This window comes from Orussus abietinus, unplaced genomic scaffold, assembly GCF_000612105.2.
Source record: "Orussus abietinus isolate OABI.00-Male unplaced genomic scaffold, Oabi_2.0 scaffold3, whole genome shotgun sequence".
NCBI classification, from domain to species: domain Eukaryota; kingdom Metazoa; phylum Arthropoda; class Insecta; order Hymenoptera; family Orussidae; genus Orussus; species Orussus abietinus.
This window is the reverse complement of record NW_019395984.1, coordinates 286412-520347: the sequence shown is the minus strand read 5'-3', so window position 1 is coordinate 520347 and position 233936 is coordinate 286412. Positions and strand designations below refer to the sequence as shown.

Sequence of the window (233936 nt, the reverse complement as noted above, 5' to 3'; positions counted from 1 at the left end):
GAAGAGACTCTTCATGGTACTCACAGTACTCGGCTTCGTCGTACTTTATTACGTTCCTCGGTCCCGATCGTGTGAGTGACTTAAATTATACAATATTATATAACGAATTAAATAAATTGCCATACTTAATTTAGACGCTCGGAGAGGATGTCTACTGCTAATCGACGGAATCGCGAACAGCTTAAAGTCCGCCATTGGTGCACCGAACGACTCGTACAAAATGAGGAATAATTTTTTCAACGAGTCAGAAAAGATTTTACGAATTCACGGAGGAGGGAGGTCTATATACAACGACCTTTATGCCGAGGGTTGCGGTGATTTTCCAAATTTGAATATCGACCAGGGGAATAAAATCGAGGCCAAATTGGAGGACGAAAGGCACGGTCTTGCATTAAATGGAGGCATCTGGCGAAGCATGTAAATAACTTGACATTACGTTTATCCTCACGTAACTTCTGTTCAGGAAAACTGAAAAAGGGAAACAGAACGACGGACACGGTAAAGAGGAAAGGCGAGGCCATCGTCGTCATCACAATCGCCATAGTCATGGAAGTGGAAAAACTGTTTTAAAAGAAGTGCCATACTTGGATCTTCGAAAATGCTTGGAAACGCCTTTAGACTTTTATTCGGGTGCATCCGTTGATTTGCCAACGAAAAATGAATACTATCGTCACGGCTTGAAGGGGTGCGATGACGCCGAGACCTGTGCTGCAGTTTTAATCAGGTATGGAAGAATAGGAAATCACTTACCTCTTATATTACGGACTTCTATGACAATAAAACGTAACTTTGTAGTGGCAGTCCGCGAGAAATGGCGATGATCGAGCAAAAGTGCGAGAGAGAAGACGTAGTCATTATGGAGGATCCGCGCCCTGTTCTTGATAATAAACGTAAAATTAAACCAATTAATAAGCCGAGAGAAGAAGACTATCCTGAGAAAGGACCGACAGGGGACAATGTGTTCACCGTGGCGAAAGAAACCGTTAGGACCAATGAATCTCGTTAATTGATTTCCTCATTTTAAAAAAGCTAAAGAATTATGTTTATATAATTTGCAGAACGAAGAGGACAATAGTCTCGAGACTTTCGGGTCGAAAACGAAATTCAACGAGGACGACATGAAATTCCCCCAGGACTGTTTGTACAAATCGAGAGATGCGAACCAGACGCGTCCAGGAGACGCGGTCGCCATTTTGGAGAACGATCTCTCGAGTCGCTGCACCGATAGGTAGCACCGATTAAAAAAAAAGTTAATAATTTTATTCTTTTGGATATTAACTGTCCTCCAGGTCGTCTCGATTAGAGGATAATGGAGATCGGATAGACTGGAGCTCGAAAAGTGCCGATTTCCATATAGAAGGGAATTCTTCAAAAAACGAGGGATCCATCAAAAGTAGACGCGTAAATTTCATTGAAAATGAAGTTCTGGAGTACGAAAAAATCGAGGAGCATTCAGCAGGTTTGACTTCGTCCAGGTGAAATTGTGCTGTCAGATGACACGCGTATTAAAGTGATAAAAAAAAAAATATATATATATACACATCTAATTGCACCCGAGTGCATCGAATCGTTCCCACTGCTAGAATTGCGTATGAGTCAACTGCAGTGGTAAAGAAAAATGGTCCCGGCATTTCTTCCTATGAATATATGTTTGTTTGTTTTTTTTATATAAGCTTCAGCAGTGATATTCGATATGGGGCTCTTTGGAGCCTTAGCTGTCAAGATTTATACGTGTCATACGAGACAGAAGTGTTACCTGGGATTCGTCCTTCGAAAGCTTTTGTCTAACGATTCACGGCCGATTGTTCCTTGCAGATGAAAATTCAAGGTCTAATAGTGAGGAGGTCTTGACGCAGCTGGGTGATCAAATTCAGAAATTGGACGAGACTATTCGAATGATGAGGCCTTCTTCCCGGAGGAAAGGATCCAAGGATGATGGAAAGGAAGTGTACGCTCTTCAGGCTATAGAAACCGTTTTGAAGGATATAAAGCGAGGCTTCCGAGAGGTAAGTTTCATTACGTTTTCATTCCAATCCGAAGGACGAAGACCTGTCTAAATCTATCTCTTAAAAGTCCCGAGATAATTTATGGTACATTTTGACAGTTCGATGACAAGGTGAGACGTCGTAGGAGGTCAAGAACAGCCAGAATGAAGATTGAGAGGAATAGAAACCGAGTCAAGGAAGAGAACTACTTTCAAGACCAACTTGAAGAAGATGCAGATTTCCGGGACGAAATGTCCAAAGTCGAGGAAGATGAAGAGGAGCCACAAAGAAGCCGCCCAAGAGCTCCAAAGATTCTTGACAGCGGTGAAAATAGGCTTCCGGCTAACAGTAAGTCAGTTTCAAAATACTCTTTCAGAAGACAAAACGGATAGCGGGCGATTGAGGAAGAACGAGGGGAGGTACTTCCCCGGAGAGAAAAACGAGAAAACGACAATTTCTTAATTAACAACCTTAGGCATAGAAACGAACGACAATTCCATTTTTCCCCTATATTTTCGGAAAATGTCACGCCGGAGAAAAGTAACATATTGTAAAGGTGCTTGGCAGCTTTTTATACAGTCGCTCGAAAATTAAGAGCTGTATTTCTGTGCATATATGATAAAATAAAGGATCGTAAGACGAGAGTTTACTCATTTCTCCGCGTGGCAAGTTCGGGGAATTCGTATTGTCATTTTTTTTCTATAAAAAAAAATTAATAGGGGAATTTCACTCCGCCTCGCGGCAGACTCAGCAACTACCAGGTTACGTGCTTACTCTTACCGACGACCAGTCACTCCGTCGGTAAATAGGAAACGAAAGGATCCTTCTACATTTTGAAAATATTTCAGAGCCTATCATGCCTGCAGTGATGCGAGCTCTTAGTTGGTTGTTCAGCGAGTGTCCTAACCATGGGAACTCGCAATCGGAAAAAAGCGGAATTACCCCAACGGTATTGCAGGAACCTACGAGATGCTAAAACGGTAGCTCCCCCGGAGAGAGGAATGTCAAATTGAATACCCATCGCATAAATCCCGGTGAATAAATTAAACGCCTCTAACCAACTCATATCTGCCTCTAATCTTGCACCAACAGTTGGATACACCCTATATAAGCACTGCTGTACTTTAAATACAGCCCCTATAAAAAAAATCGTATCATCCAGAAATTTGAATACTTTGCATGAAAGCATCGACATTGAGTAATTATTTTCTTATATATATATATATACCAGAGATGAGTTGGATATATATATCTTGTCTATATATACATATAATATAAGATATATAAGTCTTGATTAATGTTATTTCTTCGATGCATTTATTTAAAATGATGTGAAAGGCGCTGAGAAATTTAATCGAGGTCGATCAATTAAAATGCATTAATATCCTTTTTGGTGGTAATGCCGTTTTGAATACTGAAGTGGTAACGTAAACTGGCGCGTCTCGTTACAGACGTTTATATTCATGTTGAAGTCTTTCACAGTCTACGTTGAGAATGGTATGAAATGAAGCATTCGATATGTCATTTCGGTAAAGTAATGATAAAGAGATCGACGTAAAACTAACGAAATCCCGTGAATTCATTATTCCAACGACTGTTTAGAACCACCGTCGCCATCTGTGACATTTAGTTGCAACTACATTTTTTCTCTAAAAACACGTTGGTTCAAGTTCATGATAAATAAATCAATTTTCTATGAAAAATGAAATTTCCTGAGTTTCAGGACCTACTTTAGGGCCTCCATATTCCCGTGGGAAAATTTCAAACGAATCGGTACAGCTATTTTGGAGAATACTTCCCCCAACGATTTGGCTTCTCGGATGTATATAGACCGACTCTTTCATATCACCTTAAGAGAGTACCACTTTTGCAATTGCACTCGTGTTTTTTTTTGTTTTTTTTCGAGGTCCACGGAAAATCGGTCGATCGGCCGCTACCGAGTCCGCCGAATCCCGTTCGGCGCTCGAGTTTCCAAACCGGAAGTCGGTCTTCACCGGCGGCAGTGTTAAGAGTAAAAAAAGACCTCGCCCCGGCAATATAGGAGCGGGCACGAGACGAGAGCGAGCAAGAGGGAAGGCGGAAAGTCAAGGGAGAAAGACAGTCGAGCTTGGACCAAGAAACGCGGCGGACGATCGCGCCGCTCTGGCAGAGGCACTATCCACGTGACAACTGCCAAAATTTTGACAGTCGGGATTTCTCGTTCGTTTCCACCTTCATCTCCACGAACGGCGATTCCCCATTCGTCGAGAAGTCAATTATTATTTTTTTCTCGAATTAATCTCAACCGGATGTTGCATTGATATCGCGCGTAAAGCGACACGCCTGATGGAAGTGATATTAATGGACACGTCGAACGGTGAAGCGAATTGAAACAAATAAAAAAGAGAAAAAAAAGAGGGATACCTCTGTATACCCTTACGCCGTGTATGTTTATATAAATACATATATTTCGCCATATATATGTGCTCATCCCCCCGAGCGAGAGGGATATTGACGGCGAGGGGCGAGGAGAGCGGGGCTCGAATTTTTATTTCGGGATCGATTTTCAGAGTGAGTACTTCCAGCAATCTAATGCACGGCCGATTTTTACGATTGTTTATGACGGGAATATAAATGAACAATCGCGCGATCTTGTACGAAGAGGTCTGAGATAAATGCGACACGTGATTAATGACACCTAAGAAAGATTTGTTCGTTCCCTTAAATCGTTAGTGTAAAAGGAGAACAATGTCGATCCACGGTATTTATTAAGCGTTTGTTGAAATAATCATGGAATTCGTTGGTTATCAAGGTTCCTCCCTCATTCGAGGCAAGGGAAGGCAATCGGTATCAGTGATTTGCATGGAAATGATAAAGCCTTGTTCGCGGTGGCGAATTGATTATCGCATCCCATCTCCCCCTGATATTCGCGATTGGTGGTATCAAAGAAGCCTGTTGCTTAAATTCGAAATCGATTCGGAGGGTCCTCAATAATTGGCGGGGGCGAATCACTATAGCTTCGTTAATTCATTATCTAAATCTCTCGTCGGTATTCCTCGGGCAGTCGATTGCACGCGCTCCATTAACATATCCTGAATAAACGATGCCCGCGATATGGCTCGCTCATTTGTCAGCAATAAACATTTTCAATGTTAAGCTTATAGCGCAGTGGAACGTTTCCCCCCTAGAACACGCAAGCGTCTTGAGCACGTGGGAATTCCGCCGTGATCGTTTTGTCACTAGACATTTTCTTTTTCCTTCCCCGCGACAAGGGGAATGCCGTGTAACCGAGGTGTAATTTGCGAGGTGAAATCCGAGACTTCTCTAGTATAATTTCCCCCATACATCGGATTCCTCCCCAGGTTTCCCCAGGATTTCCCGCCGGGGCGGGAACGCCGAAGAAGCTTCCCTCGCGAAGTTACAACTATTACGAGCGTGTATCCATTTACTCCGAAGCTTGTTTTAATGCCTGACATTCATTTCGCTCCCTGACTGACGGGCTGCTACAATGCCAAATTGTGATTTACCGGGGTAGATGTGTTAAGCGTTTCAAATTTGATCCCCCCGGGGCATTTTTGGTTCTCGTTTCACCGGATCGGACCCATTATTTGCCTTTTCGCCCCCGGCGGTGAAGGGGCAAACAATATTTATCTCCCGTCCACCTCGCGAAGGTATTTCGATATATTTTCCTAACTTCGGATTCACGGCCATCACGGCCGCTAATTTATTCCTCTTAAACGTTTTATCAACCGGCGAGATATCCCGGGAATGTCCAACAGTCGCGAGATCCACGTCCGCGGATTTGCGTCGGCGGAGCCGGCGGGAAATTCAAAAAATGGCCCATCTGCAAGCTATCCCCTTAATGCACTTGTCACTCCGTGCCTTTCGTTCTGTCACTCCGTCAGTTCGGCCCGTTCCTTTTTTTCCTCCCTGTCATCTTCCCGGACAAAATGAGCGACATCTCTCAGACGTATCCAAACATCCGGGGGAAAAAAATTAACCCGACCGCCGATATCTTTGCGGGGGAATTTCTTCAATGTGGGGACATTATTTCCCGAGATATGGATTAAAACGAGGGAAAGGATTTCAGAAATTCGGGCTGATTTATTTCACGCTCTCTCGGAATGCTCTTCCTCTCGTCCGCGGCCTCGACTTTCCCCATGGCTCCGAAATAGCCCTTGAGCGGATCGGCTCTTAGAGAATTCGATCTCTGGGTTTAATCCCATCAAAAATAGTACGGGGAGACGTAAATCGTCGAGGATTTCCTAGGTCCGTCCCGAAAACGACGGGCGCCGTTTAGGGTTACTCGAAGAACGAGAATCCCCTTCCGGTAATGAGAACAGCTGCGGCATTTCCGTGCTCCTTCCGAAAATAGGAGTCCTAGTGGTTTTGGGGGGAACAACTAGTCACTACTCTTTCCCCGGATCTACACAGCACATCCGCGACTTCAATGGTTCCCACGGAAATGCCAGAAAGTGCTAAAAACTCTCCCACGACCAAGTAGTAATTTTATAAACGAAAAATAGGAAAAATGCGAAAAGTACGAAAAATAGGAAAAAATAGGAAAAATGCGAAAAGTACGAAAAATAGGAAAAATACGAAAAATTCTTAAAAACGTCCCGACATACAGTAATTTCATAAATAAATCCGAGGTGAACCACGGGCGAATAAAAAATTGCCAAAAGAAAGGGGCGATGATTAAAACGTTTTAAAATCATTTTCCAGGTGCAGATGCCTGGACTATGACGTCAAATGCAATCAGAGGGATTCGCAGGAAGAAGAGCTCCTTGTGCGAGGTGAAGGTGGCGGTGATCGGCGCCCCAGGAGTCGGCAAAAGCGGTGAGTCCTTTAACATGACGCATTTGTCGGGTAAATTCAGGAATAGAGGCGAAGGCACGAGAGATGAATAAACAAATCGATCTCTCGAGGGCGCGTTATCGAGCCCCGATCGGTCCACAGCGCCGGATAATAAATCCCTGGGGACGGCTTTGAGAGAGGGAGAGAGAGGTCGAAGGTGGAAAATGTTTCTCTCTCGAAGTAGCAGAAGGGCGATAGGAATTGTCAAGACCATTCGCCAGTAAATGTCTGCCAAGAGATCTCGAGTCGGCTTGGTAGTTCTTGGGTGACTAATTTTCCGAACGCGCTGTCAAATCTCGGGGCAAGGTCGACCCGAGAATCAGTACCAGGGTCCCGGATTTATTTGACCACAACCACGTGGAAAATCGAGACCGGTATAATTATCCGGTATTTACGAAAAAAGAAAAAAAAAAAGGTAAATGCAAAAAAGAAAGAAGGGAACCATAAAAATTGAAAACCGCCGCTCTTTCCTCCCAATTGTTTAGCTTCAAGATGTGCGGTGCAGTGGGTGCAGATGCACACGTGGGTGCGGGGGAAACGACTTTTCCAAAAATTCTTCTCCAATTCGAAAATAGACGTATGAGTAACATCCTTCGTGCCGTTCTTAATCGAGGCCGTGGGCGTTAGTTACGATAGCGATCCTTCGACGTGTACCGAAATGCCGGAAAGTTTGCTCGAGATGTAAAATGCAGTTAGACAGACATTTGCCAGTCTGGCGTAAACTTTGGGGGCCTTGGCAAGTTCCCGGTGGGAATTAATAGCGACACATTCCGGGGACAGGGGATGGTCAACTATGGGAATAGTTGCATTCACGCAGGATGCATTAACACGCGCCCGTTGAGGGCAATAAAATGGAAAAGTTGTTCACTTTAGAAACACGGACAGAATGTTGGAATTTCCGTGACAAGCCTTTCAGTTTCCCGACTCGGGGAAAGGAATTGACGGAAATTTGGCGATGCTAGGCCGGTACTATTTTAAGTAATGCCGCGTGTTAAGGCATAGGTGGGCAAATAATTCCCGGGGTACCAGCAGCTGCAACTGGCGGATGCAAATCTCGGTGCACGCTATTTATATGTGCGCTTCACCTCGGGGCAACTCGGGATAATTCAGCCTCTTAAATGGCTTCTTAATTCGGAGTGTCGAGGAACTCAGGGGGGATGGAAAACCTTTCGGCTAATAATTCACTGGATGATATCGAAAGGGAGCGCGAATACCGGGAGTAGATAAAACGCGATCCCGTCTAAAGTGGCGTCGATCCACTTTCGACGCCTTCCTGCCAATCACGGGCACTTCGCATACCATAACCATGGCACCATTGGTGTATTTTCAGACCAGGCTCGGGATGATAAGGTTTTCTATTCCTAGCACTCCGCTTCCCCCAAAAACCTCGGTTGACCTCCCTCGAAAAGACGTCTAACGTAAATTTCCTCACACTCGAAATTTCCCTAGGAAAGAAGAAGTCAAATGACGAACCAGCTCGGGGATTAATTCCTGGCCGTTCCTCGCTTTGATGGGGAAAGATGGCTTTCTGAGTCCGCGAAACGGAATTCCAAGGAAAGATCCAAAACCCACGGTCGAAGTAGCGGGGAAACGTCAAACGAGGCCGGGCTCGCATAAAGGACTCGGATACGTGTACCCGGGAACACGCGAATAAAACGGGGATGCATTGATCAAATATTTAGTCTGCTGGTCGTCCGTTGCAACAGCAGAGGGTCGGAAAGTGCAACGAATTCCCGAAGACGTCCGGACCCGTCTGGGAGACGCCCCAAGGGAATCCCTATACACCAGAAGTCCGTATCGATATTCATCGATTTTTCCGGGGGACTGGAACAATCAGAAATATCGGAATAATCAGGATATCCAGGAAGTCAAAGAAATTCGGAATCTTCAGGAAATTCAGAAAATTCATATATAAAAATACCCTCCCAAGGCCTCTGGGGCCATTTCGGCGGATTACGCCAGGAACGCTTGTATCCGGCTGCTAAGTGCTACTTCGTCGTTTAAGAAAATGTTTACCTTGGGAGATGTTGCGAAATTATACCGGTGACAAAATTTAGGAACTCTCTTCCGCCTCGGATTCGCGGAGAAAAATGAGTAACAATCAGTGTGCTCCGAAGGAAGAACGCGATGCTCGTGAAATGTCATTTTTTGAAAGAAAATCTCTATTTACCTTGGACAAGAACCAACAGAGACATTTCTTTTGTCGAAAAATGAAATTTCACGAGCATTGCGTTCTTTTTTAGCGCCTCCATAACCACGTGTCAAAGTTTCAGATAATTCGGTGCATTCGGTTTGGAGAAAAGTGTCATAAATATTTTCATGTTTTTATATATATATATATGTATATATATATATATATAGAATGACCCTTTCATATCACCTTAACTCTCCGTAAAGTTCCACTTTTCTCCTGAAAATTTGAGCTTTGCCATATGTGGAAATGTTTTCCCTCGTCCGGTTGGGTTCTCATAAGACTTTCCGGGGTTTTCTCGTTGGAGGACTTGGCGACGCCAGTTATTTCCCGATACCGAGGACAATTCGGATGCCTGGGCGTCGTCGGCGTCGACGACACGTCGTCAGGACGCGTTAACGGAGCTCTCGTACAAGGTTTTGCGGCGCCAGCGGCAGGTTCGCGGTAAAAATAGTGCGGTACACCTCGAAGCGGGTCACCAGGCTGCGGTTCTCGTTTCGACTTGGTGCCACCCGAGTCTCGTTTCTCTCGAGGGAATCGCGATCGGAATGACACGAGACCGCATAGCACGGTTGCGCTCGGGCGCGGAAGCTAATTTCCATTTTTCCAAAGAAAATCATGTCGAGCGATGCGCGCGTACTAAACAGTGCCATCACACCTGAGAGCTAAGTCGCGTCTAAAGCCCCTCCAATACCAAGAGACACATACAAGAAGATAAACAAAATACACATAAAATTGATTTCCTCTCCTCTTATCAGTCTAAAGCTCCGCGACATCATCCGATACTTATATTCCTGGTACTATAATAAAGCAGTAATATTTACAAACTAATAATTAAGCCGGGCAAAAATTCGGACCGAGGAGTCGGAGCTGCTTCTTGGCCGGAGAACTCGTTTCAGGGCGTCGCGTGCCTGTTACACGGAAGCGGAGAAAACGCAGCGGGTGGCTCGCTTTCGCGTTTGCGGTCCCCTGCGGTCTGCGCGTGGCGTCGTTGCGGCCGCGATCGGCCGATTTCGTCGTTTGATCGGTCTTTTACGGCGCCAGTTCTCGAGAAAGAGAGAGTCCGACCAAGACCCAGATTCGTCCAACTCAAAATGGCGTCGGCCCATCAAAACAAACCGCGGGAATGTTTTTTCCCTTCTGGCGTTCCATCGTGCATCGATTTCGAGAAAGAAAGAAAGAAAGGAGAAAAAAGAAATGAACTTCCCCCACGGCGATTGTTAAACAAACACTCGTCGGCGAGGAGTTTACGACCAACGTGGAGGCCGAGGGCGATGTACCGATGTATCGTTCCGCCATTAATAGTTGTAATTCACACAGCCTCGATAAGGCAAATCACGTATTGCGGATAATTAACGACGGTTAATTACAAAGAAGATCGTGTTATCCTAAGCCACGACGCTAACGTCAGGTTTATCTCAGGAAAGAAATTCATATCGGTTGGGTAGTCTTCCGGTTCTTCGGGACCACTTCCGGAGGAGGCTTTCGAGGGCTTCAATATGGCGGACAGAGAAGCGGCTCTTTCGGAAGTCTTCCGTGGCGCGGTTGTTTGAACACCGGGGTAAAATGTGTTAAACAAACGTTTTCCTACCGGGATGTAAAATAAACCGCCGAAAGTCGCGATTGGTATCGACAAGCTTCCGTAAATTTAGACGGCCTCTCGGCTCGCTAAAAGCGATCCCAAGACTTGTCAATCCTCTGGGACGCTTTCAGCCTTGATTTGCGAGTTTACTCCGCCTTTTCTTTCCATTCCTTTCTTATTTTCTTTTTTCTCTCAGTAGCTCGGGTTAGCGACCGAATCCGCGAGCTTCTTACAATGAATATTGCCAAAGGTATTTCTCATATTTTTACAGCCCTGACCGTGAGGTTCCTGACGAGGCGATACATCGGAGAGTACGACCACCAATCGGGTGAGTACTTCCGCGATTCGTATGAATTTTCAAGCCCTATCCTTGAAGTGGTACTCTAGGTGCAACCTCGGGGCGGCTCGCCATTGGCTGAAAAACTGCCAGCAAGTGCGAGCCGCTTCTAAATGCCGTCCCCTCGGCATACCTCGGGCTCTCTCGTCTGGTCTAAATTTGTCACAGACGAATTTGACACTAGACAGGACCATCGTTTGCGGAGGCCCGATCCCCGAACGACAAGGTATCGCTCCGCGCGAGGACGGACCAGAGTGTCAAGGGTGAGAGGGGGCGACAAGCACCTATCTCACCCTCGCCAAAAAATCCCGCTTAAACCATTAACAATGAACAAAAGGTATACATAGAAATTACATGCGAGCAACATCACGACGTACTACGGTGAAACACCACGTTGAAGCGGGTAGGTCAAACTTCTCCCCAAGATGCAAATCCACGGTACCGAAGAGATAGGGTACCAAACTAGACCCTGAAGAGCTCATGACTCAACCTGTAGAGCACATTTGCGGGATCCTCCGCGTCGATGTAACATTTCCCGGAGGTCCTTAACTGCCTCTCAGTGGACCATTGATGTTCCCCGCCGTATGGACCCGGTGTTAACAAGTTGGTCGGGACTTCGTGTTTCAGAGAACCGGTACAAGCACGAGGTGTTGGTGGACGGGGAGCCGGTGCTCTTTGAAATCCTAGACTCTTGTCCTAAGGTGATGCTCTATAAATAAGCCCAGTGATTGGCCGAAATCGCCACCGATTTAATAGCGATCTTACCATAGAGCGAGGACGAGTTGCCCACCACGGAGACGTTGCAATGGGCCGACGGGTTGTTGCTGGTGTATTCCATCACGGACAGGGGTTCCTTCAACTTCGTCAGAAAGGCAAAACAGGCCTTGGCAGTGGCTGATCCCGAAGCGGCGATGCCTTTGGCCCTCGTCGGCAATAAGGCCGACATGGTTCATCTGAGGCAGGTCAGTGCCGAGGAAGGGGAGATCCTGGCCAAAGACTTCGAGTGCTGGTTCAGCGAAGTCACGGCTGCCGAACAGGTTCGTTTCCTGAAGAGACATCTAATTTAAGTGCGGTTTGTCGAACACAGTATTTATGGTTGCATTTAAATTCAGGTCGCTCAAGTAGCAGAGTCCTTCCACGAGCTCTGTCGAGAAGTTTTGGCCGCCAGGAGAAGGAACAAACAATCTTTGCTCGACAGGATGCTGGGAAGCAAAGCTACGAGAGCGTACTCTAGGGGAAAAAGCGATTCTGCTTTGCCAAAGGACTAGCACCGGTAGAGCCACTAGGGAAAGTCATGAAAGTCACGAAAGCTCTTCGCCTATCACGTCCTAACATCTCCCAGATTATGGGCGAGGACTTTAAAAGGAACTTGGAAACCACTTGCTGTATATAGCGAGCGCTCGGTTAATTTTGTTAAATTTAATTACCATAAGTGCCAAAGACTTGCTCTACCGAGTCTGTCGAATGCCTCACTTTTTCCTAAACGTTTATCAGATTTTCTAAATGGCGATGCGGTAGCAGATGTAAACACCCTTGTGTTGCAGACACGTGGCCATGCACTTTTACATTATATCCTCGATACTAAATCGTAATCCTAAAACTTTTCAATGACCATTTTAAACTTATAACACTCTGGATATTTAGAGAATGTTGGCGAACTGACTACACAGGAGTGATTACGTGCACGTAGACACGTCATGTTTAACATAATTAAAGGATATTTATTTTGTACTGACAATGATAAAGTGAATATAAACCTAGGACTCATTTGTTACCCTAAGTGTATAAAGTGTTAAGGTTTGATACATTTTCTTACGAACCCGAAATTTCATTCTTTTTTAAGTAGTTAGAAGAATTATCATATAATTTATCGATGCAGTTAAGGTGAGTAATATCACCCTTAAATACTAAACAGAGTAATATCATAGAAATTTGTAAATGGAATGCTTTAACCAAGAATGCGTATAATACTGTTGATTCATTTTCTATAAAAAATAGATATAGTATATTTTTCCCCTTACAGTCATCAGGTTTTCGTTTCGTTATTCTGGCAGACACAATAATTAGTAAAGTGTTGAAAGTTATTAATAATATACATCGCAATTACGTTAATTTATTTAGTATCGTCGTATGTCTCCAAAACATGTGCTAAATGTTCGTTGTCCCTTGGCCTCTTAAACTGCTTTCGTTTGTTGACTGGCTTTTTCCTCTTAGCTGGTGCTGGCTTTTTCGGACCATGATCCTGCATGGATCGTATACCCTGTTTTTCAAGGTATTCGTCTATCTTTTGGTCATCCATGGCATCGACAGCAACAGCTCGCCATAGTTTTTGGAATTCCTCATCTACCGGGAACTGTGCTGTTTTATCATTGTAAAAAACTATTTTTTTCTTATCAAGAGGTCTTGTTATGAAGAGTATTTCGTTCTGCAAACTCTGCAATGTCAGGATAAAAATCATTGGGTTTCTGTTATTATTCAAAAGCATGAAAAAGTAGTATCCAGAAATACTCTGATTATTGACAAATCGATTTAACAGCCTTACCTTCAGGTGCTTATCACAGTGGGGCAGGCTTTCTTGTATGTCTTCTAATAAAATCCCTCCAAGACCTTTCAGGTCTTGTTGTTTAAGTAACCTTAACAACGATTTCTTATCTTTTATTTTATACATAGCTTTAAAAGAAAACCTCGAATCAGGTGTCACTTCAATTTTTGGGTTTTTCCGAAGTGCCTCCGTCAGCAGCCATTGCTTTACCTAGGAAATGTTGTATTGAAATGTCACATAAATATTTTACTAGTATCATATTCCTATATATTTTATATTACATTCCAGAAAATAGAAAACGGAACCAAGGAGTGCAGGATTATTAAGGTTACATACCTTTACAGTGTACTTGGGTGAGGATTATAAGTCCGTAATGAACTCAGTTAAAAAAAGGACTGAGCAATAATTTATAGGAGTTGGTAATGGTGCGCCGATAAATATTTCTATTTATTACGCTTACCTTGGATCCGACATCTAATTGATTAGTCTCGTCCAGAATTTCATCCAACGACAAAGGATGATCATCCCCGTCCTGATGCCTAGCTTTCATGTGCTTCACGATCTTTGCCAGAACTCCAAATTTATACTGAGAGCTGCCACTCATCGTCTTGTAGTTGACAATGTCCAGCTTCGGCGCCGAGGAAGCCGAAGACACCTTCGGCTTCTTCTTTGCTGGCTCATCACGACTAGAATCTTTCTCCGGCTCCCTTTTTTTCTTCTCGACACTAAACAGAACCCCAATGATTAGCATTTAAAAACAGAACTCCAAATACCTAAATTTAAACAAATCCACAAATTTTCCTATGTTCATTAACTCATAATAACCCACAATCTATAAAACAAACACCCGTGAAAGCATAACTTAGCAAGACAACGTCTTCCACTTAATTTATCCCAAAAATGCCAAAATACTTACGCCGGAGTGGTTAAAGCTCTCTTTTTAAAGAGCTCTCGCTCTCTCAGCAACGCAGGATCCATGATTTTTAGTGTTTTCTTGCCTCAATTTCAAGTTCTAATATCTGCAATCGACATTAAATACATTCTAACATCGCTCTCTGCATTTAAATGCAACTTGGAGCAAAGGAACCTACTCTCTACCCGAAGAAACTTTCACGCAGAACTAACATAACCTCACCCTGCTACAACTTAAGCGAAAACAGGTTAATACAGAGGCAAAGAATTTGTATCAGAGATGAGTTGGGAGATTACTCACGGGCAGGGTCGCGCGATCGCGTACTGTGTTGCCCTCGGTGAAGCATGCAGGCGGCTCATGCACTTGCCTACAATGGCGACTCAACTCAGGGATCTAACTCATCTCTGCTTCCAACTTATCTCTGAGTCGAAGCGTCTAAAATGAACAACCAACCAGAAGTGCGCTTTACTTCTGGCGTCATTTCCGCCGCAATTCCGATTGGTTCTTCGTCTTCGCCGCGTTGACGCGTCATGCTTAGTGTAACACACGACGCGCTCAGTGTGACTTCGGGTCCCGTGACTGCGCAGTAGAAGCGCGCGCAATATATCGACGTTCAAACGAAGCCGTGCCCGGCAGCCATTACGCAGGCGTTCTCGAAGCGTCCAACGAACGAAGGTGAGTCGTTTGAATTCTTTTCTAAACGCGGGCATTCCTTAACGACAAAGAGTTTAAAGTTTATTTTCGAAAGAAGAGACGATATTTTATATTTTATGACCTCGGTATATCGTTAGGCAATACGAGTAGCCTTTGCAGAGTTATGAGCACGAGCTAATTGCGCGTAACGGAAATTATGCATAATACCCGGAACAAACAAGTGAACCACGCCTCGCCTGTAGAAGAATGTTAAATATTGCGAATCGAGGTTTGAAGCATGAATGGAGAATAAAGATGTCTCGAGATGGGTACGCGAGGAATGTTTCAATTTAAAAGGTTAGCATTTCGCTACTTTTTCGTCTTGGCAAAATAAAGAAAAAAAAGGTGGGTAAAAAAAAAAGAATATTTCTAAGGAATAATAAAGAACTATTTTTAGAGTTATGCTTTTGAGCTTTACTTTTGAAGGTGCTAGTTTGGATGCCTTGTATGTCGAGATAAGGAAGAAGTTCCTTGCAGAAGTTCCTTTATGGAGAAGGATGTCCAAGGAAGGATCTCGTCACCTTACTTCGCCGCTAATGTTCCAGAAGATTTAACAAATTTCCAGTTAAGCTTGAGTTCCGTTCCTTACCGCGACTTCGCGCCCGGGAGTTCGGTTTCGCAGTTGCAGCTGAAACTTTCTCCCATCAGATATTTTTTATCAGGCTTGCCGCGGTACCAATCAAACGCAGCAGCCCACCTTAAGGATCGCGTCCGGCTAGGGAAACTTTCGAACATCATTCCGCAATTTATATGCAAAGGTGCCGCAAAGTTGACGGGGCACGTCGCTTAGTGCCGGCTCCTGCGGAAATTATCCAGACCCGCGGAAACCGCTCCCTCCGTTCTATAAAGTGAGAAACTACGAAGTAACAGTCACCGCGACAAAAGTTTCAACAGCGCCGAGCGCTGTGATATTATTAATTAAACTCGTTTAATTATCTCAGGACACGACGGCAGCGGCAGCGTCGTCGGAACGAAGTCAACTCCTTATCCCGGCTGCCGACTGACGGCTATTTAGCTACCAGAAACGAGGGAAAGATCGCACGAAGACGCGTGTGCCTGCTAAGATCGGCGAAATATTTTCCGCGACCGAATCATCGATAACAGAGAATGTTTATCACTCGAAACTACGTAGAGTATAAGAAGTAGCGTCTGAGAGTATTTCTCAAATTATTGATGACGTCGGAAGCGAGAGGGAGGAAGTCGAGGAGCATTCGACAGACCTCGCATCCATGTTCCAAGGAGCCTTCAATGATTCAAAGCGACGTTTTAACCCCGCGCTCAGTGGGAGCATAAAATCTGCCTGTAAACGTCGCCTCTCTCGCCCCCGAATGGATTTTTCCCTTCGGTCCTTTTTCGGAGGCGTCGGATTTCTTTGGGGCCGCGCGGACTCTGCAAAACTCCCTGGAGCGAGGAATGTTAACTTTCGGGGCCGAGTGGTTAAAACGTTCGTTTTGGGATTTACGATTGCCGCTGTCAGCTGTAACCCGATTGGAAGGCTTCCAACTAATATAATCCTCGGCGAGGCGGACGCGCGGTCTCCCGCGAGGGAAGGATAAGGGAGGATAAGGGAGGATACGTGCCCCTGGAGGGAGGCGGGACGCGATGATTTTTTATTTAAATCGCTTCCTCGGTAAACGGCTTAGGGAAAGTCAAACTTTGCTTTCACGAGGAGGCTCTCGCGAAGGAATCCCGAAGTTATCGCCTATCGGGACCGGCCAAGATGGCGGCGCGCGGGATTTCTCGCGGCCCTGCCCCGCTGGGACATAAAGCATAATAAATGCGCCCACACGCGGAACCGCCTTCATCCGCTGCGGAAAAGGGACCTCTCTCGTCAGGGGAACTCCGTTTCGAAATTTCCCCCGCACTGCCGCTTTCCGCCAAGAGCTTTCGTTTGGTCGCAACTAATTATTCCGAGCAACAAACCGCTGCCTATCGAGGGTAAAAGCCCGCCGACATCTTGGAATCCCACAGCACCCAAAACCCCCCAACAAGGCGCATCCCCGACTCCAACCACCCTGCTATAAATCCAACAAAATAACCCCAATCCTTGCAAGATAACCCAACTTGGAACACTCGCTTCAAAAGCCGACAATTCTAAACCCGTTAAAACAATTTCGACGTTCCGACCACTTTCGACTACAAGTGTACCCTAAAACCACAAACGTTAGGGAATTTATTCTCCCGAGTACTAAAACCTCGATCTCAATAGGAGGAAAAATGTCGAAGTATCGTATTTCAAAAAACCCGGATTACGTGTATAGTGTAACCCGTATTTTCAGGGTTTACGTCTTTTAACGTTAAAAGCAAGGCATTGAAGCAAGGCGTGTATGTCTGAGCATCGGGCTTCTTTTTGAAGACCCGGCTCCGTTTCTTTTTTCTTTTTTTTTCCTTTTTTTTTCATGGAGTCGGATCATTTTTTGGTATTTTTAGGGGTTGGAGGCTGCAGAAAAGCTGTTTCGGGGTTTATTTGCTGTCGGGGGCGCGCCCTGGCGGGGGCGCCGGGAAGCGCGCGGCGGTGGCCGCCGGCACGACAGCGCCTTCGCCGCGGAAACGGCGCAACGGGGTCGGCGGGACCGGAGGCGGCAGCATCCCGAAAAGATCGCGCGCGCCTCGTGACGTCACATGCGCGTTAAGCGTACGCTTCCACCCCCGGGACGCGCGGCGGGGTGGGGGCGCTGCGAGGCCGAAGCGAGACCGAGTTCACGCCAAGTAGCGAACGCCAGTTTGTGCCAGACCACCGAGGGTCGAGGATGGTCACGTTTCGCGAGGCGCGCGGCGGGACGTCCTCGAGGCGTCGCCGGACGTTCTTCGCACCTGCGACGATGAGCTCGGGTGCTTCCGCTGCGACGGCGATGACCGCGTCGATCATGATCCTCGTCCTCGTGCCTGCAGCCTCCCCGGATAAGATACTCATAGGTGAGTGAGTGATACGCTCTAAGGATAGTGCGGGATAAAAGCAGCGAGTTAACCTCGAAAACCCGCTTCCGGTGGATTTTCGAATTTCCTTTGATTCCCGGCTTCTAGAGCGAGTCGGTGCTCCACGTTAAAGTGCTCCCTAAATATCCAGCCGGGGTATCCCGGATTTCGAGGTTAGGAGAGGGTTGGCTTTTGATGCAGGGCGATAAATGCAACGTTGCGGTATACTGTGCGGGGAGGAGGAAACCTACTCGGGTATCGAAGTGCCGGTACGCGGGATGCCGGAGCGAAGGGGGATTTCTTTTCCAAGAGAGACCAGCTGCGACGAAACCGAGTGCTTCGAAACCGCTCTACCTAGATTTAGTTTAATCACGTCCGGGGATTTTTGCCCAGTTCCAGGGGTGGTTTTTAAATCGGAATAAAGCCCCCTTTGGTTTTTCTATCGATGTAAAATCGACCTCCTACGTTTTGCCCGGCCGGGAACGAGCCGAGCTCTTTTTGCCTGGTCAGCACAGGGGATGCGCTCGTTTCCCCTCGGACAAGAGAGGCCGTGCAATTGATTCGAGCGGGTTAGGCGATAAATCCAGTCTGCCCTATTTTGCAAAAATTCCGAGTCTACTTATCGGAGGTGTACCGAGCGATATATATGTCGAACTCCCCCGTAGTTATCCGTGGTTACCCGGGGGTGAAGACAAAGAGAGAGAATGGGGCCGATCGAGGGAGAATCGTTACACGTGAGGTGCACTCGAATATCGAGTCGATGTAAAGCAGTAAAATGTACGGAATACTTAAGGAGGCCGGTTAAGAATTCCGGGAGCTGGTGGAAGCGGTTTCCCGGGGGTCGGTAAGCGGCTTGTAGGGGCGAGACTCCCTGGAATATGTGAGAGCGCTCGCATGGAGGACGTAAAAGTGATGCTCTTTCAGAGGGATAAGGCTTTGTGCTGTTCTACGGTGCGATACGGAACGGATACGGGGTGTGCGGCTCGTCGGGCTTGTCTTCTGCTTGGGGATAGGGCGTTACGTGCTAACGTGCCGCGCGTTACTCCAAGCCAGTTAAATTGTTTCCAGAGTTACAGCGGGGGTGGTTGAAGAGAATTGTAAAGCTGTCTCTGGGAGATAAATTTATACGTACCCCGAGGAGAAGCGCCGCGTAGACGTTGTACCGAACGTTAGACGTTATAAATCCCATCTTTTATCGGGCCTTGAAATCCGACCCTCCGGAAGCTCCCACGGAATCATCTCCGCAGATTGCGACCACCTCCGTGGACTAAATTCCCCCCCTCCGCCGTTACAGCCCCACCACCTTAACCAACCCGTTTTACGAGGTCGTCGGGCTTTTTATTTAGCGCCCCTCCCGCTTTTGCACATACAAATCCGGATAAAATCAGGCTAAAATTCGGAAACACCGGCCGAGCCCGTTTTAAAGCAGAGTTTATGGCCCCGTGTCGCGCGTGTAACGCTTTGCAGCTAAAGGGTGTCCTATGGCGAATATTTCAGGCTCCCACGTGTTCGGTATCATCCCGAGGATGTGGAACGATAATCCTCCGAGATCCCCGCGTAATCGGCCGGCCGAAAGTGGATTCCTAATGAACCCTGTGGATTTTCTTTCTCTCTCCCTTCTTTTACTTTACATTTTTTTTTTCGTTTTTTCCTTTACGCCGTTCTCGGTCAACCGGCGACGTTTCGCGTCGTCGCTTTTGTCCTCCCTCTGGGAAGCTGCAGTCCTGGTGCATTCCTCTATGAATTTATCGGCCGACGTGTGCCACGCGCTCCCCGGTGCATTATTTGCGACCCCGGGCGTACATTTATGCGCCTCCATGCCACGCGAGACGATTGACACCGTCGCGATAATTGTTCGACGGCGTGGCTGATTCTCCCTATCGCTTTCTCTCTCGCTCACCCTGACGCCCCCCTCGCTCTCTCTCTTTCTATCTCGCTCGGGGACTCTATGAGCGCTCGTCGAATCGGAGGTCGCTACCGTGAAATCGACATCTCGCGACTGCCTTCCGATCCGTTGCGAAATAATGTAGAGTCCTGAAGGAGGCCGTAAGGATGTTTATTTAAATTCCGGGAATTAGAAGAAAATACGCGAAATGGGAAAAAATCCTTTGAAGGTTTTTCCCTTTTCTCGGATTTCTCTAAAATTCATTGTATTTTAAAATCTTAAATACGACGGGGTACGAAATTTCTCAAATATCGTATTGAAGGTTGAAAGAAAAAAAAATGCATACACCGTGAAACGGATATTTTTAATGCTGCAATTTTTACCGATTTTCTTTTTTTGCGTTCAATGTCCCAGAAAATATTTCATCGATTCGATACACTGTTTGTACATCGGAGTGACGACCTCTTTAGTTGCGTACATTCCCCAGGAATCGACGTTGCGGAATTTTGAAACGTAAATAAACACGGGGGCAAAGGGAGTAGCTTCTGGCTCGGTTTCTGCAAATTGATGAGAAAACTCCGATTTAATCCTTTCGACGCCGGCGAAGATCGAGACGGTCGTCGAATTTTCGACTGGATACTGAGACATGAAATCGGACCTCGAAGGATTTTTATTTGAACATTTAAAAGATAGAATCGGAGTTTAACATGCTTTCGATATCTCTCCTTGGCGGAATTGATAAGTGACGCAGTACTTTGAAAATGCACCGAGTGTACCGAGATCATTGTTACGTGCTCCTAAGTAATCTAATGCTCGATAATATAAGTACTTCGGGCTCCACGTGGGATAAGGAAGTGCATGATTAATAATCGGTCGGGTAATCTGGAAATGGAGGGAACGAGCGCATCATTCAATAGTGATAACCGGCCCACAGTGTCCCAGGGATTACGTATAAAGGGCATGAAAATTCAATGAGCACGAGGGGGGGTGGGAAGGCAGAAGATGCATACATTACGAGCATATTAACGTCGGCCGGCGAGGAAAACGAGAGGTGGGTAATCGTAATGAAATATCATAATCACAACGGGAGGATATATCACGGTTGAAATTTCCGTCTGATCTGGATCCGGGAAGAATCGGAGTAAATAATTGTAGGCACTCGTACCTAGGTCCGCGTACATGTCTGGACTGTGTACATATTTACTGGCCAACCGGGAGGGGGCTCGGGGAAATAATAATCGCGTTATTGTCGACGTAACCGGCGCTCCGCGTGCTACCCGGAATACGTAAACACCCTTTAAAACTACATTATAATCGAGACCATAAAGCAGCGTTATATGCCGACGTAGGCGTATAACGATTAATCCCTCGGCCAGTCGATGCATATAATATACCGCGAGGGAGTTTCGATCGGTGCCGATCGCGTAAGCCGCGTAATTTTACCGCCAAGTCGCCCATCCAGGCCGAAGGGTGCGAGAGGGAGCGAGAGGGAGGGATGCGGGAGTCGGCGCGCGCGAGAGAGACGAAGCGAGAGCGCTGCCATTTTTCATCCTCTAACGGAGTCCTCGCGGCGCGCCCTTTCGGACGTGATACGGCGACTCGGGGATCGCAGAGACGGGGGGGGGGACGAAATCCCGGATCCATGTAAATTTACGAGCGATTTTCCACCAGTTCTGAAGGTTTTGCATTCATCACTTGTCGCTACCCTCCGCGTGGCTGACGAGCCCCTCTCCTGCGGAGTTTTACACTCCGCGCGGCGTTCTACTCTCTATCCGTCATCGATGAGGGGTTGCTTCCGAGGGCGGCGTTAGGGATTCGCGGGGAAACTTCTTCTTCTTCTTCTTCCTTTTTTTTTTCCCCTTCCTTTTCCCCGTGGCTTTCTGGAGTTTGGTATTTACGGGTGCTTGACGGCCGGAGGGTGGTTTGTCATCCCCCGTTGACTCGGGCTGCGGCGAATCCGACGTGGACTTTTCGAGGGACTCATAACGCCGGAGGAAACTCTCGAAAGCCTCGATAACGAGGATTTGTCTTCCGGGGAGTTTTAGAGGTGTATCGTTATTTTTAATTTCAATCCCCAGTGTATTTCGAGATATATATTTTTTTTTGAGTTCAAATTTTCATTCCAGGCCTGAAATTAGAGTTTCGTTCTCATTGGAAGTAGGATAGGATTCATGCTAAATAGGACATGCAAAATCGAAAGTAGGATTTAACGGGTGGAGTAGGGCCAAAGCAGGGCTGATGTTTCGACCGGGGTAATTATTGCCACCTTCAATTAGGGGTGCGCAATGAGAGTGTCCCAGTCAGGGTGCCTCAAAGAAGTAGTTTCAAAATAGGGTGCTTCGAGGTGTACCCCTCGATTTGGGTGGCCTCTTAGGGGACTCTCATCGACCTGTGGAAATCAGTCCCCGAATCCGAAATAGTGCCGGACAGTTATGGAAATCTCCGGGCGTCTCGTTAGCTACCCCTGTCGGTCTGTCCGTTTTTCCAGCCCCTCAGAGAGAGGTCCTTTGGCGGTGCGACTTCCTTCCTCTCCTTTTTCCACCCCCCGTAGGAGCAAAAGCTAGGCCAGGGTCTTGGGAACGCGCGAATGCCCGCGGGTTTTCTCCGGATTTCGGAAGGGCCTCGCATTCATCCCCCAAAACCATCGCCACCCCTTCGGGTCTCGGCCTCTGTCCCTCCCTCTTCGTTCCTCGGCCGAATCGACAAGTCCACCCTTCCCATTAAACCCGGGCCCTGTGAAACACATCGCATGAAACGCGATATTTAGTTAAAAGCCTCGCGGATTACCATCAATGCAGATTTAAGCTCCGCGGACGGCGGGGGGGTTGTGGAAAATGAGGAGGGAGAGGGAGACAGAGAGGGGCGAATGATGAATGCCCATAGAAATGCCGGCGTCTCTCTCGCGAGCGCCGGGACGGAAAGGGACAGAGCGATGCGCAGACCCGGGGCGGGAGAGAGACAGTCCGCGCAGGGGGGGCTTGCGGTGGGAACCAGCCTCGATTTTCCTCGATTTTCCTCGCTTTCCCCGCGACTTTCCTCCCTTCCTCTTGATCTCTGACTCGGTTAACCCGTCTTGCTCTTCCCCTCTCGCCTCTCCGGATAGGGAATCTGGAGCGATTGCGGTAATCCGCCACGGGGTCGGCGGCAACCTCGTAATTGGCCCATTTTTGCGCCCCCGGTCGTCGATTGCGATTTCAATGCGCGATTCGAGCCGATCCTCGCCGTCGAGGAGTGGGATGAAAACTTTGCAAAATGCAAGATTCCTCAAAGTACATCGAACATTAGAAGTCGGCGACGGGTTGACTTCGGGATTTCTCCCTTTTTCTTCTCTTTCTTTCTCTCGTTCTTTTCTTTAACGATATTTTTTCTGGGGTTTTTTTTTTTCCCCCATCCTTTTCGGGGGATTCCTCCGGTCATCCTGGAGGGAAAAGCGCGGTCGGATATCTGCGGATAAAGTTTGGTTTGCTCGCCTAGGAGAGGTCCTAAGATGACCATCGATCAGCGTTAGACGCCACGGAGGAGTCGTTTGTTTCCATCCCGTTTTCCCGTCGCACTTTTCGTACGGCGATTAAGGCCTAATCGAGTGATGGATCTCCGTGAGCGCAGACTCTCCTCTGTGTTAAACACCGTCGGAGCAAAGGTTCGTCTCCTGGCGCGGAGGAAAAATATATATATCCCGCGCGATACTTCCGGTCCATCGAGCAATATTGCCGATCGAGGACATCCCCCGATCGAGAAATCCGAGCAAAAATTCCGCGTGGATTTGGACATTTCTCTCTATTTTTTTTTCTTCTCTTATTTCCACTTCTCGGTCATTTCGACTTAATATCTTTCGACGTCGTTTGCCCGGTTTTTCCTCTCAAGTATGCGGAATCACGTTGGCATCTGGCGGAGACGTTGTCAACGAAGTCTTGTCAACTCTTGCTAAGAATTTCGAATAAAATAATAAAATAAAATAAAAAAATCATCTGCTCTTTGCACCAGATACGTAAAGTTACGAGGAGGGGGATCCAACGGAGATCCGCTGGACATCATTGAGGAGGTCCTTACGGCAGATTTGCGACTAATCGGGCGGAGGACCGCCAGACAGGGGAGGAGGTGTTCCCGTTGCCCACAGTACTCCCGGGTACTTATCGGCGGTCAGATTTGTTATCCGCGATTATAGGGAGGGTCCGCGCAGAGGTGAAAGTTTGTACCCCCCCAGGGATTCAAATCGCGGCCGAATTCTGATCCCGGAGTCCGTACGCGGGGAGGAACGAGAATCGAGCCGAAGGGCAGACTATTGAGTGCATTTTCGGGGGCTAATTGAAGGGAGTAAAGGCGAACTGGGGACAAAGAGGAATACAGTTAAAGGGTTTAAGCGGGCCCATTGAGAACGTCCGGCGGGGGAGGAGGGGGGGTACTCAAAAGCTTAGCCGGGCAGCGCGAAATCGAGCGCAATTCGAGGAACGACGGAATTATTTCCATTCCCGGGGAAGAGGGGGAAGAGAAAAATGGAAAAAAGTGGCGTTTGGTGCGGAAGGGTCCTGGCCGCCCTCCGCGTATGTGGATACGTATACGGATCCATACATATGTAACGGTGTACATTCCCTCGCGTTCTTTCCCTTCCCTTCCGCCCCGCCCCCCTCTGAAATTGCACGAGAGATCGGGAGCGTGCGCAGGGACGAGAGGAAGAGAGAGAGAGAGCCGCTTCGCGGTTTTAATTACTCGCGATAGGTGAGGGCGACAAAGAGAAGAAACAAAGAAGCCGGTTAAAGGGCGGATCGCCTCGTTCTCGAGGTGGAGGCGGGGGTGGGGTGGTGTTAGATAGACATAGAAGAGAAAGGATAAAATTGAAACGCCACCCTATCGGCATGCCGAGGCACGAATTACTGCTTTGGGGACCCAATTGGGGTGGGTGGGTTTTTTCCGCCCACCCCTCCCTAGGCGGACCGACGTCGCGACGAGTAGCGCGACAGTACACGCAAAGATGATTACGTAGAAAAACAAAATATATATATATACGTATGTTTATATATAAATACATACACCTGTACCCGTGAAGGCATGTATGCATGTATGTATATACACGTACCGGGGAACCGGAGGACCGCGCAATCTAAGCGGCTTTATATCGAACATGTTCGATGGCCGCCATATGATACACTGCCCCCCCCCGTCCTCCTCCCTCCCCCTACCCTCTCCATCGCCGGTAGTTTCAGACCCGCGATTTCACCAATTTATTGTTCGCATAATCGTCGCCAATCGGCGCGTTATTCGGGCCGTGTAATGCGCAGTGACACGTGCTCGTTTCCGTGATCGATGCGATCATTCCTCGCGCGCCTCTGTCAAATTAACGAGGTCCCCCCCATCCCTCCCCCCGCGCGAGATATTTCGCCCCCTCGTTCTCGAAATTCGGCGGTTTCTTTACCCACGCGTTATTCTTTTTTTTTTTTTTATTTTTCCGTAGGTCAGTTCTTTTCGATATAACCGGCCTCTTTTTTTTTCTTTTTTTGGTTTCGTTTAAATCCGGCGCCCGGATCGTTAATGAATAGGAACTCGGCCATTTTTACGGTTTAGGCCGAGTAATACCCCCGAGTAGGGACAGAAGTAACGCGAGAAACTTCGCCGGGCATTAATTATCGGCCGGTCAATTTTAGACCGCTAATCCTTCCCGACTTGGCCGATTTATCGTCCGCATAATTGCCGGCAATAGGTTGGCGTTATTCGGGATGTGTAATACGGCGGAGGAGAGGGGAGGGGGAGGCGGCGGCCATTTCTGGGATTTATGCGGAGCGGTTCTCCTCCGAATTAAAAGCCCCCGCGAAATTCGCACGCACGTTAATTACCGACTAGATTTTCCGGGTCCGCGGGTGCGTGGTCGATTAATTTCCTTCTTTCGCTTCCCCCCCCCCCCCCCCGATTTTTCGGCGCAATTTTTATTCCCTCCTTCTGGGGGGTGGGGTGGGGAGGTGGCGCATTTTCGATAATGCGCCCGCCAAGTCGACGCCGAAATGGAACCGCGAGAATTACCGTTTTACCGGCGCGATTGTTGGTGGCGGTTGTTTTTTTATTTTTCCCTCCCCCCTCCCCCCCGCTCGATTACGCCCGGGTGTTACTACACCTGAACGAGGCGTACTAACATCGGAAACGGTGCGAAACAGTTACCTATATTGACGAACCGGAAGCTGGTGAATCTAAGCGGCTTTATATCGAACATGTTCGATGGCCACCATACGATACACCTCCCCATGAGCTACCCTACACACTGGGTACGATTTCAAGCCCGGCATAACATCGCCATTTTGCCATTTTGTCGATTCACCTCTCAACGTAATCGCCGCCTATCGAGGGCTTACCTCCGCCCGTAATCGGCCGAGTAATAAAGGGCGATTATTTATGCATCGCCGTGTCGTAATGCGCGTCGTTAATGCCGATGGTAAGATATCGGAGGGGTATCGTCGACTAGAGTAATGTCTGCGGAGAGACGCGGGATATGTAAGATAATAGGGGAAGAAATGGAGACGCATCGCCGGGCTGACCAAACATGGTGTCCTCCACTGGGAGGGTATCCGGTCCTCGACTTAAACCCCTTCCGAGAAACACGACGCTTAATGGAGCCGGGGACGCGCCTTTTCCCCTTTTTCATCTCGTATATTCGCCATCTTTCGTCTCCTCGTCGCCTTTCCTCCCCGAATGCCCGCCCGGAATCCTTCCTACGGACCCCTTGGAGCGTCTCCACGAGGGGAGGTGACTCTTAAAGGGGTCATCCCGTGTGATTGGTTAAAAAAAAAAAAAAAATGGAATTTTTTCTCTTGATGCACAAATTGCATCCAAATACAGGGTAGAGTACGTGGGCAAAGTGATTTTCCGACATTCGTTCGGAAGTTAGAGCGTTGAAGAGACACATACAGGACGCACTCTACAAAGCGAATACGGAGGCCAGGAGAGACATCCGTGGAATTTCATTTTTCTTTTTTCTTTTTTATATACAAAATCTTGACCGGGGGTGTAGGAATAAATTTTCAAGATATCGGAATTTCTTGGTGGGTAGGACCCTTCCCCTGGCCTTTGCAGTTGCTTTCTCAGGTTTGACATGGCCCGTTTGTAGAAGGGTTTCACGGATGTAACGTCTTAGATGCTGGTTTGATATCACATTTATTTTACTCCATTTCTTATCAATGTTTATCTCAGGTCGCGGTATACTGCCGGCGAGAGAGGGAGGTCTCCCCTTTCGGGGGAGGCGATGCGCGACTCGTCCATCTCGAGCCTCCCTGAAATTCGACGCCTAATGGAGCCGGGCGTCGATCCGCTTTTCCCGCATCCGTCCCGCATCCGTCCTATTTTTCTCTGCGCGACCTGTCTCCCAGCGGCGGCGAGTTCTCTCCGTGAATTCTTTTGCGGCGAGTCTTTCTCCGTGAATTCTTTTGCGGCGAGCCGCCGTAAGCAAGTCGTAACGTACGTTACCGTAGAACGCGTCGCCATTCTCGTGGCGGATAACGTTACCCCTCTACGTGTCATTTCGCCTGTGTTGGCACGTACCTAGGTAACTCTGCGACGCGAGACCCCCCCCCTCCCCCCTCCCCCCTGACCCTCGGTACATGGGATGTACCCACGTGGGCACGCGGACGCGCATACGTGCCCGGGTACGTGCCTATGTCTCCCTCGATATGTACATAACGTGCACGCCTATGTACTCGTCTTCCTCCTTCGACATTCCCGAACGAAACTTGCCATCGCGAAGGGTAATCCGATATTACCGAGCCGCTTTTCCCAGGCGACGCCTGGATCCGACGTCGACGTCGACGTCGACTTAAGGATCAGGCAGGGATCTTTCTTTGTCCCTTTTCGTCCGTGCCGGAAGCTTTATGCCCCCTTCCCTGCTTTGGCTACCCGTCAGTGTATATATAAGTGTATATATAAGTGTATATATAAGTGTATATATATATGTGTATGTATATATGTTCATTCATATATATATATATATAGATACATGCCACCTTACCTCCCTTCCTTGCCACCTGTCAGGGGCTACTTTCTGTTACGGAATTCATCAAATATCTTAGAATTTTGGGACTCAGGCAACGAGATGTGATTTTTATTTATTTATTTTTTTTCTGTGGGTTAGGGAGAGTGAACTGAAATTTTGACTCCCAACTTCGTGAACCCATTAGGGGGAAGTTTGTCGGAGAATTTCTGAAAATTTAGGGGGATCTTAGGATTCAGGGGATAATACGTGTTTGGAGCGAGTTAAGTTTCCTCTTCATCTTGCCACCTGTTAGAGGGGACCTTCCGTCGGGGGGATTTCTGAAAGTCAGGAGAATTTTAGGATTCACCGGGTTAGACGTGATCTTTATGGTTCCAGAGAGCGGTGAATTAGGATATGTAAGAACGAAGCTGAGAGGCCGCGTCTACAGGTAGTTCCTACAGGTATTCCCGAATTCGTGGAGTCCTCTTGAACGGAAAGAGGGACGCGGAAAGGGCGCAGGCGCGGTTGCGGTCTGCAAGGGGAAGGAGGCTGGTGATTTTCGCGTCGCGGGGACATCAGAGGGCTTTTATACGCGTGCCTTGAGCTAGTTTCATTGCCTGACTTTGGAGACTTATCCGGGATAAGTACATCCCCCGCAGAGATTCCTACCCCCGGGTGGCCCTCTCCCCCCCGCCCGCACCCGTTAATTCCGCGCTTTTTCCTCCCTTTGCGGAGGAAACGGTCCCGCGCAGTTATCTCGTTATCCTCGCGAGGTAATACCATTGTCCTCGGAGAAAGGGTCCTTAAGGACCGGACGTAACATAAGGTCGACGGGGTTGGGAAGGTCGGGGAGGTTGGCGAGGTCGGCAGGAGGGTACCAAAGGGACCGGCAAGAGGACGCGACCAAACGAAGATTCACGGGGGGGCGTCGAGGGAGCAAAGGGAAGATCGCTCGGCGAGGAGGAGGGGAAAGGGGCAACGGGACGGGGAGAGGGGAAAAATAAACGGAAGTCAAGGTGGAACCGGAAACAGAAGGGCGTGGACGGGGCGAGACGGGAAGCGGGAGGGACGGAGGCGGAAAATGGCGGGATCAATGGCTGACTCCATCGAGCGAAATGCCCTCTCCTTGGCTTCGCTCTTATTCAACCTGGCCTTTTCCGCGCTTCTTACACCCCTCCCGCCTGACTATTATACCAGCGGGGGGAGGGGAAGATTTTCGGAAACAAATCAGACGGGAATATTATTTCGGAACTGTCCAAACCTTTTTTCTATATTGCGTTCATCCTGCTTTTTAGGGAATTAAGATTTCGGGGGAATAATTTCTTTCGAGACGTAGGACCCCCCGTAGGGTCGACGTGTGTATGACTTCAGGGGGGGGGTCGGGCGTCGCGGGGTGAAATTAAAGTTTGCCTCTCGCCTTAAGGGTCGAAAGGTCGGAAAAATCGAGCCCCCAGGCTGCGACCAATTCCGCGGAGAAATCTCGCCGCCTCCGGGTCCCGGGGGAGCCGCAGTGCATACAGGAACAGGAAGGGAATGCCCCAGGTCCGCGGTCGGTGCATGTGCGCCGACAAGGAGGGACTCCGCGACCCCCGTACGTGGGTGGCCTCTGCAAATATGAGTTTTCTCTCCGATATAGAAAGGCGGCTTCACGGGCCAGAGGACGAGGGAAAGACACGGGGGAACGTGTCATGGCGCATCGCCGGGGATCGACCTGGGGGGGTCTCTCTCATCCAAACCCGGTCCTGTCGACCTCCACCCCTCGGCGCCTCCACCATCGCGGGCTCCCCCGAAGTAGCGTTATAATTACAGGCGGGACCTCATTTGCAGATGCGATTTTTTTACACCCCACCTCGGTGAGGGGTAGTTTTTTAATATCTCTAATGTCGCCGAGAGGCGGGGCCGTCGTTACGCCGTTTACGAATTTCATATCTCATATTTCATATTTCTCGTTGCACGGCGAGGGTTAGGGCAGAGTCTCGAACTCTCTTAGAATCGGTATATGGACCGGTCTAACGATTAAACCACTCCGCTTGTATTATACATCTATCGGACAGTAATTCGACGATTCGCGCCCAGAGAGCGCCGCCCTTGCCGTGGCATTGATCAATATTAATGAACAAGTAAATGCGGCCCCGGTCGGTCGTGTTTTCCTCGCAATTAAATCGTTCGCGGAATCCTCAATGTCGATTCGGGACTGAAAAACGAATCCCGAATCCCTCGTTATACTTTACGGCCAGCCGGGGCGCTCTTCTTGCGGCGTTCTCCGCGCCGCCATTTTGGTCCCCGTCGCCATCTTGGTTCCTGCCGCGCCAACTCGAACGGAGCTGCGCCTTCCGTTCCATCGGGAACACCCGACGTGATATATATATATATATATATGTATACATTTTCACGGGGACTGTTTCGCGTTACGTGTTCTGGGTGCCGAGCGTGTTATGGAACGCTAACGCGAGTTACTGCGCGAAGTTGTCCCTGTTTTGCCTTCAGCGCCGGATTAGAGCAGCTTCCCCGGGATTCAGGGGCCGTTTAATCATTTCCATAGAGCGGCTCTGGCTTACCATTCGGGAGTAAAATGTGTACGACCGCGGGAGACCCTCTTTCTCTACCCGGCCAGACGTTAAAACCGGACTCCCTCCGCTCCGTTTAGGCAGGTGCACGCATTGCGGCCGCACCGCCACCCTGGACACGGCCAACCGGAGGTCCGCGATCTTGGGGAACCTCCTTACTCCCGGGGGTTCCTCCAAAGGGATGCTGACCGCCACCAAGAATTTGCCATGTGTCAAAAGCACTTTTACTCTTTACCCAAAGGGTTAATAGTCATTTCTCCCTGATACGCACAATTTTCATAAACAGTCTGCAGTCTCCTGTACTGGCATCATTTTCCCCTGGAACTATCACTCGTCTCGGCTTGATCCACTTATATCGCGATTTGGTCCTTTAGGCGTTAAATATCCTACCACGTTATCCTTTTCGAGCCAGGGTTCGCGTATCCGAACTCCACGGAAAGCTGCGAACGACGAAGGGGAGATATGTGGATCGATATCGCTGAATTTTCCTTCGTAAAATTTATATATTTACATTTTTAATATCGTTAAAATGGCGCGGCCGGTTATGGAACGACCATGGTTTCGCGAGGGTTTGCTTATTCGGGAGAGATTTGAAAGAAATTAGTTTCGATTCGTACCATTTATCCGGCCGTGGGAATTTCAGTTTCGACGCGAAGTGCGTAGATAATGGGATAATGGGGAAGGATGATAAACGAGGTTGGCCAGGAGCAAACGGAGGGCTTTCTCTCAAAGCCTCGGGGCTGTTTTGTATGCCGCGTTGAAAAGTTTTTTCGGCCTCCTGGAAGACTTCCTTCGGGAATTATAATCGCGCCACTTACGGCACCCTCGCGATTCCTGGAGGAGGCCGCCAGGAATCGGGCGACTCTCCGTCCCGCTCTTTTTCCCGCCAATTCGTCTATCGCCGTCTCCCTCTCTGGCGGGCTAGCTCGGTGGTAATTCTGTTCCCCGCGGAACGACGCGAGAGAGACGTAGGAGAGAGAGTTACAAGGCTTTGTGGTACTCGCGAGGTCTATCCGGCGACATGGCCGAAGCTGGGCTTCGACCGGGCCGTGCGGTGCACCGCCCGCAAACTCCCTATCGTTGCGATATTTAAAGCCGACCGAGGGGGCGGCCATTGTTTCGCGGTACGTCCTGGACCCTGTGTACGTCCTAAATGCCATTGTACAACTCGTCGGCCCGACGCTTGGGAGCCTCGGACGAGCCGCACGACAATCGAGTGAGCGTCGAAAAGTTTCCGAAAGGATTTATTTAGGGACGCGCTCGAATTTCATCTTTTCCCTCCTCCCTAAAGGGACGCTCGACTACTCGCGGAAAGTGGGTCGGGGATAATGCGAGACGGTGATACTTTGTCCGCGGAAAGAGACGCGACTAGTGTTCCCCGCGCACTTGGCGAGGGACTCTACCGGGTTCTCTCATGTTTCCTGGATTTTTCTCCCAAGACGCGGCCCTCCTCGGTTTTCGCGCGTCGCCGGTCGGACACAGATCTCGGAGGGTCGTTAAAGGCGCGGAATCGATTCGTCTCTCCACTCGGAAGGGGGGGCTTCATCCCCCGAGCAAGTCCGGGGGTAGGTCTCGCCCCTTCCTTGGCCAAGTTTGAGCGTTTACAGCCCCCTTGAACGGTTCAAGAGCGCCGAGACCGTCCGGGCCAATGGCCATTCGGCATTTCGGGCTCCGCGCCGTAATGCCGCGCGATGGACCGGCGTAATGGCCCCACAGGATTGAAATAAATATTGCAAGATCGTTATGGATCGGGCCGCGGCTCGTCTTCCAGGGTTTTACGGCCTCCTTCGCCTCTCCTTTAAGTCCTCCACCCTTGCTCCCTCCTCTCTCTCTCTCTATCTCGCTCCTCTTTATAACTCCCCTCTTCCTTCCAGCTAGAGAAAGGTACCATTAAGTGCGGGTACTTTAACGACGCGGATGAATAAAACAGTGGCTTTGCTGTATCAATTATTGAAGGGGGACACCGGCCGACTTCAACGAACTTCCGCGGACTTCAGGGAAGTGCACACAGCGAGTCGCGACACTCGAGGGGGAGTCGCTTTAAGCGACAGCTGATCTCCTTCGTCTCTTTCTCGCTTCGAAATTCCCTCCAAATAATGGCCAAATATTTCCTCGATACCTTCCCTCCCAATCTTCTCCCTCGATTTTTCCTTCTCCTGGCCTCCTGATTTTTCGTTCCAATCTCTCGAACGTCGGGATTAATTTCTCCTTGCCGTCGAGTGACGCCATCTTTTTTTTCTTTTTCTTTTCTCCGTTGTTTTTTAATTTTTTTCTGTCTGTTTTTTCGGGGAAACAGGTGGGTTAGATCGATTCCCCTGGGCTCCAAAGGGAGTGTTAATGCGGGAGACAGGAGCGACGGGGACATCGGGAGAGACGTCTCGTCTCCCGGGGTCCCGACTTCCGGTTCGCAGTCGAGTTTCCTCGGGCTCTTTGCTAATTGCGTAATGACGCAGAATTAACGCCGCGGCCGGGAAAATCGTGCGCGAGTGTCTACTGGAACTAGGCGCAAGTAGGTACTCGTCTGTGCACTTGACTGTGCTCTCGGTACCGACCTACACGTTACATGGCGAACCTCTTTCAACGTGCATTCTCTGCGGGGGGGAGGGAGGATGGGGGGGTCCCGTGCACCGCGAAGAGTCCTAGTTTTCCTCCTCCAAAGAGAGAGAGAGAGAGAAAGAGAGAGAGAGAGAGAGAGAGAAGAGGCTTCAATGCCGCGTTCGCAGTACGATTCCGAACAATTGCGCGTTAAGCTCGGGTTAAGTACATCCCCCCTTCCGGAGGATGAATTAAATGGCGAGCGCAAGGGAGTTAGTTGTTAATAAAATAAACTACTAGAGGGGATTTCGTAATCCGGGACTCTAATCGCGAGTTATCGGAAACGGAGGAATTGGGGAAAATTGGGAGACGAGCGGAGATAGAGCGAAAGAGAGGTTAGGATCTAGTGGGAGTTTGTTAATTTCTTTTTCTCCTCGTCGGGCCATTTTGGATTGTTTTCTTTTTTCTTTTTTCTTGGCTCATAGGCGATCTTTGTGGGGGATGCCACGTATCGGCGTTCTTCGCGGGGGCGCCGCCGCTTTTCCGGCTCCTTTCCCCGTCGTCTCGGCTCCCGGAAGCGGCGTCGGCGTCGCCGGAAGTGGCTCCTCGAGGCTCGAGGACTGCTCGCGCTCCCGATTAAGGATTTGCGATGGCAGCTTGTCGGGGGTAGGAGAATATTGCCGTGTATAAGCCGCCGCTTAATAAAAGCTCCGGACGAGGGGAGCTTTCGAGAGGCTGCGGGTTACGCGCGCACTCACGGACATGTCTTGCGGGTGCATGTACGCGCGTACGTTTGCCCCGGAATGCCATACGTAACCGGCGTGTCGTGAAATGAGACGGCCCCGGATCAAGATTAAATTTACTTTGCCTCCGTGACTACGTCTTCGCCGCGGATTATCTTCCATTCGAAGCTCCCGCCTCGGCGGCCATTTTGCATCCTGCTCGGTCGCGCCCCACTTCCGCCGGATGGAAGCAACGAGATAACGTCGGGTTACGTCCGGAGGGAAGTGTCCTGGTGATTCGCACTTGCGTATCTAGGGCGCTTCCGCGCAAGAATCGCCGCGTCCCGATGAATCTTTCCAGGAATTTTCACGGCAGCGCAGAACTCATCTAGACCCTCCTAAGGTTACTAATTCCTGGCTTAGGTTACTTTTAAACTCCTCGTCGTTATCCTGGATTCCTGGGGTCCTGTGACCGGATAAGTCGGTTGAGTGTATGCTCTCGTAAGATGTCGGCGACGCGTCGCGACGCCATTTGTAATCCGTGCATCGGGCATGCTCGTGATTTACGGGGCGGTACGCTCGTTGCCGATAAATCAGGGCCGCGTTTTGAGCCGGCTTCGCGAAGCCGGCTATTACCATTTATAACGTAGTACCCGATGTTGCATCGCGTTAATGTAATAATTACGAGCCCCCGGGACGGTACGGGGGCGGTGGTCGATGAATTATTTATAATAATACAAACGCGCTTACCGAAAGTATAGGTGAAATATCGCTCGTACTCGCCCACGTCGCTCCTCACCTACTGGGATTTTCCCCGCGAGGGATGTGACGGTGCATCCTTGCATTTGAATAATTAAAACCGAGGGTAAACGGTATACGTATCTTGCCATCATTTTGAGGGACCTGATTTAGGATTTCATTCTTCGTCTTCTTAGATTCTAGAACAAAGTCCGACCGGTAGGTATACAAGAGGTCTACGCGTTACATGACCGCCGACGTTACACGGAATCGCCGCAAAATGGGGATTTACCGGGAATTTTCCATTAATGGGAGCGCTTATATTTAACGCTCTCGAAATATCGCGTCATAACGCGATATATCGACCTGTAAGAACGCTAGCTCGCCTGGTTAACGGATGTAACGACTCGTTATCTTTCCGCGTTTTCTTGCTTTTCGGGGGAAAACGAGGTTTCATGGAGGACGCTGATCGGATTTTGCGATCTTTCTGGTCAGGAATCGTTACACGGGGCGTAATTATCTCGGTCGAGGAGGGCGCCTCGGCGGCCATATTGGATCGCCCCGTGTAATGCCCGATGGAATTAATGTCTCCAGCGGACTCGGCCAGCTCGGGAAATTCTAACCCGGGTCTGCGCATGCGCGGGCGTAATTAAACGACCAATAACGCGGTTATCGTCCCTTTGCGACTAATTAAAAGTGTCGAACCGCCGACACGCGCGCGCGAGCCGCGCCAAAGTACACGCGTCCGCCATGTTGGATAAATGGCCGCGCTTTTAATCGGACGCCAACCCCCTCCGCAGGGGGTTGACGGCGGTAACGGCGGGATGACTGCGTTTATCCCGGAGAAATAGGGATAGGGAATAATTTCGGAGGGAAAGGGAGCCGCCTGGATTGGAAAGGAACTCCTGGAATCGCGGGGAGGCGCGATTACCGGAAATTCGGGAGAGCTCGAAGAAAATCGTCGTTCTCTTATCTCGTGGGTTATAAACACCCCCGATGATCGGCCCTCGTTTGCTCTGGCTCGTCGAAGTGGCCTTGATAAATTGCAGTTCCCAACTGCACTCGATAATTGCCGCGCGCAAAACTGCCGGCGGAAATTCGTCCGCCGCCCGACGCCGGCCGGGGGGGGAGGGGGAGGGGGTTCATTGTTGCCCGGCATATGGGAATTATTTGCGACGAGCCGGGGGGATTTTTGGCCCAGCTCGGAGCGGAGCCACGGTCCCCGTGGTCTCGCCCATGTCCCGGAAAATTACGATGAGGAATTATCGGTGAATTACATTTTTTAAGTGAAAAATTCCGGGACGGGGCGCCCGCGGCGCCGCAATTTCGGCCGCCCTCGACGTCTCCCAGAGGCGGGGGGAAATTGCCCCCGATGATTGTCGGATTACGGTTTTGCCTGGACTCCTAGGGCCGGGGGTTTCGGACTTGGGGAATTATGGCTCAATCGAAGGAGCGATCCTGATAACGACGTCTCGCGGACCCTGAAGACCCGCCATTGTTATCGCCCAATCGAGCGGCCGGATGACGTCCGCTATCACGGGACCCATATCGCCGTTAATGTCCGCGGAATGTCGGATCACTCGGTGCCAGTCATTGCATTACGCGACGCCTCTCTGGAGCGGCCCGACAAATTGCATTTATTAATTTGCTACTCATTCGCGGGGCGACGTTTCCGCGATTATTCTCCGACTATTTCGCGATAGTCCTTAAGGCGATGCGAAAGTAGCGGCCGAGATGTGACTGTTTGTAACAATTTTCGCTGAATCGAGGTCGTTTCAAATCGCTCGAAATTTATTAATGTGAAATTGCATTTTCGTAAAGATAATGTTGATAATGTTTATACACGAATTTCGCGGAGAATACAAATTTCACGGGTGTCGGTACCTTTCTTAGGGACTTTGTAACCACGTCGTTGAGGTGATATGAAAGAGTCAGCCTACATACATATATATCTCATATATGTATCTCATATATATATCTGAGAAATCAAATCGTCGTCAAATATAAATGTCGGTAACGAGGCGCATCAGTTTATGTTCCCACATGAGTATTCAAAATGAGGTTACCACCAAAAAGTATATAGATGAATGTAAATATATAGACCTCGATTAAATTTCTCAGCGCCTTTCTTATCATCTTAAATTTCAAACTATTCGGTACGATTGACTTTTCAGATGCCGCTTTCATGTCGCCTTAACCCCTTAACGCGCAGATTTTTTTTAACAAAAACCGGCAAAAAAATCAATTTTTTTTTATGTGAAAAAAAAAAACACTAGAACATTGTCTTGGCAAAAAAATAAAATTCTCGACTATATTCGAGGGAGAAAAATTATAGTAGCATAAAATACAACGCCGCTCGAATTATCTCGAGTGTGCGCAGTTTGTAATGTTTAGCGCGCTCGAATTAACTCCAGCACACAAGTTAAAGGGTTAAGGAGAATTCGGTACTACACGTGATTTTTCTTTTCCTTCGGTAGATATTTTTACTTTTGGAGAAATGACCGCCTGGAATTAATTCAGGATTTAGTGGTGGGTTTCTCGTGTCGATCAGGGGTCTGGGGCAGATTATTTGTAGACGTATCCGCTGCCCAGAGGAAAAGGACGTATTTCCGGTCCTTTCTTCCCGCATTTCTCGCGAAACCTCTCTCGCGAAACGATGTTTAGAGACGATCAAGATCTAAGGGTCGGCCGGATCCGCTCCTCTATCCGACCCCGATGTAATCGTTGCGATGTTTCACCCCTGACGAGGGGGAACCTCGTCGGGAAAGGGATTTCGGCGGGGGGAAAATGTCCGGAAGGAACACACCCGGAAGATTTCATTTCGAGGGAAGAATCCCGTGTAAATACGGGACCCGGGGGGTGGGCTCGGCTCTTTTTTGCCGCGATCTGACCCGGGGTCTCGAAAAAGGGGACGATGATACGAGAAATGCATTACCGACGACTGTTAACGGCGTGACAGGGGGTCATCCCACAAAAGGGAGATAATTGTATCCCTCACCCCTTCTTTCCTCCTTTTTTCCCTCTCTATCGATCCCACTTTTTGTCTTTCGTTACACCACGACCGGGAGTGATGTAATTATTATATTCATTCCGTCGACTTCCATCGGGAGAATCGTCGTGAAAAGTGCTACGGCTATTTTCGGGTTCCTCGAGCTCGGACCTCCATGTATCTCCCAGGAATCCCAGAGACACCCCGGACCGGGATGGTCCGAATTCTCCGCGGAGGAAGTTCCCCATAGGAGGGGGAGGCCTTTTCTAATTCCCGCGATTGTGAACTTGGCCGTAATCGGGATTGTTTCTTCGAGTGGTTCCCGGAGGTCCGGGAGAATTCCCGCCGCGGTCCCGGATCAGCCGGGATGTGACGTTTCGGGATCTACGAGGGAGCTCTTCGGGTTCGATGCCAGGACTTCTCGGGTCCCGAAGCGAGTCCTCCTAGGGATTCAAAATTGCCCTCGTCCTTTGTCTCCCCGACATTGGCCGGGACTTATCCCGGGCGATCCTGTAAAGGATTAATTAAAAAGCCCTCGGATTGCCGGCCAAGGACGGGAGAGGCGGAAAGGAGGAATTCCGTCCTGGAGGGGCATGACACCTTGACAATGAGGAAATTAGAGGGGGCGAAGGGATGCGGAAACGGGGAGGGAAAGAAACGAGGACCCTGTAGGGGTCGTTAGCGAGAAAGCTCGAGCTTGCACCCCGGCTCTCGCCCAATTTTCCATTTCTCGTTTACGCCAATTCACTTCCGCGGCCCTTTGCGCGACGCCCCGCCGACGCGGGCCGCCGGGCCCGGGAAAAGGCTCTTTGTCCCGGGATTTTCTCGAAGGAAATAAGGATTTCATTCTCCTCCTCCTGGATCAACTTTACCCCTTTCGTCCGCCCCCGCTGGACCCCCGGCGAATCGCGGAAAAATTGATAAACCAATCCGCGGGTTTCCCTCCGCGTTTCTCTTGGTGTCCTTTCCCCCTTGCTCTTCCTTTTCCTCGGATAGCGAACCTGACGAAAAGGGATTCTCCCATTTTATCCCAGTCGGAGTTGTTCCCCACCTTACAAATATTTCCCATATCTATAATAATGATCGAGAATCATTAATAACCGTACTAATCGTGACACCGTCATGTCCATCCGTGGTCGCCGTGCCTCTTCCTCCGCGGTTCGTTCCTTCCGTTCGCCATTTTTTTTTTCACAATTGTTAATAATAAAATATAGAGCTTTTAAGGCATGGCCATTTTATTGAGAGGTCGAGAGGTAGAAACGTTATTTTTTCTTTCTTTCCTTTTTTTTCTTAAATCTTTCCCTACCTTTCTTCTTTCCCCGCCGCGATTTTGGGGGGGGGAAAGAGAGTTTGTTTGCGCCGTGTCCCTAGCCGAACGCGCGTTCGCTAATGGCCCCGCTTCTGAAATCCAGGAAAACTATGGGTTTCCCGCGGGGGTATATTTTCCGGCGCGGCGCTCGGCGTCGGTCGAGGGGCTCGTAAGTTTCTTACGCGTCGGCGCGAGACGGTAAAGTGCTCGCGCGTGAAAGCGCCGACGAAAGCCCGATCGTCGCGAGCATTAATTCCGCGTCCTCGTTTGCGCTCCGACGGAGATTCCGCGAAATTACCGTAGATCGCGGAAACGGCCCCCGCCCCCTGCCCCCCTGTTCCCGAGGAGTCCCTCGCCATCTTGGGAATTCCGTGGGAAAAAAGGACTCGACATGGCCGCGCGGCGCGTGACGCGGAAAACGCGGATAACGCGGTCCTCGAGAAACATTTTTCGATTTTCCGGGGGAAAAACGAGAGGAAGGAAGTAAGAATAATAATAAAGAAGGCGGCGGCGCCACGGGCCGGGGAAAAGCTGCCCCCCCGAGCCGCGACTCTGTTTTTATCTCGATTTTCTATTTCCCTCCGATTTTCCATTTCCTCCCCTAATTTTTAATTAGAAGAACGAAGACGCGGGAAACGTGTAGGGGGTGGAAAGAAAGGGAAAGGAAGAGTTTCCGTGGACTTGGGTGCGGCGAAATTCGGCTGTGAAGGGGAGGGCGGAAGAGGAGGAGGGGGATGAAAGGGAGGGTCCGGATCGGGGGGAAGAAAAAATGTTTCCGATCGAGGGGGATTGTTTTGACATCTTGAGCACGCCGGAGGTAGAGGAGGGCAACACCGGGAGACAAAGAAGCAGCCTCGGGCGAGGAGGGCGAAGGTAGAGGAAAATCCTCGGGAAATAGATAAACTGGGAAAAGTGGAGACCGGGAGGTCTTTAATTCCCCTCCTCGGTCTCGGGAATGGAGCCCTCGGAAATTTTGGAGGAACGCCGGATTTTCCCTCCCTCTGATTGGAGGGACGTCTTTCGGGGGTTCGGAGGATGTCGAAGGAGGTCGAGGAAGGGCGTCCCAGGGCAGGAGGCTCTTCGGGCTCGGCCGTAAATGTCCTCCTGGGACGGGGGATCGAGGAATAACGAATGGCGGAAACATGCCTCAAGCTTTAAGGCAATTCCATTAAGCTCGAAGGGATGCGCCGGGCGGGGCATTAACGACGCAACAACGAGAGGACGACGGCGGCGTCGACGTTTAAAGGATCGCGGAAATCTCATTTCGAGGAAATTATATGCGCGATTCTACATTTGTCATCGGATTCGCCCCGAGGATGCCGGGACCTCGGCTTCCCTCCTCCTGCTTAGGAAAGTCGAGGGGGAAAGAGTATCTCCTGGAATTTTTCCATGAATATTGTACCCCTCGACAGGAAAGAAAATATACATGAAATTCGAGGACGGGAGAGCGACTCTTAGAAAAAATGTGTATCGACCCTTTTTTTTTTTTCATATCCACGAGGGCGTGGATACTCCTTAATGACGATTTCGGACGATTTCGTCGAGGTTGAATTCAATTACTAGACTACCGGTTGGCCAGGACGAGTCCTCGCCAGGACGAAACAGCCGCAGCGTCGAAGGAGCTGTATCATTTGCCCGAGCCGCTTCCGCTAACTTGCTCCAACTTTGTCTTAATCACGAGGATATAGCGAGGACTATGTTCTACGTACTTTGGCTTACATACGCGGCCAGGGGAAGGATCCTCCCCGATTCTCGCAGACTACAATCGCGGTTTTCCCGATTCGAAGAACGTGGCGGAGTAGCGTTACTTTTCCAAGAGAGACCTTCCCCCCATTTTCCAAGAAGGTGAAGGATTACTTTCCCTTTAATCTACAATTTTCTTCTTTCTATTACGGCAGCCATTTTGGATTACGTTCCTCCTATTAATCTTGGATCTCGAAGCTGCAAGGGAGGGTTGCACCCCGCTGGAGGAGGCCCTCTGCCACCCCCGTTACACATCTCGCGATTAGATTTATCACGCTAACGTACTTCGCCGGTATACCGGGAGAAACATTGCCCCACGTGACGCGTAAAAAATATTAATGGAAGAAAAAGACTCGGCTCCCGATTCCCTTTCTCGTCACGTCCCGGTTCCAGGGGGGTGCGCCCCGGAGGAGTCAATTCCCACGTCAATTCCTCCAGGGATGGGTCCAAAAGTGGGTCCAGGGGGTAACGCGGACATTACCGAGCGAGTCGATATCCGATTTGCAGGATTTAAAAATCCCAGAGTCCCTGTAATCGATCTTTACCCTGGAAAAAGGGTGCTGGAATCAAACGAGGATTGAGAATTAAAGGGGGACCGACGCTTCGGGGATGACGTTTAATCTTTGACGTCGTTGTTGGGCGTCACGGGTCGAGGCGTCGTTTATGGAGCGTCGACGGTTTACTAGAGTCACGGAGGGAACCGTTAATTCAGGGCGGCGTCCTCGGAAGAGGGCCATCCAGGTCGACGAAGGGCTGCAGGTGGATGTCGCTCCCCTCGGGGTGCAAGGACTCTGGATGGATGCAGTCGACGGCGGGCCTGCAACCGGGGGAATTATAATTAAACGTAGTTACGGTAGTTGCCGGTACGCGGGAATTCTGCGCGCGAGATTTCGGGGGGAGAAATTGCGCGCGACGTGAGGCGAGCCCTTTGGCTCGGTACCCGGAGGGGTTGCGGCGGGATATGAAGGGCCGCGGTAATCCTGGGACTCGGTCCCGCACTTGCGAAAACACTCCGCGGAATTTACTATTTAACCGGACTGTATATTTCGGTATCAGGAGGCAGGGGGGTGCTGGCTGAGGCCGCAGACAGCGCGGCGCCCTGGGGTACGTGATCGCAGACAGGGAGGCGCCGAGATCGCTTCGAGGCGAGGGTGCGATCGCTAGTGGAAGTGGTCTTTATAGTCGACTGACTTCTGCACCTACCTCGAGGCACGCGGAGGTAGACCAAAGACAGCCCAGACTGCGTGTCAGGATTTCTGTGTCGGCGGCGCGATTGGACATTACAATTCGACGTGAGAACGGGCCCGATTAACCCTCTCGTTACGAGCGCCGACTATAGCCGGCACACACACGACGACCCTCGTGCACGGCGCCGACTTTAGCCAGTAACAAATTCTGCCATACTGCAAAGTATCTTTTCATTGTATTCACTCGTAATGGATGAATCATTCTAAAAGTAGATTTTGAACATACGTGACACAGTGTGGCCATCGGGACGAGACGAGAAGACCAGCTATTGGGGTAACTAAAGGGGTCCCTCTGTAGACAATTAGGGCCTCACAAAGCATGAATTCAGAAAATTTCTCAAGTTTTACTTCGATTTCTTTATAATTATTGTACGGAAAGCGACGGAGTATCTCATTTAGTACAATGTCCGATACAATTCGACCCAGCTGTCGATATGAAAATCAACGTCGGCAACTTAGGTATTTAGAAAGATCTTTTCTACTCACGTCGATTAAGTTTCTCGACGCGTTTCAGTTTTTCTTAACGCGGTGCAATCGTAGAAGGTGAATTTTCTTCATTCTTTCTGTTATGTTAAATTCCAAATGTGTTCGATTCGCTCCTTCTAGTTCCCCGTCGCAGACCTGGCGGCGCTACGATCGAGCGACTCGCTCCTTCTGGTTCCTCGGTACAAACCAGGCGGCGCTACGGTCGACCGATTCGCTCCTTTTAGTTCCCCGTCGCAGACCTGGCGGCGCTACGATCGACCGAGTCGGGCCTTCCAGGTGACACGATCCCGGTCGCTCTGGAGTGGCGCCTCCGCGAGGTTGGCCGCCTCCGAGTGGGTACACACGTGTACCTACCTCTTCCGAGCGTTCTACGTGACTGCCCTTGTAACTGCATATTCAATCTCCTCTCGGCCGGTCCTTCCAGAGCCCTCGGCCCTCGCCTCGATGCGTCCCGGGTACACACCCGGGGGTTTTCACACAATTTCGCGCGCCCGCCAGGATGCTCCCGGCAGGACGCTACGTGACCCTCGGGATGCGGCCCTTGCGGAAGTGCTCGTTTGGTTTTCCACGATCTCGACCTCCCCAGCCCCCCCCCTGATGATCCTGGAGTCTCCTTCGCGCAATTCCATTCCCCGAGAAGAATTGCAAGTGGTTCGAGGAAAGAAATTGTAAAAAAGTCCCAATCCCGGAGGACCTCCTCCTGGAGCTCCTTCCACGCTCTCGTTCCATTCACGGTTTCTGGATGGAATCCCTCGTTCACGTTTCACGTCCCGTTTTACCGCTTTGACAAAGACCCTCCTGCCCGTATTCTACTGTAAAGGAGTCCAGCGATAACGGGGGGCATTAATCAAAGCGCGGGCAATCGATTACCCCCTATCTTACCCAATTTCCATTGGTTGCTCGTGACCCGGGGCCCGCGAAACAACCGCCGGGGAGCTGCAAGTATGCAGGCTCGTTGCACCCTCCGATGCACCGAGTACGAGGCTCGCTTGCAGCCGAACACGTGCTGGTGCATCCCTTCGGGCTGGCCTGGCACGTATTCCGCCCGGCAGGGGGTCCTTGGGCACCGGATTGTTTATGGCGAATGAATCAACTTGCACGTATACCCCGTCTTGGATAATATACTTATGCAACTATCGACCCGAGTGGGAAGTTTGCCCCCTCGGACGGGGAAATTGCCGCCATGCGTGGGGGAGGGGGCGGACTTCTCGAAAGTTGCCGCCAAAGGCCGGCACGAGGCTCCTCGATACCTCGAAATGCACTTCGAGAAGTGCAGCCCACTCCCCGGGAAGATCGACGGAATTTTGTTTCGAGCGGAGGCCGAGATGCGGAATCGCCCGACCCCGGAAATAAGGATCCCGCCCGGATGTTCCTTCCGGATGGGAGCTCTCTTCGGATTGTTGGAGCGTGGTCTAACGGGCCTCGTTAAGTCTGCACCGAGCAAGGGAAATCCGCTTTGTAGTGGCGATGCCAGAGTCCCCTCGGCACAATGGACTTAGGCGAGGTTTCTTAAAACACGCCCCGTCCGGATTTGCATCCGCGACTCCCCCGACCCGGGGAGAGATTTTCACCCCCGTCGGGGGCTGGCTCCACGAAAAAATCTCTCGACACGGTGCACCGGGGGTACCTCGGGGATGAAAATCGAAACCGCGGGTCGCCCGTTAAAATTTCAACCCGCCGCTCTGGACGAATCTGCGCGGATTTCATCCGTTCCGCCTACCCCCGGAAATCCGCCGTGGTTTTTCCCCGGGGGTTTTCGGATATCCCCGGTTTCCTGGCGCGAGATAGGGGAAAGTATCACTTAACAAAGTTGTAGAGGACTGTGTGGGGAGGAGTTTTCGTCGGGAGAGTTTTCCTGTGCCGTGTGTAGCCTAGGAGCTGGGGTGCCCCGAAGTCGATGCGCCGAAGTAACGAACTGATGCAGCTGCGGGGAATTTGGGACTCCCGCTCTCGAGTTTCTGGTATTAGGGCTCCTTTCGAAGGGAGCGTTATGTTTCCGAACGTGATTTCCCAAGTTTCCCTCCCCTCAGGAAATTCTGATATTCCTTGAACGCTACGGCGAAATAGGCAGTATTTATGGGAGGGGGTCGAAGCCCTCTCGATGCTATCGGGGATCCTTCCATATCGGTTTCTGATAATTTCAGAGACACTCTTAAGACCGCTCGGATTCCTCTGAGAAATGCCTGGGTCCCGCTGTCGCGTTACTTAAAAATAAAACGCTCTCGCGGAACCCCTTTTAAAATCCTCCCCCCACCACCCCATCCCTCGCGGACCCCCACTTTGGCGATATTTCATTAAAAATCGATCGAAGTGGTCCGTATTTATGCCAGGGAGCTCGCCGGCTCGCGATACCCTGTTATATTGGTTCCTGATAATTATCGAGGCACTCCTCGTGCCCCCCTCCCCTTAGCACGCCCTTTCCAAGGGGTAGGGAAGTAATATGACATTCCATAAGTGCCGGATACGTATCTACGAGTCGGCCATTAAAATCTAAGGCCCCTCTCGATCGTACGTCGAGCTGAAACCCTTTCGAGGAAAAAATAAAAAATAAAAAAAAATCAATTCCCACCCCCCTCCCCCCTGTTAACCCCGATATGACTTTCTGATATGTAGAATCCGCGCTTTTTGACCTCCTTCGAATTTCGACGGGTACGTGTATAGTCCACTCGGGGGGTTCAGACTCGAGCTTAATCCTTCCTTAGCCGACGAATCGCGACTCGTCAGCGATCCCCGCGGAGGGTGCGAATAAAGCCTCCTGGTGGGATAAGGGTTGCCTTTCGGGGGTAAGAACGCCTAAGATGCATATTCCCGGCGAAATCCGACCGGGAACTTCGATGATACTGCCCAGAATCGCCTATTTTTCGTTTTTTTCTTGTTTCACGTGATTTAATCCTCGGCGGGACACCCGAAATTTCCATCCCCGCTCTTTAAAACCACCCCCTAAATTGGCAGTGATTTATGGGTTGTCTTTTTATACCTCTGTTTTATAGTCCGGGATTTTTCGAGTTTGGGGTATCGCTCGTTTATTATTTCGAGGTCGTGATAAGGGGGTGGTCTCGATATTTTCTTGGCCTCCGGGGAAGTATCCAACGTTTAATGCGGGGCGGCGGGAAATATTGGTACCCCTTTATTGCGGGACGCCGAGGTGTCTCCGAGGGATTGCAAGTGCATCTTAATCCGCTTTTAATCGCTCCTCGGGGATATTCCGGGTTGACTGGACGAGTGGAACTCCCGATTGATGTGGGACTTCCCTTCTGACGTTGTACGTATCGGGGGATGTTCAAGGGGGGGCACTTCGTCTGGGCAAATCTTTTCTCGCCAGCTATCCGAAGTGGTTTAGCGTCCGAGAGTTGGCATGGCCACCGGGTTGGCCGGATCGTTTCGACGCAACAATTTCATCGGGCGACATTAACGATCGCGGCCCGACCCAGAAACGCCAACTGACGATTTTATTCAAGCTATCGCGGCATCGACTCGCGCCAACGCTCGATATGTACATCCACGTTCGATGTACTCGAGGTGAGAGGTGCGGCGGCTGACTTTTCGCGATTTGCCGCCATTTTTATCGAATTTATACATTAACAAGTTACGAGTGTTTTGACAATCTCGGAATACGGCTTTTTAGGTTATTATCGCCGAACGGATACGTACACCAAAGCGATTTTCCGAGGAATCGTGCCCTCCGGAAGGGGAAGAAGGGGAAAATCGCCGCGAGTCGAACGTGACTTAGCGCTGATGCTGGAACGCTTTTCGAAGTCACGTATTTCCATTACATCCCTGGAAAGGTACAGAGTCAATTTTCTAGAAGGGAGGAGAGAGAAAGATGACGAGGGAGGTGGTCGAAGGTGTCTCAATCGGCGGGAGTGCGGAGTGATTTCGGGTATGGGGTTGCATGCGGGGGGTTCAGAGGGGGTTTCCGGCGAGTGGTTCCTTTTTGCTTTTGAAGTACAACGGGACAAGTGGTCCTCTCATGGTAAACTACAAGCAAGGAGGTGTATCTTTCGAGGGAAACTAAATTTTAAGCCCCGAACTCCCGGCGGCGAGGAGACCGGCGCGCCGCGCCCAGGGCTGCGTAGACGTTCCGGGAACGCGGAGGGATATTTCGGAAATTCCGAGGGAGTGTCGGACCACTTCGAGGGTGGGTCTCTCTACGACCCGCGAAACGCACCAGCCTACTTCCGCCTGAGTAAATACGCCCTTGATTAACATGGCGTCAGCGCCGGATTTACAAGAAAACAAACAGACGTAATTCTCGCGATGGTTCCCGGCGCGGAGGGCGGAATTCCGCAGGAGAGGCGCGGAGGACCTCGTCCCCGTTACCGGGCACCAGTTTTTGAGAAAAGATCTAGGGGAAGATTCCCGGATTATCTTCCAACTTCCTGCGGGTCTCCTTCGACCGGAGACCGTCGCCATTTTCCACCTCCACCGTGTGGGATGATTCGGAAATAATTCTTTCCCCCGTCATTATCTACCGCGGGAAAATGCTGGAAATCCGTTTTACGAACGACTAGCAGAGTTCGGATTTTCTGGGTTCGAATTGGGTGCGATTTGTGCGCGCGGATTTCCGGAGAGTCTCCCTCCGCTGCGGGTCCTCTCCTCCGGGGCGGCTTTCTTCCCGCGGGAGGAAAGCGGACGAGCAGAAGTGGCCGCCGCAAGTGGGGTGGATAAAATGACAATGGATCACTTAGTTTTGTGTACGAAAGTCAAGCGGTTCTTTCGAGGGCTTTCGATCCGCGTGTACGTGGCGCGCCGGCCTAGCGGAAAGGTCGACACGCCGGCGCTAAAGCGTGTGGGTGTGCACACACTCCGGGGATTTCTTTGTTCCGAACGAGTGGCCTCTTTGCACACACTCGAGGGGCGCGTGCACCTGCAGGTACACACTTCCGCAGCTGCGCTTGCAGCGGAAGTGTGTACCAATCCGCGGACGGGAGTTTCAGGCCGAGCGCGGAGAGAACGTCGATCAACGGGCCAACTATGTGACCTAAGAATGCCCCCGTTGCCAATATCGAGTAATCTTATCGATAACTGTACGACTAAATCGCCAGATGACGGATTAAATTATAAATCCGCCTAAAATACTCATCATGCCGGGGTCGCTCCCCTTAAAAATGCCCTACCTCATTGTTAAAAGGGGATGGATCTCAGTTTTATCTAAGAGTAAGGTAACCTCCTCGAAGACGAAAAGTTTGATGTCACCCTCTCTTTTCTACGACGTTCAGGGACTGAGAAATCACTTCCTGAAAACGTCAGGTGGGGACGCGGAACGGATGGCTGCCATCTTGCCGGCCGGCGCTCGTCAGATGGCGCCGCGCTCGGCAAGAAGAGGCGGACGGGCGAAAGTTTCCGCGGTTTCGCGAGATCCGGGCTTTTTTCACCTGCCTTCGGTGGCCGATCTCCTTCCGGCGGGCCAATTTCCGCCGTGGGGCGGTTTTATCGCGACCCGGCCAGATGGTCGGGGGCGAAAAAACCGAGGGGAAGGCAACAATCGTCCCGAGCTCCTTTCCTCCCGACCGGCGCAACAAAGAAACAGGAATCTCTCGAAGTTCCGACCGAGCGGGGTTTCTTGCCCTTCGGCTGCCATCTTGGCCGTGCCGCGACTCTTTCCGAGCGCGTTCGCCGCCATCTTGCGGGCCATCGCTCGCGGAAACGCGGCCTGGTGTCGTTATCGAGGCGACAGGCATCGTCGAAACTTTCCCACGGGATAAACCGAGCCTTGCCGATATGCCGAGCTCCCTCTCTCCCTCTCTCCCTCTTTCCCAACTTTCCCGTCTTATGACGTGCGTTGTAAAACTAATTCCAGCCGTCTCGGCCCCCGCGCCCGGCTGTCTCTCCTTCCTCGGAGCTTCCTGTTTACCTCGTACTCCGATTTCCGGGAGAAAACCAAGCCGTATCGCCCTCGTTCGTCTCCCGGTTCCCTCGGTTGCCTTGGTGATTCCCCGACGCCGCGGAATTCCCCGCTAACTAGTTTCGCGCCGGCTCGAATCCTGGGGGATAAGAACTCCCGAGACGACGAGTGGCGCTTGGACACTTCTCCGATCCGCGATTGCCCGGGTCCCTTCCTAGGGAGGAGGTCCCTCGGGAAGGACATCTTGGAAAATGAAAAACAACTGATATGAAATATTAAAGAAGTCTCAAGAGCCTGAGACAAGTCTCGGGGAAATTAATACTTGATAAGGGATGCGAGATATCCCTTCGGTGTATCTCCATGTTCCAGTTTTTCGGCTTCCTACGGGAATCCCGAGGTGGAGGCGCCTCTTTGACAGTTCCTACACCTCCTCGACAATAATCCCCGCCAAGTGAGCGGGGGTTCTGCAGGAGCTGCTCAGGTGAGCGAGGCTCCTGTTCCCGAGGCCTCCCCCGGGATACCCTGCTCCGGGACGTGCGTTCCCGCAGCTCGGCGTCGCCGGGAAATTCGATTCCGCGAGAACGTCGAGGGGCCCTCCAGGGGGCGAGAGGCCGATATTAAAACGCGTCCCGGGCGCGGCCTGGAGGAATGTTTTCTCATTGTCGGTCCCTGGCTCGCCGTTCCAGGGAAACATTTAACGCGGGGCATTAAATAAACCGACCGTCCCGGCTAAAATCAACATCGAGTGACACGCTTAAGCGCACTTGATTCAATTTCTCGCCCGCCGCGGCCAGTTGGCTCCCCGCAGGTGCACCTGCTCCGCGGGGGGTCGAAGTTGCCCCCTCGTTTTTTACCGCTCTTCCCCGGGGAGCCCTCCGAAAAATCTCACAAATGGCGGACCCACCGGATTTCCGGCAACTCTTCGCTCAATTTCCCCCTCGGTAATCAGAGCCGGGAGTTCGTTTCGTCGTTTCGGCATTTCATTATTTCGCAGTCTCTTCGCGGGGGGTCCGCTCGGTAAAAAAAGGAGCAGTGCGCTCGCGCTTTCAAGAGGGAATTCTTCCTCGGGGTTGTATCCATTTTTCCTACTCCTCTTCTTCTTCTTCTTTTTCCCCTTAAGATTTAAGATGTCCGAGTTGGGACGGTAATAATTAGGGTAATTATCCCCGGTGTACCGACACTTCGAGGAGTACTTCGAAGTACCGGCGAGGTGGCTCTCGTTAGGGACCATCGATCGGTTTTCCTCATCTCTGATTGTGCCACGCTTGAAAGTATTTCCATTTCTTTCGTTTTTTTTTTATTTTTTCTTTTACCGCTCTTTTGTTACCGTTGCCTTTCTCTCTGTTCCTCGGGCTAGTACTTACTACGCCCTCCCCTCTGATACCGCAGAAATTGCCGATAGCATAATTTAAGTTTGTTTCCCCCTCGACTGCGAGTTATACGGGGATCGAGTTTTTCCCCGGTTTTGGGAACAAACCGGAAGCAGAATTGTTAGTGAGTAGCTGGCTCGCCCCCGGCGGTAGTTTTCATCGAAGTTCCTGGGACGTTATCGGAGCTTGCAGGTGAATTATGAAAACCCGAAAGCGACTTCGAGCCGCGGATCTGCCCGAATTTCGGCCGAGGAGGAGTGAACATTTCTCCCATCTCCCCCGAGATAACCTCATGTGGATTACGAATTTATTTTTAAAAAGTTCACTTTACAATCCCCCGAAATTAATCCCCGCTAATAACCGCTGCAGCGGGGGCCTACGACGATAAAAGTGCCAGGATAAATTTGCATACCGAATCGTTGGTTATCTCGATGTCACAATAAATTGCAAGAAAATCGACTCCGCAATACCACCCTCTTTATCTGAGGTTATTTAAAGAGCACTATAACGTAATGTTACGTTTAATTCCAAAGAAACTTCAATTGTGAGGTGGGTAAAATTATGTGTGGATACCCGTCGATTTTTATCAACGTCATTCCAAACGACAATTCACGATAAGAATGGTCCGCCTAATTATTTAAAATTAGTCCATGGAATTAATTAACACCGTGGCCTATGTTGAAAAGTCCTGCACAAAAGTTCACCCGGTAACCTGGAAAATTCATTCGGTAGGATTATTAAAAATAAGAAGTGGCATAATTATTAGCGATAGTTATATTTCTGGGAGATCGACAACCGCGAGGACGAGGAATGGGGGGGAAATCTCCTGGGGTAGAAAACCCGGGGCGACATATCTCTCGGCGTCCCGACGCCGGGGAGGGTCCGTTCGAAGATCGCGGGAGAGATCGGGGCAAAAAGAAGACTTATGTGTATCGCTCCTTCGGGAGCGTCGGATCGAATCCCGATTGCACGTGCATCCGCGGGGTGCATCCGTCATTCGAGGGTCGGCCAGGACGATTTGTCAAGGGAATTAATTGCAGCCAGTCCGCTGCGGGAAAGTTGGGCGCTCGCGGGAAACGCCTGGCGGACGTCGCCATCTGTCGGCGACGCCGCGGAGGCCGACCGGGCGTCGCCCGTACGGAGGGCCGCGCGCGTGCACTAACGAACCTGCGAGATAACGAACGCGGATTCGATTTCGCTACCTTTGTGCAAATTAACAAAGGTGTGCTGCAGCTGCCGCGGGTGCAGCTCGTCGAATCAGTCGCGACGCGATGGATGAACTCGTTATGAGACCGAGATTTTTCGACCGCCAGGCAATAATTCGATTAGATTTATCTTAATAAAGTAGGGGGGCATGATGGCTGCGTAATGACTGAGACGGTAGTTCGCTGTAACTCTGGGAGAATTCGTGGAAACTCGTTGAGGCTGTAATTGCGCGTCCCGGAGAGGTGGTCCCTTTAATAGCGGAGACCGGGCGAATTCTCGTCGATTTTTCCTGGATTTTTCCAGGATATGTTTCACGGCGACGGCGTAGCGCACCAAGTACATATCCCCCCCCGGATGCAGCGGGGATCGTTTCGGAGACTCCAGGGGGATATAGCCAGGGCACACGGGATAACATCGCCGGTGCGGCTGCAAGATACGGGAGCCCTCGGGCGATTCCTGGAACACCTGGACGCGTGTATATCCCGGGGATGTCCTTTAAGCTGCAGGACTGCGGCTCGTTGCACTTTGCATATTGATGCGGATAGTGTTGAAGCATTCCGAGGTCGGTGATAAGCCCCGGCCCGAGAGAGCGGGGGGTGCGCGGCGTCGCCCTCGTTCGGTCGCGCCTTATCGCCGCATCTGAAATATCGAATTCTCGGCGAGGTGCAACCTCCACTCAAGAAATTCCTCCCCGAGAAACATCGACAAATTGGCCGGGCCCGCCATCTTGACGCCCTTCCTTGACGGGGCTTTTCCTCTCATCTCCGATGAATCTTCCGGTAAATGAACGCGATCGCGTGGTTCCCTCGCCAGGAGCGCGAGGTATCGATATTTCGTTGATAGGACGCCTCATCGCGGAGATATTCCCTCCGAAAAATGCGAGGTGGAGGGCTTTGGCGGATTGGCGCGGCCGCCATCTTGGCTGGCCGATGCCCCGACGTGTAGCGTCCCCGAATGGGCGTATGCGCTTCCGGGGACGTCCTTTAAGCTGCAGTACTGCGGCTCGCTGCACTCTGCATATTGATGCGACCGACGTCGGAGCATCGAGAGGCGATACGAGGTTCGGGGCATGCACGCCATTGCCCTCGTTTGGTGCACCTTATCACTGGCACCTTCGCAGTCTCCCCCCTTGCCCCCAGAACGAGCGCACTCCCAAAAAGAGGAACCCTAGCACCCTTCCGGTTTTTGCGGGGATTAGCCCTCGCCCCTCTTTTCCTCCTTCGGATTCCCTCGGGGACTCCTCCCCGTAAACAAAGCCTGGATAAATTGACAACACCCTCAGCCCTTCGTACCCCTCCCCCCGGGCCTACCTTCGCCCTCTATCCGCCTCGAAAGTGCGAACGCAGGAAATTATCCCGCCTGAAATCTGCTGAGGGCTCCGTCCTGCCGACGCCCTGGCGTCGAGACCCGGGGCTTTAAGCCTCGCCGTCTTGCCGGTAATTCCAGAAACTCCTGTAATTAATCCACCTCGCAAGCCTGTCGCCCTTGTCTTCCGAAATGCGGATTTTCTGGCCGAGCGCTCGGCCGGGACTGGCTCGTTCGCGTAAAGATCCTCGGTCTTCCCGGCAACTGCCACTTGGCGCGAGCCTCATGCGAGATACCCAATTCTTAATTATTCGTAATTAATCCACCTTGCAAGCCTGTCGCCCTTGTCTTCCGAAATGCGGATTTTCTGGCCGAGCGCTCGGCCGGGACTGGCTCGTTCGCGTAAAGATCCTCGGTCGTCCTGGCGACTGCCACTTGGCGCGAGCCTCAAGCGAGATACCTCATTCTTAATTCTTCGAAATTAATCCACCTCGCAAGCCTGTCGCCCTTGTCTTCCAAAATGCGGATTTTCTGGCCGAGCGCTCGGTTGGGACTGGCTCATTCGCGTAAAGATCCTCGGTCTTCCCGGCGACTGCGACTTGGCGCGAGCCTCATGCGAGCTACCCAATTCTTGGCCTTCGGATGTACCTTCCCATCTTCGCTTCCACTGTCATCTAGATGGAATATGACACTTTTGAGCCTCTCCAAGTGGGTCGAAAGCTCGATTTCGAGCCGGAGTCTTCCCTGAGGACTTCCATTTTTATCGAGGGAAGGCGAGTCTGAAAAAAGGGGAGGGAAATAAAAAAAAGGTCATAAAGCATTTTGCTAGGTGCTTTTAGGGTTTTAGGGGAGCACTCTAGGGTAACGCGTGGCCCCGCACCAACCGAGTTTGCTTTTATCGGAAGATCTCGTTGCGGCTTCGACGCCGCGGGTACTCCGCAGCCGTCGAGGCCTCGCGACCTCTCCGATCGCATCCGAAACGGAGCCCGGGAAAGAAGAATCCTAAATCAGTCCGAGTTTCCGCCCGACGTGTCCCTCCACCGGCATTAGGGGCCGGGAAATCCCTGAGAAATCTGGAGCACATTTCTCCCGGAAGAGATAGTGCCTCGTCTCCGAGCAATGCGGGGAGAGACTGAGGAACACACTCGCCTACGTTGATTTATCGGCTCTCGGGTCGTTCCAAGATGGCGTCGTTGGGTTCGCCATATTTTTATTGGCCGTAATCTTTGATAAAATGACGCCCGGCGCACGTCTGGGGAACCTCCGGCAAACGTACGACACCCCACCCGTGTAGACGTTAACGGCGGAGATAAAAAGTGCCCTCCTTTTGCGGTTATCATTTTTAATTCCGGTATCTCGGCGCTTGGGGGTCCATTTTACGGGCCGAATGGACGGTCCCCGGTCATTTTGAATCCTTTTTACGTTTCGTACTTCGCGGGCACCGCTTCGGGTTCGGGGGGTCCCAGGGGACGCCCGGTTCGGGGGTGGTTGAGAAAGGGGCGAAAAGGGGCGAACCCACTCCGGTGAGCTTATTTAAAAGGGAGACAATGAAGGATAACGCATTGTCCACCGGTGGGGTAGTTAAAACTTGTCCCATAATTACTCTCATTTAGCGCCATCCGCGGTCGACCGGTTCCCGAGGGACGCGCTCTGCCGGCCGGGCCAGTAACTACTTACAGGAGCTACCACCTCCAAAGGGCTACTTCGTCATAATACATTACGGACGTTGCGAAGTCGCCGCGCCGAGAGAGACAATGCATTTCCGGCCGCCTCTAAGGCGCGCATTCTCGTCCTCTTCCTTTCCGGCGCGCCGCGCCCCGGACGCGGCGGCCATCTTGAATCCCGATGAGGTCCCGGGAAGAGGAAGAGGCGTCGAAGGAGCGCGGGTACGGCGACGTCCCTTGGCTTTCCGTTTGCCGTATCCTCCTGGCGGGATGAAAAGGCGCGATTAACGGGGTTATGGCCGTCGTTTGTGTGGTAATCGAGGGCCCCTTCTTACGGGGTGGAAACCCGACGGGTAGCGATTCCGCGCGGCCTAGGAGTTTGGTTCACTCGAGAGCTTCGACGTGGCGCGGGAATTTTAGGTTAGGGTGCCGTCGTTTACCCGTGAGAGGGGATCAATCTCGCGAGGTGGATACCTCGGGCGCGGGCCGCCGGCGGGCCATGCAGCGCCCCGGTCGGGGCGCCGCTCGACCGAAAAACTAGTCACGCGGCGGATTCAATTTTCGTCGATATTACTTTAACGCGGTGTTTACATGAAAATTTCCGGCGCGTATCGACAGCCTCCGAGGCCGGGTTTCGACGGGCTGCGTCGATACTCGGCGAAGATTGAATTTCGAGGGGAATTTCGCCGTCGCCGGGGCGCGAAATCTTAAGGTCGCTTTCCTCGCCTCTCGCGCTCTCTATTTTATATTAAACGCCCGGCGAAAACTCGGGCCCGGAGGGTGGACGTTTCCTTGCGGAGGCGTTGTTGCGATTTTTCAGAAATTGCCCGACTTGTCCTAGCGACGCGGAAATGCCCGAAAGATACCGGTGGGTAATGAATGATTTCCGCTCGCCCGGGGTGGGAAAAAGTGGAAATGCGGAAAAGCAAACGGCGCGGCTATTTATCTAGGGCCAGGAGGGCGTCGAAGGGAAATGAGAGACCGTCGAGTCGTCCGGTTCCACGGATGCGAAAACGCGGGAAAATATCGCATAGACTATTTATCCAAATTATCCGATCCAATCGAATCGCAGATTTTTCGCGGCGGGAACGGCGGGGGTAAGGTTCCTGGCTTCGTAATTTTCTTTTTAACGAATTTTACCCGCGTCCCTCATCCGTAATTTCTCTTTAATCGTGGCGAGTCTCGACCCTTTGAGGAACTTTTCGAATTTCCGGTCGGCCATTTCCCTCCGACCTGGACCTCCTGCGTTTTCCCTCGTTGTCGGCGAGTTTCAGGCCGCTGCTCCGGGGATAACAGTTCATAACGATTCCGTGTTACCCCCGTTACCGGGGAAACGTTGGCAGCCATGTTTCGACTAAGGCCGCACCTGTCTCCCTCGTAAACCGGAAGCGGGCGCGAAATCGGGGTGAACGCCGTAAATAAACTTTACTGGGCCGCCGATTTGGCGGCCTGACGTTTATTTCGAGTCGATTAAGCTGCAACTTCGAAACTGGTCACCGATGGCGCCCGATCGGCTCTCTACTGACTTCTGATGCGAACTTGGGGCCCGCCATGACACCTTCAAACTAATATCCACCCTAACACCTTCGCGACCGGCAAATTTCTTCCGTTTCAAATACCGAGTACCGGCGAAAATAATGAAATCCTGAAACGGGTTATATTATATAAAAAAAAAAATAATAATCGAAACACTCTTCGGCGGTCGAAAGATCGCCAAATATAGCCGGGACGTCGCGTTCCAAGATGGCGGACCGCGTCCTCTTTTCCGCCGCCGAAGAGTGGGATTCCGCGGAAGGAATTGCCCAGAGGAGACCGAGGGCCCTTTACTGGAGTACAGTTGATAATTTCCTGGCTAAATCTGCGCTTTGTCGGGAGTTCGGAGTGAATTCCGGGCGGCAAGATGGCGGACTTCCGGGGTCCGCCGGTCGCAAAGGGGCGGCGGCCAATAAAGGGAGCGGGCTCCGAAGAATGTCGTGATTAAAAGCGGGAGCTCGCCGGCACGTAATCGCGGCCGGGCATCTGGTAGTTCCCCGGTGGTCAGTCTTATCGGCGACAAAGTAACAATTTACCCTCGGCGGACCGTTTCTTTGGAGGCGCCCCAATTCCGGGCTTCCTGGCAAAGTTCCGGGACCGCCGACGCCTCGGCTGCCGACCAGGTCGTCCGGTATCGCCGTTCCCCGTTATCAACGGGTTTACGTGTCGTAAGTTAAACGACCGATTTCGGTTCCCGGGGATGACTGTAGGCCGGAGACCCGAGGGGACGCCGGCGGCCATTTTGGATCCCACGAGGCTCTCTTCGCCCTCGATTAAGACAAGCGCTATTGCGCAGTTAGGCATTTCTCGACAATGTCTCTCCAATGACCCCGTAATTCAAACGGTTAAGGCTACATGAAAGGATCACATCTATATATATATACATCAAGATGTGAAAATATTCATAAAACTTATCTCCAAATCGAGTGCACCGAATCATTTGAAACGTCATCACGTGATTATGAAGGCTCTAAGGAGGAACGCAATGCCCGTGATATGTTATTTTTCAAACAAGGATTTTTTTTTAATATAGCCCAGACTGGAACCAAAATCCCATTTTTTTAATATACATAGAATATCCTTTTCGTGTCACCTCAAGCCTCGGCGGCGTGACTCCAGGCTCTCCGTGGACGGTACTACCGCGCAGGCGCGGCCGAGGAAGGGAAAGAAGAGGAAGACGGAACACTTCAATTACTTCCCCTGTTCGAAAAGTCAAGTCGGCCCGATTCCTCCGCCCCCTCCCCCCGCGAAGTCTAGGCCAATTGGCGCTCGCGATTGGCCGCTCGCGAGCACCCCCGGAGAGAGAAAGCTCTTCTTCCCGAGTGCCCCAGCGATCCCCCCTCCTTCGCCCCCCCTTCCCATCTGCGCCCCTTCCACCGGCGCTTTTTTATCGCCCCGATTTTTCTACCCCCCCTTTTTTCGGGGCTTCCCTTTCACCTGTTTCCCGGCTTTTCCGGCCCTCTCCAAAGCTTTCTTCTCCGGAGGGTCTAGAGAGACGCCGCTAACTCCGGGCAATTAGTCCCGCGGTTAGTGTACCGGACCCGTTAATTACTACTTTCGCAATTACCTTAAACGGGCGCCCTCGCGTCGGCCCCTGACGTGAGCGCGGAAAAGTCCGACCGGGGACGTAACAGTTCGGGATTGGCCTAATCTCCCGGCAACGGCGATCAACAGGTTGCCCCGGAAATCGGCCCCCATTGCCCGGTGTTCTTGCTTCGGCGTTTGTTCTTCTAGGTTTACCGCAAACAATGGCGGTGGGGCAAAACGACGGAAAAACTGTTACGTCTCTTCGCTCTTATCCAAAATACTTTCAACTCTCTCTCTCTCTCTCTCTCCCTTGAGATATTAAACGGGCGCGATCGATCTTGAGAAAATTAAATACCCCTTATAAAAAATCTCCTTGTATTGATTAATACATATACCCAAGAAATAGGACGAGGATGTGTCGCTACGTAGCAGGGACACTCACAATGAAACGCGCAATTGTCTTCGGAACTCCAGCAAGCCCCCTAACGAATAGATTAAGGAGGGCTACGGGGAGGGAGCAATTACTCGGGGAAGTGTATTTGGCGTAAGACTCCTCCGAACCCCCGGAGTGAAATTAAGGAAGGATTAGGAAGCGACTGCGTGCACTCATTCCGCGGGGGGACGGATTAAGGGGGGCCTGGGGAGCAATTGTGTTTTATAAAATGTACTTGGCGCGAGGCTCTACCGAGTGCGCCGCAATTACGGCCGGGCGGGAATTCCGTTCGTATCTATCCGGATACGGTGATGGCACGACGCGGGGGAAGATAATCGCTGGATGATTCCCCTTCCCCTTGCCCCCTCCCCACCCCTTGCCCCACCCAGTTCCATCTGGGGGATCCGAAATGCACCTCGCCAGGTGAAATCCGCCTCGAGTTTCCTGCTTTCCACTCGCCTTTTTACGCCGGTCCGGTTAATGGAAAAGTCCGGGACGGGCCGTTAATGGAATCACGGGGCGTTCCGGCCGGCGTTACGTTTAACGTCACTTCCGGCCCTTTACATACGGTTTTATGGCGTTTCGATAAAACCGGGGGCCTGCGTGCGCCTATATATACATATATATGTTTATGCGAGCACCCTTTCGACTCTCGGAATCTCACCTTCCGCGGATCTCGGATTTCCTCCCCTCGATGTTTGGCCCTGTGTCCAGCTTCCTGGTTTTTTTTTTTTCATCCCACTTTAATGCACCGCCGTTTCCTGAGGGAATCCGAAAACGAGGGCCGGTCCGAGGCTTGGACGTTCGATCCTTTGACGTATCCCGAAAAGAGTCGCGTTTGGCGCCGACCTGGAGATTCGCTAATTCAAAGGCGACCCCCTCGCTGCGTCGAGTTCAAAGCTCCGTTCGGTATCCTGGATTCGGTGTCACGTGCCCGAAGAGGATCCTCGATCCTCCTTGAGATCCAGGAAGCGACGGCGAATCTGTCCTAACCCTCTAATCTTTCCTCTTTTTTTTTTTGACGCGCAGTGCGTCGCTCTTTTCTTTTCACGTAAACGCGCTAACTCAGAATTCGAGGGTAATGAAAATCGAACTCGCAGGTACGCGAGTGAGATGGAAAGTACACATACAATTTTACGTACGATGTTACTAATATGGTTCCGTCGACGGGATGGAACCTCCGAATTTTTTCGATATCATTTTCTCGACACGATACCGTGGAAACTGCTCTCTTAACCCTTTCAGTGCCGAACAACAACATATATCGGATACAATTCCTTCCGGTCGGTGCTAAAAGGGGGTTAAGGGGGGAATTATCCGAAAATTGTGGAAAAGGGGGACCCCGATTAGCGAGCACTCATCAGTCCCTTCGTTATCACCGATCAGGTCGGGGGTCAACTTTCCCCTGTATCGTCCCGTTCGCGGGAGTGGTACAGGGTGCCTCCCCCTCGCGAAGAATCTCCGTTACCCTCCAACTCGGCGGCAAGTATTTTAATATCCGTTTGGAGATGTTGCCGATAACAAATTGCCGGCGGAATGACGGGGATCCCCCTCCCCCTCCACCCGTCCCTCTGGTTTGGTGCGGTTATCCGGGGAGTCTGGGAAAACGGCCAGAAATAGAGGCAAAGGCGAGGCAAAAGGAGGGCCGGAAGAGGGGGAAAGTTTGTCTCGTTATTTGAGGCTCTACCAAATCCCCCCCGAGCTTGGTGGGTAGAAGGGGGCGGAGGGGGATTCGAGGTGTACCCGGGACCCCGGAAACGGCCATTTGCAATTTCGCGAGAGGGAAATCTGGTTGGCTTTGTTATTCCGGCATTACATCGGAAACCCCCCCTCGGCCGCCCCCTTTTGCGGGGCAGAAGCCCCTCTCCCCCCGAGATTCGAAATCCCGGCGCCGTGGGACATATCATGGGGTTATTGAATTTTTTTTATCCCACTTTTCCCAATTTTTTTTTCCTTTTAGGAATTTCTTTCACAAGCGTTAATATCTTCTTTGACTCTTTCCATGCCCTCGGGGGTCCCCTGGACGTGAATAATGGTTCCCCTCGTCGTCGTCGTCACATGGTCGGGGAACTCCTCGGCGGGAGGGGCCTAGGTAACGATTCCTGGCCAGCTTAGGGACTCGGCTCTCCCTCGGGATGCTGAAATTCCGAAATTTCCCTCGGACGAATTCCGGGACGTCTGAGCTTCCTTGGGGCGCGTCGCGGTCTAAGGTCGACGGTTAACCGGGGCGGTGCTGGTGCAGCTGCAGCTGCCGCTGCTGCTGCGAGCTATTGAAACTGAACCAATCCGCGGAGCGTTTCCGTTTAATCGAACTTTAATGGAGGCGGACAGACATTCCGCTCCTGTGGGTTGCCCATCCTGGAGGACCCCCCGAAACCCATTTCTTCGGGCCCGAAAGAAGTGGAATTCCTGCCGAGTGGACGAAAATGAAAATTCCTCTTCTTATTATCCCTACTTTTCTTGTTTTATTTTTTTTCCCCCTCTTCCTTCGGGATATCTCATGATCTCCGCCGGGATGAGCCGGGACTTAAGGTGAAGTGAAACCACCCTCAAATAAGTCTCTCTTGAACAGGACACTCATTTTTAAGGGTATTGGATCGAACGGTCCGAAACTTTGACAGACGACTCGTGAGCACCTAGGGATTATCCCGACACTTTCGACATTTGGATTTTTTTCTTTTCCAAAAAATTGAGAAAACCTCGGTCAAGTTCCTCGGCGTGTTCCGCTTCCCCTTAGCTGTCGCGCCTCTATCCTATTTTTCACGCCGACGAATCTTTAAGGGGAAGTTCTTTTGGATGGATGTTCTACCAAGGTGCGTCCTTTATTTTCTCCCTTGGGCTCGGCCGGGACGCGGTTCTGGGCGAATCCCGGAAAGTAAGCCACGTCCCTGGGAGGTGTTAAAAAATTAACCCGACATGCCACCCGGTTCTTCGGGGCGTCCTCGCAGTCGGGATGTAGCCGTTCGCTCCGCTCGCTCAGGAAGTTCGCGATAAAAGGACCTCGTTAAATGGACCCTCGCGACGCGCGGCATTTGTCCCGGAAAAGTAGTAAATTATGCAGGACGGGTATTAATGAACCGCGTCGTTTACACTTGAGTACTGAATTAACTACGAGGGCCCCCCGGGCTGCTTCGAGTTGTCCTACAAGGGTTCCCCGCGAAGGGAGGGCCCGATTAAATGATAACGACTAATCGATCGCACGATGGGATCACCGAATGATAATTCCTGGAAACGGGGAATTCCCTAGGGGTGCCTCCTCCCCCCATGGGGCGCATCCCTCGTAATTTCTACCGAAGGTGCGACCCCGAGAGAGTCTCTCCCCGAGACACGAGAAGCCTCGCGGGAAATATTCCCCCGGAATCGGAAATCTCTCAGAAGTCTCGGATTATCCCCTTCATCCCTCAGGATGCCGGGCTCGAGAGAATCCCCAAAGAAGTCCCGCTCCATAATCGCTCCTACGAGCGCGTTCGCAGGATTCCTTAATTCATTAGGGATATTAACTCGCCCCCTGCGAACGCGAGATGCGTTATCGCTCCCCCGGGAATCTAAGGATGCACTTCCACCCAAGGAACCGGGTAATTTAATTATGAATACGAGGTAATTAAAATTAATTTGCAATCTTTATCCCTACATTGGTTTGGTCCTCGCCGACCGAAGGAACACTAATTAACCCCCTTTTTTTCTTTTCTAAGGGTGATCCAATGATTACCTCTACGATTCGATATAATTGCAAACATCTCCGTTGTCCTGCAGTAAGATCCAAAGCATTACCAACAGTCCTATATTAAAAGTCCAAGTGTCTTTTCTTTTCCGCGTGCTGATGAATTTCCTTAGATTCCCGGTGGCGATTTATTTGATGACATCGAGGTCGTTTCCGAAAACTACGCGTCTTGAAACCGCGGTCTCGATAGGAGCACCCTGGAGTGGCCGGAAGTCGAGTACTCGGAGAAGCCGAAGAGGCAGTCGAAGAGGCTCGGGGAATACAAGTTGGCCCGGCCCTGGCGGCGAAGTGGGACGAGTTAGGGGTTGAATCGCCCCGAGTGGGATTAAGGGTGGCCGAGAACCGGTCAGTGCCTTTCGGGTCGATTATACTTTCGCGCCGATAATATATCAGCCCCGGTAATGGCCTCTTCAGGGTCGGGAGTGCCGCCCGATCGAGCGCGACTCTTCGCGGTTCCCGAGGGAGTCTTCGCCCCAGTTGGTAGCGTTAAGAAGGCCGCAAGGTGTCCAGGGGTGAGGGGGGAGGGGGATCGACGGGACCCGGGAACCGGAAGTCGGGCTCGAGAGACGCCCAAAGAAGGGCGGAAGACGAGGGGTCCCAATGCCGAAGAGTTATCGCCGATGCTCGATGTCGATCCCCGGCCTAGATTTTCAGTCCCTTGATATGACCATTTTCGAGAAAAAAGGAGAGAAAAGGGAATAGAGATTTTCAAAACGATCGTTAAGGCGATCCATTGCCGAAGAAGGACCCTTCCAGCTCAGATGCAGCGCGAGATGCACGGGTTGCATAATCTGCACTAATTCCTTCTTCAGGGTGGTACGCCTCTTTGAGCAGGGGTGGAGGTTCTATGGGGGTCAGAGAGACTATGGGAGATCGCGGTACTTAATCCTACTTAAAAAGAGTCGGAGTAAGTAGGAGGGTAATACACAAGGAGGGAGATGGGGTAAGCCCTTGGGCCCCACTGCAAGGATCGGAGGAAGGGAAGGGGGAGAGATACCAACACGGGGGCATTCGCGGGTGGACGAGCGCTGCAGGTCGAATTGCACCAGGAAAGACCTCGACGAATCTGCGCTAATGATCCGGGATAATTATTCGTTGCGCCACTTCGCCTTTGAGCCTCTAATTAGGGGAGGTCCCGGGCACAGCTTCCGATTCCTCCGAGCCCTTGTTGCGCCGAAGAACCTTACGAGGCACCTCTAGGGGAGGGATGTTCGACTGGAAGTCGATGAGGATCGATTCGTATCCGGAGGGGATGTCAGGGGCTAAGCCTGTCCCGAAATTTCCTTATCGAACCCCTCTTATCGTTCATATCGGTGCTATTGATAACGTCTAGCAAGTCGTTCGCTCGGTGGAAATTCCAAAATCCGAGATCTCTTATCAACCAGGTCTTATCATCGGTACCCCTGGACTGATTGAATCGACCTGGTCGCTAGCTCGACGCGCGTTCAAAAATTCTTATCTCCCCGTCCTATCAGCCCTGGATAAAATTGAGCTAGTCGGGAGTCCTCTCCCATGGTGTCCGGAATCAATCCGATCATTTCGAACGAGTCGGAAGTGGTCCTAGCTGGTCAGACCCGACCGGAGGGCTTCGGATTTGTCTCATACGAGTAACGATAAGCCGGACGAGTGTACGCCGCGATACTATCCATATTCAATGGGCTCTCGATGGTTTATGCGAGTCCCTCGGAACGCGGCGGTGTGTGTGTGCCTGTAATTGAATGATGGCCGGCGAATGATATTAATGCAGGGGATTGCACCGGCCACGGGGGCCTCCGATTGGTCGTCTCTCGGTGACGTCACGGGACGTTTCGCTGCACCCCCTGCACCCCCTTACACCTCCCGGTCCTCGCTATTAGCTGAAATCGCGACTTCCAGGAGAGGATGTTCACCTTCGGATGTGACGCCGGTATCGAATCGGACATACCTCGAACATGCCTCGGACATGTCTCGTTGCGAGTGCCCGTTATCGCTGCCTCTCGCTCTTGCACCTGCACTTGCGCCTCCACGCCCGGGATTACGGCTCATCCCTATTCCGACTGCCTTCGCTTAATGGGACGTGCGATTGGTTAATTATTGCGACCCGTCTTGCCGGGGACATTCGCACTTCCTTGACGGTGGAGTAATTGTAATCAACCCCCCATTGAACGGGTGGGAAGGGGCATGTTACGCATGTAAAGGGGCACGAGTAAAAATTTTATCAGGTATCTCAAATCGCGCCCGTTGATTTTCCATCGCCTAGTTTCCCGTTTACCTTCCAATGAAGATCGGAAATTGAAATGCAATAACATTTGCACGGATCCATCCTGGAATTTCCGTGAATTTCCCTGATATTCCTGCCTTTTTTTAGGGAAGGATTTTTCCCTCCACGTATGAACAGACTAGCTTTCCGGGAACTCTTGAAATCCCACCCCGAGTGCAGAGCAATTGAAATTGACGCCGAATGCACTTCCGGCGAGATAATCCGTTTTATCAGGGATTTAACGGCGATAAGAGCAGTACTTGCCGAGGCGTAGTCGGAATGATCGAGGGAGTCGAAATCGCGGGGTGAAAAAATACTGGGAAAAATCTGGAGATTGATCCTCGTAAGGGAAAAGGGGCAAAAAGTGAGCCGATTGAATCAGGGGGTTCGGTAACCCCGAAATTCTAGTCGGAAAAAGGACGCTTAATTCGGGGGGTGAGTCCGTAGAGCCCACGGTTTGCGTTTTAATTCAATCGGGAGCGTTTGGGGCAACATTCCAAAATCCGGGAATTTTTCTCGTGTATCCAGGGGGTGGGAGGGGTGCCTGCGCGCGTGCACCCCTTTTGTTCCGCCGGGGTTCCGTATACGTTTACACACATTTTGGGGGGGTCATAAGGGGCGCCGGAAACCCAGGGTTTTGTACCCGACACACAAGCGTATTAGCTTTGCGGGAACACCCGAAACTATGCACCCCGAGGGCCGTAGAGCGTTAACGATTGATTTGGAAGCAGTGGCATGCCGCACCGCCGTTTGTGCTCGCAGTATGCAGATGCATATGCCAGCGGGGTAATATTGCGTCTAATATTGAACCAATAAAGCCGTCCATGAGACCGGCGATCTCGTAAAACCTCGGTATAAATCCACCCCGCCAATAAGCCGGCGATCGATCCAACCTCGACAGGAGAGCCCAGACTTTAAGCTCCATACGCGGGATTCGCCGCGAAACCACCTCGAACATCCTGCAAAATATTAATAACTCCACGGAAAAATTACCATCCATCGCGGGACAAAAGTTCCGGATATTTTATTCCCGATTATTAGCGACCGGGGCCGACTTTAAGGCGTTACGAAAGGGTCATTGGTCTATCGAAACGTCAGAATGTCCATAAAACTTTTCTTTGGTATATATAGAATGTTTCTTTCATATCATCTTAAGGTGTCGGGATGCGTGAGACAATTTTTAATTTAAAAGGAAGCAATTTTTCGCCTCTAGAGAAAATTAGATTTGTGCTAAGACCGAAAGTAAAACGTTGTTAAAGGAACATTCGGTTGCATGGGAAGGGTCTACTTTCGCTTTTATTAATATTGAATCAGAATTTTTATTTCTTTTTTTTCATGGTGTCTGGAAGTTTTGAGGACAGTTTAGAGGGAAAGATTTTTCCGGGGGGTAGTGTTTACGGGGCTTGAAATTATATTTGGGGCTTGCGGATTCACAGGGCTCGAGGGACACCCTCGGTGGACGCGCGCCACTTTGCAGCGACCCCTGATTTTCGGCAGGAACGATCAAAGTCGGGCATCGGGGTGCTTCGCAGGGGGGTCGCGATATGGGCTGGATCGTGCTGTGGGATATCGAAATTACTCTCTACGAGCGGTTCGCAGCCAATCAGATCTTTCGCGAGCCCCGGCAAACGAAATTACGCGTGCCGTTAGTGTATCGGCCCTTTGCCGCCCATCGTGGCGCATCGGCATCGCGATTGCAACTTCATTTCCAGCCCAGTTACTCGGTAATTCGGCTGCCCCGTATTACACCGAGGGGCGAATGGATGAAACCGAGCCGAGAAAAAAATTCTGGGGATCCCCAGGAGTGGAAGAAAATTTTTTCTCCCGAATTTCGAGGCTGCGCAGAGAGCTTCCCCACGTCCCAGGAGAGTCCACGTTTCATAGGGACCCCGTTTAATGGGTCTGCGATTTTTGTTAAATTATTCATACTTCGCGGGGGTGTATTTTCAAAAGCGTAATTCCAGAGCCGGCGTGTGTTTCGAAAATGTCGGGAGGGCGGTAAAGTTTCACAAGCGAGTGGACGAGGATCCCCGTGTAGCACGTTTCGCTCCAGATCCGCGTTATTGTTCTTTTCGTCCTTTTCTGCTTCCCTTTTCCCCGATTTTTTTGTTCGTAGAACGCGGTGCCGAAACTCGGGCAAACAGTGTCCTCGTGTAATGGAATTTCTATTTGCGAACGTATCATTTCCGTCGGTACGGCTCGTCCTAGGGATGTTTCCCTGTCTCCGAGGATTGTATTAAACGCGTAGGGGAAACAAAAAAGGAAAAGGAGGAAAAGGGAAAAGAGGAAAAACGCCCCGCAGTACAGGGCGGAGCAAACACCCGGTGGGGTCGAAAGCGGGTCGACATTGTACACAGCGGGAATCTCAAAATGAACTCCTCGAATTTCCCTGAAATTTTCCCCCGAGCTTTTCCGCCGATCGCGCTTTCCTTCCGAATACTCGGCCCGCTCGTTAGGACGAGAACGCGGGAAAATCGCGATGCTTTCCCCGGATTTCCCGCGATTTCGGGGCAAGGGCGCATTATTAGGCGCGGTTGCTGAAATAAAGGCCACCCCCTGTTACGCGGCCATTTGTAATTCGAGGCACTCCGGAAAAGAGCGCCGCCAACCGGAAATTGAAAACACCCCGGCCGAAACGCGCCGCAGTCATTATCCGCGGTTGCGGTAACCCTACACCTGCGGATCCCCAGGTGCACTTCGAAAATAGTAGGGGGTTGGAGGGGGACATTTTGAAATTTCAATGGGTTTAAATTATGAAAGCATGTGTCAAAATTCAGTTAAGACCTACAATTGAAGGTTCTAAGGAGGATACAAAATTTGACTCGCCCTTCAATGATGCCGTTGTATGTATGTTCTAATGCTTTTATTATGTATATAAAGTAATGTAATATTATGTATAAGAATAATTGTATGTAATGATGCAGATGATGCTGCAAATTTCGGGACTTTTTTCGAATCTCCGATTTTTCATCTTAATTACGAAAATGAGAGATTTCGACGAAATCTGGGGAGAAAAATCAGGTGGGATCAGGAGCGTGTATATAAAATATATATAAGAATAATTATATATATACAATGTAACGATGCAGATGATGCTGGACATTTCGGGACTTTTTTCGAATCTCCGATTTTTCTTCTTAATTACGAAAATAAGAGATTTCGACGAAATCTGGGGAGAAAAATCAGGTGGGATCAGGAGCGTGTATATAAAATATATATAAGAATAATTATATATATACAATGTAACGATGCAGTTGATGCTGCAAATTTCGGGACTTCTTTCTCCGATTTTTCTTCTTAATTACGAAAATGAGAGATTTCGAGGAAATCCGGGGAGAAAAATCAGGTGAAATCAGGAGCGGCGATTCATCAGGCCGGAAGGGGTGGGGGGAGTATCGCAACAGCTTAGAGACACGCACGAAATCCCGAAACGGATCCCGGGGAATTTTCCGCATCCCCATCCCCGGTAATCAGATCCGGTCCCCCGGGGGCTTTTGAAGCTCTCGCAGTCGGCGGTGCAACCCGCGGGTGCAGTTGCAGCTGCAGCTACTCCGGCCCGAAAAGAAAAGTTTTCGATAATCTCGAGCGCGCCGCCGCCCTCGGCCACTTCGGTTGGTTTTAGCGCGAATGACGCGAGTCGCTCTCTGAAAGGGAAATTTCCGTTTCTCCATCGCTGGAACGACGAACACGGGAATTTCGAAATGCTGAATGGAGGACGATTGACGACCTACGCCGGTACCGGCGGAAAAGCTCACTTTTCGGGAGCCGTTCACGTATAGAGACTCGACGTCCGGGCCTGCACTTGGCGCGAGACTCTGCCGCTCACTTCCTCTTAAGGTGATCCGAAACTGGCGTCAGAGGTCTCATTTGTGAAACTTCTCCGAATTGGGTGTACCGAATCGTTTCGAAACTTAAATCATGGCTGTAAAGGCTGTAAGGATGGTCCTGACCCCCGTAAGATTTCATCCCTTAAATTTGTTCTAACATTTAAAAAATATGTTGCAAAAAATGAAATCTCATGGATGTCAGGATCTTCTTTATGGCTGCAGATTCACGCGGTAAAGTTCGAAACGATCCGGCACACCCAGTTCGGGGAAAAGTTTCATGAACGACTGACACTTCGGATGCCACTTTTACATCCCCTTAACGCCATAAAGTCTCCAAACTTCTTCCTTACATGTTACACTTCTCATGAATGGTAATAACGTTTGAAATCAATTTCTGTTCCAGGTGAGTCATCCGAGGGTGAATACATCGTTATCATCGAAGAGAACGGTCAGCGCCGCCTTATCGTCAGGAATGATCGGATTTTCCATGAGTACAATGTTGATTTAAAAAATTCTAAAATATGGTCCGCACTCGGAGCTTGATTTTCTCGCGTTAGCAGATTCCCCCCTCGTTGTAACGCGCGTGGAAATGGAAAATAAAAGTCCCGGGGTTCTCGCGATCGATGGCTGGGCGATCCAGGGGGGCCCGGTTTCATCCCCGGGTAACACGATGTAACGCCGTTAAGAACCGACTCGAGGGGGAGAAATATTAGCGGCATCCCCCGCTTTTCCTCGAGTTTTCCAGACATTTCCCGGCGAGCCGGGCTTGTCGGAGCTTTCACTGCGCCAGCAAGTTTTCCGTCGGGTGGCGCTGGGATTTGGGTCAGCTCTTGCTGCCCAGGCATCGGCTCTCCCGCTAATATTTGAACACAGTTAATCCGAACTTAGCTGCCCACTTCACCGCTCACCGCGTTACATTATTAAAGGAGACTAGGAGCTCGGAAAACCGGGCGGGAAACGCGGACCAAGAGCGACGGGGGAAGATATTCCCCCTTTGAGGCGTCCGTCCGGCCCGGACTTCCGGTACCACGTTCTGGCCCCAAAAGAAGCTTTTTGAGGTTATGAGACCCGCATACGGCCAAATAGGATGATGTCCCGTCATTAGACTTAAACTTCCCTCCGGGTATTTAATTTCCAAGGCCGGGTATAATGGCTAATCCCATGCGAGGTTAGCGTCCGGCCGCCATCTTGGTTTCACCGCGCGCTTCTCCGGCGACCCGACAGGAAATTATTTTCGCGTTTCTCCCCTGTCGCAAAATACCGGGAAAAATCCCACGGGTCTCGGGGGAGGTCTCTCCTCATGGAGCATTAGGGGGAAGGGTCGCAGTTAGCGCGGCGTTTTTTTAAATCCGTAATGAAAAAGCCCTCCATAATGGCGGCGCTAGAGGGGCGCAGAGTCGGAGAAATCGCGCGGATGAGCATCGTCAAGGAAATTACGGAATCGAGTGGCCGTGCACGCGGATTGTTCCGCGGGTTCCTCCTCGTCTCGTAGGCTCGATTTTAATAAAAACGCCGACATTATCGTCGCGGAGCCGAGCGGTTCGCTCCGCTCCCGCGGCCGCCATTGTGCCCGGTTGACACGGTACGTCGAGCCGAAATAACATTACCGAAAATATTTGAATGTGAATAACAGGCGCGACGCGGCCGAAAGTATAATTCAGGAGCGTTCCAACAATGGCGAGTGGCCGGGGGACTATTTTATCCGTTATGTAAATCGATGCAAAACAGCGCCTTCCCCTGCGCGCACCTTCGCGCACCTTCGCACCTGCCCCACCCAACGGCCACCCCTCGGGGATGACCAGAAATTTAATTAATTACGTAAACATCAGCTCTCGGACGAGAAAAGTCACCTAACACCGCGAGAAAACATCGAAGACCATCCAAAGGAAAAAATGAAGTGTCGGAAATGGTGAAGAAAAATCGACATAAAAGGCCGACGAATTTTTCATTAATAATCGGGGGGTCTCCCGTTTCATAATCGATGCTAGACTAGTTCCCGAGTAACCTCGTTCTCGGCCTGGAATTACAATCGGGCGTTATCGGAATCAATGGCGGACGTAATTATCGAGGATGGTGCGCCGGAGAAGGGGTGGCCATTTACGCCCTGGGTCCTCGAAATCGAGGGGTGGTTTCTGATCCTTTTTTTGTCATTTTCTGTTCGAATTACCCTTCTTCCTTCCTTATGTTTCTGATTTTCCGAAATACGGGGTCCTTGCGGGAGGATTAATTGGAAATGAAAATTATCCTCCTACATCTATAGGCGGTAGCACGTGTAGGTCGTGTACCAACCCCGTGTACTCGTGTACTCGTGTACACAGGGGTTTCCAGGGGGCGGACGTGACCCCGGGGAAGGAAGTAAACGTTAAATAGGTGGTCCGGGAGTCCATCGAGCGTGATCCTCGGAGGTCTCGAAAATCGAGTCGGGGGTGGTCCAGGGAGGCAGCAATCAGGGAGGTCTTCCCTTCTTCTGGCCGGCTCCGGGCCAGCTATCTCCCGTCTCGCTCGCACCCCCTATCGGGCGTATCTCGGCCTCCCTTTCCGCCCTGTCCGATGGCCCGTGTTAAATCGCCCATTACCCAATTGCTGCGGTGTATATCTGCTCCGAGTCGAAGGGCGGAGAAAGAAAGGGGCGAGAAAGACTTCTGCCAGAGACCCGAGAGAAAGAGGTCTCTCTCGCCGGCGAAGTTCCGGGAGTCGTCCCCGACCCTCTACCTCTCTATTTCCTGGATTTCGAATCCGGGCTTCCTTTTTCCCCCTGGCAAAATCCCGCCATTTTATTTTCCACCGAAATTTTCGAAGTGGAGCCCCCGCTTTGGATATTCTCCTCGGTCTCGCCTATCATTTATTACCGCGAAAACTTCTGATTAAGGGGAGTTAAGGGTAGTCGCGGGGTGTAGTTCCGAGGCGAAACGCGAGGCGCGCTTTCGCCCCTGCGAGGAGTAACTAGCGCCCCCTCGTAAACAAAGTAGCACGGGGGAGGCAATTCGGCTCGAATTTAATATTCGCGCATTATTCAGAATTAACCCTCCGCGCATGCCCCGGCGCGGTTATTATCGGCGCGACGAGGGCGGGCCGCGGGTGAGCACCGGTATCGTCGTTATTACCACGGGCCCAGGAATTATCCTGGAGAGTTTCTCCCCGGCAATTCGGAAGTCGACGAGTGCACGTGACCGGATGTGAACGCGCCCGGAAGTTGGACCAACGAGGGAATTAACTGGCCCCCGAGAATTGGGGGTGGCCCGCGATTGCAGCATCCGCGCTCCCCAGCTGATCATCCCCAAAAAATTGAAAAATCACCCCATTCATTCCACCCCCTTCTCTCTAAGTCACTCCCATAACTTCCCACAAGTCTCTCACATAAACCTCTGAATTTTAAACAATTTCAAATGAATCCCTTCAACCCCAGAGACGCCTTCCCATGTTCTTCGGTCCTTCTTAATTATTTCCGCCGAGCGTGGAGAGATTTATTTTTCGCCCAAGAGTCAGGGTGGTCCCCGAGGAAGAGGGGCTGTGTTCTCACCCCCGGTTACAAGGGACAGGCACCGTTTCGGTCAACAAAGTCGAGCTCGTTAGCGTGCGGTGGCCATTTCGGCGAGGGTGGACGCGCCCGATTATTTGCCCGTGGCGGGTCAGGGAAGGCGGAGGCCGTTCCCGCAGGAAAGGGGCGGCAGGACCGGGAGCCTTGATATTGGCTGTGCGGAAAACGTGCCCTGTGGCCAAACTCGGAGTTAATACGATATTCAACCGGTGAGACGCGCAGAGAGGCCGATATCATCCGCCATTGCGCATGGTGATCCGATCGCGTAGAGGGAATCCCTTCATTGAGAGTTGCCGAGGAGCCACCCCCGTTTCCACCCTACCGCCCCGCGCACCCCAATCCGTCGTTTTTCCCGAGAAAGTAAAAAAGACAAATCCTCTTCCAGTGTTTCGCTTCTCTTCGATGTGATGGTCGGCGAAGAGAGGGGACGGGGGGGGGGGTCGGGATAAGGACCGGGGGTGGAGGAACACGAAGAAGAGGTTGGCCGGGCTGATGGGATCGCGGACTTCGAGATTCAATATGGCTCTCTTCGGGTTCGGCGTGCCTCTCCTTTGTCTCGGATGCTGGAGGCTTTTATCTAGCCGATCCTAACTTGAAGGGCGGCATCGGGGGCTCCCTTTGAAAAATTTCGTTTGTCGTCTGCGGGGCCCGACGGAAGCGGCGGTGGGATTACGCGGGACCGTCCTGCGGTTCCCTCGGGATGCGTCTGCACGCGGTAGAGCCGCAGACGCGGCTGACTTTGATTATACAGGTACGTATGTACACACGTAGCGGCGGCGATCTTTGATGTCGACGTGGAAAATCATTCTCTCGGTCCTGCGGAAATTATTCCTCCCCTTTGTAACGACTTTTATACGTCCGCGGGATTTCTAAAGTATTGCGCAATTAAATTCTAGGTGTATCGAACTCACTTGCGCAGGCGAGGTCGACAGTGATTTTAGGGCGCGAGTTTGAGGAGCGCTGCGTTCGGTTTTGATCATGCAAGTCCACACGCAGAGGTGGGATTTTTGAAGCCGACGCGGGAAATCATCCCCTTGGTCCTGCGGAAATTATTCCTCCCCTTTGTAACGACTTTCAACCGCCCGCCATATTTCTTAAAGACTGCCGAATGAAATTTCAGAAACAACGAAGTCTCCCGCGTAAGCGAGCTCGGCGCCATTTTTAGGAATTGATTTTAGGGCTCCTGAAGCTATTCGCGGTCGTTTTCTCGACGCCCCCCGGGTTGGAAAGGGAGGAACGATTTAAGTTTGCCTTTGATAATAATTGATTAGGCGCCTGGAGGTAGGAGGGCCTCCCCACGTGGCTACAAAGTGGCGGGAAAATTTGATCACCTCCTCATCGCGCCCCGAAAGCAAAAGGAGACCCCGGAGAAAGATGGCGGCCGGGCCCAGGGGGAGGGTGGGTGGAAAAAATATATAATCAAACTTCACGGTCCGACGGACGGTAGTTGACTCTCTTTTATTTTCCACCCCTGGGGGCCTACGGAGCTCTTTCATCTTTCCACCCTTTTACGTTCTCTCCTGTTCTCTTTCTCGCACCCGCCACCCCCAGCCGCCCAGTCGCTCGCCGTCTCTCTCACCCCGAGGCGTAAATTGGGGCATAAAAGATGACGCGGTGGGCTGATAACGTTACCGACGATAAGAACTTCTCCTCGCCGCCGGGCCTTCCTTACCGACCGGGCAAACTTTTATTTCCACTCGGCGCGTTACTTTCGCGCAGGGTACTTCGTACCTCTATACATAACCTCGAATCCGCCAGGATTCCCCATGAAAAGGCGACGAAGGGATATAAGAAAACCCTTAAACGTGACAAATTAAAAACCATGCAAAGTGAATTTTTCCCCCAGGGGGAAGATTAATCGCCCCTTGCACCTGCAGCCCGGGATTTGACCGGACATTTTTACTTTTCTCGGTTATCCTTCACCGACTGCCCCTGCGAGGTTAAAAAGTATATCTGAAAATAGATGACGAAGCCGCGGGTCGATAACGTCACCGGCGATAAGAACTTCTCCTCGGGGTGAAAACTCCCCCGTGGCGGGGAAACTTTTATTCCACTTCTCTTTAGCGGGATATTTTCTGTGGTCTTATATACGCGTGTACATATATTTACAGGTCGTACGAGGGGTGTGTATATGTACATATTCGTGGGGGAAAAAGGACGCCGCGCGTTAGATAATAAAAATGGTCTGCGGGGTCCATATTTTTCAGCGGAACCATTGGCGGGGAAAGACTTTCCGCGACGAATTTCGTATGCCGGGGAAAAGTTTTTCCCCCGCTCGTCACGCGTCCTCGTAAAACCGGGAAATACTTTGCAGTAAACAGAGACAACGGCCCGTAAAATGTAGCGTTTGATTTACACGTTATTCCCTTTTCTTTTTTTTTTTTACCCCCGGCATAAATGCGAATAACCAACGCCCCTCCCGGGGTGCGGTTAATGGCGGCCATTTTGGAGAACGCGATGCGGTCTTCGCGCTCGCCGGGCGGAAATGGTCCCCGGTCTCGATAATCCTCCGTCATCTTCGACGGTTTGGCCGAATTTTTGATAGCAGCACGCGATAGGACCTGGAAGAGGAATGGATATGGTCGAACCATTTGGCAGGGCTCGATGGCTCGATGAATCGATTTGTCAGGCGCCCCGACAAATCGAGATCGCAGGCGAAATGGCGATTCCGAGGTCGAGGTTTAACGTAGTTTCTCCAATTTGAGACACGCTCCAGTTACGTCACTTCCTGGTGAGGAGTGGTAGGTCAAAATGTTAGATGAAAGTCCTGAAAAATGGAGTAACCGTGTCCGTCAAAGAGCCTAATCTCGGGGTGACTCGAGGAGGTACCCCAAGGGGGGAGTTTCCTCAGGGCTGCCAGGCGAAAATCCCATAATCGGCGCCAGGACGAATATCTGAAAAGGACCTCTTGCCTTAGGAACTCCCAGAAATAAGGTCCGAGGTCTCCCTTGAATGTCGAAATACCCCGGGAATTCTCCTCTTCTTTCTTTCTCAGCCCGGCTAAGAGACGCCATATTAATTCCCGCGAACCCCTTGAGCCCGCGGAGGATCCGCAAGGATGGCCGGCTAATTTTTCCCCTCGGCGATTCAGCCGTTTAAATTAAGAGGACTTTAAAGGGGACGCGCTTCCCGACTTTTCCTCCGGAAATTCGAACCGAGCCGTGAAGGTTCCCGCCCGGGGTTTTCGATTCCCTCGGTCCGGGAAACTTTGTATGGACCATAGAGGTTTTATCCCCGCAATGGCGCCGGCGTTAATGTGCATAATGTTTGGCCGGGTTTCACACGGGGGAGGCGCGTCTTCACCTGGGATCCGGCTTTTATCGTCCTTTAAGTGCGCGACTTATTCAGCGGGTCCTCTGAAAGAAACGGCGCCGTCAAAGATGGCGGGATTATTGCTCGTAAAAGCCAGCTAGGGGGCTTTATTTCGAGGTTATTCCCGGATCCCGACTCGCCGACTGGAAACTCTTCAATGGCGAACCCGGAAGACCAAAAAGGGCCTTAATGGTACACGCATTTATTTCTCAACCCCCATTCGAATTCCCAAGGAAACCACCCCTAGGAACGTGTCCCTCCACCTTCTGCGAACTCCTGAATTCATGAAATAGGAAAGTGCTCAGATTTTCTGAGGTCTTCAGCATTTAGTAGGCGCCTCTTCGGGGATTGGAAACGGTTTATAAGCTTCGGGATGGCCGCCATTTTTAATGCGTATTTAATTCTCTAGGCGTTCTCGAGGAAATGGGTGTTTCTTCACCCTGGACCCGGCTTTACCATCCTTTAACCTACGCGCGACTTATTCAAGGGAGATTCCCTCTGAAAGGGAGCGCGCCATCAAAGATGGCGGCGTCATTGTTCGCCAGAGCCTCGGGGACTTTATTTCGAGGTTATCCGAGATTCCGTGGCCGGCCTCGCGAGGGGCCAAGGGGTCAAGAATAAGGGATCGTTCCTGAATGCCGGCTCTCGAATCCGAACGGAGGATGTCATTATCCTTTTCACGGGATGCCGCCTCGGCGCTGGAGGATGATCGATGAAGGATCATCCCCTGTACCGCAGGATTGGATTTCGGGTCTGATACAAGCCACGGTGGATTTATCCAACTCGTGGCATTCGAGGATTTTCACTCAAAGATTCCTGGGTTTGCCTGATTAAACGTGGAAATATCCCATAAAAACCCTCCCCCTACATCAGGACGCCCCTTCGGATCCTCCTGTGCTTCTTAAAGAAATTCATTCCATATTGTACATTCCCCATAAAATTATAATTTAAATTCAGGACATCTCCGGAGGACCTCTTCAACGTGTCTAAATTGGTTTACCCCAGGTTTCGCTAGAGTTATCTCGGGGAAAATTCTTTTCTTCGGTCTCGGGAGTTTTCCAGGGGAGTGGATAATCCCGGGTCACCCTCGATGGAGTGCTTCGGGTTTGGGGGCAGGTTTATATTCGTAGTAAACGCGGAAAGAGCGGATCGTCACGTCTTCCTAGGTGGTGGCCAGGGCGTCAAGACGAGGGAGAATACACGAGAACGTGACAGGGTGACGTCTTTCTCTTCGTCTCCGGGGTTGACATCGTCTCTTGACATGGACCGCGAGTCTGGGGATGTCAACCGTCGGGGATCGCCGGTAAAAGTCGGCGGCAGTTCTGCAGCCCTCCCGATGACGAGCCTTCTTGCCGCGTTATTTGTCGTTTTCCCCTCGGATGAACGCGAAACTCCCCCCGGGATCCTGGAGCGGCTCCAAAGTCGCGGGAACGCAAAACGCCGGGGAATAATCCGCTTAGGAGTCAAATCGAGGAATCCCGAGGGAAGATGGAGCCTCCTGAGACTCGTCAGAACTGTCTTCAGGGTTGTCTTCGGGGTCGAGCAATTCTAACGATGAGTAAAACCGATCTCGGTCTCGGTCTTGCAAGTATGTACATTGCCTGATTTTAATCATGGTCTTACGAAAGGTCGAATAAAGAAGGAAGACCCTTTTCGAATGAGACTCTCCTTTTCCTTTTTGAACGAAACGAAGAACGATAGCAGATCGAGGAGTGATGTGACCGATCGAGGGTGGGATCTCTCCCGATGGGAGGTTTTTTAAATCTTTCTCCCCGAGGTGGAAGAAATTCAACTGGTAGTCGGGTAGCCCGCGAAGACCCGGAGTCCGTCACGACGGTTCCAAGACCACGTCCCCGAGACTCGGTCGCATTAATCCTCCTCGAGATATGTCCGGAAGACCCACCAAAGGACACTCCATTAATTCAGGGGGCCCCGAGTGAAATTAATGTTGTCATCCGGGGTGCAGCTTGGAAAAGCTCACAACCCTCGCCGAGGACCGCGAGCTCCGGGTCTGCCTTAACGACCGGCCCAGGGACGTTTCATTTCTCATCGAAGCGGGCCCGTCCTCCGAAAACCCTCCACCCTGCCTCGGAGATAGGTTATCACGGCCTCTCGGAAACGGTGTACTCGACTCCTAAGTACGAGACAAGTTCCGGTCTGATACGGCCGATTAAACCGACAAGACATTAAATTTCCCTTGGGCTCCCCGAGTCACCCCCCCAATTACCACCGCGTCTCCCATCCGTACCTTACAAGATACAGGAAAACGCTCTGAATAAAACTTTTACGTCATCTCTATCCCCACAACTTTTGTTCGAAACATTTTTCTACGTCATGCCCAGTTTCGCCGGGAAATGGGATTTATTGTGAGCTTGCTCCGAGCGCCGCCACGAGGAGGCCGCTCGAGGTGAGAGGTTTCCCCGCAACTCGCAGCCTTAAAACGTAAACCCGATTAAACCCGGCCGGTCCTGGCCGAGTTTTGTCCCAGTTAGAGCGGGTGTCGCCGCAGGATTTGCAAATTAAGCGTCCGAATTGAGATTCAAATGGAGCAGAGCAGAGCATGCCACCTCTGCGCCCCCCCGCAAGTATTGTCTTAGTTCGCCGGGATGACACATTCGTCTGCGACAAATACCCCGGACGATCCCTACTCGAGACCATTTGGAACCCCTCCTAACTGGCTGACAATGGTCCGGTAATATCCTGTAATCCTTGTTGCCTTGTATATGCATTACGTCCAATCGCTTAACGACTCCCTCGTCTGCCCTCACGGTCGCCTCCCCTTTCCCAACCCCCCGTCTCGCCCGATCTGATTTTCATTGCATATTTAATGGTCCGAGAAGGGAACCGACTGCGACGTCTTGGCTCTATCGAATCGGAAAATGCATGCCCCTTGATAAAATCCCCGACCTTGCCTGACAAAAAATTAATTTCTCCCTTCATACAACTCTAATATTGAAAATGACCTCTCATACAAATTTGGCGATAATAAGTGTTTTCTGTCTTTTTCGCGGGGATTTTCTGGATTTTCCGCCAATGTGTGTCGCCTTTTATGTGGGCTTGTATATTTAACGGGGCTCAGGGGAAATAAGAATGGCCGCGACGGCTCCACCGGAAACGTCGCGTCGGATATGTCATGTCAAGAAGGGAAGTACCTCCTTCTTTCGAAGACTCGACTCTTGTCAAGCGATGTCGAAATGAATAAAATAAAGAGCCTCATATCGAGATGTTTCTAATATTTACGGAATCCTGACGTTCGACTGCATGTTTAATGGCGCCTCAGGATGTATGGCCGGAAACGCCGACTGGGGAGGGAAATGGAAAATGGTGCAGGAAAATGCGGCGGTAATAAACAGATAACAGAAGAATCGGAAATTATTTAACATCGTCATTTGAGCGGAAATTATTTAGCATCATCATTTAAGCGATCTCATTTTTTACGGGGGTCTTCTTCCTTCACATTTTATGGCTATGGTCTATTGACGAGGAAAGTCGGAAATTATTCAACATTGTCGCGATTTACGCGACTTTATATTTCTCGGGGATCTTTTTCCGCCAAATTTCACGGCTGTGATCGATTTACCATCCGGTGCGGGTTGGCATCATACTTTTTGGGCCGGAATTTGGAAAATGGGCGGACCGTCGAATTTCCGGGCGAATTCACCAGTGGCGGGAATTTCATTGCAAAATCGGGTAGAAACGGCGCGTCACTCAAGGGGTTTGATCACGGGGTCACCATCGGCCGCAGTATAAATAAACGTTTTGCAAATCGACAAACGATCCCTCTCGACGGCAGTGTTAGTTGAGTAAATAGGAATCGCGATGGGGACTCGAAAATTGTGTAACGCGCGTATTCGCTCCTGCCCTGCAGAATTCCCTCAGTAAAGAAAGTGTCGGACTATTTGACATGCTGATTAGAAGTCGGCGGAAATCTCGGTTCAAAGGGGCCTGTCACGTCCCTTGACTTCGTACAACTTCCGGCCCATTTAATATATTATTTGATTTATTTGTCGTCGCACTGAATGAATGATAAAAAATATTCAGTACAGGTTCTCTTGTACACGAGAGCCCTCGAAAAATAAAAATATCCACATATTATTAAAAAAAAACAAAAAGAAAAAGAAGACAATTTCATTTAATTCTATTAATCATCGGGGATTCTGGTTTTTAATGTTTTCCCAAGGAAAACGATTTTTCCAGGGAAAATCGACAAAGGGCGGAATTACGCGGCCGGGCAAACGGAGGGGTATGAACGGATTTATAAGAGAAGGGATATTCAGGGTAGGGAAATCCTGAAGGAGAAAACACGCGTTTTCACCCCGGTAACCGGCAAGAGCACGGGGATGTGCAGGCTTTTCAAAATTCTCTGGCCGGGAGGGGAAGGGAAGGGCGGAGGACGCTTGCCGAAAGAAAAAGCCGCCTGTTTCCTTCCCCGGTGTAGAAAAACGCCACCGACAGGGGTGGGTCCCCGTTTCCGCGGGTTTTTCGCCGCATCGGTACGCCCGCGCTAAATGCCGGCTTACGTTGCGGCGCTGCCGCGAGTTTCTGCACCGGTGGCCCTCCACCCCCTAGTTTGCGGACGGAATTAAGCGATTCCCGATCTGGACCGGCAGAGAGAGAGAGAGACATCCTCTCGCGGACTTTCCGCGCGGAAAAACCCGATGGCTCCTCGTGTAGGAAAAACGGCGGAAATCAGTCCGAAACGGTCGGGAACGCGGAGGACAACGCGCTTCTCCGGCTGCGCGGCGGCCATCTTGGATCCTCCTTGGGGGCGTCGATTTCTTCGTTTCAAAAGCTTTTTTACATACTTTAACCGATGTTATTCGGCGTAATTAGGGTTTACCTTTCTAGGAATAGGTCTTTCGTGTCTCCGGTTTTATCCGTTTCTGTATTCCTTCTCTACAGCGTTCGCCTCTGCGCATAAAGCCTCCGCCAATCAGAGGCAAAGGGAGTCCTTCCGGTTCCGATCCGACTAGATCGCGCGATCCCGCGTAAAGGGAGCTTCCGGAAAAATATTGATTCGTCAGCTTTTCGAGCGCTTCGCAAGCGCTCCTAAAGCTCGAAATGGACGTTCGGAATCCCCCTGGAGGCCCATTAGGTGCATCCCTGGAGGTCCCTCTTCCGCCGTCGTCTTTTTTTTCTTTTTTTTTTCCCCATCCACCTTCTCTGCACTATATCCGTCTGCTCCGTGTAAATCGTTCGGTACCCCGGCGGCGTTAAACCGCCGTAAAACTTTTCGCCCACCCGTTTTTCCCCGGGAAACTGTCGTTCCTGGACTCTTGCAAATGGCGGCCGGTCCGCAAGTTCGCTCCTCGCGGAGATATCGATGAACCTCTTCCGTATTTATGTATGCCGGAGGTCCACGGGAAGAGGGGATAGGGGGAAAAAAAATGGCTCGGTGTCAATCCGGATCCGAATCCATTCGGCGCACTTTCGACGTCCATTCGATTCGCCGGCGAGTCGAATTCCTGAATCGCGGGTCGAATTTATTTACTTGGAGGCGCCTGCAAACGCCCCCCCTCGAAGATGTTCGATGCAGTTTGGTCTCGTCAATAACTCGCAAATATCCCCGAATATCTCGGAATTCTCCCCCGTAAACCGGGGATACGTCCGCGGGGTCGGGATATGTACGATATATGCCGCATCCGTCTTAAAGTGAAACTCTTCCTTTCGACGATGTGTCGATTTTCTTTTCGACGAATTCAATTGAATAGGCGTTTGCAAAAATCCTGACCCCCGGCAGTAATTTCAATCCTTCCTCGCCGTAAATATCCTGGGGACGCTAAAGCATGCGTATACGCATTTGGCTCGAAACTCGACAGCGAGTACGTAGCATCGATTAGACATTAGCAAATTAATTCTTTTTTATTAACTTCCCGATTTTTCCATGCGAACTTCCTGGCTTCTAAAGCTCTCGAAAGTGGTATCGGCGCTCGCGAAAAATGCGCAAGCTCTCTTTTTTTTCTTTTTTTAAAACGAGGCTTGTCCGTGATTCGGGCTCGAATTGTCGGGCTTTACGACCGATCGATGTTCGGCTGGTGGTTTATTAATTTAATTAACGTAGAAAATGGTAACTGAAAGGCGCCCGATGAAGCCGGTCCCGACTGAGAGCTCGTGAAAATGGTGAAAACGGTAAAAATTGGGGAAAATTCGGTTCAGTTCGGAAAATCCCGGGATATTTCGGTGCGGCTGGTATATCCGGATAATGCGTTCTCCATCCATCAGATCCGGGTAAATCGGGGGTACCAGAGGCGCGAAACCATCGTGGAACTCCAGTTTCCGGCCAAGCCGGGCTTTTTGGACTCTTGCAAATGGCGCCGGCCGCAAGCTCTCCTCTTTTCCCGTCGACCTCTCTTCCTCCGCTCGGCAGGATATCCCGATACATCGCGCGGCCCGATATCGGAAGACCCGGTTCGGGTCTGAAGTTTCTCGTAACCTGGCCGGAATTTATGAGATCCTACGGGAGCCGCCCTCAACTATCTCCCTCTGGGAAGTAATACCCTCTTCTTTTCGCGGCCGATACGGAGACCCGATCCCGGGACCCCGAAGAGATTCCTTTTCGCCGGCCGGACAGGCCAATCGCGAGCCCCAGGAGTCGAAATTCGAATTTCCAGGGAATCTCGACCAGCTCCGGAAGTTACCTCGGGTCATGGTCCGGCAACCCGAGACCAACTCCATTTTGTATTACCTCCATATCGTATCTAATAAAAAAAAAGTCATTCGTAAACGCGTCCTCGGAGTGGCGAGCACAACTTGGGATTTCATTCCTCCGAATTACCAGGGTTACCCTGAAACGTTCTCCTCTCCTTATTTTAACAAATAATCCGAATAGTACGTGATGAAACTGCGGAGCATAAATTCGAGTTTCGGATATCTATATTTGAATTTCCAGGGAATCTCTGCCGGCGGAAGTAGCCACGGCTCGTAGTTTCGTCAACCCCAGGACCCGTTCCATTTTATATCACTTCCGTTCCATTTTTAAAAAAGATCCGCAAATCCCATTTTCGTATTCCGTTTCATTTTTAAACAACTCTCCGCAATTTACCACGCGGTCCGGCAATCCAGGGGCCTACTCCATTTTATGTCGGCTCCGTTCCACTTCTTTCAAGAAATAATTCATAAATATTAATGTTATCACGGAACACGAGTTTGAATGTCGAGATTCAAAATTCGAATTTCCCGCGATTTCCGGCGGGCTCTGGAAGTTATCACCGTAACGGCAGGGAAGGTCTCATTTTATTTTACTACCACCCCCCTTCTTTTTAAAAAAACTTCGTGAATATTAATATTATCAGAGCATGGAATTCAAATCGTGGGTCCCAATCGAGACCATTGGACCAGAAATGCCAGAAGACCGAGAGGACCGATATCTAAGCGGAACATTGGGGGGTGTTTCGAGGTGTCGGGGGTGGAAAAGGGGGAAGACAGCATCCCTCTCAGTTCGCCAGGATCTCAGGTTCCCAGGTTCCTCTAGGAGGCGAAGGAGCCCATGGCCGGGAAGTGCCTCTGCTGGCGGCAAGACGAGTAAACTCAATTACAAAAGTTACAGCCAGCACAACCCTCCCCCATTGGGCCACCCCCTTTTCGCTTTACTTTTATTGCGATGAGCTCTCCCTCCGGGGGGTGGCGGCTATTTTAATATGCGAGACGCGAACAATTTTTGCGACCCAGGGAGGGTGAAATGGACACGGAGGAGGGAGATAGGCGAGTGGACAGTCGGGGGTTGGAAGGGGAAAGGGAGAGTTATAGGATCCGGGGGAGGGTTGAAACGGATGGGTCTTATTTTAGCGGAATTTTACGGGATGGGCAGAGAAGGGTAGTCGAAAAATAGACCAGGGTAGGTGAACAGGAACTGAGATAAAAAATGATTACCACCGTAAACCTATACTCCCTCGTGTGATACTTTTTAATTATTAACGCAATTGTTAGGCCGATCTTTGGTTCCTCTCTGGGAAGAAAATGAGATGCGAAGAAGGGAGGGTGGGACGCGAAGGTGGATGACGGAACGGGAGCCGAGGTGGAGGGGGTGGGAGGAGGTGGAAAAAGGTGGAGGGTGGGCCTCCTGGGTGTCCGCTGAGACAAGCTCTGGGAACGGGAGGTGGCGAGAAGAACTCCCGCCGGGATGGCAGGAGTTTGTCATGTCCGGCGTGGGGATGACAGTTCCGTTCGTCTTGAAGTTCGTGTTGTCTTTCGTGACGTCAGACCTCGCCGAGCCTCCTAAGAAACTGGGGGTGGCGGGGAAGAAGAATGAGGGAGCAGGGGTTGGGAATTTATCGTACTCGCGGATATAAATTGGTAGCTTTTGAGTATTCCCTGGGAATACCGCACTGCTTGGCTCGGAATACACCAGTGTTACCTGAGAATTTCGTACTTTCTCCCTCCCGAAGATTATTCAAATAATTCCCGATTGCCCCGACGATCGATAATTGATAGATAATTGATCTATAGCGTCGATTAGCCGATGCAGCGATTTATTAGCAATTTTTCATCCTTTAGTCGACCGCCCTTGTATTTGCATCTCCCTATAACCGCGAATAACCGAGCCCTCTAGATGGGGGGTTGATCAGGACGACCCGTAATCGGAATTTATCGATCGCTGCCGATCAATTAGTAACATAATCGTAATCATCCCTCTTTCTGACAGGCATTACGCCAGCCCCCCATTAGGCGGAATCGGCGCCCCCTCTCCGGGGTCAACTTCCAGGGGAACCGTTCGCACTTCGGGATTAACTGCGCATGGCCGGCGCAGGTGCAGCTGCAGCTGCAGCGCTAACCGGTGAACGGTTATCGTCCCGTCTATCGTGTCGAATCTCCTGGGGAGTCTCGTTATCCTCGATCTCGAAGTTCCGCGCGGTTCGGCACCGGCGGAATTGCAGGACGAGCGGGCGCGAGCAGTTTGGAAAATTAGTTTCGAACAAGGTGACAGGTCGTCGGGGTCTTCCTCCTCCCTCTTTCGCTCCTGGAAAAGGACTCCTCTCCTGCAGGAACTCGGGAAACTTCGTGGCCTCGTTGTGTCTCAGTTTCGATTCTCTTCCGCTCGCCGGTTGTCTTTCGTTTCGCAGCCGAAAGCTCGGGGGTTGAATCGGCTCCTTTGAAGGATTCGGGGGAGGGGGCGAAAAGCCGAATCCTGAAGGTCCTTGTCCCGATTCCAAGGATCTTCGATATAGCTTGGAAAGATACAAGGGAGGGCGTGATAAAGAAAATCCTGTTCCTGGATTTAATTTCAGTAACAGGTCTTTTACGTTTCTTAGGGAATTTTCGGGGTTGTTTTAGGAAGGGATCGATACTCGTATCGATAAGCATCGTGTCGAGCTAACTATCGGACCTTATCGCGGCCATTGTGACGACGAGGGAGACGCAATTGCGGTGGTTAATTGCTACACGAGGTGCAACCCAGGGTTGCTTCAGAATTCTACCCCTCTGGGGGCCCGAATCAACCCCTGGGAGAAGACGGCCTTCCCTCGTTTCGCTTTCTCGGAAAATCCACCCTCGATTGGGGGGGTGAAAGCGCCCGGAAAACGGGAAAATCCGTTCCGCCGCGTTTCACGGCTCGAAATCCGTGGGACGGAATCACGGATGTGTTCAATTGTACACGCCTCCTTTGCCAGGCTTAAAAGCGCCCCTTTCGGGAAACGAATGTACCCCCCACCACCTCGCCGCGCTTCCTCGACCACGCCTCCCCGCCTCGTGGTGGGGGTACTCTCCCTCCGTTTCCTCACGGCTGTACAATCCAAGCGCTATTTCTGACGACGAGATTAATTCTAATATCTCTGAAAGGTAAAAAGATCATATTATACCGCCTTCCTTCTTCCCCATTCGTCATTATTAACAAGGGAAGAGAGAACCGAAGCTCGGCGCGCGCTTTTACAGCTAATCGCGCATTTTTAGCTCGATCTCCTTCCTTCCGAATATGCACATGTGTGTGTATTCCGTATGCATATACGTAGTCCGATGAAAGGCATCGATTTTAACGATTATACTCGCGCGCAGCACAATAGAACACGTTCGCTCTTTATCGGAGGGGCCAATTTTAATCGAGCAACGGCCCCCGCCCCCCGCCGAACTAGACAAAGTGGATTTGCATTAGCAGCTCGCACCGTCCATTAGTCGGCTAACTGAATTCTTTATTCTCGTTGCAAAAGCCGACCCCGTGCCCGCGCGAATAACGAAGTCACAAAGAGCCAATGACATTAGCCCCCGCTCGCGCCCGCCACCCCCCGCGAGACAAATCGCGACGATCGGCGAGTAACGACAGTCCACCCCTTCCTGGGAGCCCTAGAAAATACTCGATACTAAATTTTATTGCAGAGAAGAAAATGATAAAAAAAAGAAAATATCTAGCCAATTGATTGGCTTGATCCCGAGGGCGCATCTTTATGCGCGTCGCGGACGAGCCATTGACATGAATTTTCCCGATCGTTGTATCGTAAACGGAGGAGCGGCGCTTTTATTGGAAAGTGTCAATGAAGGAAACAAGGCGAAAGAATGGGTCGATTGAAAATCGGAGGGGGGGTTCTTGATTCTTTGGATTTCTGGTTCCACGCCGCTTTATGGATCAACCGAGTGTCGCCGGGGGGTGGGAAATTTATTTCTCTCTTTCTACGATTTTCCTTTCCTCCTTCCTACTCCCTCCTCTTTTTTTTTCGACTTCTCAGCCGAGATCCGGACTCGCTGATGGACCTGGAGCTTCGAAAGCTTTGAAAGCTTCGGGAGCTTCGAAAGTTCCTCCTCCAGAGAGGGAGGCGCAGATAATGCTGTCGAAGAGAGTTCGATCGCCTTTAACTCGTACGCCGAAAAGCTTCTTTCACGAGGACTTCCGCCTCTCTCTCTTTTCCCTCTCTTTCTCTCTCTTTCTATATATATTCCCCGAGTCTTCATCTTCGCCCGAAAATTCCCCTTCGGGCAAATAAATACTTGCAGTACAGAAAAGCGGCGAAAAAAAAAAGCAAGGACCAAGCGCAGTTTCTAGAAATTATTCACCGTCCTTAAATTTATTATGTCGAGGAGAAAATTAATTTTCCCTACAGTGGTTTTTGAAATTGTTTCGCGTTTGGCCGTGAATTCTCGTGCCCCGGTAATTTTTAATAAATCTCGACGGGATTTTCTTAAGGTTATGTAAAAGTGTTGTTGGGGGAAATATTCTCTGAATTGGGTGTACCGATTCGTTTCAAATTTCATCACGAGAATATGGAGGCCGTAAGGTAGGTCCTGAAATTCAGGAAATTTCAGTTTATCGAAAATTTATTTATTTACTATGGGCTAGAACCAACATGGCGTGGTATGTGCAGGTTTTCGATGATTTACGCTTCTTGGTGTAAAAGACCAAGATAAATATAAATGTCGGTAACGTGACGTGCCAACTTATGTTACACCTTGAGTATTCAAAATGACGTTACCACCATAAAGGGTATAGATGAATTTTAATTTATCCACCTGGATTAAATTTCTCAGCGCCTTTCATTTTGTCTTAACATTTTCTCCGCATATATCACTCGACCTCGCTTCGGTGCAAGGGGATGATATTAATAATTGTTTAGTTAATTTTTATCCTTGAGTATTCAGAATGACGTTACTACCAAAAAGGGAATAGATGAATGTCAATTTATCGACCTGGATTCAATTTCTCAGCGCCTTTCATTTCGTCTTAATATTTTCTCTGCATATATATCTCGACCTCGCTTCGGTGCAAGAGGATGATATTAATAATTGTACGTAACCTTCCCTCGTAAGTGCAGACGCGTCTGGGGTATTCTTACCCTGCTCATTCGGCGGAATAAGGTAAATGGCGTTCAGGATTAATTAAGGAACGCGAAAGCTCTCGTGAGTACCCGCGAGCTTAATTCGCGGGAAGGGCGGAACGTTCTGGCTTCTCGAAATTCGCGAAGGCGCCCGGCCTTCCGGAAAAGTAAATGTTAACTGGCCCCTAACTGCATTATGCGTCGGGAATTAATAGCATTGCACCGCGGAAGCGAAGTTTACCGCATCGAACCGTGAGACCCCACTTTAGAGGATATTCCACCAAAAGATGAAGAAGAAGCCGATAGAAAACCGAACGCGAGATCATAAAGCTCGAATAAGTCTTGAAAATACCCCCGAAAAAAAAAAGTGCAATTATTCAAATCTCGCGGAAAAACGCGTTACAGGGATTATTCCTAAACGACTTCTCCGAGATCTCGGGGTAGATGCACTTCCTTAAAATTCCGCGAGAATTGGAAACCCGGTCCAGGAGAGAGGCGTCTTGAATCTCGGAGTTGGCGTGCTTTTAATCCAGTTGACGGGACTTACGGCGAGGAAGCGATTTAAAAGCGAGGGATGACGGCAGGAAAAGGAGCAACTATTCTCAGGAATGTATTACGAGGACCGGGCCTGGAAAGGGAGGCCTTCCAGTAAAGTCGTGGGAGCAGCAAAAGCGAGGTGGTGGGGGGAATCGTAGATGCCGCTCCCCCCACTCTTTCCGGGCCATGGACTCTTCTCATCCGCGTTGAGAGGTTCATCTTGGAGGCGGACCGAGTCGAAACGACGATTCGTTACACGTTTCCCGGATCCTTTATAATACTAATAAAATGGAAACACCCCCACAGTAGCGGAAAAAAATGAGGAAAGATTTTTCCACAATTATGAAGGGCTAAAATTGGGTTACTTCGAGGGTTTTTAATTTCGGTTCTCGAGGGTAGAGAAGGAGGAAAAGCGACTATTCGAGTCGAAACGGCGTTTCGGTACACGTTTCCTGCATCCTATATAATATTAATAAAATGAAAACACCTTCACAATAGCGGGAAAAAATGAGGAAAGATTTTTCCACAATTATGAACGACTAAAATTGGGTTACTTGGAGGGTTTTCAATTTAGGTTCTCGAGGCAGTGGATTTCGAGGGTAGAGAAGGAGGAATAGCGACTATTCCCGAGGATGTATTACGAGAATTAGGGCAAGAAAGGGAGTCTACGGGAGTCGAGTAGTCGCGGTAACAGTAGTTGCGGGAGGGGTAGTAGGAGGGCGGAATCATAGATGTCGCCCCCTACTCTTTACGGGCCATGGACTCGATGTGCAACCGAGTTGAACGGCTAATTCGGAACGTGGGACGAATCGGAATGGTCCTTGGTGCTCTCTTGGAGCGCCGGTAGCACCCTATCCATTGGCTGGGATAGGGGTAAGGGTAGTCAGCGTTGATCCATCCAAATGCAGTGGAGGTTATCGATAGTCCCTTACTCTCTTTCTTACTTGTTATTCATCCCAAGTCCCGTCCGTAAAGATGGCGCCTTAACGACGGCGCCGGCTAAGAAAATTCACCCCGGGGGTAGGAAAAAAAAAATCCCCGAAAATTTAGGGGAGGTCCAAGACGACCATTGACCAGGCGATAACTGAATAAGATCAGGAAATTGACATGTTTAATGTCGAAGAGGAAGATCGGTTTTTTCCGTCCATAAGGGTGCGCATCCAAGAGGGTGCCGGAGCACTTCTGGAGCAGGAGGGTGGTCCACGAATATGGCGGGCTATAATAGTAACGTGATGTACAATAACCTAGTAGTGCAAGAAAATCGGCAAGTTCATCTGGAGGAGGACCATTAGTTTCGCTGCTCGAGAGGGGCAGGGGTGGAGGGGGTTCCGGTAGAACTCCCCAGAAATACGAGGGTGGTCCAGGAAGGTGGTTAGGAATTCCGGGGAACGAGGTCGGAGGGTCGACTCGAGGGATGCTGCCGGGAGTTGGGGGTTGTTTCGTCGTTTTCGCATTACACGACTATCCTAATCGTATTTACATTTGTCTCTCTCGGGTCATTTCTTTAATTCGATTCCGCCGTCATCTCCGAGCACGTCGGGCACCCCGGGCCGGGTTTCTGGGGTCCCCACCCTAGGAAACGTCCCTAGGTCGAATTTCCCGCGCGATCGGGGCCGCTCCGAAGGGCGACAACTACCCTCCCGATAGGGGGATATCGAGGAAATTTCTGGGAGGGCGGAAAAATTTGTTCAGACAAGAGAACCTCCCTTACATTCCGGAACTACTCGGGGAGGTTTTTTCAGGGTTTGCTGAAAAACTGAGCGGAATTTTTCCATCACCTTCTGGCCCGCCTACCCCTGGCGCGGCGCTAGGGGAATTTGTTTGTTCTGGCGCGGGGTGTTCCTCCTTTTTCCTGTTTTTTCTCCTTAGAGGGTCGAGGGGCACCGAATGAAAGCAGGGGAAAGAAGCGACGGGGGAGGGTAGATTGCCGTACAGAAGGGATTGGTAAGGCGAGTAAGGTACCGCGGGAACACTGGCCGGAGCCATGGCCAAGTTAATTGACGCCATTAAGAGGTTAAGTCGGACCTGCCTGGGGAGTTCCTTCGGACTGTTCGACTTTTATCGATTGCGTCAATTAACGGGGGTTTTGCGCCCCGGAAAATTTCCAATTACTTTCCAGGGAATATTTCACCGAGGGGCTGCGAAGAGGGCGCCGGCCCTCCTAGTGAAACCTGGGTAAAAGCGCATATATATGTGTGTACACATACACACATATATATTCCCTACAATTACTCATGCATCTTTCCCAGATCTATTTCCAAGCGAAAAGATTCCCGTTGTGCGGTAATATTCCCCTAGGAATGAGAATGAAAACATTCAACCCTTTGAAATGCACTTCCGAGGGTAGTTATCTCTCATGCCCTCGAACAAAATCGTCCTCCGAGGGTCTCTACCGGGACATTTATATCGCAATCAAAGTAGTTCCCGGAAACTGGGAGTAATGTCTCCCTTCGCGAGTCCGGGTGCTGTAAAATTACCGGCGAAGTGTCGTTCGGCCAGGGCGGGCGAGCGCCCTGGGCGGAAATAATATCCTCGGCCATTCGGCATCGGAGGGAATCCCGCGGGGGTAGACTGGAAGAAACGGGCCGTAAAAATCCGCAGGACTTTTAGGACTCCCGGGCGATGCGTACAACTTCCTGGGGAGTGTCCGCCCGCCCGCCCGGCCGGGATTTCGAGGGCGCGTACGGAGCACTTTGCCATGCAAATGGCGGATTACGCGTCCCTGTCTATTTTTCCTTCCCTTTTCTTTACCCGGTTTCTGTCTCCAAATAGCGCGCTCGATTTCCTCCCGTATCCTGGAAAAGCGCGACCTACCTCCACCGGGAATAATAAGCTCGTGAGAAGTTTTCAAGTCGCGCGGCCCGGCGCGGCTTTCCCGCGCGTACCTGCACCGAGTACTTGCACCGAGTCTTGCACGGCCATGCGAGATCTCCATCGTTTACCGCGCGATATCGCGCGGAAGCTTATTATTCTAATATTCGGAGTGCCGTTTTATGGGGACCCGTCGAGACGCCGAGTAGCGACATTACACCCCGGCAAAGTACTCCCCGCAATGGCCCGGTCGAATCCAAGCCCGGGTACTTGCCTGTAGTACCTCCGGTAATGCGGATAATTGTGCATGAACGCAGTCCCCGGTAAGCTAATGCCGCTCCTTTTTTTTCCAGCATCCCTTTATGCGTCGCTTGACACGCCGAGAAACAAAAGAAATGTCATTGTACCAAAGAAATTGTCAATTCAGTGCCTAACGACTTCATTCAAATAAACTCCAATAAATCGGGTGCAGCGTTTCTTCGTTATCATGACAATTAACTTGAGTTAATTTCAGTGAAATAATTAATCCTCGGATTAACCGAATATTTATTTGCCGCTATTCAAGGAAATAATTCTTTGGCTCGATGGATTTTCTTTTTCTCCATTAAACAGTGGTGCAATTGGTGGCTAACCTGATTATTTTAAGAGTCCTGTATTCTTTAATTGAAGTAATTTATAGATTGCTACCATTTTTTTTTTTTTCTTGGGATGTATGTCCGCGGAGTCTAGGATTACATGGCGACGAATTGCTCCCCGGAAAGGTACTTTTCCGACGGAAAATCCGTGACGGGGCCTGCGGAATGGCGAAACGCTGTTTCCAAGCGGCGACTAAATAACCAAGTAAGCTCGCGCCACGTAAGAAAGACTGCCAGAGTAATCCGGAAGCTTTTCTCCGCGCCCGCGGAGATTTCATTCCGCAAGCCCTCGAGGGACGGCGGCGATTCCGCCGCGGCCGAAAGTCACGAAAGAACCGGGCGGGATTCCGTGGGGCTTTGCCCGCTGCATCGCGCGGAGGAGGTCGCTGCAAGCCACCCCTTCCGGTTCGAAATCGCGCATCCTCTTCTCCCCTATTTGGAATAATACCGCTCGAGGGAGGAACGCCGAAACCACCCCTTTCCGTGTTATTTCGCCAAATTTCGTGTAAAATAAATACCGCGGATAAAAAAGTCATTTTTTTAATAGACTGCAGCCTGCGGAGCCCTCGGTGCTCTGGTCGAAATTAAAGGAGCGAAGGGTGGAAGCGGGGTAGGGGCAATAAATTCCGGGGGGAGGTTAGCCGTTGCCTAGAAAGTAATATCCCGATAAGAGGGTGGTTTCGGGAAACATCCCCAGACGGAAGGTTTAGGGCGCCATTGAGGAAATTGTTTGCCAACCTGTCGCCTGGTCCTGCACACTCGAGGAGGTCGAAGGGTCCTCGAGGATGCCCTTGTTCGCGCGAATGCTTTCCGATTGGGATCTTAAGGGTCGAAGTTTGACTTTCCGGAAGGGTGGGACTGGGTAAACTCGGCCATAAAGGGGAAATCTTTATTAAGTCGGTGTTCCCCGGGAGTATTGGGCAACGGACGCACAATCTATCCGCCTCCTGCACGAGGGGGTTGGTTATTACATGTACCCCCCAATCCGAGGGGAGTTACCCTTGGAATGAATTTTTTTTTCTAATTAATATGCCGGGTTACGTCTTTGTTGAGGGTTTTTCGGGGGTTGTTTCTGATTTGGCTCTTTGGAAATAATCCGGGGGAAATTACGGGGTGGGAACGCGCGGCTCGGAGGGGTGGTTCGGAACGAGTACCGTACAGACGGTCCGCTGAGGAATTCCAACGAGGGTTTGTTACTTTGCTAACGACCGAACCTAACCCAAACCTTACGGTGTACAGCACGTCGCATTGCAGCTACTAGGCGAACAATGGCACGCGCTCGTCCGGGGGTAACTACCCTATAGAATCGGTACTTCTGGTGGTCCGCAACTGGACCATCTTCAGGGTCCGCTCGAGCGTGTGCACGGGGCGCGGACAGTTCTTGCTTTAACGATTACAGCGGCCGCATCTCTTCTCCTCCCGGCGAGAAAACGCCCGACGACCGGAGATCGTTTTTCGCCCGTCGCCGTTTCGCCCCCCTGGTCCAGGAACTGCCGCTCCATTTTCCGAAAGGATCCTCCCAGGCTCCGTCTCGTGAGGGAGCCAGCGGTGCTTCGAGAAATTTTCTTCGGGGCGTCTGCAAAAATCGTAAACTCTCTACAACCTCGAGAAACGATTAGATAGCGCTTTGAGCTGCCACAGGGAGAAAGGTTCACGCGAGAGGAATCCCGGAAGCCCAAATATCCCCCCCTTTTTGCATCCATTCTTCAATTTCTGGCCTTCCGAAAACTCGAGGTGGCGTCCACCGCCACTCTTTTGTCAACGCCTCGCGCCAGCGCCAACCGCTGATTGGCGCGCCTCGGCCGGTCACGTGACGCGCGGGATAATAGCCCGCGGAGGTACGAAACGCACGATTTCCGAAAAATCAGACGCCGGTGTTGCAATCGCTCGTACGCGCGGGATTCTTTGAATGGATCCCGCCTACTGCGGGGTTTCAATCTCGGTCGACAATGGTGTCTAGCCTAGCGCGCGCACCATCGGCTCTCCCCGTCCTTTTCTTCTTTCCTTCTCTTTTTTTTTTTTTTTCTTCTATCGCACGCAAGTGCCTGTACAGTGCGCCAGTTTCTGGGGGACAATTCGTCAAGTTGTCGCGCCGCTGAATTTCCCGCCTCCGAAATCGGCGCCTCGAGGGCTTCGTGAATCCGGTCATGGAGGAGAAATCCCACACCGCCGATTTAAACCTCCAAAAAAATTCCCCATAATTTGAAGACCAGCTAGATTTCACGATGAAAAAATGTCTTTCCTTAGGAAGAAGTACGTGCCATCCTTCCATTCCATAATCCTTTTTCTCGGGTTCGGTGGATCCCGCCTTCCGGCATTTTCGACTGTCCGGATTTCCTGACTGGGACTCCCAGCTCCAGACAGCGTGACGCCAAGTGGCTCTGGGACGACCAGCGGGATTCCCTTTCTTCCAGGTTGTTTCCTCGGTTCGAGTCCTCTTCCGGGGATATCTGCCTCCTCCGACTCCCCTTTTCTCCCACCCGGGGGGTCGCGCAGTACCATAAAACCTCATAAACCTAGAGGCAGCCCCCAGAGGCTCTTCGCGACGCTACAAATATTTTTCAAGATGGTCGACCGCGTCCTCCGGCTTGCAATCCGACGCTTATTAAAATGTCGGAGAAATACGGGGTGGGCGCCACCCACTTCCCGCCACCCCCCGCATCTTTCTCCTTTCCTCTCCCGGTACCTCGCATCGAGCTTAAGAAATCCCACCTCCCCTAACCTTAAAGTATCGAAAGGCAGAGAAAGTGCTCCAGGCTCGCAACAATAACCGGGATGCGCGATTCCCCCTTTCTCCGTCTACAGTTCCCCATAGATGAGACGCGAGACCACGGAAAATAAAGGCGCCGTCATAGGTCGATCCTCCCCTTCATCAACCCCATCGAGGTCCGACCCCGCCCGCTCCACTAGGTCCCCTCATCTCCAGCTTGCCAAAGAAATCATTTCCAAATTCTCTTCCGCGCTTCATTCGGCACTTCCCCCCTATTCCAGTCCACCCCTTTAAGGCCGATTCCGAGTCATCCCCTTCAAGGGGATTCCCTCATCTCGAACGGCAGACCGAGCCCAGGAACCAAATCCGCGTTTCGCCTTATCCCTCGCGCCTCAAATATCATTTTCCCTCGGTGAGAAATTTTCTGCTCGGTTTTTCCCGCGGTTTGGGAAATTGGGGCGCACTGGGATCGAGTTTGCGGGGCCTGGGATGCAAGGTGCACGTAGACCCGGTCTCGGGAGAGTCGCAGCATAGAAATCGTCCCAGCTAACATCCGCCTAACGAGGAACAAAGGCGAGCCCGCTCGACATGCGTTTCCGTGACGCGCCCGGCCAGACATATTGTTGCTGACTCGGCGATTGCGAGAGTTTTCCCATTTTTTTCTCCACCCCCCGTTTTCCCCGCTCTGGGGGCGCTTTCCCGCGGAAAACGCGCGCGTCCCCCGTGCTCGCGCGGGTCTTTAAGGTGAAATGAAACACGTCGGGGAACTTGATCGACGTCGGTAAAACAGATTATTCTAAATACCCACGTTGCCGACGTTCTTTTATATATTGACAGCCGTGTCGAATTATATTGGGTGTTGTACTAAATGGCACACTCCATCTGTTGTTTTCCTGCAATAATTAAAAAAGATTTCTTTTTTTTTTAAATCCTAATCTTGAAAGTGTCAGGATAATTCCTAGGTGATCACGAGTCACGTGTCAAAGTCTCGGACAGTTCTATCCAATACCCATAAAAAAAGTGCATTTGAATCGGTTGATTTGAGGGGGGTTTCACTTCACCTTAAGGGTCGCTGAGCTTTTCCCTGCCGATTCCTTTCTCTCTCTCCTTCTCTCTTCTTTCGGGCTTCCTTCGTTCACGTCAGCCGAGCCCAAATTGGCGAACAATGCGAGACCGAGAGCGGAGGTACGTCGGCACGCGTGTACACGGGTGCACGGAAATACCTATCAGTCCGCACCCCCGATAGGGATCGCGGAGAAAGAGGGAAATTGCGATTTTCCTCCGTTTTCCCTCCCGTAGAGGGGACTCCCTCCACGAGTTTCGATTGTTTCCCAGCTGGACCGCCCGGGGAGGCTGCGACGGGGGGAGGGAGGGGGGGGCGTAATGGATCTTGTAATCACGGTCTCCCGACGTCCCGTTTAATTTCGACAAAACACTCGAAATCAATTTTACCTCGATTTTCGGTGCGGGGTCTCGAGGATTTTCCTTCACTTTTCCCTCCTTCTGGTACTTACAGATTTATTGTCGATTCGAACCCTGCAGACTTTTTCTTCAGATTTTCCCTTGGGTACTTTCTGATGTTTTGTCGTTTTTATGGGCTTGAATAGGTTGCCGGGGAAGGGGAGAATTTTTGGATTTACCAATAATACCGGTGTGTGATAAGAAGAGGATTCGGAGAGGGAGGATAAACGGAATTTGGGAGAACGTGATGAAAAATTGAAGATGTGAGGTTTCGAGGATTTTTCGGATGCCGCGAAGGGGAGGGGGCTTATCCGGGATCTCCTTTTCCGCGTACGTGTTCCTTGACTCCGCATCTTTTTCCTTCCTTTTTTTCCCTTTTTTCTCCCGTTTGCTCGGTGGAGATCGACGTGTACCCGGTTGGAAGTTAAGCAAGATACTGGGCCGAGGGGGCGAGGGAGATGCCGGGAAGGGGGGAACGGGGTAACTTGCGAGACTTCGGAGAGTTAGTCGAGCTTTGAGGCGATGCAGCGTGCGTCGCTGCTCGTAACTAAGGATAGCGTTTACAGGACACGGGTCTCGTCCTTTGGGAAGAGTTCGGCACGTAACTTCTTCCATTCGCTGGCCCGACTCGGCTGAAGTAAGAGTCCCGTGAAAGGGATCAGGAGATAGAAGGAAATCAAGGGATGCAAATAAATTCGAGACCGAGTCCTGTACCCCCTGGTTGCAACAAGGACGACGGAAAGAATTGCACAGGTACTGGATGTAGAGATAAATTCCCATGATTAAACACCTGGGATTTCCGTCGCTTCGGAGGTACGCGGAAAAGATTCCGCCGATTGGGGGCAATCCCGAAAATCCGGCGACCTGCTGGGAGGTATAAACTCCTTTTACCGATCATTAAGCCGCAAATGCGAGGATCAAAGCCAGAGAGAGGGAGAGGTAGAGGGAACGGGAAGTATCGGCCTCCAGAGAGTTAATTTCACAGTAGAATTGGCTTTACGGTAACGAGAAGGCTCGAAAATGGACACTAACTTTGTGGGCCACCGAGGGAGGGTGGAAAGGTAAGGGGGTGGTTCCGCGATCGGCAAGCCATAATTCCGGGGGTATAAAAGTGGGGTCCTCGTGAAGGGGGTTCATAAACGGGGGTCCTTTTCGCGGGCAAGGCCCCTCTCTTTTTTCCGCCCTTCTCGTCCATGGGGAAATGGATGCTCCAGGGGAGATCTCGGACGGGGGTTGTAAAAATATCGCGAAAACCTCGGAGCTTATCCCGAAGCCAAGGGCGACAGGGATATGCTTTCAGGGGCTCCTTACCTACTTTCTGCTTGTTTATTTCATTCCCGTTTCCGCAGGGAGCGAGGGCCGGGTTTTAATTTCATTTAAGACCGAGGAAACGCTCCCCGGGCTTTTTCTTCCTTTTCATTAAATTAGCGATTTATTAGATTAGCCCAGATTAGACCGGACGAGGGGAGAAACGGGGTAAGGAAATTTCCCTCGTCCGCGGGAATTTCGCAGCCCGTTTTCCGGCGCTCGACGACCCTGGGGGTGCCATGCGAGTATGGGGATTGGAAATAATCTAAAATCGGCCCTCTTTGCACCCCGGGAATTCAATTCGACCCCCTGGCACGACCAATTACAATCAGCGTCAACGTTTTCGCCCCTACGCCCTCCTGAGACTACCCTGCTGATTGTTAATAGCGACATACTGAGGGAACCCCCTAGGAGGCACCAAAGTTCCGGAGAACTCGAGAATTCTCCCCGGTCCAACCAAAATGGCCGCCCCAAGCAATATCCTGCATATTAAAAATTCACCCTCGAATAATGGTTAACTCATGTGAGGGTGGAAAATCTTGGCTTCCTTTTCCGTGAAGTTTCCTTTTCTCGGAGAGGCCTCCTGACGATTTCCCGCCAAGGCGTTTCGGCTCGCAGTTCTTCATTATTTTCCGCGACCATTCTTCGGAACGATTTCCCAGCTTCCCCCCATTTTAGGTTCGCATTAGTTCCCAGAGTTCTGCCCAAGTTCGACGACCGAAGGAGCGATTTCTCCCCGGCCAATAAATTTCGCGTGCTCGGCTTGCTCACGGGTCCACGTCGGCCATCTTAACCCGTGTTTTACGGCCTTGTTCGGGCGTAAAAGTGCGCATTTACTGACCCGGTTAATAAAAGTTGAAATCCCCAGAAGCAACGAACTCTTGACCGTCGACGGCGACACCTGGCGACGCCATGCGTCGCCCCTCCTGGGACGCTCGGACGCTGAAAGACCTCCACCCTTTCAACCCCCAAACTTTACGTCCAAAGCCCCGGAATCCCTCCGGCAAGACCATTTCCTCGATCCATAAATTTCTCCAATTTTTCATCCCTCTAAATGTTCTCCAATATCGTGCAGGACACCCCTTCCGATATTTATAAAAGGCTTCTACAACAATGGAAAGTACCCCCAATCGCGAGCGGAAATCACAGGAAATCGTTAGAAATCACCGAAACTTCCCAACTTTCAGACCTATCGTCGTTGTTGTTTGTTATAACAAATAAAAGACAATCGGTTCTCAATGAAGGAAACCGCTTTCCCCGATTTCCAAGTGATGGGTCCCTCAAAGTTTCCACCCCTACCGGGGACGCCGAGGGTTGTGTGGGGCGCTCTTGGGGGGAAAGATTTACAAATTGCAGAATTTTTGATTAAAGGAAACCGGAAGGGGCTTTTTGTGCGGATAAATTGGGTTTTCGGGGCCCAGGAAGGCCGCGGGCTGCGGGGGTGAAACGGGGCCAGAGGGAGGCAGAGAGGAACAGAAGGAAACCCGCACGTACAGGGGAGGGGCCGACATGGACGAAATCACATTTCCGGCAGTAGATTATTTTTACAGGGTTGCGCACCCCCGCGCACCGGCCCCGAGTATTTCTCGGGGATCGTTTCATTTCTGCCACCCTCAGCCGTGGGGGTTAGCGCGCCCACCGTCGAGTATTACGGTCGGTAGTAATCCTGGTTTTACGATTAATAACAAAAAAAAAAAGGACGTGCCAAGGGGTAGGAGTTCGCCGCGGTGGACGCGCGGGGGTTGCGCCGGCGCGACCTAACCTATACGCGCCCCCGAATCGAACCTAACCTCAACTTCGTCGCTCCGTCTGCCTTTTACCGGCGCGGCGGTTCCGCTTGTTTCCGGGATTAATTTATTACGCGACCCTCGTGACGCTTTGCCCCCGTAATGGGCAACCGGCCGCACCCGTGGCATTCCCTTGGTCCGCCTTTTTACTTGTTTCGGTCCTTTCCCTCCTCGTTTTTTTATCCCAACCACCCCTTGTTCCAACTCGGACCGATTTCCCGGTCGCGAGGAATTTGTTCCGACGCGACATCCACTTCAGAGTGATTTCCAGGAGCCTTGTTAACATCGCGCGAAGGTGCGTAACCAGGTAATTAGAATACCGTAGAAATGGAATATTATGGAGTCTGATGGGAAAATATGGAAAATATTTTCACCACCGGTTGCAAGAGCTAACACGTGTTTTTAGAGCGAAACCTTAGTTCCAGCTAAACCTCACAGATGGCGACGTATGTCCTAAACAGTCGTTGGAATAATGAATTCCGGGATTTCGACAGTTTCACGTCGATCTCTTTGTCATTAGTTTACTAAAATGACATTATACATATTGCTTATGTTCCCACTTGAGTATTCAAAATGACGTTACCCTCAAAAAAGGGTATACATGAATTTTAATTTATTGACCTGGATTATATTTTTTCAGCGCCTTTCATGTCATCTTAATGCCGCGTGAAGGTGCGTAGCCACGTGGAATCACTTATAAATTCATTCCTATTGGGAGGGGTGAATATGCCTTGAAGTGACGTCACAGGATCTCGATCCTCCGATTGGCTGGCTCCTTTCCTCGGTCCTGGTGGTCCTTTCTGGATCGGACCTCGCCACCCCCTGGGCACCCCTTAGACACCCCCGGCCACCCCCTGGGGACCCTGGTCTCAGTCTGGACACGCTCGTAACTCAAACCTGGAAATGTCGTCGACTTCCCGGCTCGTAACTCACGCGGTTCCCACATCCGGTTCCTTCGCCGATAAATCCGATATTGTTTCAACTTTCGGCGCATTTCATCGGGAGCCTTTCGGCTCGCCGACCGGTGTCGACGACGTTAAGTGTTACGAGGAAACGGGCAACGGCTGGAAAGGCCCTCGCCTCGTTATCGCCGAAACTTTTGCTCTATATTTCGCCCCGGCGACGCGCGGTTTCCACGCGGAATATCCACGAGCGCTGGACCGGAAGTTCGCGTGACGCCCTAACCTGGACCGGCGTTTCCTCAACCCTTTCAGCGCCTCAGTCGTTTCGGCGTATGGGCGACTTTCATCAGGGCGTACAAGCAATATTGGACCAAACGTCGGATGCACTTTTGGGTGCATAGAAAGGGTTGAAGGAAGAAATTTTATTTCCATTCTATTCCTTGTCCTAGGTAACCGCGGTTAATGATAACCTTCCAGATAAAAGTCTGCACCTCGAAGTGACACTTACCATCTTTTGTACACGCTTTTATGATGACGGAAAAAATGACCAAAATTACATTTAAGTGGTAAGGATTTTTTAAACGCATCCTTGTTTGATTTTGGGAGTTAGGAGGTGTAGAGGGTCATGGAGGGATATCGATTAGAGTTATGTCATTGTCATTGGCAATGCCCGACCGTTCGTCCACTTTGACTACTCGGCCAATTGCGAGGATCCTCGGGGAGGAGTCATGGAATTTCAGGGAACGAGGGAATCCCGAGTAAAGGAAGAAGTCCGCCACCTTGTCGACGACGCCAGGCAGGGAATCCCGGTAAAACGTGGCGAATCGCGTGCTTCTCCGTGCAATGTTAATTACGGGAACCCGAGGGATGGGGCGAGAAGGGTGGATCCGGAGGGAGAAGGCCCGAAGAGGGAAAAAAGAGGAAGAGCTTGCGTCGAGCTATCCTTTGATAGTTTTTATTGGCGGTGCCGCAAGTGGCTCCCTCTCTTTGCCGGGAACCTCCAGAGGATCTGCCGGGGCCCCGATTTAAATCCCGGCGATCGAATCGACCGGGAATCCTAATACCACCCAGGGGAATAAAACCCCTCCCCAGAATCTAATTAAATTTCCCGCCGACAATAACCTAACAATCCGCAACATATCCCGAAAACGATGGTCACAGATTTTTAGAAAAAGAAAAAAAAAAATCCTCCGGGAAGCTGTCACAATAATTGTGGAGATCCAGGGGTGAGAAGTGGGATTTTGCGGGTTCTGTTACCCTTTGATAGATTTTCCTTCTTTCATTTTCTTTTTCAATGCTCGCGCCCCAATTGGCTGCGTTTCGGGCCGAGCTTTATTCCCAGCGGCCGATTGGTCGTATTCCTGGGGGATGAAGCACCCCTTCGGCGATTTAAATTCGGAGATAAATCAGATCGACCCGGAGGCCCGTCCCTAAATCGACGATGGGCTCATGCAACTGTCGACGGTTAATCCTTTTCGGAATAATGCACCGACGGCGTCGCTCCTGCACGTGCGATCCACTTTTACCCCCCCCGGGGGCTACTCTCGTGTTTACACCCTCGATAAATATGCACATTACATTTATTCCCGTTTCACATTTCCAGCGAGACTGACGGATGGATTTCGACGTTAATACCCTTCGTGGTGGGAGACTTTTATTTCCGGGGAATTTTCGCAAAATGCATCATCGCTCGAGCGCACGCTGCAGCCGAGAATACTTGGGAGGAATATCGCGAGATGCACCCACCCCTGTAACATTATTTCCAGCAATTCCGTGAGGGGTGGAAAGGAGGGGGGGAGCGACGGGGAGGTTTCAGTTTCCCTTTGACAATTTTTATTGGCCCTCTCCTGAACCTGCACTCCATTTTATTCCTCGGTGCTCGCCGTCGAAGGCACTTCCAATATTTACCTCCCCAATAAATAAGCACATTTCGTTTATTGCCCTTTCGCGCTTCAAATGGGGGCGCGTCACATCATGCCAGGGGGTGGACTAATTGGCACTGAGTCACGGGGATCCCGACAGAATTCCCGTGGAACATATTTACCGCACTTGACGCATTGTTAATTGCGGTGATTCTGGGAAAGCTGGAAAGGGATGTAACGGGGGGGTGTGAGGTGCCCTGGATGCGGTTGCAGTTTCCCTTTGATAGTTTTTATTCCGACCGGCCCGCAATTGGCGTCGTTTTGGCGCTGCCAGCCCTCAGCTGCAGCTGCAACTGGTCCCGACCTATCGTTCATGTATTTTCCCCATGCCGATTTAAATTTGACCGATCGGCACCCTCCAGGAGGCAAATGAAATTGACGCATGCAGTTGCGAACGCTCTATTGAGGCCGTCAAACGCCCCCTCCCCCTTCTAGTTTTAACAGGCAACATCGGGGGCAATTTCCACATCCATCCCCTACCCACTTGTTGCCGGATTATTATTATCCCAGGGATATTTACGCGGGTGTATTCCAGTCACACCGGGATGATTATTCCTTCGCCATTTGCTCCTTGATAACAGCGATGTCTGTATCACCTCGGGAAAATCGCGGGGGCGGCAGGGTGAACGCAAGGGGTGGAAATAAACGGTTGACTCTTACGGAATTTCGGGAGAATTTTCGGAAAATTTTCGAGGAACTCCCAGCGAGTGGTCAGAATTTCCATTTTTCGCCGGAGAGCAGGTTCGGCGTAACCACCCCTAGGTCGAGACGTCTACGCGGGGCAAAAATGAAAAGCACTTGGTACGAGGGGAATGGCCTCGGGGGAGGCATTCAAAATGAAGCGCTTTTCAATTTTCCTCTCGATATATCAAGGTCCGCAAATTGCGGGAGGAAATTCCAGCAAACCCTGTCCAGTGCTGTAACGTTAATTACAGCGACCAGGGGGTGGGCGAGGGAGAGCCCCGCGAGGAAGAACAGAAGCGAGGGCGGAAAAGGGATCCAGCTCCCCTTTGATAGTTTTTATCGGCCGCAGGGGCACCCTCCCCTCGGGCTCCGGGATCCGCAGCTGCAGCTGCAATTGGTAGTACCCTCGGAGAGTGGCTCGTCCATTGGCGATTTAAATTTCGCCGGTGTAATCGATACGTAACGCCGTTGGGGGGGGGGGGGGGGGCGAGGGCCGATATCTCACCCCCCGGAAGAGGGGCACCTTTGATCGCTGATAAGAGAGCCAACTTTGCAGGTGCATTTCATTCGCCCTGCCGGCTCTGGGGCTTCCGCTCGACGGCAACGCAAAGGGGAAATAGTTTGCCGGGGCCAATCTTCTTCGCCCCTCTTCGGGATCCCAGGGGGGTGGAGGGTCCGAATTCGGGGATGCACCCCTGACAAACGCTCCCGATAAGGCGCCTCTTTGTCTCGGATGGACGATGATGGAATTTAACCCGAGGTAAAAGCAAGACAAGAGTGATGAAAAATAATAAATTCTAAACTACCCTAGATCAAATCCGAGTCGCGGGGAATTCAAAATGCAGCTGCAGGGTCGGAGTGTCTCGATCGAGGGAAAATCGAGGTGAGGCGAAATCGTTTTCCAATCCGGCCCAGGATTCGGAAGCCGGGCACTTCTATCCCGGAATCGCTTCCCGGGTATCCTGGGTCCTTAGTTATCAGAAGGACCTGGTCCTCGTAAATGTTATCGCTGCGTTAAAATCGAACCCTGAGAGGGCGCCGAATCGGCCGGACCGACTGGGGAAATAAATCCTCCCCTTTGCGGGGGGTGGGCGGGGGCGTTTTGGCCAAAGCTCCGAGAACGCCCAACGCTTGATAGATCTAAGGCTTTTGTGTAAATGCCCGAAAGAAACATAATATTCCTGAAAGGATATTTGGCTCGAGGGTGAGGCGCGGGAGGATGCCGGTAATAAGGGTCAATATCTTGCGGAACCACCCCTGATTTTTTATTTCCCGTCTTACCCCCTCCTTCGCTTCTTATCACGAACTAACCTTCCAACAAATTCGGGGGCGATTAATTGATGGCTTAATTCACTGGGCGAAAGACAAAGTGTACTCATTTATTTCTATATTTCAATTCTATCGACTTCATTCCACCGGTATTAATTTTTTCATTTAATTTAGTGGGGAGCTTACGTGCTGAAATACTGTCAAGATATTCTCTATCTATGAACTCCGTCCATGTGAGCTCATCCTATCGGTCCAGTGTTTTATCGAATACCACATAACTCTTCTCTAGCGACTTTCCTGTAGTTCAATTAGAAATCCGCGGAAAAAGGGGCGGCGTTTTGCAATAATGAATTACCCTCGAGATTGTACAATACCGCGTGCGGTATTATTCCGAATTTCGATTTTCCACGAGGGCTCAAAATTTCCCGGGTTTCGAGGGGCGAAAATTTCGGGATCTGTTCGGTCATGAAATTTCACGTTTGGGGGGAGGAATATTTAGAGGGGGTTATGGGAACTTTGGGGGCTTAGGGCGGGAATTTTCCTAAGTGAAGGGGGTGGTTCGAAAAGAGCCCTATGGGTCTTCGACTACTTGAAATTCGGCCCACGGGGGGCTCGAAAACGACGACGTAGCTTTTACCTCGAAGGTATTGCCCGGCGAGAGGGAAGGTCGTATGTCACACGTAGACACTCCAGGGTGTCTGTGACCGACGACCAGGGGTGCACCTCGACCCCCACCCCTCGGTGGAATATCTGCCGGGTGCTCGGGGTGAACCCCCGTCTCTCCGCGACATTCGTCACACCTCTCGGCGACCCCCTGCGGAGAGACGGATCGTACATGTGCTCGCAACCTACGTAACCCCCTAATAGAGTCGAATGCCCCGAGGCTGGACGTGACAGTTCCACGAGAGGGATGTCGCGAGGTTGGCGCCCCTGGAGTCGACTTTCCCCTCCGGATGGGCCCCAGCTTTCCACCCCTAGTCCCAGAAGATCCAAATGTCACCGAGTTTTCCCGAAAGCCATCCCCCTTCTGTCACTTTTTTCTCCCTATGCCCGTTTTCTTCGCACGGGGCTAATGAAAATACAGAGGGGTATAAATAATAACCGAAGAAGCCACAATCATATTGGGTTGATGCATAAGTCATTGCGGATTTTTTCAAATATGAAAATGCGCGCAGAAATTAATTGTTTTAACATAATGTTAAATGTTATTTTAAAGGGAGATTTTTCCTCTACAAGACGGTGTTTTAATATTTCTGTTGGATTTAATTTTTGTGAATTTTCATGCAATTGAAATGGAGGGTCAAGTGGACAAAAATGAGCATTTTCGACATTTTCTTTCGATCGAGTTTAATCGCGGCTCAAATGCTTCCAAAGCGGCTCGTGAAATTTGCGTCGTGTACGGAGAAGAAGCTATGACCACAAAGATGGCTCAATGGTGGTTTTCGCGGTTTAAAAATGGAAATTTCGACCTCAAAGACTTATGCATCAACCCGATATAAAAATCGTACATTCGAGGGCGCGGTTAGAGAGCCGATAATAATCGATGGAAATGACGGATATCAATCCGAGGGTTCGCGTCGCCGGGCTTGGTCGAGAAAGGGTAAAAATGAGGAGAAATGACTTTAAGTTGATGGGATTTAGTTTAAACGGGGGGAGAATATTTCCGGTCAGGTTTTATGGGTTCCAGGGGAAGATGGAACGAGTTCACCCTTGGTCAGCCGAATTCCGAACGAGTCGGTCCTCCGGCAGGAAAGCTCCGGCCGAGCGGATAAAGATGTCGGCCATCGTTTGATTCAATATCGCGCCGCAGAGGATTTATATCGCGGAGAAAATTGCGTTAGCAACAGCTGCCCCGGGTTCCATATACCTCTTAACGCGCGCCATACATTGCGCCGGGATCCCCTTACGTGGTAAGACGTGTTAATAAAGCTACGCGGGTACGAGAGGGTAGGGGGCGCGCCCGAGCGGTGGATGACGTCCATCGGAGATCCTGCCTGAGACCCAGAAAGGATTTCCACCGCGAACCTTTCTCCGAGGATCTCCGGGATCCCGAGGGATCTCCGGAGTTTCCCCACCTCGCACTTCGCGAACTCCCCCCCGCGCCACCCTCTCTGTCTTCGAGCACCTCCCGGATGATCTTCGGATCTCGATGAGACCTGAGATGCATTGGTAAAAAATTAAAAACTATAATTTTTCCATCGCGTCGGAAATTTACACGTGCTTTTCCGAATGATCTTCTGGTCTCGATGAAACTTGAGCATGCATTGGTGAAAAGTGAGGAAAAACACGGGGTGTCTTATTATTTTTTCATGGGGTTGGAAAATAGAGTGGCGATCATAGGGTGGAGTTTCTATCCCCGGGAAGGGGGTGAGGTTACGATCGGAGATCCGGAATCAAAGATTCCGTCCTAATGTGTCACCCCCGAGGCAGGTTCCCGAATTACCCTGCGGGGGTCGGAAGGACTGGATTTCGGGTTCTCGCAGGAGCACGAAATCCTTTTAAGAGCCCGCCATAGCCGACCCCTCGCAGTGGAAGGTTAAGACTCGAAAATTTCGAAGCGCTAACGTGCCACCCCCGGGCGGAGTCTGGGTCTTATCCCGCGATCCATCGGGATAATTCTCCGCCTCCCTCCCGAAGGATCGGCAATCCCGTTCGTGGAGGGCGCTAACCTCCGAAATCCTTTTCCTCGCTTAAGTCCTTCCAGACGGTCGACGTCCGATACGAATCTAGCGTTGTTCCCGGCAGCGAATAGGGGTTACCAATCGAGAGGGAATTAACCGAGCAGTTCCTTCCGGGTACCTAGGGGAAATCCCCAGATCCATGGGGATCGCCAGGTACCGGGGGCTCAAGGACCTCCCGAGTTCCCGGGAATATCGGGAATTCCGTAAGATGGATTTCCGAGGCCCCTGTACCCCTCCTATTCACCCCCATACTTCCAAAATTCCCATGACTCGGCTTTCGATTTTTTTCCCATTTTACAAAATTTCTAAGAGGTATATATATATATTATTTCAATTTTTTGGGAAATTATTGGAATCGTTTCCAGGAGTTATAGTAGGGGAGGGATTTTTTATGGGAGGTAAAAAAGGAGGGAAAAAGTAGACCGGGGGTTCCTCGTGGCGAATAGGGATATCAGGGATATCAAGGCGGGGTATCATCGATCCTCGGCAGGGGTGAAGCCGAAAAATGAATTTATGGAGCCATTCCCCGAGACCGCCGGTGGCCCAGGGGTTGCGGTAATCCGAATAGTAATATTTCCATCCGTACACCGGGTCCCCGCACCCCCTGGGTCTCACTCTCCCTTTTATTCCGGCTATCTTTCCCTATCTCTTCATCCCATCCTCGTTTCTGCTTTCAGACCTGAGATAGGAGTGACATAATTTTTCCCGATAGTGGGGCCACTCTTTCCCACGGGCTCCCTCCCCTTCCCGACCCTTTCCTACGCTTTCCCGCTCGTATCATCGTCTCTCTTATTTTTCCCGCTTCCCTCCGCCGGGCGACTTCCTCCATTTCCGGTTCCGCTTTTACCCTTTCTGCGTCGAAAGCCGGCCGAGAAGCCACGGGGGAGTCGCGATCGGCATGGGGATTTTCCGCTCCTCCATTTCGACTTCGTTCCTTGTCCCGGTCTGTAAAATTCCTGGAATCCACTTCTTCCCTATTCCTGGAATAGACCGCGGCTAGGAATTATCTTCGATTTATTTTTCATGGATTCTAGGGATAAGATCGGTCGAAAGCTCCGGAGATGCCGGTAATTGAAAGCGACCTGCTGCTAAAGGGAAGTGGATTTCTTGGGGGTGTTTCCCATTGTTCTAATTCGCTTTGCCGAACCTTGCGGTCAAGCAGCGGAGGAGGGAGCTTTCTTCGAGTCGAACTCGGGGGTGAATACGGTAACTCAAAGGTTATTCCAGCCGAGGGAAGTTCCTTGAAGTCATTCGGCTTGTATACAGGCCCCGTATTTTCATCCCCCTTCTCTCCAATCGCATAACGACCGCTTGGGATTTCAAAGCTGCAGCGTTAGGCTAGAAATCCCTTTTCCGGCTTTTCCGATTGAACTTTAAGCGTATCGAAAAATATCCAGAGCGAGCGGTACCGAATTTGGATGGACCCAACATTTTCAGAACGTGCCATTGTTTCCTGGAGCTTAATATATATATGTATTTCGGCCCCATGCAAAGCTCTGCCATTTTTTTATTCATCATGTCTTAAGGAGGGGCAATTTAGAGGGAAATCTCGAAAAGGGACGTTTCATCCCCTCTGATGTTGGGGTGCCCGAAGGTGTCTTAATAAACGCCTGGTCCTTAGTCATGGGACATCGTTGTCGCGACATCGGGGGACATTTTCGGAACGGGGGAGAATCACTTGGCGAACACGGCCGACATTGGGGGTAGTTGCAGAGGGGCGGGGAAATTATGCGGCGAGCATAAATCATAAGTTCATGGAACGTCAATGGGGCGAGGGCTGTCGTTCCTTCGCAGGGTGGGCGCCGGGGTCCTGTGTCCTTGACACTTTTTCATCCCTCGGGGGTGGCAGCCCTGTCGGGGCAGACCTCGTGATTGCGGCCGAGTCGCCTGGGTCTGGCGACACGGAAAAGCCATTCTTTTACAAAGAGCCGGAGAAGAAAATCCACGCGGAGAGCCCGCATCGATTCCACCTCAAACAACCCCGTGATTCCACCCTCGACTTCGGCTCCTTTTCCCTCCACTTTTCGCCGAGCTACCGGCTGCTGGGAACCCAGGGAAGCCACCCCCGGGGCTCCTACCACTGCCACCCCTGGGATTCTTGGTTAGGAGGCCAGACCAGCTCCGGTCGAGGATCCGATCCCACCCTGGTGGCGCAGCTCCTGGTACCAGCACTTTGGCACCTGCAGGAACTGGACAAGAAATCGAATTCCTGGGATCCATCCTTTATGAATGACACCTGACAGGGACCCGACCATTGTCATCCCTGGATCCTTGACTAGGAGGTCGGATCAGCTCTCCGAAGAATCCGAATTCTAAGGGTTTCTTTAAGATCTAAAGGAATTTTGGTGTTGGTAAGACACCCTACTGGGCATGGGCTGAGACGTGCTTTTTTACTTACCTTGACGCCTTGAGAGGCGCAACCCCCTTTTTAGGGGGTTTTGCATATGCAACTTGGAGAGCTGGTGGAATTCTTTTTACCATCAATGATAATGTCACGGGTAGGAACGACTACAAAAAGATATCACGGGAATTCCCTGCCGTCAGATCTAGAAAGTTAGGAAACTTCAAAGAATCCTGGGGATAGAAAAACAAGGATCAGCAGGCACGTCGTGCCAGGACGACAGGACTCCGATCGCCGCGTCGCTCCACTTTTAACGGGAATACCGAAAGCCCGGCGAGACAAAGCAGGCGCATCCATTATTACGAAATACTTTACATATCTTTCGGGTCGACATTTTTATTACCGGGCGGGTTGGGGGACAGGGGAGAAGCTCGGTTTTCGATATTGGCCGTCGGCGTGGGAATTATTGTCTCGGTGAGCAATAAATACGTGGCCGGTCGTGCATGGGCGTATCCGTTCCGACGACGGCGACGCTGGTCGCAGAGTATCCTGCGGGATCCTATCTGGAGTGGGATGCAGTTTAGCCAGCATAAGAGATGCCTCGTAACCTCGTAACAACCAGCGCCCCGATGGCGAGACGCATCGCATCCGGGCGAGGAGCGGTACATACAAAATTCATAATCCACCGGCGTTATAATGTTTGCCAAGATACGGAACCAAGGGGAACGGGGACCTATGTATGACCTGGGCGGGGCAGAGGGAGGGCTTTGAAAATATAACCTAGAACTGTACGTGGCTACGCGTATATTGGAGAGGAGGGGTGTAATAGATCGCCCGGAAGGACATCCGGACAGCGGGAATGCACTCGCACCCCACACTAGTGCTGGAGCGCGTTAGGGATGGTGCAGGGCCTTCGCGTAACACCTCCATCTTTGTTACCAGGGCTTCGAATCATTCCAAATTCTAGGGAACCTAGTTTCGGAAGTTTCTCCACCTGCAGTGAAAGAAATCAATCCGATACGAGGTCTTTAAATGGTCCAAATCGATACTAGAAGCGGACCCATGCTGGTGCCCATGATGGCGCTCCGGACATGGGAGCTTAGGATGCCCGTGCAACTTTTTAGCGTATATTGGAGAGGCGGGGTGTTATAGATCGCCCAGAAGGACATCCGGACAGCGGGAATGCACTCGCACCCCACATTAGTGCTGGAGCGCGTTAGGGATGGTGCAGGGCCTTCGCGTAACACCTCCATCTTTGATACCACGGCTTTGAATCATTCCAAACTCTAGGGAACCTAGTTTCGGAAGTTTCTCCACCTGCAGTGAAAGAAATTAACCCGATACGAGGTCTTTAAATGGTCCAAATCAATACTAGAAGCGGACCCATGCTGGTGCCCATAATGGCGCTCCGGACATGGGAGCTTAGGATGCCCGTGCAACTGTTTAGCTGCTTCCAATTGTGCTTGGGTCATGTTTCCTTCGTTATTCCGTCGATTGGGGACTTCCACTCAGGGAAATAGTGGTCTGTCTTGATATTTGCTGCGGATTAAAGGGTTTATTCTCCCTGGTACTTGGGGCGGTGTATCGGGGTGCCCTGGAAGTGGGTGCAGACGCAACTGTTGGGGTGGCTACCATGCGTGGGAGGGTTCCCGTTCTTTTTACTTATCCGCCGTTTATTTGCGGCCGTGTCCCGTGTTTTGATTCCCGTGTCTCCTGCCTCTTTTGACCTATCTCTCTCTCTTTGTCCCGTGCCTCGCGTTCCTTTCTCTCGGTGCCTTCGCTTCTGGCAACGAGCAAACGCCGTAACGAGCATTTACCATGTCGTCCATCCAACAAAACGTTATCCGGCTCTGCGCCCTCTTTGAGCCTCATGGGGGTTAACCTCAAACCGCCAGGTGTGTTTTGTTCCTGCTGGGGATTAAACCGGAGCTTTTCGCGCTTGTGCAAACGCATGGATAGATCCGCGGCATCGCGTTTAGGGGTCTTCCGAGAGGAGTTGCGGCATTATCGGAATGAAAGCCAGCATAAAGTAAAGCCGGAGATCATTGGATACATTAATCCAGGATATTCGATAACGACTGGTCAGGCTGAAAACTTAACCCGGTGCTTCCTAACGGCGCTATCACCTAAATTCCTGCAACCGGTGCAAGGTAATCGACCAAAACCGCGTCCACTTGACTGATAAATTTTGCGGAGCATAGATTATTGCTGGGGAGCTTACTCCCGGTGAAATTTACAATTACCGTCGGAGATTTACGATCGTCGATAAATACCGAGAATCGAACGGCCTCCAGATACCTGACCCGCTAACCCCAGCTCGGAACGGGACCGATAAGAACGCGTAATATCCGGGAAAAGCTCGCCGCCTTTAAGTGCGAATTCGCGTGCGAATCGCCGAATGCCATTATGCTCGGCCGCCCTCGAAGTCTCCTCGGAATGGCGGAAAAGCTTTCGTCCGGTCTCAGACTTTCCGGCGTGAAGAGGGAAGCGCTTAAAACTATAAAGTACACGGAATTACTTCTTCCAAAAGAAGAAGCGTTCCGCCGTTGAGGGAATTCTCGGGACTGCTTAACTTTTCAGGAATTCCTTCCCTGAATCCGGGATGTCGGGCCGCAGATTCGAGGGGAGCCGGTGCATGTGCAGATTTGCGAGGTCATCCAGGAGCCGGCGAGTTGCCGAAGCTGCGGCGTCATAATGACGTGCACTGTGCAATTGCGAATTAACCGGTCGTGGAATTTATGAGAACCGCAGCAGGTGCGACGCGAACCTCGGCGGTGGCGCGAGTGCAACTCACGTATTGCGGTCTATCAGTTAATTAGCCGACGTGACGTAGGGTACCTTGGCAGCTGCAGGTGCAGCTGGGTAATCTGACGCGCAATACGTCGTCGAAGGACCTTCGCGAGTCGAATTAGCGATAAACAAAAGGATTCCTTTCCCTTACGGTGAAAAGCTGGTTGCACTGATAAAAATTGACATGCCTTCTAACGCACCTGATAAGTGAAGTTTCAGGTAAAAAACCGTAAAGTGGAGAGACTAGAAATTAGAAAATGTATAAATCTACGTAACATGGTATGATTATCACACAGGTGTATTTTTACTTGAATAAAGTTTTCGACGTCACGTTATTATCATTAACTTAACCTAGATGCTGAATGTGATATTACAGAGACGGGGTAATTATTACAGCAATATATTGTGTCACCAAATCACTGATAATTGTGTTTATTTTCGTGGGCAGTTTTATCAGGGTGCAGTTGCAGTCGAAAAATCCCCAGGGTGCAGCTGCAATTAGTACGCGGTTTAGGTATAGGAATTTTCGGGGATCGCGGCAAGGACGTCGATCGGCGGTTCGATCATTTCCAAGAGTGAGAATTGATCGGTCTTCAGAAGGGGCGCGATCTGGAGGCGGTAATCCCTCGGGAACTGCCGGGGGAGAGTCGCGATGCTCGATGACCCCGAATGGGCAGAGTAATCGGGAAGATGGCGGGTTAACGAGGTCGCGAATCGGCCCAAGTCGCGGGATACGAATTTCATCGGCTCGTTTTGCCGGGATTGGAGGTTCGATCGGTCCCGATCGATCTCTCTCCCCCGGTGGGGCAAAAAAAGATATCAGTCTTCCCGGTGTCCTCGGTTTTTATCGCGTCGTGTCCGACTGCCCTATCTGTCCCCCGCGGTGGTCGGAGTTGTTCGGAAAAGTTTCACCGGAAAAACCCCTCCTCGCTTCCCGGATTCGCCGTTTCGGTTTGCGCACGGGATGGCGCTTTTCCAAAATTTCCAGATTACTTTTAACGAAAGGATCGCAGTTTTTGGGGAACGGGGGATATGGCTAATCGAACGCGGGAAGATATGGGGGATTTGGGCCGAATGCCCGGTCTAAAAGGAATCCAGATTCCGACGATCGAGCCGGCCGGGAAATCGGCCCGGGAAAGCGAGGGGACGAAAACGATTTCCACCGATCGGGCCAATCTCCTCCCTATTTCGGCGCGAAACTCCGCCGACCGAGCGGGATGGTTGGTCGTTTAATTGGTCCCAGGGGCATGATTGCAGATTTTTCGAAACTCGGTAACGACCCTGCACCGATGCTCCCTCCTTTGGCAGGGGTGGTTAAAAGCAAAGTTAAGAGCAACTGTTAATTGGCTGTATAGACACATTGAGGGCCGCCCTCGAGAGCGATCGCGTGACGCGCCGAGGGGCCTCGAAAATTACTCCATTACCCCCTTAACGAATCTCCTTTTAGCCCGTTAAATCTCGACTTGACTCTTCCCTCAGGTTGGCAAAACGGAAAGGGCTTCCATATCTCACGAAGGGCGTGGAAGACCTAGACCAAATGATATGAAAAACGAAACTGTCAAGACAATTGTACAACGATTTACAACACTCTAGCAATCGAGAAACTCGCATTTTAACGGAATAAAGGCAAGAGAAAAAGTGCAATGCAATGCTAAAACGACGGAAATAAGAAAATTCGTAGTGGAAATTTAGTTGACACGGAAATCCGAAATGGCGCCGAGTGTCACTCTGCAGTCAATTAGGGCCTCATAAAGCATGAATTCAGAGAATTTCTGGAGTTTTACCTCGATTTCTTTATAATTATTGTACGAAAACGACAGGTGGAGTATGCCATTTGGTACAATACCAAATTTGTTTCGATACAGCTGTCAATATGAAAATCAACGTAGGTAGTTAGAAGAATCTTCTTTACCGACGTCGATCAAATTCTACGTGTTTCACTTCACCTTAAGGTGTCGAAGGTTGGTGGTCTATTTTCAATTCGAGGGTAAGGGGAGGGACGGATTGGATAGATACTAGAAAATTTGATCCACCTTCTCGGCGCATCCCGCAGCGGAGGGTCCGCCGAATAGAGTCAAGGTCCCGGCTCTCGGGAGCATAAATTTCAATTCTCGTGTAGCTCGCCCACTTTAAATATGTTTTATGCACTGGAACGGTCGTAGGTTGGAACGCGCAAGCGCGCTCTGGTACACGTACGATATTGCATCCATTGTTGGCCGCACAATGTGCCACCTACCGTTGCCTCCATTCCTCTCGTTTCCCAACCCTTGCCTCGCGGAGCAGTTCCGCGTTTGTTCCCTCGTAGCTTTCGCCCTCTTTCTCTCTCTCTCTCCCGATGTAAAGTCACCACGGTTAACCGGTCGAGTAGACCCCGAAGAGTTTCCCTCTTCCCGGGTCCTCGGAGACCTTTTCCACCCCTTCAAATGTTGATAAATATCGATACCGCGATAGAAAATCGGAACGAAATTTGCAGAAAATCCTCGAAGGTGGTGTTTTCCGCGGAAAGTTCGGATTTGGAAGTGGCATTATGCATCGCGAGGATGGAACCAAAAAGGATGTTTCCCGGAACTTTTCCCCGCGTCAGGGTGGAGGCGCCGAAACTTGGCGGAAGCGTGTCGTCCTTTGGAATTCCTAGGGTCTCGAGGCTCGGATTTATCGTCGGCGGGTGAATCGTTTGTCTCTGGCCGTGGCAAATCGGGACAAGGGGTGGCAAAAAGGGGCGCCCTTTTTTCCCGGAGAAATTGAGACCTTCGGCACGCAAAACGCGGGAAAACGGGCCTGCTTAATTTCTTTCCAGCTTTCTTGGACATTCCCTCGTGGCGGCCGTCATTTTGATTTATCCCGGCATCCGTTTGTCGGCGTTCCCTTTTTAGCCGCATTCCGTACATAAATCCTGCACGGCTCAGTAATGCATTTAGGTCGGGCAAACCTTGGAGAGAATCCACCCTGCCCTCCCCCTAATTTGCACCGCGATCCTGGAAACGAGCGATTCGCGTTTACACCCGTTAATCCGCCCTTAACGGGCCGGTGTTCGTAATTAAATCTATGGGCCGGATTCCTACCTCGGACATGGCCGACATGTTCTGTCGATTTGTCGGCAGCGCACCCACTCGTAAATACACCGGCCGATCCTTAAAGTTAATAGAAAACGAACCCCCTGACGGGGGCGTCCAATAAATGTCGGACAGTAGAGGGCCCCGTCGCGAAATCCCAATATTGTTCGTTAGGGGTGGCGAAAGTGAAAAAAATATCCCGGGAAATAAAAGGAGACCAGCCCTGAACTTTAGCGGGGGCTAAATTCAAAAGCAACACTCCACCCTGCCACCTGCACCTGCCGGAATTAAAGAAAACACGAAGTGACGAGTAATTAATGTCGCCGCTGTCCAGGGAATCGATTCCACCTGCGCTTGTTCATTAAATATTTGGACAAAATTTCTCGAATGAACGGCCAATTTTCGGGGCGGTACTTTTGTCTTTTTGTCGTTTTTCTTTTTATTTATACCCTGGGAATAAAATATCAAGGGCTGCATCTGCGCTCTAGGGGCCCTGGAAGTGAGCGGTACTTTTGACTTTTGATCGTTTCTCTTTTTTTTCTCTTTTTATTTATACCCTGGGAATAAAATATCAAGGGCTGCATCTGCGCTCTAGGGTCCCTGGAAATGAACGGTATGCTTCGCATAAATGGCGGCCCACGTATTGAGGGCAATTATTTGGAAATCCGGAAACGGGCTGATTTTAAAAGCGGCTGGTCTACAGCCACCGAATGCGAACCCTCGCACGAGGGTTCGGTTGTTTTACTTTGAGATCTGAATATTTTCAAGTTGTACCCCGGCGTGCCTAGGGACCTACCTTTTTATGCAGTTTTCTAAAGGCGGGGTTGCGTTTTCCGAAACGCCGGCTTTTCCCCGGAATATATCGTGGAGATTAGGGCGGAGGCTGGCTTTCCAAGCTGAAAGAAAATTTCCTGAAAGGACCGCGTGTTTTCGGATAGTCCTCTCGCGGAAACTTTGCGATCGGCTCGTTTTCCGGAATTATTAGAAAATCGCTCCGTTCGTATTTTCGGCCGCTTCCGGGAGGGGTGGTCGATAAGGATAACAAGCAATTTTACCCCGTTCTCCCTTTAAACATTCGATTCCCTTGCATCGCGCTCATATCAAATTTCATCATTTACGGATAATGTGGCATTATCGGGGAGGCCCCGTCCGAATCCCGGGAATAAACGAAATCGATAATTTTCCGCAAACACGGGGGTTTAATTAAATTCGACTCGTTTAAGCGGGGCCGAATTACACGTCGGGAGATATTTAGTCGATCCAATGCGTCACTCATGTTTCGCGGTTTCCCGCACCGGCCACAAAGGAAGGAAAACCCGGATTTCACCAGAACCGCGTCAAGGTAATCCCCTTTTTAACGCCACGAAACCGCGTGAACTTCGTATGGAAATTTGAGCTTCTTCCTGGAATTTCTGTGCGCCCTTAATTCCCCTAAAACGCGGTGAAAAATCCAGACTTCCCGGAAACAGAGCTTTCATCAAATTGATTAATGTACATGTACACTGTTGAAAAGTAATTCATAAAATTCACACACTTTTAGTACATAAGGTTGCAGTCAAGTTGTACATCTGATGCCTTAATAGTGAATTAATATACATTTATTATAAAATTCCAAGTGAATTTACTGTTTTATAACACCGTGTTGTGTGTTTGTGAAATTGCGAAGAGAAATTATTAATTTGATACTCGAAAGTTAAAAAATACTTAATACTTAAACTTAAAAAAAAAAATGTTATAAAATGATAACATTCTTTTTAACAGTGTACGGCAACAATTACATCGAAGGTTCATTAAGGACACGATTTTCACGTAAAAGAGATTAGCGAAATTTCTGCAGGTTTCCGGGAATCATTGTCAGGAAAAATGGAATTATTTTTCTTTTTATGGGATTCGGGGAGATTTGCTCCAAGGGATTGCGGTAATTTCGAATCAGACGAGGTTCCATCGAAAGGGCCGATAAAGCTCTTCCTGCCAGGTGGTATCGAGCTTTGGAACAATTCTCAGCCCTCGTTGAGAGAATCCGGGAGGAAGTGATTGAACACAGCTCGGCTTCGAGTTCAGCTCCCAATCCTCGGTTATGGATGAACCGGCTCGGTGGGGACGGAGGCCGAGGTCTTACGCATTAACATAAAGTGGATTCAATATCCAGTCTGTAAGAACTTAATTTAAATCCCCGGAATATATTAGGGGATGAAATATCAGCCGATTTGCGCTACTCGGCCCTCCCCCCACCCAGTGGCCGATACCCGGAAAGGATATTCAAATCGAGTTATCTCGTTACCCGGCGGCCATGTTGATTTCGAACTGTTCCTTGGAGTCCTCGAGGAGGAATTCCGGAATCGACCGGGAAAAAAATAGAGGACCAGGGCTCCGGAACTTAAGACCCCTCGGCAAAGGGCTCTTGATTTCAAACTTGAAGACTTCGAGACTCCTCCGGCCAGATTTCCTTTAGGAAGGATTCAGGACGCTCAGGAAAAGTGCCCGGAGAGGTCAAGCAGCTCGACGTCCGACCTGCAATAATTACAACAAAATTCCCAACGGAGTGACAAAGGAGGGATGGAAATTAATTGTCAGGATGCATTTGATAAAAATCCGCAAATTAATGGTATCGCGGATTAATTAATTACCTTGACGGAAGTGCTTAAGGTGATATGAAAGAGTTAGTCTATGTACATCCAAGAAGTCGAATCGTTGGGGAAAGTACTCCCCGAATTGGGTTGTACCGATTCGTTTCAAATTTTCCCACGGGAATATGAAGGTCCTAAAGTAGGTGCTGAACCTCAGGAAATTTCATTTTTCATCGAAAATTTATTTATTTATCGTGGACTAGAACCAACTAGACGTGGTCTGCGCATGTTTTCGATGTTTTAGGCTATTTCATTTTTACGCCTATTAAATTTCTCAGCGCCTTTCATATCTTAACCTTGGTTGGAATTAATGGTTAGGTAACTTGGACCCCCCTTGGAGGATGTTCAATGCAGGGGGTTAATATTGAGATGTAACGTTCGTTCGGTTTGTCTTTCGCGGAAAGTGAGAAACAGTTTTCTTTAGTTCCTGGTTAACTTTCCCCGGCCCGTCGCGGCCTTCTTTAGGAGTCCCCCGGGAATATTTTCATTAAGAATCCCCCCTTCCGGGAGTTATGATACACCTGAGCGCACAACTCCCCGGCATTGCTGAAAAGATTCCGAAACTTTTAATCCCGCGGACTTCCCTCGCGGACTCAGGGATGAAGTTCGAGCCCGAACGCCGCGGCGCTTTCGGAAGTTAGGTTAGGTTTTCGCGTGCCCCTGTAATTACCGAATTCTTGGCCCGATCGAGCAGTTCGGAGATATGAAAAATCGATCAATAATTCCGCCGCCTGCCGATCATCTCTCTCGGAGGTCTTCGCTTCCTCCAGAGTACATACACGTGTCTATTAAGGCGATGTGAAAGTGGCGTCGAAGAGGTTTTGTTTATAAAACATTTTTCCGGACTCGATTTACCTTTATAGTATGAAACTTTACAACGTGAATAGGGAAACTATAAGGGAGGTCCTGAAGCTCATGAAATTTCAATTCTTTTCAAATTTCTTTATAGGCATTTTAAAAATAGTTTATAAAAAATGAAATTTCGCTAGTTTCAGGACCTACCTTTGGGTCTCCATATTCACGTTTCAAAGTATGAAACGATTTGAGACACCCAGTTCTATGAAAAGTTTTATGTATAAGATTGAGCTTTCGGATACCACTTTCACATCCCCTTAATCATAATATCCATGTTATGCCGCCACTTATATAGCGATTTTCACGTTTCAATATCCAAATCGCGAAACCTTTGCGCCAGCCCTGGAAAAATCTCCGGTACGAGGAAATGTATGCATTCCTTCAACAGGCTCGTTTATACACTCCCGTTGGGGCGCAAAAACGGGGAAAAAGGGAGACGCCGCAAAAGTGGTAGTTCGCCGCGGCGCCGCCAGAGAGCGCGGCGCCTCGTGGCGGGTCACGTGCTTGGCCTTGCCACTCTCTCGAGTGGCTCCCCCGTGAGGGCTCCCTCTCTCGCTCGTTGCTTTTCACCGGGATCCAATTGCAACCGAGTTGTAAACTACAATTAAGTGAGTCAACTTAGAAGTTTTAATGGCGTCGCTGCCGACGCTGGTCGATATTCCCCGAGCACGCCGCCCTGTCGGGGGAATTCCCGCCAGGGTTACGGCAGATGTCTCCGAGAGAATCCCTTTAAAAAACATCAAATAAGCCGATAATCCATTAAAGAAGTCCCTAAAATTGACGCCGAGGCCAAATCGATCCTGGCCAATCGCGATAAAGTCCAAGTTAGGTAAATTACTGGTCAAGCCTAAGTATGGAACCTAATTACAAAGGGGGAGGGCAAATTGTGAATAATAATTCATGAATATTCATCCTCAACGTGGTCATTCTACCGGGATCCAAATTAAACGTCAAAACGGCGACTATTAATTAGAAAGATGGAGTTTAGAATTTGAGGTTATGTGTGAATTCGGGATTTAAGGGATTTAAACGAGTTGGGAGGTGGAAAGGTATCTGGGGAGGGTCTACGAGGCTTTGGGGGTCTTTGGATCGTGTCTAGGGAGTATTTTCCCCCAGATGGGCGAGTCCCCTCCGATCCAAAATCCAATTTAAGCGACGCGCAATTCTCGCCCGGCTTAATTTGCCGTCGAATCGCTCGAGGATTAAAAAATAATTAAAGGGAGGAGGAAAAGGGCGACGTTCAAGTGCTCCCCCCCGGACCGTATAAAATCGGGGATTGTGTTGTTAACACGGCCCGGGTTTCCTAGGAATGACTTTTCCCTAGGTCGCTCCTCCTTTTATTCCGCAGATTCTCCCCGGAGGGAAGATGGAAACGGCGCAGCTCGGCACACACCATTTACATCCCGAGGTGACTTAGGATTGAGAAACTATCTCCGGTATTAACACAATATTGGCTCTGCCTCCGCGGTTATTTATTCAGACTTTTTAATATTAGCCCAGCTTTGGGGGGGGAGGGGAAGTGCCTTGGGATAAGGAACCTGCGAGGAAGCTCCAATTGCCCGGCACCCCCGAATGGGATTATCTCCGCGAGTGTTAATCAGGATGAACCGCGCGTTTAATCGCATAAGAGGGGCGGAAAAAATTCAAATGACTCGTTGGGAAAAAAAAATTTTTCAATTTCCCTGGAATCCTCGCTGATAGGAACACCATTTTTGCACACACTTGTAATTCATTTATCTTCGGAAATAAATGAGATGTTCCAATTTTTGGCACTTGTTTGGGAGGGATGAGATCGAAGGTCTATGGGGGCGATATAGAATGTGGGGTTTGGGGCGGGAATTTTGTCGAAAAATCCACCGAAAGGAGGCTTCCCTGAAAGAAACCGCAGATATTTCAGGGACGTGCCATACGTCCAGGTCCTGGGGTGGCAAGCATGGGCCCCGGTAATTTCCGCGCCCGCGAGATTTATCGGCGCTCGCGATTGCCGCGAGCTTTCGTTCTAACGGCCGACCGGCACCCCTTTTGTCCCCAGGTCCAATTTCGAGATCTTCGGGACCAGCCGGAAGTTGAACTTTTTCACGATCCGTCCAGTAATCGGGCCATTGTCCGGGCGAAACGAGGGGCCCTTCCGAGGAACCCCAACCTCTCGCCTCCGCGACCTGAAAACCTCACTTTTGGGCCTGAAAGATATTAGAAACCCTCCGAAAAATTTGGAAAAAATTGTCAACGCGTTTTCGAAGGGACCCAAGAGGGTTAGAACCACTTCGGAGAACCGAATTCGGGTATGAATGGGGGTGAAAGCACCCCCGGGGTCGGTTTTATTTCCACACGCGTAAGCCGGTGTTTCTTTATCCCTTTCCAATTTTCTTGCAAACGTGGAAACCTCTGCGAGCGATTGGCGGGTCGAAAAAAGGCGGAAATGCCCGTGGCAGCTCAATCCCCATTTTATGAGTATTTTATGAGCACTTCATGGCCGTCATACGTACGCGCGGTGCGCACGGGGCTGCATGCATATCCAGGGGTGTATTCGCACCCCTAGCGGAGGCCCTGCAGGTGCTTTGCAGGGAAAAGTTTCTCGTTGGCCCCAAGGGAACTGGTGTATTATGGTTTGATGTCAACACCATCTCTAGGTGGCCTTTGAGGGTTGCAGCTGCAGGTGCACACGTCCATCCGCGACCAGCCGTGCCTCGAAAATCGTCTCCGCCTCTCCTACACCCTCTCGACGATTCTCTCCGAATCCCCAACAATTCACCCCTCCCCCATAAAACTCCAAATATATTAAATAAGCAACAACTAACGGTCGATGATTAACATTAAAGCCAAATCCAGTGAATTGCACGAGGGGGGCGTTAAATAGTATCTTTTATTCACCGAGGTAGGCCTTGATTGGCGTGCAAAGAATTCTTCCAATTACGTTCCGCAAGTTCTCGCTATGTCGTTAACTTTAGACGGGGGTCTCGGAGGGAATTTTCCACCCCCATGGGTTCCAACCCCTCGACATCGCCACGCAACCGGAAGGTCCACGGTGTCTTAGGGGTGGCCGGTCTCTGCCAAGCCCTGGGAAACCGGCGTGTCACGTGGTCCGATGTCAACACCGTCACGGGTGGCCTTTGAGGGTTGCAGGTGCAGCGGCACCCCCACGGGTCCACCCCTAAGGGGCACCTGCGTTTACGTCGCGTGCGTTGACAGGTGGGGCGCCGCCGTGCGTCTATTGATTGGCGCTCAGCTTCCCCGCCAATCCCCTCCAGATTTCCACATTCACATCGATTCCCCTCGCCCCTTCTTTTCCTAGCGTTCCCCGCTTTTTCTCCCCCATTCCGGCCCGGCGAGCGCTCCCTCTCTCTCGCACCCCCGGCCGCCGCGTCGGTCCGTCTCTCTCGCTCGCCTTTCCCTCGCGCCTCTCTGTAGCGACATTGCATTCTCTCGAATCCGACCAAACTCTCGAACATGCGAGCCGGCCTTCGGGAAAGTGCACCCTTATCTAGGGGGTTGCACTTTGCACGTGCGATTGCCCGCGGGCTTGACTGCGACTTGATCCGACGAGGAGAGCAATAACGAGGATTTGACGGAAAGTTTCGCACCTGGTTGAACTTCTTTTTTCTCTCCCCTGCTTTTCACACCCCACTCTCTGTACCTCCTCCTTCCTCCGCATATAATCTCCATCGCTTGCCGAATTCTCGGCTCCCTGGAATACCCATCGTTATTCTGAAGACTTGCTCCGTTCGCGAGCTTGACTGCAACTTAATTCGACAGGTAGGAAAAAAAGTGATTGAACCTGATTTGATTTTTTTAAATACGTTTCTACCTTCCTTTTGTACCTAGCTCTCTCCGTCATCCTATTCTCATTACTTAGGATTTCCACTCCATTCGACGGGGAGCAGTGGAGGATATATTTGCACCTGGTTGCAACATATCGTACATATTTTCATCCCCCTATTCCTGAATCTCTCCCTTTCATTCTCTTTCTACCTTCTTCGCTTAGGAATCTCCCTTTACCAAGACGTTCCCGAATTCGATCGAGTTCTCTCACTCGACGTCTACTGTCTGCACTTGCACCTGCATCGAAACAGGAACAGTGACGTCTGTCACGAGCACTCGCTCAGAAAAGGGCGTAACCGCGTTTCGACGCTCGAAAAAGTCTCGTCGAAGCTGCAAAAGCTTGCAATGTGGATCGGTAACGAGTGGCCGAGCGATTACTCGTCCGCATTCGGGAAGAGAGGCAGAGAGAGAGAGAGAGGGCTGCATGGAGCCCTCCACAGGAGTGACAGAGACAGCGAGGAGATTGTACAAACGAGGGTGTACCTCGCACTCGCCCACTCGATCGCCGTGTAATCGCGTTTCGCCCATCTGCAATGGAAATGACGTCTGCCGGCCGAGCGAGGGAGGAAATGAGAAATAAAAATCGTTGGTAAAAAGGGAAAAGGGGGGGTAAGGTCGGTAAGGTCGGCGCCGAGCTTAAACGCGGGATGAAAGCACAGAGGGTGGAGTGCACGTACACGGGGGTATATTAATAGGACGCAAGTTAGGAACGTCATTGCTCGTCGAGGTGTCCCCGTGCGTGTCGTGGATCAAAGAAACCTCCACAAGGCCTTCCAAGACGCGACCGAAGGGATAATAATGAAACCCCTGCACTCAGGGTATTATTCAAATCGATCGGGAATTTTGCCTCGCGAGTTTCCCCCGAATTCCGAATATCACTTTTGGAATTTCATTGAAGATTTTTTCGTTATTAAAAAGAAGACTCGCATTGTTTAGGAGTATTATCCATGATGTTTCCATTCGTACTGATTTCCTTTTATCGAGTATATGGGGTGTTGGACGTGGTCTGGGGGCGGAATTTGAGGTTAGGCTCGCGGTTTTCGTGCTTTCTTTTCACTTTTGGAATTTCATTCGAGATTTTTTGGTTATTAAAAAGAAGACTCGCATTGTTTAGGAGTATTATCCAGAATGGGATGATGTTTCCATTCGTACTGATTTCCTTTTATCGAGTATATGGGGTGTTGGACGTGGTCTGGGGGCGGAATTTGAGGTTAGGTTAGCGGTTTTCGTGCTTTCGACCGAGAGAGGCTCGTTACGAAAGCGGTACATTATCCGACGTGTGTTTCGGCGGGAGGGAATTGACTTTAACCGCTTTCCGAAGGCTGAGAGCTTTTTTTCGAGGGCCCCCCCACTTTTGGCGGGGGTCTGTGCATTAAACCGGGGGAGGCGGAAAGTTTCTATAATTTTGCCCAGTATACTCGGGGAGTTTTATCGCCCGTCGGGCTGCCGCCATATTTCCGGGCTGTTTTTCGCGGCTGTCGGGAAATTAGAATCAGCAAAGCACGGAAGATGAGCTTCCACCCTCGGACCCGGAAGTCCGTCCGGCCGGAAAAGAATTTTTAATCCGGGAAATTAGGAACGATAATAATTTAACGGGAAGCGCCGAGCCTCGGCGGGTTCGCGGGTTGGAATGGAAAAGAGAGAAGATGAAAAAGAGGGAAGGGAAAAAGAGTAACCCTCGATATATCATGATTACGCTTTTTTCCTCGGTTTTTGGGAGCTTCCTCGTGGCCGGCGCTTGCAGGGCCGTCTCGACAAAAACCTCGACCAACGGGGCGGATAGAGGGGGATGGTGTGCACTCTAATAACACCCTCGTTCCAAAATGGTGTATACAATTGATTTGCCATAACCGAGCGGTGCTCACGGTTAATTGACTTTTACCCGGCCGGATCGTTACTCCGGCACGAATCGCCGATTTCGCGGGAAACTGCTCTGAACCCTGCGACCCCGATCAATCGCTCGTCTTATCGTCCTTGAATTTCCCCTAACTACTCTCGATAACCCCCCTTGCGAAGTAGAAATATTCTCTGGGATTTTGTAAATTTTTCAGGAATTTTCTACCTCTAGGTTTATTAATAATTGGAGGGAAGTACCGGATCTATGTGCATCTACGCGAGTATTCCTTCAAGCTAAACGTTCGCGAAATGCAGTTATGGTTGCACGGAGTCGGCACGTCGAGCGGAGCTGCCTTATCGGGGGTAAGTTCGGGACGACTTAGGGGAAGTTCGGAAACGGATTTTCGAGCGGAGCTTCTGACCGAGTGGACTTTCCCCCCCAATCCGGATATCCGCTTCCGTCCGCATACATCTTGCGCATCTCCTGACTATTAATGCCGAAACGGATCGTCGTAATTACGAGAGATAGCGGACTGGACCGTGCGTCTAAAGGGAGACTTCGGTGCGGAACTATTACGCGTTGGTTGGTGCATGTGGGTCGCCGGTAAACATGCCGATGCAAAACGAGCCTGGGTACACCAACTGCAGAGGAGGGCCGTGTTTAGATTGAAATTCGCATCGGAGTAGCCTAATTTTGAGGGGAGCACCGGGAACCCAGAAACTCGGACGAGTCCGCTCTGTTATGTGCCGAGGGGCCCGTCGTGGCGTTGCTTAACAACAATAGAAGTGCAATTACACCTTGCTTGTTCCCAAGAAAGTTCCGCTTTCCATTAACGCACGCTGGGCAAGGCGGTCGCCGGCTGATCAGCGACCGACTTGTTCCCCTTCGTGGTGCTAGAATCAGAGAAAGTGGAAATGGTCGGACGGCGATCAGACTTCTTCACTTGGGAAGTCAAAGATAACTAATTTTTTTTTTTAACCGTGTGATACGGAATAGTAAATATTTTAATACAGTGTGATACGATGAAGGCGACGGTATAGGGATCATGAGGAATACCTAATGAAATTTTTTTTTTAACCGTGTAATACGGAATAGTAAATATTTTAATACAGTATGATACGATGAAGGCGACGGTATAGAAATCATGAGGAATATCTAATGAAATGTAAATACCTCGTGGAAGTGGAAACGGTCCATCCTTGATCGGACTCTTCGCTTACGAGCCATGCAGGATTTTTCCACTAGGGTGGCATTTTTTTTTTTAAACCGTGTAATACGGAATAGTAAATATTTTAATACAGTGTAATATCATGAAGGCGACGGTACAGGGATCACCAGGAATACCTAATGAAATGTAAATACCTCGTGAAAGTGGAAACGGTCCATCCTAGATCGGACACTTCGCTTACGAGCCATGCAGAGTTTTTCCACCAGGGTGGCATTTTTTTTTAAATCGTGTAATACGGAATAGTAAATATTTTAATATAGTGTAATACCGTGAAGTCGACGGTATAGGGATCACGAGGAATACCTAATGAAATGTAAATACCTCGTGAAAGTGGAAACGGTCCATCCTAGATCGGACACTTCGCTTACGAGCCATGCAGGGTTTTTCCACCAGGGTGGCTGACTATTCTCGCCTCGCATCGCTCTCATCGACTCTTCGCAGTGGAAATCTCCGTTTGGCAAAGCGGAATCGCTTCGGTCATAGAATCAAGACCCGACCACGGGAAGCCGTCATGTCGTTCCCCTTATTTCGCAGTCCGTGGAACTAATCGAATCGGTTTATCCCGCCAACGAGGCGTCACGTTCGCGCGGAAAGTTCGTTGTTTCGCCGGTGCGGTAAAGCAATTTCAGCAATCTCACTGATCGTCTCCGGAAGGGCCAGAAAAGAGGGGAATGGCGAGAGCGGGGACCATTGTATCGCAAAGCGAGGAGGTTTCGGGAAATAGTCCCCGACGGACTGGCCAGTGTAATTCGCACTTCCCAGCCAACACTCGGCGGTCCTGGCCTCGGTAATGAATTAACGCGATAACGAAAGTTCCCCTCGTTGGGCGGCGTTATATTAACGAGCGCGCCTCTGTTCGCAGGTGCCATTTTCGAGCAAGGCACCGACGAGGTCCAGTCGGCATTCAAGTTTGCGATGCTCAACCACAACCAAAACGGGACTGGTCGTCGATTCGAGCTACTCGCCTTCGTCGACGTCATCAACACTGCTGACGCCTTCAAGCTCTCCCGCCTGAGTAAGTGATCGATCGCTAATGATAACGATATTAATCCGATAAGGGTCGATCGACGAGTCCTCTTCACCGAGAAAAAGAATCCATCGACCCCGAGAAATAATTCATTAATTCGAGGAATAATTTTTTTTATTTTTTGCTTTTTTTTCTATATTATCTAATTTATCTATATTATCTAATTATCTAACCCAAATGAACTCGTATTAATTGGTCGCCACCTTTCTTCGGAATGATGACGATTTATTTGAATTGACAGGACATTTCTTTGGTGGAATGGATTTTCTTCTTCGTCGCGTGTAAATCGGTTTAAGGAAATTCGATTTTCCGATCTCTCGTGGACATTCGTCGTTACTGAATCCGGTCCTTTGTCTCTTAATCTTGAGGTCGTTTAGAAGATACGCGTGGGACGATTTAGTGAATTACGTTAACCGCCGGTAAATTTTTCGGGTGCGGGGCTTTTCCCGCGAGCTTTCGGCTTCCTCGGAAGAGCTTCGTCGAATTGTCCATCACGTCGGCCCTTGACGTGACAATTACGAAATCGGCTGTACCCCGGTATCTCACTTTGTCCGCCACGTCCTTTTACTTTTCCCTTTCTCCGATTGCATTGTTCCTGGGCCTTTATTTTTCTCCTCCTTTTGTCTCACCACTCGACCGACAAAAGACTCGCGTGTGCAAATGGGGATTCGGCTGAAACACATCCCTTTCCTCGAGAGATGCCGACATTTCGCCGGGAAGTCCTCGCACATTTCAGACCCCCGAATTTGCCTTAACCGGATTTAACTACTGCGCATGGAACGAAACAGAGGAACGAAATTAATTTCTAAATCCACGGGTCGCCGTAAATATTTCCCCTCCCTAGGGACGCTGATAACGAGATCCTGGACGTTTCGGAAAACTCGGCAAAGCCCTTTGCACGCGGGACTTGCCCCGTGGGGGGTCCTTTTTCCCGCGGAAAAGTTGCGGAGGATTCCCCGAAGGCCGAAAGGGAAAAATGTCCCGGTCGTAACGAAGAGAAATGCCCGAAAGCTCGTGAAGTTGTCCTTCACGGATTCGTCCGGCCCCGGCCCGCATATCAATCTCGGTTAACTGGATTTTCGTGGACGCCTAATATAAATCTATTACTTCCGGTCGCGCGGTGCGGATATTATGCCGGAAATGCGGACGAGATGGCGTCCCGGCCGGGCGAGAGACCGAAAACGTAATTAACGAGGGGGCGAGGAGTAATTTTTAATTTACTTCCTAATTTTTGTCCACCTCGGCAAGATGTCAGCCGAATCTGACTGTGATTAACGACGAGCACGTGCTTTTTCAAAATCCCTCGCGGTTTTATTTCAGGGCACGTCCAACAACTAAAATGGAACCTCGGGCATGAAACTGCTGGGGGAAAACTCGTCGACAGTTATTATCTAAATATTTATCAACGAATGATAAGGTATACCGGAAGTAAAATTGAACATTTCAAAGTGGAGTCTCCTCGCTTCTTCTTTCGACTTTCCGAAACGACCGAGTCATGGGGTCCTTGGGGTGCCAAAGGTTCGATTCTTCCTCTCCCCCGGAGAATAACTAAATGGGGTGTGTCGATATCGATAAGGAGCAGACGTTACCCCCGAAACGTGCCTAGGTCTCCATTTTAGGCGGCCCTCTAAAACCCTTAAGGCGGGTTGTGTAAATTTGGAATCAAGTTTGAGACATAAACAAAATTAACAGACTTATTGGAACTTCCGTGACATCTTGACTTTTGTTAGTAGCATTTCTCCTTTTTTACAAAAACCAGAGCTGTTAAAAATAAATAAACAAATTCCGAAAATTACCATTCTAACGTTTTCGAGGTTCTGGGGGGTTCTGAATTTTCCTACTGCCACAGAACCCATCAGAGTCGAGAAATCCAAATTTCCAGGATTTCGGAAGGTGTTTACCTTTTTGAACAATTCTGGTTTTTGTGCAAAAAATGCCACAAACAAAACTCAACATGACACAAACGTCTACATCACGGAAACATTTCAATAGGGCTGTTAATTTCATTTGTGCCTCAAACTGGATTTCAAGTTCACACAGCCCTTAAAGCATCGCAAAGGGACTGTCTTCGATTGACAAATTAAAGAAAAATAATTCTCAAATCGATAAGTAATTATTAATTGGCATGTCCCATCGATTTTAGAGAATTCAGGTGCTCGAGGACCAGAGCGGGATGTCCCCATGAAAAATATATGAAATCCTGGTATCCTTCTCGGGACTCTACCGGAAGAGTCTCCACTCTTCGAGAGGCGGCTCTTACAATAATCTACAATAATCGAAGCGATTCGAGAGCGACACTTATCCCTCGATTTTCGAAACGGCGGTGTCGGGTCGGATCTGCCGAGGTTTCGATTTTTTCGCGCCCTGGAGACCAACTAAATGGGGTGTGTCGATATCGATAAGGAGCAGACGTTCCCTCTAGTTCGCGCGTCCTTCTCCCTCCCTTGGCGTGGCCGCGGGTGCGAGTAGGACGGAGCGAGGGAGAGAATCGCGGCGCGTAATCGAGGACGCGCGCGAGCCCGGAAAGGAAACGACTCGAATCGACACACTCGATATCGCCCTCCCCGGGCACAATACTCGACGGCCTCGAGTCGTGTGAAAATAGTTCCTGCGGAATGCGAGGAATCGACATTCCGCCGACGAGCCGATTGCAAATAGCTGAGGCCGTCCCGCCCTTATTGCGCCTAACTCTTTCGCCTTTTTCATGGAATTCCTTCGAAATTCCATCCGCCAGTTTTCCCCGCGCATTTTGACACTTAAATCACCTCTGAAAGTGTCATAATAACCGTCGATAAAGTGCAATTGTTTTGCAAGGTCCTTCACCTCTTCGTCAGGGACATTCAAGATGGCGGCCGCGGCGCGACTTCAGCCGAGGTGAAAGAATCCCCTCTTTTGCGCTCGAAAAATGCTTAAAAGCGCGACTTAACGACGGAAATGGGCGGTTTGTGTACAGCTCGTTCCTTTTTGAGGCATATTCGTCGCCAGGGAAAGATGGGGTGGGCTCAGGAGAGAGAAAAGATCGAATCGCCGTGGAGATTTTGCGCTTAATGTAGACGGCGCACTCGAGCGTCCCCGCGGTCCTTTGTGGGCCGCTCGGGTTGCCATGGCGATCGCAGCGCCACGCTACGCTGCGCGGCCGCACACATGGGTGGCGCCACGTGTGGGTCTGCTCGACGTCGTGGCGGAGCAAAAACCCACATTAATGCCAGAAGTTGAGCTCAAAAGGGCCACCGTAACTAGCCGGCGAGCATTATCTCGGATATCGTTGGTCGGCTTCCGCGGCAGCAGCCAGAGAACGCTAAATGCATTAAATGTACGAAGAAAAGCACTCGTTCTTGATTTAATGCGCGCTGCTAAAAGACGTCATTTTGGACAGGATTTATTCCCGATTAAGGGGGAAAAAAAAAACCCTCGAAAAAGTGGAAACGATGGAGACTTTCGTTCGCAATAAATATTACCATTACGAGCTATTTACAATTTTTCACGGGAATTTACGGCTCGGACGCTTGCAAAATGGAACTGAGACACTTTGATGGGTTGCGCGGGTCTCCGCGCGGCGGCGCCACGCGTCCAGGTATGTACACCAGGTACGGAGGGCACTTGCCAGGTCGGATGACGGAGTAAAAAGGTACGAGGGAATTTAACGCGGGAAGTTACGCGCATTAAAGTGCGCCGTAAACCGGAGGACCGATCGTTAATTCTCGGCGATGTATCGATAAAAATTCGACCATTCTCCGCGGAGGCCTAATTGAATCGTCGAGCGCTGGGGAGGTGTCTTAGAGGCTCCGTAAACTTGTCTCTAGCATCTTTCTAGGTTATGTCGGAGGACTGAAATTTCTAAAAAGTGCAAGAGACGGAAGAGGGGAAGCACAGTCGAGATCGAACCGTAAACGCTCCCGGTGATTTCGCGCTTAATGCAGATGGCGCTCTCGAGGCGCCCTCGTAGTTCGCGACGCCGCCGCACACGAGGCGCCACTTCTGCGCGCACATGCACGTAGACTCCAGGAGTACGTGGAAAACCCCACTGGATAACAGCGGTAAAAACATACGAGGGACATTAATGCGAGAAGTTATGCTCAAAAGGAGCGTCGTAAATAGCTGGCGCGCATTATCTCGGCGTCCCGATCGGCCGTGACGGCGAATCGAGAGCTCGCGCGAATATGTATCCACGTATACCTGCGTACATCCCCAAGTACGTGTACACGTGCACGTACATACTCTCCCGGGGTGTATCGAGCCGGGCGTTGGGAATTTCCATGCAGAAACGATCGCCCTTCGGCGATCCCATCATGATACGTCCTTCAAGAAGCATAACCGGAGATTTATTTCGAATTTCCGGGGAATTCCTCTAACGGGGTCTCCCCTTTCCGGCGAGACCCACCCCTGTAAAAGCAGCCCTAACTGCCGATTATATTTTTATCCCCCTGCTCTCGTTACGAAAAGGAATCCGTTCGATCGCGTCGATTCATTTCTTCGGGGATGAATTTTCATTAGTTTTCATTTTTTTTTCTTTTTTTCTTATAGGGTGACGAGGAGGATTTTCTTTTTTTCAGGCTCCTCGACGAAGGTCCAATCGGGATGAGTCTAGGACTGCTTTCGATTACAGCTGAGAGATTAATGCCGGATAAAGTACTCGGGTGTGCGCCTCCGGTTGATCGAACGATCGGTTATTTTATGGCCGTGTGGATTAAACCGTTCGATTCGCGAAGCACCCTCGATTATAGCCGTTTATTCGGCTGGAACGTGAACTCTCCTCGACTTGTATGGAAATATGATATCCATCCGCGGATATCATATCCGACGATGAAGGCGGCCCGTGTCATCGGAGAATTCCAGGGCGAAGGGAAGAACTCGGCCTGGAACTCCTCGACGAGAGCACTTTTCTCTCCCGGTGTACCGGAAAAAAATCTCATATCGAATTGGCCCCCGCAAAGTATGAGGAATTCAATTTGAAGTTTGCTGGAAGCATCCAGGAGTTCAAACAAAAGCCGCCTTAAGTTGAACCGTCACCCTTTATTAATAAATACCAATTTCTATTCACTCTTACGCCAGGAGAAATCAATCTGGAGATTTTAAGGAATCAGGGATCCTAATTCAATCTTCGATTTTCACATAGATGCGAGTGCACTCAGGATGGTGAAACGTAACAACCAGACCGAATTTCTGTTTATATAATTAATATCTAGGTGTGCCAGAACGTAAAGAAGAAGTTTAAATGTTAAAAGCAAATCAGGTTTATTTGGACGGAGGTGGAGTTCCGTTTTCATGTATACATTGTAGGTAAGTCGTTTTGTTAATTCTACGCGGAATTTCGTCGGGAATTAGCCTGCAATTAAATTGCAATTAACTTGGGAAAAGGTGGAAAGGAACGTGAGGGGATTTCGGGAGGAGTCTCCTAATTCTAAGGGTTACCCTTTTCTCCACACGAGGAGGAACTTCGTTGAACCTTCCTGGAAGGTTCGATCGCGCGTTTCGAGATCGTTAATTCCCGTGAAAGTTCCACTTTTTCCCCGCGTCCCCTTTCATCGTTGTTCGAGCAGTATCGCGAAATCGTCGATTTGTCGCACTGCGCGGAACTCTCCACTCCGTTGCGTCCGCCATTGAGTTCGCAAGGTAGAAGGGTGGACCTCCTTTAGGAGGCGGAAAAATACGAGGTAGGACCCGGAAGGTACGAGATAATTTACAGGTTGAAACATAAAGAAAAGCCAAGAAACGAGTAACCGAGGAAATTTCGATTCCCCTATTTTTCAGACTTCCACGTCGGTGGAGTTTATTTATTTATTTTATTTTTCTAAGGGATGAAATCTGAAAGTGCCAACGAACTTTCACTCTTCGAAAGCACCCTTCGAAGAAATTTTTATTCTCCTATTTTTTAGACTTCCACGTCGGTGGAGTTTATTTATTTCTTTTTTTTTCTAAGGGATGAAATCTGAAAGTGCCAATGAACTTCCACTCTTCGAAAGCACCCTTTGAAGAAATTTTTATTCTCCTATTTTTTTCAGACTTCCACGTCGGTGGAGTTTATTTTTTCTTTCTAAGGGATGAAATCTGAAAGTGTCAATGAACTTCCACCCTTCGACTCGGCGGAAGTTAGGTGGATAATGTCGCCCCATCTCGACCTCTCCGACCTCCTTTGAAGTCCTAGGCGATTTTTCCTCCCTTTTCCCCCTTGCCGTCCGAAGTAAGGGACCCTGCAAGTAACACAAGAGTTCTCCTCGTCTTCGGGAAGAAAGCATCCCTTTACCGGACGCTACCCTTCCCAGAGGGTGAAAGTGAATCGATCGGGCTCGACCGCTGCGAATTCTCGGCTTCATCCAAGACAACTTCCGAAAAGGAAGTCCCTTCTTTTACGACTCTTCCTATATCTCCACACCCCAGCTTGGCACTCCACCCTGCAAACTTGAAAACATCCCTTCTATGAGAAATGCCAAAACTAAAGAAATATAATATTCTATATATATAAAAGCCAAATACCACTCATTGACTGACTAACTCATCATCGTCCAGTCCAAAACACTGGGCATGGAAACGTGAAATTCGGCCTTTTGTACCATGGATGCTCGCTAAGAAGGGATTTCTCGAAATTCAACCCCTAATAAGGTAAAAAGGGGTAAAATGTGTTTTTACAAATATCCACTTGCACATATCGCGAGGGAAGTCCCGGTGGGTTACTGATAAACAGAGAAATTCTTTAAAAATCTGACAGGACACTTCCGTTATCGCCAGTGGATTTTTGACGGTCTAATGATAAAATTATTAATTGGCGGGTTGTTTTTAAACCGCTTTAGGATTATGCTACTAACGGGCGCCACTGTCAGGAGATTTTGGTTCAAGTCCAAGAGCCGCGAGGCCACATGGTTTCCTAGCATTTACTAAACCTCGACTAATTGTATTAATCCTAGTTAGTTTGGCTAGATCAAGGCCTGGGTTATAATCCTCTGTCGAAGCACCCGCCATGGCATATCCATTACGGCTGCTTCAGCCATTAATGGGTGCACGTGTGGCGATCACTTGAGTATTGACCGAAACACATGATTCAGTCTGTCATTGAAACCATCGATTGACGTAACCCGTCCTGGCCATTCCAACAACCTGTAAAATACCGAACATTCTCGTCGCCCAATAATTCCGCGCAATTCATCGCGTCGCCTGATATCGAATTATCACATTCAAGAAAAAACTTCATAGTCGACCTATAAAGTATAGATTCGAGCGTTTCGTTAATTTCGCGTAATTCGTCGCAACGCCTGATATCGAATCATCACATTCAGGAAAAAAACTTCAAAGTCGACCTGCAAAATATAGATTCCAGCGTTTCGTTAATTTCGCGTAATTCACACCACCTGATATCGAATTATCACATTCAGGAAAAAAACTTCAAAATCGACCGGCAAAGTATAGATTCGAGCGTTTCGTTAATTTCGCGTAATTCATCGCGTCGCCTGATATCGAATTATCACATTCAGGAAAAAAAATTCAAAGTCGACCTGCAAAGTATAGAATCGATCGTTTCGTTAATGTCTCGGAATTTCACGCTCTCGTGGAAGAGAGAACGAAGCGATATCGGAATAAAACAATTCCCAGACGGATGGGACGTTAAATCACGACAATGTAGTATATCAGAGCGCGTAAAAAGACCTGCCGCGTTTATTTCTCGCAATTCCGAGATTTTATATATCTTTTTTTTATTTCGACTCCGCTTTTGTCACGAACGCGTCCGCGGTCTTTTTACGAGGTGGGATGTGCCTTTACTCGGCATCCGTTTCAATGATCGCGGATATTTCATATTATTCGGACCCCGTGATGCCCAGTTCATAGGTCACTGTCAGTGAATAAACAATCAGGAGTGAAAAATGACGAAACTAATCTGCGATTTTTTTTTGGTATGATTTTTCTCTTTTTGGGGGGGAGGGGGGGAATTTTTAGATATTCCGTACCTAGGTTCGGTCGGGTCGATCTGGGAGGAATTCCGTCACCGTTTCGAAATTTCCGGGGAATTTTCCCGGCAGGTTCCACTCGATTTCCCTTACCGAAATCCACGAGGCCCCCATCAGGAAGGGCGCCCCCTGGAGCGATTTAATCATATGCGCGAAATTGTTAATTAACGCTCGACAACCTGATTATTTCGCCGCCCGCGGTTTGTTTATCAAGGCGCGTGCGGGATTTATTCGAGGGAATTATTATTTAGGGAGTATTAATATAACGAGATTCATCAGGTCGTACCGAGAAGAAGCCTCGATCGGGAATTGGCCCATAAAGGAGGAACGACGCCGTATTTCACGGCGGTCACGCGACTCCTCCGCGGCCGCCATCTTGGTAGCGGTCTCTCTTTCCTTTTGAAAACCCACTTCCGGCCGCGAGTGTATTAAATGTCGATGGTGTCGCACGTACCGGACGGAGTCTCGTAAAAAGGGCAAGATACATATAAAGTTTAATGCCCGATTCCTGTCCGTTTATGTCCGATCGTTTCGAATCGCACGCAAGTACTTGGGGCCCTCCATCCGGCGGCCATTTTGAAAGGAGCAGTTTCCTCAAAGGACGCGCGTCCTCCGTCGATCGGTCGTTTCTTAGTTTTTCACAGAGCAAATGTGTCCCCGGAAGATCCGATCCCTTGTAAACATATTCCGTGTAATCGGGCGAATTTTTCCTTCATTTTTCCGCGGTACAATTATGAAGAGTAAATGCCGAATCGGCCGCGTAATTCTTCTCGGGGAGGGGGTGAATCCTTCCCCAGGGTGGAATCCGACTTCCGGATTTATGGCTGGGATAAGGAATGGCTTCTGACATCCCTCTCTCGAGTTGTCATCGCTTTACCGGCCCGGTAATAGTTATTCATCGACATTCGGTGCGTGTCGCGTAATATCCCGCCTAAGGTCCTTCCACGTCACGTATTCCCGGGGGCGAGGGGGAGTAGCCCCCGGATCCCCGAGTATTCGAGGGAAACTGCGCTCGGAATATGGGGTGGCGAAACCCCGGGAATAAACAACGGAGATGATAATACATGTGGAAAAATCGAACCCTTCGATGTCGGCTCTTCCTTTGAATATGTACTGAGAGGGAAAGAAGGCACTGAGGATGATTAACAGGACCCTCTCGGACGATAAATAAAGACGTGGATGGGTATGGCTTAAACTTGCATAGACACCCTTCAACTGCGACATAACCTCAACCCCATACAACAATGTAACTCTAGATATCGGTACACGGTTCTCTGGAGCACTCTGCCAGGACCTTCTTCTCACGTTCTTATTTCCTCCTCCTATAAAAATGTTCATTTTTTATAATAAATTCAACTAAAGAATAGAGGAGGCGGGGAAGGGGCGGCAGGCCCTAGGTAAAGAAGGATAGGGAAACGGTTTTTATTTTTTCCCTTCAGCATCCCTTAGAAGTGTCGCCGCCTTAGGAGCATAATGACGATCTATCACGTTACAGCGCATATCGTATAATATCATGGTGGGATCCCGCGCCTCACGTATGCCCCCGGCTGGGGGTGGCATGGGGAGGCATGGGGTGGCTTGGGTCGAATGTATATGGGAACGGCGTTGCCAGCCAGGGGCGGCATAAATCTGCTGAGGGCTCCCCGGGGTATCTCCCTTCTTTCCTACCCAACCTACGGCACGTCACCTACCCAGCCACCCACCACCCACCGCCACCTGAACCCACCACCCCCTGGCTCGCCACCGCGCCACCGGGAACCAGACGCGAGATGAATCCGGAGGTTCAATTCCCGCCGGTTTATCCGACGCCCGAAGGTGCGAGCCCGCGAAAGGGAGGGCCTTAAAAAAGATCACCCTAGAAGGGTGGAAGGAAAAAGGTAAGCAAAGATCGCCGGGCTAAAAAAGGGGGGCCCCATATTACCCTCACGAATTACCTCGTCTTTACATCCAGCTTGGATTCTCCCCGATATCTTGGCTTCGACTTCACCCGGGGGATTTTTTCTCCCTTCCTCCTGGGGGTGGGAAAGGGTTGGAATCGCGGCGGTTACGTGGAACGTCGTAATTGTCACAGGGGTAGTAAAAGGGAGACACGTTTACCCCGTCGGGTGTCCGCTGTCGAGGTGAAGTTGAGGGTGCTGGAAAACCTGGAAAACCTGGAAAACGTGGGATCCTTGGATTCCTTGGGATCCTGGGGTTCCTGGAGGGTATCTGGAGAGTCTGCAGGACGCGGGGAGAACGACGCCCGGCAAAACAGACGCCGAAGCCTTGGAGAACCCGACACCTTCCGGTCGGGCTCGGTGAAGCATTTATCCCTGGACGTCCCCTAACGACGTTACTGGAGACCCTGGTCCTGTACAACTCGAGAAGTGCTATTTGTTGCCCCCCGGGGTGGGTCGGGGAGGGTGAGCAACGGCCCTGGCAACACGTCATTTCCGATTATCATTTCTCAGCCGGTAGTCTAGCTCGTTCTTCCGAGTTACACCTCGTCCATTATTGCCAGCTCCCCTGGCCCCGTCCTCCCCAACTCCTTGGAGACACTTGGGGGTTATTACCACCCCCCAGATCGTTATTATCAGATCCAGATAAATGCCTCTGCCTCTGAACGCCGAAATCGGAGCCTAAACAACGCCAAAATATTCCCCCGATTTTCCACTATTTTATGGAATTTATGGACATTCAACGATGACTCCCATTATGCTCGATTATTAAGCGGCGCATTTAATTTACCCCCCTCGATTTTCCGGAAATTATTCCGGGGATACCGGGGAATATCGATTGCTCCGAAATTCGGTATCGCTGGGTATAATGCTAGCCGTGGTCGCTGATTAATGGATGCTCAGAAATCGCATCAGAGTCCTTGATTCGGAGGACTCGAGCGGCCATCACGGACAATAAAATTGATCCTTTGTATGATACGCCTGTATTCAGGGGCATATATCAAATGAACTCGGAATACACCTAACACTGGTGGAAATTAATTAGGTCATTATTCTTCCCTCCTCTTCCCCGTCTTCGATTCCTTAACGAGGTGCCGTCAAAGTCCTTTGCCGTTAATAAATCCTGCGAGAAGTTCGGACTCCTGGCGGGCTCAAGACGTCAAAGGTTCTCAGTTCGAAAATTTCGAAATTTCACGTGGCGTCCACTGGGGATGGTCATGTGTCCCTAATTTTTCTCGCATTTTGAAATTCCGTCTACATCGTCCCAGATCGTGATGTGCAAATTTCATGCTTTAATCCCCAGGATGTATTAACATTTTAATATTTCTTTTTTTCCTTTCATTTCTCGACGTTTGATGTCGCATGAGGGATGGGAGTTTTTTGTGTGTATGTGCGGGTAAGAATTAGGGATTTTTTTCGGGGCTCCCTCCGACGGGTCCTTTAAAAAGTATCGACCCAGGGTTTCATATATATCAAGCAGGCATTCACTCTGTTTTTATTGGGGTCGGCATCGCGATAGGAAATGGCGCTATGTAGTCGGCATTGCGGAGTGTAGGCAAATATTTCGACACAGTGGAGCTTTATGTTGCCGGGTGTTATTGTAATGTACTGGGTATGCCGGCACCTGTATTTGTGCACGATAAACCGTATAGCGTGTACTTCCGATAGTTTGCCGATATGGAGGTGAATCGCTGAATAGAGCAATTCGCAATGCGAGGAAAGATTCCTCCATTGTAGGCCGCGAACGCCCCCCCTCCTCTTTTCCGTGTCCCTCGATCCACCATTTTTTTTTCCTCCCTCTGAACAATATTTCCCAAGAACTGCCAAAAACAAAATCAAAGGCCACTTCCGCGAACGCTCTGAATAAAAGAAGAAAAAAAATATGAATTTCCATGTAAATTATTCCCGATGATTAAATTTAAAGGGAATATCGGAAAATTTTCCAGAGTTTCGGAAAATTCACCTGTTTTTCTTTTACAGTAATATTGATGTTNAATAAAAGAAGAAAAAAAATATGAATTTCCATGTAAATTATTCCCGATGATTAAATTTAAAGGGAATATCGGAAAATTTTCCAGAGTTTCGGAAAATTCACCTGTTTTTCTTTTACAGTAATATTGATGTTCGGAAAACTGAGGGGGTGGTTCGTACTATAGAACGATTTATGTACTTTTTACACGTTTGGGATCGTTCTCCAATATGGCGGCCGGTGAATGGAGCAATTCGCAAGAATAGGGAAAATTCCGCCAGGATGGAATATAAGCATAATCTCTTGCCGCTTCCTTCCGCCTCTTTTTCCAGCTTTTCGATTCGGATTCCTTTCCTGTTCCCTCCTCGCGGGCAGACAATGTGAATCGTATTCTCTCGAGCGGACACGCGATATCCTCTGTCGGCCACGGATCGATAATCCATCGACAGTCGATAACCCCCGTGAGATATAACCCGTGAATTAATCCCGGCGACACTTTACTTCGAAGGGAAGCCTTCGCGACATCGAACAGCCGGCCAATTGGGAATTGGTTTTCGGGGAGGAAAATCTTTCGCAGCTCCCTTCGCTCCCCCAGCGCCATTCGTGTACCTCCTGTCATAACCTATTAATATTAAGATGAAGAGGAAAAAATCCACCCTCCTCCCAAGGCGACTTCGACCACCCTTGTAATTATCTCCAGGCCCACCTCTCGGTAAAATACCAACTTTGAAATACGAGCAGCCCAATACGGGGGAATATCCCCGGAATTCATTCCACTTTCATGAGCGACTCTTTTGCGGCCGGGAATTAATATTTCGTCCGAGGTCGTTATTTCGAAAATTTAAGGGGATGTTATATCCCAGGGTGCATAAAACCGCCCGGAGCTCCGCGGTGGTATAAAAGTGCCTCCTAATATTCGCCGCGATTTGTACGTCGAAGTGCACTTAGGGGACGCTTGTCCCGGACCGCGGAATAAAATCCCCATCCCTTTGGGGAGCCACTTTTGGCCAAGTGAGAGAGAGAAAGAGAGAGAAAGGGGAAGGAAAGGGAGGGGAAAAAAAATAGGGCGAGCCCGACCGCAAAGCCGCAGGTTCGATTATAGGGAATCAAAGCCAAACTCTCGCGAAAGTATCCGAAGTGCAGCATGCTGGACTCGGAGGGGGTTGCACTCCGAAATGGCGGCCGGCCATCGTCTCGCGTTCTCGCCGGGAACTTTCTTCATTTCTGCGGATTCCTCGGGCCGTAATTAATATTGATGATTGAAAAGTGCCGGGGCGATCAATTTCCATCTCTTTCCACCGGAGGCGGCGACGTCGGACTTTTGATTCGCCCGTGAAAACTATTCTTGTCCCTGTCTCGCCCCCGCGAGGGCTAACTGGAATATCCTTATCGGTTCCGGTTCGACGTCGAGTTCCACTTCCTCGGCAAACACGCGGCCAGCTTCCATTACACCCTCTCGGCGGTACTTTTAATTCCTCCCGGATTTATCATTCGGACGGAGTCACCTCGAGGATAATCTCGCGACTTAATCAAGACCCTCTCCGTATTTTTCTCCGATTTAATGCGCCCCGAAGGGTTCCTTCATTCCAGGATAGAAAATAATCCCGAGAATCAGGGCCGCTTGTCCGTCTTTGTCCGGGACGACACAGGGGGAATTCTGATAACGTGGTAAAAAGTTAAACGGCCAAGTCAAATAAAAGCCGACTTATGATAAGCGGGCGAACTCCCGGGGGAATAACTTATGATAAAAACCTTTATGGTAAGGAGGCGAAGCCCTGAGTGGAATAATCAAGACCCGGTATTCGGGGACCGTGGGAAAAATGGCGACGAAATAAATTATACCCCTTTCTTCATTTTTTGGCGATACTCGAATAATTCTTCCGCGTGGCTTAACATCTCCCTAGAGGAGATTCTCGTCAATGGGAACTGTGGAATTAATCTTATCCATTTTTTTTTCTTTATATATGTTGCCTTAAAACGACAGTTCGACCTTTGGGATGAAAACAAAAATAAATTATACCCCTTTCTTAATTTCATTTTTTTTTTTTCGAGACTCGAATAATTCTTCCACCCGACTTGATGTCTTTTCAGAGGAGGTTCCCGTTAATGGGAAGTGTGGGATTGATATCTACTTAATTTTCTTTTCCCAGGAAAGGTGACGAATTTTGCCCTAAAACGGCAGTTTGCGTTTCGGGGCGGCCACCCTCTTTGGATGGGGTTTACAACCCCGGGGACGAGGGTCCATTGTCGGTGGCCGGGACTTAACGCGTCACCCTGGGCTCGATTTATGATTACTCCCAGCCTCCGTCGTTAATACAGGCACGATGTAAGCGTCCCTCGGGACAGGACGTCCATGGAAACTCGTTTGTTAAACTTAAAATCGATCCGGCCTTGAATGAGACCCACGCAGGGGAGGGTGGTACGGCAAGATGCGTGGGTCCTTAATTACATCCCCGTAACCATCAAGGGTAGTTCCCGATGGGGATCTTCATGGAATCTCGCCCCGCGTTATCCCGAATAACGCGCACCCCCGAATTTCGCCCTTTACCTCGCAATTATTACAGAGCTCAATTGAAAATGAATTAACACGAGTCTTAATTAATCACTCTCTCAAAGATACACCGAAAGAACGCATCGACACAAAATCTCAATTACTCCCGACATGTTATTATCTCAAAGAAACGGTGTTCCTAAGTGATTATGAATTCTCATGTAATTACCCAAATCGCAGGGGGTAGCGAAAAAACCGCTTAAAAAAGGAGGCTCCCTTTTCGGGGCGAATTAAGCATGGGAATGTAACTCCTCCGATTCAAGGGAGGAAATACCATCTCGGGGTTACTTTTTGCCGCCTCTGAAATAGCTTCGCCCTTCCCTATCACAGTTTATTATTACGGAGTCGTATTATCACTGGCTGACTGTAGCTCGACCTTCCCTCCTGCCTCCACTACGTATTATCGCATCGCGGGTTCGATTCCACCTCCCCCCCAGAATGTATAATTTCCCATTAGTATTACTTTATTACATCCCAGAATCTTCCATTCAATAACACACAAACCTGCGTATAATTAATCAATTCCCAGCGATAAGACCTCCCTTTTCCGTACCTCTGTTGATACCAGAGGAAAGGGGTAGCTCCAGGAAAACGGGCTCTCATAAGTCAGGAATCGCGATTACTAACGTTACTAACAGTCCAGAAGTATCGCATTCATTAATTCAAGAAACTCGCCATAAATCCTGCATCTGCGACGATAAGACCTTGATATCTTGCGGCCGATACCAAGACGTAAAGGGTTGCCAGGTTTGCGGGGTACAGTGGGGTCGTATAAACCAGGAGTGGCCCTTATCGTGATTCCGGTTCGTTAACGAGCGTTTCTCTCTAACTACCCTCTGTTAATGTATTCGCGCAAGTACGATCGGCAGAAAGTTCCGCGGCTGACCTGCCGCGCGGTAAAGGGCTGACCAGTGCGGGGATTCTCTACTGGAAGGCTCCCCTGTATTCAGGTCCGCTTCCACTTGCCTTGGCCGCCGCCAAAAGCTTACTCCGATAAACTCAAACATTTCCCGGGAATTCCATGCCTCCCCCTTTTCCAAATTTCCCTTAAATTTCCCCGAGAACCCTCCCCTTATTACGGGGGATCATTTTTGCTCCGGTTATTTGCGAGCCACGTCGGCGGAGAATTTTTTTCTCCTTTTTTTCCCAACCTCTTTTCGGGCGTGCTCTTCGAGTTTTTTGGAAAATCCACGGAGTTCCCATACTCCGCTCGTTAGTGGCGCGACCGCAAACGTCTCCGTATGAATTCTAATGTCCGCCTCCCAGGATAGGTAATCCCAGCTGGTTCCACCGCGGGTTCACGTTCCGCCGTTAATTCCTGCGGGTGGACGCGCGTCTCGCCGTGCATTTTCATAAGTTCCTCGGGACGAAGTTGAGCCTGGTCCTGGCGACAATTTCGCGTGCCCTCCCGCCCGGAAACGATCCCGCGAATAGCTGCGAGGTCCGGCCGAGATTGCGTTTTGCGTAATTTTACCCGTTAATCCGACGCAGGACGTCGAATTAAGCCTCATTTTATGGGCCGAATAAAATCCCGGCATAACACGGATTATGACCGTGAAAGCAACCCCTGGCCGAGACTGAAAGGGGGCGGAACACCCTCCGGATTTTACTCCACCGCGTTATACGACTGACGTCGGCCGCAGTTAATAATTAAGGAGCAAAGGAGGGAGGCGAAGTATCATTGGTAAATTTCCAGGAATTTTCTGCGATTTTTTTTTCGTGCATTTCAGCTAAGAGGACGGAGACGTAAATGAGATATTTCGGTATATAGACGTACACCTTGGTTATTAACTAATGGGAGTGAAATTTATTCTTCATGGGAGTGTTTCGAGGGGCTTTAATTCACCCTCGCTGACTTTCGAGGAGGATTTCTCCCTCTGGTCGACATAACGCAGATCGTTACACTCAAAGCGTGCCGCCTATAAATTATCAGAGACATAAGGACGGAACGTTTCCGCGAGGGGGAGACTTGTACGCGAAATTATTAAATGCCTTGGATCCCGCGGAATCGGAATTCGCCGAGCGGAAGTACGGGAGCGTTTCTCCCTCTCTTTCTCTCAATTTCCGGGAAAAATTCCCCGGGAGGATTGTCGACGTTAAAAATCGACTTGTCTCGAGACCGAGGGGGTGGAGAGGTCCTTTCAGGTATTTCTAAAGATGGATTTAATATCCCACAGACAGGAGCCACATCTCTAACGAAGTCTCGAGCCATTACGCGACTTCCGTTTCCCCTTGGAAAGGAAAAGAAAAAAATAAGAAGAAGAGGAATAAAACATCAGAGATAGTAAAAAATCCCGAAGTAAGGAGAGCCTCCTCGCGCGGCCATTTCTCACGGTTATCGAAGAAGCTGCGCGGGGTTTTTAATATTCCCTGGGAATATTTCCCTCGCGCAGTTCTTTCCCAAGGGGGTGAATTAGAGTCCTAACCGCGGGGGTGGGAAAGCTCCGGAACCGGGAAAAAGCTTCTAAACAGGTCGGAAAAGTTCGGCCTTGATTTCGACCGTCGAACTTTTCCTGCGGACATGGAAACGCGTTCCCGGGGTGATCTTCCCCGGGGGTAAGAGTCTCGGGGGTTGGTTTGCGACAAAAGGGGGAAAAGCCGAGGGGAATAGAGCTTTCCTCGCCGAAAGCCCTCTCTCTCTCTCCTTTCACGCCGAATCGGTTATGAAGGCAGTTTTCCGTCATCAGCGAGCCCGAGTTCGCGGAGAATTCCTTCTTATGACTCTCACGTCTTTACGGGATGTTCGTTTTTCCTCGATCTGGAGATCTGGCCTCCCTTCCCCCACCTCCTCCCCCAGGAGGAGGGGGCAGGGGTGAAATAATAAAAGAAAGGGGATATTTACTCGGAGCTCCCGAGAAGATCTCCGGGAAATCCTCGACGGAGGGCGAAGACATTTTTACGTCTCCTCGACTGCAATTTAGCCACTGTTCTTCTTCTTTCGCGGCTGCAAATCTGCGAGATGTCGATATACACGAGCTTCAATATATCCTATCCCATTTAGAAAAAAAAAAAAAAAAAATCATAAATCTCTAGTCACTTTACACATTTTACACGATATTTATGTTCAATATTCACGTACTTCCTACGCCATGATACGCATGTCTTTGAAAATGTAACAATACTTCTTACGGGATTATTTTAACTGAATGTTGAGGAATTGCGAGCAAGTTACAGAATTATTGGAGGATTAGACGATAGGAGATATTTAATAATTAAAAGAAAATAGTGGAATTTATTGAAAGTATGTCGATGAGGACCATCTCGAGTTCGGGGATTTTTGGGGGTATTGGTAAATGTGGAGTGTTTTGTTAACGGCACCCTCTTATCGTAATCGTCGAAATTAATTATATTTCCCGATATTGGCGGCTTGTATGGGCCCGATGGGAAATGATTTTTCTTTATTGGTGGACGAGGGGCAGCGGGCAGCTCGGGGTGTCGAAGTAATGAAGCATCGGGGTCGACAGACGGGGTTGGAGGAGTTAGGGGTTGAACGCGAGCAACCCCCGGGAAAGTCTAGGGGTGGTGGTCACCTCAGATAGGATTAACCCTCGGCCGGTTAATCCTTTTATTGGTCCAGCAAATCCTGTGTCAGGGAACGAGAAGGTGTTCGCATTGGCGTAGTCACCGAAGGAAATCCTCAACCTTCCCTTCCGCCTCGTATTCCGACTTCTGCGCGGCCAGGATATCCATTTCCGCTTTTTAATCCGAAAAACGACGTCCCTTTTTATCACCGCCACTCCTCGAGAAAATCCCGGATCCACTCGTAATTAATTGCCACCTCGCCCTCGAAATCACCGTCGCGAATCATTTCGACGGGTTAATTAATTATGCGGTGAATACTAAATTATTAACCCTGGTTCAGATAAAGACTGAAGACAGAAAAAGATAAAAAAAAAATAGTTGAGAGAAATCAACCCCTGAAGTCCTCAAGTCTTGAAGATATCTTCCCTTCTGCGCATTTTTACGCAAAAGCGAGACCGTAGAATATCGCGTTACTTGAGAATTTCTGGAGTCTTTTCTGTAAATCACCTTTGTTGCGGGTGCGCTGATTAATTTCTGTGCAGCCTTGTAATTAATTGGGTATGTGCCCTTCTGCGCATCTTTACGCAAAAGCAAGACCGTAGAATATTGCGTTACTTGAGAATCTCTGGAATCTTTTCTGTAAATCACCTTTGTTGCGGGTGCGCTGATTAATTTCTGTGAAGCCTCGTAATTATTTGGGTATGTGCTTGATTTGTCGTCATTAGGGGCACATTTGTATAATAATCCGCCTGTTTAATAGAGTACGTCTGTACCCTCGCTGTTAGGGGATGAATCGATCATTAGTGCCGTTTGTTTGCGTCCCTCGTTCGCCGTCCGTCATGATCCGTGGTCCAGGACGTGTCACGTCAATTTCGGGAGAAAGGACGCGTGCCAGGGGACTCTTTCCTCCTTTACTTCCGGGAGACGAAGCACGACATCGGCGAATCGATGTCACTTCGATCCTTGTGGCATCGCGTGACGTTTCACGCACGGCCGGACCTACAAATCCAATCTCGTGTCCCTGGGGTGGATGGCCACCCGGGGAGGAAAGACACAAAGGGCGAACCCCCCCCCCCCCACGTGACGAGATCTGAATTTTCAAAATTCTGCCATTTATTCGCCGAGGGTCTGAAAAAGCCACCCCCCGCAAAGGGGCGCCTCCTTTGAAGACGTCATCGTCTGGCGACTGCTCCCGTTCCCCTTTGAGCCTTCCGTCGAATTTAGGGTGTCATTCAGGACTTCAGGATTATTTCTGGAGCTGTCAACCCCTGCGCATCCCTTTTCTACAAGCTGATAATAAAGACGCGTGGAAGGAATAATTATTACGAGGATTTTACGAGACTCGGATACTAAATGAGGTGGGTGGATTTCAGTTTTATATAATTTTAAACAGGAGCTAGCCTTTTAAGATTGCCAGTGGAAATGGACTTTTGAGATTGACAATTTTATTTTTCACACGTACCTTGGATATTTAAGGGTGAAAGGGAGGCAGCACTTTCTTTGTAGACGTCGTCCTTCGGTGACTGCTCGCGTTTCCTTCCGAGCCCTTTGTCGAATTTAGGGTGCCACTCAGGACCTTTCAGAATGCTTTCTGGAGCTGTCAACTCCTGCATGCACTATTTTCCGAAAAGGATAATACAAGCGCATGGAAGGAATAATGCCCAGGATTTTATTACGTCAGGATATCAGATCAGGGTGGTGGTCATTTTTTGACATTTTTTGACAGGGTGAAGAATTTCGAAAGTGTCATTTTTTACCGTTGGCATGCACGTTGGACACGTATAAGTCGGAACGGAAGATCATAGGACGGAATTGAGGAAGTCGGGACCGCTTCTTTATTGGTCTTCTTCTCTTCGGATATATTGCCTCGAATTCGAAGGACTTCCTCGTGTGACTACTGTTCCTGTCGAGACTGTTTATTTGAGTTTCTATTCTCGTGGGAGTTTCGCCGAGGCAGTCTTTGGCAGGAGGGAGGAGGAAAGATGCAAAGGAGACAAAGGACTCGAGGAAAGATGTAAAGAACTGAAAGTTTCCCTCCGTGGGAAGTCCCCGCCCGAGGCTTAGCCGCCGATGCCACCGCGCGCGGAGAAGATGGCTCCGTGACACCATGATTGTCAATACCGCGGAAACCATTTTACGATTCCTCTCGCGTTACGGATAATTTCATTTATTACCAACTACTCGCGTAATTCTTGGCCGGTAGAACTCGAGCTCTAAATTTAAAGACAATTCCGTTCGATGCAGATCACGCTGCACAATCTTTCGAAAATACAACAATTGCTCCAATTTTAAATAACGTAAAGTCAATTAATAGAGCCGTGCAATTATTAAAATCGATATACCAGACGATAGGAGCCAGATATGAAGAAGGCATCACGTGGAGGGTAACCCTGAGAGTCTTGTGCGTGCTCTGCCGCTCTTCGCGTTAAAGGATCGCTCTGATTGGTCGGTTTTCGAAGCTCCTTATCGCCGAAAGGGTTGCTTTCTCGAAAACCTCGCCAAGACATTTATTGTTCAGAATTTCACGCGGAAGAACCTCCTCTCTTGACAGGCGGCTCCGGCCGGCGGTTCTATCCAAAACAAGACGATGTAAATGGAATCTCGTCGTGGCGGGGGCGATGGGGCTCCGGCAGGCTTTACGACTCGTCGTTTAAATTAAGGTGGTCTTATCCGGGCTACTTGACTCGACTTTATCTGGTTAATTCTCGCGCTAAGCGCGAGGTGCACAACAGGAATTAATGCAATAAAGGGTTGAGTCTTGTTAACGCGGGCCGTTATTGCCGACTCTTGGCGGGCCGGTCTATTGGCAAGATGGCGGCTCCGCGGCGCGTTAATTTAATATCCCGGCGTCGAAGTGGACGCCGCCGAAGAAAATTTCATTTCACGGAAACCGCCGGCCCTCGGTGACGTTTCAATTACGCGGCGGCGCTCGACAAAGGCTTTTGTCGCGCGTCTTTGATTACACCGCCGATCAAGCAGTGCCCCGAAAAGGGTGAGGAAACAAATTTCATTTCGACCGTCCGGCGTGGCCAACTTATCCATTCGGACCGGCTTTATCGACGAAATGCACCCGTTTCTTTCCCCCTCCCACCCCTGTCCTCACATGTGTACATATGTCTCTCCGTCCCTCTCTGCATGCATGCATGCAAATCGATGCTTCGGGGATTCCTACTCCCGTCACGTCCCTTCGCGAAGTTAGTTCCGCTGCACGGACTCCCCTCGCATTGTTTGCAATTAATGGCGCCCCCGCAACGAGGAAGTAGCGGATTTAATCAGCATCTCTATCGCCGGCGCATTAGGCGGTCGATTTTATATTTCCGCCCGGGAGGGTATTATTCCTAATTAAAAAATTCCTCCCCCCGCGAGCGCCGTTAAGGCCGCTTAATGAATTAATATTAACATTCCTTGGGATATTCGGTATGCGGAGAGGATATCCATAGGGAATAACGAAATGTATTAATAATGTTGCCCGGTTTTGTGCGTGCTTCCTATCGTGCTTTCCGGGGGATTCCACTGTCATGCTCAATGCTACGATTCCATATGGTATCGTTGGTCCTGTTTAATCTGCTCCTCCATGACGTCGATAATGGAGCCGCTCGAATCTCCTCGTCTTACGGTGGAAACCTCGAAATATCACCTCCTCTCTTGCAGGGGATGCGAAATTAATGGAGGCGGGTAAGCACCCCTGCGAACTCGACTTGAGTCGCCTGACTTTGGGGTGTCAGCAATTTCGCTCATCCCTCGTTCTGGCCGGCCGGAAACGGGGCGAGCGAAAGTTGCGCGGAAGCTACCCTCCAGGATTTTCCACCTACAAGGGAGGAACGAAAAAGAGTATCGTACATGAGAAATAAAGTGTTATTGAATTAAAGAAATATTTCATGTTACCAAGGAAATATTTTGTTAATTCAAAGAATAATTCTTTGACTCGGCCGGAATCGGGGAGAGCGAAAGTTGCGCGGAAGCGACCCCCCAGGATTTTCCACCTACAAGGGAGGAACGAAACAGAGTATCGTACACGAGAAAAATAGTGTTATTCAACCAATGAAATATTTTATTAATGCAAAGAATAATTATTTGACTCGGATGAACTCGAATAAATTGGATGGAAGATTCCTTTAAAATTACGACGATTTATTTGAGTTTGAGTGAAATGATAGACGTTTCTTTCTCAGGGTATAAACCGGCTATTTTGATATCTTGATAAATTGAATTTCTTTGTTAAAAACTGCTTCCAGCGGCGTGGGAATTTTTTAACTTGCAGCGAGTTTATTTCGAGGGTCATTGAGGTCCGGTTGGGCGAAAGGGGAAGCCAGCAAGGCGTGTTTGAAAATTAATGCGAACAGTAATTGCGAATTCTCCGGACTTTTACGGCCCTCCCTTCCTCTCCCATTTCCCCTCCATTTAGGTCTCCGAAGCTTTCTGTCTCCGTGTGACTATTAGGTCGGCATAATTCGTCATAATTGCCAGAAATTGTGCCCCAGATCCGTGCCCTACCGTTCGTCGGGAACAATATCATTTTGCAACACCAACGCGCCGGAGGACAAAGGGGAGGAAAATGTGGGAAACGCCGAGAATTAGAAACAGCCCTGAGTTTTCCCACTAACGAACGGGGCGAAACGTGGACCGGCGGAAATTCTGCGAAAACGAGGGAAATTGTGAAGGGGCGGCACAAAGCGGGGGCTAGCGAGGAGGTAAGGTATTCGGAAAGAAAATCGCGAAGAGGGAAATGTGGAGAAACAAGATGGCGGCCGGGGCCCCGGCATTTTCGTACTGTCTGGCACGCGAGGACTCTCCGTCTGGATCATGACGACGTTCTATTTAAGGACCTTTTTCCTGCTCGCATCTAATCCTCCTTTCAGGACCTCCCCCGAGTGCTGTCAGGTGCGTGCCATTTTTTCGCGGCTTTCCGCAAGAAGAAAAAAGAAATGCCCCGAGGAAGCTGGCTTTTCTTGACGCACCGTCAGACAATATCTCCCGGATTCCCCGTCGCTCCTTTTAAGTGCCTCTTCTCACTTTCCCCGGCACTTTCCTTGCCCACGAAATTGCGGGGGAAATAGTCTAGAGTCATCCTGCCTCGCTATATGTTTATTATAAATTTATGAGAAAAAAAAAGAAAATCTTTCCCCACCGCCTCTTCAGCGCGAGGACTCGCGGCCTCGTTCTCTGCGCTGAAAGGCGCGTAGTTTAAAAGGTTAAATAATTTAAAAGGTTAGGTTAAAAATGTATCTAGGTTACCCCGGGGGAAAGGGCTGTCCCTTTGACGTTCTCATTCACTCGGCGTCGAAATTACGAATGCCACGGGTTCTAGGAAAATTAAAGCTCGGCTCCCATTTCCACTGACATTTAGCCCTGATTTTCCAGGGTCTCCGTAATTGTTATCGACAATTTTTAAGTTCTTTTCGGTTCTTCACCTCCTGTTAAGTAGTACTCGAGGATTCCCCGAGAATAATCGGGTATGCAATGTCTTAGTGCAGATTTAATGGAAAATCACTGAATCCTTTTTATTTATATTTTCCCGTCGACCTGGCGGAATAATCGCGGCGCACAGAGGGGAGGGGCAAGGAGTAAGGAAAACGTAGACGAGCAAATCCTGGGATGTTATTACGCTCAGGGGTGTCTCTATAGCTGGAAAGAATAATGGCCCCTTCCCGACTGCGTGTCGTGAGGGATGAAAAGTCCCTAGGGAGACCTCGGCCTCCCAGGGTGGGGGTCGCAGCCAAGCCCTAAGTCATCGATCCTCTCATAAAAATGCACTGCGGCGAAAGTGAAATCTTCGCCTCGTCGTCCTCGGCCAGATAAATGGAATTATAATCCCTGGGAGTCCTGCAAGGCTCGACCTCGTCCCTTTGGACGTGAAATTAATGCGCCGTCGTCGCCCTCTTCGGGAAAGTCGACCAGCGTCGCGCCGTCCGCCGCCACCCCGAAGAGGAAACTCCCTATAAAGAATTTCAGAAAATCACCATCCATATTCCAGGACCGCAAAATCTCTGATCAGACCCCGAGAAATTTTCCGGGGAATCAAATTTAAACGGCAAATCGCATTTTGAGGGAATTCCTAGTTTCATCCGAGCACCGTCTCGGCTCACAAATGGAAAGAGCCTTGGAAACCGATCTTACATCTGCCCTCCAAGATCGATGGGGAATTGATTTCCCGTGATCGATCGAGGGCGAAATCGCCACATAGGGCCGTCTTTCAGACGGCGGTGAAAATCGGAGCCGAGCTTGAAAAACTGAATTATCATTACGTCTTCCATTTCAGCCAGGACAAGACACTTTAATTCCTGAGTTAAGCATTTTTTCTTTTAATTTCCAAGTTACGTATATACGGATATGAATATCCAGGACGTTTACTCATGACTATACGAGATGAGTAGGATGATCTTTCAAAAGGAACCCGCGGTTAATCAGCCGCTTAAAATTTCATAATTTTGGAACACATCTACATGTTGCTTATAATTTCATAATTTCCGGGGCACACACCTACATCTTCCTCGCCAAATGTTTAATTATTCTCACCTGGGAAGTCGCATGCGATTAATCTCCCCAGACCTGGTGAACGCGAACAATATTAAAGCGGAAGTGAGGCAGGTGGGAGGCAGGAAGTAGAAATACTGGGAGGTGCAACGATCGTCGCGAATTGAAAGAAGACTTTTCCTCGGCCCTGTTCTCTCTGTACTCCCCGCAGAGTGGGCGCGTCGTCTAATTATTTTCTCACAGGCCGATTATTTCTATGAAAGTCCCCGAGCGAAGTTCCCCCGCAATTTAAACCAGTCCGCGTGTTCACGGGGACTTAATCGATGTTCACCTCTCAACGGGCCCCAATATCGATATCGTTCAATCAGGCCTTCTTAAGGTGATGTGAAAGTGGCGTCGAAGGGGTTTTGTTTATAAAACTTTTCTCCCAACTCGGTTTACCGAATAGTTTGAAATTTTACAACGGAATAGGGAGACTATAAGGAAGGTCCTGAAACTCATGAAATTTCAATTCTCTTCAAATTTCTTTATAGGCATTTTAAAAATAGTTTATNTTTCAAATTTGTTTATAGGCATTTTAAAAATAGTTTATAAAAAATGAAATTTCGCGAGTTTCAGGACCTACCTTAGGGTCTCCATATTCACGTTTTAAAGTATGAAACGATTTGAGACACCCAGTTCTATGAAAAGTTTTATGAACGACTGAGCTTTCGGATGCCACTTTCACACCCCCTTAACAAAGACTGCTGAATTCGCCATTTCGCCATCCCACCTGGCGACGATGCGCCGAAAGTGACATTAGTTTGCCAATTGGGAGGAATAATACAGATTTTTCGGCGGTTTCCTCCCAAGGATCCACAGCAATATCCGTATCCAACTTTTTCTCTCTATTTTTGATAAAACACGTGCGCGTATCATTGCAGGGTGGACTTTCAATACCCAGGGAAGTATCCGCCGCAGCGCGCGGGGAATTTCCGTGAAATCTCGACGAATTCCGCCCGGAAAATTCGGGCTATAGACTTCTGGCGTCGCGACGCCGTCATAACGCGAGACAACGCTAGGTACATTCGAGTTGGGGGGTAATCGCAGAAATGCAGCAGAACTTGGCAGCGCGGTGAGGTGCGCCTTGTTGTGTGGCTGTAATCGTAAAACGAGCTTGATAAGGTTAGGCGACGAGATCCTTTCAAGTTACTACCACGGTGATCTACGCTTAGGCGATGTAGAGTTCACTTATCCAGGGGAACGATCGTGATTAAACTCGTTGCTCGGTTAAGGGGCAAACTTCGGTGTAACGTGCATTTTCGTTGACGTAACACTTTGAGCCGCGCAAATCCTCCGTAGCTTGTAAGCCGGAGGTTCATGAAGCCATTAATATCAAGCGTCGAGCCCTTGAGAACACATTTGCCGGGTTAAAAAGGAGAATTCTTCACCGTAAACCGAGTTATTAGGGAAAATCTGCAGTGGGACGCTGTCACGACGCTGCAGCGTCGCGTGCATTCAGAGGAGACAACTGTTGAGTGATCGGTTAGCGCTCATCTGCTGAATGGGTACGTTCACTCAACATGTTTACTGATCAGACGCCATTTTATGTATCACAAATTTTCCACGCTACCCACCCTCAACGTGTTGGGTAGATCAAATTGAAATTCAAACCGTGTAGATTCAAGTTAAAGAAGCAAGGATGACAAATGAAATCAATTATTACAGCGAAATGTATGAAGTAAACGGTCTTCGGTACGATGTAATAGAGAGTGCAGAGGTGCATAAAATGCAACAAAATGATACGTTATTTCGAAAAGCATAATTAACCTTAATCTAATGTATTCTATCTTCCTAATATAGACCGAAAAATTAATAACAAATAAATAACGAAGTTAGTATGAACATGAGTGTTTTTTTTTTTCAGACGTTACATTCTGTTAGGATTATTTTTCTATAGAAGTTGTTGGTGTACGTAACGAAAAGATGGAAAATCCTTCAGGTAATGAAGTAGCTGAAATAATACACGACGTACATGTACCGTAAGCACTGACTGCTAATATAATTAATATAATTAATATAATTATATTAGCAGTCAGTGCTATAAGGAGGTTAGGTTGCACAACCCTGGATGCCGGCATATTACGATCACTGAACAGTCCATTCAGCAGAAAATCGCAACATGTTCCCAACTCATCGGAAACCGCTTTTCTCCTCCGAATGCACCCATTAACAAATTATCAGCGATCCGGTCTGCATGTCGTAGGTCATGCCCTAGGACCCAATCCTGATATCGGCGTAACACGCAACCGCATTCTCGGGATTATGGTGCAAAGGATGGCAGATAAGGTTGGAGGACTCTCCCTATGGGGTCAGGCCAGGTCCTCGTACGTGGTCTCCGAGTAAAATGGCCCCTAAGGTTAAGGGAGAAATAAGAAGCGCGCCCAAGATAGGACCAGTTGCCAAGTTAAATGGCTCGTGAACGATAGTTGGGAATTGTTGTTTCGGTCTCGCTCTAAATACCATCGGAGATGCACTTCCTGGCGCGACGTCGTCTCCTCGAATGCATGCACTCGCGGTCGGGCCGGTTCCGCGAGCCGAGCCCGCCGTTTTCTAGGTTATGGGACCTCGGTTAAAGGCTGGAGGTGGGAACTCGGAGTTTCGTAGCTCGGCCTCGCTGACTCACCGAGAGAAACGCTCGATTTATTAAGGATAACCTTGCCACCGCTTCCTAGTATCCAATATCCTACCGAGCGTTCGCGGCCTGGTTAATATAGTCCCGGCTAGAAGTGCACATTGCGATTCTCGGGCATAATGCAATTCTAACGGCGACGTGACGGTTATGTTACATCGCGGCATAATGGAGAAGTGCAAGTACGACACGCCGTGATTCACTGCCGGCGGATTTCCTTCTGCCAACGTAATGCGGCATAAACAAGCAAACAACGCGTAAATGCATGCCGGTGCACTTGCGATGCACCCTGCACGCACCCGGGCACCCTGTCGCGTGCGTTAGGTCGATGTGGATCTCGAGGGGAAATGACTTTGTCAAACCGAGATGTCAATTCGTTATTCGCGGGTGTTATTTATTTCTTGTCGGGAAATCTCGTGGAGATGGCATCCGAGAAAGGAAAAGTTGCATCGCGGGGTGGACTCTGGGAGTAATTGCTGATTCGATTTTTGATCGGCGCTCCAGCCTCGGGCCGATCGTTCCTCCCCCACCCTGGAGCAACTCCGTATACGGCGATTTAGCGATTAAAGCACTGAACTGACAATTTACGAGCCTTCTCCCACGGTCGAGAGGTCCGCTGGAAAAGACTCGGCAATTTACGAGTCCTCGGTGGCTGCGAACCTCTCAACCTCGCGGGTCGCGAGCGTCTATTTGTCGAGGCGGCCTTTGTGGAAGTTCTGGCGCCGGTCGAGTCGAAATTTTCTACCGGGAACAGGAAAAATCTGCCCTACCCGAAAACACCGATCCTTCTCTTCCCTGTTTTGCTCCAGTTCCCCTGTACAACGCCCCAAGACGGCGCAAACCATTTCTCAGATCTTCTCCCTTCGGTGCACTCTCAGCGATTATGGGGAGGAGAAAGTTACCGAGATTACCGGGAATATCGGGAAAAGCGTCCTAGGATATTAAAATTATCGGCCAAATCCGGCCGTTTGTCGGCAGAGGTGTCGGTGGATTCCAATCGCGAGCGCGCACACGAGGCACGTGATACCGCCAAACACGTAATGGCATTGTTACGATTCCCCTGGCATTCCCCTTTGGGAGTGGAGCCGCAAGATCGGGAATATCAGATAATTAAATCTCAATCGGGCCGCGGCGAAGTTTGAATATGTATTAATAGATCGATTATTCGGGAAAGTTCTGTCTCGCGATCGGAATCGCTCCTCCTGCTAATCGAAATTCCCCCCTCGCCTCTATCGAATGAATAGGGCCGAATCGAAGTACAGAATTAAACCTGCACGGCAACAAGCCAGTGCGTGATCCAGGTCGGGATTCGAAAGACCCGCCGGTTATTAATGGCCGCCAGGTGGGTGCGGTTATTACGGAGAACCTGTGGGGGAAGTTTAATTGCGAAAGAAACGGGGAGACAAAAAATATCCACGGCGATTCACCCCCACATAACGAGACCTTACCTATGCATGGACACTATTTGCATTCTCATTTCTCATGCTCTCTGGGAAGTTCGCGCACGCGTCCCTGCATGCTGCAACTTCTCTTCGCCGCCCTGGCAACCCATAAAGGGAACAAAATGGAAGGGGACACGGTGCATTCGGAATGAGACCGCGTGGGATTCTTGTTTCTTTCCGCGCTTCGATACTTCTGCGACCGCGTTTCCCCGCGGCTTTTGTTGTTCATGGGCGAATTTGTAACCTTCCCCGGAGATAAACTGGCCAACATCGAACGCTTCTTCGTTGAAAGAATGATAATACATCGGGCAAGTAGCTCTAAGAAAGGTTTAAAACCCATGAAAATCGCTTTCAAGATAAATGTTACATGGTGGACGCGAGTTCCCTAGCAACCGTCGTCAGGATAGCGGCGTCCCTGGCAACGGTAACCAAGGACGCTCTCACGGCAGCAAGAGCAGGACGAATTCTATATCTATTGTAGTTTTCTTATTATAATTCTCCTGAATGTTGTTCTTAACATGGATTATAGTTTCTATGGTACTTGGTAGATCTTCTAAAGTGTTGGTCGAATGGAAGTCACGAAAATTGTCGTTCTGATTAAATATCTTGCAGTATTATCGCTAATAGCGCCAGGCTTACATTCTCGTCGACGATATCGAGCACGTAGCCGTACTCGATGTCGGCGCAGGGTGCAGCTCATGTACAAAGTTCGGCGGTGTCATTAGCGCAGGGCGAGCGTTAACCCTGACAGTGCATCGGCTGACATAATAATAGACGATAACTTGTTTAGTTAGCGCCAATAGGAAGTCGATAACTCCGGAGCCATCTGCGACCTACCTTCCCTGCACCCGCGGTACTCAACTTTACGGCAGTTTCGGTACTCTGGCAGCCCTTGCACGAGGCGTAACCTGTAAGCCGCCCTTTATGCCAGATAATTAAATGTCCATTGTTGTTCTCGAATTTTCGCCCTCGTCAGATACCATCGACAATCGATTCGTCCCAAAATGGCGGTAAAATTCGCTAGATCCCCCGGACTTCTGAGCTTCTCCTCGACCTTGAAGAGGAGGAGGGGCTGCTTGATTAATGGCGCAAAAAGCGGTCGCGAACACGCTTCACTAAGCCGAGTTGTACATCACGGGGGTGGCCATTATGCTTATGAATATAAATGCACCCTTGGCGGTATGCAATAAATGCTTCCAAATGGCGGCCGCGTCCGCTGATCCCCGAAGAGGTGGCGGCTGTTCCTCGGCTTCTTCCGCTTCTCCTTTTCTCTTTACGCGGACTCCTGCCAGGGTGGAGGAATAACTGAAATGAAGTGGGTAGGCCGCGCATAATTTCCCGCGAAAATTGCACCGGCCAAGGGTAATGACGACAAAGGAAATGGAACGTAAAGCGGGCGCGTCCTTGCCGTCCACCCGCGCGAAGAGGGCTGCCGACGATTCCTCGTGGCCGGTACTTTAGAGACAAAAGAAAACAAGGCCCGAGGACTAAACAGGGGAAATAAAGAGGGAATAGGTTCGGGCAAAGAGCTGCGCCTCGCTGACGGAAACAAAGCGACTGGGTGGGCGTTAATTAATTTCTTTCAACCGACCCCGCGTTTGGATCTTCGCCATATTGGATTCGTCTTAAGAAACCGAATGACGAGATGAAGAAAATAATCCTGTACTCCGCGGATCTTAAAAAATCTCTGCAAGAAGTCAAATTACCTCGCCGTCGGGATTTGTCATAATCGTTGAAATATCTTTGTCAGTTGTTCTCCGAGTTGTCTGGATAACGACCGAGACTCAGGACAATCCTCGCTTGCGTCTTAATAATCAACAGGATAAAGTAAAGAAAAAAAGAATACTCGTCTTCCGCGCGAATGTTCGCCCGTGCCGCTCAGCCAGGACATTAAGACCTTTGTGCATGCTCCAGGACATGGCACAAAGGGACAAAGTGCATGGCGTAATGCACTTTCCAGGAGTGCGCACTCGGTACGCGTACACGAGGCCGCCACCTTCCTCAATCCGTATATGGAAACGCGCCCATTCTGGGGTGCTTACTTCGGGGGGGCCAGAAATCAAACTTGGGAAATCCTGAGGGAGGAATAGGGAAACTCGAGGAAATTACAAGGACAGGGAGAATAAACCTCGGAGGACCTACAAATCCCGCAACACTTTGGTATCGTAATTATAAGGACGTGAAATAAGGCCCGCAATCCGGCAAGCTCGAGAGCGAACTCCTAGGGAAATTTTCCGGCTTGAGAGATTTGAGAATGTGTGCGAAAAATGGAGAAAATTTGAGATTTTCCGGAAAACCATCCTTGCTCGGAAGTTTTGGCGATATCCTTAAGGTCCAAAGTTCGAAATGGCGGCCAAAGATAAACCCGGAAATTAGGCGAGGCCAAGGACTCGGTAAAATTCACCAGGCGGTCCGATAAATGTAATTTCACGTGGAGTGCAATTTGAATGAGTTTGTAGCCCGTGTCTCTCGTTTGTTGCAAGTTTGCACCCAGTTCAACAGAGGCGTCTACTCCATGCTGGGAGCCGTCAGCCCGGACTCCTTCGACACCCTCCACTCTTACAGCAACACCTTCCAGATGCCGTTCGTCACGCCGTGGTTTCCGGAGAAGGTAAATCTTTAAAGTACTCTCGAGTGTTTCCCTCCTTCACCGCGGGCACGCCTTACTTTTTAATCCTCCACCGTGGAACAGTGGAAAAGTCTCCGGTGCAAGATGGCCGACTCTCGGGAATCTGGACCAAGACCCTCGGAACTGTAACGCGGGCTTCCGCCTTCTTCCTGCCTGTCATTACCGCCATTACAGTCATTACCGTACCCACAGATAGGAGTCATTCTCCGAGGAAGAATTAATTAGATGAATTTTGTTAAACGAAAGAAGGAATTAAATCACAAGATGATCCTAAGCCCCGCGACGAGGTCTCCGATTCAAAGGTTTCAAGTTCAACGACTCGTTGATTGAATTTTCGTAATTTTCTTTCTTTCTTTGATTCTTTTTTTTTTAAACGTGCCAATTATTTCCTAGAAATATTTCGGAATTTTCGGGAATCTAAGGGAGTTGCAGGGGCTACCGGATGATCTCGTCACGTCCAATGGAACTTGTACGAAATACATAGAGAAGTAGACTCCCCCGCTTGCCGGGATTAAAATCCAAGTCCACTTGGCGTGAATAAAAGTCCGGCCATTGGCCGTGCCACTGGAGCGTCAATCAGCCGCATTTTCGCATTTTCCAATTTACATTTCCGAGCGATTCTCCGCTCGAAATGAATTCCCTCCCTGCCAACGAGCTACCGCCGATTTGTTTGCTCGCGCCGATTCGTTCGCGCTCATATGTACCGGTAATCGATAAGTAGATCCCCTCGTTGAGCCACTTTTAACTGCACAAAGGGCTCGCCGGAAATCGTTTCCGAAGCGCCGGCTAATCCGAAAATCAGGGCATTTCCGTCTGACGGAAATAATCCACCGAAGCCGTACGTCGCGTTTTCCCGATCCGGAAAAAACAAAAAAAAAACTGGTCTCGGTCCATCCATTCGCCTTCGACAATTTTCATTTAATCTCTACAACCCCGTAAAAAAAAAAAATGAAAATAATACCAAGTACATTTTACGCGTCCACTGACGTGTCAGTGAAAATGTCGACGGCAAACTTCCTGTCGCGCTCCGGCGGCCATTTTGGAGAACGCGGAGGAGTCTTGTCGGCGTAAGTGGTTAATTCATTCGAATTTCAGGTACTGACGCCGTCTTCAGGTTCATGGACTTCGCCATATGCATGCCGCCAGATTACCATCCGGAAAAAAAAAACAAAAAAAACTGATCTCGGTCCATCCATTCGCCTTCGACAATTTTCATTTAATCTCCACAACCCCGTAAAAAAAAACAAAAAATGAAAATAAAACCAAGTACATTTTACGCGTTCATTGACATGTTAGTGAAAATGCCGACGAGAGTGGCCGATGGCAAACGTTCTATCGCGCTCCGGCGGCCATTTTGGAGAACGCGGAGAAGTCTTGTCGGCGTAAGTGGTTAATTCATTCGAATTTCAGGTACTGACGCCGTCTTCGGGGTTCCTGGACTTCGCCATAAGCATGCGGCCAGATTACCATCGGGCGATCATCGATACCGTCCGGTATTACGGCTGGAAGAAAATCATCTACCTCTACGACTCCCACGACGGTGAGTCCCTATCGCGCATGCATTTCTCATTTTACAGCTCGGCCGCCATGGCGGACCTCCGAGTCTGCCAAGTCTGCTCGCCACTCGTACTTTTATGTATCCCGGCACCCGAGGGACCGATTCCCTTCCGCCAATATAACCGACGGAGGAAACGAACGGGATCCATATATGCACTCTCTGCCCCTTACCTCGGCCCTGAATTTATGCAAGTGGAGCAAAACTTAAGGGAGGCGAAGTTCATAGTTATGGCAGGTCACGGTTATGATTATTACCGTCGGGTATATATATATATACCTTACCGATATCCCGAGTCGCGGAATTACGGTCGGACTATGACACCGTGGTGCAATGCCGCATTTCCGTGGCAGCCCTCTGTACACTTCGCGACAAGTCGCGAAGTACTCCCCCCTGGGGGGTGGCGGTCTTCGGAAGTGCATCCTTTGATCTCGAAGACTGCATCTCGGGTTTCATTTTAATTATATACCGCGGAGGACTTATCGGGCCGCGATTGATTTCACTGGGGGCTTCGTTAATTCCATTAATTCAGTCAGGTTAGGTTAAATGATCACCGGTCCGTTCTCGAGGTGGGCCCGATCAGCTGATCGGCCGTCACGTGGTCGCGCCGCCGGCGCGGAGGACCTCTCACCTCGCGGATTGAACACCCTCGATTGTTAATTAATTAGTCAGCCCGCCCGACGGGGATCAATACAGTGAAATCAGGGATAATGAACGTTTCATCCTGTGTAGACGAAAGTATGTCGTCCTTGAGGATGTGCACGCGCCCCAATTGTCGGGCCGCGTCCTCCGGGAGGATTTCTTTTTCCATCCCGAGGGAAAGCGAGCGCGATCGCCGGGAATCGATGACCGTAAGAAGAGAGAAAGAGAGGGCGAGGGGGGCAGAGGAGAGAGAGAGAGAGAGACCTGCTCTAATTAACTCGCTAAGAGTGTGCTCATCCCTTCGAGCTCCGCGAATATCGACCGCCATTGGCCGGCTGACTTCGCGAGTGCCAGGATATATTTCGCCTCGGTGTGCACGCGCCTTAATGGGCACCCGCGTTTACGGATAATTCCCCTATAATTAGCCGGAAAAAGGAAACGCGCGGCCTCAGATGGGATCTGTTACAAGGACGGGAGGGTATTTTCGAATTCTGGATTTATCCCCCGGCCTATATTCGGCCCGGGGGTATATTTTTAATATCGACGTTGACGTAGCGATAAAATCCATCGACTCCGGCAAAAGTGCCACCCCTTCCCTCTCCCCGAGTGTTTTTGCATCGAATCTGCATAATTGTCCGGCCATTAGGTCGAAATTGAAATCGAATTCCGGATAAATTGTTTGGCCGGTAAATGTGACCGAGGGGGGGAGGGAGTTTTTTTGAGACCCCGACCCCCCCACGTGGAATTGGTCATTAAATCACGTTTTTTCGCTGGTTTTGACTGGCTGTCCGGGAAAAAAAAAGGAAACAACGGGGGAGATATTAAAAATGACGGGCAGTGTGTCGCTCCACTTTGCGTCCTCTGCATTTCCCCTAATCCTCTTTGTCGAGTCGATTTAAAGTCGAAAAGGTCGCCGAGAGCGACGTATCGATTTAAACCGCGTTCCCAGAATCTCGGAGGGGATTTTCTCAATTTTTCCGGGTTTTTTTTTTTCGGTAACCCTTTTCTCGGGACATTTTCCTACCTTGAAGAGGTGCCTTCTTCGAGGCTCGGGAACCTTCTCGCCGGTTATTTTCCGAGGAACTTTTTCTTACGAAACTGTCCGGCACGTTTGTTGAAACTCTCTGTGTGTGCAACGTTCAGTCGACGTTTCGTAAACATTCGCTTGTTAGCGACAGAAGAGGTATAGGAGTTGCGTTAGATATCGCATACACTCTTAGAAACTCGTATTTCCACTTTAAGTAATTGCTGATAATCGTGGAATGAGCCGATGGTTTGGCATTTCGAAAATGCGATATGACGCGCGACTTGAAGGAACGAGGCAATTTTTATTTTTATTCCTTTTTTTTTTCTCCGGATTAAATGTCAGCTCGATTCCGATTAAAACAGAATCATAAGTGCGTGTGAGAGGAACGTTTCTCGCGTTCGTTTCTGATGCCAAGTGGACGGAAAATCGCGTTTCGCGGGACGTTTCAGATTTCGCCCAGGCACTCCGCGCGTCGCTTAATACGGTTTAAAGCCTTGTTAAAAACAGTTTAATCCAAATACCCGGTGCAGACTGCGTGGAGAGTGATATTTGCGAGTAATTCCTTCCCCCTGCCGAAAAAAAAAAAAAAAATCCCCGAATCATGACATAGCGCCGCACCTGTGACGCCGCGCTAAAAAATCTCCGCGAAATCGCGGATTCGGTCCTGCGGAATGGAAGTATTTTGCAAACGGAAGTGCACCTAGAGTTGGACGCCGCGATTATTCCCCACTTCTCGTCCCGATAATCGAAGATCGATCTCTTTATCCCAATTAATATTCACCGGGAATTTCCATTTCCTGGGATCGTAAAATCGAAGGGGAGCGGCAAACATTCCCGATTTGGGAAAAAGTTTCCGGGGGAAAGAGCTGCGCACTTAGCGTACCATCCACTTTGCAGGGAGGAAGAGAGAGGAGAAAGGGGAAGAGGAGAGACCGGAATACCTATATCGGCGATTCTTCATACCGGAGTCGATCGCCTATAAAGGGGGCCCAAAATGGCGGGCACTTCCTGCCGATGGACCGGGGACCCTGGTCTTCGAAATTAATCTCGGAGGAAAACGGAGAAAAGTGGGGAAGGACGAGGCGAAGCTCTCGATAAGGCGCCTCGCACTTAGTTCGAATTAAAGGAAAGAAGAGGAAGGCAGCAGCGCTGCAACGAGAGCCTCTCTGGGCGAAGTGCATTCAGTGCATTCTCGACTGCAGCTCGCTGGTCGGGATCGATCCTCCTCTCTCCGTCTTCCCTTATCCCGGCATGTTGTCTTTCTCTCTCTCCCCGGCGTGGAATCATCCTGCTTATTACCGTTGGCTAATACCCCGGCCCTACCGGCCCTCTTAGGGCACGAAACACTCGCCTCGCCTATCGCGTCCTTCCTCCAGGAAACTCCTCTCTCGAAGTCCCTCAGAATGCAGAACCCGCGAAATTTAATTGACGGAGCTCCTCCGGCCGAGAATCGCCGGCTCCTCACCGCCTAACCTGAGGAAAAGAAAAAAAGGGACGGGCATTAGGGAATTACGCGGGAGATAATGAAGACCGCAAATGAGGAACGTAAAACTAGGAAGGGCAGCTGCGTCGGTCGATATATCGCCGGGATCCATTAAGGTGGAGTGAAACGCGGCAAGGAACTTGATCGACGTCGGTAAAGAAGATTTTTCTACGTACCTGTGCTATTAACGTTGGTTTTTATATCGACAGCTGTGTCGAATTATACTCGGTTGTGCACTATAAAAGCTCAATCGTTCATAAAACATTTCTACGAGCTGGGTGCCTCAAATCGTTTCATACTTTAAAACGTGAATATGGAGACCCTAAGGTAGGTCCTGAAACTCGCGAAATTTAATTTTTTATAAACTATTTTCAAAATACCTATAAAGAAATTTGAAGAGAATTGAAATTTCATGAGTTTCAGGACCTTCCTTATAGTCTCCCTATTCACGTTGTAAGGTTTTAAACTGGTCGGTAAATCGAGTACGGAGAAAAGCTTTATAAACAAAACCTTTTCGACGCCACTTTCACATCGCCTTATGGGGACTTCCGATCGGATTTTTGAGGGAAACGTTTCTTTCGGGGTGGTTTTTTACATAGGGTTTCTGGGATTGCCGGAAAGTCATGCCGGGTGGGGTGCGGAGGGGGTGTTCGGTCAATCGACGAGGAGGGAAGTTCGGCGAGAGTCTAGAATGGGCGAGGAAGTCGTCGCTTCTCGTGGAAATGAGACGGAGGGGCTCCGGGCGTAGGAGGGGTTTAATTACCGAATGCAAATGCAAATATACCGCGCGGAGGGAATCTCGAGATTGTCGTCGCGGGCCGACCATTTCCTGACGAACGACGAAGACAGAGCGACACCGGAAGATGGAGGGCGTTTTAAAGGGAATCCCGAATGGAGCCTTGGATCCAATTTGGTCGCCGACTGGCGAATGAGAATACTTGGAAATATCGCCATATAATATATATCCCCTGTGTCCCAACATCGGATATATCCTTATCTTACTATCATCGAAGAAGGACCTCTCCCTCCCTCGTGGGAGATGACTTTCCTACCCTCCCTCTCAGTATTCAGATTCCTCGTTTCCTCCTTTCTTCTTCACCCGCGAAGGATTTCCTCAGAACTTTCTCCTCCACCAAAGGGACTAGTTACCCATCGATAAGAAAATTGGAATCTAATTGCGAATTGTTACGACGCTGGCATCGATCTAACCCGTTACGACCCCCTAGTACCATAGAATAATTTCTAAATATTTCTTTATAATCTTTGCTAAATATCTGAAGCGACAGATTTTTCAAGATTTCTTGTAGATCTCATTCGAAGAACTCTGAAATATTTCTTGAAAATCTCAATGACATATTTAGTTTTTCAATAATTTATAAATATGTACGGAAATTATATTTTTTAATTTACGAACGTGTAATAAGAATACATTTTTTACTTCACGATTGTTATCGGACACTTCATTTGGTATCGAAAAACGCGAGAAATTCGTCTAATACTTCCGTTCCGCTGTTTTATTATGGGAGCAAAACGTGTGATTTTGACTTTCAATATTTTTAAAACGTTTATAATGTTTTCGGCAGATAATATTTAAAAAAAGAAAAATATTATGAAAACACACGGAGGTAATATTATATAAATATTATAGGGATAATATTCTAAAGTAAATGTTTTAAAAATATTTCAAATGTCTGGTGAATATTTACAAAATGTACGATATTCGTTAATTATGTAGAAAATATTGGAGAAATATTTTCTGCTACTAGGGGACGCATCGAGTCGTTCGAGTTTCCGATGATACAAAAATGTCAACGTCCCCCATTTTCAGCTGCATAACTCGGGCGATAATCGCGCGTTAAATTGCCAACCTTACGGGTCGGGAAATAATTATTGCTATGCCGTGGATAATTATTACCGGCTGATACAGTTTACGGCGCAAAAAGGCTCCCGCTCTTTACGGAAAAGCGGTATTAATATTCATATTGGAGGTGCAGTCGTTTCTTCATGGAAACTGCAGAGCCCCTTCTGCCTACTGGAAATTACGAAAGACACCGGTCTGATTGCTGGACACCATATAAGGAGTCTAACAACTATTGCTGCATCCTAATACGCGGATTCCTGGCTGCATATTTCTCGCATTATCCGCAGGAACAAACACCACCTTGTCCCTCGAGGCGTCAAGCCGTTAATCTAATCGGATTAATTTCCATACGTCATTTCCCCGAATCGATCGCATTAAAGAGCGAGAGAAAATCCTCGCTGTTAACATTATCACCTCAATTATTAACCATGATGCATCGAAATAAGACTTTTAACTAAGGCGCTCGCATGCGTCCGACGTTTGGTTCAATGTCGCTTGCACGTCCACACGAATCTCGCCCGTATGTCGAATAGTCTAAGGGAGCATTAAAAGGTATTAAATATTGCTGCATCCTAATACGCGGATTCTTGGCTGCATATTTCTCGCATTATCCGCAGGAACAAACACCACCTTGTCCCTCGAGGCGTCAAGCCGTTAATCTAATCGTATTAATTTCCATACGTCATTTCCCCGAATCGATCGCATTAAAGAGTGAGGGAAAATCCTCTCTGTTAACATTATCACCTCAATTATTAACCAAGATGCATCGAAATAAGACTTTTAACTAAGGCGCTCGCATGCGTCGGACGTTTGGTTCAATATTGCTTGCACGTCCTCACGAATCTCGCCCGTATGTCAAATAGTCGAAGGGAGCATTAAAAGGAATTTAATAACCAGTCAATTTGACGTCTCTTGGAATTCCATGCTCCTTTTTAGGCCTTCCAGTGAGAAGACTCTAGAGGAGCAACAGGATTTGTTTACAAACGTTTATAACCTACCCTAAGTGCAGTGCTCGTTCTCAAAAGAGCATTCCCGAGTGCATCGATTTCATCGGTCATGTCGGCGTCCTTCGACTAATTTGGTCAGTCCTACCAGACCAGTTCTGGAGTGACCAGTTCCACGGTGGACGTTCCGCGAGGTTCCGATAACGAGGTAAAAAAGGAAATATATGCTAAAAAGTCGTCCCAGCCTTAGTACTCGCGTTCCAGGTGCCTTACGAAACGTTTCGTTGCCATTGACATTGACAATCTCTCGCCTTCACGTGCAGCTGCATGGCCTCGGTCGCACCTCGGCCTCGCTCGTTAACGGGCCCCTCTGTGACCGCGTTAGCGCCTCGATTTGCACCTGATTTCCCGAAATTGCGCATTCACCGAGAGGCACACCTCGCGTCGTGAAATCCCCGCCAGAGTCGGGGAATTCCGGGATTCGCGAATTCCTCATAATTCTTCTTCAAGCTACCCTTAGCGACTCGCCTAGATTGCAGCCCTTTCGGCAAACACATTTGTCTCCGATATCCGCAAATTCCTGGACACCTCGTTTTATCCTCCCGTGGGAGAAAAAAAGGAGAGAAGAAAAAAGAAGTGGCAGGGAAATGGAAGAAAAATCGAAACGGTCGATTTTCCTCGCTTCGTTGGAGGACGCTGCTCTCCTTGCTTTCGGGGTCACGTTTTGGAGCAATATTTGACGGTCGTTAGGAACGGATCTGGTGTTTCCCTCGGCGATTCGACGTGTTCGGACACCCGGGAACGTATCACCCGGTTGATCGAGAGATTTTCCCATCTTGCCCTCCTGGGTGGTCCAGGGATGTTGCGCGGATGCTGCGACTTGTCGCGGCTCTCTCGAGGGCCCCTCGTGGCCTTCGCGGTAGTTCCCAAAGAGCCTCGAACTACCGAATTTCATTTTCGAGAGTAGACGAGATCGTCTCCCTGCCGTGTTCGATGGATCGATCCCACGTGGTCGAATAAAGTCCTCGACTCCGACGCTCGACGTCTCATTGACATCGTCGACGTCCCGCGAGGAAGAGCGCCGCGACGAGCAGAAGGTACACGCTTATCGATATCTTCGAACGACCATTCGCATACATTTCGAAATAACCTAATTTTCCCAAAACGTGGGATATATTCCCATAAAAAAAAGAGAGAAAAATGGCATGGACAATTCCCCCCCTAGTGGCACTTTCATGGGGACTCTCGAAAGCGTCGGTGGTTGTATTTAATTCTTCTCTGTTTTTCTTTTCTTTTTTCACCGCGACTGTCAAACTCGCGGGCCGCGTTTTTAGAATGGGGGGAAGAAAGAAAAAAACGTCCCGGGGAGTACGCCGCGGAATCAGCCGGGTAGTAAAAATTGTCGGCGTCGGGCGTTATGTGTAATAAAATCCCGCGGGTGCATCGACATCGAGGCGACTGGTTTTCTAAAGGTGGACTCGGCCCGGACGTGGCGATCAAAATTTAAAGGCCGGTCAAAATGGCCCACGTCTGAATGGAGCCTGCGCGCCGTTCCGCAAGGAGCGTGAAAAACCGCGCGCGGACGGATTCGATTCGCCTCGCTTTTCGCCGGCTCGAAATCGCCCGGAATCGCCGGAAATCGGGGGAAAATCGAAGATTCCGATGCTCGGCCCCACTCATGCGCGGCCCGATGGAAATCGGATTATTAATCGAGTATCGGGACGTTATAGGGGGTGACGACGCGTGGGGAATTTCCGTTGGAGCCGGCGACGTGCCGCGTGATTGGTCCGATCTACGGCGGTGTCTATCGCGGATTGGATTGCGCCTTTGTAAGGGAAAGAAAAAATCAAAATCGCAATTTTGAGTAACTAAAAAAATCAAAGCCGCGATTTTAAGTAACTAAAAAAATCAAAATCGCGATTTTAAGTAACTAAAAAAATCAAAACCGCGATTTTGAGTAACTAATAATTAAATCCTCGAAACCATGCACTGAGAAAAATGATTAGTTTACTGAAACAAATATATATTGTTGCTCGGCATCCATCGCGGATTGGATTACGGGTCTATAAGGGAAAGAAAAAATCAAAACCGCGATTTCGAGTAACTAAAAATTAAACCCTCGAAACCATGCACTGAGGAAAATGATTTGTTGACTGAAACAAATATATATTGTTGCCCAAATCATGTATAATTGCAAGAAACAATGATGTTTCTCTTGAGAAGAAAAATGATATTCTTCATTTAAACGAATTCTTTTTTCTCTCATCCTGACATTTCATTCGACGTATTTAATCCCAGGATTTTGTTGTATCAATGCTCCTTTGAGTCATTTCTTTTTTCTCAGTGTGGCGGATAATTAATAAATTCAGTGAAATAGGAATAATTAATGGAACGTTATTCATTGTACGATTAGTCGGCTTGAATTAATGCTTGTGGGAGGAATGAATAATATTAACAACCGAGAGCGGCACGATTTAGTTAGGTATTTATTAAATTGTTTATTTAATTGTAAATTGATCTGCATTATTATCACTACTTCAGGTGTTAATATTCTTTATTTATTGTCAGTGTATGTTGTCGGTGCATGAGAAAACGCGAACGAGGTCTCGAGACAAGATGATTGTGGATGTCATGATTGATAGTGAGCCATGGGAGCCTCACTTTTATCCAATCTCAGGCCTTCGCAATTACTCGATCACAATGAATGATAAGAGGATCGTCAGGGCTTTCTATCATAGATGTCATTACGTCATTATGTCATCTGGGTGGTTTAGAAATTTTCACTTCTCCCGGAAGGGTCGAGATCCTTGACACTATTCGAAACTTCCGGTCTGCTTCATTGAGTTTAATGATATTCCCTCATTTAGTAATATTTCCGTTGTCATTTTAATCCCTACGGTAATTAGGAATGGCGTAACGCGAAGGTCGGCGGTTTGTTAATTAAAGATGCACGTTCCTCCATATATCGGTCGAGGTGCATTTATTCGCCTAATGGATATTACGAAACATACACCGGCGACTTCGGTAGGATAAATTGATCGACTGCCCCCTATGGGATTTCCCTGAATAAAACGAATGCCCGCCAACTTTAAACGAGATCTCAATTTCGGCTGCGATCGGTCGAGCTAGTATTCCTAGTTTAGGAACAGTTTTCAATCAAAATGTCAGAAAACCACGGAACTCCCACCTTAACTTGCCCACCATGAATCTTTCCCCCGATCCCCTAATTCTGCCCCAAAATCAAGAATAAGCCTAATTAACCAACACCGAGGATAAGAAATTTCATCGAGCCAAGAAATTCATGGAATACCGAAGAGATATTTTTTTTATTTCAATGAGTAATTATTTCTCCCTAATAAACTTGATCGAATTGGATGCAACGTCCCTTGGAAGTGATGACAATTTATATAAGTTTACTTGGGCCAGATTAATTGTTCTTTTGAGGAAGGAAATATTTCTTCGTATATTTTTCTTATTTCAATGAGTAATTATTTCTCCCTAATAAACTTGAATAAATTGGATGCCACGTCCCTTGGAAGTGATGACAATTTATATAAGTTTACTTAGCCCAGATGAATTATTCTTCCGACGAAGGAAATATTTCTTCGTTCCTCTGGATTTCCTCACTCGCGCGTCGCAAACCCCACGATTGAGGTAATTCACTAAAATCGTACAATCCTAACGCTCAAATAAACGATAATCACATTACTACGACGAATTAATATTTACCTGGCGATTATTTAGAATTATTCACCCGCGGCATTAAATTCCGCAAATCCGCCGCAGACTCGAGAACCGAATATCGCTAATTACAAAATACCGGAGAGCCCAGCTGATTGGCTCTCGGACTAACAAACGCGGTGTCGACATTGTTGTTGCAATATTTATCAGCCGGGGGGAACAACAGAGCCGGCCATTTTGCCGGGATCGATCGGCCCCCCCTGAAAACTGGAAATAACAAACAAGGGACAACTTTTAACGAGAACGCCATTTTTTTCCGCGTCCTGTCCGCATAACCGGAGTCGCGGGGATTTCTGGTATATGCGCACAATTCCCACGGGATCTGACGTCACGATCGAGAGTTTAAAGAGTTTCTCACAGAGTTTCGTCACGGCCGATGTCAAGGTTTCCCCATAAAAGAAACAAAATCTCGAGCGGGTGGTGTCGTAAGAATTCCTAAAAATCCCCACGGAAATTCGATGACGCAGTTGAACCGGTGCTAAACAATTACGTTGGTCATTACTGGTCGTCATTTACGAGCCGATGGCTTTCGAAAGGCCCGGAGAAATCGTGACGCACGCGGTGACGTCGTCTCAGCCTGTAAATAGAGACGAATAAAAAAAGAATCCGTCGAATTTATTGCTTTCCGGCCAACTCGAGTTTCCAGAATGCTAATTACCCCGTGCGTCGGTCGAGTCCTTCGGCGGGTATCCTCGAGCCCCTAAGAGAAGTCCCTTTTCCTCCTTCTCGCCTCCCTCTTGCCAAATGTATTCCCGGGATTGATTTCACTTCTTCCCTCCAATTGGTCCCCCGTGATTCTATTTAGTATATCTATTTCCCACGTTACGTAATTCCCCGGGTGCATTTTTCATGGGGGACTAATTGGTACCCATGGCATGCCTGGAGTACCTGGTTAACCATTCACAATCCCTAGGGACACCCGGCGGGCTCCATTCTGATCAGCTCCGGAATGTCTATAGACCTTTCCTGGTCCTTAGTTCCTGCATTGAAATTTACAGCGTCCTCTAAATACTAATCATCGCCGGAGAGATCCGGAGCCGTTTGAAGTGGTCCATCAGACCGAGATGAACCATCTTCGCGCGATCCCGAGCACCAGAACTTCTCCAGTCTGGTGCAAGCAAAATCGGTAAAATCTCCAGAAATTCTGGAATTCCGATAAGGCTAAAATTTCGGAAATTTCCGAGGGCATCCCTTGGTCCTCGGGATCGTCCCTGAAGGACACTCCGTCATCAGAGATTCTCACGAGAGGTCCTCATCTCGTTATCGTCCGGTCCTCCAGCATCCATGGTCCAGATCAATCCCGGTCACGCATTATCTCTGGCGCCCCACGATTCCGAAATCCAGCGGAGCCGTAAATCCAGGTTAAGGCACTCGGTCCAGGTGAGGCTAATCCAGAGTCCTCCTCCCGTAATCCCGGAACCCTGCGTTGTATCGGCCGCCATAACTGTCGGTCCAGGACCTCGGATCCCGTCACGGAAGGCCAAGTAGTTTCGCACGACTTGTCACGTCTAGGTTATGTCGTGGCGAGCTCGTTATCTCCCCCGGCCTGATGTCCGATGATATCTGCACCTGCTGGTATCAGCCCAGGAATCATATGGTCCCATCGTGAACATCTTCAAGGGTTACTCCCGGATTCGTCCCGCCCTAACCGCGCAAAACATCCGCCAGACCCCTGGACGAAACCTAACCCTTACCAACCCCCCTAAAAAAATGCATAAAAATATACAATATCTCCCAAAAGGATCTTCTTTAATTTTCCGACAATTCTTACATCGTCTATATTTCATCGCGTGGTCAGATTCGATGCACGTGCTGAAATCCGAGGGTTAAAAAAAAATTGTCTAGGAATTGAAGGGAACTTTTCTGGTCTGTTAGTATATTTTTTGACGGTTTTTTTTTATGGTGGAGGTCTGCTGAATTTTTCTTTATTTTTTAACGAGGAGTTCATGGGAGATTACGACCGATCCAATCAGTCGGACTCTGAGGAATCACGGAGCGGCGAAATTATTCCCCTCAAGGCTAAGAAGATTAGCACGAGTGACCGCAGAAGGATTCGTTATGCCACCAGGAGGCCACGAGAGGGGCACCTGCAGATATGTAGCCAGGAACCTAGTTAGGACCTAGTTTGGATCCCCCGTGGTTCTCTTAAGGGGTTACGGACGCGGTCTCGCGGCCGTATCGAGTGTCCGAGCACGTCTGATAGCTACTATCCAGGGCCAATCACCGAGGGATGCTGCGAGATTTCCGATGCACCCTTATTTGCGGAGGGTGGATGTCGGAACGGATCTCTAGAGGGTCAACAAAGCGCTCTTCCGTTCCCCCCCTCTGGCGAAATTCCCGGCCTCGGATTTCTTCTACCATAAATCCTAGAAAATTCCAAATGTCCTTTTCGGGTTTTAGTAATCCCGAATTTGAGCCTAACGGCGGTTAAACGGCGTGGGAATTCTAAAGTAAGACAAAATTTCGAATGAAATGCCGACCAGGAAGAGCCCGGCTGGCACGTGACTTCCTCGAGGACAAACGTCGAGAGTCACTCGGACTCGAAAGTTTAGCTTAGGGTCCTTGAGAGACCGAGAGAGGTGTTCCCAGTGACGGAGAGAGACGGAGATCAGTGGCCGTTTGCGCGATTTTTCCTCGAGCTATATATAGAGGATAATCGTCAGGCTCGCGTCGATTGGTTTTCCTGAAGGCGGGAGATGGGACGTTCGGGTGGACTCGCGTCGACGGTTTAAGGAACTTAAGACAGGTGCAGGGTCCTCGCACCTGCAGAGAGACTCGGGCGGTGCGCAAGTGCACTGGACCAGACTCCTCGTAAATCGCCTTCGAGTTTAACCAAGCCGAACTCGTCGAAGTTTCCGTGTCAGTCGCCGACACCAACCCCACAAGAAACTAAATAAAAAAAAAATTTCTAACGCGATCTAAACGTTAAAAACAGTGCAAGACCTCGCAGGATAATTCGAGGACCGAGCCTCGAGGTGTGCCCGGGTTGACATCCCCGCGTATAATAAATAATCCTAATTAGTCAATTTAAAAATAGAAACCCGCGTTCCCTCCAGAATTCCCAAACAGTGGTTAGACCTGGACTGGGTGTTTCCTCAGGTGGACTCGAAAAAAGAGTGACTCGGGTTCTTCAGGCGCTCTCTCGCGTCGCGCGCGAAGTGATCAAAGGAGGCTCAATAATCGTGGCTGGAGTGAGGTGTAAATTTTCCTTTTTCCTTTCTCCCCCCCGGAAGTCGAGGTCCGCCCGCGAACTTTGAAGCTCGCGAGTACTCCACGACATACTCCTCTCGATTCGGCTAGACTGGAGGTGAATTTAATTATCGAGGCGCGAAACCACATTGGACCTTTCAGACAGTGGAGGAGCGCGGCAACGAGCCCGGACTGAGGGAAATAATTAATCGAGGCTGAAATCGAGAGAAAAAAAGACAAAAAAGGGGAGAAGAGAGAACCCGAATCGATCCCAGGACTCGTTCTCGATCACCTGGGGGAGATTTAATTGCCGAGGCCGAGCCTACGTCCTCGAGAAAGGACGACTGTTCGTTCACCTGGAGGAGAATGCGGCTCGTCGTCGACATCGAAACGGTATCCGACCTGACGTAATGTGCTAACCTTGAAGACCACTCTCGCCGAAGAAACGCCGATTGCGATCAGGTGAGAACGACTTTTTGCACACCCCGTTAATGCGACATGGCCGTAGCGAGGAGGTATGGCCAGGAATTCGAAGGTACATAATAAATAATCGAGTCGATTTTTAGGACCCCCTAAAGAGAGGATCAGGATACCCAACGAGCCCAACCGGAAGAGAAGTAGCTCCAAGATGATAGTCGACAGAGGACTCTTCAGGCAGATCCTGATAGGCGCAGTGTGTGAGTCTCTAAATACAGTAAAATGCACCGAGCACCTGTGCAAGGTGTACCTTTAAAACCTACATGTCTGACCAACGATTTCAGGTAACCTGCTGGTGATCGACAGTGGTCTGCACGAGGGATGGAGCACTCCAACCCTGCCGAAGTTCGAGGGAGAAGACCCCGTGATAACGCTTACGAGTGACCAGTCTGCCTGGGTGATTAACATAATGTACGTGGGCGTGGGGTTAGGGTCCCTGGTCCCGATGCTGCTGATGGACAGGATCGGCAGGAAGTGGACCCTCTTCACGGCAGCAGGGCCCAAGGTGGTCAGCTGGCTGCTGATCGCCTATGGGAGGGACTATCTGGCCATGATAATTGCCAGATTGCTAGCTGGTGTTGGGTGTGGCATCACCTACTCGGTCACCCCGATGTACCTTGGCGAGATCACCAGCAAAAGCACCAGGGGACCTCTGGGCACCTCCATAGCAGTTCTGATCAACATCGGCGTGCTGCTGATCTACGCAATCGGGCTATGGGTCTCCAGGCAGACCATGGCGTTGATCGCCGTCTGGATCCCCGTCACCTTCATCGTCGCCTTCATCTGGCTGCCGGAAAGCTCCATCTACCTGACCAGGAAGAATCGCATGAGCAATGCGGAGCTGAACCTGAAATGGTCCCTAGGGAAGGACAACGTCGACGAGGAGCTGGAGGAGATCAAGCGGATGGTCGCGCACGAGGAAGAGCATTCTTCTTCCAGCTTCATTGAGTCCCTGAAGTTAGCCATCAGCAGAAGAGGGAACATCAGGGCTTGCGGCATCGCTCTTATCGTTATCAGCTGTCTTACTCTGACCGGAGCCGCGCCTATCATGGCGTACCAATCCTACATCTTCAAGCAGGCCGGTTTCGACGTTTCCCCCAACATCAGCATCATCACCAACGGCTCTGCCGTTGTCATCGCCAGCTTGACATGCGTGATCCTGGTCAAGTTCACAGGGAAGAGGCTGCTGCTCCTTATCTCCGCGCCTATCTGCGCTTTGTCCTTCGTCGCAATTGCCACTTTCTTCACTCTCCAAGCCTATGGCACGGACGTGACGGAGGTGCGGTGGATCCCTACGGTTTTTGTTGTGATCTTCGTCCTCGCGTATGGCCTCGCCTTGAACCCGACCCCCCTGGTGTACGTTGGGGAGATCTTTTCCCTAGAAGTCAAGGCACCGGCCTCCATCCTCTGTTCGCTCTACTATGCCGTTGCTACCACGGTCACCGTCAAGTCCTATCAGGTATGACCATTTTTAACATTTCTTCTTGACACGTACGCGAAACGTGTCTTCGGCTACCTCTTCAGGGTACTCTAACTCCTCGGGATTTTTTCCCCTTCTCAGGAAACGTTTGCTCGACTGGTCATTTTCGAATCACTTTTCAGACTTTGCAGGAGTCATACGGCACTCATACTCCATTCTGGGTGTTTTCTGTTATCACCACGGTGCTTTGGGCCCTGATTTACTTCTTCGTGCCCGAGACCGAGGGCAAAAGCTTGCAGGAGATTCAAATGGAGCTCGCCAGGAAGAAGAACCCGACGTGACGAGACGCAACCCGAGATCCTCGATGGATAATCAACTGCGATTGCCAACTCTTATCCAATTATGGAAATAGACCTGCGAGGTTGTCGCAATCACTCATCAGAGGCTACCAAACGAGGTCCTTCATCGCGCCGCCATTACTCGGTTGTCAATGCCGATAACCGATAACATCCGATTTGTCATCTCGTTTCCTAGGTTAAGTTAATTTAAGTGCGTACGTTAATATGCCACCGCTATTGACCGAGGAATATTAATATTTTAATTGTTACGTCTTATGCTGGTTATGTATTTTATTCGGGATGATATTTTTCCCTCCAACGTTCCGTGATAACGCGAGGCGTGTAATTATCATTAACGACATCTTAGTGAGAGAATAATATCGTTCAACGAGGCGACTCGAAACGTCTGATTTCCTCCTCTCGTCTTGGAAAATACCCCACAACAATGTCCCCTGCACAATGCCCAGACAATACCGAAAACAAATCTCCTTAACGATAAGCGTAAGATGCACGTAATAACCTCGTTATTGTTCGGTAACGGTTTGGAGGTAACGACCGTCACGTAAAGACACCACGTCGATACTCTGAAATCGCTCATGGTATTTTCTATTAAAAAGGAGAAAATGAAAAATGTCTCTTTAATTTCCCACATAGAATTTTTATCCGCCCTATCGCCGATTTTGCTTCATGTAATAATCATGTAATGGATGCTTGAAAAGAATATCTCTTAAATTACAGCATCCCGATAGGTCCACGTTTGTTTCCTCGCAAACAGAAGCTGATAATAAAAAAATTATGGCCCATAAACGCCGCGGCCTTTAAAATCACTGCAACTCAATGTCATCAATTATCAAGGAATTAATGAACAATGCTATGTATCAAGATCCGACAAGTATATAAGTAGCAAAAAGTAGCACCTCCCGGTGACGGTGCATCCTGGGAATAGAGACGTATCATCGTCTTCTTATCATTTTAAATCCCTCTTCAAAATGGCTTTTCTGGAAGCTCATCAGCAATCACCTAAAATGCGTCATGACGAGAATTAATGGACAATTCTGCATGATATCAGACAATAAACGTGAGCAGGATAAAAAGACGTCCGGTGATTAGATCCCGGAGATGGAGACGAACCATCCCTCCATATAATTCCATATCACTCCTAAAATGGTGTTATCACAACCTCCGACATCGAATGGTGACAAAGCCCCTCTGGATTTAATTCCTCCCTCTAATCACTCTTGAAGACGTCCCAAAATGGGATTATCAGCAGTATTCTGCATGAACATTCGACAATAAAGCCAGAGAGGACAAAATGGGATTATCAGCAATATTCTGCATGAACATTCGACAATAAAGCCAGAGAGGACAAAATGGGATTATCAGCAGTATTCTGCATGAACATTCTACAATAAACCCAGAGAGGACAAAATGGTCGCGAATCCCGAATATGGATCATCTCCTCCTAATGATTTCAAATCACTCCCTCTAAAGTGGCGTTATCAGAGTCTCTGGCTAAATGCCTCGGAAGGTGGGACGGGGACTAATGAACAATGCTCTGCACGAAGACCCGACAATAAGCACAAGTAGCGTATAATGGCGTTGGGTGGTGGTCGTGGGTCCCTGAGATAAATAGAGACGAATCATTGTCGGGGGCGGTACAGGTGCGAAGGCGACATCGAGCCACGTCGTAAAACGTTCCGGGGTGCACCCTGAGGTAGATTAGCAGCTGCAGGCGCGCCGTCAGTAGGTTGCAGCTGCGACAACGACGTCGCCGTGCTCTCTATTTACTCCTCGGTGCGAGCCAGGAGCAGCAGCGTGTACCCTCGTATACCACGATCAAGATTGATAGACTGCGAGACACAACGTGCACGGAGCAGCCACTTAGCTGTGCATTATCGCAATGAGAATGCACCGCGATGCACTTGCGTGTAGGTGGCGGGTACGCGAAGGTGTTGGAGTACATCTTCAGGGAGGCGAGGGTGCATATGCAGAAACGGAAACGTCAGGGTGGGTGGGAGGGTGAGATTATGTCGGTGTCGTCCATTCGGCAGATGCAGGGTAGGTGCAGTGTAGGTGCAGGTACAGGTGTAGGCACTTCCGCGGGGGTGTGCGCCCCAGATCTTCGGGGGCGGTCGGTGCGCGATAATGCAACTTGCAATCCGAGTAATGGCAACCACTTGTCTCGCCGGAGAACTGCAGACGTGTCTGCGACGAAGCTCCGCTAATTCCGCGGATTTGCGGGTGGAGGGTGGGGGAGGTTTTTGCAGGGGGCCCCCCGCGACGCGGCTGCGGTAGGGTGGACTTGCGAGTGGGTGGTATTCGGGGATGGACCCTCGGAATTTAGAGGATCTTTTAATTTGGATTAATTCATGATTCTTGGATATCGTTATCTAGAGCGGGGGCGTTTAACGCCAACTGCGTATAGGTTAGGTTAGGCCGTCGATTAATCACGGGGTCGGATAACGCCGGGCGTTTAATTCCCCGAAAATTAAACGCTCGCGGCCGGCCCTGGGATATACGACATAATCGTTGGCCCGTGAACTTTTTTCCATCGGCGATGCATCGCCGAGATACGATTCTGCCACCTGACGGATACATCTCGTTCATATTAAACTCATTCGTTACACGGCGGCGGATGTACCGTGTAGCGGATACGTGTCGTTTGCCCACCACCTACGGCCCAATACGTCACGACGTTATCGGTGGAACATAATAGTTCTATATCTTTGTGTAATGTACCGAGCTCGCAGTGATATCAGCCCCTCGCCAGGATGCACCTGGCCCGCCGTTATCCCCGTTAGCCCCCCGGAAACGGCCCTAAAAATGCCCACGACCCCCGAAACTCGATCCAAAAACTGCCAAGAGAGAGTTTCCCATCGGCCCTTTCTGTCGCTTCGGAAATAAACGCCCCGTTAAACGGCGTCATCCCCTGAGATTAATTGACATCGAATTAATCGAAACGCGCCGTGTAACGCAGGCCGAATTTATTCCCCCTTCTTTTTCTCTGTCTCTCTCCCTGTTTTTTGTACCTTCCTTCCCCGTCGTTTATTTCGGTCTATCACGGCGCCCAACGGAAGGAAAGGCAGCCCCCTCCGTTACAGAGTCGGACATTCGATCCGTTAAAACGTCACGTAGGTTGCAGCTGCACGCGATGCCTCGCCGAACGAGTACAATATTTATGAAAATGGAACGCGCGCTCTGCCAACGGCAGAGCCATCTGCCGGGGGCGTCCCCGGACTCGGTAATCATTTTTTCGCCGGCCTTTAATAACGGCGACCCATCGGGTGTAACGAAGCCGAAGGCTCGCCGTTACTCCTGCCCCTCGTCGCGTTGTTTCGTGACGGCGCGTCGTCCCGTCACGTCTTTCCGCGTAGTTGCCTCGCGCGGCCCCATTTGCATAATTGTCGTTAGTGCGGGAACTAACGGAAGTTCTAGCCAACTTCTCTGGGAACCGCGATTAACAGTGACGTCCGTTAAACGTCGAAGAAACAGACGGTACCCCGTTCCCTCCCTTAAGTGGCGCTTGCGATTTCGCGAACCCCTTCTGCCGTTTAACGGAAACTCGTCATCCGTTTAACGGTCGTTTAACGGCCGTTTAACGGCGTCACATGCGATTCTCTATTATTCTTAACGACTCCGTTGCGACTTGTATAGGAAAGGAGCGGATTAACGATTTTCTCTCATTTGAGTCGTTTTTCCAACGCTGCAGCGCCGTTAAACGGCCGTCCTCGGCGACTCTCCCCGATTCAGTCGTGCCAACACTTGTCGTTAATCGCATGTAACGCCGTTTAACGGTCTTTTAACGGTCGTTTAACGGCGTCACATGCGATTCTCCATTATTCTTAACAACTCCGTTGCGACTTGTATAGGAAAGGAGCGGATTAACGATTTTCTCTCATTTGAGTCGTTTTTCCAACGCTGTAGCGCCGTTAAACGGCCGTGCTCGGTGACTCTCCCCGTTTCAGTCGTGCCAACACTTGTCGTTAGTCGTCAGGTTCGGCACTCTTTCGCCGCGTCGGTTTTTCCGCGCTTCGTTACGCCGAGCACGTGGGACGATCTGCATAATTTATTATTTGCCGCGTCGTTGTTCCCGCCGTTGCGCAACGCGCTTTGTGCCGGCGGTTATACTCCGGCGTGCATGTTGATTCATTACCGGTCGGGCAATTACGAGTTATCCGGGATAATTCGTTGATTAAATCAATTACGTAAATCCGGTTCCCGCGCGGAGCGGCGCTGCCGATCGTTTGACGGCGATACCGCCGCGGAAGCTCCGCGAAGGGTTACGAGCCACTTCGGGGCGTCTTTTCGGGCTGATGGAACCGTCCCAAGGTGGCGTAATGCCTCCCGGGTTATCCCTCTTTAATGCGATTACCGAAACCTCCGTCGAATTTACCTCTCCGAGTTACGCGCCGATCGAGTCGCTTGGTACGTACTTGGCGCGGGACTCTACAGCGCCCTGGCGCGCAGCGCTCTTAAACTTCGCCCTTATCAGCACTTTCCTTCGGTCTAAAAATTCGGAAAAAAATCACGCGGCTTTGAAAGATATCCGACTTTCGTATTCCACGCGGATTGGCCTCGATTTTTCCATCCTTCGCGGCAGGATTTAGAGTTTGAAGAGCACGGGCTGATTGTAGCCTGTAACGAGCGCGTGTTTAGCGTCCCAATATTTGCCAACGAAACGCTGGTCGGCCGGACGTTTTGGCCCGGGTGCGGAATCCTACTAATGTTCCGAGCTCGTGTTCGCAGACGTGGGTTTTTCGATTCCGCGGTGATAAAGGCGCACCTGAAAAAACGGGTCGTGCTTTATCTCGGCGCCTCCACGTGCGAAAATTTCCGCGATCTTCGGGCCCCGCGAAGAAGTCGTCTCCTATCCTTCCCAGAATCGCAAGCTAACACTGCGTCAAATAATTATCATTGTTGATTAATGTCCGAGTTGGGTAATATTTGCAGGTTTAACTTGCCACCACGTGGTAGTGCATCGCTACGATTGCGCGAATTATCATCTCTATGGACGACAGGCCGCGGGATTTGCATCCGACTCGACGAATTTCGACATTTCATTTTTTCCTCCTCCGGATTAAGGAAAGGATTACCGGGACTTGATAATCCTTAGCGTGTGGCAAATGACAGAGTCGAGCCATTTACCGAGAAAAATCGCTCCTTCGTGCGAGTAGGGTCCTTGAAGAAGAGGAATAAGAGCCACTCCCTTTGTCGAAGTGTCAACAAGGAGAAGAAATCCGATTAAATAATTCTCTCCAAGGATCACTGGATTTCCTCATCGGCCAAATCCTGGATCCTTGAAGACCTGCTGCCAAGTACCATCACTATCAAAAAAAAAAAAAAAAGAAATCCCTCGCAACACTAAACCTGATAATCACCCACCACACGTTGGTTCTCGCGTTTCCTTCAGCAAATAAAGGTAGCGAAATAATGAAAAAGGAAACAATTATAAAATAAAATTACAGCCGCGTTCTCGAGGGATCGTAAAATCGGGCCCGGCAATGCGCATTCACCGAGGACAATTGCAGGTCTCTTTCCATTGCAATTCCCCTCTCGAATCTGCGTTCCATTGTTTATTCCTATTTCCCTATTCCCGGCCCATAAACCGTCCTAGAGGACTCGCCAATTAAGCCGAAAGAAAAAATCGGGGAAAAACTAGAAATACGGGGGGGGGAAAAAAAGAGTATAGGAAATAGAGAAGTAGCAACAATTACCCCAGCTCGTTAAACGCTCCGTGGAACGATTACAACGCGTACTTAATTATTCCTTTTTCTCTCGTCTCTTTTTGTTTTTTCCTCTCTCTCTCTCTTATCACTCCGAAATATTTCCGGGTATGCGTCAATGCGAGACTCGGTGCTTCCCGGGAAAATTCTTCGCCTCCGTCACTTCGGAAGCGTTCTTTCCGTCTCTGCGTCAACTTCCGGGGAAAATGGATCCGAATTGCGGCTACATGACGACATTGTCGTCAGGGCTGTACAACGGGGATGGAGGTAAAGGTATCACTGCGCAAACAGGGCTCGCTTTACGACTGTTGCTTTATTCATAGGTACTCGTCACTCGCTCACTACTCGTATTGCCCATATTCCCGCAGCGATTAACGTCATAAATGTCTAACGATGTCTCTCCGAATCTCGACCTCTTTCTCCTCGCGTTTTCATGCGCGGTTCCCCGCCATTTTCAGCCACTCTTTTTTACCTCCACCCTCTATCTGTCGCATCCCCTCAACCGGTTGAAGTCTGCAATGTGAAATGCTAATTCGGCCGAGAAATTGCTGGTTTTTAATTATGAACCTCCAAACCCTTCCAAAAGGCGGACCAAAACGTGGGGATGGTGAATTATATTTTTGTACAATTTTTCACAAGGGTTGGAACAATTGTGAAAATTGAAAAAGGGTTTTTAGGAGTGTTGTGTAAGGTGGGTTTTGTTTAAGGTGACGTAGAGGGTAACATACAAAATGGCGTTAATCGATTTAGCTCACTTCACCGTGACGGAGTAATTGTTCGTCGGCAGACAGTAACGCCAGACAAGGGTGTAACACCTGTAGAGGGGCCCGGGGTAATCCTTTACCGTCCACACGGCTGGTCGCTCCCTCGGGGTTCCCTCGATATCACGGAAACCACCAACGATACGATAAAATGTTTCATTGAAAAGTTGTAGAGTATAACATTATCTACAACTTTCCTCGGAGACGATTTCTCCTGAGATGTGTGGGTGAGGCTGCAGGCCCCGAAGAGCCATCTCCGAGCGCTGGGCCGGGTGCGGTGACCTCGCGTCCGCCCACAGATAAAGTCAATTTCCGCCCGCCCTGCACAAAATAGGAAAAAATCGTTCGGACGAAAGTTGCGCGGGACATTGTGCCGGACAAGTTTTGTAGGAAACTCTTTCCCTTGGGAAGCTCGGGTGGCGCGGTATCCGGGGGAGGGAGGCCGCCGTCGTAAGGGCGATCGGGGTCGAGGTGACAACTCGAAGTTGGAAAATAGCGTTAAATCGATTACGCTCAGCTTATTTGGCCGGATGAGCGGGGTAATCGGCCGCCTTCAGACGGCTGCGAGGAGACACCCTGTACGTGCAGGAGCTGTCGAGGGAGCGCAGGATAATCCCCCAGTGTTGACGCGTTTCATCCGCCCCAAGTTCGAGCCCGAACTCCCCCTTTGAGCTCTTCCAGCCGGGATCTTCGGTATCGGGAGCAGAGGGTATCTCCTTCTCCCTCGCCCCTATACCCCGGCCGTGCGTCCCCTCTCCCTCGCTCCCGTGTGTCTCGTGGTATTAGCCCCGCCCGGATGCAAACCGCTTAGGATCTTATTAGACAAGTTATCCAATGAGGTAACTAAGCCGAGATCCAGATACCGAGCCACGTGGAGTTAAGTAGCTAACAGTCAAGGCTGAAGCCTTCAAGTCATATTGCCTACCCTGAGCATCCATTAAGCCATTAAAGGGAACTTTCCCCCGAGCGCCTCCCCCGGCGGAAAAAGCCACATTTCCTTTTTCTCCCAGGTTTTTATCCCTTCATTTATCCACTCACTGCTTAAAAGAATATCAGAAAATTATTTTAATAAATAGAGAGAGGTATTACATCGAGTCGAATTGCCAATTCAGGGGAGCTATGGCCTACCTCGACCGAAGTACAGAGCCGCGTTTCTTTTTTACTCTTTAACCCCCATTGCAGGTGAATTGAATTTCGTGGCGATTTTATTTATGCGTTAATCCACGTGCATGTTCATTATCTACGCGGAGTATTGCTTGGGGAGGAATTGTTAAGTGATTCAAATAAATAGATTTCCATCTCTCGTGCCATTTGTCATCGGGGGCAGGAACATGGCCCTTCCTCCGTTCTCCAAAAGTCTCTAACCGAAGATCAGCCGAGGAGGCACAATAAATGCCGGGGCCGCAGAAGAATTTCAATTCCGACGGCGGCACGTGATCGGGGTTAACAAGTCGCGAATTTCCGTTTCTGCAACGTCGCACCCCCGGCCAAGTGGGCGAAACAATTCCTTACCGATGAGAACGAGCGTATTGCGTTCGACTCGCGTCACCCGACCGCGATTCGTTTGCATTCACTTCCGGCCGCCCGGGCGGAAAATCGTCGCGAAGGGGAAATAAATTTTCCAGCCCTTCCCCAGGATCCGCTCGGTATCCGGCCTTCGCCCGAAATCTCCGAAAAAAGGAATAAAACGTACCGAAAAAGGGAAAAAAGAAAATTAGATCGCTCCCCGAAACTCGTGTCTCCTGAAATTAAAAAGTCCGAGTCTACGCTTTTCCGACCTTTGGAAAGTTTCGCATCGGTGGCCCTCCAGTTATTTAGTCACAAATTTCAAATTCCGAACTTTACCCCTCGAGCTTACCACCGCTTGAGGCTAAATTTTCGAATAAATTCAACGTACTGGAAATTAATCCACCTTTTTTTTTTCGATTTTTTTTTTACCGGAGTTCGTAACGAAGAGACAAATTATTTCCCAATCAAAGCCGAGATTATCATTGGGACTTTCTGCGGAAATTTGGGATATAGATTGGCGAGGAAATAGGATTTCGGAAAGTATGAATTTCTGGGAAGTTTCGTTCGGGAGGGGTTTGTAAACAATCAGCTGATCGATAGAGACTTGTATTTGGGTCCTTTTGTCTTTTCGGATACTAGGCCGCGGGGACTTTTGCTTAAATTTACCTTACGGAAGTCTTTTATCAACGTCGTGGGTTGCCGAATCTTTGATAGATGCCGGGGGTGCAATGAGACCTGGTGTAGATGATATGCTAAACCCTATCCACGTGGAATTAACATAAAACTGAATGTCCGAATAAAATCACTTCCAAACAAAAGGCTTCCTCCTTCCTTCGCGTATTTTGCGTATTTTCGTTACAAATGTCAGTCCAGGTCCTTTGGAGTCCTTTTTCCACCCTCCAGATAATTGTGGAGGATGGTCGGAATTATTGTGAGGTCTTGTAGGATTTCATCCCTTAGCCGACACCATGGAGGGAGCTTTCTTGAATTTTGGCTAAATCGCAAGTCTCGCGTTTCCCTATCGCGCTTCAATTTTCATTTGAAGCTGGGAAAATCCCCTTTAAGGATCTGGTAATTTTCCGTATTTTTAGGAGTTATTATCCGCGGGAGAAATATTTCTCCAGCAGTGGTCCAGAAACGCAAGATGGCGGCGGAGTTCCGAGGGAACTCTCGCTGTCCCCGGAGGAGATCAATTGCCCTGATTGACTTAAACAGTCCGGTTTAAAATTCAATATTCTTCCGGGGCTTTTCCGGGAGCCGCGGCTCTCTGCGGGTCCCGAGGGAGAGGCGCGATATGTCACCGGGATCCCAAAGTGCCCTCGACGCCCCATTAATTGGAATTCAAGTGGACACAAACAGCTCCCAGCACCCTCGCCGGCCGCGAAAACGACGAGATGGCCGAATTATCGGCAAACGTCCGAAGGGGCAATCGTGCCGCTCGAACGTGCACAAGGAGGATTCTTTCCGCCATTTTGGCACCGGCCGAAGAGCACCCGACGCGCCAAACAATAAATTCCCCCCGAAAGTTCCACTTACCCAAAAATTATGCCAATAAAACGTGGAAATCAGTGAACACCCCCCTTTATAAATAAAATATATGAAGGCTCCGGTATCAATTCCATAGGGAAGAAAAATGGACACATAAAGTGGAATCGCCGCGTCGAGCTCCGCCCGGAGGAAATCCGAGGTAAACGCTTTCACGAGCTTATGGGAGCTTTTAATGGCCGTTTGCGCACACAGGGTCGTCACCGGGGAACTTATTTACCCGGGTTTCTTTCCCGAGGGAATTTTGTTTGCATTTTTCCGGCGTATCCTCCCGGTGACAGAACGTGACGCGGGTCCGGCCCGGTGTTTTCAGTTTTATTCCCGCCCTCCTCCCCCGCCGAAACGTCGGACAATAAAATGCAGAATCGCTTTTGCAGGGCGTCGTAAACAGTCGCATGCAGAGCCAAACGAGCGCCTAAAGGCCAGTTTTCAACCCCTCGTCCTGCCGGCATATTAGGATGTTAATTGCGCTTTTTAAGGGTGGCGAAATCCTCCGACCGCGTTCCGGGCGACCGGCTTAATTCGGCCAATCGCGTTTGTTCGGGCGGATCGTACCCTCGCGAGATTTACCGCCCACCCCCTGGGGGTGACGGATGTGACGTCACGGCGTGGCGGCGACGAAAACCGCCCAGACGGCAACTGCGGGCAACCCTTTCCCGTCCACCCCTCGACCAGGGTGGTAATCGAGCGGAAGCATAAAGGGGTGGGCAGGCGGAGACTGACCAGAAAAATCACTTCCGCGAATGACCGTTCCCAGGAACTAACGAAATCCTTCCTATGATTTTCCCGATTTCCCAGACCTTCGTACAATAATCATTCCCAACAATTTTTTAACCAAAAATTCCATTTTCCCAGAGTTCCCCCAAATGTCAAAGAACCAGAGTGGGAACGGTCGGGAATTCCTCAGCGCCCTTTTCCAAATTCGCCAGGGGTGGCGGAATCTCTTCAGCTACGCGATTCCGCGTCCGCCATGTTTAATCCGGGAAATGGTATCATCCGAGCGAGTCGCGGATTCCGCAGGCGCGGAGGTCGCGGCTTTGCGGCCGCGAAGAGAGCGTCCAGACGGCCAGGGGCGCAACCCTTTCCGCCCACCCTCCTCGACGAGAGCGGTAATCGAGCGGAAATACAAAGGGACGGTAGCGGGAGACTGACCAGAAAAATTACTTCCGTGGGTGGACGTATCCCGAGGGAGCGCGCCATTGTGTACGCGTCGGGGGTTCCCGCGACGCGTTCTCCAAAATGGCGTCTCCCTCACATCCGACTTTTCCTAGCCGACATTTCCCCGAATCTGCAGAATTTAACCCTTCTCATTAACACCATCCATTTCCGAAAGTGGAACCAATCACGAGAGATGGAACTCCTGGAAATCAGGGGCCGCGTCAGCCTTAACGGCGTTGGTTTCATTGCCCTGACCTACCCTACTCCGGCCTGACCTACCTCACGGCCTAAGGATTCCCACGTGCTTCGGGGACGAGCATTCGGCTAGATTAGATTCCGAGGTCGGCGGTGCGTACCGCGTGCTTTGGACGCCCGTAAAAGCTCGAATCCGCGCAATAACTTAAAATTAAACTCGGCCAGGAGCCGATAGGGTGGAGCCACCCCTTACCAAGGGCAGTTCCCTTGAGTGTCCTATTTAAGCTTTTACGAACGGTATCAAACGCGAACAATGCTCTTTCTCTCTGTTTCTGGTCCTCTCCTGGGTCTCCCTTTCTCCGCCCCATCCACTACCTCCCTCGCCACCCCTCGTGGCGTCTTCAACTCGGATTCAACCCCGTCCGCAAGCTCCCTAAGTCGTGAAAGCTCGACGGAACAGCCTAACCGAAAGCTTTAGTTTAGTACCGTCTAACGATTACGTCGCCGAGTCGCCTTATTATCGCGGGTACGTCGACCTCTTGTCGACGACGAGAACTCCGCCATATTGCTACTACCTCCGTGTAATTCTACGTGACGCTTGAGCAAAGCTCGGAGATAGTTGCCGCGAATCTTGGGCGTACTCGTTTGCGTTGTACCGAGACAGTTGATTCCCCTTAATATCCCTGTGATCTCCTTCTCCCTTCCTGGTGGGACCTTTTCGAATTCCGTCATATTAAGGTGAAGTGAAATCCCGGAAAAAAAGTAAAATCGCCACACTTGGAGTTTTTCTTTGCCCAGAATTGAAATTACCGGTGTAATTGCTTTTTATTGGAGTATGTTAAAGTTTCCGAGGACAAGACGGAAGTGAAGCAGAGAATTTCACTCGGAAGGGGGTATCCCACTCTTGGGGGTCAACCCCCGACCCCACCCTCCAAGGGGGTCCTCTTATCACTCAAGTGACCTCTTATCATCCCCGAGACATGTCGAGCCCGCCGATGGAACCCTAACCTCTCGTCCTCGCGGCAAGATGGCGACCCCCCAAGTGCGCACCCCTAAGTATGACCCACGTACGCGGTTATGAGAGCAAAGTGCGTCGGATGGCGAAGGGACCTTGTCGCGCGGTCCTGGCTGCTGTTTGATCTTATAATTATGCACGGAGGGTAGTCACCCCCCCCCCACCTCGCAGTTTGATATCACAATTAGTGCAAGTCGGGAGTAGGTACCCACCCATAATGGAGTCTCATTAGTATCGAGGTGGCTTCAACAATTACACCAGTCAGACCTCCGTCGCGACGCACTTGATCCACCTACGTGGAAAGAAAAATGTAATTTAAAGGGATTGAATATGAAAAAATTAATAATTAAAATTATTCCGTATTTTCCTCTTCTTTCTTTTTGCCGCGTTTCTTCGGGGATGTTCTTGTACCGTATGTCGGGTGAGCTGGGAACGGCCATCTTTTGAGGGGATTTTTATATTTTGGCGGAAGGGCTTTTTTTATAACATTTTGTAGAAATAAATGTGGAGCGAGGGTGGAGGTGCAGGGTCTGGTTCCCGGAACAATCCCTCCAGGAAACGAGCTCGTTGGCGGTAAGGACGTGCTGGTTTGCATCGGCACGGTCAGGCCTCGAGACAGGTGCCGGTGGCCATTGTGTTAAATTATTGAGCAGAGAGAGAAGGCTTTCCGACGAGCGGCTTGAATGGAGATAGGCAAAGGAGATGCCTAGAGATGGGAGATGGTATTTCGTGGACGAGCACTTCGGGGCTCAACCACCGAACACAATACACCGGGCTCGAGAGGGGGTGTATGTACAGGGCCCCTCAAAAACGGTAGCCCTCTCCTACGGGGAGGAATTGTACCTTCGGCCTTCCTCCCTCACGATTCCCCTCTCTTCGACTTAACAGAAACCCAGGAAAATTTCACGGAGTCCTTGACTCGGCGTTTAGCTTAAAGAATTTCCAATCAATTTCGATTATTTATTAAATTAGTTTATTTATTAAATTTATTAAATGCCGTGAGGGTAGCTCGAGCTCCGTCGGAAAGGCGGTAATAGTTTCCACGGCTTTCTTCCCTCCTTTTCGACCACCCCTCAAGTTACATAATTCGCCCATGATGGGTGGCCGGGGGTGGTTAGTAATAAAGTCAATTATTCGCCCTCGTTTCATGGTGTTCAGGTGGATGCCGAGCTCCACCTGCTACCCTCCCGGCGTGGCCGGCGCGAACATCTTCATCCCTTGAACGACCCTGTCGACGGTGGGAGATTGATCGTCGCCGCCATTTTTCTGCCAGTTAGTCCACCCCCTTGTTTCTGACGTCCTTGGCCTCGAATGCCTAACTCACCCCCTGATGTCCCCACGAGGTCGGCATTTATTTCCAGCCCTTTTTCCACCTTCAAAATAAATTACTAAAATAAGGGATGAAGCTTCCCACTGACGAGTGTCGTTATTATTCATTTTCTTTTTTATTAAGAATTAGGGAGGAATTTTTTCGTCTATTGGCATTCTTTACCTGCCTCGTCTAGGAGAAATGATTACTTTATCAGGAGGGTGACCACCCTCAATCTTGACTTACCGAAGGGGATGAAGCGTACTCTGGACGAATGTTAGTATCGTTAATTTTTCAGATAGGAATTAGAGAGGGGTTGTTTTATTAGTTGGCGATTCTCTTTCTGCCTCATCTAGGAACAATAATTACCCGATCAGAGGGGTGACCACCCCCACCTAGGTATCCACCCTTCGAGGCATCGTACTTTCCAGGGAACTTTCCGCGGGCGTAAAGTTGGAAATGCCGGCAGTTTCCTCGGGGCTGAGGGGCTGGGGGCATTGTTCCTCGTGGTGGAGTCGCTTCAAGGAGGGCGAAAGCTTCTGCGAAATTGAAACTTCACATTTTCCACCCCCTCTCGCCACCCGGGCCGCGAACTCGCACCCTTCCGCAACTTTTCCTCTACGCAAGTGATCCGGCCAGGTTTACACGCTCGGCGATCCTTTTCCTACCCGATTGGCCATAGCTCTTCAACATTTCCCCCAGTTAAAATAAATAAAACTAGATAATATCCCCAGACATTAGCGGCCACCAGTTCTTACCCACCCGACGAAGCAGTAAACCCGATGAATTAATTTTTTAATCCCACTTTTAATTCCCCCCAGTGCGAAATTTCCCGTTCAAGAAGTTCGTAAGCCTCTTCGAGGAGTCGAAGAAAACGGGAAATCTCGATCCCGGGGTGAAATTTTAAGGGGATTAAATTTTTTTTTTTTTCTTCAAGAACAGGGAGGAGGTGGGGTGGTTCCGGGCATTGATGAAGTAGGGACCGGGGTGAAATGCAAAGGCGTGGGTCCATTTCCAGGGAGCTTAAGGCCTTAATAATGGCGCCGGAATTCTCAAGTCGGTCTACAATCGGCTCCTGGTAAATGTACCGTTTTTGTGTAAAAGGGTCCGCCCCTCTTTTCAGGGCGGACGAGGCTCTTTCATCGGCGATCCCCTCGCGGTGCCAATTTCGCGAAAGGCTGAGACAAAGGTCAGAAATTCCCCGGACTTTTGTTCCCGCGGGAGCCAATGGCGTCTTAGGGTGCGCCGATAGGGGGCGCCTCGCGAAAAACGGGAAACGGGAAACGGGAAACCAGGCCGGATCGCCCTAAGGGTTGGCCCAGAACGGGCGCGTTAATCAGTCCGGCCTTACCCGGGAACCTCCACTTCCTTTTCTCCACCTTGGCCTGACAATGACCGATCCACAACTAAGGAGCCACCTTGGACCAGCTCCTTGGCCGGTGCCAATTCCTAGGGAATTCTAAAGGGCCCGCCACCTCTGGATCCCCAAACGTCACGGAATATGAGACAGGATCCAATATGCACCGTGAAAGGACCCGGCTAATGGGATACAGATTGCATTTCCATTCTTGCATCCAGGAAACGGGGGATTACCTTCTTCGCGACATGTCCCTTCCAAGAGGAAATCCCATCCGAAGAGCTGTTCGGGGATCAGTGAAATGATTTCTATATTTCAGAACCGATTGCCTTTGATTTCATATGATGAACAATGCGATTCGGTAACAAGGGTCCAGCCTTAAAATTTTCCGAGTGAATCCCTTGACCGCGTCGAATCTCGAAGATTTCAGGACTAGAACTTCGACTTACGTGATTGTATAATTTTTTTTAAATATGCAAGGGGTAATTATTTGGCTGCAAATTGCGATGCGACAGGTGTGGTGGGAGCAGGTGCAGCGACTTGAATTTCTCGCTGGCACTTCCCGGCCGTGTGGCGGGAAAAATGTCCTCTCGTCCTGCAACCTGATTCCTTTTCCGGGCGCTTCGTGAAATTCCACTACAGGTGTTCCCTCCGTCGACGACACGTCGTCGTCAGAGCGTATGACGTGGAACGACGTACAACGTATCTGCAGACGAGCCGAGTAAACCCGTCCCATCTGAGAACTGCACTTGCGAATGCAGGCTCCGGGAAACCGCAAATCTCCCGGCTGCACCTGCAGGACCGCTTAGGTCGCGCACGTTCTCTCCTCGGGTTTCCTTCAAGGCACTCTTGACAAACGGCGAGCACGTAATGGCCCCTTGGGCTAAATTCCGTTCTTTTGCCTCGTCTAATTGCATTCAGTCCGGACGAAAGTATCCAGTAATGCAAAATGGCGATACGAAGTCATAGAGGAATTATCGCGCATGGAGAAAGAAGGACCGCCTCAGGAATATTTATTCAAAACGAGGAATAATGGCAATAATCGCTCCCAGGATTAACATTGACCATACATAAATATATATGTATATAAGGGGTGGATGCGGAATGACAAAATTTTTCTCCTGCATTTTTAATGACCTTTCGCTGATTTTTAACGAGCTCGCGGATGGCGCTTTTTAATTTTAAGTACAGTTCAATTGGACCAGTTTGATTAGTTGGGATCGGGGTAAGACGCGTTTCTATCGAGGGGTCGACAATTAAAGTGGAGTTTTGTCCTCCCCTGAGATAATCCTCCTGGATTCCCGGGTCGGCAAGATGGCGGCGCGATGCAAGTTCCGCGGGGGAGGATAATAGCGGGGGGCGAAGAAAATCGCAGGGGGGATTTTCGTCTCGGTAATCGAGAAGTAAAGTCACCCCCTTAGTCGCGATGGCTACAACCCTTGGGCGAAGGTGTGGGCACGAACTGCGAATTAATATCAATTCTCAACAAAGTTACGGGGACGACGCAACAGTGCAATCCCGAGGGACTCGCATCCCCTAAGCCCCGGATCTATCGAGAAGGCGAAAGACCGTTCCAGACTTTCCGAACTATCGACGTTTATTATCCCCTTCCGTTACCTTATATTACCTTTCTCGACCCCCTACGGTATTACCCTCTTCCGCTTTCTTTTCCCACTTTCCGATGAACTCCACCCCCGGTCCTGGATTCCGAATACTGCTAATGTCCAGGTCGTTTACTTTGCGCAATGAGTGCAAAGGAACTGGAATTCCAACCCCCAACCACCCTTCTGAGTTTCCCTTAAAAATACTGGAATTAATCGAGGGGATCCAACCTCGCATTTGTTTCGCGATTTATCGAGTTCCCCCCCGATTTTTAATTCCTTTTAGTCGAATTCAAATAGGGGGTTGATGTACAAAATGGCGGCTGCGTGAACCTGGAATCCAGTTTGAGACACAAACAAAATTACCAGGCTTATTGAAATGTTTCCGTGATGTAGACGTTGGGTCATTTTCTTTTTTACAAAAACCAGAGCTGTTAAAAGAAATTAAAGAAATCCCGAAAATGGTCATTTTAACGTTTTCCAGGTTCTGGGAGGCTCTGAATTTTCCTAACGTCAGAGAACCCATCCAAAAATCAAAATTTCCACGATTTCGGAATTTGTTTCTTTTTGAACAGCTCTGGTTTTTGTAAAAAAAAAATGCCACAAACAAAACTTAACATGACACAAATGTGTACATGTTTGTGCATCAAACTGGATTCCAGGTTCACACGGCCAAAAATGGCCGGAATGAGGTTAGGATTTTAGATTCCGTCGACGGGATCCTCGGGAACCGTGAGAGAGGGTTACGCGAGGAGTCACGTTGGGTGGGAACCGGAAAGTAAATCCAGGAAGTCGTCGACGGGCCATATGAATTCGTACGAGGCGTCGTATCTCGGTATCCGACTCGACCTTAAGGACCTACTTCCAACCCCCGACGCGAGGGGTGCGCTTTCGCGCGCCTTTACGGTCGTCGGCGACGACAATTTTCATGGAAATCGCGACGAGTCCCCTGGCACCCACGTGGGTTTCAATGTGTCGCCCATACGGAAGTGACCGCTACGCTCGTTCGTCCATGCCGGGTTCCCTCGACATCCCAGGGACATCCCGGCGACATCCCTGGAACCTCGTCCCGGTACCACGTCTACACTCCGTCGGGACGAGTCCCACCAGGGGCGGAGCTGTCGCCGTCGAGCGGACAATGACGGCTCCAATTAGTCCCGTCGATCTCCGCCCGCTAGGGCGGCGCCACGGGGCCCGGAGTCCGCGCCATTAAGCTCCATCTCGGAATTTTCGGCCTCTTTTTCTTCCGTCAGAAGCGTCAGATTTACACCGCCGACGTGTCAATCGATTCCGCTAGTCTGATAGGACTAGGGGACCAGCTCGGCGCGCCCAGTTTTGAGTTATTTCCCAGAGGATAAAAGAGAGAGTTTTACGGCAGAGCCGGTTCACTTTCGGCAACGGGCATGCGCGAAGATGGGACGAATCGACGTCGCTAATTGGCATCGTCGATGGCTCGCGAAACGGACAGAACCCGGTGGCGCGGTCCAGCGGTGGAGGTGGTTAAACGTCGCCGCCATGTTGCCGGGGGTATTGTCCGACCCCGGAAGCAGCCCCGATGGCCGCGCTCGATTTCACTTCCGGCGGAAGTTCCTCGGTCCCGCCGGTCACTTTTCCGAATACTCCGTTATTTCAGCCACTCGTTTCTGTTTTCCCTCGCTTCCGCCAGACCGCATGGAACTCCACGCTTCCGGGGTCTCCTTCCCCCCTCCGCGGCCATTTTGCATGTCTTCCTCTAAAGAAATACCTCTACTCTCGAATCCTCCCCATTCCTCGACAAAAAACCACCCTTCCCAGTCCCTCGTCCTCGTCTCCTCGAATCCACTCGATAAAATCGAAACTTCTGACATTTTCAACCTTTCCCGAGTATACGCTTTAGCCCTCCTTTAATCCTGCGTCACCCAAAGAATGACCTTCTTTACTTCCGCTTCACTCTTTCAAGTCCTCATTTCAACCTTCTACCTCCTACTTTATTCTTATACTTAATTATTATATAATTATAACATAATAAATAAAATGAAGTCCCACTTTAGGCTTACAAGTAGAAGAAATGTAAATAATTCCTAAATAAATGAAAAGTCCTCCGACAAATAAATCTATATCATGTCGAGACTTCGACTCGGGTTATTCTTTTTGCAAATTCCTGGGGTACAGAGGAGAGTCGAAATTTAACGAGGGGACGAGAAGTCTCGATGCCGGGTTCGGCATTCGAGTTAGCGATCCGACGTGTCGCGAGGCCGCGACGTCCCGATGGATTCAGGGGGTGGTGGGTGGTGGGCGGTGGGTGGAAGTATATGAAAAGCCGGCTGGCATTCACGCGAACGCCCGGGCTCTTTTGTTACGCGCGAATGCCTCGGCCCGGGCCCTGTATAGCTGTAACTTCAGGCTCGTTAACTCGGTCATCAGTTTTACGCACCGCCCTGGAAAAAGCTCGGCTCGCGCGGGTGGCGGCGCTCGAGAAAGGGGAAGAAAGCTCGGATCGACGCGGCGCGTTTCGCCAACCCCTCGAGGCGCCGCCACTGGGCGGCCCTCCTCAAAATCCCTCCTCATTCGCGGAGGAGCTGCCGAGGCCGCTTTTACTGCGGCAATATGCCAAGGTAAACGGTCACCTAATGTTTCCATAACTCGTATGACCGAGCTTAAATCGTAAACCAGGCCGATTACCCGGCAGTCGTTCGCGCGGAGATCGTGACGACTACTACCCCCCCGCGCCGGGAGCTTTTGCGTGTAATGCACTCCAGGGGATGCCGAGTGCACTCGGCTCTTCTACTTCGACGTCTCGTTCTTCAGGGTCGCGTCGATGTCCCCGGCTCGTGGAGAAATGTGCCCGGGCTCGTTTGCTCGGGCACCAAATTTTTAGACCCTCGGTATGTACCAAAAGTACCGAGAATATCGACCATCGTAATCGTTAAGGTGATATGAAACGGTTATTCTATATATACGTCAAATTCTATATTCTATATAAAACTTGAAAATATTTACATAATTTTTTCTCCAAACTGGGTGCACCGAATCATTTTGCAACTTCATGTTGATTGTGAATTATTGCGTGGTTATGAAAGCTCTAAAGAAGAACGCGATGCTCGTGAAATTTCATTTTGCAAAGAGAACAAATTATTATTTTCATTTGCCTGAACCAAGATCACATTTTTTGGGGGAAAAATGAAATTTCACGAGTATCGCGCTTCTTCCTTAGGCCTTCATTATCACATGCTGATGTTTACAATCATTCGGTGCACCCAATTTGGAGAACGGTTTTGTTAATATTTTCACCCTTTATATATATAGAATGACTTTCATATCATCTTAAGGTGATGCGAAATTGACGTCTGAGGTGTCTTACATATGAAACTTTTCTTTAAACCAAGGATACGAGAGCCGTTCGAAATTTTACACGTGAATATTAACTGCCCAAAGAAGGTCTCGACACCCGTGAAATTTCATATTTTTCATTTTGAAATGAATCTTTCATAGGGCTTCCGTAATTAAGTGATGAAATTTCAAAGAATTCGGTATGCCTAGTTAAACACTTCGTACATCGCTTTACGCTGGAACAATGGAGGATGGATCGGGGGCGAGATGCAAAGCGTATCTCGGGAAGGAAGAACGAAATAAAAGTAGGAGATAAAAGTTCCGGTATAAATACGTATGAATTACGCATACGTAGTATTTTGAAAATTCCCGCGGAATCTAAACATCCCTAGGCTCCCGCAGGTGTTTCGGAAAGTGTGATGCATCTCGGCCGACCCGGAAGACGTATAGGGGGATGCAAGTTCCGTAGGTGGCTTAAGGGGATGCGTCGTAAATTCGGAAAAAGGCCACGTAGCGGAATGAAAAATAATACCATCCCCTAAAACAAATTGTGAGGATTTCCGAGAAATATTGACCAATTGACCGTAGCAATTTCCAAGCACCCCGACAAATCATTCCGAAAGATTCGAAGTCACCCCTAAATTCGACCGATTCGAGGTCGCCCTACCCCCTTAATCGATGCGCAACTTCATTTCAGGGAACGTGGGGGAAAAAGTGGCGGAGAGGTAACAAAAAACAGGTCGAAAAGACCGGGGGATTGTTTGCTAGGGGAAAACAGTGCGCGAGTTTCGCGACACCGCCGGGCTTAGGGGGTGGTTTCGGGTGCATCCCTTGCAGAGCTCGCCTGCCGATGAATTACGAGGGGCTGTCTGCATCACGCGCAATCACACGCACAACTTTCCAAAGACGTACGGTTACACGCGCCCCGTGAATGCTGGGCCATGGTGCACCCCGGTTGCACCCCCGTTGCACCCCCGATGCGGCTGGGGTGCATTCAGCGCGCACGCACGGTCATTCGGGGGTGCCTTTGCCAAACGACGGTGTCGAACACGTCGTCACGGGGGTGGATGCACCAAGCAACCCCCTCGGACAGGGGGGATGCATAATTGGGGTGTTGCGGAGTACAAAAGGCTCGACAGCGATCCGCAGATAAATTACGAGCTTCCTTTTGTGGGGACTCGAAGTAGACGTCGTAACTCGAAAACAGGGGTTGAGGCACCCCAGAAATAAAAAGCTCGCAATGATAATCCAAGAATAATATAGAAAAATGTGCAAAATTGAAATCTTCATACATCACCGCCCTTAGATTAATTCATTCGCTTTGTGTATTATTTCTCTACCCTGGAGGGGGGTAGGGGGCGACGGGAATTTCGGCGAGGTTTTTCAATCGACTTTCCTCCGCTCGAGGAAGCCGGGAAAAGGGGGCATCGTGAAAGCGCGTTAATGAAAAGTTTAGTGCAGGGAAACGGGGGTAGGTGCAACCCCTTCGCGCAGGGGTGCGTTCTCGCCGGCTCGTCGCTTCCGGGCGCGGAGTTCCGGCGCAGAGCGCGATACTAATTACATTTAGTACCCTTTATTCTTGGGCAAAAAGTACTCCAGGGGTAGAGGGGGGTGGAGGGCTCTGTTTGAATACATCGGGTCCCCTGGGAGGGAAGAAACTTGGCCGGTTTCTCGGAGCGTCAATTAAGGTGGACGCTAAGTCCTCCTCTGCTTCCTATAGATTCAAATCCCATGACTTTAGTTAAGTTTCCACTTTCTGGAGTTTTAATGTCTTGGCAACCCCTAGCCACCCCTTCGAACCGCGACAAAGGGCACCACGACGCAGGGGAAAATATGAACGCATATTGTTATAAAATATTAATTGTTAAATCCAGTGCAAGGGATTTCGGCGGACCCTTAGTTAGGGGGTGGGAAATGATTACAGGAAATGTCGGCATTTTGTTCCCGTCTTATTCACACCCCAGGCCAGGGTTCAAGGATCACCCCCGGGCGTCCCCCGAGCCCCATCCCGAATTCGACTTCCCGTAACGACAGCGGCTCCTGGAAGGATGGAATCGCCGGCAGGAAATTTATCTCTCCCTTCCCTGCATCCCCCATCAAGCCGGAAACAGTTTCGACCTATCGTTACAGGATACTCTCAATTTCGTGATAGTGCACCTAGGGCTTTTACTACCGGCGGGCCCTTTTACAGTCGGCCGACAATTCCGCGGTTGCGGCCGCGAGATTCCGCACGTGCGATCTCATCGACGTCAGGGGCTGTTCCATCGGAAATAAGGGTTGATCCCCAGGGCGGCTTTTAACGACTTGCCCAAATTCCAGAATATCCTCCAATCGTGGATTTCTCCTAAAAATCGTGAGGCATGTACATTTATAAAAATGGCAAACCCTTTAATCTCCGCCGACAAGGGTGGAGGTGGAGGCGCATTTCTTCGCAAGGGTGCATATCTGGGCGGGGAGGATCTACCTTTCCGAAAGAGTGGTTTCCAGGAGATTATCGATTCGGAAGTTACGCCGATTCGCAAAAGGGGTATCATCCTTTTATCGGGCCGTTTTGTTGCCCATGGTGGATCTCCATGCGGGGGTGAAAATATTATCCCACAGGGTTCTCCACCCCCTCGGAGAGGGTAGTCGCGTTCCCACGTTTACGGTGAAGAAACGCCCGTAATGCCGCTTCGAGCCGGGATTCTCCCTGAATCAAATCGGAACTCCTCTTGTTCCCGGGAAGATCTAACGTTGAAAGGGGAGAGAAATCCCAGACCGTTCCAGGGCTTCAAGGGGATTATCGTCTTCGCGGGGGAAGTTATGTCGATTAAAACCGAGAGCCTTTTAATATTCGCCTTCCCCTCCGATAGAATGGCCAGTTTCCCGGGAACCATGCCGATACAAGGAAGAATCTCAAAGAAGTATTAACAAATTTTCAACCCCAACCCCTGAAAATTCTCCCCCTAAAATGTAACATGTACATGTTCCTCTTTGTTTACTGAAAGAAAAGGTGTGTATATAATTTATGGATTTTTCGGAAAAAGATTTATGTAAGGGGGGTAGGAGATTTATTCACGTAAGGGTGGTATAGGAGGAGTCCATTTGGAGGGTTGTACAAAAAAAAATAAAAATAGGAAAACAGGTCGGTAGGCCCCTACGGAATCTCGGGTATCGATTAAACCCTCGACAGACGACTGGGGAGGACATCCACGAGGAAATGGCGGAATCCGTCGGAAGGTCCTCGTGAATCGCCTTCCGGGATTTGCAGCCCTTAATTACCTCGGAGATATCGGAGAGACCTCTTAAAAGTGTGTTGTACTGACAGAGAAAATTGGAGCGTGTCTTGAAAAAAAAAGGATTCTCGACCGAGCCTTTTCCCAAGGGTGGAACTTCCTCCGGGAGGGGTAGTTAACCCCCCTGGGACCGCCACCCGTGAAAAGTCCTTCGAATCCAAATTTCATCCCGGCGGGCTGAAAACTTCCGGGGAATAAGCAGAGACCCCCGACCTCCCCCGCTCGAACTTCCCGGCTAGTTTACTCCGAAAATTCTTGTTTCCGCCCCCGATCGCTTCCGGGGCGCGCAACTTAACAAATAATGCAACTTTTCAACTCCGAATTTCCCGAGGCGTGTCAAAGTTCCGGCTAAACGGCTCATTTTACCCAATAACGAGCCCTTATCGTTCCCCTAGACTATCGTCTATCTCCGGCTTTCCTAACCTACCGTAAACCTGACCTAAGCTAACTTACTCGCAGCCTAAATTAGCCTAACCTAACCTAACCTAACCTAACCTAAACTAAGTCGAGACGTCCCGGAAAAACAAAGTGCCAATAACTCCCGGCAAATTGTTAAGAGAGCGCCGACGATGGGCGCAAGAAACGCGTCAAAGGGCGGCGCGGGTAAAACGCCGCGGTTCCTCCGCGAGCCGCGCCCCAGGGGGCGGCGTCGGCGTCGCTTTGCGTTTCTTGCACACCCCCTCCGGAAGCATCAGGGTGCGTAACGACCTGTTCTTCCCGTCTCTTATATTATTTATGGTTCCTCCCGTCGAGGGCTCTAATTCCGACCGCAAACGTTTTCCGCGGCTTTGATGGGGCGTGAAAACGGATTTATAAGTAATAGGTACTCCGCCGTATTCTAAAACTAAGTGCACATCATTTCGGGGAGTAATTAGGCTAACATCCCCCTTCACATATTAATCCCCTAATTCATTAATTAATCACATCTATTTGCTCTCGTGTCGCAGGACTCCTGAGACTGCAGCAGATATATCAGAGCTTGCGGCCAGGAAACGAGTCCTTCCAGGTGGAGACGGTGAAGAGGATACAGAACATGTCGGAGGCAATCGACTTCCTAAAAAGCCTGGAGGACCTCAATCGGTAAATATCCCCTAGACCCATCATACTAATTTCCCGATAAATCATAAGAAGCAACCTGTAACCCCGATCTACGAAAACCGCATCCTGGGAGAGAGTCCTTCTGGAGAAAAATCAGATCCTGGGACCCGATCCTCGAGTTCATCCGATCAACTTGCGCATGCGCAATTGGCAGTTTCGTGTGAATTTATTCCTATGGGGAAAAGCTCCATATTAACTCAGAACAAGAGCTCTAGGTGTGACGATTCCTGCGGAAAATCGGGAATTTTCAGGGTTTCCGGGATTTCAGAAGGAAAGGGACCTCGACGAGCTGCTTCCAGGTCCAGCGATGAGCAGCGATTCTGCTTGCACCAACACTCCAGCCTTGGGTTTACGTTGCACGGAGAAAAGCTCCATATTATCTCAAGAAAAAGAACTCTAGGTGTGACGATTCCTGCGGAAAATCGGGAATTTTCAGGGTTTCCGGGATTTCAGAAGGAAAGGGACCTCGACGAGCTGCATCCAGGTCCAGCGATGAGCAGCGATTCTGCTTACACCAACGCTCCAGCCTTGGGTTTACGTTGCACTTGGAGGTGCAACGACATCAGTCATGAGCCGCGGTGCAATTTCTGGAATGGCCGCGCGGAGTTGCACCGGCTAATCACATACATCTCCCTGTCAGGGGGCGCCAGTAGTTTACTACAGTTTAGAACAGAGCGGGCTCCGGGGACGCAGGGGGATCCCTTTCCTAGATTGCCGTGGTTCATGGTGGAAGGTGCCGGGGAGTCCCATTCACCGCAAGAATCCAAGGGGACAAGTTTCTTGCGGCTTGCGCCCTCGCAAGACCCAATGGGAGTTTAACCGATCCCGACTCTGCGATCTCCGATACGCCGTTCGACGTTACGTGAGAACGCCTAACCGGAGTTTGACGCCTCGATTAATATTTCGGTTAACTGCGACCCGAATCCGCAGTTCCCGCTCGAGACGGTCCAAGAACCACCCCCCAGGCGCTAAACCCAGACCCCGTAACGGGAGAATTCTAACCTCAAATGGAAACGACAACCGATTGGATAACTTTCTCTATAAATTCCTGAAAAACGATGCCGATCCACCCGCTCGGATCGCCCGGGACGACGTCAGAGACCGCGCGGGCTGCCTATGAATTTCCCATATTTCGCAGCCTTTTCCGGAATAACTCGGGAACGGGTGCGGATATTCGCTTCCGGTTTTCGGCGTTTTGCAGGTCTCGGGGGCGCGCGTCGAACGCGATTAGCGCGGGTCCCGGCCGCGCTTTGGATCCAGTTAGCATTGTTATCCCGCGGGAGCGCTGGCGCGGCCCGGCCGCGCGGACGGCGTAATGGCTGACGTAGCGAATCTCGGAAATGTACTTGCCCGGCCCGGATATCGACAGAACCCCGACGTATAATGCCCGGCGCAAAGTATGCATTGGCAAATTTATGGTTGGCGCGATGCTATTAGAGCGCGATGCCCCGGCATCGGATGCCGGATAATGGACAATGAGTCGCGGCATTTCGGTTCGAGAGGTTAGGTTAGGTTGGCCCTTATACGCGGGCCGGACTTCGATAATGACGCCTGCTCGTGGGCGGAAGCAATGGCGGTATGGGCGGCATGGTCGCGATGGGCGAAGCTCTGATTATGCCGCGTGCCTGTAAACCAGCTGCGACCGACGCCGATTAAAGGACAGTCCGTTTAATTTCCGTTATCGTCTTCGTCAGAAAAGTTTCATAAATGAGACCTCTTTGGTGTCACTTTGATATATACATACCAAAAAATCAGAATATATGTTTTTTTTANATATGTATATATGATACTTTCATATCACCTTAAGAACTTCATTGAATTAATTCAAAGAAATTGGTTCTCTAAGAAGTAGCGTTTGCAGGTTTCTTGCATTTCTTCAGACTCGATTGTCTTGAAAATGATCGATGATTAGCGACCGCCGAAAATTCAGAAATTCAGGAGGAATGCTTCTTCAACTTCCAGGTGGACGAACAAATACGTCGTCCTGGACTGCCCGACGGACATGGCGAAGGACATCGTCGTGAGCCACGTCAGGGACGTGGCACTAGGCAAAAGGACGTACCACTACCTCCTCAGCGGACTGGTGAGTGACCGGGTACTGTCCTAATTCAATCTAACCTAATCTAAATTACCATTAATCGCAATCAACCCCGAAATCGATCGGAAAAGAATCCTCAAACATTCGTGAAAAATCGGAAAATCTTTCTTCCGGATAGATTTTTCGCTTTTAGGCAGTATTAGCCGGTTAGTAGTAGGGAATGAGGGCGACGGTGGTGGCTAATTGCAGCGTCTACTCATTCAATTACCGCCTAGGTGAAATTACACTTGGCCGCAAGACTCGAGGGCGTCTACGGCGGCTCTTTCCCCGAAACACATCCTGCCGGATCATCCAAACTAATTCCATTCGATCCGCGTTCCGCTTAATTGTATGCCAGGGATTCCGGGTGAGGCTAATTCGCGTCACTTAGGATTAAATTAATCGCCGGGAGCATCCCTTACCCCGCCGGCGATCCGTGTCGGGCTCGATGACGGTCGACGAGGTTACCGTCGACGATATTTGCACTACAGTAGCAGGGGGTGCCCATCATGACCGGGCAGAGGGTGGCCCGATCGCATGCATTATGCGTGGTTGAAATCGTCCACCCCCACCGCCGTGTCAGTTGCACATGCAACTGCCTCGATGCAAATCGCTGCAGCGCGCGGGCCGACAAATGGCGGGCGAAATATTCTTCCTGCATTTAAAAAAAAAAGAGGGAAAAAACAATTTGGGATAAGGGCGCGATTGTCCCTTTTCCGGTCTTTCGGTAAAACTCGAGCTTCCGAGGGAACTCCTCGCTGCAGCTGCAACTGCACCCGGGGTGGGCCGATCGCGCGTATTATACGGTTCCCTGGCTCAAATCGTCGACCCCTTCCGCCGCCTCTACACGCTATTCATGAACGTCAGTTGCACCTGCAAGTATGCAACCAGATGCGATCATTTCGCAACGCTGGGACCGACAAATCTCGCGTTTACCTCTGTTTCCCCCAATTTATCTCAAAAATACAGAGTCCTGAAAGGGGCACCCCGACCGCGGCCCCCCGATGCGGCGCTCGTTACGTTTTCATTTTCTGCAACATCCACGCGTGCCAGGGCAAAGTGCCTCGAACAAAAGTCGCGGGAAATGGTCCAGGGAACAACTTTTGTGGGGAGCATTTTCTCGCAATTCCGCATCCTTGACCCCAAAAGTCGAGTTCCTCCCCGCCGCCACGTCCTTCCTCCTCCGTTGATTGCACCCTAATTAATTGACTTTTGGCCATTCATCTCAGGGACCGAATGCTGCGAATCGGAGTTTGGGATGCTTTGACGCGTGTATTTGATTTAAAAATCATCTGACAAGATCAACGGTCGCCTTTTGAGGCTCGATCGAGGGGAGGCCCTCTGCGGGGGTTAATGTTGACAGATCGGTCAGGCAGCGCGAGGCAATTTAAGGAAATTAAATCCGCCGTGGGCGAAGCTCGCGTGTCCGTTTCTTTTTGCGAGGGGCACGAGTAACACGGCACCCCCGGGGGGGCGAAGGGAAATATTTATTTTTCCAATAGAGTCCGCTCCTGAACCCAGATCGCAGCTCGACGGGCCGCCACGAGTCGACTATCCTTCTCTTTCCCTCCCTTTCCGAATCTCTTCCTCTCGCACCCATTCCACCCTGCACCCCCTCGCAGCCTTCAAACGATGTTTCATCATTCTCGCGTGCACCCCCTCCTCGCCGCATTCGTTCGAACCACTTTTACCCTCCTATACATCACCCCCGGTTTCCCTCCTCTCTATTAGCTTAAAACACTCCGCGGTCCCCGCGCGTCATCTTGAAATATCGCCCAGAAAGTAAAATCCCTCGGGAGAAAAGAGAAACACGGAAGACCCTTCAAATCTCCCGGAAAAAACCGCCCCTCGATAAGAAAAAAAAAAAAAGAAAAAAACATCAAACTGGTATCGGCATCACATATGTTCATAATCGTAATAAAAGCCAATATAAATTACTAGAAGGGAATAGTAATTTACTGTCGTTTCTCTTGGGGAATCTAAAACTGGCAAATCTGAGGTTAACATTGAAATGTAACTATCTATTTTTCTTTTGGAATTTATGGTAAGATTTCGGTTTCCTAGGGCGAGGGCTAACGGCTGCAGTGCAGGGGTGGTCCCTGAAGCTCGCGAGTTCCATTTCTTTCTCTGATTAACGCGCGGCCTCTGACCCCCTCGATTGGGCCCTGGGCCCCTCGGCATTCTCGATGAGGGCCAGCACTAACTCGGTTATTGCGATTCGATCGGCTAGCCGGTCGGTCGATCAGCCAACGAGCTCCTGTAATCGCGTTTCCCGCGGGGCGAGGCGCCAAGGTCGGGTGCTGATTACGCGGAATCGCGTTATCACGCGCCGGCGGTCCGGCAAGGCGGACGCCCTCTTTAACGCGCGCACGACGCCCCGCGCCGTAACCGGTCCTCGTAAACGCGCTTAAACTGCGCACTTTACGAGAAGATGCGCCGCGACGCCGGCCGATCGCGCTATCGATAAACCCGGAAGTGGACCGATCGCTCGATTGGCTCGTAACAACCCCCTTTCCGGCGGTTTATCCCGCAGAAATGAATACCTAACGAAACGGCGATCGCACCGGCGAGGTACGACGCGCCTCCTAACCTAGAACCACGCAATATCCCCTAGATAGGTTCCCAGCGTGGAAAAAAAATATGAAAAAAATTAATATTGTAAAGAATCATGAGACGCGGTGAATCTCTCCCTAACTTGGAACCTGGAAATCCTCCAAAGAAATTCCCAACGTAACCAGGAAATCCAAAGAATCGAGAAGAACCACCGGGGTGCGAGGAGCCTAACCTAGAACCTCGTAAACTCCCTAGATAGATTCCCAGCGCCCCAAGAAAATGTAAAAGGGGATGTATTCATAACCAAGGGGTGCGGGGAGTCCGTACTTGCCCTAGAACTTGGAGGAAATTCTCATGAAAAATTCTCAGCGTAAAGGAAGAATTTGGAAATATCTGAAAGTATCTCTGATAGGAAATCCGTTAATCGGTGGAATGACCGTGGGGTGGGTTTAAGCGTTTTTCTTTTTTTTTTTTCTTTTTCTTTCATTTTGGGGTAGGGGATTTGGGAAGGAAGTCCTGTCGTGGGTAGACCTCCGATGGGGGTGGTCGACCTGGGTGGCGGGGATAAAAGCACCCTTTATGTCGCTTCCTTCCGGTCCATCCTCCCTTACCGTAATGGCCGGCGAGGACGTCTCGATGCCTGGCAAAGTGCAGAGTAGCTAAAAGGCGTTCCCGGCGTCTCCTTGCCGTGTAATCAGATAATGGACGACCGCTGGGAGAGCGAGGTGATCGAGTACGGTGCCATCAACATCACAGGGTTTCGCATTGTGGACGCCACTCGACGCCACGTCAAGGACTTCCTCGACGGCTGGCGTCGCCTCGACCCCGCGAAGTGGCAAGGCGCAGGTCGCGAATCCATTTCCGTACGTATATATTCTGCGAGCCCCAACCCCTTCGCAGCTGCGGACTTTTTCCCATAATTTTTTTTCGAGGCTGATCGAAGGAACTCCCCTGTAACAAGGACACCGAGTTCAGGAGTTCAGCTCGCCCCCGAGAGTCACGCCGGAGGAGAGTCCTCGAATAGTAAAAAAATCTTACAATTCTCCCCAGAAAGAAAAAAATGGAATTTTCATCGAACTCCATCGTACCCTCTTCCGGCGTGACCGGGGATGCACCACCTCCATAAATTTGGGAGCGACGGACATAACCTTTAATGGGAATCTTTGTTACCGTGGGGACTTCTACGTGCAACATTTCGAAATACATTTTTTTTTTTTCTAGCCGTACAGCTTTTGAATATCTTGCCGTGTATACCATTTCCGGGGTGTATAGATGATCTTGGAGGTTCCTCAATTTTGGAAAGAAATTCTGCCGAGGGGTTTTTCTCTTCAGTTTTCCGATTTTTAACAGGCTCAGGCGGCGCTCATGTACGACGCGGTCTTCGTCCTGGTGGAGGCGTTCAATAAGTACCTCAGGAAGAAGCCAGACCGCAGCAACGTGAGACGAACGGGAGTTCCCGGGGGGAACCAGCCAGGAAATGCATCTCGTACCCTGGACTGCAACACCAGCCAAGGATTGGTGACCCCCTGGGACCAGGGCGACAAAGTTCTGAAAATCCTGCGGAAGGTGATGCCCCTCTTCCGACGCCCTTCTTCCGTTTTTCACCCCTACCGTCGTTGTTTCCTCTTTGCCTCTCCAGTTTCTTTTTCAGCCAAAGGTCCCACGAAATTGCAGGGCTGCAACTGCATCCCGTTGCACCTCCCGTCTCTGCTGCTGACAGTAATTGGCATTTCTTCCCACTCGAACGCGGCCGTTCCACTTATCCCCGACAAGAAACAGAACTTCCGCGCCACTCTTTCCTTGGGGGTGATACTTCTTCCTTTGCAACCCCTTCTGCCAGATGAACGCGACCAATTGCTGTTTATTCAGCCCTCCACTTCCCCAAGATTGCACTTCGCGAAAGAGGATGGCTAATAATGATTCGCACAGCGGGACACCTACAAAAGTTGTGGATTCATACGTCGATTTTTAACTCTTTTCTTTTTTTTCCTTCCTCGCACTTTTCGAAAGGGTTGACAAATTGAGGGTCGCAGCCCCCCTGCGAAAGTGACTCTGCTCGTGACAGTAATTGCCACTTCCTTCGACTTCGCCACAGGAATAGGATTTTCCTTTTGTAGCCATGTAATAATTTCGTTCTATAAGTAGGATTACGGAGTACACATTTTTTAGGAATATATCTTACAGGGATGTAAATGACGCGATTGTCAATATTCATTTTTCGGGATATCAGGTGGAGATCGAAGGACTCACTGGGGAGATTCGCTTCAAGGATGATGGTCGACGACAGAATTACACTCTTCATGTCGTCGAGATGACGGTCAACAGTGCCATGGTGAAGGTAACTACTAAAAATGGTCGAAACAACGTTTACCATTATTCTTTTTTTATGGAAAAATTTCCTTAAAAAATAGCAGTCTTATTTTTGTTTCGACGGACTCCGGTTTATTATCCTGCGAGGCACAATTTCGGTTTCTAGCCGTATTTTGAGTTTGACTCCGATTGCATTAAACGTCTGCCTGTGTAAATATACACCGACAGTGGCACATCGTTTCCCGAAAAAAGGAGCATTCCAAACATTCCATTAAGCGCGTCGTAGTACCGCCAGAGAGTCCTGATATTACTCGAATATCTATTTTATTCCGCCATATCTCTACGACCGATCGCATTACGTCGAACGCCAATTTGTACTAGGAGGAATAATTGATGATCCTGTATGAAGCGGTCGGGAAAAGTGCAGGAGGATGAAGGAAAATAATTGACGATGACGGGTGCACCGGAAGGGAAGAAAAGACCGTCTCCCTCGAAACGGAAAATCCCCCAATTAATAGAAAAAAAAATGTTTGCAATTTTCCAAACTCACCGAAATTTTTGCCAATCGTCCCTAGTGACACCCCGGTACTAATTTCCACGCCGGAAATAATCATACTCGTGGGTTAGAATTTATTCCAATTAATTCGTCGCGCGAGGAAGGGGTGAAACAAATTGTACGGTTCGCGAAGTTTGGGCAAGATGGCCGCGGGATAAAGAATTAATCTCGTCAAGGGGGTGATTTCGCCGGAAGGGGCGGGTGTCGATTCGCCGATTTCCCGGGATTCGGAGCGAAACGTTAATTTCCCTTCCGGGTCGGAAAGTCGCTTTTGAAAATCCGCGGACCGTCGACTACTGTGCCCATCCGGCATGGGAGGCGGCCGTAAAACCGGCCGATTTTCGACGCCCCTGGCCTTTCGGCATCAACAATGAGGCATTGTATCGCCATACAACGGTCAGCTATTAACTTCTTCGCCGACCTCCGACCCCGGGTGCCCTGTCGTTGACAGTAATGCCGTCAACGGGGTCATCGCCGGCCCGATATGTGGATCGGTCGACTGGCTCGCATTTCCGGACGGCAAAATTAGCGACGCTTTCCATCGACCGCCGGCCCATTACTCCGGAGAGAACAACGAGATTGATTGACCCCGTCGATGATCCAGTCGAGAGTCATCGCCCCTTTATGAGGTCCCTTTAAATGCCCCTCATTTTCCGCGCCGCCAAAGACCCCTTCAGGGAGGCGCAGTCCCTGTTTCTATAAATACAATTTTGTTTAAAAATCCGGAAAATATTCCACCGACTTCCGGGCAGTGATGGACTCCTATTGGTACTTAATATAAATTTTTAACAATTTTCCAAGGTCGCAGAGTGGACCGACGAGGGTGGGTTCCAGGCAATAGCAGCGAAGTACGTGAGGCTGCGACCCCCTTCGGAGATAGAGAAGAACAGGACTTACGTGGTGACCACCATTGTTGTAAGTGGATTACCAGGGATTTTTGGTTGTGTCGAAGGGTAAGTTGTTAACAAGGGTTTTTACATATCAGGAGGAGCCGTACATCATGATGCGGAAGCCGGATGTCGGGGAAACGCTGACCGGGAACGACCGCTTCGAGGGGTACTGCAAGGATTTGGCGGAGCTGATCGCCAAGAAGCTGGGCATCAACTGTGAGAATGATTTTCGATTCCCGTGTTCCCGACTGCTCCCGTTTCTAGGTGTATGGTTATGTCCGCCGTTCCTGGCACGAATCCGTCAGGGAATCGGGGCCGCGATCTGTCGCGTGGATTCTGTTTTACGGCCGCGGCCGGGAAAAGGGCGACGACAGTTTCCCGGAATCAAACGGACGGCAGCCATTTTCGCCCGCTCTTCAAGGGGCGCGTAAATCGGGAATTATTCCTTCGGGGAATACATCCGGGACGTGTTCGAAACGGTCCCGCGGGAGGGGCCCGTCCTATCGACGGCGTTACGACTTCCAACATGGCGAATGCTGACCCCGTCCTTTCGCTCCCCATCGATGCCATGAAAATGCACCCTCAACGCGAAAACACCAAGATGCACTACATTTTTCCCATTTTTTGTTCTACGACAAAATTACAAAAGGAATATCGTTTAAATGAATTTTCACTTCCAACTTGGCGAATGCTGACCCCGTCCTTTCACTCCCCATCGATGCCATGAAATGCACCCTCAACGCGAAAACATACCAAGATGCACTACAATTTTCCCATTTTTTTGTTCTACTACGAAATTAAAAAAGGAATATCGTTTAAATGAATTTTCATTTCCAATTTGGCGAATGCTGACCCCGTCCGTTCGCTCCCCATCGATGCCATGAAAATGAACTTTCAACGCAAAGACGTACCAAAATGCACTACAATTTTCCCATTTCTTTCGTTCTACAGCAAAATGCATAAAGGAATGTCGTTTAAAGGAATTTTCACTTCCTCTTTCCAGACGAATTGCGGATCGTGCGAGACGGGAAGTACGGTACCGAAAACCCGGACGTTCCTGGCGGCTGGGACGGGATGGTCGGCGAACTCATTAGGAAGGTAAGCAAGTAATTCGAGTGCTTTGTGATGAAATCACCGCAACAGTGGCGCGCGCGTTCCTCTGCGAGGAAACGAAACGTAAATTAGAGTCGACGTCTGTAATTAACCCGCGGTTACGCGGCGAATTCCCCCAGGTTTTTATTGTACGTAACGAGGCTCGCCGATTCTCTCCGGCGATCCCCCGTAAACATCGACATACCTCGGAGTCGCGTTTTCGGAACAATGCGCCGCGGAATTGGCTTTCAGCCACCCTACACCTTTCATTAAATGCTAACCATCATCCCGAGAATGAAAAACCCCGAACCGAGGCGGAGGATGTTAAATGTTTCATACATTGAACAATTCAACTCGAGTGGAAAGGTCCTTATTGAAGCGGTTCTCCAAAATGGCGGAGAGCTCGCTTGACACCGACTTTCATTAATCCCTCGACCCGGAAACTCAAATTGAGTATTACGATCTTGAATACTCCCTACTAATCAGTTCTATCGAGTATTCGGCCAGAAAGTGGGGCTTTCGAAAATGGTTCTCCAAAATGGCGGCGTGCTCACCCGGTCACCTGCTCTTCGGGGGCATCCGGGATGCACTTCCGGGTCGCAGCGCACGGGGTCTCACGAGACTGCTCGTTACCACCGGGAGCCAACTTCCCGTGAAAAAAAGTGAACCCCTTTCATCATTGGCTCGCATTGAGGGGGCGGCAGTGTCAGGTCGTGAAGCTCAAAGAGCTTGCGACGCAACCGCGACTTAATGCACTTCGGCTCGGGTGCACCGTTCGTCAAGGAGAAGCACCCGTTAGCCACGTCTGGTCTTTGTGGCCTCGGCGAGGCCGAGTAAAAGAAGGAAGTTGCACGTGGAAGCTCAACCGAGGTTCTCGAGCTTCCCTCGAGCTTCCCTCGAAGGGGTCGATTATTGATCGTCCCCTCCGGGCGCGGGGTGAGGGCACCGGGGGGAGGCTGAAAAAAAGCTTTCTTACCCTGTGGTGAAGGGTTCCCCGAGCTCTCGCCAGAGGACCGGAGCTTGCAAGCTCCTGCCTGGAGCGCGGCGGCATCTCTCGGAGTTCCCTAGAACGAGGAAGCTCCGACTGGAGAGGATCGAAGAAAATTACTCCGTCGGCAAATGGGGGGAAGAGCTTTCGAAAAGCTCCGGGATTTAGGGAAAAAAGAGATCCTAAATCGCCCGCCGCGGGGCCCATTGCCAACCCTGGGGCCATTTTCTCCCTGCTAATCACCGTTCGGCCGGATTTTAAAACTCCACAGGGAATGCTAAGTAGCCTTTTCGGGATTGCTGGGGAGAGGAAGTGGGGAACTGCGTGGTCGATTCTTTTTCGGCCGATTTTTTCGACTCGCTTTCCTATTTTTCCCGTGAAAATGGCGTTTCCGCGGGTGACCCCAGCTGGTCCCCGGCCACCAGCTTGCGGCGGACAAGTCAATGGAGGCTTCTCCTCTCGGCACTTTTTCCCTGATTAAATTTTCATGGCGGCCCGCGCTCGAAAGGACCGGAAACTCCGGAGGCTTTTTCGGGAGAGTCCAATTCCCGAAATGGATGAAGGAAACTCGCACGGGGCGGAAGTGACGCGCGGAAAAATCGCGGGAAATATTGCCGATCGATCGGACCCTTTTTCCCCTGATGGGCACTCGACGAGTCTGCTCGCGGTTTTAATTCCTTGAGATGGTGAACGTGTTTCGAAAAAGATTCTTCTTCCTGTCTGGAATATTTTCCCCAAAACGTTGTACTTGACTTAATTTCAATAAATCATTTCAATTAATGGACTCGCCGATTTAAATAGGAATAAATTCGGAGGGAAATTGGAATTTTGTAGAAAGCTAGGGCAAGCTTTTCAGCCGCCTCCGGGGTGCTGCGGACCTTCCGCGGGTCGTCCGCAGCCGCAGCTGCGGACACCCTGCGGGAATCGAAGGCCCTGACGGGGCATCTTACAAACTCATTATATTCGGGCCGCGCTAATTATTTGAGAGCCCGCAAATTGGGACGGGCGAGGCCCTGCCGCAACGCGGAAACCGGATAGGACCGAGATGTGAGGTTAGGTGCGTCGCCGGGAGCTTAAAGGGCAAAAAGAGGGCCACCGTCCTCCGTGACGTCGACGGACCGACTAATGGGCTTTATGGGAAAGCTCGCGACGAGACCGCTCTTCCTCTCCCATTCTTATGAATATGCACAATTCCAGCCTGCCGCAGCTCGGAATCGAGCTTCTTTCAGCTTTGCCCGAGACTTTCCCGAGCTTTTCGCGACTTCCCAACCCCAAAGAGGGCCACGATACCCGATGAATTTCCGACCCAAACGGATATCAACTACTCCACCATTTGTTTTTCTAAATTCCGCCCCTCGCCCTCGACGTCGCTCTTCTCAATAGATCATTCCCGTTGCAGGATCTCCCATCCCGATTTTTTAATTAATTTTCAACCAGCTTTTCTCCCCGCCAGGAAGCCGACATCGCGATCGCTCCCATCACCATCACCTCGGAGCGCGAACGAGTGATTGACTTCAGCAAGCCCTTCATGTCCCTTGGGATCAGCATCATGATAAAGAAGCCGGTTAAACAGAAACCGGGAGTCTTCAGCTTCCTGAATCCTCTCAGCAAGGAGATCTGGGTGTGCGTCATCTTCTCCTACATCGGCGTCTCCATCGTCCTCTTCATCGTCTCCAGGTGGATATAAAAATTCGGAAAAAAAAAAGAAAATCCAGGAACATCGTCCAGATCGTGATCAATCGATCGATCTCCCATTTAAATTGCAGATTCTCGCCTTACGAGTGGAGGGTCCTGCAGATCAGTGGATCGGCGGATCCCTCCATGGGGAGCAGGGGGGATCCTGGGATGCAGCATCCCCATGGACCACAGGGATCCCCCCAGACCCCTCATTCCAGCATGGCGAACGATTTCAGCATCTTGAACAGTCTATGGTTCTCCTTGGGAGCTTTTATGCAACAGGGGTGTGACATCTCTCCTCGGTAGGTACTCGATACGCGGCAACAATTGCACATAGACGCATGTTGTAAATATCAGGCATTTCATTATCGCCGTTTTTAATTAACAGCCGCTTTAAGACCTCTCCCTAGAGTCTCGTTTCCGAAGTTTCGGATGATGCAAATATACTTTGGCGAGAGCAAAGGGGGCGGGGGGGATTATTGTCCTCCCTTTGCGAGGGACAGGGAAAAACGAATTACCGAGGCAAGCTCCATAATAGGATGAATTGGCCCGTGGCATGATAACGAGGGGGAGAGAGAGGGGACGACTCAAAGACGTCCCAGTATTTAAAATCCTCCCATTACGTCCTTGTTAAATCCGACTGCTTGCAATCCCAACAACTAACTTATTAACGGGACATTCCAATAAAGAGAAGTCTTAGGACGAAATAATTAAAAAGTCGAATCGAGGGACGAGAAATGGAACTCGGAAGGCGGTCCGTAGGTTCCATGGAAATGCCTCTTTTTATTTCCAATTTTCACGTTAATTAAGGATGATTAATTCGATTGAAAATCGGCCCCCGTGGTTCTACGGCTCGCAGAAAATCGGGAGGAAATAATTGGGTTTCCTCGAAGCCTATGATTCGAAAGTGTCGGTGCCTAGCCATGGAACCGTTCCAAAAAGCGCAGCAAACCTCAATTAATTTGCATTTAGGCGGCCTCGCGGGGGGGCGGCTTTTTGATTAATGGCTTAAATATTCCCGGCGAACGATATGAATTGTAAATTTACCCCCGAGCCGTCTTTCCGCCTTTACCGAAATGACCGCGAAGAAATGCGATGCAAATGCCCGTTATTAAATAGTGCCACATCGCGGCACCGTGATAAGCCGATGACTATTTTCTTTTTTTTTTTCCCCGCTTTTGCGGTACCGCGATAACAGCGATTTTCGCGAAATCACGAGGCAGGCCGATATGACGCGTGCCTTGTTCAATTGCAATCTACCTTTGTCATTTTTAATTATTCCACGAGTGACCTCTAGTCTCCCTGGGGATGTGACGTCGCGTCACTCGTCGATATTAATCGATCCGGAATTTAAATCGGTGCGATAAATCCACGACAATGGAGTGTCGATTTCCACGATAAGCCCATAATTCCGCGTAATATTTCACCGGAGTGATAAATGCCGCAATTTGTAGATAATCACGGGAAATCATATCTCATATCGCGTGGCCAGCGACGATACGTGTCCGGAGCTGCGATTTTTCTTGCGGAATTGTTTAATTATTAGATAAATTCCGAGCGATGGGCAGCAATCCTCGATCCTTTTTCCAGGTCGATTTCCGGTAGAATAGTCGGCAGCGTTTGGTGGTTCTTCACCCTGATTTTAATTTCCTCGTACACTGCCAATTTGGCAGCGTTCCTCACCGTCGAGCGAATGGTGACGCCGATCAACTCGCCGGAAGATTTGGCAGCGCAGACGGAAGTGCAGTACGGCACGCTATACCACGGATCGACGTGGGACTTCTTCAGGGTGAGTAAAAAAGGAGAGAAATAAATCACCCCCCCGAAACTTATCCTGAATAACTTTAAAATTCAAACCACCCCTCCAAGTACCCTATTAAAAAAAATATCATAATCTTGAAATACTTCTTGGAAGTTTCACTCAGACATGGTACACTAAGTACACAATATATCAGCAATAAATTTCTAAAACGTATCATAAGTTCAGTAGACAAGTCTATCGATTTTCCCATGAAATTTCATAAATTTGTTCGTTTATTCTCACATTCAGGACATTAAATTGATAACTCCACTACGACCCCTTGTGTTCTCGAAGCGGATTAATATTATGAATATTTTTAACAGCTTAATTAAACAATTTCCAGAGGTCGCAGATATCGCTTTACAGCAAAATGTGGGAATTCATGAACTCAAGGAAACACGTTTTCGTGCGCACCTACGACGAAGGCATCCGAAGGGTGAGGACGAGTAAAGGGAAGTACGCCCTGCTGATCGAGAGTCCAAAAAACGATTATATCAACGAAAGGGAACCATGTGACACCATGAGAGTGGGTTCGAATTTGGACTCGAAGGGCTTTGGGGTTGCCACCCCCCTGGGCTCGCCCCTGAGGTAAAACTCGCGATTCCTCTGCCGAGCTTGTTAATTCTCCCCGGGTTTTTGCCGTCATCAAACCCGGTCGTTCCACGGGATCCCCCTTTTCCACTTTTCTTTTTCCCTTCACCCCGAAGGATGTCGCTGCAAACCATTAACCTGCCGAGACATCGTGGTCGCTTCTTCCGGATCATTACCCCCTCCCCCAACCGCGGATGCTGCCTTATTAATGGACTGTATTATTTCCCTCAGAGATCCAGGGTCTCCTTGAGATTTTAATATCAAGACTAGCCCCAGTTCCTTGTCTTTAAAGTGTTGCCAATTATCGCCAGGAGGTTGGACGAGTCTCCTTTCCCATCCCTCGGGAAATTGAGGGGAAATCGCGCCCCATTTAATGATCGATTTTTTACCCCGCGACTGATCCCGCGGTATTTATTACGGAAATTTGCATATTCGCGTGAGGGGTAATGATTCCGATATTAATGATATCGGGTTTTCATAAATGTTGCGGTCGATGCATGGGATGGCATAAATCATTTCCGCGGTGGAGTTCCCGCTGGTATTATTTACAGCCGCTGTGACATTTTTTTACTCCTGAAAGCTCTGCTGGATTTTTCCTTTCCTGCCGTTTCGTGGTTTCCGAAAATCTGATTCTTTTTTTTTATTAATTTGACACCTTCTTCTCAGGGATGGGATCAACCTGGCGGTGCTGTCTCTTAAGGAAAATGGAGAACTGGCGAAATTGGTTAATCGATGGTGGTTCGATCGGACGGAGTGTAAGCATCGAGACAAGCAAGACGCCTCCAGGAACGAGTTATCGCTCAGCAACGTTGCTGGGATATTTTACATCCTGATCGGTGGCCTTCTGCTCGCCCTGGCAGTAGCACTTCTCGAATTTTGCTACAAATCGCACACGGAAGCGACCAGGGCGAAGGTGAGGATTTTTTACAACAAAGAGGAGACATAAGCTTAATATGCATAAAAATAGGATGGAGTCTCGGTGAGACGATTTTACTTGAGGCCCATTTTTTGCAGATTCCGTTGTCGGATGCCATGAAGGCGAAAGCCCGACTAACGATCGGTGGTGGTCGAGATTTCGACAACGGACGGGTGAGTAATCGGGCCAGAAAGACTCGGAAAGACTTCTTCGAAAGCTCTTCTCTTTCCGTAACCTCGACTCGGGTACTTTTTTACACTCTTAAATACATCACAGAAGTGTCATGCGTGCACGGTTGACACAGGAACTCGCAACAACTGACACGGTGAATTTACGTCGAAGCCAACATATGAACACTTTGGACGGGGTCGAAAAAATGAAAATTATCAGAAAAAGAAAAAAAAATTAATGGACCCTTTTTGGGATTTTTTACCACGTGGTAAAGGTTTCACTGAACACTTTACTTCTTTTATCCACTCAATCGGAAGGGGAGAATCGGTGAAACACCCCTTAATACTCACCCCCGACTGCATCTACAGACAGCTTGGCATGAACTAGCAGACTTCCACTCGTCCAATGCAATTAAAAAAAAAGAAAGAAAAATATGAAAGACTACTTCCAAAAACGTAGAACAGTGTTTTCGGACACGGAGCGTAGAGTTGAATATCAGAGATGCATGTCCTCTCCGGAGAGCGTACGTAATTTAGCACAAATTAAACGGCGTTACAGTGGAATCTCCGTCGTGGTTGAGAATTAAAATTCCATATTAAATGGGATATATCATTTATTTAACCTCGAAGCAATTGCACGACGACGGTGGTTCTCGTGGGAGTACATATAAATGGGAGCATAAACCGTATCCTAACCGATACCGTGTAAATGAGTTTAGCTAGACGTGTAAACGCTCAATTGTAAGGATCCTGTGCGTATATACAGTTCGCTTGGCATGAAGTTAGCGGCAATCGAGTTAAGTGAGAAAATGGTAATGGCAATCCTCGTATCCACGTCCTTTCCTACCATTTGAGGGAACGGGGTGGAACTGGCTGCGTGTCGCCTAATTATATGAATATCGTTTACGGTTTATTAGGGGTGGACCGGGGCGTAGTAGTGGGTTTCGTTTTTCCACCTTTCCATTTTCTTTCTCTAGTGGTACGGACTGCAGAGTTAGACGGAGGATGCATGCGCCTCTCCCGGGACCATATGTGAGTACTATCCACCCTCTAATTTCGAATCCTTTTTCGAATCGAATTTTATCTCCACCCCTGGCGTCGCTCGTCCCTTCGCTCATTCCCTCCTCATCTCGCTTTACGTGTACTCGTTGGCACGCCAAGTCTGTTTTCTGTGCCTTGAGTTGAGCTTCTTAGTCCGCGATATCGAGAGAGAGCATGGCTTTGCAAAATGTCGCAAGTGCGTTGTAAATGCGTGCCTAAGTACAAACACAGTCAAGCAACCCGCGGCTGATAGTTGGTGCGGCAAAAAATCGAAATAAATCCTTGATACTCCAGAAAATGATAAGAACGAAGGCGCACCTTCTTCAGCCGCAGGTCTGCGAGAATGAAAACCAACCGGAAGTCTTACGACAATCCACACATCTCGATTTCCACGTATGGGAAAATAATTGAAAATTTCGAGTTCATAATGCATCACTCATCAGGTCCATGTTCAAAGATCCAAACGTCATCCGTGTCACTTTCGGATCCTGGTACAGGGTCCTCTCGTTTCTCTGCACACGTAAAGAGTCTTCTCGAGGTAGTTCATAAATCCAGGTGAAGACCGATCGATTTGGTTACTTCCAGTACTACGCTCCAGCAAACGCAATCGGCACTACCGAGGGCGACCAGGTGCACAGCAATACGCATACACAGGTGTAGACTCGGCAGGTACCTCGCCAGGTACTTCCGGCACTTCACCTGCTATGTCGGTACCAACACCTCCTCCGCCGCCGATAGTGGCGCCCCCACCGCCACCCCCAAGGCCACCTCGAAGGAGCGTCACCTTCGCGGATTCGCCCCCGAAGAGTCCGAAACCCCGGAAACGGCTGCACGTCGCGACGTTGGACGTCGCGGTGCCCTGGATGCCAGCAACACCGGGTCACTGGGCGAAATGCAGCCCGTCCAGCCCGAAGCCGGAGTACATCAAGTAGACCGTAAATCCAGGAATTTCGTGAATTCCCGAAGGATTTCGACAAATCCTACACCTCACCATCCTACCAGACCGCGAGGACCAGGTTGTGCGAAGAGGGGAAGAAGAATAGGAGCAAATCCAGCGGCGTCCAAGATGGCCGCCGAGTCGCAGGAATTGGGTCCAGGATCCAAAAAGCTCCGACGTACCGATTTTTCTTGAAAAACCGAAGGATCCTGATCCTTCGACTTCCAATCTCGAGAAGAAATCGATGGAGAGGACCGGATGGCCTCGATTCTCTCGGGGACGCCGTCGAGGCCGCGAGTGGCGGAGCCAAGATGGCCGCCGCGCGTCAGCTGATCGCTCCCACTTCGCGGCGAAAATCGACGCCTGCTCTGGTTCCAACGTCGCTGATCCTTTTTGTACGATGTAAATAATTCACCCTCCGTGGCTCGAGTCGGCCGGAGACCCTTCCGCCCCGGATTCCACGTGCCGATCACCGAAATTATGGGAAAACTAAGTAACGATGGTCCTGGGGTGGGTGCATGTGCAACCAGCAACACGAGATACTCTAACTGCCGTTCCAAGGTGGAGGACTGAGCGCCCTGGGCGCGGATCGATTAACAGGGAGTTTGATTGGGACGCCCGTTAATTGGGCGTCTCGGAGATTCCTTAACGGGCTGCGCCATAAACTAAGCAATCGCGTGCCAAAGAGATGCAACATGGACGCGGCCGTCGTCTCGCAAGGGACTTCCTTATTGTGCAATTGGTGCAAGTGGGAGTTCGCGCCAGCGCGAGTTTTTAACTAATAATCGTAAAACCGAGCGGCGAGAGAATGTTATATATAGATGTTTGTTAAGAGCCACGTGCGTGGACGATGCGACCTGATGTGTGTGTCTGGGAAGGTGTACGTGTTGCGTGCGAGTATGCGTGACTGCCACGAGACTGAGTGAGGTTAGGTTTAATCGAACGATAAACGTTAGGTGTAAACGCGAGGTTAGGTCGTGCTAATCCGATGATGGCCGACTAATTATTAACTGATAATCACGATTCCGGTTTCTTCTTAGCCATTCCCACCGGTTGACGTCGTCATTTAAGGTGTCGACAATAATGGAGGTCGCTGTTATAGAGATCGTTAGGGTTTCTTACGGAGGAATTGTTAGCGCAAAGCGTTTATTTACTTCCCACGCAATGTACAGGGCTGCGATTCGCGGATTTGGATTAGCACGATTTAGCGTTGACTAATAAATATATGGCCAAGAGTCGTGCCAAAGGACGATATTACATGCTGTGTCTAATATTACGAGGAGCCCGAGGACGAGGAGAGATTGAAGAGATCACTATCCCGAACCCGCTACGTTGTATAACGATTTTTAAGAGTGTAGTTATGTATGTGTATGTCCACGTAACATCAGACCAAAATCCAACGCGAGCATGCCTGCTGCAGCGTAAAAAAACGACGCCGTCGCTCAGCCCTGACTAAAAAATCAAAATGGCGAGCGTGGGGCTCTTCGAAAGTTCCCAATGCCCGAAATAATCACGCAAATCAAAAGACCTCAACGGAGGGATTTTTATTATTTTAGAAACGTCGTATAACTTCTCGAGATCTAGACTAAGGGCTGCCGGAAGACGTAAATTCCAAGATGGCGCGGGCAGCAATTCCCAGGACGTCGGGTAAACTTTGTGATTAATTATATAATATAATTGTCGACGCTCGCACTGCCAGTTAGCGGTGCCCGATCACTGACAACGTTGATTTATGTTACTCCCGTTGAAACGATGCTAATAGGAATCGAGGTTAGACCAGGGAAAATTTCTTCACAAGATGGCGACCAGTCAGCTTTTTGCGCCGCAGCGAGAGATCGATCTATCATATCGTCAGTTCTTTTCTTATTACGATTAAAGATACTACTGGTAAATACAATAAATAAGTATTAAATAAATCATTGATATAATAACGACTATGGTGCATAAAGGGGGAGTTTGTGGTGGCCCTCTCGAATTATGGGAGGGCTGACACCTTTCCGCGTGACGAGACTACGTTGATACGATGTTGACCCGGTGTCGATTAACCTACTGTACTATTGTACGATTAAGCGAAATGCGAGGATGAACTGCGATATAAAAGAGGAACCGATTGTCAACCTTATCACCCTTCGACCGAGGAATTAATCACCCTGTCCAGCTTTCGGAAAAGACGCAAGACGAAATGATCTTTTCACGGCGTGCTTCGCCTTCCCTCTGTACCGATGAATTGTTCGTTCTCGACGCTACTCAAACCCTTCACCGACTCTCGATGAATGAACCCCCGCTAAGAAATGTCCCCAATTCTCCGAGAACTCGAAGCATAATTTTTTAAAACGTCCTACCAAGGCGGAATTGATTATATCATTTCTTCGCGACTGGATATACCTGATGAATATTTTCTTAGCCTGGACACCGAGAATTTTACGTTAACGGGATGTTCGATTTCTCGAGAGTGCCAAATTGTCTCGTAGCATGTTAGAAGAAAAATTGCGCTTCGCTTAGTGGCTTCCTTGATTGCGCCTCTAGCTTCGGAAGATCTTCTTTCTGGATGTGAATATTTTTGCAAGTGAAATAATTCAATAAACATTTTCTAGGGGCTCGTAAGAGGCTTCGAGTAATTCACGCCGTCCTGGCTTCGTTAAATGGATTTTAATAAGACCGAGATGTATCGTTTTATCGCGAAGGAAGTCGTGCGATCTTTCCTACCGATTTGCACGTCCTTGCACGTCAGTTCAATTATTTATCATTACTGCGCATTTTCAATTAGTCTCCCGAGCACGTAGATCTAGGAGACGACTAAGTTACGCTTCCGGATCTGTGATATCACGGTCATGATTTCCCTCGATTGACATTCATTTCGTTAACTATTTACCAGCTACGTGTTAATATAAGGAAGTGTCAATTTATTGTACCGCAAGAGATTTTGTAAAAGTCGAATGCCAAACGAATGTTCACGAAACGACACTGCCGTAAAATGTTAACATTCCCAGTCACGGCGATACCATTTCGATAATTAGGGCTCATTAAATACCGCGCGACAAATTATTCACCTCGAGACTCGAAGTCAAAATTCAATTTCGAGCATAGAAAGTAACAATTGCGAAGGAACGAAGAAAAAAAAGAAAAGCAAGAAGAAGTATTCGGAGCAGCGTCTTCCACCGTAGAAGTCGATTCACGTGAAAGCAAAAAGAAAGCCCCCAGAAGCTCTTATCAAAATTGATTCCTCGCATCACCGAATTTCCCCCACACGACGAAGAGGACGACTCATGTAAAACACGTTGTAAACCAATCAAATTTGCATAAATACACGATCGTTTATTTAAATGTAACCGCGTTGGACTCAGCGAAAAAATCCCTGGAGACCCCTGAGAATCCAAAAATCCCAGAAGAGCAGAAAACCAAAGTGAATAAAAATTCCAGCGCGAAGTGATTATTGTTGGATTCCGCATCCAGGTATGACTGGGAGTCTGTAAATTGGCACAATCTGTAAATTGACATTGGACGTACGAATCGGGCCGCATCGGGCAATCGAACATCATGGCTGATCGGTCAGATGATCGATCGCGCCGATGACGATCCCCGACAGGGGGGATGAATAAATTATCGGCAGAACGAACGGAGGAGAATTTTCGCACGGGGTGGGTCATTGAAAGGAAATAAAGAAGGGATAAAAGTGGCATGAAAAGCCGCTTGATTAATGACCACGGTACATGTCGGCCCCCCGGCTCGCGGCCGATATTTCCGCCGGGCCCCTGATAAACTAGCAGCTTTTATCAGCGTTTAATCAATTAACTGTCCAGCCCGGGCAAAGCGAGAGGGCCAGTTCGTCGACCGACACGGTTTCCCCGGAATAAAGCCGGGAAATTGTTTCATGTTCGGCCGTGTTCCCCGAAATTAGTCCGGCGAGCTGCAGGTCGCGACATTACCGGCCGCGTCACCGGGGTATTTTCGCAATTGGTCCGCAGGCCGCATTAACAGAGCGTGAAAATGAAAAATTCCCGGGGGAGGGCGAGACGATTTTTCCCGAAATTCGGTAAAACCTCGGCTGAAGGGATGGGGATTAATCGGGAATAATTCGGCTAGTCCGAACAGTAGATGCGGTGCGGAGGGTGTCGGACGATCGGCCGACAGGACGTAATCCTTTATCCCTGAAAAAAATGGACAGGATGGCTGGCTCGAATTTTCTAGATATGCGTGACCTTCGAAATCCACGGCGGAATCCCGAAAATACGCGTCCTACAAATCCGCGGCTTTTGTGCGAAGACCCCGGAGAAATATCGCCATGTTAAACGGATGTTCGGTCATTCCCTCCGCGTGACAAGGGTGAGGATATTTAATAAAACGCGCATAGTCCTTCCTGTGAAACCTGTCTACTAAGCTGGTTTTCACGAAAGTCGTGCACGTGAAATTTCTTCCGATTTTCCCGGGCCACATTTCCTCCGCGCGGTTTCTGGAGCGCTTCCTTTGAAATCTGAGAAAAAAAAGAGGAAATTATTTCCATGGATTTTCATGGGGATCGGCGCGTGGTCCGCGGTACGTGTTTTTCTGGAAAAAGGAAAACCAGGTCAAGGGCGAGAAACAACAAGGGAATATCCTTAAGGAACCCCCGTTGTCAAGGAGTACGTGGCGGAAAGGAAAACCGGCCAATCAGGGTGAATTCAGTCGATCCTTTCTCGGTCGTGAAAGGACTTGAGCGAAATAAAAAGGGACTCGTCGAGGTCTCTTCCAGGTTTCAAAAAATTCCCACCCACGGAGAAACCCGCGAAAGACTCGGATCTTGCCAAAAGTCTGCGACGAAAAGAAGAGGGATTAAATTCGGCCCCCTTTTTCGAATCATGAAAGAAATCACGGCGAGAGGGTTTAAATGTTTAAATCATACAAACTGGGTTATGATAGGTGAAACAAGATTATTTATATCCTAAAGAAGAGAGGAAGGAGGTACATAAGATGTACCGCGGAAGTGCAGCTGATGTATGTACCTTGTATGGACATAATGTAGGGTCGCTTTTCACCCACTTTTAAGGACTCCCGTTTATTCCGTGGCATTCGGTTTTTTTTACTTCCTTCTTTTTTTATACCCTCGACCGAATGAAACTTGCAAACTAGTGGAGGCTCAAGTGGTCCAGGAACGGTTTCCAAATCGGCGCAAAGAAATGCGTTTAATTTCCCGACGCGGGTGCTCGGCAATATCTCTCGACTCTTTAAAATGGAGGACCGCATTGCGGGAGCGCGTTTAATGGTTTATGCAGCAGCCGGAAATCCCGGTGCACTTCTTTTCCACAGAGGTGCAAGCAGCCGGCGATATCGATGAAGGTGCGGAGGTTACATCCGCAGGATGTCCCGAGGAGGGACCGATATATCCCGGGAACCCGGAAAAGAGCAACTTCCCCTGATGACCGACGCCCCGAGGTTTCCTCGCGATCCCCTAAAAAATGCATCGCGGCGCATCGATGCACCGATGCACCGATGCGTCCTCCAAAGCACAAAAAAAATAATAAAAATGATTATCGCGGAAAGGGATCGAAACGGGACGATTTAAAAAATCGTCGAGAAATCGTAGCCTCGGGGAAACGAAGTCGTCGGTGAAGTTTGCACCGGAAATGCACCTGGGACAGTGAATGATGCGAAATTGAAGCGCAACGTCGAGGCTACTCGGTACGGGCCGAGCATATGCTGCATTTGGGACGCGATATCCGATTTCCCCTCTCCGTTACACTGCCGAGGAACGAAATGAAACATTTCTCCATGAAAGAGAGATGTCCCGATGGAAAAAAGGTAACTCGAATCCAGGGAAAGATGGATGGCCAGATGGGTGGGGAGATAGCCGTGTATTCCGGCCTCCCTTCTGGACTGAATTGCAGGTCATGTCTAACTTTGTCATATCCTGGAGGTATAGGTACGTCGAGTGTCGTTTTTAATAAACCCGATCGATCGAAAGGATAAATTGGAGAAGAAATGAATTTCCTACATATTAAATTCACACGTGTATTGAATCGTGCGTCCCCTAGTTAAACGGTAACGAGACTATCTTCACGATACCCTGTATTTATGGGAATTAAATTCTTTAACGGTGTCGTAATTATCCCCGGAATTATTAAATGACGGTCAAATTTCGTTACAAGGGAAAGGATGGCGAGAAGAACGCAGGACGTCGCCGGAGTCGAAGCCCGATAAATATTCATGTCGGCCCCGCGGTTTTAATAACAATGGCTCGAGGCGGCCCGGTTGTTTGCCCGGGATCAGTAAATAGTTAATAAAGTCGTTTAATTCCATTATTACCCCGGTCGCATGCAGGACATCTCGCGCGAGCCGTCCATTGATTTTTACCTCCGCCTGTATCGTCATGATCAACCCACATGTTCCCCCTCAAACGATTTCCCGCCGTGTGCACATTAATTATCTGATGACATTAAACGTCCAGTAAAAATATCGAAACAACGATCGCAGCATCCAGCAATAAGTCCGGAATTGGCTCGAATCAATTGCACGGTGATTTATCGAAATGCGGCCGTAGAAAATAAAATTCAGCCAGTCTAATTTCATCTCGACAACGGCGACCACGTGGCGAGCAAATCGCGTAACCACCCCTCGTCCTCGCCACCGCAAATTAATGGACACCCGCGAAATGAAATCGACCCGAGCCGCAAATCAATTGGCCATATGCAGGGTAATTCGAGCCGCGTAATGAACCCAGTGCAGTCGCAATTGCAAAAACAGTCTTATTTCCCAGTAGCATTCTGCACCGATGTGGCGGTGCACTTTGCATTGCGCGCGCGCCCTGCAAATCAATGGACAATGCACGGAGCAATTTCCAGCCGGTTGTCAACCAACACTGAGAAGCTTCAACATCCGGTAGTCCTCTTCCTATAATTTCTTCTGGTCCAGGTCCTTTGTCTCTCTACACCCTGACTCGTTTCCGCCACTTCTGCGACTCCACCTGGACTTTCCTTTAACGAGAGCGATCTTAAAGAAATGATCCACCGATGATTACCAACAGCTGTGTATTATCGCGTATACTTGGTATTTAGAATGCTACCCTATGTCATATAATAGTAAAATCCTAGTTTAAACAAATTTCGGGATAGTTGAGTTTGAAAATTACGCATACGTTAGTTCTAGACCCGGGTGGATTAATTAGTGCTGGGGGAGAGGTGCTTAATGACCTCGGATTTGGTTAAGGTGGAGAAGCCAACGTTTCTGAGTATTTTGTATATTATATGGAGGCAGAGTTTCAACCCCTTTGGGGGCTCTCTACAACCCCATGTCCGGCCTCGTTGGCTAATTCGGCGGTCTGTATCGGCGCGTCGCCACAACCCTTAGGGGCCGACCACCCGGGGGTTGATAATCGCGCCGGCCAATATCGACGTGGACTTTTCATTCGATATTTTCCCTAACGCGAGGGCCCCGCCATCCAGCTCATCCGAGCTCCGGTGATTAATCAACCCGCGGCCACGTCCGTTTCCTATCGGCGTCCGCGTCCAAATGGTTTATCCCTGCCATTCCGATCTTAATTACCCGGTAATCGATACGGCTCCCCAGGCAAACCCTCCCACGAGTCTCGGTTTCCATCCCCACTATGCCTTAACACCTCCAGGCGATCGACTTCCAACCCGAAAAGCAGAAATTCCGGCTAATATGCACCCGACTGACCGCGCGTCCACTTGTTCCTCTTCGAACCAGGCGAAGCTGATAACAGCTATCTCCCTCACTGAGAATCTTTTCCCCCCATACGAGTTCGAGAGCAAAAGAATTCCCTATCCAGAAGGCCCCATTGATATTCGGGCTACTCTAGAGATCTTTTTTAAAGCGTATGGAAACGAGGGATTTATACATATCGAGATTTGAAAGGAATGCTATTTCTTCTTCGCAATGGTCTTTCCTGTGGTCTCGCTCCTTGTAATTTATTTTTTTTCTCGTTAATGACCGTGGGTTTAAAGGAATCCTTTGCGCAGGGTATCGGGCAGTCGGTCGGGTCGCCTTAGAAATTTTCTACAAGGATATGGAAACGAGAGGTTACTATATATCGACATTTGAAAAGGGTCCCGTTTAAGGTGAAGTGAAGCACGTCGAGGAACTTGATCGACGTCGATAAAGAAGACTTTTCTAAATGCCTACATTGCTGACGTTCGTTTTTATATCGACAGCTGTGTCGAATTATATTGGATATTGTACCAAATGGCATACTCCACCTGTCGTTTTCGAACAATAAATATCAAGAAATCGAAGTAAAACTCCAGAAATGCTCTGGATTCGTGCTTTCTGGGGCCCTAATTGACTGCAGAGGGACCCCCTGCGCCATCTGTGATTTCCAGGTCAATTAAATTTTCACGCCAAGACCTCGTATTCCCATCGTTTTGGCATAGAAGCGCATACAACCCTTTTTTTGCCTTTATCCCGTTCAAATGCGAATTTATCCATTACCAGAGTGTTCTAAATTGTCGTAAAATTGTCCTGACCCTTTAGTTTCTCATATCAGAGCCTTCGGTAATTGTATATCGATCGAAATATGAGAGCTCGACGCCATTTTGTTTCTGGTCTGGGCTAAGTTGAAACATTTTTTCCAAAAATCCAAATTTTCAATGTGTCGGGATAATTCTTAGATAATCAGGAGTGACGTGTCAAAGTTTCGGACAATTTGGTGTAATACCCTTAAAAAAACGTTTTGTATTCGAATCGACTGATTTGAAGGGGGTTTCACTTCACCTTAAGATACGCGTTCGGCTGACCACGCGTCGAGTCGTTCTCCTTCGCAGGGCACGCAGAGTAGAACTCGCTCGATGTAACATTTTTCTCTTTTTTTTTTTTTCTCATAACCGACCGCGGGTTCAAAGGAATTCTTTGCGCAGTACTCCGTGCAGTTATTCGGGTTACTGCAGGGAATATTTAAAAGTGGAGGGAAAGGAGACTCTCGGTGCATTAAAATGTCCAAGGAGCGGTGCACAAGGTACGCCGCGGCTGACCATGCGACTACCTGTCCTCCTTAAAGCCTGAAGGTATACGAGGTGGAAGCTTCGTCGCTCGACTTTGGGGGGCCGATTTAAGAGGGTGGAAGCCCATCAGAGGTGGTTTCTTTTTCCCTAGGGAGTTACTAGGCAGGCTAAGCGTTCCGTCGAAATCGGTTTCGTGCCAGCGGGCGGCCTATCGGCAGAGGATAACGATTCGAAACGGCGCGAGCCCTGAGAAGATGCAAGATCGTCGTGACGGGGGAAACGGAGGCACGACCTTGCCGAGAACTCGCAGAGGCACGCGGGGAGGTCGATTCGATATCGATCCTAGTTTCTGTATAGATATCGATCAAACGACGCCATTTCCCTCGCGCTCCGGCCCTCGTCAAACCCGGCGACGTCGAAACCTCAGACTCGGGGCGCGACGATCCGCTCCGCTCGAAATCCCCCGCCATTTTGAGAGGCCATCTCCTCCGGTAATTAATATACCCTTATTTCAGAGCCCGGCCGAAATAACGAAACTTTCCAGACGAAAGCAATTTCGGCAAAGCGTTTATTTCCTGCTCCTCGGAGTGATCGCGGTAGTTAAGAGATGGCAGGGCGAGAGAGAGGACTCTTCCCCGGGTCGTAAAATTCTCAGCGGGGGGGAAATCTCATCGAGGGCATGGAAGGGGGGGGCCACGATTCCCCGGAAAGTGGAGCGCCTCTGTAAAAGGATCAGAAACGGAGACACCGCATTCCCCCGAAAAGAAAAAAGGGGGAAGGAAAAAAGAGGCGAAAAAAGAGAAACAGTCTTCCCCGGCGCGGTATATTTTATCCTAATAAATCCACTACCTCCGCTGCCAGGCTCCAACTTGAACTACGAGACCACGAAAGTAGATGGAAATGAGCTTTCTACCCGAGTTATTAATAATTTACCTATCCAATGTTTCTCGAGGACTCGATTTTTATTAACGGCGACTAGGAGCTATACCGTGTAAATGTATATAGTTTCCGTTTATTCGGGCTAACAAGTCGAGCCCCAAGGGGGGTCGCCAATATGGCGGAGGGCGCTAAAGGGATGAAAGTGTCGCAAATCGGGCGCATTAACGGGGCGACGCGGTACCTCCCTTCCGGGCTCCTCGGAGTGCCGTTAATAACGAAAGTTATTAAATGATTGACGGCGCAGGGCGAATTAACCGATAATTACGCCGCCGAGCCGTGCTCCTGACACGTGATCACGGCCAATTACACCGATCCGTGCAATAGCATCCCCGAACGACCCTGAAACGAGCAGCCACCCCCGGAGGAGGCTCGGAGGGCCCCGACTCAATTTTCAGCTTCCAGATCCCCGAGGGGGTAGCCTCCGCCTTTGCCACGTGCGCTAATCCGAAACCACGAGGTCTCTTTCCAGGGACCGACCCGTCCCACCCCTTTCCGCCCCCGCTTCAAATTCCAACAACAAATTAAACGCTTCGCGCCAAGGGGGCGTAACGTAATTACGCGGGATATTAAATCGGCGACGTGTGCGAGATATGTAATAGATAACTCATTCTAAACCCGATAGAGTATAATTATCCACTAAACAAAGGATAGTAAATAAAAAAGGTCCCAACTAAAAACTCAGGTATTTATTAAGCGACGACAAGAACACAGCGAAATCTCCAGGGATTCGTAATCTTCCTCCCACCTAACCTCAAAGCCCTTATTTTTTTCAGCTAAACCAAGGATAGTAAATAAAGAAAATCCCAACCACAAACTCAGGTGTTTATTAACCGACGATAAAAACACAATAAGATCCCCAGGAATTCCTCATCTTCCTTCCACATAACCACGAAACTCCTTCTCCACCCATCTTTCGGCATGTCGGCTCAATCTGTAATTAAGGTACTGTAGGAAGAAATAGTTAGGTTAAGTTTCGAGGAGCGGTCTATGCAGCTTTAAGGGGGTCCATGCACCCTTAAGGCCGTCCATCATGTAGCGACCTATCCAAGGATAATGGAATCCTGGGAAGACCTCCGTGTCCATCGGCGTCTCTCCGGTATTTCCGTCGACGTGGTCCGCCGGGCAGGACGGCTGGGCGTCGACTGAGAAGGTGCGACGGGCGCGCCGGAAGGGGGAGAAGGACAGGGTGCGCCGAGGCGCGTGCGCCCTCGTCCTGTTTATATCCTCTCGGCGGGGGCCGCGCGGGGCGAGGGGTGGAGCGGGTCTAAATATAGACAGGGTTGCCAGGTTGCAGAAACAGCCGCCGCCCCTCCGAGCACTGGGTAACCGGGGGGTGTTACGGTGTGGCAAGGTCGCGTCATTGATCGGGAGGGGTGGCGGTGTGACGCGCCCGATGACGTCACTGCTCGACCCGAGCACGCCGTGGCGCCCTCTGCGCACCCCTCCCCCTTGCACCCCCACCCCCGCGCCCCGAACAGCGAGAACAGGCGCTTAAGGCTCGGCGCACCGTTATCACTGAATATTATCACCGAATACGATCCGACGTCATCGAGTGCTCTTCGAGTCCGTTTCCACCCCTCCTTCCAGGGGTGCGATCGATTGATTTTCTCGAAAATGAGAGGGGGGGGGACTCTCGAAATCCATGAATCACCGATGCCCGAGACAACGCACTCTCCGGTTGTCAACCCCCCGGGGGGGTTTGGGGGTGAAATTAAATTAGGAAATATTATCAGGGGTGGACTTATTCACCGCTCAGGGTCAAAGGGCTTATCAGGGGAGTGGAATGCGCGTTCGGCGGGAATTAGAACGGGGATCGCGCAATTGGGATGAGTGCAACCCCCTGGTGCAACGTCGGACCCACCTCGGGATGCAGCTCTTGCGTTTCTTTTGTTCGACCGGCCGACCTGGACGCCGTTCCCGAGGAGGCATGTATCCTGGATCCCGACTCGCTCATGGCGGGTATAAATTATACCGGGTGGCCCATTTGCTGGCCTACCACCTTGGTACCGTCCAATGGTACCAGCGCATTCAGAGCTTCCGGTGGTGAAAGGAGATAGCACCCCCGCACCCCAGACCGCGGCCCACGGATTCTGCATTCGCCAGGAAGAAAGCTTCCCCGGTGAAATAAAATGCCCGCGAGGGAGCCGAATTTTCGCCCTTTCGCGTCCACCGACTGGGTGCATATAGAGCGTTCCATGGAAGGGGTCTACTTAGGGGTGGTTCCATTATTCCCTAATTACACCTGTCGGCACGCGGAATTCAGTCAAATTGTCCTCCCCAACCCTTGGGAAAACTGGGGGAACTTGGGCCCGGAAAGGGAAACACTGGAGCGAATTCGGGCGCCTCTGGAAAAACGCAACCCTTAATCGGAAGCCCTGAAGAGGGGTGGAAACGTAAGGGTGCTGGCCGGAATAAAATGCCGGCCAATTTCTCCGGGATATAATGGGAGAATCCTCGTCTCGTTTCGGCGTCCCCGGTTTTACTCTCGCTCCTGGATCCTCCCCTGGAGGGAGGGTGGAAAAGGGAGGGGAAAAAGAAAAGAGAAATAGAAGGAATGCTTCCGGGAGATAAAAGGACCGCGAGAGAGAGAGAGAGTCGAATTTTCCACTCCCCCCTCCGGTCCTCCTATGTGTAACACACGTTATGTCTGGTATATATACACGTACGCGTGTGTACATAGACTTCGACATTAGCCCCCCCTCAAAATGGAGCTATTTTCCAGAACCCTATTATTCCCTAATTACAGCTGTCGGAATTAAATTCAGGAAAGTCTACCTCCATAATTCGCGGATGGAAAGGATTTCAAATGAGGAGGAACTGTGTAAAGCACTGTGCAAACCCTATTATGGCCAGTCCTCTGTCAAATGCAACCATCACATCAAGGAGGGGTTTTAAGGAGGCCCAGAATTCCTAGGGAAATTTCCCCACGGAGATTGCTAACCTGCCGTATCGGTGGAATTTTCCAAAATTAAATTCGTACGCTCGGTCCGTGCGGAAATGGGTGGAAAAAAAAGAAATTAAACGCCGCGACTTGCCGCGCATCGGTAATGAATTAATGCCCTCGCAAATGGGAATCCCATGGCATTTGTCATGTCGTATTCAATTTTGCGAATTAACGCGCGGGTGATATCATATTTCTTCCCGTGAATTTAGATACGCAGGTTAATTTTTCAGCTTTTCATTTCCCCGTCCTTTGCGCCCCGCCCCGATATTGGATGTGTCAGGGGATCCTTCACGTAAGAAGTGCATTACCGGGCCTGCGGGATTACATTTCTGTAATTCATATTAAACGCGAGCTTTATTGCAGGCGAAGTCTGGGATTGCGGGCGGTAAGCACATTGCATCGGAGTGTACACGTCATCGGAGGGAGCTTTGCAAGCATCGCGTTCACAAACACGGGACGCAAGGTTATGTGGCAGACTTAAACCCAATCTCGTGCACTCCATGCACAGAGCAAATTGCGGGGGCTTCGGAAAAGTGCGGAGCCAGCGTTAACCGGGAAGAGTGACGGCCGTTATCCGGAAAATGAGCAATCTCGATCGAGGTTTTCCAGTCGTGGAACAACATCGCGCGGATTGCCAAGGGAGAATAGCACAAAGCGAGCCGGCAACTCCACCCAGAGCCTACCTCGGCATAAAAATCGGTAATCCCCGATTCTTTAAGTAATTAATAACATATAATTAATAGTTCCCACGTAAATAAAAATTCAGCCAGGTCAAAATGGCGAGAGGAGCTTTCCCGAAGTGTGCCAAGGGTCGCAGGGTGCGGAGGGTTAGAAAAACGTGGCAGAAACGGCCCCCAGGGTGAAGGGTTGCGCGCCCCTCGGCGGGGGCAAAAATCCCCGCTACAGGTCGGCGCAGCCTCGCCGCGAGGAAAAGCGCCAGGCGGAAGGGTTTAATTAGAATAAAGAAGGCTTTAATTAAATTTCCCCGAACGCCGGGGATTGCCACAAAGCCGCGGAACAGGGGGTTGACAATGCCGATCCCGGGGCGCATCCTGTCGGGGGGTGCGTTAATATTTCAGAGGCCTGTTCGCCAGTCTTGCGCCGCCCTGTAGAGGCAGGCAGCACCTCGGCGCGTCCTCACCGGAGGGCGCCACCTGCGCAAAAGAGGGTGCCTCAAAGACCACCCCCTCTGCGGGGGTGGGGGGTACAGCGGGACACATGGGTAACGATCCTCATTGAATTAATTACAGTTAATTGGCAATTATCGTGTGTGCTCGCGCTTCGCGGTGCGTCCCCCGCGGGTGGACTCGTCGGGGGATGCACTTCCGCCCTGTAGAGCGCCGCGCCAAGAACGCAAGAGTTCCTCTACGGAGCGGAAGTGGTATCAGATCGGCGATTTCGAGTCTTGATATCGCAACGCGATATGCGTCCTGGATGTTGCATCCCTCGCCCTGGTGCATCCCCCAGTTGGCGGGCTATCCAGGGGCGCGCACGAAGGAGGCTGAAAAGCCAGCCAGGTTAGAGTAGCACTTCCGAAAACGCATGAACGAGGACGGGCCGCGTGCATGCACGAGTGCGACGTAAAAATATAAACGGAACGCACGGGAGGCACGGCCATGGCGGAGGGCTCGAGGGCTCGCGGAAGAGTCTGAATAAAATGCATTACGCTTATGAAGGTAATGCCGGGCTCTTACCACGGTCGGAATAGCACCCGCCCTCGGTGACAAAAGTGCGCACTTCTGAAACATATCTCGGTACTTCGTCGAGTGATGCCCCCCCAAGAAGTCTTCCCTGTGGAGGAAGGAGGGCCGGGGGGGGAGTAATTTCCCCGGAAAGAGACGGGCGCATAAAATGGGGGGAAATGCACCGAAAGTGCAGCCGCCGGGTTCTTCGGGGGATTTCATCCCCCGGTGGAGGGCTGACCACGAGAAGAGTCATCCCTTTGACACGACCGACCCCCGGATGGGACCGTTTACTCGACGACCGGCATTTTCACACCTTCCGAGGGTACTCCTTCCTCCTGCAGTTTCCTCGTTACCGAAAAATTCGTTACCTCCAAAGTCCACATTGTCGGGACCGGGTAAATGTTCAAGGAGGAATCTCGTTACTCGCACTTCGGCGAAGCCTGATCGTTGCCGGCGCGATTATCGAGTCATTACGCCGTTAGCCTTTATCGGATTACGCGCCGCTGCGCCGCCCGGCTAGCCTCGCCGCGCGGCCGCCATCTTGGACGCCCTCCTCCACCTCGCGACTTTCATCCCGGATATTACGCGGACGGATAATAGTTTTGCGGTGCAACTTTAGACTTTGATTCTACGAGGTGGCAAGAGTGCTTCCGTGCCTACGTGGGCGAAGTTGATCGACTGTTTAGGGTCGAAAGTAGAGTCGAAGGGAACCTGGGCCGTCATTGGTGGCTCGCTTAATGATTGCTAGGGTGGATTTGCTTGCTGTGAGCAAACGAACCGGCGCATTTACATTCCGACGCGAACGGACCCGTTTTGACAATCAATACCGACGTTCTGTACGTGTTTTGCGGTGCTTTGGGGTTACTCCGTTACACAAGAGGCGAGGTTCGTGCATGGATTCCCCGAGTTTAATCGATGGGTCCCGAACAGTTAGCGGTGACAGGGATCGTGCCGTGGCACTAGTTTCCGAGTTTTGCGAGCGCCTCGACTACTCGACGTTAACGCGATAGCAGTTGGTACAACTGCGCGCGACACTTGCTCGTTAGTTACTCTAATTCTCCCCAAGAGTGCCATCGTAGAGTGAGTTCGCCCGTGAATTAAGGGGAAACCCCGAATAGCCTGAAATCGGGCGAGAAATGTCGTCCCAATTTTTCCGGCCACCGAGAAAGGAGCAACAAGACCCCCTAGGAATTTCCCCAAACAAAATTCCCTAGACCATCCAGCCCGAAAATCCTTCTTAATACCGCCTCAAGTAAAACCATTTCCTTAACTAGTATTAAATAAAACTTCGCGGGAAAGTTGCAGACACTTTCCTAGGTGTATCCTCGAAAAATGTGGAATTTCCTAATTATTTTGATAATTTGTTAAAACATTCAGGGGGTAAGAATCTAGGGGGTTTGTTCCCAGCAAGTGGTAATGAAATAACCAACCAGACGGTCGCGAACGAGGCGATCACCGGTCCCGAATTCCCCAGATTTACGAGGGCGAGATCCCGCCCACTAGAAATTCCCTAGATCCCGAAACTCGGCCGGCCGCCATCTTCGCTTCCCGGGGAACAATTTTTCAGCGGCTGACGCCGGGATCTTTATGCGAGTTAGGATTCGTTCCCGGCACTCGTACGTCCTCCTCCTCGGAGCGTGACTTCCCCTGGGCGAGGAAATAGTCACGCGGAATGATATGTAGATCTTTTCGGTAATACCATCCCGCCATTTCCTATATCAAAGCGCGAGCGCTGCATCCCGACTGCACCTCGATGCACCGGCTAACTCGCCGCCCGGCCGTGGACCGCCATCAATAAAATTAAACCCCATGCACGCGAGCGGGTCCAAATTATTTATTCCAGCCCCTCGATCTTAATAACAACGCGGGGAAAATTAAATCCCACCGCTGCCGCAATTACAACGGGCGCGAAAAAAAAAAAGAAACAAGGAGAAAATATGGCGCGCTAAGAGACAAGCGCACCGAGTTGAGGGTAGTTTTAACGAGGAATTTTATTTTAATTTCCCGGGGATTACGGTTTTCTTTTATTTTCTAGGGGCGGGCGGATTGACGTGGTCACTTTTCGGCGGTTGGATAATTATAGGCTTTCCATGGGATTTCGATTCTCGATGGTGCACCAGTTACTGCTGTTGCTCGACACAATTATGCGGTTCCGTCTTGGGGCTCTTGCTCCTTCTCTCGGGGGAGAGAGTTTGATTTACACTTCAGACTTGCAGCTCGGATGAAGCCGGGCTGAAACTATCTATTTACGTAGTGCCTCGGCGCGATGCACGCCAAATTGAATTCCAATGCACACGCCGGTCCTGCACGTTGCAGCGACATTCGGTATACATGCTGCGCCGAGAGTGAGAGTCGGGGGCAAAGACGGTTCGTTGCACTTCGATCAAATTGTTGCATTTACTCCAATAAGGTCGTCGTCGGGAGGACTTAATCACGAGCTGCTTCAGGCTTCGACGAGGAACTTGTTGAATAAAAATTCACTGGCCTCCCCGAAGCGGAATGGCCGAAGAAAAATGCATCTCTTAACACCCAACCAAGCACGCGAGAAAAGAATTGACAGTCATAAAGAAGAAACTTTACTTGCCCCAACAAACGGTAACACTTGACAATGGACCGACAAAATGTTCCTCCGGAAACATTTCGGTTATATCGAGAAGAAAAATAAAAACAAGGATTACTCCAAGATTCGACGTAATTGCAAATATTTCTCCCATTGATACGATTATTCCTGTAAGAGTAGAACTTTATCCTTGGCTAAAAGTGCAATTGTCTTTCTTCCCGGGTGGGGAAGCCGATGCGTTCCTACCGTGAATAAATAATGGGGAATTAAATTCTATACCGTTTAATTATATTTAATACACGTGACATTGATGGGGCGAACGCGCGGGGATTCTCGGTAGGGTTTGAGGGGACGAGATGTGCATTTCCTATTTTTTTATTCGGCCTTTTGGAGACCTCCAGGTCGGCGGATGCAGTTCCCTCCGATTCCAAGGTTTTCGCGCTGGAGCGTCGCAACGTGGGGCGAATCTCGGGTAATTAAACCCGGAGCTGAAACGGATCCTCCTATTCTCCCATTGTGAGTTATTCGGTAATGTTTAGTTAGCAGGGTAGCCAAATAAAGTTGGCCTTTGGGCCGGCCCGACTGCAAAGTGTACGGACTAAAGAGAGGAGCAGTAAAGTTGAGCGCGAGCAGGTTCCACCGTCTGAATAATAAATGGCCGGAGTGGGCACTGCAACCGAGTGGTCACAGATGCGCTAGGCTTAGGATGCACTTTACTGCAGTGCAGCATCCCTGCACTTGGCGACGTATGTACCCTGCGTATGTACGTGGGCCGAGTCTAAGGCGAGTCGTTAAAGGCTCGTTCAACGGCGTTGAAACGACCGGCGTCGATGCGGTCTCGTTGCAAGGTTTGCGGATTTCCCCCCCAAAAACGGCATCCCCGATTTCCCCATCGTCTCGCGTCCCTCTAAATGGCGCAGAAATCCGGAGCAATTAACACCCTGCCGAGGGAATTTCAACGATCAAATCCTACGATTTTATTATACAATGTTTTTACACCGAAATAAAATTAAAAAATGCCTACAATACGACGCGCCGAATTTTCCAGGAGTGATCGTCGCGACGTCTCGTCGCGAGAGAAATGACCGACCTCGGGAAATCTTTTCCACGGCTTTTAGAAGGCAGGCGGGGTAAAAATGAAAATCCGACATTTACCGGGCTATCGGAGGGTGCCGGGTGGAAACGTTAGAAAACGGGGGGAGGAAAGTCCTGGCTGAAGAGGAGGAAATATCGAATCCAAGAGTCACGCGATTTCATTCCTGTGGACAGGGATACGAAACACGCACGACACGGCACGGAAATCTCGCACGAGGCGGGATGGATATTTTCCGGGCTCGAGGAAACGAGAGGGAGGAAAAAACGAAACCCATAGAGGGCCCGATCAATTCCGGCCCGATACCGGTTAAAGTCATCGATGGTCATTAATCTTCCTCTATTCCTTCTACTAAACTACCCCCGTAATCCCTCGCCGTAGATTTCCCTCCCCCTGTGCATCTAGGGGGTTGCAACCCCCGGAAAGCATTCTCAACCTGATCCTTAATCTTCTTAAAATTCCACTGTTTACTATTTCCCATTCCCAGGATTACCAGGATTTTCCACGAACGATATAAATCAAACGTCCATTTTTATAGATCTACCCCTAACCCGGGAATTTCTCCATCGGATTATTTATCCATTTATCGTTATCGGAAAGGCTGATAATTCCGATACACCGTTTATTCCCATTCCTTATAACCCTCATTTTAATTTCCAGTATTTACTCCGTTCCCAGGGGATTCCGGGAATTTATTAACATTTTCCTCGACCCACCCCTACGCCTCGTTACTCAGGAATTTCTTTAACGGCCTATTATACGGAGCGTTATCGGAGATACGTCATGGAAAGCTAAAAATTCCGATACACTCTTTGCCCCCTTCCTTTGCAACCCTCCTTATTTCAATTCCCACGATTTCCCTAATTTCCAACGAATTCCCGGGAATTTATAAAAATTTCCCCGCCCACCCCCGAGCCTCGTTATCCAGGAATTTCTTCATCGTCCTATTATACGGCTCGTTATCAGGGGTACGTCATAGAAAGCTGATAATTTCGCTACACCCCTCGTGCACGGCTACTTATCCCCCCATCGTGTACGTGGACGTGTGCTCGATGCACCTTGGCATTAAGGCGCCGACTAAGGAAACGAGGGAAAAATCGTGTAAGAATCTGCATGGAATCCGTAATGAGGGCTCGTGCAGGCCAAGCCGGTTATTTAGCGGCGAGGCAATCGCGATGAAATAATTTAGCATTAGCCCGGCATCGCGCTAAGGGGGTGCGGGGACACCACTTCGAAGTCGCAATCAGGAGTTATCAAGGCACCGGCTCTGGGAACGCGGCACGCTAGGTCGTTATTTATCGGCCCTGATAAGCCGCGATACCGCGGCGATACCCGAGCTGTTATATCCACTGGTCCATGCACTTTTACCAGATTCCGCGTTTAACACCCCCTCGGCTTGTTAATAACTCCTTAGTATAATAAACCAGAGCCCGTTGGTGCGGCCTGGACGGCAAAGCTGAGAGAAATTCACTTATCCTTATACTAAGCTCGGCTTAATCGAGTTATCTCGGCCTGAAAAATGGAGTCCCTCTAAGCCACCGCACCCTCCACGTTGGTTGGGTCAGGTCAGGAATTAAATATAAATATTTATAATAAATGTATGAATTCATTTGACGGTGATTTTAGAAATGAAGCGGCGGCTCTTTGGGCGGTATCTGCGAAAGGGGATGAACAGGATGTGGGGGAGGACGAAGAGGGATATCGGGCTGCCTCCTAAATGGTTTTTGGACCCTGGGACAGGGAGATGGTCGGATTCGCGGTCCCTTAGCTGAACGGTGTAGCCGGAAAGAGTTGGAGCTGCGCCAGGCCTGTTGAACGCCACGCCCTGGGGAAAGAAAACCAAACGAAAGGGGGTCAAATCATCGCTGCGATTCAGCCCAGGTGCCGATCGGCCAACCAACCACTCTATATCATCCACCTAGAGCCTGTTGCATCCTCTAGTGGCAGCCACCCCTTCGTGCACTGTCATTTAGGGGTGCCGGAGTGCCTCGAGTGCATCGACGACACTCGGCGATTACTCGAGGAGCCACTTCCTTCATCGGGGGATTAATTTATTATTTTCAAGAATTAATATATTCTCGCCGAATAAACAATCTCCATAAATCCATGGGAACGTACATTCGGAGAAACAATCGACCAGAGAAATGCATAAGTGCAGGATCGACCCATGACGCGGTAGAAGTGTGTATGAAATTTCGTCTCGGAGGTAATATCAATTGAGATGAAATAAATATCACAAACGAGGAATTACTATCTCGGGTTTACTCCCCCTGGTACCTGTCATTTCTATCGCGAATCGAGTCGAGAATTATTAAAAAGGTGGAATTTCTCGCTATCGCGGGCCTAGCGCGTCGGATTTTCTCCGTGCTGGACCAGTCCGGGACGCATCCGCAGTTTCCGTCGAGGACTCGAGGGCCGTCCTCGGAAATGCACCGGCAAGCTATCTCGGCCAGGATGAATGGTCTTCGTCGGCTGGTGGACGCAGGATTCAGGGCGGATTACCGGGTGCATTCATCGGGTGCAGAAGCGGCGCAGCATCCCTCGGATGTCGGCGGCGATGATGACTCCGCGGGATTTCGGAAGGACACTTTGTCCGAGGAGGAATTGCCTCCTTCCGATCCGGTCCTTGTTAGGCCACCTCGGGATGCTCCTCGGGATCCCTCGGAAAATCCTTTAGAAATCCTGGCCTCTCTCCGGCCCGCCCCCTCCCAACCCCCTGGTCGACGTCCGGGTGACACTTCATTGAAGTAGACGTCCTAATATTGCCTTCGAGTTGGATTCCGAGGGACAGTCGGCGGATTGCATCTCCGCCTTGGGAT

At 49.8% G+C, this 233936-nt stretch overlaps 4 protein-coding genes across 5 annotated transcripts; 3 read left to right on the top strand and 1 right to left on the bottom strand.

Moving 5' to 3' along the window:
• The first annotated feature begins 4075 nt into the window (after positions 1-4075).
• Positions 4076-12504, top strand: LOC105699246 (ras-related and estrogen-regulated growth inhibitor). Of its 2 annotated transcripts, XM_012424103.2 has the most exons (6): positions 4076-4535; positions 6690-6803; positions 10866-10922; positions 11559-11632; positions 11702-11968; positions 12044-12504. In XM_012424103.2, exons 2-6 carry the CDS (start codon positions 6707-6709, stop codon positions 12197-12199), a joined length of 651 nt encoding a protein of 216 aa, XP_012279526.1. In that variant the 5' UTR covers positions 4076-4535; positions 6690-6706; the 3' UTR covers positions 12200-12504. The 2 variants fall into 2 exon arrangements, with proteins under 2 accessions (XP_012279526.1, XP_012279527.1); XM_012424104.2 differs by lacking the exons at positions 4076-4535; positions 6690-6803; positions 10866-10922 and adding an exon at positions 10960-11334.
• A 127-nt stretch (positions 12505-12631) lies between these two features.
• On the bottom strand, positions 12632-14618 carry LOC105699245 (general transcription factor IIE subunit 2). Its single transcript, XM_012424102.1, has 4 exons — positions 14390-14618; positions 13934-14198; positions 13474-13683; positions 12632-13365 (listed from the first exon to the last, which is right to left on the bottom strand). The coding sequence occupies exons 1-4, from the start codon at positions 14449-14451 to the stop codon at positions 13045-13047; spliced, it is 858 nt and encodes a 285-aa protein (XP_012279525.1). The 5' UTR covers positions 14452-14618; the 3' UTR covers positions 12632-13044.
• A 3294-nt stretch (positions 14619-17912) lies between these two features.
• On the top strand, positions 17913-212628 carry LOC105699167 (glutamate receptor 1). The gene is made up of 20 exons (XM_023433944.1): positions 17913-17995; positions 123539-123691; positions 154690-154817; positions 156246-156375; positions 195217-195349; positions 197330-197450; positions 200696-200860; positions 201348-201563; positions 202228-202335; positions 203665-203778; positions 203849-203969; positions 204757-204851; positions 207287-207510; positions 207600-207812; positions 209101-209299; positions 209655-209899; positions 210569-210815; positions 210917-210991; positions 211966-212020; positions 212615-212628. The coding sequence occupies exons 1-19, from the start codon at positions 17932-17934 to the stop codon at positions 211984-211986; spliced, it is 2772 nt and encodes a 923-aa protein (XP_023289712.1). The 5' UTR covers positions 17913-17931; the 3' UTR covers positions 211987-212020; positions 212615-212628.
• On the top strand, positions 168563-172143 carry LOC105699168 (facilitated trehalose transporter Tret1-2 homolog). The gene is made up of 4 exons (XM_012423964.2): positions 168563-169739; positions 169844-169954; positions 170039-171213; positions 171357-172143. Exons 2-4 carry the CDS (start codon positions 169906-169908, stop codon positions 171513-171515), a joined length of 1383 nt encoding a protein of 460 aa, XP_012279387.1. The 5' UTR covers positions 168563-169739; positions 169844-169905; the 3' UTR covers positions 171516-172143.
• Positions 212629-233936: the final 21308 nt, after the last annotated feature.

Bases quoted from the DNA above. Each gene is read 5' to 3' on its own strand.
- LOC105699246 (XM_012424103.2), top strand. From the start codon at position 6,707: ATGACGTCAAATGCAATCAGAGGGATTCGCAGGAAGAAGAGCTCCTTG. The intron at 6,804-10,865 runs GTGAGTCCTTTA...ATATTTTTACAG, and splicing joins CCCAGGAGTCGGCAAAAGCG to CCCTGACCGTGAGGTTCCTG. The intron at 10,923-11,558 runs GTGAGTACTTCC...TTCGTGTTTCAG, and splicing joins AGAGTACGACCACCAATCGG to AGAACCGGTACAAGCACGAG.
- LOC105699245 (XM_012424102.1), bottom strand. From the start codon at position 14,451: ATGGATCCTGCGTTGCTGAGAGAGCGAGAGCTCTTTAAAAAGAGAGCT. The intron at 13,684-13,933 runs GTAAGCGTAATA...AACATTTCCTAG, and splicing joins AATTAGATGTCGGATCCAAG to GTAAAGCAATGGCTGCTGAC. The intron at 13,366-13,473 runs GTAAGGCTGTTA...CTGACATTGCAG, and splicing joins ACTGTGATAAGCACCTGAAG to AGTTTGCAGAACGAAATACT.
- LOC105699167 (XM_023433944.1), top strand. From the start codon at position 17,932: ATGACCGCGTCGATCATGATCCTCGTCCTCGTGCCTGCAGCCTCCCCG. The intron at 123,692-154,689 runs GTAAGTGATCGA...GTTTGTTGCAAG, and splicing joins CTTCAAGCTCTCCCGCCTGA to TTTGCACCCAGTTCAACAGA. The intron at 154,818-156,245 runs GTAAATCTTTAA...TTCGAATTTCAG, and splicing joins CGCCGTGGTTTCCGGAGAAG to GTACTGACGCCGTCTTCGGG.
- LOC105699168 (XM_012423964.2), top strand. From the start codon at position 169,906: ATGATAGTCGACAGAGGACTCTTCAGGCAGATCCTGATAGGCGCAGTG. The intron at 169,955-170,038 runs GTGAGTCTCTAA...CAACGATTTCAG, and splicing joins GATCCTGATAGGCGCAGTGT to GTAACCTGCTGGTGATCGAC. The intron at 171,214-171,356 runs GTATGACCATTT...ATCACTTTTCAG, and splicing joins TCACCGTCAAGTCCTATCAG to ACTTTGCAGGAGTCATACGG.